Source organism: Pristis pectinata, chromosome 13 (assembly GCF_009764475.1).
Source record: "Pristis pectinata isolate sPriPec2 chromosome 13, sPriPec2.1.pri, whole genome shotgun sequence".
Taxonomy (NCBI): domain Eukaryota; kingdom Metazoa; phylum Chordata; class Chondrichthyes; order Rhinopristiformes; family Pristidae; genus Pristis; species Pristis pectinata.
Window position 1 is genome coordinate 41,575,482 of NC_067417.1, and position 288,358 is coordinate 41,863,839.

At 44.6% G+C, this 288,358-nt stretch overlaps 5 protein-coding genes across 7 annotated transcripts; 4 read left to right on the forward strand and 1 right to left on the reverse strand.

The window, feature by feature from the left end:
• Window positions 1-4,149: 4,149 nt before the first annotated feature.
• On the forward strand, window positions 4,150-27,056 carry LOC127577078 (pancreatic secretory granule membrane major glycoprotein GP2-like). 3 transcript variants are annotated; one of them, XM_052027939.1, is made up of 9 exons: window positions 4,150-4,243; window positions 18,250-18,307; window positions 19,421-19,522; window positions 20,869-21,074; window positions 23,775-23,929; window positions 24,930-25,169; window positions 25,892-26,051; window positions 26,150-26,276; window positions 26,892-27,056. In XM_052027939.1, the coding sequence occupies exons 1-9, from the start codon at window positions 4,184-4,186 to the stop codon at window positions 26,984-26,986; spliced, it is 1,203 nt and encodes a 400-aa protein (XP_051883899.1). In that variant the 5' UTR covers window positions 4,150-4,183; the 3' UTR covers window positions 26,987-27,056. The 3 variants fall into 3 exon arrangements, with proteins under 3 accessions (XP_051883899.1, XP_051883898.1, XP_051883900.1); XM_052027938.1 differs by lacking the exon at window positions 4,150-4,243 and adding an exon at window positions 17,678-17,801; XM_052027940.1 differs by lacking the exon at window positions 4,150-4,243 and adding an exon at window positions 18,101-18,175.
• LOC127577079 (putative nuclease HARBI1) lies at window positions 4,493-9,695 on the forward strand. Its single transcript, XM_052027941.1, has one exon. The coding sequence runs from the start codon at window positions 4,790-4,792 to the stop codon at window positions 5,945-5,947; it is 1,158 nt and encodes a 385-aa protein (XP_051883901.1). The 5' UTR covers window positions 4,493-4,789; the 3' UTR covers window positions 5,948-9,695.
• Window positions 27,057-30,823: 3,767 nt separating the features above from the next.
• Window positions 30,824-51,668, forward strand: LOC127577077 (receptor-interacting serine/threonine-protein kinase 2-like). The gene is made up of 11 exons (XM_052027936.1): window positions 30,824-31,069; window positions 38,860-39,172; window positions 40,561-40,709; window positions 41,362-41,411; window positions 42,450-42,608; window positions 44,261-44,337; window positions 46,421-46,493; window positions 47,848-47,889; window positions 49,116-49,154; window positions 49,815-49,853; window positions 50,449-51,668. The coding sequence occupies exons 1-11, from the start codon at window positions 30,840-30,842 to the stop codon at window positions 50,709-50,711; spliced, it is 1,434 nt and encodes a 477-aa protein (XP_051883896.1). The 5' UTR covers window positions 30,824-30,839; the 3' UTR covers window positions 50,712-51,668.
• Window positions 51,669-57,272: 5,604 nt separating this feature from the next.
• Window positions 57,273-155,620, reverse strand: LOC127577076 (adhesion G-protein coupled receptor G5-like). The gene is made up of 21 exons (XM_052027935.1): window positions 155,583-155,620; window positions 94,877-94,976; window positions 94,380-94,415; window positions 91,048-91,083; window positions 88,358-88,393; window positions 86,117-86,152; window positions 83,280-83,315; window positions 81,032-81,067; window positions 78,189-78,224; window positions 75,912-75,947; window positions 72,914-72,971; window positions 71,436-71,583; window positions 70,551-70,691; window positions 70,023-70,142; window positions 67,450-67,492; window positions 67,259-67,362; window positions 65,604-65,731; window positions 63,856-64,124; window positions 61,195-61,294; window positions 59,484-59,761; window positions 57,273-59,187 (listed from the first exon to the last, which is right to left on the reverse strand). Exons 2-21 carry the CDS (start codon window positions 94,956-94,958, stop codon window positions 59,108-59,110), a joined length of 1,839 nt encoding a protein of 612 aa, XP_051883895.1. The 5' UTR covers window positions 94,959-94,976; window positions 155,583-155,620; the 3' UTR covers window positions 57,273-59,107.
• A 22,981-nt stretch (window positions 155,621-178,601) lies between these two features.
• On the forward strand, window positions 178,602-234,384 carry LOC127577494 (adhesion G-protein coupled receptor G2-like). The gene is made up of 11 exons (XM_052028721.1): window positions 178,602-178,660; window positions 180,102-180,287; window positions 184,677-185,013; window positions 222,559-222,699; window positions 223,101-223,220; window positions 226,109-226,180; window positions 227,263-227,387; window positions 229,182-229,450; window positions 232,080-232,179; window positions 233,734-234,011; window positions 234,305-234,384. Exons 1-11 carry the CDS (start codon window positions 178,602-178,604, stop codon window positions 234,382-234,384), a joined length of 1,767 nt encoding a protein of 588 aa, XP_051884681.1.
• Window positions 234,385-288,358: the final 53,974 nt, after the last annotated feature.

Genomic DNA, 288,358 nt, shown 5'->3' on the forward strand with positions numbered 1-288,358 from the left:
TCCATCGTTCCTCAACCCTACCAAATATACTGTGTCTGCCACCCCTCAATTACACCTTTCTTCTCCAGCATTACAATGATTTGACCAACTCTGCCACAACCCTCCTAACCTGCCTGCCTTGTAGCCAGAAATACTGTCTCCAGTTGTCCTCCCCTTTGTGCCATGTATCCATTACTTTAAAAAAAATCCCTTACAATCTAATTAATTATATTTATCACTGCCTTCTTTATATAAAATATTTAACACTTCCTACCCTTTTGCCACTGAAATTCCCGTTGCTGCTCTGTATACCGAGCCACATGGTTTAGTATTTAAACCTAGGTGTCCACCACTACCTGTTAGCAGGTCTTATCTAAATGTTCTCATTACCAGAAGGCTGGCTACATAATAAACAAATTCAATGGCTCAATATTTCACCGGAAACCTACATTTACATTGGGTCGTGTGTTGCATTCCAATTGTTTTCAAATTAATTCGCCATTGAATCCTGCACTGTGACCATTTGAAAGTGCTGGAATGCTGTTATTCTGTTATATCTGTGGACACATTCAATGACACAGGGTTTTCTTCAACTGAAAGCAGGTTTCTAGCCACCAAGAAATATCAAGCGACCAATCGATTTGACCAGAGGTGTTGAAATACAAGACAGTGAATGATTAGCAAGGAAAGTTCCATTAGCCCCACTGATCGATTTGCTGTGAAATAGTTTCTTGTCTATCTGTTCGAGTCAATGAAAGTTTGTACATTTTGATTGGAAGAACAGAGAGTTCACTTACCACTTGGTGAGTGGGAAACAAGGTGGATTAGAGGAACAACACGATCACAAAAATAACCCCATAACAAGGCCTTTAAAACAAAAGCAGACCAAGCACAATGGTTTAATTCTATAGGCATAGAACTGAAAGTTAGGGAGGTTATACTGAACCTATATTGACCTTGTTTAGACCACACTTAACAGTGATGTGTTCAGTTGTGTTCCCACATTATGAAAAGGACTTCGAGATACTTGTAAATTCTCTGTACACCCTTTCCAGTATTAAAACAAAAAGATTTCATACTGACAGAGAGCAGTGAATCTCTGGGATTCTCTGTCCTGGAGGTTAGATCATTGGGGATATTTAGAGAGGAAGTAAATATGTTTTTGAAAGATCAGGAAACTGAGGGTTATGGATAGCTGGCACAGAAAAGGAGCTGGGGCAGATCAGCCACATAACTATATTGAATGGCAGAGTAGGTATTTTCTTATGAAGTGCTGGGGTGCACATATCAAGAAAGGATGCACAGACAGGGTCACTTTTGTCTTTAGAAAAGGCAGCTGAGGGGTGACCTAATCAAGATCTTTAAAATCATGAAGGATGTTAATGGACCGTATTCAGTGAAAACCTTTTCATTTGTAGGGAACAGCAGAAGTATAAGATAGTCACCAAGAAATACAATGGATAATTAAGAAACTTCTTTACATAGGGAGAGGTTGAAATAAACTTATATTTAAGGCGAGCTAGAAAAGCGTGAGGGAGAAGGAAATAGACCACTTCATAACAACTTTAACTGGGTAAGTACTGTTGGGCAAGGCGGGAGTGGAGCCAGTGATTGGGCAGAATGGCTTGCTCCTGTGCCATCTATCCTATGTGGTAGTCCAGGCAACAGCTGCTGGCATTGTCCTGTCCTGTGCTGCCCTCTTCAGAGCTTTTGAAGAAATTCACTTTAAAATAGGTGGAAATCCATCCAATCCAGAGCTACGACATCTTCCTGGCGTCCCCACCCATTCTCTTCGCCTTTGCTTCCAGTTAGTCAGTCCAATCTAGAGGAACTACTACCTGACAATTTCAGTTTATTAGAGTCACATCCATAACTCCAAGCAAGCTCATCACCAAACTCCGAGACCTGGGACTCAACACCTCCCTGTGCAACTGGATCCTTGACTTCCTGACCAACAGACTGCAATCAGTGAGGATAGGCAGCAACACCTTCGGCATGATTATTCTCAACACTGGTGCCCCACAAGGCTGCGTCCTCAGCCCTCTACTCTACTCCCTATACACTCATGACTGTGTGGCCAGATTTTGCTCTAACTCCATCTACAAGTTTGCAGATGATACCACCGTAGTAGGCCGTATCTCAAATAACGATGAGTCGGAGTACAGGAAGGAGGTAGATGGTGTCATAACAACCTTTCCCTCAATGTCAGCAAAACAAAAGAGCTGGTCACTGACTTCAGAAGGAGAGAGGTGCACATGATCCTGTCTACATCATCGGTGCTGAGGTCAAGAAGGTTGAGAGCTTCAAGTTCCGAGGAGTGAACATCACCAATAACCTGTCCTGGTCGAACCACGTAGATGCTAGGGCCAAGAAAGTTCACCAGCACCTCTACTTCCTCAGGCGACTAAAGAAATTTGACATGTCCATTTTGACACTCACCAACTTTTATCGATGCACCATAGAAAGCAGCCTATCTGGATGGATCACGGTTTGGTACGGCAACTGTTCTGCCCAAGACTGCAAGAAACTGCAGAGAGTTGTGTACACTGCTCAGCACATCACGGAAACCAGCCTCCCCTCCATGGACTCTGACCATACTTCTCGCTGCCTCAGCATAATCAAAAGCCTTCACTCACCCGGGTCATTCTCTCTTCTCCCCTCTCCCATCAGGCAGAAGACACAAAAGCCTGAAAGCATGTACCACCAGGCTCAAGGACAGCTTCTATCCCGCTGTTATAAGACAATTGAACGGTTCCCTAGTACGATAAGATAGAGTCTTGACCTCACAATCTACCTCATTATGACCTTGCCCCTTATCGTCTACCTGCACTGCACTTTCTCTGTAGCTGTGACTGTTTTCCCTTGTACTACCTCAATGCACTGTGTAATGAATTGATCTGCATGAACGATATGAAGACAAGTTTTTCACTGTACCTTGGTACAAGTGACAATAATACACCAATTCCAAACTCTTTTCAGACAATTAATGATCTTCTGCTCCTCCCCACCATCTTGCATCAAAAGCAAATTTAGAACACAGATTTAATTTATTTTACTAAAATACAAATACTCCCTCTATTTACTCACATAATCCCTGCTGAATTAAGTCAGGCATTGACCGAAACTTTGTTGCACTTTAAAGTAAATTGAATGTTAACATCATAAAGCTCATTCCAAAACACTGCCAATGTGGTAAACCTAAAATAAAAGCAGAAAATGCCGGAAATATTCAGAAGGTCAGGTAGCATCTACAGATAAAAAAATGGTGTATACTATCACAGGTAATGAACACCACGTCCTTCATTTTATACTTTTCCCCAAGTCACCACAATGAACTCCAGTAAATGAAAAACAAAAACATTTACAGACACCGGAAATTTTAAGTAATAATAAAAAAGAAAATGCTGGAACAGCTCAGGAGGTCAGGCAGCATCTGCGGGAAAAGCAACAGTTAACCATTCAGACTGAAGTTCTGATGAAGGGTCACTGCCCTGAAACATTCATTGTTGCTTCCTCCCTACAGATGTTGCCTGACCCACGATGAATCCAGTGTGCCTGCCTTACCGGGGTAAAAGAGAAATGCCAATGTGGGGGCCACTACACCAGCAAGGCAAGACTCCGTTGCAATAGGAAGGCAACTACATTTCTGGTGTGCATTAAACCGGCAGAGATGCCCCAGAACTTAAATCAGTTGGGTAACATTAGGAAACCAGCTCCGTGGCAGCTGTAACTGCACTGTGGAATGAGTTGAGCTGTACGATCGGTTTGTAAGACAAGTTTTTCACTGTAGCTCGGTGCAAGTGACAATAATAAACCAACACAGATCCTCACTGTCCTTCCCTGAACCCAAACACATCACACCGCCGGCATTCACTGGAGCCAGCGCCTCCTCAGCCGGCCAGGCCCCGGGAGGGGGCAGCAAGAGGCCCGGAGGCCTCTGAGCCGAGCCCGGGCTTCAGGGGGGGGGGGGGGTGGAATTCAGTCAGGCCCGGGGCACCGAAGCTGAAAACGACAGCGTCCCGAGCGGCGCAACATCCCCGGGCCGGTACCGGCTCACAGGCCCTCACTCTCCGAGGGAAGACTTTCAGCGGGACACCCCCGGCAGTCAAACGGTGCAACCTCACAACGCGTTCCCCCCAACCCCGAACTTGACGGGGTGGGAGGGGGGAGATGGAAGAGACCGACTCACAATCGTGTTGAAACGATGGGATATTTAACCGAGCGGAGACCCAGCGGCCACTTCCCCTTTTCCTGCAGGTCGCCGGTGAGGGAATCCAACGCCGAGCGGTCGACTTCGAGCGCCGGGGGCGGGCCGGGTGCGCGCATGCGCGGCGTCCGTTTCCGGCCCTCCGCCGTTACGCCGAAAATTTGCCGGCGGAGAGCGGCGCCGATCTCCCGGCCGGGCGGCAGCGCCCGGGCCGCGGTGCCGCCGCGGAGGGAGGGAGGTGGAGGGAGGAGGAGGAGGAGGTGGCGGGGAGGGAGGGAGGAGGAAGAGGAGGCTGCCGGTCGCCAGGGGGCGCTGCGGACGGGAATTTCCTGCCCCCCCCCCTTTACGCCGCGGTTGCACGCTGGGAAAGTCGGGCCGCGGGCCCGGCCGCCGGTCACGTGACCCGGGCGGAAGCGAGGAGACTGGAAGCTTTGAAGAGTCCCCAAACTTTGCTGCCTGCCCCCCTGCTTCCACAGGCGGGGCTCCACACCCAGCCCTGCACAGCCCCTCCACTGAGACCTGCCCCTGAACCCTCTGCAGCCTCAGCCCCACATCTTGTGACCCCATCCAGGAGACCCAAGTCAGACCAACCCCTGAGACACCATGGCATTCCCCATGGGCATCCCTCTCTATACCATCATTGTGGAAGACGAGGAGGAGGAGGAGGAGCAGCAACGCATGGAGGCAAAGAGAATAAGGCAGCACGGCAAAAGGCACCATCCTACCAGGTACTACCCTCCGCAGCGTATCTACAGGCAGCGCCGGTCCTTTGAGGACCTCTCGGAGGAGCTCTGTATTCGACGAGTGCGGTTGTCCAAGGGTGCCATTGCCAATCTGTGCGACTTCCTCCGCGAAGACCTTCAGCCACACTCCACTGCCAGGACGGCGTTGTCCGTCGAAATGAAAGTCACCACCGCCCTGAACTTCTTTGGCACCGGGTCGTTTCAGGGGGCGACGGGGAACATGTGCAACATCAGTCAGGGGGCAGTGAGGGCGGCCATTCAACAGGTCACAGATGTGCTCTTCAACAAAGCTGCAGGGTTCATCAACTTTGGCATTACACCCAGGCAGCAGAGGGAAAGAGCCAAGGACTTCTGCTGCATTGCTGGATTCCCCAAGGTGCAGGGCGTTATAGGAGGCACACACGTAGCACTGAAGGCACCTGCAGAGCAGCCGCTTATATTCGTGAACAGAAAGGGGTTCCACTCTCTGAACGTTCAGATCGTCTGTGACGCCCACCAGAAAATCCTGTACGTGAATGCCAAGCATGCAGGCAGCTGTCACGACGCCGTGATTGTACAGCACTCAACACTCCCCGACCTCTTCCACGAAGACAACCACGTGCAGGGCTGGCTTCTTGGAGACCAGGCGTACGCACTGCAGACGTGGCTCATGCCTCCACTGAGCCGACCGAGAACGCAGGCCGAGGAGGCGTACAACCAGGCCCAGGCGGCAACGAGAGCCGTGGTGGAGAGGGCCATAAGACTGTTGAAAAGCAGGTTTCGTTGCCTGGACAGATCAAGCGGAGCTCTGCAGTACACGCCCCAGAGGGTCGCAAGAATTGTCATAGCCTGCTGCGTGTTGCACAATTTTGCACTACAGGAGGGCCACCTATTCAACATCGACGACGAGGAGCCACTGCTGCCGGAGGAGAGGGAACTGCAGGCCCCAGCGCTGGAAGAGGATGACCAGGAGGATTCATCCCTGGATGTGGCAAGGGCTATCCAAAAGCAGATTGTGCAGGAAGAGTTCAGTCACTGATGGTGAACTGCAGTATCCCCCTTCAGTGCCAGAAAGCGAGCGTCCTTCAAACCACTACCGAACTTAGCACGTGACTGCTGAGCAGCCCACAATGCCCAAATAGCACTGTGACAATATTTATCACCTGAGGACAAATGTTCACACCAGTTGAATGTTCCCTTTCTTGAATGACCTTAATATTCATGAATAACGGAACACAAAGTGTACAGTAATAAAAACATGTTTTTCAGTTGAAGCAAAATAACATCATGCTTGTTATTTGGAATCTGATTCATCCTTGTGGCAAAGTGTCACTGTCTCATTCATCTGTTACGGTTTGTATGTGCCACCCTAGAATCAGGCTGGCAGGCGAAGGGTGGCAGCCGTCCCATGCAGATAAGCTGTGGGTTTCGACCCATCACTGCTGACTCACTGGGACCACTGCTGCTTGCTTCTCCAAAGGGAGCTCTGGGCAGCCTATTTCCCACTGACACCCTCTGCAGATAGTGCAACATGAGGAGGACTGGCAAATGTTGCTGCTCTGACAGAATTCTGCATTGGGCAGGCAGACTTCAGTTGTTTTCTGGAACTCAACTTTTAGAATGTAAGCATTGGAACTTGCACCAGCCCACATGTGACTTTCCCAGGAAACCTGCAAGAAGTTAACCTTGTTGGTGAACTGTAACCTTCTGATGCAACAGTCATTAGGAATTTCATTGTCTTATTTGCATTGTTTATGGGAATTAGACAGTTTGCAAACTGCTCTTTCAACAGCATTAGTAAATGTAGATTCATTGTTTATATAATTAAAGACAATTTCTATTAAGTCGTAAAGCTAAGTGTTTTGCAAATGTAAAGATGCCTCCTATTACCATTCAGGAGGAGTATCATGTGATGAATTTCACATTGACTCCAGTGGGCACAGATGACCGTAGTGAATGATCTAATCTGTTACTCATCTCTGAGCTAACTTGATATGGGCTCAACAGCAAAGTACTTTGTGTAAAGCCCACAAATTTTCACCTATTGTTAATAGATATTAATTATGTTATCTGTGCTACATGTAAATTTTTAAACATTGCATCAATTGTCTGCAAACTGTGTCCCACATATTGACTGTGCAGAGCCCAACAGATGGTGTTTGGAAATTTCTAAGTCTTCTCTAGTCCATTGTTAACCTGGATCCTGTGGCGGTACTCTCACCTGTCTGTCAGTCATCATGGATCAAATCCCACTCAAAGACAAAAGCACATAACTTGGGCCAAAATTCATGTGGAGTATTAAAGCAGTACTGCACTGCAGGAGATTGGTTTTTTAGGTGGAAAGTCACAGCAGTGTCCTTCCTGCTACCTCACTGGACATGCTTTTATGCAAAGCAGAGGTGGGAAGTCAATATTTTCCCCTTGATTAACACTATCAAATCTGATTATCCACTTACTTATCTCATGGTGTTATGTGGAATGGATTGCACTGTGCACAAATTGCTGTGTAAACTTGCATTTCAATAGTATTATACTTCACTGATATCAAGGTGTTTCAGATAACCTGAGGGTGTTAATGGTGTAAATTAAGTACACATCCTTTTCTTCGTTCTTTTGCACACTGGCATTAGAATGGAATCACTTTGTGATTGCACTTTGGGTCAGTGAAGCGATTACACTTCAAACCAGTACTCTGCTTATTAACAGGTGGGTATTTAAAGCTGAAAAAGAAGTTAAAGTTAGTTGTACTTTATCAAAACTTTTCCCTCAAGAAAGTGATTACCATGCTCTGAATTTCTGTTGATTATTTTCTGTTTTTCAGAATTGTCATTTTTGATTTTGTTTTCGTATTCCCCTACAGAGGCTCCTGACGTAGTAACTTCTGAGCTCAAAATTTACAGATGTATACTAGCAGTGCAATATTCCTAATGAATCTGTATATGTGAATGATTCCCGTGCTGCTTCCTGCTGTTCCAGAGGGCCATTCTTTCTGTGACACCTTGTCGCACTCCTCCTCTTACTGAGCAACTGCAAGAATCGCATTACCTGATGGTTCACCTCCATTCAGAGCCCGAGTAGCTCCTTCACCGAGAGACAATAATTCACACACATTATTCGACTCATTTACAGATTGGCTGCACGTGGTAGGTTCTCCTCATTTTGGAGAGGTCAAAGCTCTGTTTTGTTACGGCTTTCTTCATTAAATTCCTTCCCATTCTCATCCTTGACCTCTGCAGTCCACCTGATACCGTCTATCCTGTTCCCCAAACGCCATGTGGTCTATCCATTGACATCACTGACTTTAAACTTCGGGTAGGTCTTCATTTAAAAAAAATTACAGAAATTGATAGAAATTCTTGATAGACCTGTGTATTTCAGGTGAGATTACAGACCTGGAATGATATCTTTCTCTCCACAGATACTGCCTGACCTGCTGCGTATTTCCAGCACGTTCTGTTTTTATTTCAGATTTCCATTGTTCAGAGTATCTTGGTTTTGTTTTCTTCATTAATAAACCTATTTTTATCATATGTGAACCCCACTCCCCCAGCTCCATCATTTCCCTCTTCCTCAGCTCTTTGCATTCCATTTCTTCCTACAATGTAGTTTATTTGTTCAGCAGTTTTGCTGCTGTTGTAGCTGTACTTTCACTTCCTCTCTTTGTTTGTATACTTTCACCCTTGAATGCACTTGGACTGCTGGATAATGTTCAGAATCCCAGGGGAATTTCTGTACCTTTGCTACAGCACAGAATTTCTGCTTGCATATATTTTCCTCCTTCCAAGAGTTCCAACAGACCACAATCAGCGAGGATAGACAGCAACACCTCCAGCACGATTATTCTCAACACTGGTGCCCCACAAGGCTGCGTCCTCAGCCCTCTTACTCCCTATACACTCATGACCGCGTGACCAGATTCTGCTCTAACTCCATGTACAAGTTTGCAGATGATACCAACGTAGTGGGCCGTATCTCAAATAACGATGAGTCAGAGTACAGGAAGGAGATAGAGAGCTTAGTGGAATGGTGTCATGACAACAACCTTTCCCTCAATGTCAGCAAAACAAAAGAGCTGGTCACTGACTTCAGGAAAGGTTGCGATGTACATGCACCTGTCTACATCAACAGTGCTGAGATCGAGAGGGTTGACAGCTTCAAGTTCCTTGGAGTGAACATCTCCAATAGCCTGTCCTGGTCCAACCACATTGATGCCACGGCAAAGTAAGCTCACCAGCACCTTTACTTCCACAGGAGGCTAAAGAAACTTGGCATGTCCCCTTTGACACCAACTTTTATCGATGCACCATAGAAAGCATCCTATCTGGATGCATCATAGCTTGCTATGGCAACTGCTCTGCCCGGGACTGCAAGGAACTGCAGAGAGTTGTGGACACAGCCCAGCACATCACAGAAACCAGCCTCCCCTCCATGAACTCAGTCTATACCTCTCGCTGCCTTGGTGAAGCAACCAGCATAATCAAATACTCCATCCACCTGGGTCATTCTCTCTTCTCTCCCATCAGGCAGAAGGTACAGGAGCCTGAGGGCAAATTCCACTGTGATAAGACTATTGAACAGTTCCCTTATATGATGAGGTGGACTCTTGTCCTCACAATCTACCTTGTTATGACCTTGCACCTTATTGTCTACCTGCACTGCACTTCCCTGTGGCTGTGACACTTTACTCTGTATTCTGTTATTGTTTTACCCAGTACTACCTCAATGCACAGTGTAATGAATTGATCTGTACGAATGGTATGTAAGACAAGTTTTTGACTGTACCTTGGTACAAGTGACAAAAATAAACCAAAACCAAATTTTCTTTGGCCTCCACTGGTTTGTGCTGTTCTGGCTGATGCAGTTGTGCCATCCTTAATGATTTACCCGGCAACGTTACTTTTGTTCCCTGCACTCCTTCATCCCAGTGTTATAAAGCCTTGCTACCGCTGTAAGTCAGCTGCTGATCTGTCATGCACTCTCAAAGCTGCAAAAAAAAAGGCCCCACCACTCCTCAGCTTCAATGAACTGCTAACAACTGGCCATGTCTTAATGGAGGGGGTTATCCCTTTAAGTAGTATCACTTCCTGGATTTCAAATGTGTTTACTTGGGTCAGCTTAAAAACATAGTAGCAGAAGGAGACCATTCAGCCCCTTAAGGCTGCTTCGCCATTCAGTGAGTTCATGGCTAATCTTCTACCTCAATGTCATTTTCCTGCTCTATTCTTGTACCCCTTGATTCCCCTCGCATCCAGAAACCTATCAACCTATGTTTTGACTGAACTCACTGAGCCTCCACAGCCCCATAGGGTAGAGAACTCCAAAGATTTGAATGAAGAAATTTCTGCTCAAGTAACTTACCATATATTTTGAGATGATGATGCCTTCTTCTGGACACCCTGGCTAGGGCAAACTTCCCAAATTCATCCCATCTGCATGAGTGACTATGCCACGTACATACTGTGACTACAAGAGTAGATCAGTGGTTGAGTAATTCTCCAGCAAGTGACTGACTTTTTGACACCCCAAGGCTTGTCCCTGAGCTGTAAGACACATCAGGAGTGTCATGGAATAAGTCCTCACTATTCTCAAGGGATAGGGGCATGGACTTCCTGCAGATAACAGAAAAACATGGATATCATAAGGGGCCTCTCTTTTGCACCCAATGCACCCCCAAATAAACACAGCACAGCAACAGGCCCTTCCACCCAACTCATCCATGCTGACCAAGATGCTCATCTAAGCTAGTCCCATTTGCCTGTGTTTGACCCGTATCCCTATGTCCCATAATGTTCTAAAAGCATTAATAAGCCTTAATAACCACATCAAAACATACAAATACCTAAAAGGAAATGATATCGGCTAATAAATTACTTGTATCAAAACTCGCAAGCTGTAATCAATTCTGAAATCACAAGATGCAGCTGAGTAGACGAGGACCACTCTCCAAGGGAACAGCTCATAGTAGGGAGTGACTTGACATGAGTGGTTTAGAAACTGATTACTGTATTTATGCAAGCAATGATTGGTTCCTCATTGTGCATTGTTTTTAGATATATTTGCTAGAAAAAAAACAAGATGGGGCCTGGGGATGTCCTTGTGAGTATGCAGATCCAGAGATAGGAAATCAGTAGATAACGAGGACTAAGTGTATTTGCTTCTTGCCTGGATGAGTGCAATTCCAACACTGAGAGATCCATACCATCAATAACAAAGAACCTGACTGATGTCTCATCCACCATGTCAACCATTAACTCCACAAGTGCACCATTCTGCAGAATGTACAGTCTTAGAGCATCCATTTTAGACAACATCTACCAAACCTACGACCTTTACTTTGCCCGGCGGCAGACACATGGGAACACCACCACCATCCCGCGTGCCATCCCGACTTAGAAATAAATACAGCCAATCCTTGAATAGTGCTGGGTCAAAGTCACAGAACTTCCTGCAGGGTTGTGGGACCTTCCTCACCACATGGACTGCAGTGGTTCTCAATAAGACAGCTCAGCACTGTCCTCTGAAGAATAATTAGGGATGCTGGCATTATGGAGACTCCCAGCTCCCATGAAAATATACAAAATGCTCCCAGGTGCCAATCTCCCTAAAGAGATCTAATACAAATCCAGGACGCCTATTTAATTAGTTTAATTAAATAACTGTTCTATAGTGTCTATTAGTGGCTTATATCCCTAAAACTCTAAACATTCCCTTTATTTGAAAAGCAGTACACTGCAGTTGCTGGAAATATGAAATGAAAAAGGGCGGGCTGGAAATACTCAACAAGTCATTTGGTCAGTGTTAACACTTCAGTTTAAGACCATAAGACATAGGAACAGAGTGGGGCTACTCGGCCCATCGAGTCTGCTCCGCCGATTTATTATTCCCTATCACCCCTATTCTCCTACCTTCCTCTTGTAACCTTTGATACGCTTACTAATCAAGAACCTATCAACGTCTGCTTTAAATATACCCAATGACTTGGCCTCCACAGCCATCTGTGGCAATGAATTCCACCGATTCACCACCCTCTGGCTAAAGAAATTCCTCCTCATCTCTGTTCTAAAGGGATGTCCTTCTATTCTAAGGCTGTGCCCTCTGGTCCTAGACTCTCCCACTACTGGAAACATCCTCTCCATGTCCACTCTATCTAGGCCTTTCAATATTCAATGGTTTCAATGAGATCCCCCATCATCCTTCTAACCTCCAGTGAATACAGGCCCAGAGCCATCAAACGCTCCTCACACATTAACCCTTTCAGCCCTGGGATCATTTTCGTAGACCTCCTCTGGGCCCTCTGCAATGCCAACACATTTCTTAGATATGGGGCCCAAAACTGCCCACAATACTCCAAGTGTGGTCTGACCAATGCCTTATAAGGCCTCAGCATTACCTCCTTGCTTTTATGTTCTAGTCCTCTCCAAATGAATGCTAACATTGCTTTTGCCTTCCTCACTAGCAATTCAACCTGCAAGTTAACCTTCAAGAAATCCTGCACTGGGACTCCTAGGTCCCTTTGCACCTGTGATTTCTGAATTCTCTCCCCATTTAGAAAATAGTCCGCGCCTTTATTCCTTCTACCAAAGCACATGACTGTACACTTCCCTACACTGTACTCCATCTGGCACTTCTTTGCCCATTCTCCCAACCTGTCCAAGTCCTTCTGTAGACTCCCCTCTTCCTCAACACTACCTGCTCCTTCACCTATGTTTGTATCATCCGTAAACTTGGCCACAAAGCCATCAAGGCCAGTTTAATGACCTTTCATCAGAAGTGGAAAAGTCAAAGATAAAATGGATTTCTCAAGACACAGAGAAAGGGAGAAGGGGCAGAAGGACAACAGGAAATGTCTGTAATGGGACGGAGACTGGGAGAAAGTGGATGATAACAGGAGTGACGGTTCCTGGTGAAAGTGGTGCTTTAGGCACATAGTGAAGAGCAAATGTAGGTTGGGAGGAGGTGAAAAAAGAAACCAAATAAATTGGGAAACAACCAGTCGATGAGTGAGAGAGAGAAAAAAACTATGAATGCTGGAAATGTGAAATACAGAGGCAGGAACAGCTGATTATCTGAGATCGTTGAGAGCAAAAGACTGCAATGTGCATAGCTGGAAGATGAGATGTGCTTCTTTGAGCCTGCATTGAGCTTTGTTGGAACAATGTCGGAGGTTGAAGGAAGAGAGGTTAGAGTGGGAGTAAGACGATTGGAAACTTGGGTTCAGGCTTGTGGATTGAACTGAGGTGTTCTCAAAGTGGTGACTCAATCCCCATTTAATTTCCCCAGTATAGAACAGACCACATTACGAGTGTCAAATGCTGTATGCCAAATTGGAAGAAGTGCAAGTGAATCACAGCTTCACATGGAAAGAGTGTTGTGTTCCTGGGCAGTGTGAAGGGAGCAGACAAAAGAATAGTCGTTACATCTCTTGCAGCTGCACAGCTGGAATATTGAACCAAGGTGTCCCAAATGAAATGTTCCCACTGGGATGCTTGGAGAGGAGGGGAGGAGAAGGTGTATCTGGTAGTGGAGACACACTGGATGTGTCTGAAATCACAGAGGATGATCCCTCAAAAGTGGAGGCTCAGACTCTTCCCTTCGTCATCTTCTCCAACTCCATGAGTTAGTTTGGCCACCAGTATCTGCCATAAGGCCATTAACTCCCACAGCTACCATGACTAGGCTTCCTCCCATCCTGCATCTTGTATGAACTATACATTCTATTCTCCCAGCTTTTTCATCTCCATATCCATCACATCCGATCTAATGATGCAACCTTCCACATCAGTGCTTCCAATTGTCTTCCTTCATTTTTGAAAAGCCAGGTTTAATATGTAATTCAATTCCAGTGACTACAACATTGGCAGCTCTTTCAACCAGGAACTTGTGGAATACTGAGCACTAATCCAGTTATTAATGAAAACAGTGCACAATATCTTTTAGAAGTAGCAGTCATTACCCAGATGCCAGTACAAGAAGTTCTGCAACACAGCCCAATCACTCTAATGTCGGACTGTCCACGGTACTATCTATGTAGTCTGTTCGCAAGAGATCCTGCAGATGCTGGAATCTGCAGGATCTGGCTACTGCCCTCTTCCTTTCCAGTCCCGATGAAGGGTCTCAACCTGAAACACCAACTGTTTATTTCACTCCATAGATGCTGCCTGACCTGCTGAGTTCCTCCAGCATTTTGTGTGTGTCGCATGTAATCTTTTCATTTGAAGATGCACTGACTGAACCTCCCTTAGCTGGTATATGTACCAACACCTTACTTTTTGCTGTAGCAATAGTGGTATTATTACCTGAAACATTAATACCAACACATTATTGACTGCAATAGGCTAGTGATAGAGGGAAGTAGACACAACAAAAGTTCAAAATTGCACGGCATAATTTTGGGGTATGTTTAGCTTAGTGTGGTGAATATCTGGTATTAACATATTAATGGCCCTTTGGACAACATTGTGGGTGGTACAGCAGCTGCTGCCTCAAAGTACCGAAGACCCGGATTCGATCCTGACCTCAGGTGCTGTCTGTGTGGAGATTGCACACTCTCCCTGTGATTGTGTAGGTTTCCTCAAGATAACCTGGTTTCCTCCCACATCCCAAAGATATGCAGTTTGGTAGATTAATTAGCCACTCCAAATTGCCCTGGTGTGTAGGTGAGTGGGTCCAGATGAAGGGTCTCAACCCAAAACATCAACTGTCCATTTCCCTCCACAGATGCAGCCTGACCGGCTGAGTTCCTCCAGCATCTTGTTTGTTGCTCCAGATTCCGGCATCTGCAGTCTTGGGAATAACAATGCTTTTCTTCGCAAAGTACTTTTGGCAATGTGTTCCACATTCTTACCACACCTTGGATAAATAAGTTTATGGAATGTTAGCATGCAGTGCCCATTGGTTCTCCAGTAATGGTGGACAGTGCAAGACTTCAACTACAAAATCATCCCAAATCAAAGGTTTAAAACTAGATTGAGTTTATCTTCAAATGGCATATATAAAGTGCACTATCTCTAAGACACTTCACAAAAGGATGGGAAATTGAGGTTAGCACTTGCCATTCCCATTGAAAGCAACTATGTGGTGTTGTGGGTTAGGCATTTTCCTTTCACGTATGGAGTTGGAGTTCAAATCCAGATGAGGTGAATGGAATATATTCCACCCTTCCCACCCCACCCCCTCCCCTCCCATCCCATCCCACCCCACTTCAGAAACAGAAGCAGGAGAACAGTGTTCCATAGCTGGAGGGCATCACGGCATAAGTATGACTTAATTGAAAAGATAAGACAGTAAAGCTGCAATAATCTGGCACACCCAGGACTATGGTGGCGCCAGACCACCAGATTTTCCAGACCATTGGATGTTATTTCAATTCAGATCCCAAACATGTCTCACTGACTTTCTTTTGGAGTTGCACAGTGTTATAACCAACATTCCAGTGAAACAGATAAGCTTAAGTGGAGTGCGGGAACCAGGACCCTGTTGAGTGAAGGGGAGCATGGGAACCGGAGACCTGGAGAGTGGGAAGGAAGTGCAGCAAACCTCACCTGGTGAGCCAGCTGCCAAACCATCAGGATTTGCATATTGTTGGATAATGGATCATTGGAGTTTTACTGTATTGTGATTTCAGGCTTGAGCACCTAATTTGCTTTTGTACCTCAGTGCAGTACTGAGGGAGTTCTGCACTATTACATCTGTTAAACAACGGCAAGCAAGCTGTGATTTAACCAACAGGTCCTTAACAGACCCAGGCGACAGGGGTGAAGGTAGTTGAGCTGCTGTCCCATAGCTCCAGCAAATAGAGTTCAATCCTGACCTCTGGTGCTCTCTGTGTGGAGTTTGCACGTTCTCCCAGTGACCAGTGGTTCTCCTCTGGGTCACCTCCCTCACACATCCCAAAGACGTGTGGGTTGCTAGGTTAATTGGCCGCAGTAAATTGCCCATAGTAAGTAGACGAATAGTAGAATCTGTGGGCAATCGGTGGGAATGTGGGGAAAATAGAATGGAATCAGTGTAGGAATGGTGTAAATAGGTGTTCAATGGCCAGTGCGGACAAGCTGGGCCAAAGGGTCTATTTCCATGTTGTATGACTTTATGAGACCCAATCTCAGTGCTGACTATGTAATGCAAGGCTGTGGCATCAACACTCTTCTCAATCTTCCTCACTGAAATAGTGTTTTTCACCTTCAATAAGCTTCCTGCTGGAGTGCAGTTAATCTACAGAACAAATGGGAAACTGTTCTATCCAACACACGAGTACTCCAATCTCAGTCTTTGAGCCACAGCATACAGACGATAAATGCATATACACGTCTGAAAGCTGCACTCTAAGTCATCAGTGTATATTTCCATGAATGAGTCAAGATGAGATGGAATAAGATATCTTTATTAGTCACACGTACATCAAAACACAGTGAAATACATCTTTAGCATTGAGTGTACTGGGGGCAGCCCGCAAGTGTTGCCATGCTTCCAGCGCCAACATAGCGTGCCCACAACTTCCTAACCCGTACATCTTTGGAATGTGGGAGGAAACCAGAGCACCCAGAGGAAACCCACGCAGTCACGGGGAGAATGTACAAACTCCTTACAGACAGCGGCTGGAATTGAACTCAGGTCGCTGGTGCCATAATAGCGTTATGCTAACCGCTACACTACCGAGAATGTATCTTACAGTAACCATCCACGAGACAGTTATCCTCTACTGACCTGTTCCTGCTGTATATCACTGCCCTCTGACACAACAAGATCCAGGTGCACGTAAACCATTCCCTGTAAGTCACTACTCAATGAAGGCAGACATCATTGACAAAATTCATTATTGCCTTCAATGCACTATGATGACCTTTGGTTGTCTGAGGAAGAGAATGTTCCAAGGGCAAGACCTCAAACTTGGCACAAACCTTACAATCTACCAGGCAGCAGGGATCCTGACCCTCCTGTAGACTCATAAGACCTACAGCAGGGACCTCAGAGTCCTGGAGAGGTACCAGCAAAGACATCAGTGCAAAACCCTCCAAAAGCATCGGCAAGATAAACAGACCAATGTTGGTGACCTTTCCAGGCAAGCCAAAGGTCCAAAGGTCTCTAATTGCATTCAGTGGCACCTGATGGACAGACACATCATCCACATGTCAAACACCAGATCCTGAAATAAGCATTCTCCTGCAAGCTACATCATGGCAAAAGATTACCAAAGTAGAGAGAACAAACAGTTTAAGGATGTTCTCAAAGCCTCCTTGAAAAGGTGCATCTTCTGTACCAATTCATGGGAATCCCCGACCCGTGCCTGTTCAAAACAGAGAAGGAGCATTTGTGGTGGAACTGAGAACGGCCAGGAGCACACAGAAGCCCACCAATAAATGGTGGAAGGAGTGCATCTACAGACAGCTGCCTGCCTGTCCTGTCAAGCACCTCCCGTGGCAGAGACTGTAGGGCCCACGTTGGCCTCACCAGCCAGCTCAAAACCCACCAAATTGGAATGAGGACCAGCCTAAAAAGATCCATCTCTGGATGAGATGTTAAGTTGTGCCTCCTCCTCCTCCTATTAAAGATCCAATGATGCCAGGCAGACAGAGTCCAGCATGGTCTTCCTGATGTAATGTTCACTATTTATACACAAACCATCACCACAAAGACACAACAATGTGGCCATTATCTCTCTGCTGTCTCTGGGACTTTTTGTGAACAAATTTTTACTGTGTTCCTAACACAGAACAATAATTACACTTCAAGTAGGCAAATTCCTCCGCGCCCTCCCACAGCCGTGAAAGAGGCTTGTAACTATAAATTATTGTCTTCAGGACAATTTTTAGAAGTTTTTTTTAATGTCACGTTCAGAATTTTACATTGGTGGGATCTCCTCAGATGAGAGGCGAATTTGCAGAGCTTGTTTGTGGGTAAGTGAAATTGGTTGAACGAAAAAAAATCGCCGTCTTCCACTAAAGGATCAATAAAGGGCGTCCTGCTGTCTGGGTCCATAACAAACGTTGATTACACCTCAAATACCCAGAGGCTTGATGCAAGTGTCTGTCTTCAATAATTAATCAATGATCAGAAGGAACTTGAGTAATGGATTTCAAGCGTTCGTTTCTTTGTGCTCCTTCGCGTTTTCTTTTCGTTACTAATTATGAATTCATTAAACTCAACCAGCTGACGCCACAGCTGAAACTAATATCCCTTCAAGTCATCCACCCACGAACTTGCCACCAGAGTTTAAAAGCCCGTTTGACAATCCTGGATACCGTTTTGGGAGGAACGCGTTAGGGAGATGGTATGTGGAAGGGTGGGCAGCAACGATTCGGGAAGATGGCAACTGAAATAACAACGTGTGTTTTTTTTAAACAGGTGCTATTAAACGTGTTGACGCTGCTGTTTTGCGGGCTTGTTCCCGTGTACAGTACTGGTAAGTGATTCTTTAAAAAAAACTAGGTATTCGTGTAAGATATTTTGCCTGTCACCACAATGACATATAGCCAATTCTTGTAAAACACTAATGATTCCGTCTTATCACTTCCCTCAAGGCTTGTGTTCCAAGCCACCTTACGACTGGCGTACGAGCTCTACTTTATCAGTTTATTTTGGTAACTGTCACCTTGAAGACGCTCTCTAAAATGGAACGACCGCCTATTTCATAATCGTGCACTCATCCATTCTTTCAAAGTTCTGCCTCCAAGTTTCCTTGTAATATAGATAAAAAAATCATTTGACCTCAAATTGAAAGATTATTTGAAGGGAGAGGTACTCATTTGGTGTGAGTTATATAGGACTTATTAACCCTACATTGAATTGCTGGGGTATAACTATTCTATTATGGGATCTCAACTTCACTGGAAAGTAGTGGTAAACTGACCTTGAATTGCTGCATCCTTTCTGGTGAAAGCATTCCCATAGTAGGGCTGTTGAATGGCGTTCCAGGATTTGGAATCTAACATTGAAGGATTAGTGATGCACCCCCAGGTTGGGGTGGTGTGTGACTTGGTGAGGAACCAGAAGCTGGTGGTGCTCCCATGGGCTGGCTGGCCTTGTTCCTGGTGGTGGAAGTTCTGGGCTTGGGAGTTACTGTAATAGTCTGGGTGAGTAACTGTAATGCATTTTGTAGATGATACAGTGCCTATTGTGGGGATACTTCAAGTCTAGGAGTGATCACTTCAGCAACACCTATGTAGCCTGCATTTTGTTGTTACTACCCACAAACATCAAGTGGGTATGGCTGTTCAAAGTCCTGCTGGCTGTTTTGTGGTTGGATAAAAACTGGCTACTGTACTACCTGAAAACTTGAATCAAAATTGCAGATGCTGAAAATCTTAAATGATGCTGGAAATGCACTACAGGTCAGACAGCATGTGTGGAAGAACCTGCAGCCCTTTACTAGAACATTCTGTATGACTGACCTTGACTTCAGTGACTGTCAGTCATGACCTTTTGAGCCTCAATGTATGAAGTATGGTTACTAGTACACAATGCTGAATATTACTTCAGTGTATTTGGTTATACTGATTCATTTTTTCCCCACTAGACTGTGACCCCAACCCTTGTAAGAATGAGGGGACCTGTGTTGTTGTAGATGGGCTTGCTCAGTGCAACTGTCTTCATGGGCTCAGAGGAGAGACTTGTGAAGGTAAAGTACTTCATGACTAAATCTGACTGCTTCAAAGTGCCCCTATTATAGTAGTAACCAACCTGGCATCCCTATACTGTTTGAATAGGGATTGTAACAAATGTGGTATAATTGAAAATACTTAAGCTGTTAAAAGACTGTTTAGTCTGCATTGTCACTACCACTACCATCAACCAGAGTCTAACAGTCCACTTCAATTCCCCTAATAAATCTAATCCCATTGCTCTTGCTAAATGGTGAATTGCTAAACTAACTGTGTTTAAAACAATCTTGGTTGTCGTCTTTCAATCATCAAGAGAAGCAGCTGGAAATGGCCTCTTGAATAATTGTAATCTTGCTTCTGCATGAGATCTCAGAAGCATTTAAAACCAGGTGATCTGCCTATGGTATTTTGACTACCAGTAGCATTATGGCTCCTTCAAATTCATTCACTGGTACCATCTTTTAAGGTACCTACACTTTAACTGGCTGTTACCCTGGAGCCTGGGACTTGGGAATGGTACAAAGTAAGAGAGGATGGCTGAATGCTTAGTGAAGATACAACAGGTGTTTACTTCCAGTCCTAGGGATACTCTAGAACAAGGATTCCTTTGTGGTGTTGCTATCTGATCAACAAACTTATTAATTCCATTGACAGGGACTTGATTATCTAAACTTCCTCACTTGAGGAATAATTTGTTTCCTATTTCTTGTGCTCTTTGTGAATGCAATATGATGGTTAATTTGTAGAGCTATTCTTCAATAGTGTGGCCTGTTGACCCAGGGAAGTTAAAATTCCTCTATGCTTATTGGGAATCCTCATTTCAGCTACTGTCAGTGTGAAGTATGAAACCACCTGGTTCATGTACTTCAAGAAATCACCTTCACCCAGTCTGGGGTAACTTCAGATGACATTAATTTAACAGTCCATCTGAATTGCCCGTGTTTGGGCAGCAGTTGAGGATGGACAAACATCAGCTTGTACCTTGTCTACACCTGTGATTCAAAACTTGAACAGGTGCTCCCCAGGTTACAACAAGGTTCTGTTCAAGAGAACTGTTTCTAACTTAAACACAAATTAGAAATGAGGTCACCTAGCAATGTATTTAAACATGCCAACTTGTAGTTAACAGGGGCATCTAACCTGACCATCAGATCTTCTCTGGAAGATGCAGTGAGCTTCCACACAGCTTCCTGCAGCAGCAGCTGGCAGATCTGTCTCCCAAATGCTTGTTCGTGTTTACAGGCTATCCATTAATCAGGCATTTGTAACCTGGGGAGGACCTCTATTGATACTGGAATGCTAACAAAATTGTCATGAGTATCTTGTGGTAGGGAAGGTCATTAAATGTGAGTTTTTCCTGCAGATATAAAAATGGATGTTGAGTGTGAGCAGACCTACATAAAAGTACTAATTATAAAGGATTACTTTGATTGGAAAAATGTAAGCATGGACTCTGTACAGTTGGCTGAGGATGCCTGCAAAGCTGCAATAGAAGTTGTAAATGGAGAAGAATACTACACTATCACTATACACCACAATAATTACTCCAGTTGTGGTACTGTTGTGCTGGTAAGGATTTCATTTATCTGCAATGGTTTTCAAATTTGCCTAGTTGGTTTCCATGAGTTATATAAATCAGACAATTAGTCAATTTTCAACAACCAATAAAAAGTAGGGTGGAATGGACACTTTGGAGTGTGTGTTAGTGGGAAGCTTTTGCTCGAGGCTTCAGTGAGAAGAGGCTAAAGGAAGTTTTTGTTTATCAGTACCTAGGTAAAGTAGTGACAATAGATCCTGGGTCAGTGGTGTTTTTCCTGCCAGATGTGAGGTCTCAAGTCTCCTTGATAGCTACATCTGCAGGAGGTGCATCCAACTGCAGCTCCTTGGTGTTAGAGAACTGGAGCTGCAGCTGGATGCTCTCCTTGTATGGGGGGTGATAGATAAAAGCACCACCCAAGTTGCAGGTAGCTGGGTGACTGTCAGTGGAAGGGAATATGCAGATGGTGCAGAATACCCTGTGACCATTCCCCTCAATAACATGTATGCTGCTTTGGATACTATTTGGTGGGGGGAGGGGGAAGAGAAACCCCCTACTGGGGAAAGCCACTGTGGTTAGGTTGCTCTGAGTCTGGCTCATTCCTCTGGGGGGGGGGGAGCAATAGTGATAGGGGACTCCATAGTTGGGGGAGCAGACAGGAGATTCTATGGATGTGAAAGACTCCCAGATGGCATGTTGCCTCACAGGTGCCAGGGTCAAGGATGTCCCTGATCAGGTCCACAGCATTCTAAAGGGGGAGGGTGAGCAGCCAGAAGTCATGGTACACATTGGTACCAATGACAAAAGGTAGGAAAAAGTGAATATGGGGAACTAGGTAGCAAGTTGAAAAGCAGGATCTTGAGGGTAGTAATCTCTGGATTGCTCACTGTATCAGTGAGGGTAAGAATAGGCTGATTTGGCAGATGACTGTGGTTGAGAAATTGGGACAGGGTTTCAGACTTGTAGATCATTGGGATCCCTTCTGAGGAAGGTACAAACTGTACAAAGGATGGCTTACACCTGAACTGGAGGGGACCAATATCCTTGCAGGCTCATGAGCTATTGTGGAGGGTTTAAACTAGTTTGGTGGGGGATGAGAACCTGAGGGAGGTCAGAGGATGGGGCAGATAGTCTACACTGCATCAAGCTGTACACTGAGGAAGGATAGGCAGTTGATGGGTTAAAATTGCAGTCAGTTGGATGGGTTAAGTATCTATTTTGAGAGAAGCATCAAGAACAAAAGTGGTGAACTTGAGTATGGTACTAATGTGTCCAGTAGAGACTTGGCTGTCACAAGGGCAGGAATGTCTGCTTGATTTTCCAGGGTTTAGATCCTTCAAAAGGGACAGAGGTAAGAGGTGGGAGTGGCATTGCTAAATGGGGATAGTATCACAGCTGCCAAAGGGACAATTTCTTGGAGACTGTCCCCTGAGTCAGTGGAGGTCAGAAGTGGAAAGGGAGCAATCAATAATTGGGAATATTCTATAGACCACACCCCCCTATCAACAGACAAGGAACAGATCAGGAGGTAGATTTTGGGGAGGTACAAAAATAATGGTTGCTGTCATCAGTGATTTCAACTTCCATAATATTGATTTGCACCTCCTTAGTGCAAAAGGGTTGGGGCAGAATTTGTTGGGTGTTCAGGAAGGATTCCTGACACACTATCTAGACAGGCCAACAAGAGGAAAGGCCATTCTGGATCTGGTACTAGGCAATGAACCTGGTTAGGTGTCAGATATCAATAGATCAGCATTTCAGAGACAGTGACCACAACTCCCTGACTTTTATCCTTGCCTTGAAGAGGGATAGGAGCAGATGGTATGTGATAGTATTTAATTGGGAGAGGGTGAATCATGATGCATTAGGCAGGAACTTGGTATCAATTGGGAGTAGACTTAATTTGAAATGCACAATGGGAATGTGGCAGTTATTTAGAGATTATTTGCATGGGGTTCTGTATAGGTTTGTCCCATTGAGGCAGGAAAAGGATGGTAGGGTGAAGGAACAATGATGAGAGATGTGGAATATTTAGTGAAGATGAAGTTTGCTTAAGGTTTAGGGAGTAAGGATCAGAAGGGCTCTAGAAACCTTCAAGGTAGCCAGGAAGGAGCTTAAGACTAGAATTGGGAGAGCTAGAAGGGGGCATGAGAAGCCTTGGCAAATAGAATTAAGGAACACCAAGGTGCTCTACTTCTGTGAAGAATAGGAGGATGATTAGAGTGAAGGTAGGACCAATTGGGGAGATAGAAGCAAACCTGCCTGAAGGAGGTAGGAGAGGTCCTTGATGAATACTACTTCATACTCATCTGTGAGACTTCACCACTTGTGAGGACAGTGTAAAACAGGCTGAGCTAGAACATATCTATGTTAAGGAGGATGTGCTGGAACTAAAACAGCAGGATAGATGAGTCCCTGGGACCAGATGGATATCCCAGGATACTACAGGAGATTTGAGCCCCTGGCAATCTTTGCATCCTCACTGGCCACAGGAGTAGTATGAGATGATTGGAGGGTGGCAAATCTTTCTCCTTCAAGAAAAGGAGTAGGGACAACTCTGGGAATTATAGACCAGTGAGTCTTGCACATTAAACTAGCATCTATTAGTGTTTTTTAAAAAAAAATCCTTTGAGGAAAATAGACCATCCCTTTTGTGCATATTAATAAACTGGCATTTTTAAGTTGGGAACAAAGACCCTGCTGAACTATTCCTAATGGAACTTTCATTCTAGAGTAATGCTACCCACATTATGTATATTAATGAACTGGAGACTCGACATGCAACAGGTATCATCACCAGGCTTCCTTCTGAAGCAATTGACTTCACTTGTGTGTACTACCGTGAAAGGACAGTGCAACTTGCATTTCCAATACAGCCAAAGACTACGTAAGTTCAGACTAGAACTTTATACATTATTTCCTTGGTACAGATTGACTTGCAGAAATTGGTATTGTTTCCCACTTGGTGGAATGAGTATCTATTGGAGTATAAATTCACTAGTCATTTAACACTAAAGATGTATTTTCTAAATGTACAACATGTTCATCTAAAGCTAATACTGCAAAAGCTGGAGTTCTGTGCTAAATTCACTTGTTGATGAAGTGGAGGGAATGATGCATTTGGATAGTGTCCCTTGTGCTATTGTTTCCAGCCTGTAGTGTTGGACTTTGCTGTCTCCAATGACTTCTCACTCCTGTGATCAATTAATGCTGGAGATTGTCTCCTTATTTTAGTCTGATAACCTGACACATTAACCAGTCTTGTGTGGTAACCTGAATGTCTGTTAAGGCTGTATACCCTGTCAATTACCCTAATCTGAAGTGGCCATTTTAACCCCTTGACTATAACAGATATCAGAAAAAACTTTGACTAATGGAAACAGTTTAAAATATCCATGATTGTAGATCTTGTGCTGAATCTAGGTTCTTGGTAGAAGGATGAAGTTTGGGTGTACTTCAGTATAGCAAATGCTCTCTTAAAACTGCTATTTAATGGATTGGTTTGTATTAGTGACAGCATTATAGTTGCATAAATAAGCAGATGTTTTTAATGGAACACATGCATAGATGTAACCAATCCTACAATATTCCCAACACCCCTTCTAACCCACCTCCACTGATGCTGCAATCTACCTGGAACAATCATTGTGTAATATTCAGTTAAAACACTAAACATAATCAAATGCTATCCTCCACAATTAGAGCAACTATAGGAATCTAAATGATTGCTTAATTCTATTGGTGTTTTGCCAACAGAAGATGAATATTTGAGAATTCTCAAATCATCCTAGTCATCAAACATGCCTTGTGCAGGTTTATAAATGAAGAGTGAATGCACCTGTGTCCCAGTTTTGCATTGGTCTGAGTAAGTAACCTGTCCACTTTAGAGTTGCAGTACTACATGTGCAGGAAGGAGTAGTCACCATATCAATGGCTCTCTATGAAAGCGCCAAGTATGAGACTGCTTATGTGGAACTGCCAGTTATACCTTGGTCGGAGAGATTGTACATCAGTTTGAAGATTGAACCTGGAGAGCAGAACTTCTTTGTCTTGACTATAAATGATTGTTGGGCTACGCCAACCAAAGATCCCGATGACTTGCCTCAGTATTACCTGATAAAGAAGGGGTAAGAAAGATTTCTGGCTCTTAACCACAATGGCATCACACATGCATTTCAGTCAGTACATCACATCTTCAGTAGTCTTAAGAATCTCATCTGATGTTAGTGGATTGCACTTTTTAAAAAAAAATCAAATTCCTGTAAATAGTCCTAAACTAAGCATAGTTGTTACATTAACTGCATTTAATGCTCTATTTTTCAATGACTTTAATCTCCAATGGAAGAAAAATGGTTAAATCAAAATGAATTTGAGTCTAGAATGTACTGGGTCTTTTGAATACTCCAAGATAGCTTTATTAGTCACATGTACATCAAAACAGTGAATTACATCTTTGGGTAGAGTGTTCTGAGGGCAGCCTGCAAGTGTCATCACACTTCCAGTGCTAACATAGCATGCCCACAACTTCCTAACTGCCACATCTTTGGAATGTGGGAGGAAACTCATAGACATAGGGAGAACATACAAACTCTTTACAGACAGCAGCTGGAATTGAATCCAGATTGCTAGTGCTGTAAAGCATTACACTAACCACACTACTGCCTGCTCCAAATCTTTGTTCATTCCTTCTGCCTTGTTCTCCAGTAATTCAACCTGGGAAGTGGATTAATCAATTTCCTAATTGTAACTTTAGGAAATTGGTAATAAGTAATTTTGAATTTCTCCAATTGAAATTGAACACTTGCTGACTTTAATGAGCTATTTCATGCACTAATAATTTGATCATCAGATGTCCTACTGATGAGACTGTGCAGTATCACAATCAAATTGGAAATGAGACAACAGGCAACTTCAGTATGCAAATGTTTCGATTTACCAAGCATCCTGTGGTGTTCCTGCATTGCAGAACTGAAATTTGTGTTCCTGACAGTCTGGAGCCTTGTATGATTGTAAGTTGTTTGTCTCTGACAGTAGAATTTAAGCACTTGCTCTTCCTCTTTAAAAATGTAAAAATATTAACATTTCCATTTTACTTTCCAATGTGTAGGAATGTCTTGGCCAATCATCACAGAAAACCAAAAGGGAAACCCATAACAACTATAGAGGGTTGTTGACTTATGGACCTATTCATTGGACCCATCCAAAGTCACATCTGCCTGAAGGTCGCAAGTCCAGTAAGTTTCTTTGTGAAGCCAAAAACAAAGGCAAATCTAAGCATTTTAATTTTACCCTGATTATTCTACCTAATTAAATCCTGGCCAAAATCTTGGGGCATTCTACCACAACTAGCCAACCCTGATCTAAGAAGCGTTGCTGCTGCTTTCGCCCAACCTAATTTTCAACTGAGTAAATTGGCAATCTTGGATTTATCCTTGACAAATGTGAAAGGTGTGATAGTCAACACTGGCCAACAATGCCTTAATTGGGATAAGATTGGTTGTATCAAAATCATCAGCCATCTCTTCAGGAAATAGCAATATTTTGCTTCCTATTGGATACAGAGCTATATCATTAGACATTAAAGTACTGTGACCTCGAGTTTCACCTGCAGGCTTATTGCAGATCACTATTCTGTACTGCGGGAAACCTAAATTTGCAGTGACAATTGCATGTGTTCTTGTAATTCTGTCTGTCTGAACCAAGAATCAGATTTGCATGTGAGTTTGACTGAGTATGGTATTCCAAGGCAAGTGGCCATCCAGAGGGTGGATAAACTTTTTTTCCTAAATTCCAGCTCTTATTCTTGATGCTACTACACCAGCATAATTCCTTGCAATCTTCTGTTGCAGATCTTGTGCTTGCTACCATTCCAGGCATAATTGTGATATCTTCAATGGCATTCCTTGTCCTTGCAATTACTTTGGCTAAAGTAATGAGAACATAAAGTCAGCTGCTTGTCCTGCAAAATTTACAAACTGAATAAAGGCATCAATACATAACTAAATGTGTGACAATGAATTGGTGAAAGTGTGTAATCCTATGGGTATTGCTAGGTCTTTAACTTTGGATTGCCAAATTATCCTAACTGCAGTGAAAACAATGTAAAACTTCCCAGTGTTTGACAAATACAGAATAGTGACTGAACACATGGTATTGCTCTTCTACATTTAGAAGTGCCTTGTGCTGTACTTGACTGGTGTTTTTGTAATGCATTGGCTCTATCCATGCCTGGGATCCACAAATGTTTTGGCTATGGGCCAATATTCCTGAAGTATGGGGATGTAACATTTATTTGGAGAGAAAACCAAAGATGTTCTGTCCATCTATTGCTGTGATGGACCTGGGAATGGGATCTGGATTGTCAGTCTGGTGTCAACATACGATGTGGCTGATCCATCAGATGATGGCATAACTTAGGGACTTGATGGAGATGTTGGTCTGATGATGCTTATCCTGCCAGTGTGCTTGGATGATTTTGCAGAGGTGGTCTCTTGCATTCAAAATGCCTGTTGTAGGTAATCCCTGCCCATAGAAGGACAGGGCTCTCCATTAACTAATGCACTGAACTTTGTTCTGGGTTTGGATCTTCAAGCACCTTGACTCAGAGGTGGTGACATCCCCCAAATTGTGGGGGAGGGGAAACAGCTCTCAGAAGCAGATGGTATCCCTACTAAAGCTATCGAATTTAACAGGATTTCATTTGCCTGGCTTGTGTAACTTCCATCTGAGGACCAATTTAGTGCAGTACCTACTAGAAGGTCTCCCTGCTGTCTGTCATAGGGAAGTCATTAGCAGGGACTCTCAGTGGATGAAGAACTACTCCCTAGATCACTGCATTTCATTGAATCAGAAATGATTTGTATCAAAGAACAGCATCAGTCAGACTTTGCCTTTTGACCAAGAGCTTTAGACTTCAAGCAATAGGGACGGTATCATTCTTTAATAGGTAACCAAAATAATTACTTTGACATAATAGATATAGCCTTGTCTCCCCCTTCTTGAATAGCATCAACTCTGCTTATAAACATGCCATGTGGCACTTAGCACAAACAGACTAGAAGTCAATGTACACTGCATTAACCAATTAAGATTTGTTTATTAGTCACAGGTACATCAAAACATAATGAAATGCATAGTGTTCCAGGAGCAGTCCATAAGTGTTGCCCTGCTTCTGGTACTAATGTAGCAAGCCCATAGCTTCCTAACCTGCACATCTTTGGAATGTGGGAGGAAATGGGAGCACCTGGAAGAAATCTACATGGACACTAGAGAATGTACAAACTCCTTATGGACAGCAGCTACCATTAAACCTGGGTTGCTGGTGCTCTAGTATTACACTACCTGCCATTTTAAGGGTAATGTAAATTTTCTCTCATCTGATCTGCACATACTTGCTTTAAATTTTCCTCTAGGTGCCTATTAATCCTGTCTCAGATCAATGTTACTAATGGGCCTGTAGCTGCTGGAATAATCACTTGTCCCTTTCTCTGGGAGAAACATTTGCAGTTCTGACACCACCCTTGGTCTGCAATATCCCACCTCATCAGTGTAATTTCATGAGTTCCTCGATATTGCTACCTAGTGAACCAATTAACAAGTTTGGGGCTTCAAATCAAACATCTGTTGAAGGTGAACAATGTTCAGCTAACTGCAGAGGCTGATAGAGCAACATATTGTAATCAAAGTTATACCACATGATATCCAATCTCCTATAATACCACAGCCAGGAAGTGAAAATTTCTAGTAACACAGATACCAGAAATCTGGGGGGGAAACGAGGATTACTGGAAACAGACAGCAAGTTGGGAAATGATGTTTCATGTTGGGGGGGGGTGGAAAACTCTATCAGAACTGGCAAGAAGAAAACCAGTCTAAGTTGCAGAGAGAATGAAGGGCTGGCTGTGACAATGGGAATATCTGTAATAGGGATAGGCCAATGTCACCATGGTAATAGTGTTGTTGAAACTTCAATGAGGGAAGTGAGTTTTCTTTCATAGTTTGGATAAAAGATCTCGGACCTGAAACATTAAATCTAATTCTCTCTCCACAGACACTTGGTTTTGATTTCAGTTTTCATCATCTGTGTTTTACTTAAATTTTCAAACAATGGGACAGGTTTAAAAACTCTGAAATGTAGGTCCGGTCTGAGCTGCAGGAAATTCCCCGCGGATCAGGCCTCATCAGTGGAAAGAGGAAAGAAAATAGAATTAGTCTACTGCAGAACCAGCCAGTTCTGATACAGAGAAAGTGAATTACCTGGAGTCATAAAATTCAACATTGTGTCTGGAAGGCTGCAGTGTGCCTAGTCAGAAGATGAAGTGCTGTTTCTCAGACTAATGTGTTTGGTTTCTCCACTGTGGTGTTGACTGCACCAGCTTTGGGGAAGTGATACCAGATTTTGAGAGCTCATGTAGACTTGAGGGGCTGAAAGTTAGTGCAGACACAGACAGCACAGTGGCTCAGATAGTAGAGCCACTGCTTCGCAGTTCCAGACACCTGGTTTCAATCCTGTCCTCTGGTGCTGTGTGGAGTGTGCATGTTCTCTCTGTGACTGTGGGTTTCCTCTGGGTGCTCTGGAACCAAATCAGGTTTTTTATCACTGACTTATTTTGTAAAATTTGTTGTTTAGCAGCAGCAGCGGTACAGTGCAAAAACACAAAATTACTATAAATTACAAAATAAAATAATGAAGTAGTGTTCATGGACTGTTCAGAAATATGATGGCAGAGGGGAAGAAGCTGTTCCTGAATCATTGAGTGTGGTCTTCAGGCTCCTGTACCTCCTTCCCAATGGTGGTAATGTGAAGAGGGCATGTCCTGGATGGGGAAGGTCCTCACTGATAGGCGCTGCCTTCTTGAGGCACCGCCTCTTGAAGATGTCCTTGGTGGTGGGGAGGGTTGTGCCCGTGATGGAGCTGGCTGAGTCTACAACCCCCTGCAGCCTCTTGTGGTCCTGCACATTGGAGCCTCTGTACCAGGCGGTGATGCAACCAGTCAGAATACTCTCCACTGTACATCTGTAGAAATTTGCAAGAGTCTCTGGTGACATACCAAATCTCCTCAAACCCCTAATGAAGTAGAGCCACTGGCATACCTTTTTTGTGATTGCATCAATGTGTTGGGCCCAGGATAGATCCTCAGAGATGTTGTCACCCAGGAACTTGAAGCTGCTCACCCTTTCTACCTCTGACCCCTCAGTGGGGACTGGTGTGTGTTTCCTCCCACATTACAATGATGTGTGTGTAGGTAGGTTAATTGGTCACTGTACATTGTTTCTAATGTGTTGGTGAGAGGTGGAATCCAGGATGAGTTGATTGCGGGACGGGAGGAAATGGATGCATAGAATGATCAGGTGGTTGATAGAAGGGCATTTCCCTGTTGTGTATCTCTATGAATTGCCATCTGTTGGACCAATTAATGATTAACAATCATTTAAGTCACACAATGTTTCTGTGAAAGTGCCGGTTGAGACTACCGCAGAATAATTTCTTATTCTCCGCGAAGCCGACCGAGCCGCGGGTCTGTGGGCTGTGTGTGTGTGTGTGTGTGTGGGGGGGGGGGGGGGGTAACTGGAGCACCCAGAGGAAACCCGAGCGATTATAGGGAGACTGCAAAGTCCACACACACAGCACCGGAGGTCGAGCACCGAACACAAACTTCAACCCGTCCTTATCTCGACAAGCAACCTCTATAACTACCCAGAGCGATTGCCTGCATGTGTTTCCGCTGGGGGCGGGATTTTGCGGAAAGATTTGCGGGAGGGGCTCGGCGAGTGCCGGCAGTGGAGCCGGGTGGAGAATGGAGAGCGACTGCGGGCAGAAGCGGTGCCCGGGAGCCGCAGCTCACGGCCCGGACAGGTCCTCCGACCGGCCCAGCCGCCCCTCGGCTTCTCAATTCACTGACATCCGTCCTCAGGACTTGCAGGAGGCAACGAAGGTGGGATCCGGAGGCTTCGGCGAGGTTTACAGAGCGCTACACCGGGTGTGGAGGATTCCCGTGGCTGTGAAGTACATGAGGGTGAATGGAAGGTAATCGGGGAGCGGGCTGGGGATCACTGGGGCATGTGGCCCATGCAGCCCCGGCTGCAACGGTGACCGGGCGTCTTGTGCGCTCCCTCCACTGTGAGCCGAGGGCAGCGCCGCTTTAGTCCAATCGAAGTGCAATCTTGCATCCTGAATTATCAAAGCAGGGCGATTGCTTGCTCCTCTTGTGTCTCCAGCTCGTGTTTCTCTCCCCACTTGCGGGACAGAGTAACTTTTCTTTGAATTTCTTGGTTAGACTGGTGGCTGTGAGCACGCCGTGCCCTGTACTTCACTAGGTTTTGTGAAGTACACAAAATCTCTATGGGCGTTGTTGAGTCCTTCCAGCACTCTCGGTTCTACTTCGGATTCCTAGCATCCGCGGTTTTTATTTTAGTTTCACTTCCCGTCCTTAGTGTGTCAAAAGTAATAGATTAAAACGGCAGGGCACCTGGGAACTGAGGGAACACTTCGACAGCCTGCAGTCTATATGCATTGTCAATGGGGCTGGTTGAACAGCACTGATCACAGCACAGGAACAGGCCCTTCGGCCCACTATGGTCGGCTGGCCGTCAAGTACCCATCTATTTACCAGCATTTATCCAAAGTCTTCTATGCCTCGATGATTCAAGTGCTTGTTTAGACGGGGTATGATTTAGTGGCCATTACGGAAACGTGGTTGCAGGGTGGAGACGAGTGGGAATTAAATATCCAAGGGTATCAGGTAATACGGAAGGATAGGCAGGAAGGTAAGGGAGGTGGGGTAGCGCTCTTAATTAAGAAGGAGATCAGGGCGATAATGAGAGAGGATATAAACTCCAAGGAGCAGAATGCTGAGTCCATCTGGGGAGATATTAGGAATAGTAAAGGGGAAAAGTCACTGGTGGGAGTTGTCTATAGGCCACTGAATAACATTACAGTGGCACAGGCAATAAACCAAGAAATGTTTGATGCATGTAAGAGGAGAACAGCAGTTGTCATGGGGGACTTTAACTTCCACATAGGTTGGGTGAATCAAGTTGGTCGAGGCAGTCTTCAGGAGGACTTCACAGAATGCAGCTGCGATAGCTTTCTTGAACAGCATGTTAGTAAACCTATGAGGGAAAATGCTATCTTAGATCTGGTCCTGTGCAACAAGACGGGTAAAATTAACAATCTTGTAGTTAGGGATCCTCTTGGAAAGGGTGATCATAGTATGATTGAATATCTCATACTAATGGAGGGTACAATAGTTCGATCTAAACCCAGTGTATTACGCCTAAACGAGGGGAGACTACAACGGGATGAGGGAGGAGTTGGCTAGCGTAGACTGGAAACATGGTGGGACAGTTGAGGAAGAGTGGAAGACTTTCAAAGAGATTTTTCACGATGCTCAACAAAAGTATATTCCAGTTAAAAGCAAGGACAGTAAGGGTGGGGAGAGTCAGCCTTGGATAACTAAGGAAGTAAAAGGCAGCATCAAGCTAAATGCTCATGCGTACAAAGTTGCTGAGAATAGTGGGAAACTGGAAGATTGGGAAAACTTTAAAAATCAACGAAGAACCACTAAGCAAGCAATAAGGAAAGGGAAGATAGATTATGAAAGTAAACTTGCACAAGATATAAAAACAGATAGTAAAAAGTTTTATAATTATATAAAGCAGAAAAGGGTGGCTAAAGTGAATGTGGGTCCCTTGGAAGATGAGAAGGGGGAATTAATATTGGGTAATGTGGAAATAGCCAAGACCTTGAATGACTATTTTGTGTCAGTCTTCATGTTGGAGGACGCATCTAATGTGCCAAAGAGAGATGTTATGGATGTGATTGGAGGCGAGGAGCTCAATACAATCACTGTCACTAAAGAGGTAGTGAATGGCAAACTAGTGGGCCTAAAGGTAGACAAGTCCCCTGGTCCTGATGGGATGCATCCCAGGGTACTGAAAGAAATGGCAGAAGTTATAGTAGAGGCATTTACGATAATTTACCAAAATTCTCTGGACTCTGGGCAGGTCCCGGCCAATTGGAAGACAGCGAATCTCACATCACTGTTTAAAAAAGGATGTAGGCAAAAGGCAGGTAACTATAGGCCAGTTAGCTTAACGTCGGGAAATGCTTGAAGCTATCATTAAGGAAGAAATAGTGAGATATCTGGATAAAAGTGGTTCCATCAGGCAGACACAGCATGGATTCAGGAAGGGAAGGTCCTGTTTGACAAACTTACTGGAGTTCTTTGAGGATATAATGAGCGCAGTGGATAGAGGGGAACAGGTGGATGTTGTGTGCTTGGATTTCCAGAAGGCATTTGAGAAGGTGCTGCATAAAAGACTTGTCCATAGGATAAGGATGCATGGAGTTGGGGGTAAGGTATTAGCATGGATAGAGGATTAGTTAACCAATAGAAGGCAGAAAGTTGGGATAAATAGGTGTTTCTCTGGTTGGCAATTAGTGGTGAGTGGGGTGCTGCAGGGGTTCGTGCTGGGCCTGCAATTGTTCATGATTTACATTAACAATTTGGAAAGGGGGAGCAAGTGTAGTGTATCTAAGTTTGCTGTTGACACTAAATTGAGTGGAAAAGCAAATTGTGCAGAGGATGCGGAGAGTCTGCAGAGAGATAGATAGAACATAGAAAAACTACAGCACGATTCAGGCCCTTTGGCCCACAAAGCTGCGCTGAACATGTCCCTACCCTAGAAATTACTAGGCTTACCCATAGCCCTCTACTTTTCTCAGCTCCATGTACCTATCTAACAGTCTCTTGAAAGACCCTATCGTATCCGCCTCCACCACCGTTGCCGGCAGCCCATTCCAAGCACTCACCACTCTCTGAGTAAAAAACTTACCCCTGACATCTCCTCTATATCTGCTCCCCAGCACCTTAAACCTATGTCCTCTTGTGAGAAGCCTCTGGCTATCTACCCAATCGATACCTCTCATCATCTTATACACCTCAAATCAGGTTCCCCCTCATCCTCTGTCTCTCCAAGGAGAAAAGGCCGAGTTCCCTCAACCTGCTTTCATAAGGCATGCTCTGCATTCCAGGCAGCATCCTTGTAAATCTCCTCTGCACTCTCTCTATGGCTTCCACATCTTTCCTGTAGTAAGGCGACCAGAACTGAGCACAATACTCCAAGTGGGGTCTGATCAGGGACCCATATAGCTGCAACGATACCTCATGATTCCACGATTGATGAAGGACAATACACCATATGCCTTCTTAACCACAGAGTCAACCTGCACAGCCACTTTGAGCATCCTATGGACTCGGACCCCAAGATCCCTCTTATCTTCCACACTGCCAAGAGTCCTACCATTAATACTATATTCCGCCAACATATTTGACCTACCAAAATGAACCACTTCACACTTATCTGGGTTGAACTGCATCTGCCACTTCTCAGCCCAACTCTGCATCCTATCTATGTCCCTCTGTAACTTCTGACAGCCCTCCAAACCATCCACAACACCCCCAACATTCGTGTCATCCGCAAACTTACTAACCCACCCCTTCACTTCCTCATCCAGGTTGTTTATAAAAATCACAAAGAGTAAGGGTCCCAGTACAGATCCCTGAGGTACACCACTGGTCACCGACCTCCACTCAGAATACGACCCTTCAACAACCACTCTTTGCCTTCTGTGGGCCAGCCAGTTCTGGATCCACACTGCAATGTCCCGTTGGATCCCATGTCTCCTCACCTTCTCCATAAGCCTCGCATGGGGTACCTTATCAAACGCCTTGCTGAAATCCATATACACTACATCTACTACTCTCCCTTCATCAATGTGCTTAGTCACATACTCAAAAAATTTAATCAGGCTTGTAAGACAGGACCTGCCCTTGACAAAGCCATGCTGAGTATTCCTAATCATATTATACCTCTCCAAATGTTCATAAATCCTGCATCTCAGGATCTTCTCCATCAGCTTACCAACTACTGAGGTAAGACTCACCGGTCTATAATTCCCTGGACTATCCCTACTCCCCTTCTTGAATATGGGAACAACATCCGCAACCCTCCAATCTTCCGGAACCTCTCCCGTCTCCATCGATGATGTAAAGATCATCGTCAGAGGCTCCGCAATCTCCTTCCTTGCCTCCCACAGCAACCTGGGATACATCTCATCCAGTCCTGGCGACTTATCTAACTTGATGCTTCCCAAAAGCTTCAGCACCACCTCTTTTCTAATATCTACATGCTCGAGCATTTCAGGCCCCTGCAAGTCCCCACGACAATCTCCTAGATCTTTTTCCGTGGTGAATACTGATGTAAAGTATTCATTTAGTACCTCCGCTATTTCTTCTGGATCCATTCACATTTTTCCACTGCTGCACTTGATAGGCCCTATCCTTTCGCATCTCATCCTCTTACACTTCAAGTACTTGTAGAACGCCTTGGGGTTTTCTTTAATCCTGCCCGCCAAGGCCTTCTCATGTCCCCTTCTGGCTCTCCTAATCTCTTCCTTAAGTTCCTTCCTTTTAGCCTTGTAGTCCTCCAGATCTCTAACATTACCGAGCTCTCTGTACCTTTTGTGTGCTTTTCTTTCCCTTTTGACTAGATTTATTATAGCCTTCGTACACCACGGTTCCTGTATCCTCTTGTGACTCCCCTGTCTCATCGGAACATGTCTATGCAGAGCGCAACACAAATACCCCCTGAATATTTGCCACATATCTTCCGTACTTTTCCCAGAGAACATCTGTTCCCAATTTAATCTTCCAATTTCCTGCCTGAGAGCCTCAAAATTCCCTTTAATCCAAGTAAACACCTTCCTAGCCTGTCTGTTCCTATCTCTCTCCAGTGCTCACGTTAAGGAGATAGAATTATGATCACTATCACCAAAGTGTTTACCCACTGAGAGATCTGACACCTGACCAGGTTCATTTCCCAATATCAAATCGAGCACAGCCTCTCCTCTTGTAGGTCTATTTACATACTGTGTCAAGAACCCTTCCTGAACACACCTAACAAAGTCCACCCCATCTAAACCCCTCACTGTCTGGAGATTCCAATCAATGTTCGGGAAATTAAAATCCCCCATCACAACAACTCTGTTATTCTCACACCTTTCTAGGATCTGCTTCCCTATCTGCTCCTCAATAACCCTGTCACTATTGGGCGGCCTATAAAAAAAACACCCAGCACAGTTATCGACCCCTTCCTATTCCTAATCTCCACCCACAGAGACTCCGTAGACAACCCTTCCACAACGTCCACCTTTTCCGCAGCCGTGACACTATCTCTGATCAACAGTGCCACTCCCCCACCTCTCTTGCCTCCCTCCTTGTCCTTCCTGAAACATCTAAAACCCGGCACTTGAAGCAACCATTCCAGCCCCGGAGCCATCCAAGTCTCTGTAATGGCCACCACATCATAGCTCCAAGTATCGATCCAAGCTCTAAGCTCATCTAAGGTTAAGTGAGTGGACAAGGGTCTGGTGGATGGAACACAATGTTGGTAAATGCGAGGTCATCCACTTTGGAAGAAAAAATAGAAGATCAGATTATTATTTAAATGGTGAAAGATTGCAGCATGCTGTTGTGCAGAGGGATTTGGAAGTGCTTGTGCGTGAATCACAAAAGGTTGGTTTGCAGGTGCGACAGGTTATCAAGAAGGCAAATGGAATGTTGGCCCTTCATTGTTGGAGGGATTCAATTTAAGAGCAGGGAGGTTATGCTGCAACTGTACAGGGTACTAGTGAGGCTGCACCTGGAGTACTGCGTGCAGTTCTGGTCTCCTTACGTGAGGAAAGATATACTGGCTTTGGAGGTGGTACAGAGGAGGTTCACCAGGTTGATTCTGGAGATGAGGGGTTTAGCCTACGAGGAGAGATTGAGTCGCCTGGGACTATACTCGCTGGCATTCAGAAGAATGAGATTTCCAGAAGGCATTTGAGAAGGTGCTGCATAAATACATAAATATATAAAATTATGAAAGGGATAGATAAGATAGAGGCAGGAGAGTTGTTTCCACTGGTAGGTGAGACTAGAATTAGGGGACACAACCTCAAGATTCAGGGAGTAAATTTGGGATGGAGATGAGGAGAAACTGCCTTTCCCAGAGAGTAGTGAATCTGTGGAATTCTCTGCCCAGGGAAGCAGTAGAAGCAACCTCATTAAGTATATTTAAGACACAGTTAGATAGATTTTGCATAATAGGGGAATGAAGGGTTATGGGGAAAAGGCAGGTAGGTGGATCTGAGTCCACGGCCAGATCAGCCATGATCTTATTGGATGGTGGAGCAGGCTCGACGGGCCAGATGGCTGACTCCTGCTCCTATTTCTTATGTGCTTATGACACTTAGACGTGAGAGTAACTGCCTCCTCCAATGTGTACGCAGCACAGATTTCAACCATCCACTGGGTAAAAAAAAAATTGTTCCTCAAATTCCCTCTAAATCTCCGACCCCATACTTTAAACTTATGCCCACTAGTTATAGCCACATTCACTCAGTGTCTTGCTCCCTACCCTGCTCACGGCTACATAATTTTCTATCTTGAAGAAGCAATATTTTTGTTATGATCCAGTTTGTAAATTAAATTGATCTGTAATCTTTTTCATTTAAAGAAAGAAAGCAAGTGTTAATCTCTTTCATGCTGTAATCCAGCAGTGCGGTCTGAGCCGGGCCTTTCCGGTTAGAATATGTCAGCTCAGGTTTATGGTTAGCAGTGGGGGAGTGAACCTGTGACGTGCAACTTGGACGCCACCTTTCTCCCTGTCAGAGACTGTCAGCTCTTGGGGATCACCAGCACTCAGCAACAGTGACGTCTCCAAGTAGGCGGAGCAGCCAAGATCGAAGAAAAATTCACATAGGCAGCACATCAGACAATAAACGCAACTTAACTAACTTTTGAAACATTTTGTTGAGATTGAACTAAAAATTGGAACAGGCACATGAGATTAAGGTAGAAAGTGTAATATATATTTAAAAAGGAAATAAAAACTAATTTTTATTATTTTAAAATCCATGACATTTTGAAATGACAATGCACACATGTTAAATTTGGTTTTTAAGGACAGAACGTTAGTTATGCAATTGTTATTGAATAGTCCTGCAATAAACATTCACTTGCACTTCAGGTAGAATTTTGTTTTAAACAGCAAAAATAGTTTGCAAATTCTTGAAATGTTCACTGATATCTAAAGGCAGCATTCCTGCAAAGGGACAAGGAGACCATTTGGCCTAGCAAACCCATACTGGCCGTTGGAGCAATCTCATTGATCCCATTCCCCCAACTTATCTTTGTGAAACTTATCCTCCCTCCCATGTCTATCAACTCCATCGTGACTCTCCCACCATCCATCTACATCAGGGGTAACTTAAACTGGCCAATTACCCCATCAGCCAGCATATGTTTGGGATATTGGAGGAAACCAGAGCACCTGGGGGAAACCCATGTGGTCGTGACTCCACACAGACAGCACTGAGATCAAACCTGAATTACCAGCGTTGTGAAGTAGCAGCACTATCTGCTTAAATGTTCTCCAGATGTTGCAGTCAGATTTCCACTATTATAGCTGTGACTTTTATAGATTCACCACTGACATACACCACAAATTCTGGCTCAATATCAACTTGGATACAGAAAGATAAGAGAGAGAGTGTGAAGGAATGAAGTACCAGGTGCAGAGAGGTAATGGAGATGGGAAAATTGTCAAAAGGCAATTAATGAGACTTTTCACATATAATTGCAAATTTTCAGTGCCAGATTGATTGTCTGGTGGTAGTTATGACTTGGGATATTGTCAACAACAGTACTTGTTAAAGATATGACGGTGATTAATTGTGTCAGTGTGACATCTCCCTGTGTACCATTACAGTAACAACCACGAACTGCTGGAAGAAGCAAGGAAGATGCACAAGGCACAGTTTGAGTACATTCTCCGATTGTATGGAATTACAAAATGTGACTTGGAGCCTGGAATCAAATCACTGGGACTGGTAACTGAGTTCATGGAGAATGGATCGTTGGAAGATCTCCTTCACTGCTATAACGTCCCTTTGCCTCTTCGCCTGCGGTTTGTGTATGAGATTGCTTTGGGAATGAACTTCCTACATAACCTTAACCCAGCCCTCTATCACCATGACTTAAAGCCTGCTAACATTCTACTCAATAAGGACTATCGCATTAAGGTATATTAAAATGTATGAGCTATTCTTAAAAACCATTGATGTTACCAGAACCTTACCATCACAGTGGTGTAGTGCTCTCAGCTGAAGTCTCACAGGAGATGTTGACTTGGGAAGGGCAGGAGCTGTTTGGGAAGTGTTGAGTTCCCTCCAGATCCAACGCCAGCAATATAAAGGAACCAAAATTGCAAGTGGCTGAAATCTAAGAACCTGTCAATTAGCATCTGTTAGACCTGTTAACATTTTGGATGTGTAATCTCCATCACAATCTGCCGTGCAAATCCAGGTGGAGGCAGCAAGGTGCACAACATGTGTCGGGGAGAAGGGGAAATATTTCAGCACCGTCACTATACTATATTAACCCTAATTCTCTACAAATAAATAAGTACATATCCCAAAGATAAACCCCACACGCTGAACCCCTAACACACCCATATCTAATCCTAAACTTAATTCTTAATTGCCTGGTATTGCTAATTTCTAAAACTACAAATCCTGAAACATAATTCTTAAAATAAAACCTGACCCCCATCCCAAGCCCCTGTCCCTAATTGCTAACCTTTTCCCTCACAACTATATATATATATATACTCTTTTGGGAACTGGAATATTAATCTTGAACTTTCCAACATATCCCCATCTGGGGGTGTATTAGAGTTGGACAAAAAGTGGTGGTGAGCCAACTCACAGCAGTGACGACCAGTGGAACTAAGATTACCAGGACATGAGAAAACAAGCAGAAGGGGTAGTCATCTTGTTGCTGGCAAATTTAAAACCTAATGGTTGAGCGGCCACTGAGGAACAAACCCACAAACGGAAACCTAAAATCAAAACAGAAAATGCTGGAAATACTCAGCAGGTCAGGCAGCATCTGTGGAAAGAGAAACAGTCAATGTTTCAGGTCGAAGACCTGTTTTGTTCTCCCCAGATGCTGCCTGATCTGCTGAGTATTTCCAGCATTTTCTGTTTCTATTGCTGATTTCCAGCATTTGCAGCTTTCTTATTTTCTTAAACAGAAACCTACAGTTGATTACAGTTTCATAGTCGACCCAGGAGACTTCACATGTTGGAATCTGGAGCAACGACCAATCAGCTGGAGGAACTGAGTGGGTTGAGCCAGCATCTGTGGGAGGAAAGGAATTGTCAATGTTTCAGCTCCTGATGCAGAGTTTTGATCCAAAACTTAAACAGTTCCTTTCCTCCCACAGATGATGCTTGACCTGCTGAGCTCCTCCAGCTGATCGTTCGTTGCCACGCTACGTAAACTGGCTCACTCTTATCTCAGTTTCCACCATGTCAGGACTCTGATGGCCTCTGCATTAAGAAACATCCCCACTCTTGAGTTTTCTTTTCCATTTCTTATGTCTTACACTCATCTTTTTCTTCCCCAGATCTGTGATTTTGGTCTGGCAAAGTGGAGGAAGTTGACAAGTCAGAACAGAAGTGACTCCAGCAAAAATCATGGTACACTTAGTTATATGCCACCTGAATGCTTTAAGGACATCAATGCCAGAAGGGACACAAAGTTTGATGTGTACAGGTGAGTGAGTGAAGTTTCTAAGTGGCAAAAATGATGGTTTTTCCAGTGTGCCTGGAGCCGGTTTTCAACACCTCTCCAGAACCTTCTTCGACTAATGATAGAAATGGAAACTTGCATTTCCAGTTACTCCTATATTTTATCTCCTCAAGAACCATCTGTTTCACTTTCAAAACTGTTATCAAAGGCCATCTCAAAAACTTCAAGCTTGACTGTTAGGATCAGTTGCATTGCTTAACCATAAGGCTATCAGCAATGTAACATTGCTGGAATGTGGTCACTGGGCATTGCTAGCCAGCTGTGACTCGCTCTCTGTGGCTCACATGGCCAAGGCTAATTTTACAAATTGATGTCACCAGCAGGGGGTCGAGACACGCAGGTCAAAGGGTCTGGAGGCTGCTGCTTGCCCTGTTCTGATCTGGGTAACTTCCAGGCTGGGCTGTTAGTGGGGATGAAGGAAAATAGCCCCAAGCCCTCAACAAATGGCTAGTCTTCTAACTGATTTAAAAGACTAGCCTTTTAGTCTGCAGGTTTTTTTATGCTGAGTGCTTAACCTTCAATCAGACCTTATGAGTTTATTGCCGTCATATTGTTTGTTCTCGAAACTGATGATAACAAGTAATGTTTTTGTCATTTTCTGTTTATAATCTCATAGCTATGGAATTGTTATCTGGGAGATAATGACTTGCCAGAAACCTTATAAAAGTAAGTACTGCTGCATCTGTGTTACATATCAACTAAAAGTAGAAAATTCTCGAAACACTCAGCAGGTCAGCAACCGTGGAAAGAGAAACAGAGTTAATGTTTCAGGTGGAGGACACTTCGGCAGAACTGTGCTTCAACTGCTTTATTTTTAAGCACAGCGTGGAGAAATTATGGTCCGAAGTAACTACAGTGTCCAGGCTTATTAAAATTCAACAGGGAATCATGTACTGAAGGATTTTATATTACTACATTTTTTCTATTTATATTATGATATTTTACGTTTTGACATTCCCTTGCTCTTTAGTGTTCTGTTTTAACCCGCAGAACTGGTCTTGGAGCTGATCATTGATGGGTCTTCCGCTGTTACTCTGGACAAGGGCCCATGTTGTGGTTTGGGTGCTTGATGTGATGTGATCTGACCAATCACTGTTGCTGAAGGCTTTGGATGCCAGCATGCAGCCATAGGGACATTTTAAACTTGCACCCACCTGCCAATGGATGTGATAGCTTGTGTGTGTGAGATTACACAGATTGATTTGGGGCAGAATAAAACATCAAGAGATATGTTAAACGGTAGAACTTCATAATCCAACATCCTGGAGACTTTAGTGGTGCCAGACTAGCAGATTTTCTAGACTATTGGATGTTATTCCATTAAATATCCCAGCACACTTTTGGTAGGAGAGTTAAAGGGAGCAGGAAATAGAACCTGGTGAGTTTCAGCTTGTATGTTTCATCTTGCCTGGTATTCCGGACTCTGACCCCTGCTCTGGCCCACGGTCCTAATCCCAGCCCTGGCTGCGCTCCCCCCTCACGCTCTGCCCCCCCCCCCCCCCCACGCTCTGCGCTCTCCCATCACACCTGGACTAATAAGTGAGTCAGCTGTTAAACCATTGGGATTTCCCGACCATTGGATATCAGATGCTTGGAGTGCTCCTGTGTTATTTAGTTTAAAGGTTTAAAAAAAAAGCTGCTTTGTCTTTAAGCTACTGGTCTCCCTATTTTCCACATTCAATGCAGTTATTTCCTCTTCCTCAGATGCTGTAAATTCCCAGCACTTGAAGCTGTGTGTGGGCAATGGAGGCAGACCCGACCTGAGGGACATCCCTGAGGATTTTCTGGAATCTTGTGTGACACTCATTAACCTGATGAAAAAGTGCTGGCATGAAAATCCTAATGATCGCCCACCCTTTTCAAGTATGTTCGGAATGGAATTAGTTTATTGTTGTCGCGTGTTCCGAGATACAGTGGGGCCTTAGTCTGTGAGCCATCCAGACTGATCGTTCCATGCATAGGTACATCACGGTAGCAAAAAGGAGAACAGAATGCAGAATATGGTGTTACAGTTGCAGAAAGTGCAGTGCAGGCAGACAAATAAAGTGCAAGGGCTATGCCAAGGTAGACACTGTGATGTGCTGGGGCAGTGATACTTGTCAGGAGGGATGTACATGACAACACTAGCCCTGACAACACTACCCCCCATAAACACCTTCCAACTCATCATTAGGGTCCAAGTCCATAGATCCCTCAATGTTGCTGCGCAGGTCGATAGGGTTGTTAAGAAGGCGTATGGCGTGTTGGCCTTCATTAGTCGGGGGACTGAGTTCAAGAGCCGCGAGGTAATGTTGCAGCTCTATAGAACTCTAGTTAGACCACATTTAGAATATTGTGTTCAGTTCTGGTCTCCTCACCATAGGAAGGATGTGGAAGCTTTAGAAAGGGTGCAGAGGAGATTTACCAGGATGTTGCCTGGATTGGAGAGCATGTCTTATGAAGATAGGTTGAGTGAGCTCGGACTTTTCTCTTTGGAGAGAAGGAGGATGAGAGGTGACTTGATGAAGGTGTACAAGATGATAAGAGGCATAGATCGAGTGGACAGCCAGAGACTTTTTCCCAGGGCAGAAATGGCTAACACGAGGGGGCATAATTTTAAGGTGACTGGAGGAAAGTACAGGGGGGATATCAGACGTAAATTTATTTTACACAGAGGGTGGTGGGTGCGTGGAACGGCTGCCAGCGGTGCTGGTAGAGGCAGATACATTAGGGACACTTAAGATAGGCACGTGGATGATAGAAAAATGGAGGGGCATGTGGGATGGAATGGTGAGGTTGATCTTAGAGTAGGATAAAATGTTGGCATAACATCATGGGCCGAAGGGCCTGCACTGTGCTGTAATGTTCTATGTTCTAACACCACCAGTAAAGCTTGATCCCATAAGTTACTGGAGCCATTGAGTCTTCTTGTTGGTTTGTGTTTGTAACAGACACTGATTCTCCAAACACACCTTCAGACAACAGAGACCAGCAGGGTGTAATAGTTATCAGGGCCGGGTGGGAACGGTCTGGGGGTGGTGACTGTGCAAGGGGCCGGGTGGGAGTGGTCTGGGGATGGTGACTGTCCGAGGGGCTGGCTGGGGGTGGTGACAGAGGGGACAGGATTGAATGGTCTGGGGATGGTGACTGTCTGAGGGGCTGGCTGGGAGTGGTCTGGAAGTGTTGACTGTCCGAGGGGCCGGGTGGGAGTGGTCTGGGGATGGTGACTGTCTGAGGGGCTGGCTGGGAGTGGTCTGGGGGTGGTGACAGAGGGGCCAGGGTGGGGGTGGTCTGGGGACGGTGACTGTCCGAGGGGCTGGCTGGGAGTGGTCTGGGGGTGGTGACAGAGGGGCCAGGGTGGGGGTGGTCTGGGGACGGTGACTGTCCGAGGGGCCGGGTGGGAGTGGTCTGGGGACGGTGACTGTCCGAGGAGCCGGGTGGGAGTTAGCCCAGAAACAATCAGGGATGTGGTTTCCATGGACGGATGGATATTGTGTCCCCATTGACTGTGTTCAATCCCTTCACTTCCATCACAGAGTGTGTTCATGACCTTGAACCGGAACAGAGGAGCAAGGAGGAGCTGCGACAGGCAGTTCAGACCCTGGCACAGCAGGTACAGCCTCCCAGAGGGCAGCATCGGCACACAGCCCACTTCCCTCTTGCTGACTCGATCCTGTCGACAAGTTGAATTGTTTTCTCTCCTTCCCGATACTTCCTCACGCAGCCTCACACCCCCCCCCCCCCCCCCACTGTCTGAGTAACTGCTCTTCAAACACTGAACTCCTGGCGCACCTGCCTCTACTTCATGCCAGCCAGGCAGTGAATAGAGTCACAGCCGTACAGCACAGAAACGGGCCCTTCGGTCCACCATGTCCATGCTAACCCTTTTGTCCATCTACACTAATCCTATTTGCCCGCATTAGATCCATATCCCCCGGGCCTTGCCAATCTGTGCCCATCTAAATGTCCCACCACCTGCACTGGCAGCGAGTTCCAGAAATCAGCCAGTGTGTGTGTGTGTGTGTGTGTGTGTGTGTGTGTAACAAAGAAATGCCCAAAGGAAAGCACGGTGGTGCAGCAAATAGAGCCGCCTCCTCTCAACCCCAGTCACCCATGCTCATTCCTGACCCCTGCTGCTGTCTGTGTGGAGTTTGCACGTTCTCCCAGTGACCGCATTGGTTTCCTTCAGATGCTCTGGTTTCTTCCCACATCCCAAAGACGTGCGGCTTGGTGGGTTAATTAGCTGCTGCAAATTGCCCCTGGTGTGTGATTGAGGGCTGGTGTCTGGGGGAGTTTGACTCACCACTGCCCATATACTGTCCTTTATTGTCAAGGCATTTCTCCAGCTTTTCCACATTGGCTGTTCTTCCAAACACTAGGTGACCTGAAATATTCGACTCCTAACCTTGGTAACCATCCCATCTTTGCAATAAACTATTGGTTCAAACCCACTTATTTCTGCCTGTGCCCTCAGCTTTACTGGGGATGGTTCATGCATTTTGACACCTTTATCTCTTTACCATTTTCCCTCGATTCAGCTTTGGTCACTGAGGCACTGCTACAATTAAACTCTTGTCCCTTCCTTCAACCTTTTATCAGCCTTTCATTACACAATCTTTGACTTTACTCTGTGGCCTTAACCCTTGTCCCACACCCCTAACTCGTCTTCCGATTTAAAACTACGTCTAACAGCCTGAATTAACCAATTTGTCAAGACACCGGTTGCACCCCAGTTTAAGTGGGATTTATCCCAATGGAATTCCTCATTCCCCATAAAGGTTCATGGGAACCGAAAAGCTACTGAATAGAAGGTAAACACCCTTGGCGTACACATTATTTGTAAGATACATTGGCAAGGCGAAACAAATGTTTTGGTTATACACAATTGATAATTTGCTGATTGTGTTTTATTTAAAATAAAATCAGAAATTGCTGGAAACATTCAGCAGGTCAGGCAGAATCCGTGGAGGGCTGAAAGAGAGGCTAAACAATTTGGGTCTGTATTCTCTGGAGTTTAGCAAAGTGAGGGGTGACCGTATTGAGACACATCAGGTCCTGAAGGGGCGCCGTGGAGTAGATGTTGCGAGGCTTTCACTGGTGTGAGAGTCTCAAAAAAATGGGTCATAGTTACAGGATAACGGGTAGCTCATTTAAAACAGGGGTTTGTCAAAATTTGTTTTTACAGAGGATGGTGAAACCTTCACAATTTTCTATCCCAGAGGGTTGTGGACACTGGATCATTAGAAGTATTTAAGGTGGAAATAGATAAATATCTGAAAGATCAGGGGATTGAGGGCTATGGGGAACTGGCACAGAAGAGGAGCTGAGGCCAGCATCGATCAGCTATGGTCAGATTGAATGGCAGGGCAGGCTTGAGGGGCCGAGTGGCCTACTCCTGCTCCTATTTTCTGTGACCTTGAAACGTTCTGACGAAGAGTCTTCAACCTGAGGTGCTAACTTGGTTTCTCTCTCCACAGACGCTGCCTGACTTGCTGAGTGTTTTCCAGCTTTCTCTGGTTTTATTTCAGAATTCCAGCATCTGCAGTTTTTTTGATCATCATCTGTGTTTCCGTCATTTACTTATTAAGAAAGCAGTGTCAGCTGTGATTTTTGCAGCTTGTAACCAATAGGAGGGGAAGGTGGTGAGCTGCTCTGGATTGCTTCATTACTTTGAGCCTGTTTTTGTTTCTGTGCAGGAGTCCACTCGTGTAGACAGACACAGGGAGATGAGCAATGGAGGTTATGTCAACAGCAGCAGTGAACTCTGTGGTAATTGTGATCCGGTGCTACTTTCCCAGACTCCGAAAGAAGAGCAAATTTCTTGTTCTGATTCGGTGCTTCTTGTCAATCTTTCCACCTGCCAGTGGTTCACGTTTGGTCTTAAAGTCCATGTTTTTATTATAGTTTTGATAGAATGCAGACCTGGGCTGAGAAGTGGCCGATGGAGTTCTGACATCAGAACCCCTCACTTTCTTATTATTGCACTAGCAGAGACCATTCAGCCCACCAGGTCTATACCAGCCCCAAGCAGAGCTCTCCCATCACTTCCTCTCCTCTATCTCCTTATTCTCCTGTGGCCCCACAACCCAACCTTTCTCAACTCCCCTTGGATTCTTTTGCCACTTACCTCCACTGGGAGCAATTTACGGTGGCCAATTAACCAGCCAGGAGATGAAAGGAAATTGGAACACCCAGGGGAAGCCCACACAGTCACAGCGAGAATGCAAACTCCACATGGACAGCATCTGAGATCAGGATGCACCTGTGACCTTGGAGGTGTGAGGAAGCAGCACTAACCGCTGCACCACTGTGTCTCCCTCTTCCTGGGATAGATTGTTACTTTTGCTGACCATTCACCAAAATGGAGCTGTGCATTGGCTCCCTGGGAGCAAACGATGTCCATTCGGAATGAACATATAACGACTTGCATCCAATGGCCCAATTGTGTGGAGTAGCAGCACTTCGACAGCAGGGCGAATGGCCTTGGACTGACATCATCCTGGATGGCTGAAGAATGTAGATAGTGTGGCAATAATGGCGTATTGAGGTAAAAGTAGTTGTGGTATTTCTCCGCCATTGGTTACCTGGAAAGGAGATAAGCTTACTGAATTGAGAGAAAAAGTACAGATGGGTAAACATCTGGATCATTCTCAGACTCATCAACCCTTGGTTTGCTCGTTAACCGTACCACAGGGACAAATTCTCCATCTGCAAGGTCATTCCCCAATAACAAAGAAACTCCTTCCACTGGTAAACTAGGTCAAAGATGGAGTGTTAATGAGGAAATGGAGACCTCTTATGTCCCTGCTAATGAGGAATGGGGTTATTCATCAGGTTGTAGTTCCTAAAGTTTATAGGAATGAGATTTTAAACCTGGCCCATAGTATGCCAGGTATATACTATTTTACCTGTACATTTTACCTGATCTACCGTTTTTAAAACATGGCGCAGTTCTTAGAGTCACCACTAGGTGACACTGCAGGCCATGGTTTGCTGTGGCCAGAGGTGACCAGACCTGCGTCTGAAGGTTCCTTGCACTCAGGGATACACCTCTCCTTCTGCACAGTGTAATCCTTATTGCATTATCCCCAGCTGGTTGATAACTGTGTTTTGTTTTGTTTAGAACCCGTTAAGGAGCAGAATGAAAACTTCTTCAACCTTGTCGGTGAGTCATCAAAGCAGTGATGCATTTAGTGGTGGGGGTTATCCCTGTGTTGGCTGGGCTGATCCTGCTGGGGCCAAGGTGCTAGGTGTCTGGACTATGCCTCTGTTTCTGATCTGCTTAAAGGTGTGAAGGAGATGGCAGTGGAGGTCCAAGTATTGTCCCACCATGGATCCTTGCCGCACTGGATCCTGGGGTGGCGGGCGCAGTTTAGTTCAGACCCTGGATCTCTCTGCTGGTGAGACCATTGAGACAACCTGAATCTGCTCGTTCTCCCGGCTACTTTCCTGGAAGGGCAGGAGTGACTGCAATGATTGGAGGTTTCCCAAGTAGGTTGTGTAAGGCACTGGGATAGGTGTTCACAGAGAGGTTGCTGGGCTGCAGACTGAGCCCTGTTTCAGGTGAGTTGGTGTTACTCACTTGCAGGGCCACAGCCTGACCCTTGACCTCTCTCAAAAGAAAAATCCAACTGATGAGCTGCTCTTTCTCGGTTTCACGAGAGCTGTTGAGTCTGTCAACAGGGGGGACTATGGAGAACTCTTCCGAGATTCAGCTGTGCTCAGAAATTCCCAACTGTTCTGTATCTGCGGCCTGACGACCGCAAGGGGTGATCCAAACCCACGGACCCAGTCCCAGAGCAGGCTGCGGTTAACAAGGCTGTGTTGTTGCACTGACCCCCTTCTCAATTCTTCCTCATTGCAATGCTTCTTCTCCTCCTCCAACAAGCTCCCCTCCGGACTGGAATTTTATCCAGAAGATGAACAGGAGACTTTTCAAACCTCATCACTTCCACTGGAGAAGTGAGACCACCCAAGTCTCAGTCATCAGTAGAGTACACAGCTTCTGGGACCCTCTGATTCTAATGGTTGTGTGGTCTGAAAGGGGTGCGGAGGTGGTGGGGAGGGTTTGGCAAGGACATCCAGTGGGAATTCCCAGAAGGGAACCAAACACTTGCAAGGTAAAGCCAGGTGGAAAGAACAAGGAGTGGGACTGACTGGAGACACGGAAGAGGTACGATGGGCCAAATAGCCTTATCTGCTTTGTATCAGCTCCCTATAACAAACTGCTAGGATGGATGGGCTGAAAGGCCTCCTGCTGTACCCCGACCATTCTGTGATGGTGGGATTCCCTCATCCATCTCAAGTCCTAAAGCCTCTGACGTCCTGATGGAATAAAATGAGATCTACTCCTTACCGGTTCTTCCCATGGTCTTCCCCATGTTCTTTCAGAGCCTGTTCAGGAATCCATCTGGATGGAATGCACGGCTGGTGAGTCTGTTGTGTTCTTTCTGTGCCAGTGTACGTCTGTGGGGGGTCTTCACTGGGCTGGGTTCCCACCCCTTGACATAGGTCAGAGGTGGCAGAAGGTATAAAAGGCCACCTACTGAGCTGTGTGTGGCTGTAGCTCCATTACTGTGGTTACTTCGGATCCACGTGTGGAATTGGCCGGATTGGTCAATAAGGACAGGAAAACATTGGCAGGTACCTGGGTCTGCCCAACAGAGAGGTCGACACCATCCGTCGTGATTACCAAGTGGACAGTTTGACTGAGAAAGTCTCGGGAGTCAGAAAATATAACACAGCTGAGGTGTGCAGAGCAGGAGGGGGAGCAGGGTGGGGGGAAAGAGGGGCTGTGGGAGAGCGGGGAAGGGAGGGAGGCGAGGGTGGGGAACAGTGATGAAGTAGGACGGGGGGGAGGTAAAAAGGAGCTGGGTGGGAGGAGGAAGAGCATGAAGGAGGGGTTGGAGTTGAGGGAGGGTCTGCGGGGGTGGAATGGAGGGATAGAAAGAGGAGAGGGTTGGGGGAGGGGTGGGGAAGGAGGGGGAGGGTGTGGTGGTTGGGGAGGAGGGGTTGAAGAGGTGATGGGGTACATTACAATCCAGGTGACGCCCCTTAAATAACTGTTCATGTATTTCCCTCTCTCCCTAGAAGTGTCGCAGGCTGCCAGCCAAGAGGAAGCTGTAAAGTGTGAGTAATTGCTGCATTTGGGGAGGTTAAAACCAATAGCAGCAGGAAGCCCCCACCCGTGAGCTGGGTAGAAGCAGTGGTGCTGAAGGCAATAGCTGCCCTGTCATTGGCTCAGTTCCTTGGGTCACCTTGACCCCTGAAAGTGATTGATCCCTCCTGACCTTGTCTGTTGCCTATCGAAGGGACATTCCCTCTCTCGCTTCAAGCACACTGATGCGCCTCATCAGCAAACCCGAGGTCATTCGACACCGTGACACCCAAGGCGACCCCCGCAGCATCTCACCAGAACAGGAAATTAGTGTAACAACATTGCTGGAAACACTCAGCAGACCAGGCAGTGTCTGTGGTGAGAGAAACAGAGCTAATGTCAGAGGCCAGAGACTCTTCACCAGAACAAGTCCAGCCAGGCCCTGGCATTAGAATTCACGGTTTGATTTTTAGAAGTACACAGATTATTGAAGAATGTGTTCTGATGGCTCTGCTACAGAGTATCACCCTGACCTAACCTGTTGAGCAAAGATGCAGAATATGAGATGCCTGGGTATTGGAATACTTTTGTTCCGGTTACATTTCTGGTCTCTCTGTCTGGTTGCAGCTCCTTTATCTGTGGTTACTGCAGAGGAATGCATGAAATTGGCTGAACTGGTCAATGTGAAGTGGAAAGCACTAGCCAGATACTTGGGTCTGACCAATGGGGAGATCGACACCATTGACTACGACTACAACACGGACGGCTCGGTGGAGAAAGCCTATCAGGTGCTTTGCAAGTGGAAACAGCAGCAGGGGCAGAAAGCCAATCGAGCATGGTTAGTGCAGAGCCTGAGCAGGATTGGGGCAGAGCACTTGTGGAAGGGGTGATGCTGAGTGCATTCATGGATCTCCTGGATGCCTTCATTTGTTCCCAAACTGCAGAACACCCTTTCTGTTCTTTGGTTAAAGATGTGTACTACTTTCAGAATGAGCTGTGAAGTTAATTGGTGTTGGAGATTCTGTAATTGGGAATAGAAGGTCAATCACCTGTTGGCTGTAAACTATTGTAAATTGATGTGCAAGACCAATGGTTGGGCTCAGTGGTCACCTGTACACACACCTCCCTGGGTCATGAGACTGTGGGTTCAGGCTGACACTTTATTGGACGTGCCAACTGTTTGTTGGATGAGAAATTAAACAGATCCCTTGTCCAGTCATTTATGTTATGAGTCAGGTTGCTATTTGGTGAATGTCCCTTCAAGGCACCTGGACAGTAGTGTAGTGTGTGTGGTGTTATCAAGACAGCAAGATTATAACAACGTGCTGACGGTTTCCCTCAGTGAGTCAGAGGGAGAGAGGGATAGACACTGACTGCTGGTCTCCATATCAATGGATGAAGAACAATAGTTGTGTCTGTCACTACAATCCATGTACCGATTTTTGGAGCAAACAAGTGGAGTCCACTTTGTCGTCAACCTGTAGTGGGAAACAGGTATTTGTGGGCGGCCACGTATCGAATGTCTTCGGGGTGGCAGATACTTTGGAACAAAGCAATGGAGATCATCAGTGATTGAGGTGTCATATGGGTTCCATCGTGGAACATGTGGATTCGTAAATTCTCTCTACATTTTCACTTCAGTCAACAGTGGTTTTGCAAAAGCCTTTGCTCGTGTTTCATCTGATGACTTGCTGAACTGAACTTTGAGAATTATTCCTAGACTTGGGGTTTGGGAATTTGCCACACACACACACTGAGTTTAGTTTTGGGGTTAATGTTTGATATCTAACATTTTTATTTTTCTTATCATTACAAGTAGTTATTAATAAAATAGTTTTTAACACTTGTACATGACTCGGTGTGTTTCTATTGTTGCTGGTACATAACAAAATTGGGGGCTCGGCCAGGATTTGAACCCTGGACCTCTCGCACCAGTCTTGAGTTCAACTTTGGACCACTCTCGTCAATCTTGGGATTGATCCAATTTCATTACGTAACATTTAGGAGAAGGCAATGAATTCCTGGGTACCAGTGACAAAAGGTGGGAGGTCACCTGACCAAAAGGCAGGATTGACCACGTTGCCTTGGCCAATATTCCTCCACCAGGCATCACCACCGGGCGTTCACTCCTGTGTCGTGGCACTTTGAAAGTAGCCTGTAAAACAGCACTCCTGCACTCAGCAGGCAGTCTGTTGCTTGGCATCTACTGAGTGCTGCATGGATGCCAGTCCTGCCTGACTTTGGGAAGGTTTACCTTAGCCCCAGCGTAACTCATTTCTCCTCTGCTGGAGGGTTTGAGCAGATACTACCAGGAGGTTGAGTCTTGGAGCTGGAGAGGAACATCAAAAAAAAACTACAGGCCAATCAGATGAACTCCAGTCTTTGCTCTCTTGTGGGTAGTTCCTGGGTGGCAGCAGAGATTGTACATCTGTGGATGCCCTATAGGAGCATTCAGGGCCACCAGGATGTGTCAGAGATACAGCAGTGAGTGGGCTCTTGAATAGGTCAATTAAATGAATGGTGTAAGGTTTGAAATATTAGCTTAGGTAGAATTATTTTGCATATCTTAATCATTACAGTCAGAGTTATATCCCAACAGCTTATTAAATTATGTATTAGCTCAGTATTAACTACCAAATGTATTCAGTATAATAAAGGAATGACACTCTGAAGCATATTCTAGGAAGCACATTCCAGGCACCCACCACTGTTTTTTTTTAAAAAAGACTTGCCCTGCATATCTTTTAATTTAACCCCTCTTGCCTTAAATGCATGCCCTCTGGTATTAGACATATTGACCTTGGGGGTGGGGGGGCATGGAAATGATACTGGCTGTCTACTCTTTCTATGCCTCTCATAACTTTATAAACCTGTCAGGTCTGTAGTAGTTCCTTGAAATCACATGCAAGTACTTTCATCCGGAAAGTATAAAAAATAAAACTAAGAATTCTTACTGCACCAGGGGTGCCTGAGCCAGCAACTGTGGGTAGACACCAGGAGGTGCCAGAGTCCCTCTAACCGTCCACTTGGGTGATTCTCTCTCCTCGTCTCTTCTCGCCTCTCCCATCAGGCAGAAGATACAGGAGCCAGAGGGCACATACCACTCGGCTCAAGGACAGCTTCTATCCCACAGTGATAAGACTATTGAATGATTCCCTTATATGATGAGATGCACTCTTGACCTCACAATCTACCTCGTTATGACCTTGCACCTTATTGTCTACCTGCAATGCACTTCCCTGTGGCTGTGACACTTTACTCTGTTATTGTTTTCACCCTGTACTATCTCAATGCACTCTGTACTACTTCAATGCGCTGTGTAATGAATTGATCTGTACGATCGGTATGCAAGACAAGTTTTTCACTGTACCTCGGTACAAGTGACAATAATAAACCAATACCTTTGGCATACCTTGCCCAGGTTTCCCTGGCTTCAGGATGCTTATCAAGTAAGGGAAGACAAGAGCGGCCAGATCCATCAGGCAAGTAGTTTTCCAGCTGTGTTACAGCCCAGGATGTGTGGGCGTGTGTCCTCTGTATCCAACGAGCAACTGGCAAACCCTCCTCCCACCTCCATGTCCTGCCCTGGCAGCTCCCCCAACCTCTGAGACCACCGAACCTTTGCATTGAGGATGAAGCATCTTTAAATCGGATAAGTTTGGAACCCACGTGAAAAGATCGTTTCACACAGAATATCTCGAGGGGAATGTTTGAGTCGTAGGGGAGGGAGAGAAAGCAGGTTAAATTGTCCTTTTATCTGTCTTCCTGGTAGATTGTCCAGGGAGACACCATGTGCTGTGGCTAAGAGAATGAGTGGTCTGTGCCCAGTGGAGACACAGAAAGTGAGGTAAAAAGGAGCAGGAGGCCATTTGGCCCTTCTGACCTGCTCCACCATTCAACATGATCCTGGCTGAACCACCCACTTCAGTCTCCTGTTCCCACCTTCTCCCTCGATCCCTCTGGCATTAAGAAATACATCTACCTCCTCCTTGATCACGTTTAAAGACTTGGCCTCCACTGGCTTCAGTGAGGGGGAATTCTGCAGCTTCACCGGCCTCTGACTGGAGAAGTTTCTCCTGATCGCCATTTTACACGTCATGCCCTGTATCCAGAAGCTGGTTTTGAACACACGGCCATCAGGAATATCCTGAGGTTTGTCTTGTCACTGAACACACTAACAAACTTCTACTGTTGAAACAATACAAACTGTACTGTTGAAAGTATCCTGACTGGTTACATCATGGTCTGATACGGCAATTTGAATGCACAGGAATGTAAGAAGTTAGAGAGTAGTGGACTGACCCAATACATCACAGGCACATCCCTCCCCACCACTGGTAGTATGTACACAAGGTGCTGCCTCAAGAAGGCAACATCCTTCATCAAAGATCCCACCCATCCAGGCCATGCCATCTTTTCGCAGCTACCATCGGGCAGGAGGTACAGAAACCCGAAGTCCCGCACCACCAGCTTCAAGAGCAGCTACTTCCCTTCACCCGTTCAGTTCTTGAATCAACCAGCAAAACCCTAATCACCACAACAGTTCAAACACTATGACGGCCCTGATCACTTTGCACTAAAATTGTCTGGTTTTTTTTTGGTTCTAATTGTGTTTTTTTTTCCTTGTAAAAAAATTGCATATAATTTGCTTTTCTTGTGAATACTGCTTGTACGATGCTGTGTGCCTGCGATGCTGCTGCAAGTAAGTTTTTCATGGCACCTGTGCACACATGGACTTGTACTATGACAAATTCTTCTTTGAGATCCTCCCTGAATCTAGTCTGTCTGGTCCTGTTAGAACTTCATAGGTTTCTATGAGGTCCCCACTGACTCTAAACTCCTTTGAGTATGAACCTAATTGACCCCAACCTTTGTTCCAACGTCAGTCCTGCCATCCCAGGAATCAGTCTGGTGAACCTCGTCACTGACCAACCCTTTGCATTCCCACGGGTTATTTTACTTTGCTGTTTCTCTGGATGTATTCCCAGTGAGGTATCCTGTAGCCTTTCCACATACTGCACAACAGGGATGGCAGATTACCTGTAGAGACCTCCAGAAACAGGACTCAGATGTACGAGGTCCTCAATAATACATCCAACAAAATGTTCAAGAGGAAGACACAAATCACAAAATGCTTCCACTTCTTGTAAATGGGGTGAAACTGTTTCTATTGGTGGAAGGGTCAAAAACCAAGGGAAGTAAATTTGAGGTACTTAGCAAAGGGACCAGGGTATTTTTCATGCAGCCAGTGATTATTGATCTGGAGGAACGACACTGAGTAGATTGCTCTTTCAAAATGTCACAGAAACGTTGTCAAATTACACAAACATTTGCTGAGCACCCTGTAAGTTCTGCATTTAGGTTCCCTAGTGGGGTTGCATAAAAAAATCAGAATTGCAAAAGATTCTGAGAAACTTAATTTCCCCAGAGACAGCAATCTCCTTTGCAGAACATTTCCCAATCTCTTCCCTCAGAAGAAACACATCCAATTTCCTCTGGAATTCATTTGGATTAACCATTTAAAAACCTTCATCTAGTGACTCTTTGAACAGAAGTGGTCATGAATAATTTCATACCACTCCCTTCCAATCTGTTCACTGGTTTGTGAACCCTTCAGCTTGGTATAAAATTTGGAAGCATTTGTACTTCCCTTCATGAGATTGTAAAAAAGAATCTGCAACTTCTTCAGTCCCTTCTCATAACTTAATTCTTGGATAATTTAAAGTATTGTTGATACCTGGGCTTTGTGTATGTCAAGGGCAAGATCAACAACAAAATGGATGTACACAGAACCTCAGATGGAGTCTGACTAACCCTGACACCCCAACTTCTGATTTCCCCCCCCCCACATGGCCTATCAACTTATTGCATTGATCTTCTGCTACCAAGCCAAAATGTATCTACCGTGTTCCAATGCACTGTTCCTAATCAACATTTTCTATGACCAAAGACACACTCTCCCTTCTGCTCCTGAATCATTCTAACCGTTTGTTACCCATGAGCCCAGTTCTTTTTAAAAACTGAATTCACTTGAACCTGCACACATTGCCTGTACTATTTCCCACACCTCTCGTGCTTCTTACTTTCAAAACTTCTCAAAAGCATGGAATGTTCAGTTTTGAAACCTTTAATCCACTGAATATTTATGCATCACAAGTACTATTCCTGGTGTTTTCCTTATATGATTTCCTCTGAGCTGAAAAATTCCCATCATGGCTCCTTCCTGTAGTCAATCAGTTCTCGGTTCAGAACCAGACTTACCTTCTCCTCAGTGACTGGTGACGTTAATTATTTTCTCTCACGGCACCCAGCGAAAGGTTTGGTAAAGGTCCCCATCATACAGTATCCACCAGAACCTCCAACTCTTGAATCAACCATTGCCCACGTGCACAGAGGACCAAGTCATGCCAACAGCTCACTTGAGTCCAGAAATATTGCCTGGGTCAATTTCTAATGTGCCAGCCTGCTATCAGTCATGGTCCTTCTTCTTTCTCAGTACCACAAGGTAATTGATTCTGCAGTCACGCCCAATAGGAAGCCTCCAGAATTGATCCCAGTCGTATCCGTGGAGTGGATGAGAGGGCAACTCGTCAAACCAGAGATGTTGTAGCTTTGCTGCAGGTTATCTCCACACATAAACACCTCGGCCTTCAGCAGGAACCCGTCCCTCTTCACCTCTACCCTGGCAGTATGTTCCCGAGCCAGGAGATGAATCAATGCTTTTGTTTTAAAATGGACATTCAAAGCCTCTTTATATATTTAACTTTTTTTTTCCCCGACTGAATCCTGGCAACTGAGCTCACATCCATCCTGCTCTATTCTTTGGCGGGCCAGCTATCACAAACATCCTACAGCCCCACTCCTCAATGGACCAGGACCTTCTATTCAATGGGTCACCTCAGGCCATCATTTTCCTTGAAATTTCATCTCTCACAAGACACTAAAGAAACTCACCGTGCAACACACCTCAGAATTCTAGCCCTTCCTCTTTCCCTTCGCACTGCCTCACTCTAAGACTGCCACTGCCACCTGTCAACAAGTGGCCAGCACAGTGGCTCAGCAGGTAGTGCTGCTACCTCACAGCTCCAGTGAGCCAGGCTCAATCCTGTGCTGCACTGCTGTCTGTGTGGAGTTTGCATGTTCTCCCAGTGCCTGTGTGGGTTTCTGCAGGATGCTCTGGTTTCCTCCTACATCCCTACGATGTGCATGTTGGTGGGTGAATTTGCTGCTGTAAATCGCTCCGAGGGAGGTGGGTGGAAGGAGAATCAGGGCGGAGTTGGTGGGCATGTGTGAGAGGGTACGTTACAGGGAAATAAATGGGGGAATGGGATTAATGGGATTGCCCTAAGAGCTGGCAAAGACTTGATGGGCCAAATGGCCTCCTTCCATGTTGTGAGAAAATATATGATGTACATTAGATTCCGCCTTTGGTACTCAAAACCCGCAGAAACTGTAGAATATGCATTTTATTGCAATTACATAAAAAAGCTGCAATACATGAAGTGAAATAGGTTGCAAAGTTCACACATACTCTGCATCAGATGTGCAGTCACAGGGATCGAACTCATTTCCTTTACCATTCACCGGAACAGATTCAGTTCCACTCCGAGTAACATTCTAATGTTCGTGCCTCAAACCCGGGTTCCAAAAAAATCTTGCCTCCGATCTCATCAAAGTGGGTCACGGCCAATGAAGTCCGTTTTGAAGGGCAGCCACTATAATAATGCAGGCAACGTGGCACAGCAAGACTCCAAAAACAGCAAAGTGTGAATTCCCGTCGGGGCGGGAGTGAGGGTGATTGGGGGAGGGAGTGAGGGAGCCCCAGGGTGACGGGAGCGGGAGTGAAGGAGACCCCGGGCAGCATCGAGGTAACACCTGGGCCGGAATCAGTGCAGCACTGAGGGAGGGTCCGGTCTCCCACTGCCACTCTACACCGCCGATCTTTTCCCTTCCCTGCTGGGTAAAGCCGAGTACCCCTCACCGCCACCTCACTGGGACGGGGTGTCGAACACTGTCCGCGGGAGTTCAGTCAATACTCGTGTTACTTTGCCTGTTACAGTTCTCCAAGTTGCCACATCAGTGGACGGTTTGACCGTGAAACCGCGCCAGGTCGTTACATAAAAGTTAATCGCCAAAGGTGAGCAGTATTACCCGATGTACATCTGCTCCTCAGCCAAACACCGACACCAAATGTCCGAACCAGGCAGGAGAACCAAGCAACCACATCTGGAGTCTGAACCAACCTTATTCTACACATTTCCAGTCTGAACTCTTTAGATTGGAACGAACCAGGTTATATGAACAAAAATCTTCACATTACAGCAAGTTTGCATGGGGAATGGTTATGGTAACCAAAGATAAACCTCATTACAACACAGGCTGGAACTGAGACCTGTGGAGATACACATTATCCCTGCAAAATTTCCATCTTCTGTTTAAATAGATGCAGCTGTCACCATGAACTTAATTATAATAAACCGTAGAAAAATATAAAAATAGTATATTTCTTGTAAAGTTGCTCAGGTAAGTCAGAGGATATATTATTGTGAAATAAGGGCACTGCTATGCTGTCGCGTTACATAACATTGGTCGCACTTTCTAATTCCACTCTGCTCAGGGTGGGAAACTCGGCGAGCTGATTGGTGCGGTCAAACCACAAAGGCGCGGCCTCCTTATGACTGACAAGGAATCGAACCTATCAGCAGGATGGAAAACGATGGCAACATTTCAACCAAGTTTTCCGGCACCTGAAGGGAACATTTGGGAATTACAGCAGCAGGTGATTTTGGGAATAGACGTGGAACAAGTTAAACATTGTTTTTAGCCATAAATTTACAGTTAGGTGTAAAATTGGAAATAGCATTTCAAATCCAACTCACCATTGGTTACTATCTGGTCACTTCGAAATCATTTGTACCTTTCAAACACAGCGAGTAATTCGAGTCCTCAGACGGCCTCTGCTGGCTACTTACTCACTGAATGTTATTGACTTGATTGTCCCGTTGTAGCTCACCAGCTGGATACCTGAATAACTTCTGAGTTCAACCAATCACAATTCCGTCTCCTTCAAGTGCTGATTGCCAGGCGCCCAATTACAAAGGTGACACTATTAGTTATTCTGACTGAACGACCATCCAAACAAAGAGAAATCAAAGATTTTCGCGCTGATTTTTAGGGCAAATTGAAACTACAAATGTTGCTCTTAATTAAAGCTTATAAACAGCAGGAGATTTTGAGAAGATCGTTTAACAATACAGCTGAATGCAGCATCGCTTCCATTTCTTTTTTATTTATCTGATGTGTCCTTTGTAGTTTGATCTTTGGACGGTCGTTTTATAGCGCAGTACCACAAGAATATGAAAAACCCTGCAAAGGTTCAAGAAGAAAATGGCATCGAGATGTTAAACATGATTTAGAATTTGTCTACAGCAAATATTGGATAAGCTAGTTGTTTAGAACCGATAAAAATATGAGATATTAAATATACCCTCTGGGTATCCTTTAATATAAAACATTTTGCAATTAATTCCCTTCATTATTGAAAAATAATTGACACATTAATGAATAAGGTAATAAAATTGCACGGCCATAACTACATGAGTTACTGTTGTGTGACTGCGAATTTATATTGTCACAACATACCCGGCAAGTCATTCACTAACCTTGCAAGGAGTTTAAGATGCAAAACAGGTACATTTGGACCACGGTCATTGGTCCATAGGAAAAAAATGCCAAAGCCCACGTGATGCCCAGCAAATAACTGAGACCGAGGACCGTCCACAGATCCTTCCGCACAGATTTTGACCCAGAATTGTTTCCTTTCCGCATCTGAGCGAGCTTGACACAGACGGTGATCAGCATTGTTAGGTTCCCAAGCCATATAATGCCGAAAAAGCCACAGTTTGTAACATAATGGACGGTATCATCTGTTATCCAGCACCTGTTTGAATATATAAGCCATGAAGTATTCAATTTAGAGCTTTAATTTGGGATTCATTTTCCATTGCATCCAGTGTTTGGATCCACTGCCTAACTGGCTCCAAACCTTTGGACTAATTCTTTTTCACCAAATGGGTACTGAGAACTGAGAACTGAGCACTGAACAGCATGGAAACAGGCCCTTCAGCCCACAATGTCTGTGCCCGCCATGATGCCAGATTAAACTGATCTGGTCTACCTGTGTATGGAGTATATCCCTCCATTCCCTGCCTGTTCATGTGCCCGTCTAAATGCTGCTGAAGGCTTACTGTCTCATCTTCTTCCACCACCTCCCATGGCGGCACGTTCCAGGCACCTACCGCTCTCTGTGTCCTGCCTGGGAAATCCCCTTTACACTTTCCCCTAACACATAAACCTATGCCTTCCAATATTAGACATTTCCACCCTGGGAAAAAGGCTCTGATTATCTACCTTGTCTGTGTCTCTCATAATTTTATTTACTTCTATCAGGTCGCCCCTCAGCCTCTGACATTCCAGAGAAAACAATCCAAGTTTGCCCAACCTCTCCTGAGAGCTAATGCTCTCTAATCCGGGCAACATTCTGGTGAACAACTTCTTCACCCTCTCCGAAGCCTCCACACCCTTCCTGTAATGCAGTGAGCAGAACTGCAGACAGTACTCCAAATGTAGCCTAACCAAAGCTTTATACAGCTGAAACATGACTTCCTGACTTTTATACTCAATGCCCTGACCAATCACTCCAAAGTGATACCTAGTGCAAAAATGCATCATGAACAGATCAGGATTTAACTTAATCCTTTCCTTACAGTTCAGATCCAGCATTTGTGACAGGGGTGGGGGAGAGAAGAAAATGATATCATTTAAGTGACGACATAGAAAGTTGATAAGTAACCTCCTCATATAACATGCCACATACTGCTCTACATGTAAGTCGCTCCTTTGTCCATGGAAACGAAATGGCAGATATTGTGCAGCATTTATCAATCTAACACTGAGTTACCAATGAATAATCTCTCACTGTTCCTCACAGCTCTTCAGTTGTCCCTCCATTACCTATCCTGCCTCAGTCCTGCTCCCTCCATCACCTCTTCCCAAATGCTTTACTGGATTACTGGCCACCCTCCAATGTGTCTCCATGATAAAGAGTGCCAGTGGGATGTTTGACAGTTGGGACCACATAGTTAAACTTGATCCTGTTTCCCCCAAGTCCCTGGCAGATTTCCCTCTAACCATCAAGGTGGTAACGTGGTCATCATGGATTGCCCAATGTCAACTGACTCAGAACCTGAGGGCATCCTTGCCTGCGTGACTCTCTGGACATCTAGTTCAGCTGAAATTCTAGTCACAGGACTTAACAGTGGAAGAAAGTCAAGTATCAACATTATTGCTCTTGGCATGGTTAACAGGACCTACATTGAAACTGAGCTGTTATTGTCCTGTGTTTTGATACGAAACTGGCCATAATTGTTCTTGTCCACTGCAATACACAAAGACACCACCACAGCAGGGATGCCTGTCAATAGAAGAAAAGGACATGCATTCATCATGAAATCAGTATTTAACAAATATAATTCACCAAGTCCCTCGTTCAGAATGTTCTGGAATAATTGCTTTATCGATTTGAGGAATGACGCTGGACACAAACTATTTTTCAATTATTTCATTCAATTCATGCTCAGGAATAGCAGATGTGAGATGAAGACGAATGACCTCTTAACAAAACATTCTTTAAATCCATTGTTAACAAGGCACCAAACTTTACAATTGGATTATTCTTGCAGATCCCCAAGTAAGCTGCCTGACTGAGATTCACAATTCAGCACCATTTACTGTGATGATAAAGAGTGCCAGTGGGGTGTTTGACTGTGGAGTACAACATAGTTAAGGCTGATCCTGTTTGCCCCAAGGTCCAGACGTTGGAGGGTGAGCGGGAAGCCAGTAAGGCATTTGGGAAGAGGTGGTGGAGGGAGCAGGACAGGGGCAGGTGAGGTAATGGAGGTACAGTTAAATAGCTGTGTGGAACAGTGAGAGATATTCTTCAGTAACTCAGTACTAGAGATGAGGGGGTTAGCCTGTGTGGAGAGATTGAGTCGCCTGGGACTATACTCGCTGGAATTTAGAAGAATGAGAAGGGATCTTATGGAAACATATACAATTATGAAAGGGACAGGTAAGATAGAAGCAGTAACGTTGTTTCTGCTGGTAGGTGAGACTAGAACCAGGGGACGTAGTGTCAAGATTCAGGGGAGTAGATTTAGGACGGAGATGAGGAGGAACTGCTTTTCCCAGAGAGTAGTGAATCTGTGGAATTCCCTGCCCAGGGAAGTAGTTGAGGCTGCCTCATTAAATATATTTAAGAAATAGTTAGATAGATGTTTGCAAAGTTTGGGAATTAAGGGTTATGGGGAAAAGGCAGGTAGGTGGATCTGAATCCACGGCCAGATCAACCATGATCTTATTGAATGGTGGAGCAGGCTCGACGGGCCAGATGGCCGACTGCTGCTCCTGTTTCCTATGTTCTTATGTACCGTTGAATGACGGGCAGTTTTGTGATTCAGACTACAAGCTCAGCAGAAATGGGTTAAACCTGCCCAGGAGTTGTGGACCAATATTGCAACATTAGTTTGTAGCTTGACCCAATTTCAAATACCTGGAGACAGGGTCATTAATAAAGAAGTGGGTGATAACAGTGTCTGAGCCAAGAGTCAAGGGCCAAACTGAGTGCTCATGGCACCCTGGTGTTTCAGGAGGGGAGTTCCAGATCAGTTACACTGGAGTCTGAATGCAGTGCCTTTCAATCAGTTGATTGCTTCAACACTGGCAGAGACACAGTCCAACCTCAGTTGGTTCCATGGGGATTTTTTGGCTGCAGAGAAATGTGACATTGGTTGGAACGGTTGTAGGTATTGCTCAGGTGATCAGAGGCGCACCCAGTAAGATTCACGGGTTGTCCAGGCGTAGCCGTCTCCACCCCTCACCACCTTCCCATCTAGTAGTTGGCCGTATGTTACATGGGCAAAAAATGCCTGGGCTGCTGCACAAAATGTACCATGCACTGCAAAAGAGACAAGGCTCTGCTGTGTCAGTGGACTCGCCGGCTTCCTTCTCCCTTGCCAGGAATTTCCCATCTTTTCTTGAAAGGGATTGTGCAATTCCTAGGTTCGAACCTTTGCAGCTGGAAAGAAGTCAGAGGGGCGGAAAACCCTCTTCCCTTCCACCCCTGTAGTACTGGAAATTCTCACCAAATGGATGGGCTTCTCTTCAACGTTTTTGTCATGAGGGTAAGTTGGGAAAAGTTGTAGCAAACGTGGTAGAAGTTAGGGGAAAAACTGTTGGGAGGGAGAGGGACAGAAAGAGAGATGGAAAGAGGGAGAGGGGGAGAGGGGGAGAGGGGGAGAGAGAGGGAGAGGGGGAGAGAGAGGGAGAGAGGGAGAGAGAGTGTGGGATTAATAAATCCATCAGAATATAAAATAGAAATATAAAATAGAAACTGCTATTGTAATGAGTAGAAGGAAGCATAGAACTATTTATAAAACTTCTGGGAAAGGATAGAGAGTGTCTGAAATTCATAATCCTTGCTCGAACCATGAACATAGGAGTCTGGTTGAAATGTTGCAGAAATACTTTAACAAGTTAGGCACGGGGATGAAACTAAAATGCAAGCAAAGTGGTCTCAGAATCTGCGTGGATGTGGTTGGAAGTTAACAAGGCAATGACGTCATTCAGCCTTCCTCGCTGAACATTGCACCATTACCTGTAACTATACAATAATAGGAAGCAGAATGCAGAACAAGTAAGTGAATGACTTTAATGTTTGAACCAACTCATTAGCTAGTAGCATCTTGCATGACATGAAGTAAACTAAGCTTGTAATCTCATAACTGATACCAACTCCAGAAATGGGAGATATATAGGTCTCATGATGGTGTTATGTTTAGGAGCACAAATACTTCACTGACATCAGGCATCTGTCCATCCTGTGCTATATGGAAAATATTCTGTTGGACCAACTGATGTTCTATGTGTAAAACACAAAGTTTTATCACAAAGTGAAGTAAATAACCTGATACTCACCCCAACCCAGAAAAGCCAGTTTTTGTATGTAATGTTTGATATAAGTGTTGAACACTTTGATCAGCATCAGGTAGAGATGAAGTCCTTCAATTGCCATCCATGTTAACGTGCACAGCAATGAATAGTGAAGGAACACAGCGATAGTCTTACAGAGACCTTCGATCATCAGCTTACTAAGCCACTCATTGGTCAGGAAAGTCACGTTGAGGAGAAAGCAAGCAATGCAGAGGTTAATGTGGATCTTGGTGGTGTGATCACCTTTCCTCTTCCTGAAACAAAGAGATAACCAGATACAAACACTGAGAGCTACTGTCATACTTCAAGAGGTTTTCTGACCCTACAGACATAATCTCACATGTAAACAGACAATTCAGCTTTACAGCACTGTTCACCATGTAAGAGTCTGCTTCAGTCACTTTCAAAGGGTTGTGTGACTGTCAGGACAAGAGGGAGGGTGGGAGATGTGGTGGATTGGAGAACCAGGATTCAGAATTGTGTTCACTGAAGGCACGGCCTCTTCCAGACAGAAGACAGCTCTCAGCATTGACTCCTAATGTTCTCTTCCTGCCGCCCTTCCCCTCCCCCGCCTCCTCTCCTCCCCACCTCCTCTCCTCCCCCTGCCTCCTCTCCTCCCCACGCCTCCTCTCCTACCCCTGCCCCTGCCCCCTCCGCACCCCCTGCCCCCTCCACCTGTTCTCCCTCTGCTCCCCTTCCTCAGCCCTTTCTGTGTGATTGCAAGGATGAGCCACGTTCTGCAGAACGCACTGACCGAGAGCCAGTGTGCTGCCAACCTCCTCCGGAGCATTGCACACACGCAAACGCTTCATAAACACGCCTGGAACTAACAGCGAGGCTTTTGTTCTTCTTGTGTGGGATCCACACTGGAAACAGAGCTGGGTGGTCAGAGAATCGATCACCCTTTTGGTTTGGGGGGGTGACTCAGGAAAGGGGCACAGCCGGATGACAGTTGTTGACACACAAGGAGTTAACCTTCACCTGGAACCAGAAATGTTTGCACATCAGCTGATGTTCATGACAAACAACAGCACCCCACATCAGCAGTAACGCAGAGTCAGTGCACAGCAATATATTGGTACTGCTGAGGTAGGGTCCTACTGATTGCCCTGGTGTGGTGAGTGGGACTCTGAGATGGACCAGCATCCCCTAGGTTCCTGTTCCCTGAACGTCAGCTGATGTGCAAACATTCCCTAAGCGGTGATCAACTCCCTGGCCACCCAGCCTCTGATTCCGGTGTGGATTCCCTCAGTTAATGCCGTGCATCCAGGAGGTAATGAGCAGTCAGCTTTTGGCACTGAGGCGACCTCTGTCAATCCATCCTGTGTTGAAAAGGAATCATCGATTACTGGCAGCTTAGCTGTCAAATGGTTGTTAAAGTAGTTAGTGGCAGTGTCATTGTTGGGTAATTTGTACAGAGGTAGTTAGTGGCAGTGTCGTTGGGTCATTTGTACAGAGATGGTTAGTGGCAGTGTCGTTGTTGGGTAATTTGTACAGAGACAATTAGTGGCAGTGTCGATGCGTATTTGTACAGAGATAGAGACAACAAGAGTGATGCAATGGACATCAGAGTGTCCATTTCTCTAACGATATGCGGAGAGGTAAATGGAATGTTCACAGAAGAGATTGATTTGCAAAACACACACGTTGGTGTGTGGACTGAAGATACTACAGCGTGCAGTCTGATCAGATATACTCCAGCAGGACTCACTGGACGGGGGGGCCAGACTCACCTGATCACACAGTAAAGGAACACTGTCACGGCTGAGAAGATGGCAGAGATCCCACTGCCAATCATTGTGATGTACGTTAATGCGACCACATCACTTTCATCCAGAGTGTTGTTGTCCAGGCGTAAGTCCTTTGGGAAATAATGGTGAACACCGAACAATGATTAAACTCATTCTCACTCTGAGTTCTTTATTCACGAAGGTGATTTAAATGATTGCGAATAAAGTTATTTGAATATTAACAATGCCCGAAGTGCATGTCATGTAAAGTGGAAATGTTGCCGGAGCCAGGCTGGTCCCAGACAGCAGCCCCGAACGCATCTACTGTTCATGCTGAAATAAGGCCCAGATGTGTCCACACATCCCAGTGAGTGGGGCGGGCGAGGGGAGTGATGGAATCTGTCCCTCTGCTGCAGTGTCCATTTGTAGGTCCCAATCTTGTTGAGGTTCCCTGTTGTTCCAGTTGGGAATCACCACTTGGAATCTAGGCCAGGATAGGCCTGGCACAGGTTGTTAGACTGCATTGATTTCAAGGGGGATTGTAGTTCAACGGATTAGGAGGCAGACAGGGAGTTAAGTTACTCTTTAAAATGATTTCCCTACCAATCTACTCAGCATACAGTTTTAGGGGTGCAGTATGAAGAACATGAAGGCTACCACAGGAGCTGACCATGTCAATCCTCAATGGGACCTGACTTAAAATGGGATCAGTGTAATTGGGTGCTTGATGGTCAGCATGAACTCAGTGGGCCGAATGGCCTGTTTCCATGCTATATGACTCCATGACCACTGCGGTGCCCATCAGTGAAGAGCAGATGGCAGTTCCAAAAAGCGATGAAAATTTCAGTGGCTGCTCTACCTCATATCATTGAAGGTTACCACTGATAAAATACTGCCTCGGGCTGGACACTGTTGGTATTTATGCCATCTCTTGGAGTGGCACAGTGGTGCTCATGTTACAGCACGTGCATACATTTGTTGTATCATTAAGGATGTAGCTGCTCATCCTCAATACCTGAATGACTCCATCCAGATTTAGGATGGGAGGTTGGACAGGTTCCGTACTGTGTGGGGAGACTCCCTCAGTTCAGTATATTTCCACAGGGTGATTCAGTCAGACAGCTGACGTCAAGGACTTTGAAGGATGGGAGGTTCTGTCTGGAGAAGATGAAGTGTCGAAAAGAGGGAAGATGGACGGAGGAAGCTCAGTGTCGCAGCTGGTAAAACCACTGCCTCACAGCCCCAGTGAGCCAGGTTGGACCCTGACCTTGGATACTGTCTGTGCGGAGTTTACACTTTCTCCCTGAGGCCACGTGGGTTCCCACCGGCTCCTTTGGTTTCCTCCCACATCCCAAAGTCATGCAGGTTGGTAGGTGAATTGGTCACTGTAAACTGCCCTGGTGTGTAGGTGAGTGGGTATTATCTGGGGGGCATTGAGGGGAACATGGGGAGAATATAATGAGATTACTGTAGGATTGGAGTAAATGAGTGCTGGTGGTCAGCACAGACTTGGTGGGCCAAATGGCCTGTTCTGTGCTGTATGAACCAACAACTCTACAACTCCATGATTGATTCAGGGACCGGCAGAGGTGCCTTCTGGAGATGACAGACAGACTGCCGTCCCTTATCTCTGGGGGACAAACACATGCATAACTTACCAGTAGCACAGCAAAGTAGCTGAGGTGGTTACACACACAAATGGTTTGATTACCCTCGACTGTCGTATTACAGCCCGTGGAATTCCAGCAGTCTGAGGTGTTGTCTGTAACATTAGTTTGTGGTATAGAGATTACACTTTAGGTAGGTTTCCTAACACTGACTGAAACATTTAAACTGGCCTTCAGCTTACCGTTGTCATTTTCAAACCAGAATACGCACTGATGTGATCCATTCTGAAATAAATGGATTTGTTTGGTTAGTTTGTGTTTTACCAGAAACCTCTTGCAATGACTGTTCAGCAATGAATGTGCCATTGTGGGTACCAGGGTCTATAGAAAAGAATCCTTGTCCTACAACTGAACTAACTGCTGATTGATAAGATCTTACAACTGAGCTGTGTATCTCCATTATACAGGGTCCCACTTTCCTGCTTAACTCTTTTTAATGTCATGTAAACATCAGCAAGAGCATCACTTCCTGATATTGTTAACATGATCGAAAACAAATGTAGAAAAGTCTCAAGAAATCGAGCGACGTTCTTAAAACATTTATGATGAATCTCACAGAGCTGGATTTCCATTCGGGGTGCCACGGTAGAGCTGCTGCCTCACAGCTCCAGAGACCTGGGTTTGATCCTGACCTCGGCTGCTCTCTGTGTGGAGTTTGCACACTCCCTCTATGACCGTGTGGGTTTCCTCCAGATGCTCTGGTTTCCTCCCACATGCCAGAGATGTGCGGGTTGGCAGGTTAATTGGCCAGTGTAAAATGCCTTAGTCTGTAGGTGAGTTATCGAGTCATAGAGTCAGAGAGTAATACAGCGTGGATACAGGCCCTTCAGCCCAACCCGTTCATGCCCACCATGATGCCCACCCATCTATCCCAATTTGCTGCATTCAGCCCATATCCCTCTAACCCCGCCCCTCCATGTACCTATCCAAGCGATTCTCAAATGATTCTACTGTTCCTGCCTCAACCACTTCCTTGGCAGCTCATTCCATGTACTCACCATCCTTGGTGTGAAAAAGTTGCCACTCAGGTCCCCTTTAAATCTTCCCCCTCACTCTAAACCTATGCCCCCTAGTTTTGGACTCCCAGACCCTGGGGAAAAGACTGAAACCATCCACCTTATCTAAGCCTCTCATAATTTTAAACATTGCGATTAGGTTGCCTCTCATCCTCCAACATTGCAAGCAATAAAGACCTAACCTGGCCAACCTCTCCCTAGAACTCAGGCCCTCTGGTCCGGCAACATCCTCAAATCTTTTCTGCACTCTTTCCAGTTTAACCACGGCTTTCCTATAACAGGGTGACCAAAACTGTCCACAGTACTCCAAGTGCGGCCTCACCAGCGACTTGTACAACTGCAACATGATGTCCCAACTGATAAAGGCCAGCATGCTAAACACCTTTTTCACCACCCTGTCTAGCTGTGACGCTGTTTTCAATGAACTATGCACTTGTACTCCTAGGTCCCTCTGTTCCATTACACCCACTATTACCCTGCCTTTCATAGTGCAAGTCCTATGCTGTTTTGACTTTTCAAAATGCATCACCTGACGCTTATCGGTAGTGGAATCCATTTGCCACTCCTCGGCCCACTTCCCTAACTGATCAAGATCCCCCTGTAATCTACGATAACCTTCTACACTATCAACGAATCTCCCTAATGTTGTGTCATCTGTAAACTTACTGATCAAGCCTTGTGCCTTCGCATTCAAATCATTTATATAAATAATGAATAACAAGGGTCCCAATACCGATCGCTGCGGCACACCACTACTCACTGGCCTCCATTCTGAGAAACAACCTTCAACCACGACCCTCTGCTTCCTACCTCTACTGATGTCAGACTGACCCGCCTGTAGTTCCCTGGCTTGTCCTTGCTGCCCTTCTTAAACAACAGAACAACATTGGCCACCTTCTAGTCTTCAGGAACTTCACCAGTGGCTAACGATGAAGCCAATATCTCAGCAAGGGTCTCAGCAATTTCTTCTCTAGCCTCCCACAAAGTCCGAGGATGCACTCAATCAGGCCCTGGGGATTTATCCACCTTAGTGCATTGTAAGGCTGCAAATATCTCCTGATATCCTGAGCAAACATGACTTTCTCTTCAGTAAACACCGAGGAGAGTTGTCGAATCTGGGGGAGTTGATGAGAATGTGGGGAGGAGAAAAAATAGGATAACTGTGGAATTACTGTAAATGGGTGGTTGATGGTCGGTGCAGACTCGGTGGGACAAAGGACCTGTTACCGTGACGTATCTCTCTGACTCTATTCCACCCAATGCCAATATAGAGTGGAATAAGACTACTTGTTCAGGGCAGTCCCATTGTCTTGCTTCACTGCAGAGAGGTATATAGAATTGGAGCCTCAAAGTGCACCCAAACTGATTTACATCAAGGTGAATATGTTAGCGTCAAAGCACCAACAGTAATGTGCACGGATAGAAGTAGATGCAGCAGCTCAAGTTTCTGGGAATTAATATGACAATTTTGAGAAGATCGAACATAGAAGGTGATTTATTGATACACAGGAGCTGTTTACAAATTGTTTAGATAGAATGAACCAACATGTAAGTTATCCTCTATCCAGGGTGGTTAGTGTTTGGAATAAGCTGTCAATGCTGAGTAGAACAACTGGGATACACTAAACCAAGTGGGTTGTTATAATGAGTTTCTGGGTAATAAAAGGGAAAACTTTAATTGACTTAAAGACCTTTCATCGTTCTTTAAAGTTTTTTCGGATTACTGACAAAATTCTTACCGGAATTGTGTTACCGTGATTAATCTTAATAGTCACACCTTCTGTTAAGTTCTGAATGCTTGTGTTTCCCAGAAAAATTCCAAACACTTGTTGATTTAATAGTGTGCTATTATTTTCATCCTGCGGAGAAATAAACCGCGACTCCTTTCAGCAAGGTACTGTGTTGAAGAACAAGGCATGAGATATTTTTAACACCTTAGGAATGAAAATATATTGCCCAAAAACCTGTGGCCAACTTTGCACTGCTCTCTGTGGTGGACCATCACAAATTAGACAGGGATGTAGATTCACATGGCTCCAGCATTGCTCCAGAGCTTACCTCCTCTGAACCCGAACAAGAACCACAAGGAAAGGTCTTAATGCGGGAGGCGGTGGAGTCAGGGGATAGAATCATTTAAACTGAGGACTGACCACCATAGGCATCTGGGCCTTTCCAACTGAATGGTAGCAATGTAGGCTGACAAAAAGTCTCATTTCATGGCACCTGAACATTTATACAGGTTTCAATATCACTTTTGAACATTTTACCTCAAATAGCTCGGTGTCATTAAATATAGAAAAAATGAGCCTTGATAGGTCATTTTGTTGCTCTTCAGCTCTCTCGGACAGTTCGGCTGGAAGGATCACCTCTACATCAGCATCCTGATCATCACTGGTTCGTTCACCTACCTATGCAAGACAAAGGGAAAACATCTCACCGTTGCCTATGTATTCTGTTGATAATGGTACAGATTTAACACCACCTGATCTGATCGTGAAGTAGGAAGGTCTTAGAGTCACAGAGTAATGTCACATGGAAACAGGCTCTTCGACCCACCTCATCCATGCCAACCATGGTGCCACCAAGCTAGTCCCATTTGCCCGCATTTGGCCCATATCTCTCTAAACCCCTCCTATCCATGTACTTGTCCAAATATCTTATCAGTGTTGTTATTGTACCTGCCTCAACCAGTTTCTCTGGCAGCTCATTTCATAAACACACCACCCTCTGCAGGAAAAAGTTGCCCCTCAGGTCTTTTTAAAACTTTTCCCCCTCACCTTAAGCCTATGCCCTCTAGTTTTTCGTTCCCCTTCCCTGGGAAAAAGCCTGTGTGCGTTCACCCTATCAAAACCCGTCGTGATTTTATACACTTCTCTAAGGTTACCAATGTTCTAAGATCTCTTAATAAGATCTCCTATGTTCCAAGGAATGAAGTCCTAGCCTGTCCAACCTCTGCCTATAACTCAGGCCCTCTAACACAGAGAAGTACAAGCTGATTCATTTTGATGGGAACATTGAAAATGGCACACAAATGCCATCTGCTTGCTCCTACAAGGCAAATAACAACAGAGACATTTGAATGAGTGATCTGGAGATTGGTTGTGTGTGTACCTGCAGCAAAGGTTGAAACTTTGTGAGTTACTTGTACTTACCCGCAATGAATTAGAAATCAGTCTTATTTTTTGTCTTTTGGGGACTTTCTTTTTTTTCCAAACTTTATATTCTCTGTGTATTTCTGTGGTATCTTCATCCTTTAAATCCATGCATAAAAATAACGCTTTCAAGCACTTCCTTTTGAGTCTGTGAAATCAGAAGATATGAAAATATATAAACAGGAATGTAACAGGTGAAATCACGGCTGTCTCAGTGAATGGGAGGCTAAGTGGCTTCATCTCAATTCAGTTCCTTTGCTCTTTCATCCCTTTCACTATTTTCTCTGCCTCGCCCCCACCTTCATCAGCACTATTGATGAGAACCAGCCACCTTCACTGGAACATCAGTACAATCTTGTGATTGAATAGGCAGGTGGCTTTTGGGTAGGTAGGTTCCAGTAAACACTACGTAACTAACAGAGTAAGGATTAGCTGCATGTACTGACCGCTGATGCTACACTCACACATCTGTTTCACACACACACACACACACACACACACACACACACACACACACACACACACACACACACACACACACACACACACACACACACACACAAAGACACACACCATGCAGCAGACATAACACACACAAATACACACCACAAAACACACTCATCACCACTCATTGCATAAAATACACACAGAAACACATATACACACAATACAGAAACACATGCACTGCATGCATACACACAAACACATACATGCAACACATATACACATATCACATACCCACACAGAGCGCACACAAACACACACAGCATGCACAGATAAACACACACACACACACAACTGTAGACACATACACACGAATATTTACACACACACACACACACACACACACACACACACACACACACACACACACACACACACACACACACACACACACACACACACACACACACACACACACACACACACACACATTGCACCCATCATGGGCCTGGAATCAACAATCGACAATTGACATGGGTCTCAACATAACACAACCAGATAGCAAAATTACCAGACGCCCTCATCTTGACAAGGACCAGTTGTGCTGAGGAACAAACTAAAATTCTCCCCTCTCTCAGGATGACAGCATTTACACTCCCAACATCAATACTTTGATAGAACCGTCACACAACAATATAGATCCACAGATGCCTTGTCAGATTAAGTGAACTATTTCCAATGACATCACCAGGCTGTTGCTGGGATGAGTGGGATGTCCTATCTCTTGTGGCTAAAGAAATTGGGTCAATATTCGTTGAAGAATGAAGGGTGATCTTATTGAAAAGTATAAAATCCTAAGGAGACATGATACAGAAGATTTTGAGACTTAAACAAGTTGCAAACTACATCATAAATTATGAGAACAAAATTCTTAAGAGGTCCTATTTTCTCTGATCACAATTCTTCTTCAGCCGTGAATGTTCATACTTCATATCAGATATAAGTAGAAAATATTATTCAAAGTAAAAAAATACTTCTTCTGAAGATGCCTCTGTCTTGGATACATTGGTTTACAGTTCCAATTTGAAAGACCTGAAATGAAATGGTAGAGAAAATTGTTTGAAGTATTTCAGAAGTAATTTGTGTTTCTGTTGTTTTTACTTCTTCACACTTTTCTCCTCTATTAAGCAGTGGTTAAACGGGTCAGGGCAGCACAGCAGTGTAGCGGTTAGCGTAACGCTATTACAGTGCCAGCGACCTGGGTTCAATTCCTGCTGCTGCCTGTGAGGAGGTTGTACGTTCTCCCTGTATCTGCGTGGGTTTCCTCCGGGTTCTCCGGTTTCCTCCCACATTCCAAAGACGTACGGGTTAGGAGCTGTGGGCATGCTATGTTGGCGCCAGAAGAGTGGCAACACTTGCAGGCTGCCCCTAGAACATTCTTAGCAATGCAAAAAGACGTATTTCACTGTGTGCTTCAATGGATATGTGACTAATAAATAAATATCTTATCTTATCATGTATCTTATCTTATAATGAATGTATGGCACTTGGCAGCGAGGGCAATATTACACTGAGTGCAATCCGTGCCAAGTGTAAGGAATTGGAATTTGTTGGCCGAGAGAGCAGGAGAGTTCAGTTATTCAAGGGAGAGGTGTTGTCTCATATTTAACTGAAAATATAGTGTTAAATTAAGAAGAAATTAGTGGGTGTTTAATCACTAACCCCGAACCTAATGCATCTGTGGGGGTAAAGGAATGATGCCGCCATTGATGTCATCTGAGAAGTGAAGATGTTCCTGGGAGAGGGGGTGTCTTATGCAGGGAGACTGGGTGCACAAGATCTACATTCTCTAGAGATTTGAAATATGAGAGATAATCTCATTGGGATGTGTGAAATTCTTTCATGACATGCCATTGTAAAGCTCGATTTCTGACAGATTTACTCCTTTTTGCTGAACTTTTTATCCTTCAGTAAATTTGGTAAAGGAACTGAAGGAGGGCTGAGATTCCTTGAAATGTTTAAAAATTAGGTCACAGACCACTGCAGTTCTGCTGTTGACAATAGACCTCACATTGCCTATCATGGATCATGGAGGTGAACAAAAAACAGTGCAAATGTCGAGATTCCAAAATAAATGTTGATAATAATTTTGAACTATTATGTTTCATGAATCATTTCGTTTCACCGATGCCTCTGCACATGCTGTTCACTAACGGCATTTGGCGTCTTATCTCATTTGCTTATTTAAATCATTATCACCCAGAAATTTAATTACAGCTAATTAGTTAAACTATGCTTATTCATGCTGTTACAGCTAAGCTACAATATTCCATTGTGCTCCAGACCGTGTCAGATCACTTTGAGGAGACAAGCTCGGTTTCCTCTGTCATTGCATGGTTGGTGATTCAGTACAGGACAACTACGACTCATTTGTATGCTAACTGACCTCAGGACTCCAAGCCTTAAGGGGCAAACTGTCCAGTCGGTCACAACACCACAGGAAGTGGAAGTGTTGCTTCTTTCTGAAATGACTGTGAAGAGCGGCAATGGAGAGGGGGAGCATGCCCACTGTTTCACTGACATGGACTTTGATATCCTTGTGGATGAGATGGCCAGTTGGAACCATGCCCTCTTTATGGGGGTTGTCAACAGGACCCCCAGGATCACAGGTGAAATGGCAGGGAAAACAAAAGTTAAAACAAAAAGCGCTGAAAACACTCAGCAGGTCAGGCAGCCTCTATGGAAAAAGAAAACAGTTAACATTTGCAGTCTGAGACCCTTTGTCAGAACTGGAAAGAGAGAGAAAAACAATTTAGTTTTTAGAGGCAGAGTAAGTGGGAGAAGGTTGTGTGGGAAAAAGAAAATATGACCGCTAGGGTGAGACCAAATGGGGGCAGTTGCAAACACATGAAGCTTTTTTGCCCGTGCAAGGTGTTGTTAATACTCAGGCAGTGGGACGTAGCTAGCAGGCCAGACTATACAAGTGGAATAAGTTTCAAGACTTTTCTGTTTTTATTTCAGCTTTCAGGCATCAGCAGACTTCTTTTGATTTTCATTGACAGCAGGAATAACTGGTGGAAGTTACAACCCACACATTTGCGAGCAGTCCAGGAAGGAATCCCATGAGCTTATTTGATTGGTTAAGATGAATATTCTGTCCCCTAGAATTGCAGCTCTCAAACACAGCAGTACCTGGATACCTGACAACTCCTCAAAGCTCCAATGATTCTGTGAAATTGATTATTTACTTGCTATTACACAGAAGGAGGACATTTAGCCCACCAGGACCATACCGGATCTCAGGGAATCAATCCAATCAATTCGGGCTGGGCAAAAAGTGGTGCACTTCCACAAGAGTCACATCACAAATTAAAAACTGGTATCTTTTCTGCTTCTAAAGAACGTGAATGAGCAGACACGTTAACCCTGTGTCTCCCTTCACAAACACTGCCCCTCCTGTTGAATATTGTCAGCAATTTCTGTTTTTACTTCAGAATTTCCAGCATCTGCAGCATTGTGATCTGCACAGCTTGGATGAGGAGTTGGGGAGAAGGAGAGAGGCCAAATGCTTGCTGGGGCTGTGGAAGCCATCCCTGGTCATGGTGAAGTGACAGTGGGAGGAGATTGCTCATGAGGTCAGTGGTGGAGTAATCACTGCGGACATGGAGCAGGGTAGGAAAGATTCAGTCGCCTCACGCACGGTCACAGTTGGTGAGCAGATTGTAGGGTCTCACCTTCCAACCAGAGCACCACTGACCACACACTATGCTCTGGACCTGGCACCATAATTGCCTGAGATGGGAAGTTAATGCACAAATCTGGAAGTCACATTCCCACAGATTGCAATCACTTCCAAAGTATTTCATTCTGATTTACTGCAGGAAAACTTGTAGCTGAGAAAGGAGGTGAATAATTGCAAGATATCTGAGCTTTTCTGAATCTATGTATTGGTATGTGTCATAAATTTGGTTAAAAAGTAAAGGATTCAAACAACTGGAAATTTCTCATGATGTTAAAACTTAAGTTACTGACCTTTGCACTTCTGACGAATATTGTTGCTACATATGTCTGCAGAAACAGAAAGAAGGAGCCACTGTTAGTGAGTTGCTGCAGCCCTGTGACTCCTTGGGAGGCTGCAGATGTTCAGTTGCTGCATAGATTCAATGCACAAATTGATAGGATGTTGGATGTCAGCAGTACCGGGGATATGGGGATTACAAATAAAAACAAACATTGAGGTTCTATTATGATATATAATAATATTATGATAATCAACAAATATTTTGTTTTCTCTGATAGTCAGTGAGTTGCATTTCCCTGACAACCTGCGTATTAATTATTTGTACTCACTCGTGTTAATTTGGGTTCGCTGGGAAGTTGCATTTTATGAGTGTCCTTCACAGCCCTTGAGAAGTTGGCAGAGGGGCCAGTCTTGATCCAATAGGTGTGGGGAAGGATCTGCAACAGGGGTGTGAGGTGGGAGGGGCAGGAGGTTGAGTGATACCATGGTGGAGTACAGCTTCATTTCCAAGTCATGTTAGCAGGTGTCCTGGAGCTGAACTTGTATTTGGTTCTGATAAAGTGCAATTTTTGCTCTTGCACTTCCAGGGCACGAGGCCACGGGTTAGGTAGCCACCAACTTTAGGGAATCCTTGAGGTTCAGTACATCAGAGGGCTGTGGATGCTCAGTTTCCCCTGAGATTAAATGCACAAATCAATAGGAATTTAGATCTCAGCAGAAGCAGGGAATATGTGGGTAGGACATGGAATCTGGTATTGAGGTCAATCATCAACTATGATCACACTGGTTGGCAGGAGAGGATCTAAGTGAGGGGTAAGCTTCTCCAGCTGCTAATTCTGATGTTTCTCTTTTCCATGTTGTACATCAAGAGTCCACCTGCACTGAAGCAATCCTGTGCTTCCACTCAAGGACGGCAGTGGCATTGTTTTAACTTTGTTCACATCCAACATCATAGAGAATGAGGTTCACATAATCCACCCAACAGGCACAGGTTTGTAATTGTGTTACACTGGGCACAGTACCAGTGGGCAGTCTGTCCTTGTATGTCACTTTGTCACTGGGCTGTGGGAACAAGTCGATCTTTAAATTAGGATGCACTACTAATGGGCAAGGGTTGTCGCTGTATAATGGGTGCATCCTGTACTGGTGGGGACAGGTCAGAAACGGTGAAACACAGATGTAGTGCATTGATGGATATGGGTCTGCCTCCATATGACAATGTGTGCACAGACATATCAGTATAAAACTGGGGACAGTTCTGGGAGGCTCTGGATAGACATCAAAAGTTTTGTTTCAGTGAAGGAAGCAGGGTGGAGCGAACAAAGGGAATGTCTGCAGCAGGGTGATGGAGAGAGACAGCTGGGAGAGGTTGGTGAAGGCTTGTTCATCCCCTTCTCCTCCTGATCACAGACATTCACTTTGTTCTCTCTACCATCTCTCATGTGCATCATATTTGGGGACAGGGGTGGTGCAGTGGTGCAGTTATCGAGCTGGTGACCTACAGACCTGGACGGCCATGCAGAGACCTGAATACAAATCCACATGGCAGCTGTGGATTCACATTCAGTTAATCGTCAGGAATTGAAATAAGATTTTTAAATTAAATAAGATTTAATTTAGTGCCATCACTTTTATCTCTAACGAACATAGTTGAGCAGAAACATTAACCCCGTGTCTCCCTTCACAAACGCTACCCGTCCTGCTGATCATTGCCAGCAGTTTCTCTATTTATTTCAGATTTCCAGCATCTGCAGCATTGTATTGTTTGGTGTGTATCTGACACCATGGTTGAAGCGTTGGGGAGAAGGAGAGAGGCCCAGTGGGTGCTGGGGCTGTGGCAGCCACCCCTGGTCATGGTGAAGTGACAGTGGGAGGAGATCGCTCATGTGATCAGTGGTGGAGTAAACACTGCGGACATGGTGCAGTGTGGGAACGATTCAGTCACCTCACACTCATGGTCACAGTTGGTGAGCTGATTGTAGGGTCCCACCTCACAACCAGAGCACCACTGACCTCACACTGTGTTCTGTACCAGGCACCATAATTGCCTGAGATGTGAACATACTGCACATATCTGGATGTCACATTCCCCCAGATTGCCATCACTTACAAAGTATTTCATTCTGATTCTCTTCAGGAAAACATGCAGCTGAGAAAGGAGGTGAATAATTGCAAGATGTCTGAGCTTTCATGAATCTGTGCATTGGTATGTGTCATAAATTTGGTTAAAAAGGAAAGGATTCGAAGGCATGAGAGTTTCTCATGGTGTTAAAAGTTAGGTTACTGACCTTTGTCCTTTTGACGATTTTCATTGCAACATTTGTCTGCAGAGACAAAAAGAAAGAGCCACTGTTACGGAGTTGCTGCAGCCCTGTGACTCTTTGCAAGGCTGTGGATGTTCAGTTGCTGCATGGATTCAATGCACAAATTGATCGGATGTTGGATGTCAGCAGTACCAGGGATATGGGGATTACAAATAAAAATGGGCATTGAGGTGGAACATCAGTGATGCTCTCAGTAATTGGCAGAACAGGCTCGAGGAGAGGAGTAGACTTGCCCTGATGTTAACACTCTTTTCACCCTACATTCTATGTTGTATAGCAAGGGCCCATGTGTGCTGAAAATATTAAAATCCTCCGCTCTGGAGAGGGACTGCCATGATTCTAACATTTATCCCACATCCAACATAATGGAGGATGTGGTTCAAATAATTCACCCAATTGCTGGTTGTTGGATCTTTCTGTGCATATCGAGCTTCAACCTTCCTCTCTATTACACATACTCTCAGCTGATTCACTCTGAACCGTACTTGGAAATCCTGAGGCAGGGCTTTCAAATTGCAAGATGTCTACGCCTTTCCAACTCTTCGGCTGAATAACCGTTACTACATTTTACTTTTTCATTCAACCCTTGGTTACTAATGGATGCAAGGAGCTGGAGGACCCTAATGACAAGATGGATTAAGTCACCAGCACTCTAATGACTCACAGATATTTTATTCTGTGGAGATAAAAAGAGAGCGCGGTTGAAGTTGGAAATATAAACTTATTCCATTTCACTGATTCTGAAGCCATGATATTATGATAATCAACAAATAGATTCTTTTCTCTGATAGTCAGTGAGTTGCATTTCCCTGACAACCTGCATATTAATTATTTGTACTCACTCGTGTTAATTTGGGTTCGCAGGGAAGTCAGCATATTCTGAGCGTCCTTCACACCCCTTGAGAATTTGGCAGAGGGGCCACTCTTGACCCAATAGATGTGGGGAAGGATCTGCAACAGGGGTGTGAGGTGGGAGGGGCAGGAGGCTGAGTGATACCACAGTGGAGTACAGCTCCATTTCCAAGTCAGGTTAGCAGTTGTCCTGGAGCTGAACTTGTATTTGGTTCTGAAGAAGTGCAATTTTCGCTCTTGCACTTCCAGGGCACGAGGCCATAGGTTTAGGAAGCCACCAACTTTAGGGAATCCTTGAGGTTTGGTAGATCAGAGGGCTGTGGATGCTCAGTTGTTCCATGGATTCAGTGCATGAATCAATAGATTTTTAGATCTCAGCAGAAGCAAGGAATATGTGGGTAGGACATGGAATCCTGCATTGAAGTCAAACATCAACTATGATCACACTGGTTGGCAGGAGAGGATCTAAGTGAGGAGTAAGCTTCTCCAGCTGCTAATTCTGATGTTTCTCTTTTCCATGTTGTACATCAAGAATCCGCCTGCACTGAAGCAATCCTGTGCTTCCACTCAAGGACGGCAGTGGCATTGTTTTAACCTTTGTTCACATCCAACATCATAGAGAATGAGGTTCACATAATGCACCCGACAGGCACAGGTCTGTCACTGTGTTACACTGGGCACAGTACCAGTGGGCAGTCTGTCCTTGTATATCACCTGGTCACTGGGCTGTGCGAACAAGTCGATCTCTAAATTAGGTTGCACTACTGATGGGCATGGGTTGTCGCTGTGTAACGGGTGCATCCTGTACTGGTGGGGACTGGTCAGAATCTGTGAAACACAGATGTAGTGAATTGATGGATATGGGTCTGACTCCATATGATAATGTGTGCACAGACATATCTGTATAAAACTGGGGACAGTTCTGGGAGTCTCTGGATAGACATCAAACATGTTTTGTTTCAGTGAAGGAAGCAGAGTGGAGAGATCAAAGGGAATGTCTGTAGCAGGGTGATGGAGAGAGACAGCTGGGAGAGGTTGGTGAAGGTTTGTTCATCCCCTTCTCCTCCCGATCACAGACATTCACTTTGTTCTCTCCACCGCCTCTCATGTGCATCATAATTGGGGACGGCAGTGGTGCAGTGGTGCAATTATCAAGCTGGTGACCTGCAGACCTGGACGGCCATCCAGAGACCTGATTACAAATCCACATGGCAGCTGTGGATTCACATTCAGTTAATCGTCAGGAATTGAAATAAGATGTTTAAATTAAATAAGATTTAATTTAATGCCATCACTTTTATCTTTAACAAACATAGTTGAGCAGAAACATTAACCCCGTGTCTCCTTTCACAAACGCTACGCGTCCTGCTGATCATTGCCAGCAGTTTCTCTATTTATTTCAGATTTCCAGCATCTGCAGCATTGCGCTGTTTGGTGTGTATCTGGACACCATGGTTGAGGAGTTGGGGAGAAGGAGAGAGGCCCAGTGGGTGCTGGGGCTGTGGCAGCCACCCCTGGTCATGGAGAAGTGACAGTGGGAGGAGATCGCTCATGAGATCAGTGTTGGAGTAAACACTGCGGACATGGTGCAGTGTGGGAACGATTCAGTCACCTCACACACATGGTCACAGTTGGTGAGCAGATTGTAGGGTCTCACCTCCCAACCAGAGCACCACTGACCTCACACTGTGTTCTGTACCAGGCACTAGATTGGCCTGAGATGGGAACTTACTGCAGAAATCTGGATGTCACATTCCCACAGATGGCAATCACTTCCGAAGTATTTCATTTTGATTTACTTGAGGAAAACGTGTAGCTGAGAAAGGAGGTGAACAATTGCAAGATGTCTGAGCTTTCCTGAATCTATGTATTGGTATGTGTCATAAATTTGGTTAAAAAGGAAAGGATTGAAAGAGATGGGAGTTACTCATGATGTTAAAAGTTAAGTTACTGACCTTTTTCCTTCTGACGCTTTTTATTGCAACATTTGTCTGAAGAGACAAAAAGAAAGAGCCACTGTTAGTGAGTTGCTGCAGCCCTGTGTCTCCTTGCGAGGCTGTGGATGTTCAATTGCTGCATAGATGCAATGCACAAATTGATAGGATGTTGGATCTCAGCAGTACCAGGGATAAGGGGATTACAAATAAAAATGTGCATTGAGATGGACCATCAATGATGCTCTCAGTAATTGGCAGAACAGGCTTGAGGAGAGGAGTAGACTTCCCCTGATGTTAACACTGTTTCCCCCTACATCCTATGTTGTATTGCAAGGGCCCATGTGTACTGAAAATATTCAATTCTCCCGTCAGGTAAGGGAGTGGCATGATTATGAAGCCATGATATAATGATAATCAAGAAATATTTTCTCATCTCTGATCGTCAGTGAGTTGCATTTACCTGACAACATGCGTATTAATTAGTTGAACTCACTCATGTTAATTTGGAGCTGAACTTGTATTTGGTTCTGATGAAGTGCAATTTTCGCTCTTGCACCTCCAGGGCATGAGGCCACGGGGTAAGTCGCCACCAACTTTAGGGAATCCTTGGGGTTCAGTACATCAGAGGGCTGTGGATGCTCAGTTGTTCCATGGATTCACTGCACAAATCAATAGGAGTTTAGATCTCAGCAGAACCATGGAATAAGAGGGTAGGACATGGAATCTGGCATTAAGGTCAAACATCAACTATGATCACACTGGTTGGCAGGAGAGGATCTAAGTGAGGAGTAAGCTTCTCCAGCTGCTAATTCTGATGTTTCTCTTTTCCATGTTGTACATCAAGAATCTGCCTGCACTGAAGCAATCCTGTGCTTCCACTCAAGGACGGCAGTGGCATTGTTTTAACCTTTGTTCACATCCGACATCATAGAGAATGAGGTTCACATAATGCACCCGACAGGCACAGGTCTGTCACTGTGTTACACTGGGCACAGTACCAGTGGGCAGTCTGTCCTTGTATATCACTTGGTCACTGGGCTGTGGGAACAAGTCGATCTTTAAATTGGGTTGCACTACTGATGGGCATAGGTTGTCGCTGTATAACGGGTGCATCCTGTACTGGTGGGGACAGGGCAGAATCTGTGAAACACAGAGGTAGTGCATTGATGGATATGGGTCTGGCTGCATATGACAATGTGTGCACAGACACATCTGTATAAACTGGGGACAGTTCTGGGAGGCTCTGGATTGAAATCAAACATGTTTTGTTTCAGTGAAGGAAGCAGGGTGTAGAGATCAAAGGGAATGTCTGTAGCAGGGTGATGGAGAGAGACAGCTGGGAGATGTTGGTGAAGGTTTGTTCATCCCCTTCTCCTCCCGATCACAGACATTCCCTTTGTTCTCTCCACCACCTCTCATGTGCATCATATTTGGGGACGGCGGTGGTGCAGTGGTGCAGTTATCAAGCTGGTGACCTGCAGACCTGGACGGCCATCCCGAGACCTGAATACAAATCCACATGGCAGCTGTGGATTCAAATTCAGTTAATCGTCAGGAATTTAAATGAGATTTTTAAATTAAATAAGATTTAATCTAATGCCATTACTTTTATCTCTAAAGAAAATAGTGGAGCAGAAACAGAAATCCCGTGTCTCTCTTCACAAGCGCTACCCATCCTGTTGATCATTGCCAGCAGTTTCTCTATTTATTTCAGATTTCCAGCATCTGCAGCATTGTGCTGTTTGTTGTGTATCTGGACACCATGGCTGAGGAGTTGGGGAGAAGGAGAGAGGCCCAGTGGGTGCTGGGGCTGTGGCAGCCACCCCTGGTCATGGTGAAGTGACAGTGGGAGGAGATCGCTCATGAGATCAGTGGTGGAGTAAACACTGGGGACATGATACAGTGTGGGAACGATTCAGTCACGTCACACACATGGTCACAGTTGATGAGCAGATTGTAGGGTCCCACATCCCAACCAGAGCACCACTGACCTCACACTGTGCTCCGTACCAGGCACTATATTTGCCTGAGATGGGAATTTACTGCAGAAATCTGGATGTCACATTCCCACAGATTGCAATCACTTCCAAAGTATTTCATTCTGATTTACTTGAGGAAAAAGTGTAGCTGAGAAAGGAGGTGAATAATTGCAAGATGTCTGAGCTTTCCTGAATCTATGTATTGGTTTGTGTCATAAATTTGGTTAAAAAGGGAAGGATTCAAAGAGATGGGAGTTTCTAATGGTGTTAAAAGTTAAGTTACTGACCTTTGTCCTTCTGACGATTTTCATTGCAACATTTGTCTGCAGAGACAAAAAGAAAGAACCACTGTTAGGGAGTTCCTGCAGCCACATGACTCCTTGGGAGGCTGTGGATGTTCAGTTGCTGCATAGATTCAATGCACAAGTGGAAAGGATGTTGGGTCTCAGTTGGATTGGGGATGCGGGGATTACAAATAAAAATGGGCATTGAGGTGGAACATCAATGATGCTCTCAGTAATTGGCAGAACAGGCTTGAGGAGAGGAGTAGACATCCCCTGATGTTAACACTCTTTTCACCTACATCCTATGTTTTATAGCAAGGGCCTATGTGTGTTGAAAATATTCAAATCTTCCCCTCAGGAAAGGGAGTGGCATGATTCAAACATTTATCCCCCATCCTACATAATGGAGGATGAGGTTCAAATAATTCACCCGATTGCTGGTTCTTGGATCCTTCTGTGCACATCGAGCTGCCACCTTCCCCTCTATTACACCGAGTATCATCCTCTCAGCTGATTCACTCTGAACCATACTTGGAAATCCTGAGGCAGGGCTTTCAAATTGCGAGATCTCTACGTCTTTCCAACTCTTCGGCTGAACAATAGTGACGACTTTTTACTTTTTTATTCAACCTATGGTTAGTAATGGATGCAAGGAGCTAGAGGACCCTAATGACAGGATGGATTTGGTCACCAGCTCTTTATTGAGTCACAGATATTGTATTCTGTAGAAATAAAAAGAGAGCCCATTTAAAGTTTGAAATCTGAAATTATTGATTATGAAGCCATGATCTCATGATAATCAAGAAATATTTTCTCTTCTCTGACAGTCAGTGAGTTGCATTTCCCTGATAACCTGCGTATTAATTATTTGAACTCACTCCTGTAAATTTGGGTTGACTGGGAAGTCCGCATTTTATGAGCGGCCTTCACACCCCGTGAGAAGTTGGCAGAGGGGCCACTCTTGATCCAATAGGTGTGGGGAAGGATCTGCAACAGGGGTGTGAGGTGGGAGGGGCAGGAGGCTGAGTGATACCACGGTAGAGTGCAGGTCCATTTCCAAGTCAGGTTAGCAGTTGTCCTGGAGCTGAACTTGTATTTGGTTCTGATGAACTGCAATATTCGCTCTTGCACTGCCAGGGCATGACGCCATGAGTTAGGTAGCCTCCAACTTCAGCGAATCCTTGGGGCTCGGTACATCAGAGGGCTGGGGATGCTCAGTTGTTCCATGGACTCAGTGCACAAATCAATAGGAGTTTAGATCTCAGCAGAAGCAGGGAATATGTGGGTAGGACATGGAATCTGGTATTGAGGTCAATCATCAACTATGATCACACTGGTTGGCAGGAGAGGATCTAAGTGAGGAGTCAGCTTCTCCAGCTGCTAATTCTGATGTTTCTCTTTTCCATGTTGTACATCAAGAATCCACCTGCACTGAAGCAATCCTGGGCTTCCACTCAAGGACGGCAGTGGCATTGTTTTAACCTTTGTTCACATCCAACATCATAGAGAATGAAGTTCACATAATGCACCCGACAGGCACAGGTCTGTCACTGTGTTACACTGGGCACAGTACCAGTGGGCAGTCTGTCCTTCTAAGTCATTTGGTCACTGGGCTGTGGGAACAAGTCGATCTTTAAATTAGGTTGTACTACTGATGGGCATGGGTTGTCGCTGTGTAACGGGTTCATCCTGCACCGGTGGGGACAGGTCAGACTCTGTGAAACACAGATGTAGTGCATTGATGGATATGGGTCTGGCTCCATATGATAATGTGTGCACAGACACAGCTGTATAAAACTTGGGGCAGTTCTGGGAGGCTCTTGATAGACATCAAAAGTTTTGTTTCAATGAAGGAAGCAGGGTGTAGAGAACAAAGGGAATGTTTGTAGCCGGGTGATGGAGAGAGACAGCTGGGAGAGGTTGGTGAAGGTTTGTTCATCCCCTTCTCCTCCCGATCACAGACATTCCCTTTGTTCTCTCCACCACCTCTCATGTGCATCATATTTGGGGACGGCAGTGGTGCAGTGGTGCAGTTATCAAGCTGGTGACCTGGAGACCTGGACGGCCATCCAGAGACCTGAATACAAATCCACATGGCAGCTGTGGATTCAAATTCAGTTAATCGTCAGGAATTTAAATGAGATTTTTAAATTAAGTAAGATTTCATTTAATGCCATCACTTTTATCTCTAAAGAAAATAGTGGAGCAGAAACAGAAATCCCGTGTCTCTCTTCACAAGCGCTACCCATCCTGTTGATCATTGCCAGCAGTTTCTCTATTTATTTCAGATTTCCAGCATCTGCAGCATTGTGCTGTTTGTTGTGTATCTGGACACCATGGTTGAGGAGTTGGGGAGAAGGAGAGAGGCTCAGTGGGTGCTGGGGCTGTGGCAGTCACCCCTGGTCATGGTGAGGTGACAGTGGGAGGAGATCGCTCATGAGACTAGTGTTGGAGTAAACACTGTGGACATGGTGCAGTGTGGGAACGATTCAGTCACCTCACACACATGGTCACAGTTGCTGAGCAGATTGCAGGGTCTCACCTGCCAACCAGAGTACCACTGACCTCACACTGTGCTCCGTACCAGGCACTAGGTTTGCCTGAGCTGGGAAGTTACTGCACAAATCTGGATGTCACATTCCCACAGATTGCAATCACTTCTGAAGTATTTCATTTTGATTTACTTGAGGAAAACGTGTAGCTGAGAAAGGAGGTAAATAATTGCAAGATGTCTGAGCTTTCCTTAATCTATGTATTGTTATGTGTCATAAATTTGGTTAAAAAGGAAAGGATTCAAAGAGATGGGAGTTTCTCATGGTGTTAAAAGTTGAGTTACTGACCTTTGTCCTTCTGACACTTTTTATTGCAACATTTGTCTGCAGAGACAAAAAGAAAGAGCCACTGTGAAGGAGTTGCTGCAGCCCTGTGACTCCTTGCGAGGCTGTTGATGTTCAATTGCTGCATAGATTCAATGCACAAATTGATAGGATGTTGGATCATAGCAGTACCGGGGATAAGGGGATTACAAATAAAAATGGGCATTGAGGTGGAACATCAATGATGCTCTCAGTAATTGGCAGAACAGGCTCGAGGAGAGGTGTAGACTTCCCCTGATGTTAACAATGTTTCCCCCTACATCCTTTGTTGTATAGTAAGGTCCCATGTGTGCTGAAAATATTCAAATCTCCCATCAAGTAAGGGAGTGGGATGATTATGAAACAATGATATTATGATAATCATGAAATATTTTCTCATCTCTGATAGTCAGTGTATTGTATTTCCCTGACAACCTGCGTATTAATTATTTGAACTCACTCATGTTAATTTGGAGCTGAACTTGTGTTTGGTTCTGATGAAGTGCAATTTTCGCTCTTGCACCTCCAGGGCACGAGGCCACGAGTTATTTAGCCACCAACTTTAGGGAATCCTTGGGGTTCAGTACATCAGAGGGCTGTGGATGCACAGTTGCCCCTTAGATTAAATGCACAAATCAATAGGAGTTTAGATCTCAGCAGAACCAGGGAATATGTGGGTAGGACATGGAACCTGGCATTGAGGTCAAACATCAACTATGATCACACTGGTTGGCAGGAGAGGATCTAAGTGAGGAGTAAGCTTCTCCAGCTGCGAATTCTGATGTTTCTCTTTTCCATGTTGTACATCAAGAATCTGCCTGCACTGAAGCAATCCTGGGCTTCCACTGAAGGACGGCAGTGGCATTGTTTTAACCTTTGTTCACATCCAACATCATAGAGAATGAAGTTCACATAATGCACCCGACAGGCACAGGTCTGTCACCGTGTTACACTGGGCACAGTACCAGTGGGCAGTCTGTCCTTGTATATCACTTGGTCTCTGGGCTGTGGGAACAAGTTGATCTTTAAATTGGGTTGCACTACTGATGGGCATGGGTTGTCGTTGTGTGATGGGTGCATCATGTACTGGTGGGGACAGGTCAGAAACGGTGAAACACAGAGGTCGTGCATTGATGGATATGGGTCTGCCTCCATATGACAATGTGTGCACAGACATATCTGTATAAAACTGGGGACAGTTCTGGGAGTCTCTGGATTGAAATCAAACATGTTTTGTTTCAGTGAAGGAAGCAGGGTGTAGAGATCAAAGGGAATGTCTGTAGCAGGGTGATGGAGAGAGACAGCTGGGAGATATTTGTGAAGGTTTGTTCATCCCCTTCTCCTCCCGATCACAGACATTCCCTTTGTTCTCTCCACCACCTCTCATGTGCATCATATTTGGGGACGGCGGTGGTGCAGTTGTGCAGTTATCAAGCTGGTGACCTGGACGTCCATCCAGAGACCTGAATACAAATCCACATGGCAGCTGTGGATTCACATGCAGTTAATCGTCAGGAATATAAATAAGATTTTTAAATTAAATAAGATTTCATTTAATGCCACCATTTTTATCTCAAAAGAACATAGTTGAGCAGAAACAGAAACCCCATGTCTCTCTTCACAAACGCTACCCATCCTGCTGATCATTGCCAGCAGTTTCTCTATTTATTTCAGATTTCCAGCATCTGCAGCATTGTGCTGTTTGGTGTGTATCTGGACACCATGGTTGAGGAGTTGTGGAGAAGGAGAGAGGCCCAGTGGGTGCTGGGGCTGTGGCAGCCACCCCTAGTCATGGTGAAGTGACAGTGGGAGGAGATCGCTCATGAGATCAGTGGTGGAGTTAAGACTGTGGACATGGTGCAGTGTGGGAATGACTCAGTCACCTCCCACACATGGTCACATTTGGTGAGCAGATTGCAGGGTCTCACCTCCCAACTAGAGCACCACTGACCTCACCCTGTGCTCTGTACATGGCACCATAATTACCTGAGTTGGGAAGTTACTGCACAAATCTGGATGTCACATTCCCACAGATTGCAATCACTTCCATAGTACTTAATTCTGATTTACTTGAGGAAAACGTGTAGCTGAGAAAGGAGGTGAATAATTGCAAGATGTCTGAGCTTTCCTGAATCTATGTATTGTTATGTGCCATAAATTTGTTTAAAAAGGAAAGGATTGAAAGAGATGGGAGTTTCTCATGATGTTAAAATTTAAGTTACTGACCTTTGTCCTTCTGACGATTTTCATTGCAACATTTGTCTGCAGAGACAAAAAGAAAGAGCCACTGTTAGGGAGTTGCTGCAGCCCTGTGACTCCTTGGGAGGCTGTGGATGTTCAGTTGCTGCATAGATTCAATGCACAAATTGATAGGATGTTGGATGTCAGCAGTATCAGTGATAAGGGGATCACAAATAAAAACGGGCATTGAGGTGGAACATCAATGATGCTCTCAGTAATTGACAGAACAGGCTCGAGGAGAGGAGTAGACTTCCCCTGATGTTAACACACTTTTACCCCTACATCCTATGTTGTATAGCAAGGGCCTATGTGTGCTGAAAATATTCAAATCTTCCACTCAGGAAAGGGAGTGGCATGATTCTAACATTTATCCCCCATCCAACATAATGGAGGATGAGGTTCAAATAATTCACCCGATTGCTGGTTGTTGGATCCTTCTGTGCATATCGGGCTGCCACCTTCGTCTCTATATCACCGAGGATCATCCTCTCAGATGATTCACTCTGAACCGTACTTGGAAATCCTGAGTCAGGGCTTTCAAATTGCGTGATCTCTACACCTTTCCAACTCTTGGGCTCATTGATGACTTTTTACTTTTTTATTCAACCTTTGGTTACGAATGAATGCAAGGAGCTTGAGGACGCTAATGACAAAATGGATTAAGTCACCAGTACTCTAATGACACACAGATATTTTATTCTGTAGAGATAAAAAGAGAGCGGTTAAAGTTGGAAATCTGAAATTATTGATTATGAAGCCATGATCTCATGATAATCAAGAAATAGTTTCTCTTCTCTGATGGTCAGTGAGTTATATTTCCCTGACAACCTCCGTATTAATTTTTTGAACTCACTCGTGTTAACTTGCGTTCGCTGGGAAGTCCGCATTTCATGTGCGTCCTTCACACCACTTGGAAGATGACAGACGGGCCACTCTTGATGTAGTAAATTTGGGGAAGGATCTGCAACAGGGATGTGAGGTGGGAGGGGCAGGAGGCTGAGTGATACCACGGTGGAGTACAGCTTCATTTCCAAGTCAGGTTAGCAGTTGTCCTGGAGCTGAACTTGTATTTGGTTCTGAAGAAGTGCAATTTTCGCTCTTGCACCTCCAGGGTTCGAGGCCATAGGTTTAGGTAGCCACCAACTTTAGGGAATCCTTGAACTTGGTAGATCAGAGGGCTGTGGATGCTCAGTTGTTCCATGGATTCAGTGCATGAATCAATAGATTTTTAGATCTCAGCAGAAGCAGGGAATATGTGGGTAGGACATGGAATCCTGCAATGAGGTCAATCATCAACTGTGATCACACTGGTTGGCAGGAGAGGATCTAAGTGAGGAGCAAGCTTCTCCAGCTGCTAATTCTGATGTTTCTCTTTTCCATGTTGTACATCAAGAATCCGCCTGCACTGAAGCAATCCTGTGCTTCCACTCAAGGACGGCAGTGGCATTGTTTTAACCTTTGTTCACACCCAACATCATAGAGAATGAAGTTCACATAATGCACCCAACAAGCACAAGTCAGTCACTGTGTTACACTGGGCACAGTACCAGTGGGCAGTCTGTCCTTGTATATCACCTGGTCACTGGGCTGTGCGAACAAGTCGATCTTTAAATTAGGTTGCACTCCTGATGAGCATGGGTTGTCACTTTGTAACGGGTGCATCCTGTACTGGTGGGGACTGGTCAGAATCTGTGAAACACAGACGTAGTGAATTGATGGATATGGGTCTGACTCCATATGATAATGTGTGCACAGACATATCTGTATATAACTGGGGACAGTTCTGGGAGGCTCTGGATAGACATCAAACATGTTTTGTTTCAGTGAAGGAAGCAGGGTGGAGCGAACAAAGGGAATGTCGGTAGCAGGGTGATGGAGAGAGACAGCTGGGAGAGGTTGGTGAAGGCTTGTTCATCCCCTTATCCTCCCGATCACAGACATTCACTTTGTTCTCTCCACCACCTCTCATGTGCATCATATTTGGGGATGGCGGTGGTGCAGTTATCAAGCTGGTGACCTGGAGACCTGGACGGCCATCCCGAGACCTGAATACAAATCCACATGGCAGCTGTGGATTCACATTCAGTTAATCGTCAGGAATTTAAATAAGATTCTTAAATTAAATAAGATTTCATTTAATGCCATCACTTTTATCTCCAAAGAACATAGTTGAGCAGAAATATTAACCCCGTGTCTCGCATCACAAATGCTGCCCCTCCTGCTTAATATTGCCAGTAGTTTCTCTATTTATGTCAGATTTCCAGCATCTGCAGCATTGTGCTGTTTGGTGTGGATCTGGACACCCTGTTTGAAGGGTTGGGGAGAAGGAGAGAGGCCCAATGCTTGCTGGGACTGTGGCAGCCATTCCTGGTCATGGTGAAGTGACAGTGGGAGGAGATCGCTCATGAGATCAGTGGTGGAGTACAGGACTGTGGACATGGGCAGCGTGGGAACGATTCAGTCACCTCTCACACATGGTCACACTTGGTGAGCAGATTGTAGGGTAACATCTGATTTACTTCAGGAAAACGTGTAGCTGAGAAAGGAGGTGAATAATTGCAAGGTGTCTGAGCTTTCCTAAATCTGTGTATTGGTATGTGTCATAAATTTGGTTTAAAAGGAAAGGATTCAAAGAGCTGGAAGTTTCTTATGATGTTAAATGTTAAGTTACTGACCTTTGACATTGTTGCAATTTTCATCGCACCATTTGCCTGCAGAGACAAAAAGAAAGAGCTACTGTTAGGGAGTTGCTGCAGCCCTGTGACTCCTTGCGAGGCTGTCGATGTTCAGTTGCTGCATAGAGTCAATGCACATATTGATTGGAAGTAAACTGATGTTTGCACTTCTGTGTATCTTATTTCAGGTAACACTTCTCTGAACAGAGAAAAAGGAAGTTCGAGTGTTGCCGCAGCGCTGTGAATCTGAGGGGAAGCTCACACTTTGCACCTCCTGTGAATTTCATCTCACTCATCTTAAACCTGTGCCTTCTGTTCCAGACTCCCTTGTCCTCGGAAGAGATTCTGACTATCTATCCTATCTATGCCTCTCATAATTCTAGAAAATTCTATCAGGTCACACCTGAGGATCCTACAGTCTTGTGAGAATAAACCCAGCCTATCTAATCTCTCCTTAAAACTACAGCCCTCCATTCCAGGTCACATCCCACTGAATCTCTCCCGCACTCTCTCCGTTGTTGCTACCTCCTCCCTGTAGCGTGGTGACCAGAACTGTACACAATGCTCCATCAACGCTCCCAAGGATGCTGCCATTTGCTCTACAAGTCCTTCCAGATTTTGAATTCCCAAAGTGCCTGGATTCAGTTCCATGTGCCATCGACCTGACCGACCTTCCAGCTGACATATCCTTGGACAACTTTCTTGGCTATGAAACTCCACCAATTTCCATGGCTTCTGCAGACTGACCAATCAGAACCCCTACATTCTCATCCAAACCATGTATATACATTACAAACAAAATATTTCCCGGCACCGATCCCTGTGGTGCACCACTTGTTACAGACCTCCAGTCAGCAAATCACCCATCCAGCACTACCCTCTGCCTCCCATCACCAAGGTCACTGCATTCACTTTATCTCACATCCAACGTCATAGAGGAAAACTTTAAATAAATCACCGAACTGAAGGTTGTGGAATCTTACTGTGCAAATCCAATTGCCATCTTCCCCTCACAAGGTTTTTCACTCTGTATCATATTTGCAAATCCTGAAGCAGGACTTTAAATAGCAAGATCTCTAAGTCTTTGCAACTCTTGGGCTGAACAAATTACCATTTTTCATCTTTCTGTTCTACCTGTGGGTAGAATAGACCTGAATGACAATAAAAATTAAATCTCTGACCATTTGATGCTCTGTTGGTACCATGCAGAGAAACAAAAAGAGTTGTCAGCATTGGAAATTTGAAGGAATTCAATTTCATTGACTAGGAAGCCACGACATGATTCACATCAACCAATATCTTCACTTCTCCATTTCTCAGAGGCTTCCTTTTCCCTGACAACTTGTGGTTTGTTGAGATACATCGTAAATTTGTTCAAAAATGGAAGGATTCAAAAAACAGTAAGTTCCTCATGTTGTTCACATTTAAGTTACTGAACTTGGCAGTTGTTCCCTCTACCTCCATTCTCGCAACACTCCTCTGTAGACACAAAAAGAGTGAGCTGCTGTCAGGGAGTTGCTGCTCGCTGTGACTCTGAGGGGAAGCTCACCCCTCAGGTCTCTGTTAAATTTCAACTAACTCATCTTAAACCCTTGTCCTTAGAAAAGATTCTGACTATCTATCCTATCTGTGCCCCTCACAATTCTAGAAAACTCTATAAGGTCACTCCTGAGACCCCGACGCTCCAGTGAGAAAAAGCCTTGCCTATCCAATCTCTCCTTAAAACTACAGCTCTCCAATTCAGGTAACATCCCTGTGAATCTCTTCTGCACTCCCTCTAATGCGACTGTATCCCTCCTGCAGTGTGGTGACCAGAACTGTCCACAATACTCCGTCAACATTCCTAAGGATCCTGCCATTTACTCGACATTTCCTTCCAGATTGTCACTTCCCAAAGTGCATTCCCTCACACTTGCCTGGATTCCATTTGCCAATCAATCTGCCCAACTGAATACAAATCCCATGTGGCAGCTGTGGATTAACATTCAGTTAATAATCTGGAATTTAACTAAGATTTTTAAACTGAATAAAATGTAATTTAGTGCCATCCCTTTATTTGCCAAGGGAATTCACCTCCACCATCTTGTCAGTCGTTTACACACCATCTGAAGCCAACACCAAGGTGACACCGGATGAATTATACTCGGCCCTCAACTCTCCTGAGACAGCAAACCCCGATGCCCTGTTCATCATTGCCGCTGACTTCAATCAAGCAAACTTCAGGAACGAACTCCGCAAATACCATCAGCATGTCTCAAAACCACTGCATCCAGCCTGAATGAGCATACCTCAGTCGTCACTAGTTTCGTCTGCGACTGTGTACTATCGAAGAGAATTAGGGTCTATCCTCAGCAGGCACCTTGGATGAACAGACGAACCTTGTGTCACGGTGTCAGAACAACAAACTAGCCCTTAATGTCAGCAAGACAAGGGAGCAGGTTGTTGACCCAAGGAAGCGAGGGGGTGAACACAACCCTGTCCTCATCATCGGAGCTGCTGTAGAAATGGTCGACAGCTTCAAGTTCCTTGGCATCCATATCAGCAGCAACCTCACCTGGTCCCCTCACACTAATGCACTGATTAAGAAAGCGCATCAGCATATTCACTTTCTTCAGCATCTGAGAGGATTCAGCTTGTCCACTAGGATTCTCTCGAACCTCTACACATGCACTGCGGAAAGTATTCTGACACTTTGCAGCTCAGCCTGCAATGGCAACTGCTCTGCTCTGGGCCGACAGAAACTGCAGAGAGCGGTAACCGCAGCACAGTCCATCACAGGCTCCTCACTTCCTTCCATCCGGTCCATCGTCACGGTGCGTTGCTTCAGGATGGCTAACAGTGTCGTGAAGGAAGCCTGCCACCCTTGACAATGCTGTCGGCCATCCTGAGGCACCGACCTCTTTTACACCCACTTCCCGCTGGTGCTGCCACTGAACTCCAACTCTCTCGGTTAGTCCGTTATCGTCACTTCATCATTTCTTTTTACACTGTTTCAGATTCCACTGCGATCTCTGCACCATGCTGTTGTTTTGTGACTGTTGTTGTATTTATTTTTGTATTTATTATTGCCAGGTCTACTGTTTACTCTGTGAGCTTCACACAAACAAGGAATTTCATTGCACCCTGGTTTTTATGACAATAAGCTTATCTGATCTATTCTGACCGAAAGCAGAGAACACTCATGGTAATGTTGACAATGACACGGCCATCAAAGTCCCTCTAGTTCATCAATGTCTTTCAGGGGTGGAAACCTCCCATTGTTTTCTGGTCTGATCTCTGTGTGACCTGTAGAGCTGGAAGTTTCTCATGATGTTAAAAGTTAAGTTACTGACCTTCCGGTTGTTTCTCCTTGCATTTCTCACCACTTCCTGTAGAGACAAAAATAGAAAGCAGCTTTTATGGAGTTGTTGCAGCGCTGTGATCTCTTCACATCTCCTTTAAACTTCACCTCACTCATCTTAAACCTCGTTCTAGACTCCTTGTCCTCAGAAAAAGAGCCTGACCATCTATCCTATCTAAGTCCCTCCTAAGTATAGAAAACTCCATAACAGCCTGAGACTCCTATGCCCCAGTGACAGAAGGAAACCTAACCTATACAATCTCTCCTTATATACAACATGTTTCTTAAGCTTAGGATATTCCAAGTGTCTTTCCATATTGTGGGATACTTCTGAAGAGTTGACTTGGACATGTTAAGAAGGCACATTTCTCCAGCTAAGACAGAGGAACGTCGAATTTAAGATGCACAGGTCATTCACTTAGTCCTAACAATTGTGAAAACATGAAAGCTTTCAAACATATAACACAAATAAGAAATAATGTGTCTTACCAGCTATCACTCCAATAATGAAGACAAACAAAATAATGCTTCCTAGTTTCCAAATACATGTGCGTCTCCTTGGGTTTTCCATTGTGTAAGTATGATCTGGCTAAAGAGATAAAAACAATGAATTCAAACATATAACATTGTGTGGAAGGTGTTTCTAATTTAAATGACAATTTGAATTTCTTTTATCAAGATGCAGCATTGCACAAAATTCGATGCAGCCTGCATAATTAGCATTCTGCCTTCCGATGAACATTTCTTGGCTTAAATTGAAACCAGAATGTGTTGTATTCTTGAAGTCACTGGGACTGGACAGTTTTCAGTGGAGGGAGTGGCGAACTAAATAAACTGCCTCTGAAAATTCAAAAAGCTCCCAATACAGTCGTCTGCCTGCCAATCCACTCTGGTACTAACCCTGTCTTAAATTGTGGGGTCATTTCTTTTAAATTCCTATTGAAATAATAAAAAACAGTAAATGTTGTAAATAATCTGCAGGTCTGACATTATCTGTGGAGAGAGGTACAGTTCACATTGGTGATATTTCAGCAGAATGGAAACGGTTAGAGAGAGGCAAATATTACGACTGAGAGAAACCGGGGAGGTTGGGCAAAAGCCGTGTTGGAGGTGGCGGAATAGGAGAAGGTTGTGGGAAATATAAACAAAACACATCTTGAAATGTCAAAAGGCGAGGCGACTTTTGTCAAACTCATGTTGATTGTCACCAGAAGTGTTGAAGGGGCCAGAGAGACAAAGACTTCAGAAGGAAGGTGAATGGGGAATCTACGTCACAGACAAGTGAAAACTCAGGGTCACACTTGTGGACTGAACTAAGTGACTGTAAGTGGTCAACTAATCTGCATTCGGTCTCCCTGAGGTAGAAGAGGTGACATCATGAGCAGCAAATGCTAAAAGTGCGAGAAATGCACCTGGAAAGAGTGGATAGAGCTTGAGAAGAGAGTGAGACAGGAGGCAAAGTTGAAAATCCTCTGCACTGTTTTCTTGGCGTTAAAATGACATTGTGTATTTCCCTAACTGTTTGCAAGTGTTCTACAAAAACTGCCTTCAAAAGGATTAGAGGGATATGGGCCAAATGGGACCAACTTAGATGGGCATCTTGGTCAGCCTGGACAAGTTGAGCTGAAGGGCCTGTTTCCATGCTCACTAACTTTATTGCACAACGTGGTTTTTAAAGTGTTTTTTGACTGCTCTGTGTGATGCCATGCTGTGTCATAAACAGCAGCTTAACTGGAAAGCCCTAGTTCAATTCCAGGCACAGCTGAGGCCACATAGACACACATGCACAGCACCACCAGCATCTTTCCAGATACTGGGCAGTGTTGATTGCTTAGGGATGCTGTACAAGTTCCCCGAGAGAGCAAGGAGCATGCCTCCAGGTACAGTTCTTACATAACTCCCTCACGTGTCTCCAGTGACGGAGAGCACACACCCAACCTGAAAGACAGTGCACTCTTTAATGGGTGGACCCCGGTGTGAATGGGACCTGTTTCAGTCTGCTAGCCTCACAAAGTAGAAGTACTGTTCCATTATCAGTGGTCCAGTGGAAATGACAGTTATATCCTGGGCTTTACCCAAGCTGCAACTGCTTGACTTGTTTCTAATCCAAGATCTGCTCTGGTAGCTATTTCATCAGAGGCTGGGATCTGGGGGTCGGTGGAGGATGTGGGTGGGGGTGGAGGGAAGGTGGTGGCAAGAGACTGGGAGACAAAGGGAGACTTACTCCTGAAACTCAGCCTCATTCTGTGGTGACGATACTGAAAGAAATGTGTCTAAAGCCCTCTTAAAACCTGCATCATGGAGAAGCTGAACAGTGTGTGTCAAGGGCCAGATCCTGGCTGTGGTGGGGTCTCAGCAGTTGTATTTTTAATGTCAACTTACATGCAGCTCAGAAATCTAAATTCACAGGGTCCAGGATTCCTTTTTCTGATCCCGAGATGTACCTTCCAGGAATGGGAGTCAAAAGTTTGGTGAAAGTCTCCATGATATTTCTATCCTTTTAAAAAAATTCCTACATTTGCAAATCTCATTGAAGGGAATTCCCAAAGCTGTAACCTAATGTTGACTTGGGCAACTATAAGTGTCTTGAAATTAAAAACCCTAACTACCAATTAATCTGCAGATTTAATCAGTGACCTGCTCTAATTTCCTCACTTCCATGATGGAAAAAAGCCCCCAATGCTCCAGTTTTTTTTTCCAGTAGAGAGGGTGACATTGGAAATGTACCAGAATTGAACTTCCAGCCACTCTGATTCTCCGGGGTTTTCCTGGGTTGAAACCACTTGCACGCTGTGATTGGTAACATTGTAGTCCGCCTCTGGCTCTGAGTGAGATATAGTGAAATCTAGTCGCAGGACAAACAACTTGAAGACTTTCAAGCAGAATACAATGCTTGAGGCTGGTTTATTGAATTCCAGAATCATTGATTTGAGGAAACCCCACTGTGGGAAGAAAGTGTCAGCAGAAGTGCAATGACCCATGTGAAGTGATGGAAGGTCACAGTGACAGTAAGTCCCGTCACCTATATCCTGACCATAATCAATCAGGGAGAAATTGAAATGTCCTTGTAAGAGGGACAGCTGTGGAATAGTATAATCAGACAGGTTCAGGGCTGTAGGAGGGACAATTAGGCAGGTTAATACAATGAGGCAGGTTAAGATATAAGATATTTATTTCTTAGTCACAAGTACATGGAAACATACAGTCAAATGCGTCTATTTGCATTACTGAGAATGTGCCGGTGCAGCCTGCAAGTCACCACTCTTCCGGCACCAACATAGCATGCCCACAACTCCTAACCCCTCCGTCTTTGGAATGCTGGAGGAAACCCGAGCACCCGAGCACCCGGAGGAAACCCACGCAGACACGGGGAGAAGGTACAAACTCTCCACAGACAGCAGTCGGAATTGAACCCTGTCGATGGCGCTGTAATAGCGTTACACTAACCGCTACACAAGAGATAGGCAGGTTTAGCGATGTTGCAGTTGCACAAGTAAAGACAAATGTGATCTTCTTGTTTTGCAATAATATGTATCGTCGTGATCTTGTGGATCACAACTGCTGAACAAGCAGGACACAGCAGCTAGATGTCAGGCTCCTGATAACATTGTATTTAAGGAACATTACTCGCGTATGCTGAGCTCTGTAACAGTATATGTTGCCAGGATTCTGTAAGTCAGGTAGAACAGGCCAGAAAACATTCTGGGTCGTTCTCCCGATGTATCAGTTAGGTTGATCTCTGAATAAATTGCCTTGCTGTTAACGGACCGACTCCAGCGTTGATTTTTGAATCGCTCCAACAGGCTTCAAGATAATAGGAGTCGCTGACAAATTCTGTGGATGTTAGGTTGAATGCATATTCACCACCGGTCATTCTCTCTTCTCCCTCCTTCCATCGGGTAGGAAATACAAAAGCTTGAGAAAATGTACCCCGAGGCTCAAAGATAGGTTGTGTCTTGCTGTTATAAGACTCTTGAACAGATCTCTTATACGATAAAGATCTACTTTTGATACCTCAGTCTACCTCAGTCTACCTCGTCATGGCCCTTGCACTGTAAGTGTCAGCCTGCTCTACACTTCCTCTTTAACTGAAACACTATATTCTGCATTCTGTTGTTTTTTTCCCTTCTGTGCACCTCGATGTACTCACGTATGGATTGATCCGTCTGGATGGCATGCAAACAAAGCTATTCACTGTATCTCAGTACACGTGACAATAATAAACCAATTACCAATTAACAAATACTTTTACACATCATGATTATCCCTTGAGAAGACATGGAATTCATTTTCTTTCTTACTTGGTAACAGAAGCTCATAAAAAAGACTTCTTATTCATGTGGTATTCCATTTCTTCAGTTGCGAAGCAGGGTGCTCTCACATCAGCGGACAGTGGGCATCAGTGTTGAGCTTGAAGTTCATTACAGAACCAAAGCTTCCAAACTATCTGGCTCAGATTCAGATTGCTGCCAGGGAGAGGGATGGGGCTGGTGGCAATGGAATGGAGTTAGTAGCAGGCCAATTTCACTTCCGCTGTAAGACAAACAAAGCTGATTCTGTCTTTCCACAGAACTGGAGACCCTCATCCCTGGTAAATCTCTCTGCACCCCTCCATAACCATGGTCGGTTCATTTGATCTTCCACAAAACACTAAAGTAAGAACTGGAAACACTAATCAATGGCTTTGAGGTATTCATTATGAATATTGAGTAAGTCCCACACAAATCCATCTGTAAAGGAACACACTAGGATCATACTCTCATCAGCAGTGACCACTTAATATTGTCGAATAACTTACGAATGATTTGAAGATGAGTGAACCTCTGTAGATAAACAGGCACAGACGAGGTGGCTGCGAATCTCCTCACAAGGGTAGTAAACCAGGAAGAAACTAAGAAGAAGTCTTTCTACACTTTGCAGGCATATTGCAGGTCAACTCAAACAAAAAATGTAGAAGTTACCCAAACCACAATAATGGTCAGGCAGTTCAGGCAGAAACCTGCCTATTTCTGTTAATAACTGAAAAATCCTTTTCACCTTCAAATTAAATTTCATATAGTTTTCATGTGCTGAAGCTACTGTACCTGCCAACAAGTTTAACATTGCATTTGTGGGTAGATTTGGGTCTTTCTGTCATGTCTCTTTGTTCTGCATATGTTCTTAAAATAACCTTGACCTTGAGTCATTTACAGCGGTGCTTCTGAGCTCCAGCTTCTTATGTAACTGTTGATTTGCCCAGTTAATCTCTCCCTTCCACCTCTGGCAACCTATAACCTGTAAGGCACTTACTGTTTTCAACCAGAATAAAAACAGAGAAAGCTGGAAACACTCAGCAGGTCAGGCAGCGCATGTGGAAAGCAAAGACTCTTGGAATTGTTCTCTGTTTTCATCTCAGACTTGCAGCATCTGCGGTTTTCTGAATTCCAGTTACTTTTCCATCTTCACACCTGCACCCACCACCCCACCCCACCCCTCCTCCCGGCGTGCTCCATGAACAGGGCTTGCACGGAACTGGTTTGCCTTTTGGTCCAGGTCTGGGCTCAATCATATCAACAACATCAGTGCTCACAGCCTGAGAATACATTCACTTCCGTAGGGTCACCATGGAACTCAAAGAAGCCCCCACCTTTGCCCCTCCACCACCACCATCTCTCAAACCTCTGTTCCCTTTCAACAATGTCCAAGGATCTCAAAGTTTACCTTGCCATTGTGGTTGGATCCATCCATTAAATGCCTCCATTTCTTCTTCCCGACTTCTCCCCACCTCCCCACAGCCTGGACCTGACTTTTCATTGGAATATCAACCGACATAAGGACTAGGAAGGAAATTCGCCAATGAAAGGCCATTGTGTTCAAACATGAGTTTGTGATTTTTCTCTCTCCAAATGTGCTAGTTGAATGCTTCCATCTCAATTGCATGGTAATCTGTGTTACAACCTCAAAGTTACACCACAAATATCAAGAACATGTCCAAAGCATGAAGAGATGTAGATCTTTGTTTATAGATAACACTAAATTCGGGGATGCACTTTTTCAGTCCTTCTGGAGATTCTGTGGCCACAGAAGAGTTGCCAGGATGGTGTGTTGCCTCCTGGGTGCCAGGGTCAGGGACATCTTGGTGCTGCTGCAAAACATTCTCAAGGGGGAGGGGGAGCAGCCAAAGGTGGTAGTGCACATTGGTACCAACGCCATAGGTAGAAAGGGTGATGAGGTCCTGTACAATGAAGATAGGGAGTTAGGAGAGAACCTGAAAAGCAGGACCTCAAGGGTAGTAATCTCTGGATTACTCCCAGTGCCATGTGTTAGTGAGGGTAGAAATGGTAAGAAAGGTCAGATGAAAGCGTGGTTCATGGGGCAGGATTCAAGTTCTTGGATCATTAGGATGTCTTCTGGGGTAGGGGTGACCTGTACGAGAGAGACGGGTTGCACCTGAACTGGAGGGGAACCAATATCTTGGCTGGGAGATTCGTTGGTGCTACTCAAGAGGGTTTAAACTAGAGTGCTAGGGGGGTGGGACCCTGAGCACAGAGTGGCTACTGAGAAATCAGGGCCAATGAGAGCAAGTTTCATCAGGATAGACAGGAGCCCAGTAAAGGGAGAGGAAAAAACATTGGTTTGAACTGCATTTATTTCAATACAGGAGGCTTAACAGGTAAGGCGGATGAACTCAGGGTGTGGATTGTCTCTGGGGACTGGGATATCATCGCCATAACAGAAACATGGTTGAAGCAAGAACAGGACTGACAACTCAATGTTCCAGGACACAGATGCTACAGGGGTGACAGAGGTACAGGTAAGAGAGGAGGGGGAGTTGCCTTCTTGGTGAAAGAGGACATGAGAACAGTCCTTCCAGAGGATAATCTTGGGGGATGATCCAGTGAGGCCATGTGGGTAGAACTTAGAAAAAAAGAAGGGGAGGATCATTCTGATGGGATTGTATTATAGACCCCCCACCAAATAGTCAGGAGGAACTGGAGGAGCAGATTGAAGCTAGTTGTAACTTTTAACTTTTAACTTCTCTAATATAGACTGGGCCGTAGTGTAAGAGGTTTGGACGGAGTGGAATTTGTGAAATGTGCCCGAGAAAACTTCCTTTATCAACATATAGAGGGAACTACTAGAGAGGGTGCAACATTGGACCTCCTCCTGGTGGATGAGGTAGGGTAAGTGGTGGAAGTGTCTGTCAGCGAGGACTTTGAGTCCAGTGACCGTAATTTTATTAGTTTTAAAATAGTTATCGAGAAGGATCCGACCGGTTCACAGGTTAATGCCCTGAAGTGGGGCAGAGCAAATTTTGGAGCCATTAGGTGGGACCTTGCAGTGGTTGATTTGGGTGAGATTATTTGCAGGGAAAGGAGCATCTGCCCAGTGGGAGGCCTTTAAATGTGTTGTGACAAGAGCTTAGGACCTGCAAGTTCCTGCTAGGGTGAAGGGCAAGGCATAGGATCCAGTGGAAGATAGCTGATTGAATTCGTAATTGTTTCAGTGGTAGGAAGCAAGGTGTGATGGTCAAGGGTTGTTTCTCAGACTGGAGTCCTGTGTCTAGTGGTGAGACACAGAGGTTGGTGCTGGGTCCTTTGTTATCGCTAATTTATATAAATGATTTGGATATGAGTGTATAAGGCATGGTTGGTGAATTTGCAGATGATACTAAAATATGTGGTGTTGTAGATAGTGCAGACGGTTATGAAAAATTACAGGGGGATCTTGACCAGCTGGGTATGTGGGCTGAGGACTGGCAATTGGCTTTGAATCAGATAAATATGAGGGATTGCATTTTGGGAGATCAAACCAGGGTAGGACTTGTACAGTGACTGGTAGGGTCCTGGGAAGTGTTAAGGAACGGAGGGACATAGGAGTGCAAGTGCATAGTTCACTGAAAGCAGTGTCTCAGGTAGGCGGGGCGGTGAAGAAGGCGTTTGCCACACTTGCCTTCATCGGTCGGGACATTGAGTATAGGAGCTGGGAAGTTGTGTTGCAGTTATACAAGATGCAGTTGAGGCCTCACTTGGAGTATTGTACACTTTTGGTTACCCTGTTATAGGAAAGATGTTATTAAACTAGAAAGAGTGCAGAAAAAGATTTACCAGGATGTTGCCTGGACTTGGGGAACTGAGTCACAAGGAGAGGTTGCGTAGACTAGAACTTTATTCCCTGGAACATAGGAGATTGAGGGGTGACCTGACAGAGGTTAATAACATCATGAGGGGCACAGACAGGGTGAACACACATAGTCTTTTTCTCAGGGAGGAGGTGATAAAAACAAGAGGGCATAGGTTTAAGATCAGGGATGAGAGATTTAAAAGGGACATCAGGGGCAGCTTCTTCATGCAAAGGGGGGTGTATATTGGGAATGAGCTGCCAGAAATAGTGGTTGAGGTGGGCACATTAGCAACGTGTAAAAGCCAGCTGCATAAGTACATGGATAGGAGAGGTTTAGAGGGTTATGGGCCAAACGTGGGCAGATTGGGACCACCTCGTTGGGCAACACAGTCGGCATGGACGAGTTGGGCCAAAGGGCCTGTTTCTGTGCTGTATGACTCTGTGACTCCATGATTCTTTAATGCTGCCAGACTGGCTGATTATGCAAGCAATTGGATATTACTCTTATTAATACACCGACACATTTTTAATTCACCTTTGCTTTTGTTTTAGTCAGTAGTTTAATAAATTTTCCAATGATCCAAGAGAGAATAGAGGGAGGTTGGGGGGAAAAAAGTGAATTTAAAGGGACTGTGGGAAACAGAGACACAAGGGGCTGCAGATGCTGGAATTTGGAGCAAGAAACAAACTGCTGTAGGAACTCAATGGGTTGAGCAGCATCTGTGGGGGGAAAGAGAATCGTCTTCATGTAAGGTTTTGACCTGAAACTTCGACAATTCCTTTGCCCCCACAGATGCCGCTAAACCCATTGAATTCCCCCAGCAGATTGTTTGCTACTTTGGGAAGCAGATCCCCACGGAGATTAAAGGGAGCATGGTGTAAGGAAAGAGTTAAATTGGCCAAAAGTCTTTTCTGATTCCTCCTAAGTATGTAGAGTAGTGTGTAACACAAAATGGTTGCTGTAAGAGAAAATAGTGTCAGCTCGGAATGTGGAAATGTTTTGAGAACTTAAGGGAGTACTGATGCACAGCCCTGAGAGCAGATAAGAGGGACAACACGTCTTCCTTCAGACCTGCCATCTCTGTTTCTAAGTTATGTGTCTAGGCTGAAGGTCGTCAGAGATGAGAAGGTACAGGCTGGTACCACTAAGGAATGGAAATGTACTGGGGTAACAGTTATGTTAAGTTTTTGAAGGGTATATAATGAGGGCACCTTCATTGTGCAAATTGGAATCTTCCCTCAGGCTGGGTCGCAACCAGCACTAAGAGACAGAGAGAAGGCTGTCTGACACCTGAAGTTCCCTCCGGCATTCTATAGATCAGCACATTGATTGGTTGATAAGTATTGTTTTGCTTCCTTCTGTATTTCGTTAGGTATTCTTCTTCCTTTCTGTATTTTATTCCTTACATAGCTCCACTGAAGTAGCTTCTATAACCTTTAAAATGTGTACCGTTCCTCCTTTGCTTGTGAATACCACTTGCTGCTGAATCAGGAAAGAACAAGCAACGAACTTTAAAATATTTTGGTTACCGATGGGAAAAGGGCCCTGGTGAGTTTCAGGGGTGTGGGGCAACGGGGCACCTGTTCGGATCGATTTGAGAGCTGCCATGGACTCAATGGGCTGAATGACCAGCTTCTGTGTTGTAAGAGAAAAAAAAACTGGAGATAGAGAAGTCAAGAAAGGGATGAGTCAGATACGGACCATGGAAAAGTGAGAGCAGGGTGGAAATCGTCAGCTAAAATATTAAAATGTTTTGAGTTGTGTGCGAGACCAAGAAGCAGCACTGAGAGGAGAAAGAGGTGAGGAAGAGAAAGTGAGGAGATCAGAGACGAGGACTGTGGTTCCACGAGCTCCACAAAGTCACACACATCGCCTGGGGTTATGCAAATTCTCCAAACTTTTGAACAAGAGGAAGTGAGAGGAGTGAAAGGAAACATTGTTCAGTGTGAGATCGTGTTGAACCAGGTGAATGAGGGCGGTGGTGGAGGGCGGCTGATTGGGCTTCAAACTGAGGAAGGAACAGAGGACACTCAGATTACCACTTTATACCACTTAAGGTCCTACTTTTCAATCAGCTCTGAACACCTGATCCCCTTTTAATTGAACCTCTGTCATCAGTCCTAACTTCAATCCTGCCAACTGGTTCTTCACCCTCAATTCCATACTTACTTTCCAGCTGCCCTGGGGCATCATTAGGTCTGGGACCAGGCTGGCAACACACACTTCAAGATTCTTCACCGTGGGTTGGAAAGATTCTGTCCATATCACACATTTCTTACAAGCTCAAGGAGATTCGGCATGTCACCAAATACTCTGAGAAACTTCTGCAGATGCACCGTAGAAAGTATCCTGACTGGTTGCATCACGACCTGGTACGACAATTCCAACTCACAGGAGTGCAAGTGGCTGCAGAGAGCAGTGGACACAGCCTGGTCCATCACGGGCAGAGCTCTCCCCACCATTGGCAGCATCTACAGGAGGCACTGCCTCAAGAAGGTGGCAAATCCACACCATTCGCTTCATGACCCCATCTCGCTGCCACCATTGGGCAGGAGGTACAGAATCTTGAAGTCCTACACCACCAAGTTCAGGAACAGCTACTTTCCTACAACCATCAGGTTCTTCAACTGACCTGCACAACCCTAAACAAAACACGACAGACCACCTCTTCCAGTACCATGGACTTGTTACTAATTGTATTTTTTTTGCACTGTCTTATATTATTTTGGTATAACTTACGTCCTGTCTGTTGTCTGAATCTATGTGCCTGAGATGCTGCTACAAGCAAGTTATTCATTGGACCTTCACCTCATCGCACTTGTGCACATGACAACAAACTTGACTCAAATTGTTGAAACCACAGTGACAATAACCTTTCTGCTCTGCTCCAGCCTCCTGTTCTCTGGTGAGTTGCCCATTATATTTTTCTATCTCCCTTCTTAGCATTGCCGAGGGCAATTGGACCATCCATGTTGGTTAGAACCAGATTCACTGCTTCCTCCTTCCCCTGTGCTGGCATCTAGCGAGCTAGTAATCCAACAGTACGGATTAGTAACGCAGAGCTCACCTACCTTCAGGATAATTTGAGAATTGGACTCAGTTTAAGATATGTTGAATCAGAATGATGATATCAGTATAAGCAGCCTGGAATAATGGGACATTTTCATGAAAATTTTGAAGTCTGAATTTTGTTAACATTTCAGTAAAAGCCTTGAGGGAGGAAACCTGTTAACCTTACTCATTGTGCTCTACTTCAGAGTCCAGCCCCACCACAAAGAGAGCGAGCAAGCCTGTAGAAGATAGATTCCCCCCCACCTCCTGGTGACGAGCTCGGGTTGGAAAATCAATGGTGACCTTGCCAGATGAATTTTAAGAAAGCAGCGTTTCCCACTGAGCACCGCAACCCAGTTTTGAGGCTTCAATGAACAGACCTACCCCATAAACTCTGTGCTGGAGGTCAGCGGCTTTTCAAGCAGCTCTGTCTGACTCGGTGCACCAATTCCCCTTCTCCCTCAACAACAATATCCACCTCAGAGGAATCTTTATGACTGCAGGGAGTTTCCCTGGAGAGATAGCAAACAGAAATTGGAGCCAAGTCATCAGTTATTGGGGCCAATGAGCTAACATCAGGTCAATAAGGTAGATTTTAGAGACGGCTCCAAAAGAGAGAAAGGTAGAGAGGCGGCAGGGATTAGGGAAGGACTTCCAGGGGTTAGTGGTCGGACAGGTGAAGGTGTGGCTGGCAGAGGTGCAATGATTACATTCAGAAGACCAGCATTGGAGAAACTCCAGTGACTAGGAGGGCTGGAGGCAGATAAGAGACGGAGAAGGGAGACCCCATGGAGGGATTTGATAACAAGGCTGAGTTTGTTAAAGTGGAGACAAAGCTTCTCCAGGAGGTGATGTAGGTCAGTGAGGCAGGATAGCAGGTGAAAAGGATTTGGTGCAATCTGGGACCAAGCTGGCAGAGATATAGATGACCTCAAGGGAATTTGACATAGAACAAGAGGGGTTAGCTGGGATTGCACTGGGATAGTAAAATCTGATGGTTACAAAGGCATGGATGAGAAACAGTGGCAGGTGAACTGAAGCAGGATTGGGAATAAGTGGTCTTAATGGTAGCATGGACGTGTGGTTCCATGTGTTCACCCACCACCCCAACACCACCCTGCCTTTCATCAGGTCGACACCAACTCTTTCATCCCAAGGGCAACGTGCATTGGGGATGAGATGTCGTCTGTACAGGAAGGGTCTGACAGGGAGGGCCTCTCTCACCACCAGCCTACGAGGTCTTGGTGCTTGGTGAGATCTGGCAATGAGACATTCTGCCAGATGGTTTGGACAGTTTGCTCAGCGGACCACTCCACACTATCCATAGACTCCCTGTCCTGCAGTGTCTGCAGGACGTTCTGTGCTGATCACTGTTTGATGGACTTGTGGTCAAAGGTGTTTACTTGGAAGAACTCTTCCACAAAGGACAGGTAGTGCGGCAACGTCCAGCTGACTGGGACGTTGCGCGGTAACGGGGCCAAGCCTATCTTCTGCAACACCGGGGACAGCTAGAAACTCAGCATGTAGCGACACTTGGTGCCCACGTACTTTGGGTCCACACACGGCCTGATGCAGCCACATACGAAGGTGGTCATCAGGATGAGGGCAACATTGGGTTCACTTTTGCCCCCATTCTTTGGGGACTTGGACATCGTGACCCATCGGACTCGCTCCATCTTTGGTGATCGCCAGGGCAGAGGAGCAAAGAACAGGCCTGCGCCAAGTACAGCAGCCCTGAGAGCACAGCGCACCTGATGACCAAGTTCTTCCCAGTTATTGACAGAGAACACCATTTCCACAAACCCAATTTTTGTATTGCCTTCCCAATCCGCTCCAGCCAATTCTTGTTACACACCTCAGCCCCTCTAAACCAGATCCCCAGTACCTTCAGGTAGCCTGAATTGATGGGGAAGGGGACATTGGATCGGTCGGGCCAGTTACAGAAGAACACGGCCTCGCTCTTCCTATGGTTGACTCTGGCAACCAATGCCAACTCAAACTGGTCGCAGATGCTGATCAATCTGTGAAGGGACTGTGGATCTGAGCAGAAGACAGTGACACCGTCCACTACAGGGAGGTTTTGACTTGTGTGCCTCCACTGCCTGGCAACGTTACCCCTCCTATGCTCTCGTTCTTCCTGATGGATTCTCCAAAGGGTTCCATGCAGCACACAAACAAGACGGGAGAGTGGACAAATCTGCCTGACTCCAGACCTGATGGGGAAACTATCTGTCTCCCACCCATTGATTTGGACTGCACTCCGGATATCTGTGTAGAGCAGTTGGATCCAATTTCTGATTCCCTCCCCAAAACACAATTTGGGGAGCACGTCCAACATGATACCCTGTCAAAGGACTTCTCCTGGTCCAAGCTGATCAGGCAGGTGCCTACCCCTCTTTCCTGCACGCAGGCGATGGTATCCCTGAACAGCACAAGGCTGTCAAAGATTTACCTGGCTGGTACAGCACAGGTTTGATCCAGGTGGATCTCCTGTCCCACAGCAGCCTTGACCCAGTTGGCAATGGCATTGGACAGGATCTTATAGTCCACATTCAACAGTGAAATGGCTCTCCGATTCCTGATGTCCTCCCTCTCCCCCTTCTGCTCATTGATGAGGGTGTTGGTAACTTTTTTAAATACCAAAATAAACTTTATTCATCATAAAAAACAAACTATATACAACAATAAAACAGTGCAAACCTTTACGTTCGTGTAAATGGCATTGCAAGTTTCTCAGCCATTCTGAGATGGCCGAGAAATGTCTGATTCCGGGTGTCTGATTCCTCATCGAGCAAAGCACATGTAATAATTGAAGATTTACCTCTCTTTGTGAGCACGACTCTTTTCCCAATTGGTTTATGCCAGCGGCAAATTTTACACCAACTTCCTTCTCAAATTGCTGGTTTAAAGTTACGTTTAGACTGACGGAGATGTAAATTGCTCAGACCCTGACATCCGAACAGTTGGAAGGAAATGTTAACTGTTGCAATCAAGATGCACTTGCAAAGTAGGTAATTTACTATTTGCATTCAAAAACAGTCGGCCTGCTGTTACAGGTTGATTGTTGGTAAAGGAACTTCAATGATCGGAGGTCCTCACCTCTTTTAACAACAGTTCAACCAATCACTCCTCCACAGCCCTGCCACCTATCTGGAGGAACTGATTTTCACGCTGAACAACTTCCCCTTTGGCACAGCTCACCTGCTCCAAATGAAAGGGAACCTGTGTCTGTTCAACCACAGAGCAAAATAGTGCAGCTGCTGTAAACCTGAAATAAATGCAAATATAATGAAAGCAGAGGAGCAGTCAGCAGGTCAGGCAGTAGAGAGTCAGGGAGTTGTAAAGCACAGGAATAGGCCCTTCAGCCCAACTCGTCCATGCCGACCAAGGTGCCGTTCTAAGCTCGTCCCTTTTGCCTGCATTTCATCCATATCCCTCTGCCCACTATGTGCTTTGTATATCCCATGATTTATAAATGCCCCTCATCCTCCTTCATTCCAGGGAGAACAGTCCCAGCTTATCACCCTCTCTGGTTTAATCACCCACTTCCTACAGTACGGCAACCAGAACTGCACACAATGTTCCAGGAGCGGGCTCACCCAAGGCCTATACAGCTGTAACACGATGTCCTAACTCTTGCACTCAATGCCCCACCCGAGCAAGGCAAACATACCAGACACCTTCTTCACCACGTTGTCTACCTTGGTCGCCACTTTCAAGGAACTAGGTACTGATACCCTTAAGTCTCTCTGTTCTACAGCACTCCCCAGGGCCCTGCATTTTACACCATAAGTCCTGCCCTGGTTTAACTTTCTAAAATGTGTCGCTCTGCACTTGTCAGAGTTAGGGTTTGCCCACCTTCCCAGCTGAGTTAGATCCTGCTGTAACCTGAGACAACCTGCTTCACTGTGCACCGCACCACCAACTTTGGATCACCTGCAGACTTACTAATCGCCCCATCCACATTCTCACCCAAGCTGTCAGTATATATGACAAACAGAGGAGCCAGCATCGATCCCTGTGTCTCCCACCCTGCCCTCGTCAATCCTCCTGGTCACCTCTTCAAAAAACTTAATTGAATTCGCGAGGTGTTATTTCCCCACACACAATGTCGCACTGACTGTCCCTAATCAGTCCGCACCTTTCCAAATGCAGGTACATCCTGTCTCTCAGAATCCCCTCCAGTAACTTTCCCACCACTGATGTTAGGCTCACCAGCCTGCAGTTCCCTTCTTAACTAAAGGCACAACATTAGCCACCCTGCGGTTCTCCAGTACCTCAGCTGTAGCTGAGGAAGATACAAATATCTCTGCCAGGGCCCCAGCAATTTTTTCCTTGCTTCCCACAATGTCTTGAGGATAAACTTGGTCAGGCCTTGGGGATTTATTCATCTTTAATTGCCTCAAGACCACCAACACCTCCTCTCTCATAATAGCAATATGTTTCAGGACATCCCTGTTTTCTTCCCTGAATCCCCTAATTTTTTTTTAAAAGTCCTCGTCCATGTCCTGTGGCTCCTCACATGAACAACCATACTGATACTAAAGGGGACCTATTCTCTCCCTAGTTACCCTTTTGATCTTAATATAGAATCTCTTAGGATTCTTCTTAACATCTGCCAAAGCTACCTCACGTCTCCTTTTTGCCCTCCTGATTTCCTTCTCGTGTACTCCTACGTCCCTGATACTCCTCAAGCGATTTGATTGATCCCAGCTGCCTGTGCCTAACATACGCCTCCTTCTTTTCCCTGACCAGAGCCTCAATATCCCTCATCAACCAGGCTTCTTTAATCCTGCCAGCCTTGCCCTTCATTCTTACAGCAACATCCTGGCCCTGAACTCTCCCTATCCCACTTTTGAAACTGTCTCTTTGGCTCACCAAGTCCACATCGACCATCAAACATCCCTATTGTATTCTTCCACATTCCCATCAACTCCCCCCAGAACCTACACACGAGGGTCTATTGTGGTCTCCTTTTCACTGGGGAAACCAGTGCAACCTGCACACCTGCTTGTTTTGCCTGATACTTTAATTCTGGGTGCCTCTCCCAATAAGCTCCCTCGATGTCTGAAGGTCTGGCACAAACCTTCTCTCCACTTCTGTCCAAATCTTCTAAGATTCTTTAAATGCAGTTCTGTAAAGAACTGAATCATTGTAGTAAATGGCAATTGAAGGAAAAGTGTGGGAGTCACGGAGAGATGCAGCACATCAACAGGCCCTTCTGCCCACCGAGTCCATGATGACCCTCAAGCACCCATTTGCACAAGTCCTACACTAATCCATTTTATTCTCTCCACATTCCCATCAACATTCCCCCTCTCCACCCCCATCCCAGATTCTACTACTCAACCATTCAATATGGACAGTTTACAGTGGCCATTTAATCTACCAACCTGCATGTCTTTGGGATGTGGGAGGAAACCCACGCGGTCACAGGGAGAATGTGCAAGCTCCACGCAGACGGCACCTGGGGTCAGCACTGAGCCCGGCTGCTAAATCTCTGCCAGCCGTCCTATCGCACTGCCCCATAACTGTAATATCCTTTGCTAATCCTAGCAGCTTCTGATGATCACCGAGGTGACCAAAGCAGCTTTACAGGAGGAATCTATCTGCTAACAAGCTGAAGAAAGATCTGTCAATACTGGCTGTTATCAGGATAACGAGAAGCCAGTAGACTCAACGGCCTTGACATTAACCTCACTAATCGAGAAATACCTGTATTATCGTCAGGGTAACTGTTCACCTCAACCACATCCATTCAGGACAGCTTGCTGTGGACGCAGAGTGTGAGTTTGCAAAAGCAGATGGAACCACTGAGCCCAGACAGTGGTCGTCGTTCTCCACCGGTACCTGTGGAGCAAGGAAGTGAACTTCTGAAACAACCAGGAAGATGCTCTGCACAACAATGGAATAAACGTTGCCTGTGAGGAATGGACTCACGGATCTACACCACAGGTAGGAACAATATAGGCAGCTGCCATCGGGCAGGAGGCACAGAAGCCTGAAGTCCCGCACCACCAGGTTCAAGATCAGCTACTTCCCTTCACCCATCTGGTCCTTGAACCAACTGGCAAAACCCTAATCACTACCTCAGTAAAGCAACACTATGACCACTTTGAATGACAATGGACTTTGTTTTTCTTTTGTTTTAATTGTGTTCTTTCTTGTATAATTTTGTATGTTTATTTTGTTTTTCTTGTGAATGCTGCATCTCTGATGCGATGTGCCTGTGATGCTGCTGTAAGTAAGTTTTCCATTGCACCTGTGCATACATGTACTTGTGCATATGACAATAAACTCGACCTTGACTTTGAACTAAAACAGAGGTGAGTAAATGGCCCAAATCTAGATAAAATAAGTAATACCCTGGCCAAGATTGCTGCATTATAAGGTGAGACACTAACAGTTCGAGGTTCAGTCAGACCTCATTGACCAGCCACAACAGGGATACTCCACATGTAGTCAGGTGAAGTACCGTTTGCTGGGGACAGGTGACGTGGTCCTCGTGGTCAGGGAATCAACTCTCAACGCCCCAATGATGACAGCAGAGTGCACCCACAGGCCAACGTTCCTGGGTCGGGACCGACTGAAAACTCTCAAACTCGATTGTGACAGGTCAATGGTCTCAGTGTCTCCTGAAATGGACCAGATTCTAGTGCAATACACAGACCTGTCCAAGAGTTCTTACAGTGGCACTGAGGGCTGTAAGGCCCTGGTTACAAGATGCAAAACCAATATACTGCTGAGCTAAAGCAGTTCCTTCTGGTCTTTACACCCTTGGAGTGTTGGTGAAGCTGCAGCCTTGTTGTACTTCGAATCGGGCCTGAACCCATGTAGGCGAGTTAAACTAATTAGTGATTAGTTTATTATTGCCACATTTACTGAGGTACAGTGAAAAACTTTGTTTTGCTTGCCATCCATGCAGGTATAATTTCAAAACATAAGTATGTCAAGGTAGTACAAGGGAAAAGGAATAACAAAGAGCAGAATATAGTGTGACAGTTACAGACAAAGTGCAGTGCAGGCAGACAATAAGGTGCAAGGCCATGACGAGGTAGATCGTGAGGTCAAGAGTCCATCTTTATTGTACAAGAGGTCCATTCAAGAGTCTTATAACAGCGGGACAGAAGCTGTCCTTGAGAGTGGTGGTGCGTGTTTTCAAGCTTTTATATCTTCTGTCCGATGGTAGGGGTGAGAACAGAGAATATCCGGATGTAATTTTGTCAATAAATAAGTATCTTTCACTCATATACTCACCAAAGCTATTCATTTGCCAATAATTAGAAGTTTGTGAAAGTCACAAATATTGAATCTGTTCAATATATATGTTAAGCCATTCCACCAAGCACACCTTTCAGAGCGTTGAAGATGCAGAACATGTCCACTGCAGACATATAGAGACCCCTGTTGGTGAAAAAAAACCATGTCATAGGATTTGCCTAGGAAACAGCTCATGGCGAAAATTTTATCCTAATTATATATCACATAAAATTATAAACATGATTGTGTTCAAATCAGGTAACACTTGTAACATAAAGCGCAGACTTATTTGTTATCCTGCGCCTGTTGTGAAGGGACATGGGAAAATGTTTATATATTACCACAAGCTTTCACAAGTATTTCGATTAAATGATCCATCTTCTCTTTAGGAAGAAACCCGATCTGAAGACTAAGCAGCCCTTAAGTGTTTTATCTGGTAACTGTGGTAGCACAATGGTTACCAGACTAATATTCCAGGACTAAAGGAGACGAGAGGTCAAATCCCACCACAGCAGCGGTGAAATTTAAATTCAATTCGTAATCTGGAATTTGGAAACAAATAAACAACTAATTTTAGTAAATGGACGTGAAAGGGTAGGTGCAGAGTGGAACTGAAACGGACCTGAAAGAAACGCGGCAGAGTGAAGATGAAGCGGACGTGAAAGGGTGAGCGACCAGCGGACCGTGTAGGGCGAACCAGGATTAGGAACGGACAGACCGAAGCGGTAACTCACCCGGGAATGCGCGACCGTGATCGGCCGCAGGGAGAGCAGCGAGACCCGGGTGTTTGGAAGCGGCGCGGGTAATGTGAAGAGGTGCAGGGTGGCGAACCCGCGCACCACATTAGGGGAAGCAGGAAGAAGTTGAGAAGGCAAAGCGAAGCGGGAACGAACCGCAGAGGGGACGGAGGTAGCGGGCGGCAGGGAGCAGCAGCAGGGAGACGCTGAGTACATCTGGCAAACTGGGTGCGGACCCCGCAGGGTGGAGCTGAAGCGGACGTGAAAGGGAGAGGGCGGGGTGGCGTTCCAGCGAACGGGAAGGGGAGAGGGCGGGCCGGGGGCTGAAGCGGACCTGAAAGAGACACAGCAGGGTGGAGCTGAAGCGGACCATCCCCAGCTGTTTCACCAATGGCCTTCACTCGGAAGTGAGGATGTTCACAATGTTTAGTTCCACCCGCAACTGCTCAGCAAGTGAAGCAGCCCCATGCCAGATGGCATTAAGACATGGACAATATTTGGCCATGGGCTGGTAAGTGGCAAGTAACAGAAGTACCAGGCAATGACCTCTCCAACATGAATGATTCTATCTACCTGCCCTTGACATCCAAACGCACGCCATCGCCAAATTCCTCACGCTTATTATCCTGGGGCGACCATTCACCAGAAGCTCAAGGCCAGCAACATAAATACTGTGCTAAAGAAGGAGGCGAGTGACTCACCTCCAGACGCCACAAGACCTTTCCACGACCTACACAGCACAAGTCAGGAGTGTGAGAGAAGACATTCTACTTACCTGAGTGAGCCAGACTCACACAGGGCAGGAATGGATACTGAATATTCCTGGATCTCAGTTTTATAAAAGGGATGGGGAGCGGGAGAAGAGGAGGAGGGGTGGCGTTACTGGTCAGGGATACTGTTACAGCTGCAGAAAGGGTGAATAATATTGAAGGATCCTCTCTAGAGTCAGTATGGGTGGAAGTTAGGAAGAAGAAAGGAGCATTTACTCTACTGGGAGTATTCCATAGGCCCCCAGGTAGCAGCAAGGATACTGAGGAGCAGATCGGGAGGCAGACTTTGGAAAGGTGCAAGAATAACAGAGTTGTTATCATGGGAGACTTCAACTTCCCAAATATTCATTGGCACCTGCTTAGTGCCAAAGGTTTAGACGGGGCAGAGTTTGTTAAGTGTGTTCAGGATGGATTTCTGTCACAGTATGTTGACAGGCTGACTAGAGGGAATGCCAAATAGGATCTAGTATTAGGTAATGAACCAGGTCAGGTGATAGATCTCTTGGTGGGTGAGCATTTGGGGGACAGTGACCACCGCTCCCTAACCTTTAGCATTGTCATGGACAAGGATAGGAGCAGAGAGGACAGGAAAATATTTAATTGGGGAAGGGCAAATTATGAGGCTATAAGGCTGGAACTTGCGAGTGTAAATTGGGATGACATTTTTGAAGGGAAATGTACTATGGAGATGTGGTCCTTGTTCAGGGACCTCTTGCAGGATGTTAGGGATAAATTTGTCCTGGTGAGGCAGAGAAAGAATGGCAGGGTGAAGGAACCATGGTTGACAAGAGAGGTGGAACAACTAGTTAGGAGGAAGAAGGCAGCATACATAAGGTGTAGGCAGCAAGGATCAGATAGGGCTCATGAGGAATATAGGATAGCAAGGAAGGAACTTAAGAAGGGGCTGAGGAGAGCAAGAAAGGGATATGAAAAGGCCTTGGCGAGTAGGGTTAAGGAAAATCCCAAGGCTTTTTTCATTTATGTGAAGAGCAGAGGATGACGAGAGTAAAGGTAGGACCAATTAGAGACAAAGGTGGGAAGATGTGCCTGGAAGCTGTGGAAGTGGGTGAGGTCCTCAATGAATACTTCTCTTCAGTATTCACCAAGGACAGGGGCCTTGATGATGCTGAGGACAGTGTTGGTAAGGTTAATGTTCTAGAGCATGTAGATATCAAGAGACAGAAGGTGTTGGAGCTGTTAGAAAATCTTAGGACAGATAAGTCCCCAGGGCTTGATGGAATATTCCCCAGGCTGCTCTGTGAGGTGAGGGAGGAGATTGCTGAATCGTTAGCTAGGATCTTTGAGTCCTTGTTGTCCACAGGAATGGTACCGGAGGATTGGAGGGTGGCAAATATTGTCCCCTTATTCAAAAAGTGTTGTAGGGATAGTCCAGAGAATTACAGACCAGTGAGCCTTATGTCTGTGGTGGGCAAGCTGTTGGAAAGGATTGTAGAGATCGGATCTATGGGCATTTAGCAAATCATGGTCTGATTAGGGACAGCCAGCATAGCTTTGTGAAGGGCAGATCATGTCTCACAAGCCTGATAGGATTCTTTGAGGAGGTGACCAGGCAGATTGATGAGGGTAGTGCAGTAGATGTGGTCTACATGGATTTTAGTAAGGCATTTGACAAGGTTCCACATGGTAGGCTTCTTCAGAAGGTCAGAGGACATGGGATCCAGGGAGGCTTGGCCGTGTAGATTCAAAATTGGCTTGCATATAGAAAACAACAGGTTGTGGTGGAGGGAGTGCATTCAGAGTGGAGGGCTGTGACTAGCGGTGTCCCACAAGGATCGGTTCTGGGTCCTCTTCTTTTTGTGATTTTTATTAATGACATGTACGAAGGGGTAGAAGGGTGGGTTAGCAGGTTGACAGATAACACAAATGTTGGTGGTGTTGTGGATAGTGTGGAGGACTGTCAAAGATTGCAGAGGGATATTGATAGGATGCAGAGCTGGGCTGAGAAGTGGCAGATGGAGTTCAATCTGGAGAAGTTTGAGGTGGTACACTTTGGAAGGACAAACTCCAAGGCGGAGTACAAAGTTAATGGCAGGATTCTGGGTAGTGTGGAGGATCAGAGGTATCTGGGGGTTCATATCCACAGATCCCTGAAGGTTGCCTCACAGGTGGATAGGGTAGTTAAGAAAGCTTACGGGATGTTAGCTTTCATAAGTGGTGGGATTGCGTTTAAGAGCCGCGAGGTAATGATGCAGTTCTACAAAACTCTGGTTTGACCACACTTGGAGTACTGCATCCAGTTCTGGTCGCCTCATTATAGGAAGGATGTGGAAGCGTTGGAAAAGGTGCAGAGGGGATTTACCAGGAAGCTGCCTGGTTTAGAGAGTATGCATTATGAGGAGAGACTAAGGGAGCTAGGGCTTTATTCTTTGGAGCGAAGGAGGATGAGAGGAGACCTGATAGAGGTGTACAAAATATTAAGAGGAATAGATAGAGTAGACAGCCAGCGCCTCTTTCCCAGGGCACCAATGCTCAATACAAGAGGGCATGGCTTTAAAGTAATGGGAGGAAAGTTCAAGGGAGATATCAGAGAGAGGTTTTTTTTACCCAGAGAGTGGTTGGGGCATGGAATGCGCTGCCTAGGGTGGTGGTGGAGGCAGGTACATTGGACAAATTCAAGGGATTGTTAGATAAGCATATGGAGGAATTTAAAATAGGGGAATATGTGGAAGGAAGGGGTTAGATCATCTTAGGTGAGGTTTAAAGGTTGGCACAACATTGTGGGCCGAGGGGTGTGTATTGTGCTGTACTGTTCTGTGATTCTATGATTTGGCGGGCCAGCTATCACAAACATCCTACAGCCCCACTCCTCAATGGACCGGGACCTTCTATTCGATGGGTCACCCCAGGCCATCATTTTCCTTAAAATATCATTTCTCACAAGACACTAAAGAAACTCACCGTGCAACACACCTCAGAATTCTAGCCCTTCCTCTTTCCCTTCACACTGCCTCACTCTAAGACTGCCACTGCCACCTGTCAACAAGTGGGCAGCGCAGTAGCTCAGCAGGTAGTGCTGCTACCTCACAGCTCCAGCGAGCCAGGCTCAATCCTGTGCTGCACTGCTGTCTGTGTGGAGTTTGCATGTTCTCCCAGTGACTGTGTGGGTTTCCGCAGGATGCTTCGGTTTCCTCCCACATCCCGACGATGTGCATGTTGGTGGGTGAATTTGCTGCTGTAAATCGCTCTGAGGGAGCTGGGTGGAAGGAGAATCAGGGCGGAGTTGGTGGGCATGTGTGAGAGGGTACGTTACAGGGAAATAAGTGGGGCAATGGGATTTATGGGGTTGCCCTAAGAGCTGGAAAAAACCTGATGGGCCAAATGGCCTCCTTCCGTGTTGTGAAAAAATACATGATGTGCTTTAGATTCCGCCTTTGGTACTCAAAACCCGCAGAAACTGTAGAATATGAATTTTATTGCAATTACATTAAAAAGCTGCAATACATGAAGTGAAATAGGTTGCAAAGTTCACACATACTCTGCGTCAGATGTGCAGTCACAGGGATCGAACTCATTTCCTTTACCATCCACCGGAACAAATTCAGTTCCACTCCGAGTAACATTCTAATGTTCGTGCCTCAAGCCCGGGTTGTACATGTCAATGAATCTTAACACCAAAAAAATCTTGCCTCCGATCTCATCAAAGTGGGTCACAGCCAATGAAGTCCGTTTTGAAGGGCAGCCACTATAATAATGCAGGCAACGTGGCACAGCAAGACTCCAAAAATGCCAGTGTGAATTCCTATCGGGGCGGGAGTGAGGGTGATTGGGGGAGGGAGTGAGGGAGCCCCAGGGTGACGGGAGCGGGAGTGAAGGAGACCCCGGGCAGCATCGAGATAACACCTGGGCCGGAATCAGTGCAGCACTGAGGGAGGGTCCGGTCTCCCACTGCCACTCTACACCGCCGATCTTTTCCCTTCCCTGCTGGGTAAAGCCGAGTACCCCTCACCGCCACTTCACTGGGACGGGGTGTCGAACACTGTCCGCGGGAGTTCAGTCAATACTCGTGTTACTTTGCCTGTTACAGTTCTCCAAGTTGCCACATCAGTGGACGGTTTGACCGGGAAACCGCGCCAGGTCGTTACAAAGAAGTTAATCGCCAAAGGTGAGCAGTATTACCCGATGTACATCGGCTCCTCAGCCAAACACCGACACCAAATGTCCGAACCAGGCAGGAGAACCAAGCAACCACATCTGGAGTCTGAACCAACCTTACTCTACACATTTCCAGTCTGAACTCTTTAGATTGGAACGAACCAGGTTATATGAACAAAAGTCTTCACATTACAGCAAGTTTGCATGGGGAATGGTTATGGTAACCAAAGATAAACCTCATTACAACACAGGCTGGAACTGACACCTGTGGAGATACACATTATCCCTGCAAAATTTCCATCTTCTGTTTAAATAGATGCAGCTGTCACCATGAACTTAATTATAATAAACCGTAGAAAAATATAAAAATAGTATATTTCTTGTAAAGTTGCTCAGGTAAGTCAGAGGATATATTATTGTGAAATAAGGGCACTGCTATGCTGTCGCGTTACATAACGTTGGTCGCACTTTCTAATTCCACTCTGCTCAGGGTGGGAAACTCGGCGAGCTGATTGGTGCGGTCAAACCACAAAGGCGCGGCCTCCTTGTGACTGACAAGGAATCGAACCTATCAGCAGGATGGAAAACGATGGCAACATTTCAACCAAGTTTTCCGGCACCTGAAGGGAACATTTGGGAATTACAGCAGCAGGTGATTTTGGGAATAGACGTGGAACAAGTTAAACATTGTTTTTAGCCATAAATTTACAGTTAGGTGTAAAATTGGAAATAGCATTTCAAATCCAACTCACCATTGGTTACTATCTGGTCACTTCGAAATCATTTGTACCTTTCAAACACAGCGAGTAATTCGAGTCCTCAGACGGCCTCTGCTGGCTACTTACTCACTGAATGTTATTGACTTGATTGTCCCGTTGTAGCTCACCAGCTGGATACCTGAATAACTTCTGAGTTCAACCAATCACAATTCCGTCTCCTTCAAGTGCTGATTGCCAGGCACCCAATTACAAAGATGACACTATTAGTTCTTCTGACTGAACGACCATCCAAACAAAGAGAAATCAAAGATTTTCGTTCTGATGATTAGGTCAAATTGAAACTACAAATGTTGCGCTTAATTAAAGCTTATAAACAGCAGGAGATTCTGAGAAGATCGTTTTAAGGTACAGCTGAATGCAGCATCGCTTCCATTTCTTCTTATCTGATGTGTCGTTTGTAATTTGATTTTTGGACGGTCGTTTTATAGCGCAGTACCACAAGAATATGAAAAACCCTGCAAAGGTTCAAGAAGAAAATGGCATCGAGATGTTAAATACGATTTAGAATTTGTCTACAGCAAATATTGGATAAGCTAGTTGTTTAGAACTGATAAAAATATGAGATATTAAATATACCCTCTGGGTATCCTTTAATATAAAACATTTCAAAATAATTACCCTCATTATTGAAAAATAATTGACACATTAAGGAATACGTTAATAAAATTGCATAATAAAACTACATTTGTTGCTGTTGTGTGACTGCGAATTTATATTGTCACAACATACCCGGCAAGTCATTCACTAACCTTGCAAGGAGTTTAAGATGCAAAACAGGTACATTTGGACCACGGTCATTGGTCCATAGGCAAAAAATGCCAAAGCCCACGTGATGCCCAACAAATAACTGAGACCGAGGACCGTCCACAGATCCTTCCACACAGATCTTGACCCAGAATTGTTTCCTTTCCGCATCTGAGCGAGCTTGACACAGACGGTGATCAGCATTGTTAGGTTCCCAAGCCATATAATGCCGAAAAAGCCACAGTTTGTAACATAATGGACGGTATCATTTGTTATCCAGCACCTGTTTAAATATATAAGCCATGAAGTATTCAATTTGCAGCTTTAATTTGGAATTCAATTTCCATTGCATCCAGTGTTTTGATCCACTGCCTAACTGGCTCCAAATCTTTGGACTAATTCTTTTTCACCAAAATGGGTACTGAGAACTGAACACTGAGCACTGAGAACTGAACACTCAGCACTGAACACTGAGAACTGAACATTCAGCACTGAACACTGAGAACTGAGCACAGAGCACATTGGTGGTGCTCGACGGACTAAGTCATAACTTGGCTTTGGTCCAGTCACTTTTTAATCTTCCATTTACCACTCTTTAATAAGTCTTTTACAATACTCGCACAAGTTTAATTTTGATTTTGACAATGGCGATTTAACCCTTCTCTATTACAAGACTTAGATTTCATCCAGTTTATTAAAGAACAGATTTCATTTTACTTTTTAACTAATTTTACTGAAGAAATCTCCAGTGGGATAATATAGGATACTTTTAAAGCATATATCTGTGGTCAAATTATTTCATATTCCGCTGGATTGAAAAAACGAACTAATAATGAAATACTTATATTAGCTGACAAGATTAAAGAAACGATAAAAAATATTCTGATGCTCCTAATCTGGAGCTTTATAAAAAGAGAACAGAACTCCGATTAACATCTTCAATTGAAAATATACTACTTATAACCAAAAGTCAATTTTATATACATGGTGACAAATCTGGTAAATTATTGGCCAACCAATTGAAAGCTACTTTATTTAAACATCAGATTAATAAAATTCGTAAACCAGATGGTACCTGCACAATAGATCATGTTCAAATTAATAAATCCTTACAAGAATTTTATTCTTCTTTATACAAATGGATTCTACATCAATGCATGAATTTCTAAGAGATTTGAAGATTCCCCAATTATCTTTAAATGAACGTTCTACATTAGACGCACCCATTTTGGAGGAAGAAATAAAGAAAGTAATATTTTCAATGAACTCGGGTAAAGCACCAGCCCCTGACGGATATACAGCCAAATTTTTAAAATCCTTTTCTGATATTCTTGTTCCCTGGTTAGCAAAATTTTTTAAAGATGCCCTATCAGTGGGTAAACTACCACAATCCTTCTAAGAAGCAACTATTTCTTTGATTCTTAAAAAGGATAAAGATCCCACTGATTGTGCATCTTATAGACCTATTTCTTTATTAAATGTAGATTCAAAAATATTTTCCAAATTATTGGCCTCTTGATTGGAAAAGGTTCTTCCACAAGTTATCTCTGAAGACCAGACAGGATTTATTCAGAATCATTATTTACATTTTAATATTAGGAGATTAATGAATATTATATATACCTCTTCATCCCAAATTCCAGAATGTGTTGTTTCACTAGATGCTGAAAAGGCATTTGACAGAGTCAAATGAGAATATCTATTCATTACACTTTAAAAATTTAATTTTAGCCCTAAATTTATATAAGCAATTAAAATGATTTATTATACACCTAAGCCTTCAATACTTACTAATAATCAAAGATCTCCTTTGTTTAGGCTCTTTCGAGGTACTAGACAAGGTTGCCCTTTAAGCCCTTTATTATTTGATATTGCTTTAGAACGCTTGAGTATTGCACTCCGGGACTCTTCAAATATATGTGGCATTACTTGCGGACAGAAGATTCATAAGCTATCTCTACGCAGATGACCTGTTTCTTTATATTTCTAATCCGGACGAATCTATCCCCGCAGTACTATCACTACTAGATCAGTTTAGTGTTTTTTCTGGCTATAGATTACATCTTAATAAGAGTGAACTTTTTGCATTAAATATGCAAACCCCAATTTATAGGCAATTACCTTTTAGATTGGTAACTGACTATTTTATGTATTTAGGTGTTAAAATTAACAAGAAACATAAGGACTTATTTAAAGCTAATCAATTGCCTTTAATTGACCATGTTAAACAATTATTTACTGAGTGGTCCCTACCGTCTTTATCATTGGTAGGCCGAATTAATGCAGTTAAGATGAATATTTTACCAAAATTTTTATATTTATTTCAAGCGATTCCAACTTTCATCCCAAAATCTTTTTTTGACACTATTGATTCTAAAATTCTTTCATATATTTGGCAGAATAAAAACCCAAGATTAAGTAAGAAATATTTACAAAAACTAAAAAAGGATGGTGGTATGGTCTGCCTAACTTTAGATTAGATTATTGGGCAATTAATATCAGAAATTTAATTTTTTGGATACAAGATTCAGATGTAATTCAATTCCCCAAATGGGTACACCTTGAGCACCAATCAGTACTTGAAATTTCATTAGTTTCTATTTTAGGAGCTTCACTCCCTTTTGCACTTACCAAATTAAGTAAACATATGATTAACCCAATTGTTAAACATAGAATATGAATATGGTTTCAATTTTGTAAATTTTTTGGATTGAATAAATTTAATTTGTCAAGTTCCATTCAATCTAATTTTTTCTTTCAACCATCCAGAGTTGACTCAGCTTTTTCTATATATGGAAAGGAAGGGAATAGTATGTTTTTGTGATCTATTCATTGATAACTGTTTTTCACCTTTTGAACAATTGTCTAACAAATACATTTCACCTAGATCACACTTTTTTCGATATTTGCAGATTAGAAATTTTTTAAAAGCTACTATGCCCTCTTTTCCGACACCTTACAAAACTGAAACTATGGAAAAAATGTTAGGTCTTAATCTTTATCAGAAGGGCTTGATGGCAATAATCTATGATTTAATTATGAAAATATGTCCAGAATCACTGGACAAAATTAAGAATGAATGGGAAGGTGCACTCCAGACATCTATATCTACAGAGACTTGGAAGAAAATTCTTCATTTAGTTCATACATCTTCAATGTTTGCCAGAAACTCTTTGATACAGTTTAAGGTAGTTTACAGGACCCACATGTCAAAAGATAAGCTAGCTCGTTTTAATCACCATATAAACCCTGTATGTGACAGATGTAAATCGAATGTGGCTTCTCTGACACATATGTTTTGGTCCTGTCCTCTTTTGGAAAAATATTGGAAAGACATTTTTAACATTATTTCAAATGTATTGAAGATTGATTTACAACCTCACCCTATCACTGCAATTTTTGGGTTACCGAGGATAGAGTCTGGCCATTTATCTGCTTCCACTAACCGTATGATTGCCTTTGTTACATTAATGGCCAAATGATCCATTTTGCTTAAATGGAAGGATCCAATACCCCCTACTACTTTTCAATAGTTCTCTCAAACTATATCATGTTTAAACTTGGAAAAAATTAGGTGTGGTACTGTTGATCCTTCGCTTAAACTTGAAGATATTTGGAGTCCATTAATTCTTATTTTCACATGATATAGATCCCCTTTCAATAACTTTCCAACTTAGAGGAAAGGAGTTGATGACATAATATTGCTCTGATTTTACTGAGAAATTTTAGTCCAGTCTTTATTTCGCTTTTTTTTGGGGGGTTTTTTGAATATTTTCTGTTTAGTTTAGTTTGGTTTGGTATATTGTTTATAATTTTTCTTATTGATTTGTTTTTTTTTCTTTTTCTTTTCTTTATTTTATATAATAAATCTTTTTCGTTCCTTTCTTTTATATTATATTCATTTACAAAGAGATCGTTGGATCTACAGATTTTTTTATATTTTGTTGTTCTTTATGATTATCTATGCCATGATTGTTCTCCTGATCTCTTTGTATTACATGCAGAAACATTGATGTTATATATTAATCTGTATTAATTTGGAAACTAATAAAAAGATTGAAAAAGAGAAAGGAGCACTGAGAACTGAGCACTGAACAGTGAACACTGAGAACTGAACACTGAGAACTGAACACTGAGCACTGAGAAATGAGCACAGAGATCTGAACACTGAACACTGAACACTGAGCACTGAACAGCACAGAAACTGGCCCTTCAGCCCACAATGTCTATGCTGGCCATGATGCCAGATTAAACTGATCTGGTCTACCTGTGTATGGAGTATATCCCTCCATTCCCTGCCTGTTCATGTGCCTGTCTAAATGCTGCTGAAGGCTTACTGTCTCATCTTCTTCCACCACATCCCATGGCAGCACGTTCCAGGCACCTGCCGCTCTCTGTGTCTTGCCGGGGAAATCTCCTTTACACTTTCCCCTAACACATAAACCTATGCCATCCAATATTAGACATTTCCACCCTGGGAAAAAGGCTCTGATTACCTACCCTGTCTGTGTCTCTCATAATTTTATTTACTTCTATCAGGTCGCCCCTCAGCCTCTGACATTCCAGAGAAAACAATCCAAGTTTGCCCAACCTCTCCTGAGAGCTAATGCCCTCTAATCTGGGCAACATTCTGGTGAACTCCTTCTTTACCCTCTCCAAAGCCTCCACACCCTTCCTGTAATGCAGTGAGCAGAACTTCAGACAGTACTCCAAATGTAGCCTAACCAAAGCTTTATACAGCTGAAACATGACTTCCTGACTTTTATATTCAATACCCTGACCAATCACTCCAAAGTGATACCTAGTGCAAAAATGCATAGTGAACAGATCAGGTTTTAACTTAATCCTTTCCTTACAGTTCAGATCCAGCATTTGTGACAGGGGTGGGGGAGAGAAGAAAATGATATCATTTAAGTGACGACATAGAAAGTTGATAAGTAACCTCCTCATATAACATGCCACATGCTGCTCTACACGTAAGTCGCTTCTTTGTCCATGGAAACGAAATGGCAGATATTGTGCAGCATTTGTCAATCTAACACTGAGTTACCAGTGAATAATCTCTCACTGTTCCTCACAGCTCTTCAGTTGTCCCTCCATTACCTATCCTGCCCCAGTCCTGCTCCCTCCATCACCTCTTCCCAAATGCTTTACTGGATTACTGGCCACCCTCCAATGTGTCTCCATGATAAAGAGTGCCAGTGGGATGTTTGACAGTTGGGACCACATAGTTAAACTTGATCCTGTTTCCCCCAAGTCCCTGGCAGATTTCCCTCTAACCATCAAGGTGGTAACGTGGTCATCATGGATTGCCCAATGTCAACTGACTCAGAACCTGAGGGCATCCTTGCCTGCGTGACTCTCTGGACATCTAGTTCAGCTGAAATTCTAGTCACAGGACTTAACAGTGGAAGAAAGTCAAGTATCAACATTATTGCTCTTGGCATGGTTAACAGGACCTACATTGAAACTGAGCTGTTATTGTCCTGTGTTTTGATACGAAACTGGCCATAATTGTTCTTGTCCACTGCAATACACAAAGACACCACCACAGCAGGGATGCCTGTCAATAGAAGAAAAGGACATGCATTCATCATGAAATCAGTATTTAACAAATATAATTCACCAAGTCCCTCGTTCAGAATGTTCTGGAATAATTGCTTTATCGATTTGAGGACTGACGCTGGACACAAACTATTTTTCAATTATTTCATCCAATTCATGCTCAGGAATAGCAGATGTGAGATGAAGACGAATGACCTCTTAACAAAATATTCTTTAAATCCATTGTTAAACAAGGCACCAAACTTTACAATTGGATTATTCTTGCACATCCCCAAGTAAGCTGCCTGAGTCAGATTCACAATTCAGCACCATTTACTGTGATGATAAAGAGTGCCAGTGGGGTGTTTGACTGTGGAGCACAAAATAGTTAAGGCTGATCGTGTTTGCCCCAAGGTCCAGACATTGGAGGGTTAGTGGGAAGCCGGTAAAGCATTTGGGAAGAGGTGGTGGAGGGAGCAGGACAGGGGCAGGAGAGGTAATGGAGGTACCGTTAAATAGCTGTGTGGAACAGTGAGAGATATTCTTCAGTAACTCAGTTCTAGATATGAAGGGGCTGGCCTGTGTGGAGAGATTGAGTCACCTGGGACAATACTCGCTGGAATTTAGAAGGGATCTTATAGAAACATATAAAATTATGAAAGGGATAGATAAGATAGAGGCAGGAAAGTTGTTTCCACTGGTAGGTGAGACTAGAACTAGGGGACATAGTGTCAAGATTCGGGGGAGTAGATTTAGGATGGAGATGAGGCGGAACTGTTTTTCCCAGAGAGTAATGAACCTGTGGAATTCCCTGCCCAGGAAAGTAGTAGAGGCTACCTCATTAAATATATTTAAGAGATAGATAGATGTTTGCAAAGTTGGGGAATTAAGGGTTATGGGAAAAAGGCAGATAGGTGGAGCTGAGTCCACGGCCAGATCAGCCATGATCTTATTGAATGGTGGAGCAGGCTCGACGGGACAGATGGCCTACTGCTGCTCCTGTTTCCTATGTTCTTATGTACTGTTGAATGACGGGCAGTTTTGTGATTCAGACTACAAGCTCAGCAGAAATGGGTTAAATCTGCCCAGGAGTTGTGGACCAATATTGCAACATTGGTTTGTAGCTTGACCCAATTTCAAATACCTGGAGACAGGGTCATTAATAAAGAAGTGGGTGATAACAGTTTCTGAGCCGACAGTCAAGGGCCAAACTGAGTGCTCATGGTGTGGAGCTCCAAGAGGCACCCTGGTGTTTCAGGAGGGGAGTTCCAGATCAGTTACACTGGAGTCTGAATGCAGTGCCTTTCAATCAGTTGATTAATTCAACACTGGCAGAGACACAGTCCAACAGCAGTTGGTTTCATGGGGATTTTTTGGCTGCAGAGAAATGTGACATTGGTTGGAACGGTTGTAGGTATTGCTCAGGTGATCAGAGGCGCACCCAGTAAGATTCACGGGTTGTCCGGGCATAGCCATCTCCACCCCTCACCACCTTCCCATCTAGTGTTTGGCTGTATGTTACATGGGCAAAAAATGCCTGGGCTGCTGCACAAAATGTACCATGCACTGCAAAAGAGACAAGGCTCTGCTGTGCCAGTGGACTCGCCGGCTTCCTTCTCCCTTGCCAGGAATTTCCCATCTTTTCTTGAAAGGGATTGTGCAATTCCTAGGTTCGAACCTTTACAGCTGGGAAGAAGTTAGAGGGGTGGAAAACCCTCTTCCCTTCCACCCCTGTAGTACTGGAAATTCTCACCAAATGGATGGGCTTCTCTTCAACATTTTTGTCATGAGGGTAAGTTGGGAAAATTTGTAGCAAACATGTTAGAAGTTAGGGGAAAAACTGTTGGGAGGGAGAGGGACAGAAAGAGAAATGGAAAGAGGGAGAGGGGGAGAGGGGGAGAGGGGGAGAGAGAGAGGGAGAGAGGGAGAGAGAGTGTGGGATTAATAAAACCATCAGAATATAAAATAGAAACTGCTATTGTAATGAGTAGAAGGCAGCATAGAACAATTTATAAAACTTCTGGGAAAGGATAGAGAGTGTCTGAAATTCATAATCCATGCTCGAACCATGAACATAGGAGTCTGGTTGAAATGTTGCAGAGATACTTTAACAAGTTAGGCACTGGGATGAAATTAAAAGTCAAGCAAAGTGGTCTCAGAATCTGCGTGGATGTGGTTGGAAGTTAACAAGGCAATGATGTCATTCAGCCTTCCTCTCTGAACATTGCACCATTACCTGTAACTATACAATAATAGGAAGCAAAATGCAGAACAAGTAAATGAATGACTTTAATGTCTGGACCAACTCCTCAGCAAGTAGCATTTTCCATGACACGGTTAGCTAAGGTTTGTCATCTCATAACTGATACCAACTCCAAAAATGGGAGATGTATGGGTCTCGTGATCATGTTATGTTTCGGAGCACAAATAATTCACTGACCTCAGGCATCTGTCCATCCTGTGCTATATGGAAAATATTCTGTTGGACCAAATGATGTTCTATGTGTAAAGCACAAAGTGTCATCACAAAGTGAAATAAATAACCCAATACTCACCCCATCCCAGAAAAGCCAGATTTTGTATGTAATGTTTGATATAGGTGTTGAACACTTTGATCAGCATCAGGTAGAGATGAAGTCCTTCAACTGCCATCCATGTTAACGTGCACAGCAATGAATAGTGAAGGAACACCGCGATAGTCTTACAGAGACCTTCGATCATCAGCTTACTAAGCCACTCATTGGTCAGGAAAGTCACGTTGAGGAGAAAGCAAGCAATGCAGAGGTTAATGTGGATCTTGGTGGTGTGATCACCTTTCCTCTTCCTGAGACAAAGAGATAACCAGATACAAACACTGAGAGCTACTGTCATACTTCAAGAGGTTTTCTGACCCTACAGACATGATCTCACATGTAAACAGACAATTCAGCTTTACAGCACTGTTCACCATGTAAGAGTCTGCTTTAGTCACTTTCAAAGGGTTGTGTGACTGTCAGGACAAGAGGGAGGGTGGGAGATGTGGTGGATTGGAGAACCAGGATTCAGAAATGTGTTCACTGAAGGCACGGCCTGTTCCAGACAGAAGACAGCTCTCAGCATTGACTCCTAATGTTCTCTTCCTGCTGCTCTTCACCTCCCCCACCTCCTCTCCTCCCCACCTCCTCTCCTCCCCTGCCTCCTCTCCTCCCCACGCCTCCTCTCCACCCCCTGCCCCTGCCCCCTCCACACCCCCTGCCCCCTCCACCTGTTCTCCCTCTGCTCCCCTTCCTCAGCCCTTTCTGTGTGATTGCAAGGATGAGCTACGTTCTGCAGAACGCACTGACCGAGAGCCAGTGTGCTGCCAACCTCCTCTGGAGCATTGAACACACGCAAACGCTTCATAAACACGCCTGGAACTAACAGCGAGGCTTTTGTTCTTCTTGTGTGGGATCCACACTGGAACCAGAGCTGGGTGGTCAGAGAATCGATCACCCCTTTGGTTTGGGGGGGTGACTCAGGAAAGGGGCACAGCCGGATGACAGCTGTTGACACACAAGGAGTTAACCTTCACCTGGAACCAGAAATATTTGCAGATCAGCTGATGTTCATGACAAACAACAGCACCCCACATCAGCAGTAACGCAGAGTCAGTGCACAGCAATATATTGGTACTGCTGAGGTAGGGTCCTACTGATTGCCCTGGTGTGGTGAGTGGGACTCTGAGATGGACCAGCATCCCCTAGGTTCCTGTTCCCTGAACGTCAGCTGATGTGCAAACATTCCCTAAGCGGTGATCAACTCCCTGGCCACCCAGCCCCTGATTCCGGTGTGGATTCCCTCAGTTAATGCCATGCATCCAGGAAGTAATGGGCAGTCAGCTTTTGGCACTGAGGCGACCTCTGTCAATCCATCCTGTGTTGAAAAGGAATCATCGATTACTGGCAGCTTAGCTGTCAAATGGTTGTTAAGGTAGTTAGTGGCAGTGTCATTGTTGGGTAATTTGTACAGAGGTAGTTAGTGGCAGTGTCGTTGGGTCATTTGTACAGAGATGGTTAGTGGCAGTGTCGATGCGTATTTGTACAGAGATAGAGACAACGAGAGTGATGAATAATCAGAGTGTCCATTTCTCTAACGATATGTGGAGAGGTAAATGGAAGGTTCACAGAAGACATTGATTTGCAAAACACACACGTTGGTGTGTGGACTGAAGATACTACAGCGTGCAGTCTGATCAGAGATACTGCAGCAGGACTCACTGGACGGGGGGCCAGACTCACCTGATCACACAGTAAAGGAACACTGTCACGGCTGAGAAGATGGCAGAGATCCCACTGCCAATCATTGTGATGTACATTAAAGCGACCACATCACTTTCATCCAGAATGTTGTTGTCCAGGCGTAAGTCCTTTGGGAAATAATGGTGAACACCGAGCAATGACTAAACCCATTCTCACTCTTGAGTTCTTTATTCATGGAGGTGATCTCAATGATTGCAAATAAAGTTATTTGAATATTAACAATGCCCAAAGTGCATGTCATGTAAAGTGGAAATGTTGCCGGAGACAGGCTGGTCCCAGACAGCAGCCCCGAACGCATCTACTGTTCATGCTGAAATAAGGCCCAGATGTATCCAATCTTGTTGAGGTTCCCTGTTGTTCCAGTTGGGAATCACCACTCGGATTCTAGGCCAGGATAGGCCTGGCACAGGTTGTTAGACTGCACTGATTTCAAAGGGGATTGCAGTTCAATGGATTAGGAGGCAAACAGGGAATTAAGTTACTCTTTAAAATGATTTCCCTACCAATGCACTCAGCACACAGTTTTAGGGGTGCAGTATGAAGAACATGAAGGCTACCACAGGAGCTGACCATGTCAATCCTCAATGGGACCTGACCTAAAATGGGATCAGTGTAATTGGGTGCTTGATGGTCAGCATGAACTCAGTGGGCCAATGGCCTGTTTCCATGATATATGACTCCATGACCACTGCGGTGCCCATCAGTGAAGAGCAGATGGAAGTTCCAAAAAGCGATGAAAATTTCAGTGGCTGCTCTACCTCATATTATTGAGCGTTACCACTGATAAAATACTGCCTCGGGCTGGACACTGTTGGTATTTATGCCATCTCTTGGAGTGGCACAGTGGTGCTCATGTTACAGCACGTGCATACATTTGTTGTATCATTAAGGATGTAGCTGCTCATCCTCAATACCTGAATGACTCCATCCAGATTTAGGATGGGAGGTTGGACAGGTTCCGTACTGTGTGGGGAGACTCCCTCAGGTCAGTATATTTCCACAGGGTGATACAGTCCGACAGCTGACGTCAAGGACTTTGAAGGATGGGAGGTTCTGTCTGGAGAAGATGAAGTGTCGAAAAGAGGGAAGATGGACGGAGGAAGCTGAGTGTTGCAGCTGGTAAAACCACTGCCTCACAGCCCCAGTGAGCCAGGTTCGACCCTGAAATTGGATACTGTCTGTGCGGAGTTTACACTTTCTCCCTGAGGCCACGTGGGTTCCCACTGTCTCCTTTGGTTTCCTCCCACATCCCAAAGTCATGCAGGTTGGTAGGTGAATTGGTCACTGTAAACTGCCCTGGTGTGTAGGTGAGTGGGTATTATCTGGGGGGCATTGAGGGGAACATGGGGAGAATATAATGAGATTACTGTAGGATTGGAGTAAATGAGTGCTGGTTGTCAGCACAGACTTGGTGGGCCAAATGGCCTGTTCTGTGCTGTATGAACCAACAACTCTACAACTCCATGATTGATTCAGGGACTGACAGAGGTGCCTTCTGGAGATGACAGACAGACTGCCATCCCTTATCTCTGGGGGACAAACACATGCATAACTTACCAGTAGCACAGCAAAGTAGCTGAGGTGGTTACACACACAAATGGTTTGATTACCCTCGACTGTCGTATTACAGCCCGTGGAATTCCAGCAGTCTGAGATGTTGTCTGTAACATTAGTTTGTGGTATAGAGATTACACTTTAAGTAGGTTTCCTGACACTGACTGAAACATTTAAACTGGCCTTCAGCTTACCGTTGTCATTTTCAAACCAGAATACGCACTGATGTGATCCATTCTGAAATAAATGGATTTGTTTGGTTAGTTTGTGTTTTACCAGAAACCTCTTGCAATGACTGTTCAGCAATGAATGTGCCATTGTGGGTACCAGGGTCTATAGAAAAGAATCCTTGTGCTACCACTGAACTAACTGCTGATTGATAAAATCTTACAACTGAGCTGTGTATCTCCATTATACAGGGTCCCACTTTCCTGCTTAACTCTTTTTAATGTCATGTAAACATCAGCAAGAGCATCACTTCCTGATATTGTTAACATGATCGAAAACAAATGTAGAAAAGTCTCAAGAAATCGAGCGACGTTCTTAAAACATTTATGATGAATCTCACAGAGCTGGATTTCCATTCGGGGTGCCACGGTAGAGCTGCTGCCTCACAGCTCCAGAGACCTGGGTTTGATCCTGACCTCGGCTGTTCTCTGTGTGGAGTTTGCACACTCCCTCTATGACCGTGTGGGTTTCCTCCAGATGCTCTGGTTTCCTCCCACATGCCAGAGATGTGCGGGTTGGCAGGTTAATTGGCCAGTGTAAAATGCCTTAGTCTGTAGGTGAGTTATCGAGTCATAGAGTCAGAGAGTAATACAGCGTGGATACAGGCCCTTCAGCCCAACCCGTTCATGCCCACCATGATGCCCACCCATCTATCCCAATTTGCTGCGTTCAGCCCATATCCCTCTAACCCCGCCCCTCCATGTACCTATCCAAGCGATTCTCAAATGATTCTACTGTTCCTGCCTCAACCACTTCCTTGGCAGCTCATTCCATGTACTCACCATCCTTGGTGTGAAAAAGTTGCCACTCAGGTCCCCTTTAAATCTTCCCCCTCACTCTAAACCTATGCCCCCTAGTTTTGGACTCCCAGATCCTGGGGAAAAGACTGAAACCATCCACCTTATCTAAGCCTCTCATAATTTTAAACATTGCGATTAGGTTGCCTCTCATCCTCCAACATTGCAAGCAATAAAGACCTAACCTGGCCAACCTCTCCCTAGAACTCAGGCCCTCTGGTCCGGCAACATCCTCAAATCTTTTCTGCACTCTTTCCAGTTTAACCACGTCTTTCCTATAACAGGGTGACCAAAACTGTCCACTGTACTCCAAGTGCGGCCTCACCAGTGACTTGTACAACTGCAACATGATGTCCCAACTCCTATACTCAATGCCCTGACTGATAAAGGCCAGCATGCAAAACAACTTTTTCACCACCCTGTCTAGCTGTGACGCCGTTTTCAATGAACTATGCACTTGTTCTCCGAGGTCCCTCTGTTCCATTACACCCACTATTAGCCTGCCTTTCATAGTGCAAGTCCTATGCTGTTTTGACTTTTCAAAATGCATCACCTGACACTTATCGGTAGTGGAATCCATTTGCCACTCCTCGGCCCACTTCTCTAACTGATCAAGATCCCCCTGTAATCTACGATAACCTTCTACACTATCAACAACACTCCCTAATGTTGTGTCATCTGCAAATTTACTGATCAAGCCTTGTACCTTCGCATCCAAATCATTTATATAAATAATGAATAACAAGGGTCCCAATACCGATCGCTGCGGCACACCACTACTCACTGGCCTCCATTCTGAGAAACAACCTTCAACCACGACCCTCTGCTTCCTACCTCTGAGCCAATATTGAATCCACCCAACTAGCTCTCCCTGCATTCTATGGGACTTAATCTTCCAGACCAGCTACCATCCAGGACCTTGTCGAAGGCCTTGCTAAAGTCCATTAGCAACATCCACTGCCCGACCCTTATCTATCTTTTTAGTTACCTCTTCAAAAAACTCTAAAGGCTTCATCAAATGTGAATCTGCACCCACAAAGCCATGCTGATTCCTAATCAGATTCTGTCTATCCAAATGCTGGTAGATCCTGTCCCTCAGAATTCCCTCCAGTAACTTCCCCACTACTGATGTCAGACTGACCGGCCTATAGTTCCCTGGCTTGTCCTTACTATCTTTCTTAAACAACAGAACAACATTGGCCACCTTCCAATCTTAAAGAACTTCACCAGTGGCTAACGATGAAGCAAATATCTCCGCAAGGGCCTCTGCAATTTCTTCTCTAGCCTCCCACAAAGTCCGAGGATGCATTCGATCAGGCCCTGGGGATCTATCCACCTTAGTGCGCTGTAAGGCTGCAAATATCTCCTCCCTGGAAATATGAATGTTCTCCAAAACGTCTCCACTTGTTTCCCTGATCTCCTGAGCAACCACGATTTTCTCTTCAGTAAACACCGAGGAGAGTTGTCGAATCTGGGGGAGTTGATGAGAATGTGGGGAGGAGAAAAAGTAGGATAAGTGTGGAATTAGTGTAAATGGGTGGTTGATGGTCGGTGCGGACTCGGTGGGACAAAGGACCTGTTTCCGTGACGTATCTCTCTGACTCTATTCCACCCAATGCCAATATAGAGTGGAATAAGACTACTTGTTCAGGGCAGTCCCATTGTCTTGCTTCACTGCAGAGAGGTATATAGAATTGGAGCCTCAAAGTGCACCCAAACTGATTTACATCAAGGTGAATATGTTAGCGTCAAAGCACCAACAGTAATGTGCACGGATAGAAGTAGATGCAGCAGCTCAAGTTTCTGGGAATTAATATGACAATTTTGAGAAGATCGAACATAGAAGGTGATTTATTGATACACAGGAGCTGTTTACAAATTGTTTAGATAGAATGAACCAACGTGTAAGTTTCCTCTATCCAGGGTGGTTAGTGTTTGGAATAAGCTGTCAATGCTGAGTAGAACAACTGGGGTACACTAAACCAAGTGGGTTGTTATAATGAGTTTCTGGGTAATAAAAGGGAAAACTTTAATTGACTTAAAGACCTTTCATCGTTCTTTAAAGTTTTTTCGGATTACTGACAAAATTCTTACCGGAATTGTGTTACCGTGATTAATCTTAATAGTCACACCTTCTGTTAAGTTCTGAATGCTTGTGTTTCCCACAAAAATTCCAAACACTTGTTGATTTAATAGTGTGCTATTATTTTCATCCTGCGGAGAAATAAACCGCGAGTCCTTTCAGCAAGGTACTGTGTTGAAGAACAAGGCATGAGATATTTTTAACACCTTAGGAATGAAAATATATTGCCCAAAAACCTGTGGCCAACTTTGCACTGCTCTCTGTGGTGGACCATCACAAATTAGACAGGGATGTAGATTCACATGGCTCCAGCATTGCTCCAGAGTTTACGTCCTCCGAACCCGAACAAGAACCACAAGGAAAGGCCTTAATGTGGGAGGCGGTGAAGTCAGGGGAGAGAATCATTTAAACTGAGGACTGATCACCATAGGCACCTGGGCCTTTCCAACTGAATGGTAGCAATGTAGGCTGACAAAAAGTTTCATTTCATGGCACCTGAACATTTATACAGGCTTCAATAGCACTTTTGAACATTTTACCTCAAATAGCTGGGTGTCATTAAATACGGAAAAAATGAGCCTTGATAGGTCATTTTGTTGCTCTTCGGCTCTCTCGGACAGTTCGGCTGGAAGGATCACCTCTACATCAGCATCCTGATCATCACTGGTTCGTTCACTGACCTACGCAAGACAAAGGGAAACCATTTCACCGTTGCCTATGTATTCTGTTGATAATGGAACAGATTTAGCACCACCTGATCTGATCGTGAAGTAGGAAGGTCTTAGAGTCACAGAGTAATACCACATGGAAACAGGCTCTTCGGCTCATCTCATCCATGCCAACCATGGTGCCCACCAAGCTAGTCCCATTTGCCCGCATTTGGCCCATATCTCTCTAAACTCCCCTATCCATGTACTTGTCCAAGTGTCTTATCAGTGTTGTTATTGTACTCTGCCTCAACAGTTTTTCTGGCAGCTTATTCCATAAATGCACCACCCTCTGCATGAAAATGTTGCCCCTCAGGTCCTTTTAAAACCTTCCCCCCTCACCTTAAGCCTATGCCCTCTAGTTTTTCGTTCCCCTTCCCTGGGAAAAAGCCTGTGTGCGTTCACCCTATCAAAACCCGTCGTGATTTTATACACTTCTCTAAGGTTATCAATGTTTTGAGATCTCTTAATAAGATCTCCTACGTTCCAAGGAATAAAGTCCTAGCCTGTCCAACCTCTGCCTATAACTCAGGCCCTCTAACACGTTGATTCATTTTGATGGAACATTGAAAATGGCACACAAATGCCATCTGCTTGCTCCTACAGGGCAAGTAACAACAGAGACATTTGAATGAGTGATCTGAAGATTGGTTGTGTGTGTACCTGCAGCAAAGGTTGAAACTTTGTGAGTTACTTGTACTTACCCGCAATGAATTAGAAATCAGTCTTATTTTTTGTCCTTTGGGGACTTCCTTTTTTTTCCAAACTTTATATTCTCTGTGTATTTCTGTGGTATCTTCATTCTTTAAATCCATGCATAGAAATAACATTTCAAAGCACTTCCTTTTGCATCTGTGAAATCAGAAGATATGAAAATATATAAACAGGAATGTAACAGGTGAAATCACGGCTGTCTCAGTAAATGGGAGGCTAAGTGGCTTCATCTCAATTCAGTTCCTTTGCTCTTTCATCCCTTTCACTATTTTCTCTGCCTCGCCCCCACCTTCATCAGCACTATTGATGAGAACCAGCCACCTTCACTGAAACGTCAGTGCAATCTTGTGACTGAATAGGCAGCTGGCTTTTGGGTAGGTAGGTTCCAGTAAACACTACGTAACTAACAGAATAAGGATTAGCTGCATGTACTCACCGCTGATGCTACACTTACACATCTGTTTCACACACACACACACAAACACACACACACTCTCTCTCTCTCACACGCACACACACACACACACACACACACACCATGCAGCAGACATAACACACCCAAATACACACCACAAATCACACACGTAAACACACGCACACACTCAAACACACACCATGCAGCAGACATAACACACAGAAATACACACCACAAAACACACTCATAACCACACATTGCACAAATACACACAGAAACACATATACACACAATACAGAAATACATGCACTACATGCATACACACAAACACACACAGCATGCACAGATAAACACACACACACACAACTGTAGACACATATGCACGAATATTTACACGCACGCGCGCGCACACACACACACACACACACACACACACACAGATTGCACCCATCATGGGCCTGGAATCAACAATCAACGGTTGACATGGGTCTCAGTATAACACAACCAGATAGCAAAATTACCAGACGCCCTCATCTTGACAAGGACCAGTTGTGCTGAGGAACAAACTAAAATGCTCCCCTCTCTCAGGATGACAGCATTTACACTCCCAACATCAATATTTTGATAGAACCGTCACACAATAATATAGATCCACAAATGCCTTGTCAGAGTAAGTGAACTATTTCCAATGACATCACCAGGCTGTTGCTGGGATGAGTGGGATGTCCTATCACTTGTGGCTAAAGAAATTGGGTCAATATTCTTTGAAGAATGAAGGGTCATCTTATTGAAAAGTATAAAATTCTAAGGAGACATGATACAGAAGATTTTGAGACTTAAACAAGTTGCAAAATACATCATAAATTATGAGAACAAAATTCTTAAGGGGTGCTATTTTCTCTGATCACAATTCTTCTTCAGCCGTGAATGTTCATACTTCATATCAGATGTAAGTAGAAAATATTATTCAAAGTAAAAAAATACTTCGTCTGAAGATGCCTCTTTCCTGAATGCATTGGTTTACTGCACCCATTGGGAACATCTGAAATGAAATGGTAGAGAAAATTGTTTGAAGTATTTCAGAACTAATTTGTGTTTCCGTTGTTTTTACTTCTTCACACTTTTCTCCTCTGTTAAGCAGTGGTTAAACGGGTCAAGGCAGCACAGCAGTGTAGCGGTTAGCGTAACGCTATTACAGCGCCAGCGACCTGGGTTCAATTCCCGCTGCTGCCTGTGAGGAGTTTGTACGTCCTCCCTGTGTCTGCGTGGGTTTCCTCCGGGTTCTCCGGTTTCCTCCCACATTGCAAAGACGTGCGGGTTAGGAGTTGTGGGCATGCTATGTTGGGGCCGGAAGAGTGGCAACACTTGCAGGCTGCCCCTAGAACATTCTTAGCAATGCAAAAAGACGTATTTCACTGTGTGCTTCAATGTATATGTGACTAATAAATAAATATCTTATCTTATCATGTATCTTATCTTATCTTATGATGGATGCATGGCGCTTGGCAGCGAGGGCAGTATTACACTGAGTGCAATCCGTGCCAAGTGTAAGGAATTGGAATCTCTTGGCCGAGAGAGCAGGAGTGTTCAGTTATTCAAGGGAAGGTGTCATCTCATATTTAACCGAAAATACAGTGTTAAATTAAGGAGAAATTAGCGGGTGTTTAATCACTAACCCTGAACCTAATGCATCTGTGGGGGTAAAGGAATGATGCAGCCATTGATGTCATCTGAGAAGTGAAGATGTTCCTGGGAGAGGGGGTGTCTTATGCAGGGAGACTGGGTGCACAAGATCTGCATTCTCTAGAGTTTTGAAACATGTCTTTGATGACATGCCATTGTAGAGCAAGAAAGCTCGATTTCTGACAGATTTACTCCTTTTTGCTGAACTTTTTATCCTTCAGTAAATTAGGTAAAGGAACTGAAGGAGGGCTGAGATTCCTTGAAACGTTTAAAAATTAGGTCACAGACCACTGCAGTTCTGCTGTTGACAATAGACCTCACATTGCCTATCATGGATCATGGAGGTGAACAAAAAACAGTGCAAATGTCGAGATTCCAAAATAAACATTGATAATAATTTTGAACTATTATGTTTCATGAATCATTTCGTTTCACCGATGCCTCTGCACATGCTGTTCACTAACGGCATTTTGGCGTTTTATCTCATCTGCCTATTTAAATCATTATCACCCAGAAATTTAATTACAACTAATTAGTTAAACTATGCTTATTCATGCTGTTACAGCTAAGCTACAATATTTCATTGTGCTCCAGACCGTGTCAGATCACTTTGAGGAGACAAGCTCGGTTTCCTCTGTCATTGCATGGTTGGTGACTCAGTACAGGGCAACTACAACTCATTCGTGTGCTAACTGACCTCAGGACTCCAAGCCTTAAGGGGCAAACTGTCCAGTCGGTCACAACACCACAGGAAGTGGAAGTGTTGCTTCTTTTTGAAATGACTGTGAAGAGCGGCAATGGAGAGGGGGAGCATGCCCACTGTTTCACTGACATGGACCTCGATATCCTTGTGGATGAGATGGCCAGTTGGAACCATGCCCTCTTTATGGGGGTTGTCAACAGGACCCCCAGGATCACAGGTGAAATGGCAGGCAAAGCAGAAGTTAAAACAGAAAACGCTGAAAACACTCAGCAGGTCAGGCAGCCTCTATGGAAAAAGAAAACAGTTAACGTTTGCAGTCTGAGACCCTTTGTCAGAACTGGAAAGAGAAAGGAAAACAATTTAGTTTTTAGAGGCAGAGAAAGTGGGAGGAGGTTGTGTGGAAAAAAGAACATTATCACCGCTAGGGTGAGTCCAAATGGGGGCAGTTGCAAACACATGAAGCTTTTTTGCCCGTGCAAGGTGTTGTTAATACTCAGGCAGTGGGACGTAGCTAGCAGGCCAGACTATTCAGGTGGAATAAGTTTCAAGACTTTTCTGTTTTTATTTCAGCTTTCAGGCATCAGCAGACTTCTTCTGATTTTCATTGACAGCAGGAATAACTGGTGGAAGTTCCAACCCACACATTTGCGAGCAGTCCAGGAAGGAATCCCATGAGTTTATTTGATTGGTTAAGATGAATATTCTGTCCCCTAGAATTGCAGCTCTGAAACACAGCAGTACCTGGATACCTGACAACTCCTCAAAGCTCCGATGCTTCTGTGAAATTGAATATATACTTGCTATTACACAGAAGGAGGCCATTTAGCGCATCAGGACCATACCGGATCTCAGGGAATCAAACCCATCGATTCGGGCTGGGCAAAAAGTGGTGCATTTCCACAAGAGTCACATCACAAGTTAAAAACTGGTATCTTTCCTGCTTCTAAAGAACGTGAATGAGCAGAAACATTAACCCTGTGTCTCCCTTCACAAACACTGCCCCTCCTGTTGAATATTGTCAGCAATTTCTGTTTTTACTTCAGAATTTCCAGCATCTGCAGCATTGTGATCTGCACAGCTTGGATGAGGAGTTGGGGAGAAGGAGAGAGGCCGAATGCTTGCTGGGGCTGTGGAAGCCATCCCTGGTCATGGTGAAGTGACAGTGGGAGGAGATCGCTCAGGAGATCAGTGGTGGAGTAAACACTGCGGACATGGTGCAGTGTGGGAACGATTCAGTCGCCTCACACACGGTCACAATTGGTGAGCCGATTGTAGGGTCTCATCTCAGAACCAGAGAACCACTGACCTCACACTGTGCTCTGGACCTGGCGCCATAATTGCCTGAGATGGGAACATAATGCACAAATCCGGAAGTCACTTTCCCCCAGATTGCAATCACTTCCAAAGTATTTCATTCTGACTTACTTCAGGAAAACTTGTAGCTGAGAAAGGAGGTGAATAATTGCAAGATGTCTGAGCTTTTCTGAATCTACATATTGGCATGTGTCATAAATTTGGTTAAAAGGAAAGGATTCAAAGAGCTGGAAGTTTCTCATGATGTTAAAAGTTAAGTTACTGACCTTTGCACTTCTGACAAATATTGTTGCTACATATGTCTGCAGAAACAGAAAGAAAGAGCCACTGTTAGTGAGTTGCTGCAGCCCTGTGACACCTTGGGAGGCTGCGGATGTTCAGTTGCTGCATAGATTCAATGCACAAATTGATAGGATGTTGGATGTCAGCAGTACCGGGGATATGGGGATTACAAATAAAAACGAACATTGAGGTTCTATTATGATATATAATAATATTATGATAATCAACAAATATTTTCTTTTCTCTGATAGTCAGTGAGTTGCATTTCCCTGATAACCTGCGTATTAATTATTTCTACTCACTTCGTGTTAATTTGGCTTCGCTGCGAAGATTGCATTTTATGAGTGTCCTTCACAGCCCTTGAGAAGTTGGCAGAGGGGCCAGTCTTGATCCAATAGGTGTGGGGAAGGATCTGCAACAGTGGGGTGAGGTGGGTGGGGCAGGAGGCTGAGTGATACCACGGTAGAGTACAGCTCCATTTCCAAGTCAGGTTAGCAGGTGTCCTGGAGCTGAACTTGTATTTGGTTCTGATGAAGAGCAATCTTCACTCTTGCACCTCCAGGGCATGAGGCCACTGGGTTAGGTCGCCACCTAACTTAAGGGAATCCTTGAGGGTACAGGTACATCAGAGGGCTGTGGATGCTCAGTTGCCCCTTAGATTAAATGCACAAATCAATAGGAATTTAGATCTCAGCAGAAGCAGGGAATATGTGGGTAGGACATGGAATCTGGCATTGAGGTCAATCATCAACTATGATCACACTGGTTGGCAGGAGAGGATCTAAATGAGGAGTCAGCTTCTAGAGCTGCTAATTCTGATGTTTCTCTTTTCCATGTTGTACATCAAGAGTCCACCTGCACTGAAGCAATCCTGTGCTTCCACTCAAGGACGGCAGTGGCATTGTTTTAACTTTTGTTCACATCCAACATCATAGAGAATGAGGTTCACATAATCCACCCAACAGGCACAGGTTTGTAATTGTGTTACACTGGGCACAGTACCAGTGGGCAGTCTGTCCTTGTATGTCACTTGGTCACTGGGCTGTGCGAACAAGTCGATCTTTAAATTAGGATGCACTACTAATGGGCAAGGGTTGTCGCTGTATAATGGGTGTATCCTGCACTGGTGGGGACTGGTCAGAATCTGTGAAACACAGATGTAGTGCACTAATGGATATGGGTCTGGCTCCATATGGTAATGTGTGCACAGACATATCTGTATAAAACTGGGGATAGTTCTGGGAGGCTCTGGATAGACATCAAACATGTTTTGTTTCAGTGAAGGAAACAGGGTGGAGCAAACAAAGGGAATGTCTGTAGCAGGGTGATGGAGAGAGACAGCTGGGAGAGGTTGGTGAAGGCTTGTTCATCCCCTTCTCCTCCCAATCACAGACATTCCCTTTGTTCTCTCCACCACCTCTCAGGTGCATCATATTTGGGGACGGCAGTGGTGCAGTTATCGAAGCTGGTAACCTGGAGACCTGGACGGCCATCCAGAGACCTGAATACAAATCCACATGGCAGCTGTGGATTCACATTCAGTTAATCATCAGGAATTTAAATAAGATTTTTAAATTAAATAAGATTTAATTTAATGCCATCACTTTTATCTCTAACGAACATAGTTGAGCAGAAACATTAACCCCGTGTCTCCCTTCACAAATGCTGCCCATCCTGCTGATCATTGCCAGCAGTTTCTCTATTTATTTCAGATTTCCAGCATCTGCAGCATTGTGCTGTTTGGTGTGTATCTGACACCATGGTTGAGGAGTTGGGGAGAAGGAGAGAGGCCCAGTGGGTGCTGGGGCTGTGGCAGCCACTCCGGTCATGGTGAGGTGACAGTGTGAGGAGATCGCTCATGAGATCAGTGGTGGAGTAAAGCACTGCGGACATGGTGTAGTGTGGGAAAAATTCCGTCGCCTCACACTCATGGTCACAGTTGGTGAGCAGATTGTAGGGTCCCACCTCCCAACTAGAGAACCACTGACCTCACACTGTGCTCTGGACCTGGCACCATAATTGCCTGAGATGGGAACATAATGCACAAATCCGGAAGTCACTTTCCCCCAGATTGCAATCACTTCCAAAGTATTTCATTCTGATTTACTTCAGGAAAACTTGTAGCTGAGAAAGGAGGTGAATAATTGCAAGATGTCTGAGCTTTTCTGAATCTACATATTGGCATGTGTCATAAATTTGGTTAAAAAGGAAAGGATTCAAAGAGCTGGAAGTTTCTCATGATGTTAAAAGTTAAGTTACTGACCTTTGCACTTCTGACAAATATTGTTGCTACATATGTCTGCAGAAACAGAAAGAAAGAGCCACTGTTAGTGAGTTGCTGCAGCCCTGTGACACCTTGGGAGGCTGCGGATGTTCAGTTGCTGCATAGACTCAATGCACAAATTGATAGGATGTTGGATGTCAGCAGTACCGGGGATATGGGGATTACAAATAAAAATGGGCATTGAGGTTCTATTATGATATATAATAATATTATGATAATCAACAAATATTTTCTTTTCTCTGATAGTCAGTGAGTTGCATTTCCCTGATAACCTACATATTAATTATTTCTACTCACTTGTGTTAATTTGGCTTCTCTGCGAAGTCGCATTTTATGAGCGTCCTTCACAGCCCTTGAGAAGTTGGCAGAGGGGCCAGTCTTGATCCAATAAGTGTGGGGAAGGATCTGCAACAGTGGGGTGAGGTGGGTGGGGCAGGAGGCTGAGTGATACCACGGTGGAGTACAGCTCCATTTCCAAGTCAGGTTAGCAGGTGTCCTGGAGCTGAACTTGTATTTGGTTCTGATGAAGAGCAATCTTCACTCTTGCACCTCCAGGGCATGAGGCCATGGGTTTAGGTCGCCACCAACTTAAGGGAATCCTTGGGGTTCGGTACATCAGAGGGCTGTGGATGCTCAGTTTTCCCTTTGATTAAATGCACAAATCAATAGGAGTTTAGATCTCAGCAGAAGCAGGGAATATGTGGGTAGGACATGGAATCTGGCATTGAGGTCAATCATCAACTATGATCACACTGGTTGGCAGGAGAGGATCTAAATGAGGAGTCAGCTTCTAGAGCTGCTAATTCTAATGTTTCTCTTTTCCATGTTGTACATCAAGAGTCCACCTGCACTGAAGCAATCCTGTGCTTCCACTCAAGGACGGCAGTGGCATTGTTTTAACCTTTGTTCACATCCAACATCATAGAGAATGAGGTTCACATAATGCACCCGACAGGCACAGGTTTGTAATTGTGTTACACTGGGCACAGTACCAGTGGGCAGTCTGTCCTTGTATGTCACTTGGTCACTGGGCTGTGCGAACAAGTCGATCTTTAAATTAGGATGCACTACTAATGGGCAAGGTTTGTTGCTGTATAATGTGTGCATCCTGTACTGGTGGGGACAGGTCAGAATCTGTGAAACACAAATGTAGTGCACTAATGGATATGGGTCTGGCTCCATATGATAATGTGTGCACAGACATATCTGTATAAAACTGGGGACAGTTCTGGGAGGCTCTGGATAGACATCAAACATGTTTTGTTTCAGTGAAGGAAGCAGGGTGGAGCGAACAAAGGGAATGTCTGCAGCAGGGTGATGGAGAGAGACAGCTGGGAGTGGTTGGTGAAGGCTTGTTCATCCCCTTCTCCTCCCGATCACAGACATTCCCTTTGTTCTCTCCACCACCTCTCATGTGCATCATATTTGGGGACGGCAGTGGTGCAGTGGTGCAGTTATCGAGCTGGTAACCTGGAGACCTGGACGGCCATCCAGAGACCTGAATACAAATCCACATGGCAGCTGTGGATTCACATTCAGTTAATCATCAGGAATTTAAATAAGATTTTTAAATTAAATAAGATTTAATTTAATGCCATCACTTTTATCTCTAACGAACATAGTTGAGCAGAAACATTAACCCCGTGTCTCCCTTCACAAATGCTGCCCGTCCTGCTGATCATTGCCAGCAGTTTCTCTATTTATTTCAGATTTCCAGCATCTGCAGCATTGTGCTGTTTGGTGTGTATCTGGACACCATGGTTGAGGAGTTGGGGAGAAGGAGAGAGGCCCAGTGGGTACTGAGGCTGTGGCAGCCACTCCGGTCATGGTGAGGTGACAGTGTGAGGAGATCGCTCATGAGATCAGTGGTGGAGTAAAGCACTGCGGACATGGTGTAGTGTGGGAAAGATTCAGTCACCTCACACTCATGGTCACAGTTGGTGAGCAGATTGTAGTGTCCCACCTCCCAACTAGAGAACCACTGACCTCACACTGTGTTCTGTACCAGGCACAATAATTGCCTGAGATGCGAATTTACTGCACAAATCTGGATGTCACGTTCCTCCAGATTGTCATCACTTACAAAGTATTTCATTCTGATTCTCTTCAGGAAAACATGCAGCTGAGAAAGGAGGTGAATAATTGCAAGATGTCTGAGCTTTCCTGAATCTGTGCATTGGTATGTGTCATAAATTTGGTTAAAAAGGAAAGGATTCAATGAGATGGGAGTTTCTCATGGTGTTAAAAGTTAAGTTACTGACATTCGTCCTTCTGACAATTTTCATCGCAACATTTGTCTGCAGAGACAGAAAGAAAGAGCCACTGTTAGGGAGTTGCTGCAGCCCTGTGACTCCTTTGAAGGCTGCGGATGTTCAGTTGCTGCATAGATTCAATGAACAAATGGAAAGGATGTTGGATCTCAGCAGGACCGGGGATATGGGGATTACAAATAAAAATGGGCATTGAGGTGGAACATCAATGATGCTCTCAGTAATTTGCAGAACAGGCTCGAAGAGAAGAGTAGACTTCCCCTGATGTTAACACTCTTTTCCCCTACAACCTATGTTGTATAGCAAGGGCCCATGTGTGCTGAAAATATTCAAATCTTCCCCTCAGGAAAGGGAGTGACATGATTCTATCATTTATCCCACATCCAACATAATGGAGGATGAGGTTCAAATAATTCACCCGATTGCTGGTTGTTGGATCTTTCTGTGCATATCGAGCTTCAACCTTCCTCTCTATTACACCGAGGATCATCCTCTCAGATCTCTACGCCTTTCCAACTCTTGAGCTAAACAATGGCGATGACTTTTTACTTTTTTATTCAACCCTTGGTAACTAAAGTATGCAAGGAGCTCAAGGACCCTAATGACAAGATGGAATACGTCACTAACACTCTAATGATTCACGGATATTTTATTCTGTAGAGATAGAAAGAGAGAGCGGTTAAAGTTGGAAATCTGAATCTACTCCATTTCACTGATTATGAAGCCATGATAACATTATGATCAACCAATATTTTTTCTTCTCTGATAGTCAGCAAGTTCCATTTCCCTGACAACCTGCGTATTAATTATTTGAACTCACTCCTGGTAATTTGGGTTCGCTGGGAAGTCCACATTTTATGATCTTCCTTCAGGCTGCTTGAGAAGTTGGCAGAGGGGCCACTCTTCATCTAATAGGTGTGTGGAAGTATGTCCAACAGGGGTGTGAGGTTGGAGGGGCAGGAGGCTGAGTGATACCACGGTGGAGTACAGCTCCATTTGCAAGTCAGGTTAGCAGGTGTACTAGAGCTGAACTTGTATTTGGTTCGGTTTAAGTGCAATTTTCCCTCTTGCACCTCCAGGGCACGAGGCCACGAGTTAGGTAGCCACCAACTTTAGGGAATCCTTGGGGTTCGGTACATCAGAGGGCTGTGGATGCACAGTTGCTCCTTAGATTCAATTGATGAAGTGACATTGGGAGGAGATCGCTCATGAGATCAATGGTGGAGTAAAGCACTGCGGATATCGTGCAGTGTGGGATTGATTCAGTGACCTGACACACCTGATCACAGTTGGTGAGCAGATTGTAAGGTCCCACCTCCCAACCAGAGCACCACTGACCTCACACTGTGTTCTGTACCAGGCACCATAATTGCCTGAGATGGGAACTTACTGCACAAATCTGTATGTAACTTTCCCCCAGATTGCAATCACTTCCAAAGTATTTCATTCTGATTGACTTTGGGAAAACATGTAGCTGATAAAAGGGGTTTATCATTGCAAGATTTCTGAGCTTTCCTGACTCTGTCTAATGGTATTTGTCATAAATTTGGTAAAAAAGGAAAGGCTTTAAAGAGCTGGAAGTTGCTCATAATGTTAAAAGTTAAGTTACTGATGTTTGCACTTCTGTGTATCTTCTTTCAGGTAACACTTCTCTGTAGAGAGCAAAAGAAAGCCACTGTTCGAGTGTTGCCGCAGCGCTGTGAATCTGAGGGGAAGCTCACACTTTACACCTTCTGTAAATTACATCTCACTCATCTTAAACCTGTGCCTTCTCGTTCTAGACTCCCTTGTCCTCGGAAAAGATTCTATCTATCCTATCCATGCCACATATAATTCTAGAAAACTCTATAAGGTCACTTCTGAGGCTCCTACGCTCCACTGAGAATAAACCTCCATTCTAGGTAACATCCCACTGAATCTCTCCCGCACTCTCTCCGTTGCTGCTACCTCCTCCCTGTAGCGTGGTGACCAGAACTGTCCACAATACTCGATCAACGCTCCCAAGGATCCTGCCATTTACTCCACAAGTCCTTGCAGATTTTGAATTCCCAAAGTGCCTGGATTCAGTTCCATGTGCCATCGACCTGACCGACCTTCCAGCTGACATATCCTTAGACGACTTTCTTTGCTATGAAACTTCACCAATTTTCATGGCTTCTGCAGACTTACCAGTCAGAACTCCTACATTCTCATCCAAGCCATGTATATACATTACAAACAAAAAGTTTCCCAGCACTGATCCCTGTGGTGCACCACTAGTTACAGACCTCCAGTCAGCAAATCACCCATCCAGCACTACCCGCTGCCTCCTATCACCAAGGTCACTGCATTTACTTTATCTCACATCCAACGTCATAGAGGAAAGCTTTAAATAAATACCTAACTGAAGGTTGTGGATCTCTAAGTCTTTGCAACACTTGGGCTGAACAAATTACCATTTTTCATCTTTCTATTCTACCTGTGGGTAATAGAGAACTCAAGGATCTAGAGAACCTGAATGACAATAAAAATTAAATCTCTGACCATTTGATGCTCTGTTGGTACCGTGGAGATAAACAAAGCGAGTGGTCAGAGCATTGGAAATCTGAAATAATTCAACTTCATTGATTAGGAAGCCATGTCATTATTCACATCAACCAATATTTTCACTTCTCCATTTCTCAGAGGTTTCCTTTTCCCTGACAACTTGTGGTTTGTTGGGATTCATCGTAAATTTGTTTAAAAATGGAAGGATTCAAAAAACAGTAAGTTCCTCATGCTGTTCACATTTAAGTTACTGAACTTGGCAGTTGTTCCCTCTACCTCCATTCTCGCAACACTCCTCTGTAGACACAAAAAGAGTGAGCTGCTGTCAGGGAGTTGCTGCTCGCTGTGTCTCTGGGGGGGAAGCTCACCCCTCAGGTCTCTGGTAAATTTCAACTAACTCATCTTAAACCCTTGTCCTCGGAAAAGATTCTGACTATCTATCCTATCACCCCAGGGAGCCACACGTGTGGCATCGGTGCTGTGTTTTTTATATTTAAAATGGTAACACTAAGAATTGAACTGTACACGAATGTAAAGGTTTGAACAGTTTTATTATTGTATATAGTTTCTTTTATTATGAATAAAGTTTATTTTGATAAAAAATATCTATCCTATCTGTGCCCCTCACAATTCTAGAAAACTCTATAAGGTCACTCCTGAGACCCCTACGCTCCAGTGAGAAAAAGCCTTGCCTATCCAATCTCTCCTTAAAACTACAGCTCTCCAATTCAGGTAACATCCCTGTGAATCTCTTCTGCACTCCCTCTAATGCGACTGTATCCCTCCTGCACTGTGGTGAGCAGAACTGTCCACAATACTCCATCAACATTCCTAAGGATCCTGCCATTTACTCGACATTTCCTTCCAGATTGTGACTTCCCAAAGTGCATTCCCTCACACTTGCCTGGAATCCATCTGCCATCGATCTGCCCAACTGAATACAAATCCCATGTGGCAGCTGTGGATTAACATTCAGTTAATAATCTGGAATTTAACTAAGATTTTTAAACTGAATAAAATGTAATTTAATGCAATCCCTTTGTTTACCAAGGGAATTCATCTCCACCTTCCTGTCAGTGGTTACACACCACCTGAAGCCAACACCAAGGTGGCACCGGAAGAATTATACTGGGCCCTTAACTCTCCTGAGACAGCAAACCCCGATGCCCTGTTCATCATTGCCAGTGACTTCAATCAAGCAAACTTCAGGAACGAACTCCGCAAGTACCATCAGCATGTCTCAAGACTACTGCATTCAGCCTGAATGAGCATACCTCAGTTGTCACTAGTTTCATCTGCGACTGTCAACTATTGAAGACATCTCGGGTCTATCCTAACCAAACACCTTGGATGAACAGGGACACCCACCGTCTGCTAAAGTCCAGATCCAAGGCTTTCAGGATGGATGACCCCACACTGTACCAGAAGTCCAAGTCTGAGCTCTGTAAAGCTTCCAGGGATTCCAAGAGAGAATACCAGAGCAAGCTGGAGGCTCAATTCGATCAGGCAGATGCCGGGCACCTGTGGCAGGGCCTGAACATCATCACGGGCTGTAAGCCGAAATTGGGAGTGATTGCTGGCAACGACACCTCTCTTCCGGATGAGCTCATTGCATTTTATGCCCATTTTGAGCAGGGAAACAAAGTTCTACCAAGAAGTGTCCCCCCATCCCCTGCTGGCTCTGTCCCACACATCTCGCTGCCAGAAGTCAGATCCATTTCCATGAGGGTGACTTGTGGGAAAGCAGCCAGCCCAGATGGAGTCCCTGGACGGGTTCTGAAATTGTGCGCTGGTCAACAGGCCACCATCTTCCCTGACATCTTCAGCCTCTCACTTTAACTGCCTCCTGTCGCCGTCTGGTTCAAGGAAACCTCCACCATTTCAATCCCCAAGGAAGGTAAAGTGTGCTGTTTCAATGACTGCCGACCTGTAGCTCTAACATCAACCATAGTGAAGTACTCTGAGAGATCAGTAATGGCCCACATCAGCACCAGCCTCACAGACAACCTGGACCCCATGCAGTTTGCATGCAAGAAAAATAGGTCTACAGAGAACACCATCTCCCTTGCACTACGTTCAGCTCTGGATCACCTTGACAACAAGAATATATATTAACCCTTTATTTATACAGCACGGTAACCGGCCCTTCTGGCCTAACGAGTCTGCGCCACCCATTTTAAACCCATGTTAACCTACCCGTACGTCTTTTTAGAACGTGGGAGGAAACCATCAGTCGGGTAGAATTGGTCATAACGTTTCATCCACTGTGACCCTCAGCACTGGTGCTCTCCCCGGTTGTGTGCTCAGTCCTCTGCTCTACTCCCTGTGTACCCTGTGTGCGTGGTCAGGTACAGCACCAACTCGACGTTCAGGTTCGCCAATGTAACCACAGTTATCGACCGGATCGACATCAATGATGAGATGACGAACCTTGTGTCACGGTGTCAGAACAACAACCTGGCCCTTAACGTCAGCAAGACAAGGGAGCAGTTTGTTGACCCAAGGAAGCGAGGGGGTGAACACAACCCTGTCCTCATCAATGGAGCTGCTGTAGAAATGGTCGACAGCTTCAAGTTCCTTGGCATCTATATCAGCAGCAACCTCACCTGGTCCCCTCACACTGATGCACTGATTAAGAAAGCACATTAGCGTATTCACTTTCTTCAGCATCTGAGAGGATTCAGCTTGTCCACTAGGATTCTCTCGAACTTTTACACATGCACTGCGGAAAGTATTCTGACACTTTGCAACTCAGCCTGCGATGGCAACTGCTCTGCTCTGGGCCGACAGAACCTGCAGAGAGCGGTAACTGCGTCCCAGTCCATCACAGGCTTCTCACTTCATTCCATCTGGTCCATCTTCACTGTGCGTTGCTTCAGGATGGCTAACAGTGTCGTGACGGAAGCCTGCCACCCTTGACAATGCTGTCAGCCATCCTGAGGCATCGACCTCTTTCACACCCCCTTCCCGCTGGTGCTGCCACTGAACTCCACCTCTCTCGGTTATTCCGTTATCGTCACTTCAGCATTTCTTTTTACACTGTTTCAGATTCCACTGCGATCTCTGCACCATGCTGTTGTTTTGTGACTGTTGTTGTATTTATTTTTGTATTTATTATTGCCAGGTCTACTGTTTACTCTGTGAGCTTCACACAAACAAGGAATTTCATTGCACCCTGGTTTTTATGACAATAAGCTTATCTGATCTATTCTGACCGAAAGCAGAGAACACTCATGGTAATGTTGACAATGACATGGCCATCAAAATCTCTCTCGTTCATCAATGTCTTTCAGGGGTGGAAATCTCCCATTGTTTTCTGGTCTGATCTCTGTGTGACCTGTAGAGCTGGAAGTTTCTCATGATGTTAAAAGTTAAGTTACTGACCTTCCGGTGTTTTCTCCTTGCATTTCTCACCACTTTCTGTAGAGACAAAAATAGAAAGCAGCTTTTATGGCATTGTTGCAGTGCTGTGATCTCCTCAGATCTCCTTTAAACTTCGCCTCACTCATCTTAAACCTCGTTCTAGACTCCTTGTCCTCAGAAAAAGAGCCTGACCATCTATCCTATCTAAGTCCCTCCTAAGTATAGAAAACTCCATAACAGCCTGAGACTCCTATGCCCCAGTGAGAGAAGGAAACCTAACCTACACAATCTCTCCTTATATACAACATGTTTCATAAGCTTAGGATATTCCAAGTGTCTTTCCATATTGTGGGATACTTCTGAAGAGTTGACTTGGACATGTTAAGAAGGTACATTTCTCCAGCTAAGACAGAGGAACGTTGAATACAAGATGCACAGGTCATTCATTTAGTCCTAATAATTGTAAAAACATGAAAGCTTTCAAACATATAACACAAATAAGAAATAATGTGTCTTACCAGCTATCACTCCAATAATGAAGACAAACAAAATAATGCTTCCTAGTTTCCAAATGCATGTGCGTCTCCTTGGGTTTTCCATTGTGTAAGTATGATCTGGCTAAAGAGATAAAAACAATGAATTCAAACAAGTAATATCGTGTGGAAGGTGTTTCTAATTTAAATGACAATTTGAATTTTTTTTATCCAGATGCAGCTTTGCACAAAATTCGATGCAGCCTGCATAATTAGCATTCTGCCTTCTGATGAACATTTCTTGGCTTAAATTGAAACCAGAATGTGTTGTATTCTTGAAGTCACTGGGACTGGACAGTTTTCAGTGGAGGGAGAGGCAAATTAAATAAACTGCCTCTGAAAATTCAAAAAGCTCCCAATACAGTCGTCTGCCTGCCAATCCACTCTGGTACTAACCCTGTCTTAAATTGTGGGGTCATTTCTTTTAAATTCCTATTGAAATAATAAAAAACAGTAAATGTTTTAAATAATCTGCAGGTCTCACATTATCTGTGGAGAGAGGTACAGTTCACATTGATGATATTTCATCAGAATGGAAAAGGTTAGAGAGAGGCAAATATTACGACTGAGAGAAACCGGGGAGGTTGGGCAAAAGCCGTGTTGGAGGTGGCGGAATAGGAGAAGGTTGTGGGAAATATAAACAAAAAACATCTTGAAATGTCAAAAGGCGAGGCAAGTTTTGTCAAACTCATGATGATTGTCACCAGAAGTGTTGAAGGGACCAGAGAGACAAAGACTTCAGAATGAGGGTGAATGGGGAATCTACGTCACAGACAAGTGAAAACTCAGGGTCACACTTGTGGACTGAATTAGGTGACTGTAAGTGGCCAACTAATCTGCACTTGGTCTCCCTGAGGTAGAAGAGGTGACATCATGAGCAGCAAATGCTAAAAGAGCGAGAAATGCACCTGGAAAGAGTGGATAGAGCTTGAGAAGAGAGTGAGACAGGAGGCAAAGTTGAAAATCCTCTGCACTGTTTTCTTGGCGTTAAAATGACATTGTGTATTTCCCTAACTGTTTGCAAGTGTTCTACAAAAACTGCATTCAAAAGGATTAGAGGGATATAGGCCAAATGAGACCAGCTTAGATGGGCATTTTGGTGAGCCTGGACAAGTTGGGCTGAAGGGCCTGTTTCCGTGCTGAATAACTCTATTGCACAATGTGGTTTTTAAACAGTGTTGTTTGACTGCTGTGTGTGATGCCATGCTGTGTCATAAACAGCAGCTTAACTGGAAAGCCCTGGTTCAATTCCAGGCACAGCTGAGGCCACATAGACACACATGCACAGCACCACCAGCATCTTTCCAGATACTGGGTGGTGTTGATTGCTTAGGGATGCTGTACAAGTTCCCCTAGAGAGCAAGGAGCATGCCTCCAGGTACAGTTCTTGCATAACTCCCTCACATGTCTCCAGTGACGGAGAGCCCACACCACACCTGAAAGACAGTGCACTCTTTAATGGGTGGACCCTGGTGTGAATGGGATCTGTTTCAGTCTGCCGGCCTCACAAAGTAGAAATAATGTTCCATCATCAATGGTCCAGTGGAAATGACAGTTATATCCTGGGCTTTACCCAAGCTGCAACTGCTTGACTTGGTTCCAATCCAAGATCTGCTCTGGCAGCTACTTCATCAGAGGCTGGAATCTGGGGGTGGTGGAGGATTTGGGTGGGGTTGGAGGGAAGGTGGTGGCAAGAGACTGGGAGACAAAGGGAGACTTACTCCTGAAACTCAGCCTCATTCTGTGGTGACGATACTGAAAGAAATGTGTCTAAAGTCCTCTTAAAACCTGCATCATGGAGAAGCTGAACAGTGTGTGTCAAGGGCCAGATCCTGGCTGTGGTGGGGTCTCAGAAGTTTTATTTTTAATGTTACCTTACATGCAGCCCAGAAATCTAAATTCATGAGGTCCAGAATTCCTTTTTCTGATCCAGAGATTCACCTTCCAGGAATGGGAGTCAAATCTTCAGTGAATGTCTCCATGATATTTCTATCCTTTTAAAAAATTCCTACATTTGCAAATCTTGTTGAAGGAAATTCCCAAAGCTGTAACTTAGTGTTGACTTGGGCAACTATAAGTGTCTTGAAATTAAAAACCCTAACTACCAATTAATCTGCAAATTTAATCAGTGACCTGCCAATTAAACGCTACTGAAGCTGTTCATCAGACACTATCTCTAATTTCCTTACTTCCCTGATGGAAACAAGCTCCCAATGTTCCATATTGTTTTTCAGTAGAGAGGGTGACATTGGAAATGTACCAGAATTGAAATTCCAGCCACTCTGATTCTCCCAGGTTTTCCCGGGTCCAAACCACTTGCATGCTGTGGGTGCTGACATTGTAGTCCACCTCTGGTTCTGAGAGAAATCCAGTGAAATCTAGTCATAGAACAAACACTTTGAAGACTTTGAAGCAGAATACAATGCCTGAGGCTGGTTTATTGAATTCCAGAATCGCTGATTTGAGGAAACCCCACTGTGGGAAGAAAGTGTCCGCAGAAGTGCAATGACCCATGTGAAGTGATGTAAGATCACAGTGACAGTAAGTCCCGTCACCTATATCCTGAACATAATCAATCAAGGAGAAATTGAAATGGGCTTGTAAGAGGGACAGCTGGGGAATAATATAATCAGACAGGTTCAGGGCTGTAGGAGGGACAATTAGGCTGGTTAATTCAATGAGGCAGGTTAAGATATAAGATATTTATTTATTAGTCACATGTACATTGAAACACACAATGAAATGCGTCTTTTTGCGTTACTGAGAATGTGCTGGGGGCAGCCTGCAAGTGTCACCACTCTTCCGGCACCAACATAGCATGCCCACAGCTCCTAACCCATCCGTCTTTGGAATGTGGGAGGAAACCGAAGCACCCGGAGGAAACACACGCAGACACGGGGAGAAGGTACAAACTCTTTACAGACAGCGGTGGAATTGAACCCTGCTGCTGGCGCTGGAATAGCTTTAAGCTAACCGCTACACTAGAGATAGGCAGGTTTAGCAATGTTGCAGTTGCACAAGTAAAGACAAATGTGATCTTCTTGTTTTGCAATAAAATGTATTGTCGTGATCTTGTGGATCACAACTGCTGAACAAGCAGGACACAGCAGCTCGATGTCAGGCTCCTGATAACATTGTGTTTAAGGAACATCACTCACGTGTGCTGAGCTCTGTAACAGTATATGTTGCCAGGACTCTGTAAGTCAGGTAGAACGGGCCAGAAAACATTCTGGGTCATCCTCCTGATGCATCAGTTAGGTTGAGCTCTGAAATAAACTACCTTGCTGTTAACGGACCGACTCCAGTGTTGATTTTCGAATCGCTCCAACAGGCTTCAACAGGAAACTTAAGACAATAGGAGTTGCTGAGAAATTCTGTGGATGTTAGGTTGAATGCATGTTCACCACTGGCCCCTCCTACCCCGGTCATTCTCTCTTTTCCCTCCTTCCATTGGGCAGAAGATACAAAAGCTTTAGAACATGTACCACCAGGCTCAAAGATGGGTTGTGTCTCTCTGTTATAAAACTTTCGAACAGACCTCTTATATAATAAAGATCTACTCTTGATCACTCAATCTACCTCGTCATGGCCCTTGCACTGTAATAGTTGGCCTGCACTACACTTCCTCTTTAACTGAAACACTATATTCTGCATTCTGTTGTTTTTTTCCCTTCTGTGCACCTCGATGTACTCAGGTATGGATTGATCCATCTGGATGGCATGCAAACAAAGCTTTTCACTGTATCTCAGTACACGTGACAATAATAAACCAATTACCAATTAACAAATCCTTTTACACATCCTGATTATCCCTTGAGAAGACATGGAATTCATTTTCTTTCTTACTTGGTAACAGAAGCTCATAAAAAAGACTTCTTATTCATGTGTGTATTCCATTTCTTCAGTTGGGAAGCAGGGTGCTCTCACATCAGTGGACATTACAGGGGTAGAGACAGTGGGCATCAGTGTTGAGCTTGAAGTTCATTACAGAACCAAAGCTTCCAAACTATCTGGCTCAGATTCAGATTGCTGCCAGGGAGAGGGATGGGGCTGGTGGCAATGGAATGGAGTTAGTAGCAGGCCAATTTCACTTCCGCTGTAAGACAAACAAAGCTGATTCTGTCTTTCCACAGAACTGGAGACCCTCATCCCTGGTAAATCTTTGCATCCCTCCATAACCATGGTCGGTTCATTTGATCTTCCACAAAACACTAAAGTAAGAATTGGAAACACTAATCAATGGCTTTGAGGCATTCATTATGAATATTGAGTAACTCCCACACAAATCCATCTGTAAAGGAACACACTAGGGGTCATACTCTCATCAGCAGTGACCACCTAACATTGTCGAATAACTTACGAATGATTTGAAGATGAGTGAACCTCTGTAGATAAACAGGCACAGATGAGGTGGCTGCGAATCTCCTCACAAGGGTAAAAAACCAGGAAGAAACTGAGAAGAAGTCTTTCTACATTTTGCAGGTGTATTGCAGGTCAACTCAAACAGAAAATGTAGAAGTTACCCAAACCACAATAATGGTCAGGCAGTTCAGGCAGAAACCTGCCTATTCCTGTTAATAACTGAAAAATCCTTTTAGCCTTCAATTAATTTCATATAGTTTTCATGTGCTGAAGCTACTGTACCTGCCAACAAGTTTAACATTGCATTTGTGGGTAGGTTTGGGTCTTTCTGTCATGTCTCTTTGTTCAGCATCTGTTCTTAAAATAACCTTGACCTTGAGTCATTTATAGCAGTGCTTCTGAGCTCCAGCTTCTTATGCAACTGTTGATTTGTCCAGTTACTCTCTCCCTTCCACCTCTGGCAATCTATAACCTGTAAGGCACTTACTGTTTTCAGCCATAGTAAAAACAGAGAAAGCTGTAAACACTCAGCAGGTCAGGCAGCGCATGTGGAAAGCAAAGACTCTTGGAATTGTTCTCTGTTTTTATCTCAGACTTGCAGCATCTGCGGTTTTCTGAATTCCAGTTACTTTTTCATCTTCGCTTCCCCCCCCTCCCCCGGCATGCTCCATGAACAGGGCTCGCACGGAACTGGTTTGCCCTTTGGTCCAGGTCTGGGCTCAACCATATCATCATCATCAGGGCTTACAGCCTGAGAATACATTCACTTCCGTAGGGTCACCATGGAACTCAAAGGAACCCCCCACCTTTGCCCCTCCAGTACCACCATCTCTCAAACCTGACCTTTCATTGGAATGTCAACTAACATAAGGACTAGGAAGGAAATGGGCCAAAGAAAGGCCACTGTTTTAAAACATTAGCTATGATTTTCTCTCTCCATATGTGCTAGTTGCATGCTTTCACTCAGTTGCATGACAAACTGTGTTACAACCTCAAAGTTACACCCACAAATAGCAACAACATGTCCAAAGCATGAAGAGATGTAGATCTTTATTTTTTGATAACACTTAAGTTCGGAGATGCACTATTTCAGTCCTCCTTTGTGAAGGCTTAATCTTCAACATCAGACTTTTAGGTTTGAGGTAATGTATTGCTGGACAGTCTGAGACCAAACACTAAAATTCTTAACAAATAGTGAAAAATAATACTGTAGTGACACTTACCCCGGAGAGATTGCTTTAAGCTGTGCAGGCTTGTCTCTGACACTAGTTCTCTTTACTTCAGGAAAAAAAGTTAGAAACAGAAGTCAGTTCTACTTTTTTCTGGGCGAGTTGATAATTTCAGTTCCGGAGGTGACATAATGATTCACAGGAAAGGCTGTGGTAATGAAATTTATTTTAAAATTCATTCCTTGTTCTTTTCTGATTCAGCAACAAGAGGCATTCGCAAACAAAGGAGGGACTATGCATGTGTTAAAGGTTACAGAAAACTACTTTATTAGAGTCATATTAAGAATAACGTACAGAAAGGAAGAAAGATACTTCATAAAATGGAGAAGGAAATAAAATGATACTCATCAATGAACTGATCTACACAATGCAGGAGAGAACCCCATGTGTGCAACAGCCTTTCACACAGCCTTCTCTCTGTCTCTTAGTGCCAGTCGTGACCCAGCCTAAGAGAAGAGTCCAATTTGTACAAAGAAGTTGCCTCTTTATACCTTTCAAAACCTAGTATAATTCCCACACCAGCACTTTTCAATTATGGTATGTCTGTACCGTCGCATATCTCAGAGGCAGAGAGAAAGCATGGTATATCTTGAAGACAGATTTCAAAACCTAGCCAAATTCTTACACCAGTACTTTTCAGTTATGGTACCGGTCTGTAACCCCCCATCTCTTGATGACCTTTCGCCTAGGCACATTTCTCAGAGGCAGAGAGAGCATGGTATATCACAAAGACAGAGACAGCATCAGCAGAAAAGACATGTTCACATTATTACCTACTCTCCAGGCTATACATCAGTACTCCTGTAGGTTCTAAAAGCAATCCCCACATTCCAGGCTGACACCATTTTGTCTTACAACCACCATTTTAGAATTTACACTTCTACACATACCAAGGAGGAATCAAATATGACTTCTGCTCAATTTAACTCTCTCCTTACAACTTTTAACATAAAATCCCACCACAGCGGAAGATTGTTAACTTCCTGATGTGCTGGATGTTTTGCCTTTGTTGGGTTGGGTTAAATTCATTTGCACTATCAACAAAAATGTTCAAATTCTCCTGACCAATTCGACACAACTGAATTTTATCTCAAGAGAATAAGCAAACATTGTAAATTCCATATTTCCTCACGACATAGACAGAAGTCATTCTGTCCCTTGACTTCATGCTGGCTCAGAGAGCAATTCCCCTCCCCTACAAACTTATCCTTGTAAACTATTCTCCCAACATCCCCACCGACATACCCCAGACATTACTACTCACCTACTGGCTGGGTGCAATTCGGACAGGGCAATTCAGCCACAACCTGCATGTCTCTGGATCTTTGGGATGAGGGAAGAAACTGGAGCACCTAAAGGAAACCCACGTGGTCACAGGGAGAACGTGCAAACTGCAGTTCAGGAACAAAGCTTCCAAGTAAAAGACCAATTATTGTTGACATGAACATGGGATTGGACGAATCTTTACGTCCTCTTCAATTTGGAAAAACAGTTCTTAGAAGGATTTTAAAAAATGTTACTGAAATAAAAAGCAGGAGCAAGTTAATTTTCCTCTTGAATTTGTATCGTCAATTAATTAACTTTTAATTGGGTCAACCTCAAATCCATTTTCTTGCCTCTATGAAAAAAAATCTTGAAAACTCTCGCAACAAATACTTATTACGATGTTGGAAAAGAACCAGTTGTCCTTCCGTTCACCAACATCTGGGTGACCCCTCTATTGGATGAGTACAGTAAACCGCCGATAATCCGGTACTCTTGATGGTGCTAAACTGACAGATTTTCCAGGTTATTGAATATTACTCTTATTAATACACTGACACATTGAAATGAAAATATTTTAAAATTGGTTCCTTGTTCTCTCCTGATTCAGCAGCAAGAGGTATTCGCAAACAAAGGAGGCACTGTACACATGTTAAAGGTTATAGAAACTACTTTATTAGAATTATATGAAGAACAAAATACAGGAGGAAGCAAAACAATACTTATCAACCAATCAATGATCTGATCTATATAATGCCAGAGGGAACCTCAGGTGTCCAACAGCCTTTTACGCAGTCTCGTCTCTGGCTCTTAGCACTGGTCATGACCCAGCCTAAGGGAAGATTCGGATTTTCACAAAGAAGTTTCCCCTTTATATACCCTTCAAAAGCTTAACATAACTTTTACCCCAGTACTTTTCCGTTCCTTAGTGATACCAGCCTGTACCTTCTTATCACTTGCGACCTTTGGCCTAGACACATAACTTAAAAACAAAGACAACAAGTCTGCAAAGAAGAAAACATTCTTCACCAGTATCTAATCTCAAGGATGTGCATCAGTTTACCCGTAAGTTCTCAAAACATTCCCGCATTCCGAGCTGACACCATTTTGTCTTACAGCCGCCATTTTGTCTTACACACTACTGCACATATTAAAGAGGAATCAGAAATGACTTTTGGCTAGTTCATCTCTTTCCTTACACACATTTTAATTCATCTTTTCTTTTGTGTTTCTCAGTAGTTTAATATATTTTCCAATGAACCAGGAGCGAATAAAGGGAGGTTAGGAAAAAAAAACAGTGAGGTTAAAGGGATTGTGGGAAAGAGAGACACAAGAGACTGCAGATGCTGGAACCAAACTGCTGGAGGAACTCAGCGGGTCGAGCAGCGTCTAGTGCTGATGCAGGGTTTCAAACTAAAACGTCGACAATTCCTTTCCCCCCACAGATGCTTGGGAAAAGGGACCCAATGAGTTTCAAGGGAGTGTGGGAGTGGGGCACCAGAGAGATCAGAGGGATTGTGGGAATGGAGGAGTTGATCGGCATGTGAAAGGGAATAGGTTACAGGGAAATAAGTGGGGATTTCTCTGTGAAGGCTCTGCAATCATTCCCGACAGGAACAATTTGAGAGCCGCCATGGACTTAATGGGTTTGGATGACCTCCTTCTGAGTTGTAAGAGAAAAAAATCTGGAGATAGAGAAGTCAAGAAAGGGATGAGTCAGATATGGACCATGGAAAAGTGAGAGCAGGGTGGAAATCGTCAGCTGAAATATTAAAAATGTTTTGAGTTGTGTGTGAGAGCAAGAAGCAGCACTGAGACAGTTCTCAATGTGGAGGAAAAAAAGGTGAGGAAGAGAAAGTGAGGAGATCAGAGACAAGGACTGTGGTTCCATGAGCTCCACAAAGTGACACACATCGCCTGGGGTTATGCAAATTCTCTGAACTTTTGAATTAGAGGAAGTGAGAGGAGTGAAAGGAAACATTCACTGTGAGAACGTGTTTGAACCAGGTGAATGAGGGCGGTGGTGAGGGCGGCTGATTGGGCCTTCAAGTTGTGGAAGAAACAAAGGATGCTCTGATCATCCTGGAGTGGGATGAGGAGCATCGGGACTGAAGTTCCCTGGAGAAGATGAGCCAGATGGTATCAGGACACTGGAATCTGTCCAAGTGGCAAAAAGATCAGAGGAATTAAGTTTCTGTTAATTGGTTTAAGGATTTTCCAACCTCTCATTTTAAGTTCCAGTCAGGAGTTTGGTCTCAGGTCAGTCCCAGTCTTCTGTATATAATTCCTTCCTGCTCCAGTAATGTTCCAATAAAAGGACCACATTATTCAACCCCCACCTTTCATTACTTAATCAGAAAACTAGCCTACTTTCCCTTTGCCAATCAGCTTGCAACTGGTGGGGGGGGGGGGGGGTAATCCTAACTGCATCCCACTCAAGGTCCTACTTTTCAATTAAGCTGCAAGCACCTGATCCTTTCAACTAGACCTCCATCATCAGTCCTAACTGCAATCCTGCCAACCAGTTCTTCACCTTCAATTCCCTACTTACTTTCCAGCTGCCCCGGGGCATCATTCGGTCTGGGACCAGGCGGAAACACACACCTTCAAGACTTTTCACCGTGGGTTGGAGAGATTCTGTCCATATCACACATTTCTTACAAGCTCAAGGAGATTCAGCATGTCACCAAATACTCTGAGAAAACTTCTGCAGATGCACGTAGAAAGTATCCTGACTATTGCATCATGGCCTGGTACAGCAATTCCAATGCACAGGAACGCAAGAGGCTGCAGAGAGCAGTGGACACAGCCCAGTCCATCACAGGCACAGCCTTCCCCACCACTGGCAACATCTACAGGAGGCGCTGCCTCAAGAAGGTGGCATCTGTCATCAAAGATCCCCACCATCCAGGTCATGCTCTCTGCTCACTGCTACCATCAGGCAAGAGGTACAGAAGCCTGAAGTCCCACACCACCAGGTTCAGGAAAACCTACTTGCTCCTAATTGTGTTTTTTTGCACTAATGTCTTGTTTGCACAGTCTCTTTCTTCACTATCTTGTATAATTTATATATAACTTATGTCCTCTCTGCTTCCTGCTTCCCTTGTCTCTCTGCAGCTGTCAATCATTTTCTCCTTGCCACAAACCTCTGTGCTGTGCCGATGTTCTGGCATGAACCCACCATTTTACTGCCTCCCCTTTCTGCTTTCCATTGTCATAGCATCATAATCCAACCCCGGACATTCTCTCTTCTCCCCCCTTCCATCGGGCGAAAGCTTGAAGGCACACACCACCAGGCTCAAGGACAGCTTCTATCCCGCTGTTCTTAGACTTGAACGAACCTCTTGTACTTTAATGATGAACTCTTGACCTCACATTCTACCTCGTCATGGCCCTTGCACCTTATTGTCCACCTGCACTGCACTTACTCGGTAACTGTAACTGTAGCACGATATTCTGCATTCTGTTATTGCTTTTCCCTTGTACTACCTCAGTGTACTTATGTTTTGAAATGGTCTGTATGGATTCCTTGCAAAACTAAAATTTTCACTGTATCTCAGTACATGTGACAATGAAAAAAAATAATAATAAACTTTGTTGATTCCATTAAGGTAATGTTACAAGAATATTCCCCCCATGACTGCGTGGGTTTCCTCCAGGTGCTCCGGTTTCCTCCCACATTCCAAAGGCATACGGGGTTAGGAGCTGTGGGCATGCGTGGCGACACTTGCGGGCTGCCCCCAGCACTTTCTTAGCAACACAAACAGACACATTTCACTGTGTTTCGATGTACCTGTGACTAATAAATAAATATCTTAAATATCTTATATTCTCTCATGCTTTTAGCACTGCAAACCAGAAACAGATTTCTCCTCTGTCATGTTTAGTTCACACACTTAGTCCACATCTATCCTTTGACTACTTTGGCTCATTTGGTTTTGACACTCCTAGCATTGTAAATGTGGCCACCATATCTACTCCCAGATCACAGACGAAACATACTCTGAAGTTAACAGATCCAAGCATGATTCCTCCTGTGAGTTCTGAATCCCTTCCGCTAGCATCAAGTGGGCCAGTAATCCAACGACATGGATTAGTAACCCAGAGCTCACGACCTTCAGGATAATTTGAGAATTTGACTCAGTTTAAGATATTTTGAAACAGAAAGATGCTATCAGTATAAGCAGTCTGGAATAATGAGACATTTAATGAAAATTATGAAGTCTGAATTTTGTTAACATTTCAGTAATAGCCTTTAGGGAGGAAACCTATTAACCCTACTCATTCTGGTCTACTTGAGAGTCCAGCCCCACCACAAGCAAGCCAATAGAAGACAGGTCCCACTAGCTCCTGTTGGCTAATCAATATTGACTTTGCCAGATGAATGTTAAGAAAGCAGTGTTTCCCACTCAGCACCGCAACCCAGTTTGGAGACTTCAATGATGTTTAACTCACCTACCCCATAAACTCAGTGCTGGAGGTCAGCAGCTTTTGAAGAAGCTCTGTCTGGTTCTGTGCATCAGTGCCCCTTCTCCTTCAACAACAACATCTACATTGTTTAAAATTTAACACAGCAGGTGGTTGCACCGGAGAGACAGTGAAGAAGGAATCTTTGGGTATTATAAGAAAACTGGGAAAGTTTATAATATGGTCAAATTAAGTGTCATACAAATTAGAAAGGGATGATGGGAAAATAGGGCAATATTGGAGGTGGCTTAAAGGTGACTGAGAAGAAACAGGGTAGTACTTAGATCAGGGAAGTATTTAGACTATAAGGCATAGCTTGCTGGAGCAGAGATAAACAAATGGAGGTTGGAATGTAGCTTAAGTGCAGGAGAACTGAACATGAGATAAGCTGAGACACAACAGAGGACAAGACCATGAGTTAGAGCGCCCAGTTGGAGGGAGAATGGGGGAAAGGGCTGCCTGGTAAAGGAAGGTAAAGTCCCATTTGTCAGGCAGTTAGCGGCAACCCCTGCAGAGATAAAACAAAGATCAAATACTACAAAGAAAAGTGGGCTACTGATGAAATTGTGAAATCCGCATTTAAGTATTGTAACACAAATGCTATAAATTGCTGGATGTTTTTTGGATCAATGGATTATCATTGAACTCTCATTTAAAATGCTCCCCAGTGAACACTGCTACAGGCCTGAAGAAATCCACTTGTTCGAAGAACTCACCACTGCTGTCTGAGAAATTTTCTTTGTGTGCTGTCCCGATCTGAGCCGTAATTGAGTGGACGACTGGGCCCCAGGTGAAAGCCAGATTCAGGGTGCAGGTTTAACACACAAATTCCTCCAACAGATGGCAATCCGAAACTGGTGCCAAGTCATGAGTTATTGGGGCTGATGAGCTAACGTCAAGTCAATAAGGTAGATTTTAGGGAGGGGTCCAAAAGGAAGAGACAAAGAGAGGGGCAGAAGGGGTTAGGGAAGGACTTCCAGAGGTTAGTAGTTGGACAGGTGAAGGTGTGGCTGGCAGAGGTGCAGCCATTATGTTCAGAAGACCAGCATTGGAGAAACTCCAGTGACTAGGAGGGCTGGAGGCAGATAAGAGACGGAGAAGGGAGAGCCCATGGAGGGATTTGATAACAAGGCTGAGTTTGTTAAAGTGGAGACAAAGCTTCTCCAGGAGGCGATGCAGGTCAGTGAGGCAGGATAGCAGGTGAAAAGGATTTGGTGCAATCTGGGACCAAGCTGGCGGAGATATAGATGACCTCAAGGGCATTTGACATAGAACAAGAGGGGTTAGCTGGGATTGCACTGGGATAGTAAAATCTGATGGTTACAAAGACATGGATGAGAAACTTAGCCCAGGTGAGCTGAAGCAGGGTTGGGAATAAGTGGTCTTAATGGTGGCTTGGACACATGGTTCCATATTTATCTTGGGATCAGAAATGACATGAAATTATGATCATTCTAAAGGCATTTCAGAGAGTTTCCCGGGAGACGGATGGCGAATGAGTGGTAGGGAACAGAGCTAGTCTTGGGAATGAAGGACAATGGTTTGGTTATCTGCAATATTTACTTGGAGGAATTTTCTGCTGATCTTGTAATGGAATTTGGACAAGCAGTCTGCCAATATAGAGATAGTGTGGAGTTCAGGGGAAATGTGGGGAGTTATTACGGCATGCTGAACATGAAAAACAGAGTTAATATTTCAGTTTGAATGAATATAAAGCTTAGTCCTTGTTGCAATGACGAAGGTGACAGCCTTTGCTTTATACAGACAGATCCCTTAACTTGAAACGGCATTTAAGAAAACTCCAAAGATCTTGATTTAAATTCAGGGTGTTTGTTGGCAGTTGAGCAATAAATGCAAGAAAAAAGACTGACCCATTGCCCTTGGACCCAGATTATTTTAAGTGCAATCACACAAGCAAATCTCGCAACCGCTTGACAGGGAGCAACAAACCATTGACAGAAGGTAAATGGTAGAGCAAGTTTCTCAGCTGTTCTGCAGTGATGTTGGGATGGGAGAACTCTTACCCACCCCATCAAGGAAAGCAAATGTGATAATTTAAGATTTACCTTTCTTTGTGAGCACAATCCTTTTCCCAATTGGTTTATGCCAAATTGTACTCCGACTTCATTCTCACATTGCTGATGTAGAGTTACAGTTTGATGTTAATGGCGTCTTCAAGCCTCAGCATGGAGATGGGGACTGATATGAATGTAAATTGGTCAGAACATGAGAGATTATTAGACAGCAGGAAGTGGTAACTGTTGCAATCAAGATGCACTTGCAACTTGGGTAACTTATTATTTGCATTCAAAAACTGTTGACTTGCTGTTACAGGCTGATTGTTGGTAAAGGAACATCAATAATCTGAGGTCTTCACCTCTCCTTAGAACAGAGGTCTCACCAATCACTCATCCACAGCCCTGCCACCTTACCTGGAGGAACTGGTTTCCATGTTGAACAACTTCCCCTTTAACACTGCTCACTTAAACTGGTCCCTGTGTGGCTGTTTCTGCACTGCTTTAACCAGAACATGTGCACTGCTGTCTGAAAATATAAGGTGAAGGCAGATGGCTGTCTGTTTCAGGGAGCCTTTCTGGTTGCATCCATTGTTCCTCTTGTTTCACCAAGGTAACGGGGATGTCCTATTGGGAAACCCCCATCCCAAAACTGTGGCTATACCAACAATTGTTAATGTCAGAAGGCCTGGCACATAGTTTCTTTCCACAGAGTATAAAGTAATGGAACAAAATAATGAAGAATTATTTAGCTATAATCTTAAAATCTTAAAACCCTGAATCCCCTAGCTTGTTTTTAAGTCCTCACCCATCTCCTGTGGCTCCACACATGAACATCCACACTGATACTTAAGGGGACCTATTCGCTCCCTAATTACCCTTCTGCTCTTAATATATTTATAGAATCTCTTAGGATTCTCCATAATATCTTCCAAAGCTACCTGATACCTTTTTGCCCTCCTGATTTCCTTCTCGTGTACTGCTACATCCCTGATACTCCTCAAGGGATTTGCTTGATCTCAGCTGCCTGTACCTAACATACGCCTCCTTCTTTTCCCTGACCAGAGCTTCAATATCCCTCGTCAGCCAGGCTTCTCTAATCCTGCCAGCCTTGCCCTTCATTCTAACAGTAACACCCTGGCCCTGAACTCTCCATGTCTCACTTTTAAAACCATCTCTTCAGCTCACCAAGTCCACATCGACCATCAAACATCCCTACAGTATTCCATTTGTATTCTCCCACATTCCCATCAACTCCCCCAAGAACCTGCACACGAGGGGTCTATTGTGGTCTCCTTTTCACTGGGGAAACCAGTGCAACCTGCACACCTGCTTGTTTTGCCTGATACTTTAATTCTAGGTGCCTCTCCCAATAAGCTCCCTCAATGTCTGAAGGTCTGGCAACAAACCTTCTTTCCACAGAGTACAAAGTAATGGAACAAAACAATAAAGAATTATTTAGATACAACCTTAAAATTCTATCTAAATCTTCTAAGATATTTTAAATGCAGTCCTGTAAAGAGCCAAAGTATTTTAGCAAATGGCGATTAAAGGAAAAGTGTGGGAGTCCACGGAGAGATGCAGCACACCACAGGCCCTTCTGCCCACCGAGTCCATGATGACCCTCAAGCACCCATTTGCACCAATCCTACACTAATCCATTTTATTCTCTCCACATTCCCATCAACATCCCCCCTACCCATCCCCACCCCAGATTCTACCACTCAACAATACACAAGGGACAGTTTACAGTGGCTATTTAATCTACCAACCTGCACGTCTTCAGGATGTGGGAGAAAACCCACACGGTCACGGGGAGAACGTGCAAACTCCACACAGACGGCATCTGGGGTCAGGACTGAGCCCGGCTGCTAAATCTCTGCCAGCCGTCCTATCGCACTGCCCCATAACTGTAATATCCTTTGCTCATCCAAGCGGCTTCTGATGATCACCGAGGTGACCAAGGGAGCTTTACAGGAGGAATCTATCTGCCAACAGGCTGAATAAAGATCTGTCAATACTGGCTGTTATCAGGATAACAAGAACTCAGTAGACCCAATGACCTTGATATTAACCTCACAAATTGAGAAATACCTGTATTATCGTCAGAGTGACTGTTCAACTCAACCGCATCCATTCAGGACAGCTTGCTGTGGACGCAGAGCGTGAGTTTGCAAAGGCAGATGGAACCACTGAGCCCAGACAGTGGTCGTTGTTCTCCACCGGTACCTGTGGAGCAAGGAAGTGAACTTCTGAAACAACCAGGAAGATGTTCTGCACATAAGTGGAATAAACATTGCCTGTGAGGAATGGACTCACGGATCTACACCACAAGTAGGAAGAACAAAAATAATCATGAGTAAATGGCCCAAATGTGGATATAAATAATAACACACCCAAAGATTGCTGCGTCACTTTGCTTTCCCATTACCATCGTGAGCAGTGATGGAAAAACAGTCAATTAACGTGGCTGAAAAGAATCATTCAAAGCCTGTCAGAAAGACTGATGGTTTCAGGAAGAAATCTCCGGTGGAGGAGTCTAGAACCAGGGGTCACAGAATAAGGGGAGGTCATTTAGGGCTGAGGAGAGGAGAACATTCTCCCTGGGTGATACGGTACTGAACCTTTGGAATCCTCTATCCCAGAGGGCTGTGGAAGCTCAGTCAATGAGTTCATTCCAAACTGATGGAGCTGTGTGTATTTGGGGAGTCAAGGCGGATGGGATCAGTGCAGGAAAATGGCCTCCAGTTTCAGCCACTATCTTGATGAATGGCAGAGCAGACCACGGGGGCCAAATGGCCAACCTCTGACAACATTTCAAAAGTAGTTTGTTGGATAGAAAGGGATGTTCTACAGTGTGAAAGGTTCTTCGAGAGGAGTTCTGGTATGTGTGGAACCACATGTCAGTGACAGCATGAAAAGAGGGAGATTACTGGAACATTACAACAAACCTGTTGTTTTAAACTAAATTTGACTTCACACACATGATTAAATCTTCCATAACATTGGATTTTAGTCTTTAAATTACCTGCCAATTACAGAGAACTGTAAAAAAAATCTTGAAACGTTCTGTCATGTCTCCTTTCCTGACTCCATGTGCTACAATTTTGCTGCACACCTTCATTACAAAATACAAAACAGAGAACAGTACAGCACAGAACAGGCCCTTCGGCCCACAATGTTGTGGCGACATAGCCATTCCCTCCTGCCTACAGTATCACCGTATCCCTCTATTTTCCTCTCATTCACGTGTCCATCCAAGCCCCTCTTAAAAGCCCCCAATGAATTTGCCTCCACCACCCTATCAGGCAACGCATTCCAGACATCCACCACTTTCTCAGTAAAGAACATACCCCTCACGTCTGTTCTGAACCTACCCCCTCTCACCTTAAATGCATGCCAATGCATTTGGATTGGAAAAAATTGAAAGGCTGCTTTGTTTATCACTTCATCTTTCAGCGCACAAAGTAAAAACGGAAGACTGGAATGCCTGAAGATAATCAAATCATCCTTAGAAATAGATCACAACCCAATAATGACAAGTTACTTATGCCCTGCTTCAAATTTAGAGCACTGATTGCCACAATCGCACCAGCTCCTCCATCGTTCCTCAACCCTACCAAATATACTGTGTCTGCCACCCCTCAATTATGCCTTTCTTCTCCAGCATTACAATGGTTTATTTGACTATCTTTGCCACAACCCTCGTAACCTGCCTATCTTTTCTTAAAACTTTAAAAAAAACTTTATTTACAGCACGGTAATAGGCCCTGCCAACGAACCCGCGCCGCCCAATTACACCCATGTTGACCTACTAACCCGTACGTCTTTGGAACATGGGAGGAAACCGGAGTACCCAGAGGAAACCCATGCAGTCACGGGGAGAACGTACAAACTCCTCACAGACAATGAGGGGAATCGAACCACAATGGCTGACACTGTAACAGCGTTACACTAACCGCTATGCCACTGTGCCACCCAATTTCTTGCAGCCAGAAATAATGTTCCTCATTGTCCTTTTTGAGCCATTTTTCTGTTACTTTAAAAAAATCCCTTAAGATCTAATTACTTCTATATTCGTCACTGCCTTCTTGGCTCAAAATACTTAACAGTTCCTACCCTTTTGCCACTGAAATTCCCGTTGCTGCTCTGTATACCGAGCCACATGGTTTAGTATTTAACCCGAGGTGTCCACTGCTACCTGTTAGCAGGTCTTATCTAAATGTTCTCATTACCAGAAGGCTGGCTACATCATAAACAAATTCGCTAGCTCAATATTTTGATGGAAACCTACATTTACTTTGGGTTGTGTGTTGCATTCCAATTGTTTTCAAACTAATTCCCCATTGATTCCTGCGCTATGACCATCTGAAAGTGCTGGAATGCTGTTATTCTGGTGTCTCCACCAGTTATCTGTGGACACATTCAATGACACAGGGTTTCTTCAGCAAAGCAGCTTTCTGGACACCAAGAAATATCAAGCGACAATCGATTTAACCAGAGATGTTTAAAGACAAGATAAAGAAGCAAGGAAAGTTCCATTAGCCCTGCTGATAGATCTGCTGTGACATGGTTTCTTGTCCATCTGTTTGAGTTAATGCAAGTTTGTACGTTTTGATTGGAAGAACAGAGAGTTTACTTACCACTTGGTGGGCGGGAAGCAAGGTGGATGAGAGGAAGAACGTGATCACAAAAATAACCACATAACAAGGCCTTTAAAACAAAAGCAGACCAAACACAATGGTTTACATCTACAGGCATAGAACTGAAAGTTAGGGAGGTTATCCTGAACCTGTGTTGCTGTTGTTTAGACCACACTTAACAGTGATGTGTTCAGTTGTGTTCCCACATTATGGAAAGGACTTCGAGATACTGGAAGGGGTGTAAGGAAAGTATACAAGTATGACAATAAAAAGGTTTCATACTGACAAAAGGCGGCAAATCTCTGGAATTCTCTGTCCTGGAGGTTTGTGGAGATGACGTCATTGGGGATATTTAAAGATGAAGTGGATACATTTTTGAAAGATCAGGGAACTGAGAGAACTGGCACAGAAGAGGAGCTGAGGCAGATCAGCCACTGACCATATTGAATGGCGGTGCAGGTTTGTGGAACCGAATGGCCTACTCCTGCTCCTATTCCCTCATGAAAATGGTGGGGTGCACACATGAGGAAAGGATGCACGGACGGGCTCACTGAGAAACAGCAGCTGAGGGGTGACCTGATAGAGATATTTAATATCGTGAAGGATGTTAATGGACCGTATTCAGTGAAAACCTTTCCATTTGTGCAGGACAGCAGAAATATAAGATAGTGACCAATAGAGACGTCCGAAGAAACTTCTTTACACAGGGAGAGTTTGAAGTGTAGTTACAGTTAAGGTGAGCTGGAAAAGCATGAGGGAGAAGGAAATAGAGCACTACAGGATGACGTTACCTGGGTAAGTACTGGTGGGCAAGGCGGGAGTGGAGCAACTGATTGAATGGAATATCCTGTTCCTGTGCCACCTGTCTGAAGTTGTAGCCCAGGCCACAGCTGCTGCTACCATTCTGTCCTTTGCTGCCATCTTCAGATTGGAAGCCCAGGTTCAGGCCTGAAAACCATTTCAAACCACATTACGACTGGAGTATGAACTCGACCTTTTCCCTTTTTCATTAGTAACTTTCCTCTTCAAGGTGCTCTCTAAAATGGAAGGAGAAAGTAGTTTGGGTATTCTTCAGTATAGCAAATATTCTCGTAAAACTGCTATTTACAATGGTTTACATAAGTCACAGCATTGTAGTTGCACAAGTCAGCACATTGCATGCATTCCAGTGAAAATGTTATAAACATCACCAATCCTACAATCTTCCCAACAACCCTTCTAACCCACCTCCACTGATGCTGCAATGTACCTGGAACAATCCTTGTGCAATATTCAAAGTTAAAACACTAAATTCAGTCAAATGCTATTGCACACAGTTGAAGCAACTGATAGGAATCTAAACAATGGCTTAATTCTATTGGTGTTTTGCCAACAGAAGCTGAATGTATTTGAGAATTCTCAAATTACCCAGTCATCGAACGCGCCTTGCACTGGTTTATAAATGAGGGATGAATGCACCTGTGTGCAAGATTTGCATTGGTCTGAGGCTAAAATAACCTGTTCACTTTAGAGTTGCAGTACTACATGTGCAGGAAGGAGTAGTCACCATATCAATGGCTCTCTATGGAGTGCCAACTACGAGACAGCTTATGTAGAACTGCCAGTTATACCGTGTTCGGAGAGATTGTACATCAGTTTGAAGATTGAACCTGGAGAGCAGAACTTTTTTGAATTGGTTGGCTACATCAATGAAAAATCCAGATGACTTGCCTCAGTATTACCTGATAAAGAAGGAGTAAGAAAGATTTCTGGCTCTTAACCAAAATGGCATCACACATGGATTTCAGTCAGCACCTCATTAACATCTTCAGTAGTTTTCCGAGCATTTTACCTGATGCCAGTGGATTGTTTGCGCTCTACAAATCAAATGTTCCTGTAAATAGTGGTCCTAAACTAAGCATGGCTGATACATTAACGATATTTAATAATTTATTTTTCCAATGACTTCTCTACTGAGGAGAAAAATGTCTAAACCAAATTGAATTTGGGGGGGTCTAGATGAATTGTGCACATTTACCCAAGGTTCTTCTGCTCCTGCATCCCATTTAGAACAGTGTCCTTTATTCTATATTGCCCACCCTCACTTTTCCTACCAAAATAGATTGCCTCACATTTATCTGCACTAAACCTCATCTGTCATGCACCTGCCCATTCCAGTGAGAGAATATATTTTGCTGCGGTTAGTCACCATCCTCCTCACAGTTTGCAATGTTGCTAAATTTTGCATCATCTAGAAAATTTGTTCTTGCTTTTTCAATCTTTTTATTAGTTTCCAAATTAATACAGATTAATATATAACATCGATGACTGTACATATAATACAAAGAGATCAAGAGAACAATCATGGCATAGATAATCATAAAGAATTATAAAAAAATCTTTAGATCTCATGATCTCTTAGTAGATGAATATAATATAAAAGAAAGGAAAGAAAAAGATTTATTGTGTGTATAAAAGAAAAGAAAATCCCCAAATCAATAAAAAATTGTAAATAATATATCAAACCAAACTAAAAAGAAAATTTCAAAAAAAAAAGACAAAAAAAAGAAAAAAAAAACTGGACTGAAATTTCTCAGTAGAAACAGAGCAATATTCTGTTGTCAACTCCATTCCTCTAAATTGGAAAGTTATTGAAAGGGAATCTATATCATATGAAAGTATTGAATAAATGGACTCCAAATATCTTCAAATTTAAGTGAAGGATCAACAGTACCACTCCTAATTTTTTCCAAGCTTAAACACGATATATTTGAGAGAACTATTGAAAAGTAGTAGGGGGTATTGGATCCTTCCATTTAAGCAAAATGGATCGTTTGGCCATTAATGGAACAAAGGCAATCATACGGTTAGCGGAAGCAGATGAATGGCCGGACTCTATCCTTGGTAATCCAAAAATTGCAGTGATAGGGTGAGGTTGTAAATCAATCTTCAATACATTTGAAATAATGTTAAAAATGTCTTTCCAATATTTTTCCAAAAGAGGACAGGACCAAAACATACGTGTCAGAGAAGCCACATTCGATTTACATCTGTCACATATAGGATATATAGGGTGATTAAAACGGGCTAACTTATCTTTTGACATATGGGTCTTGTGAACTACCTTAAACCGTATCAAAGAGTGTCTGACACACATTGAAGATGTATTAACTAAATGAATAATTTTCTTCCATGTCTCCATAGGTAAAGATGTCTGGAGTTCACTTTCCCATTCGTTCTTAATTTTGTCCAGTGATTCTGGATGTATTTTCATAATTAAATCATAGATTATTGCTATCAAGCCCTTCTGATAAGGATTAAGACCTAAAATTTTTTTCCGTAATTTCAGTTTTATATTGTGTCGGAAAAGAGGGTATAGTAGCTTTTAAAAAGTTTCTAATCTGTAAATATCGAAAAAGTGTGATCTGGACAAATTGTATTTGTTAGACAGTTGTTCAAAAGATGGAAAACAGTTATCAATGAATAGATCCCGAAAACATACTATTCCCTTCCTTTCCATATAGAAAAAGCTGAGTCAACTCTGGATGGTTGAAAGAAAAAATTAGATTGAATGGAACTTGACAAGTTAAATTTGTTCAATCCAAAAAATTTATGAAATTGAAACCATATTCGTATTGTATGTTTAACTATTGGGTTAGTCATACGTTTACTTAATTTGGTAAGTGCAAAAGGGAGTGAAGCTCCTAAAATAGAAACTAATGAAAATCCATGAACTGATTGGTGCTCAAGGTGTACCCATTTGGGACATTGAATTACATCTAAATCTTGTATCCAAAAAATTAAATATCTGATATTAATTGCCCAATAATATAATCTAAAGTTAGGCAGACCATACCACCATTCTTTTTTAGTTTTTGTAAATATTTCTTACTTAACCTTGGGTTTTTATTCTGCCAAATATATGAAAGAATTTTAGAATCAATAGTGTCAAAAAAAGATTTTGGGACGAAAGTTGGAATCGCTTGAAATAAATATAAAAATTGTGGTAAAATATTCATCTTAACCACATTAATTTGGCCTACCAATGATAAAGACAGTGGGGACCATTTGGTAAATAATTGTTTTACATGGTCAATTAAAGGCAGTAAATTAACTTTAAATAAATCCTTATGTTTCTTGGTAATTTTAACACCTAAATACATAAAACAGTCAGTTACTAATCTAAAAAGTAATTGCCTGTAAATTGGGGTTTGCATATTTAATGGAAAAAATTCACTCTTATTAAGATTTAATCTATAGCCAGGAAAAAACACTAAACTGATCTGGTAGTGATAGTACTGCGGGGATAGATTACTCTGGATTAAAAATATAAAGTAACAGGTCATCTGCATAAAGAGATATCTTGTGAATCTTCTGTCCACAAGTAATACCACATATGTTTGAAAAATCCTGGAGTGCAATAGCCAAGGGTTCCAAAGCAATATCAAATGATAAAGGACTTAAAGGGCACCCTTGTCTAGTACCTTGAAAAAGCCTAGACAAAGGGAATCTTTGATAATTAGTAAGTATTGAAGCCATAGCTGTATAATAAATCAGTTTGATCACAGATATAAATTTAGGGCTAAAATTAAATTTTTGAAGTGTGATGAATAGATATTCCCATTCAACTCAGTCAATCGCCTTTTCAGCATCTAGTGAGACAACACATTCTGAAATTTGGGATGAAGGGGTATATATAATATTCATTAATCTCCTAATATTAAAATGTAAATAACGATTCTGAATAAATCCTGTCTGGTCTTCAGAGATAATTTGTGGAAGAACCCTTTCCAATCCAAAGGCCAATATTTTGGAAAATATTTTTCAATCTACACTTAATAAAGAAATAGGTCTATAAGATGCACATTCAGTGGGATCTTTATCCTTTTTAAGAATTAAGGAAATAGTTGCTTCTTAGAAGGACTGTGGTAGTTTACCCACTGATAGGGCATCTTTAAAAATTTTTGTTAACCAGGGAACAAGAATATCAGAAAAGGATTTAAAAACTTCGACTGTATATCCATCAGGGCCGGGTGTTTTGCCCGAGTTCATTGAAAATATTACTTTCTTTATTTCTTCCTCCGAAATGGGTGCGTCTAATGTAGAGCGTTCATTTAAAGATAATTGGGGAATCTTCAAATCTCCTAGAAATTCATGCATTGATGTAGAGTCCTCAGGGGATTCTGATTGGTATAAAGAAGAATAAAATTCTTGAAAGGATTTGTTAATTTGAACATGATCTATCGTGTAGGTACCATCTGGTTTATGACTTCTATTAATCTAACGTTTAAATAAAGTAGTTTTCAATTGGTTGGTCAATAATTTACCAGATTTGTCACCATGTATATAAAATTGACTTTTGGTTTTAAGTAGTAGATTTTCAATTGAAGATGTTAATAATAAACTATGTTGTAATTGAGTTCTGTTCTCTTTTTATAAAGCTCCAGATTAGGAGTATCAGAATATTTTTTATCGATTTCTTTAATCTTGTCAGCTAATATACGTATTTCATTATTAGTTCATTTTTTCAATCCAGTGGAATATGAAATAATTTGACCACAGACATATGCTTTAAAAGTATCCCATATTGTCCCACTGGAGATTTCTTCAGTAAAATTAGTTAAAAAGAAAAATGAAATCTGTTCTTTAATAAACTGGACGAAATCTAAGTCTTGTAATAGAGAAGGGTTAAATTGCCATTGTCTGACATTGAAGGATATATCTGTTAATTTAATTGATAATTTCAATGGTGCATGATCAGAAATGGCAATTGCATCATATTTACAGTCCATAATAAGTGGAGCTATTCTAGCATCAATAAAAAAATAATCAATCCTTGAGTAATTATGGTAGTCATGAGAGAAGAATGAAAATTCTTTATCATATGGGTGTAGAAATCTCCATACATCTAAAATTCTGGATTCAACTAAGAAGGAGTTAATAAAGACAGCGGATTTGTTTGGAAGTGCAGGACTTGACACAGATCTATCCATCGAAGGGTTTAAACAGCAGTTGAAATCTCCACCCATAATCAAAATGTATTCAAAGTGTATTCTAGAAAAATTGGAGATTGTGGTTGGCATGCCACAAGTGCAGGTCATTCATATGTTTTATTCAGAAGTGGCTTGAAAGCTAATCCCAGGAGAAAGCCACTGTTCACCCTTCCCCAGCCTGGACAAAAACCAATCACCACGAGCCTCTGTTACTTTGACGCCATGGATGGAATGTTGTCTGTCATCAAAAACGTTCTGGAAGTCCATGTACACCGTGTCAGCTGCACTACCCTTATCAAATGTTATCAAATTGGATAATGTAAATTTCCTCTTGTCAAATCTGCACTGACTCACCTTAATTAACCCATCTGCCTCCACATGTCTTCAATCCTGCCTCAGATCAATATTACTGACTGGCCTGTAGTTGCTGGGATAATCCTTATTCCCTTTTTTGGGAAAAAGATTTGCTGTTCTCCAGTTCTCTAGCACCACCCTCATTCAGCAATGTCCAACCTCATCGCCAGTGTAGTTTCAGGACTTCTTCAGTATTACCATCTAACAAGCCAAGTAACAAGGTTGGGGTTTCAAACCAAACGCCTCTTGTTGAAGGTGAACAAAGCTCAGCTGACTACAGAGGCTGACAGTGCAACGTACGTTATTCCTCAGGATATACAATCTCCTAGATACCACAAACAGGAAATGAAAATTAAAAATAATGCAGACACTGGAAATCTGAATTAAAAACAAGAATTACTGGAAACTCTCAGCAAGTCAGACAGTGTCTGTGGGAAAGGAAACAGGTAACGTTTCATATTGAAGACCCATTATCAGAAATGGGAATGAAAGAAAACAAGTCAGTTTTCCAGTGGGCAGAAGGGCCTGTTTCTGTGCTGCATAACCCTGACTCTCTACTGCCCGACCTGCTGACGGCTCCTCTGCTTTCATTGTTTTTGCATTTATTTTAGATTTTCAGCAGCTGCACTATTTTGCTCCGTGGTTGAACAGACACAGGTTCCCTTTCATTTGGAGCAGGTGAGCTGTGCCAAAGGGGAAGTTGTTCAGCGTGAAAACCAGTTCCTCCAGCTAAGGTGTAGGGCTGTGGAAGAGTGATTGGTTGAACTGTTCTAAAAAGAGGCGAGGACCTCAGATTATTGAAGTTCCTTTACCAACGATCAGCTTGTAACAATTCATGAAAGCAAATAATAAATTACCTGATTTGCAAGAGCATCTTGATTATTTGGATGACATGATCTGAGCAATTTGCATTTATATCAGTCCCAGTCTCCATGTTGAGTGTTGAAGACACCGTTAACACCACATAACGGGATGTCACCAGGTGTTATCGAGTGGCTGGTAATGGAGATTGAAGACCATCCCATCGTAATTCATTGTAATGGAGGATCCTGGCACATTGACTCTAAACTCTGATTTTCTTTGAGGACCACCCTGTGGGACTGCTCTTCCAGTTTACTCACCAGTCCCCATGTCTTTGTGAGAGGGGACTTTCTGGTGCACTTGGATGGCGATCGACCTTGTCGCATCTAAATTCAGTGCTGTGGTCAATGCTGGTAGTTTGTTCAGCTCCTTTGTTCCTTCTCTGTTTGACTGCAGTAATGGAACAGGCTTGCTGGGTTACTCAAAGTCAACCGCGCGGGGTGGGTTGCTGGGTTACTCAGAGTCAACCGCGCGGGGTGGGTTGCTGGGTTACTCAGAGTCAACCGCGCGGGGTGGGTCTGGAGTCACACAAAGGCCAGTCCGGGTAACGGTGGCAGACTCCCGTCCCCAAAGGGCATCAAGGAACCAGATGGGTTTTCACATAAAGCTTGTAATTTTTAATGGTCAACAGTGAGTCAAAGCGTCACTCAGCGCAGAAACAGGCCCTTCGGCCCGCCATGTCGTTCCGGCCTTGTACCTATCTACACCAATCGTCTTTACCCGCATAGTTTCTGCGGCCGATCACTGCTGCTCATTCCTGGGTCAGTCCCCTTCGCTTTGTCCAATCCTGGTTCACCCTACATGGTCCGCTAGGCCATCTCCCTTTCACGTCCGCTTCAGCTCCACCCTGCCAGGTCCGCATGCCAGATGCACTCAGGGTCTCTTTTCGCCGCCCGCGACCTCTGTGCCCCTCCCGTGGTTCGTTCCCGCTTCGCTCTGCCTTCTCAGCTTGTTTCTGCTTCCCGCAATGTGCCGCGCTGGGTCGCCACCCTTCACATAACCCGCACCACTTCCAAACACCGGGGTCTCTCGGCTCTCCCTGCGGCCGATCACCGTCGCGCATTCCCGGGTCAGTTGCCCCTTCGCTCCGTCCATCCCTAATCCTGATTCACCCTACACGGTCCGCTTCAGCTTCACCCTGCCATCTCTCTTTCAGATCCGCTTGAACGCCGCCCTGCCCTTCCAGCTCCAGCCTGCGGGGTCCGCTCCCAGTATGCCAGATGTACTCAAGGTGCTTCCTGTTGTTTCTCCCTACCGCCCGCTACCTCTGTGCCCTTTGCGGTTCGTTCCCGCTTCTCTCTGCCTTGTCAGCTTTTTACTGCTTCCCCCAATGGGGTACACTGGGTCGCCACCCTGCACCTCTTCACATTATCCGCTCCACTTCCAAAATGCCCGCTGTCCCTGCGGCCGATCACTGCGCCGCATTCCTGGGTTAGTTGCCGCTTGGCTCTGTCCATCCCTAATCCGGGTTCACCCTACACGGTCCGCTGGGCCCTCACCCTTTCACGTCCGCTCAAGATCCACCCTTTCACGTCTGCTTGCTGAATCTAGTTGTTTATTTGTTTCCAAATTTCAGATTACGAATGGAATTTAAATTTCACCGCTGCTGTGGTGGGATTTGAACTCTCGCCTCCTTTAGTCCTGGATTATCATTCTGGTAATTTAACCATTGTGCTGCCACAGTTTCCAAATAGAACGCTTAAGGGCTGATTAGTCTTCAAAGAGAAGATGGGACATTTAAATGTGAATTTCTCACCTTCAATGAAAGTGTATAGTGATATATAATCTGTGCCTTCTTGTTACTGAGAACAATATTTATAACAGTACTCAGCCATTTCTTATTTTTATACTTCTGAAAACAATCGTCAGCCTTTGGAAGCAGTTTCTTGCCACTAATCCAATCATGTTAGCAATTTTACAAATCTCCTCTTAACCTTTTCTGTTCCAGGGTCAGTTACCCCAGTTCTCCAGTTTCTCCGTGTTATTTAAGTCCCTCCTCCCTGGTATAATTCTGGTAAATATTTTCAGGACCACTCTTCAAGACCTTAATATCCTTCCTAAAATACGGTGTCCAGAAATGATCGCAATACTTCACTTGAAGCTTAATGATGTCAAGCAAGCAGCAGGCTTTGTCCCACATAATGTTGACTTTCTTGAGTCTGGCTCAATAACAGGCGAGGCATTCCACAGTCTTTTGAGCGCATTTATCCCGCATGGCCCCCTTTTCCTCGGCCTTACATGCACCGGTCACACATGCCTTGACACTTTTGTGGTATGTAGGTTGCTTGCCACTCACCAGCCCATGGCAAAATGTTGTCCATGTCTTGCTGCCAATAGGTATCGACTGCTTTATTTGCAGAGGAGTTGCGGGTGGAACTAAACATTGTGAACATCCCCCCTTCTGATTTTATGATGGAAGGAAGGCCGTTGATGATCAGCTGGTGATGGTTGTGTCTAGGACCCTCCCCCGTGGTGCTCATACAGTGATAGCCTGGGACTATTGACCTTCAATAACCATTTTCCTTTGTGCAAGGTATGACTCCAATGACTACAGTGTTTCCCCTTTATTTCCGACTGACTTCAGTTTTACCTGGGCTCCTTGATGCTGCACTTGGTTAAATGTTGCCCTGATGTTGAGTGCAGTCACTCTCACCTCAGCTCTAGAAATCAGCTTTGGACCACATTTGGACCAAGGCTGAGATGAAGTCTGGAGCAGGGTGGTCCTGGCGAGATCCAAACTGGGCTGCGGTGAGCATGTTGTTGGTGATAAGTGCCTTTTGACAACAGCCTCCATCACTCTGCGGATAATGGAGAGTAGACTAATTGGTGGTCATTAGCCAGATTGAACTTGTTCTTCTTTATGAAAGCAGAACATACCGGGGCAATTTTCCACATTGGCAGGTAGATGTCAGTGTTGTAACTCTACCGAAACAGCTTGGCTCTGTAGTGCAGCTGGTTGTGGAATGCTACAACACATGGCCACACACCTTCTCACCTGCTCTACAGTCGCACCGCATGTGGTTGTGAAAGGCAGTGGGCTACAGCTGAACAGAGTCTGGTCACAAAGCATTTGTTGCATTCAGTGAATTGAGTTTGGTGGAGACTGGATTCTGGGACGGTGGTGATCTCAGGAGGAAGGAGATGAATCTTCTGGCTGAGTGCGGCTGTGACCGCGTCAGCTTTGTGTTCAGCTCTCACACAGTCGGCCCCACCATCAGTGAGAATGAACGTCCACCACCCGTTGGCTGTTTCCACTGCCTTTCACAACCACATGCGGTGGGACTGTAGAGCGGACGTGAAAGGGTGGACGCCTAGCGGACCCTGTAGGGTGAACCAGGATTAGGGATGGACGGAACGTCCGCTTCCGTTCTGCGCTGCCAGGTCCGCATGCCAGATACACATAGGGTCTCCCAGCCACCCGCTACCTCTGTGCCCTACCTACGTGGTTCGTTCCCGCTTCGCTCAGCCTTCTCAACTTGTTTCTGTTTCCCCAATGTGGCGCGCTGGGTCGCCACCCTGCACCTCTTCACATTCCGCCCCATTTCCAAAAACCTGGTCTCGCTGCTCTCCCTGTGTCCGATCACCGCCGTCCATTCCTGAGTCAAGTTACCCCTTCGTTCCGTCCATCCCTAATCCTGGTTCATCCTACAGGGTCCGCTAGGCGTCCACCCTTTCACGTCCGCTTCAGTTCCACTCTGCTGTTTCTTTATCAGGTCCTTCAGCTCCGGCCTGCCCTCTGCCGTTCACGTCCGCCGGGGCGCTGCCCTGCTCTCACCCTTTCACGTCCGCTTCTGCTCCACCCTGAGGGGTCCGTTCCCAGTTTGCCAGACATGCTCAGGGTCTCTCTGCTGCCGCTCCCTACCGCCCGCTAGCTCTGTCCTCTATGCGGTTCGTTCCCGGTTCGCTCTGCCTTTTCAGCTTGTTTCTCTTTCCCCCTACCTGGTGCACTGGGTCGGCACCCTACACCTCCTCATATTACCCGCTTCATTTCCAAACACCCTGCTCTTGCTGCTCTCCTTGCGGCCGATCACCGTCGCGCATTCCTGGGTCGTTACCGCTTCGCTCTGTCCATCCCTAATCCAGGTTCACCCTACATGGTCCGCTTGGCGCTCACTCTTTCACGTCCGCTGAAACTCTGTCCTGCCGTATCTCTTTCAGGTCCGCTTCATCCTGCATTGACGCTTTCACGTCCTCTTGCTAAGACTAGTTGTCTATTCAGAATTGAATTTAAATTTCACCGCTGTGTCTGGGATGTGAACTCTCATCCCCTTTGGCCCCGGATTATTATTCTGGTAATTTAACCATTGTGCCACACAGTTTCCAAATAAAACACTTCAAAAAGAGTTTCTTCCAAAAGAAATTGTCATTTTAAATGTACAATTCTTACCTTCAAGAAAAGTTTATAGTGATATATAATTTGTGACTTCTTGTTACTGATAATACTTAAAACATTACTCAGCCATTTTTTATTGTTATATTTGTGACATTGGTCAGCCGTTGGAAACAATTTCTTGGTATTGGTTTATTATTGTAACTTGTACCGAGGTACAGTGAAAAACTTGTCTTGCAAACCGATCGGACAGGTCAATTCATTACACAGTGCAGTTACATTGGGTTAGTACAGAGTGCATTGAGGTAGTACGGGTTAAGAACAATAACAGTACAAAGTGTCACAACTACAGAGAAAGTGCAGTGCAATAAGGTGCAAGGTCACAACAAGGTAGATCGTGAGGTCATAGTCCATCTCATTGTATAAGGGAGCCGTTGAATAGTCTTATCACAGTGGGGTAGAAGCTGTCCTTAAGTCTGGTGGTACGTGCCCTCAGGCTCCTGTATCTTCTACCCGATGGAAGAGGAGAGAAGAGAGAATGTCCCTGGTGGCAACAATTTTTTCAAAACTCTTAACCTTTTCTGCTCGAGGTTCAGTTACCCCAGTTCCCCAGTTTCTCCATGTTATTTAAATCCATCCTCTCTGGTATAATTCTAGTAAATATTTTCAGGACCACTCTCAAAGACCTTAATATCCTCCCTAAAATACGTACCCAGAAATGACCGCAATACTTCACTTGAAGCTTAATGATACCATTCAAGCAGTTGGCTTTGTCCCACATAATGTTGAGCTTCTTGAGTCTGTCTCACCCAGGCATGTAGAAAGTGTTCTCTCACACTTCTGACTTGTGCTATGCAGGTCGTGGAAAGGTCTTATGGTGTCTGGACTGAGTCACTCATCTCCCTCTTCAGCCACAGTATTTATGTTGCTGGTCTTGAGCTTCTGGTCAATGGTCACCTCAGGATGATAATCTTGAGGAATGGCAGTGGCATGCCATTGGATGTCAAGTGCAGGTAGTTAGAACCATTCATGTTGGAGAGGTTATTGCCTGGCACTTCTGTGGCATGCAAGTTACTTGCCACTTACCAGCCCATGGCCAAATGTTGTCCATGTCTTGCTGCCAATAGGCATCGACTACTTTATTTGCTGAGGAGGTGTGGGTAGAACTAAACATTGTGAACATTCCCCCTTCTTACATTCTGATGGAAGGAAGGCCATTGATGATCAGCTGGTGATGGTTGGGTCTAGGACCCTCCCCCGAGGTGCTCATACAGTGATGGACTGGGACTATTGACCTTCAACAACCATTTTCCTTTGTGCAAGGTATGACTCCAACCACTGCAGTGTTTCCCCTTTATTTCCGACTGACTTCAGTTTTACCTGGGCTCCTTGATGCTGCACTTGGTTAAATGTTGCCCTGATGTTGAGGTCAGTCACTCTCACCGCAGCTCTAGAAATCAGCTTTGCACCACATTTGGACCAAGGCTGAGATGAAGTCTGGAGCAGGGTGGTCCTGGCGAGACCCAAATTGGGCTGCGGTGAGCGGGTTGTTGGCGATAAGTGCCTTTTGACAACAGCCTCCATCACTCTGCGGATGATAGAGGGTAGACTAATTGGTGGTTATTTGCCATATTGAATTTGTTCTTCTTTATGAAAGCAGAACATACCCGGACAATTTTCCATAGTGTTATAACTCTACTGAAACAGCTTGGTTGTGTAGTGCAGCTGGTTGTGGAATGCAGGTCTTCAGGCCTACAGCTGAACAGTGTCTGGTCGCAAAGCATTTGCTGCATTCAGCGGGGACGTTCTTGGGGCCTCCTCCATCCGTTAACTGTTTAGTTGTCCACTGCCGTTCACAACTAGATGCGGTGGGACTGTAGAGCAGATTAGGTGTAACCCTATGTTGTAGCATCAATGGGGCGGTGCCTCGTTATTGGCGATGCTTGGAGGAGCTCCCAACATGCCTCACTACACCAAATTCAGGGCCGTGTCAATGCTGGTAGTTTGTTCAGCCCCTCTATTCCTTCTCTGTCTGACAGCAGTAAATAGAAGAACTGAGTGACTTTCTGGGTTACTCGGAGTGAACCGCGCGGGGTGGGTCTGGAGTCTCACAAAGGCCAGTCCGGGTAACGGTGGCAGAATTACCCCCCCCCCCCCACCCCCCACAGGGCATCAGGGAACCAGATGGGTTTTCAGGGAAAACTTGTACTTTTTATAGTCAACAGTGAGTCAGAGCACAGAAACAGGCCCTTCGGCACGCCATGTGCATACCGGCCTTGTACCTATCTACACCAATCGTATTTACCCGCATTGTTTCTGCCTCACCCTGCGGCCGATCACCGTCGCGCTCTCCTGGGTTAGTTACCTTTTCGCTCTGTCCATCCCTAATCCTGGTTCAACCTACACGGTCCGCCTGGTCATCAGCCTTTCACGTCCACTTCAGCTCCATCCTGCCGTGTCTTTTTCAGTTCTGCTTCAGCTCCGGCCTGCCCTCCCCCTTTCACGTCAGTTTCAGCATCACCTGAGGGGTGCACTCCCTGATGTACTCAGGGTCTCCCTGTTGCTGCTCCCTAGCGCCCGTTACCTCTGTGCCCTACGTGGTTCGTTCCGGGTTCGCTCTGCTTTCTCGGATTGTTTCTCTGTCTCCCCTACCCGGTGCGCTGGGTCGTCCCCCAGCACCTCTTCATACTACCCGCCTCATTTCCAAAAACCCTGTTCTCCCTGCTCTCCCCACGGCCGATCACCGTCGCGCACTCCTGGGTTAGTTACCGTTTCGCTCTGTCCATTCATAATCCAGGTTCACCCTACCCGGTCCGCGAGGCGCTCACCCTTTCACGTCCGCTGAAGCGCTATTCCTGCCGTATTTCTTTCAGGTCCGCTTCAGTTCCATCCGGCATTTACCCTTTTACGTCCGCTTGCTGACAGTTGTCTATTTGTTTCAGGATTGAATTTAAATTTCACCGCTGTGTCTGGGATGTGAACTCTCGTTGCCTTTGGCCCCGGATTATTATTCTGGTAATTTAACCATTGTGCCACCACAGTTTCCAAATAAAACACTTAAAGACTGATTAGACTTCAAAACGAATTTCTTCCTTAAAGAGAAGATGAATCAGTTAGATTTACAATACTTACATTCAATGAAAGTTTATAGTGATATGTAATCTGTGTTTTCTTGTTACTGATTACAATACTTAAAACATTACTCAGCCATTTTTTTATTGTTATACTTCTTGTTACGCTGGTCAGCCGTTGGAAACAATTTCTTGTTACTACGTTAGCAATTTTATCAAAACTCCTCTTAAGCTTTTCTGTTCCAGTCAGTTACCCCAGTTTCTCCATGTTATTTAAATCCATCCTCCCTGGTATAATTCTAGTAAATATTTTCAGGACCACTTTCAAAGACCTAAAATACGTGTCCAGAAATGATCGCAATACTTCACTGAAGCTTAGTGATGCCAATCAAGCAGTTGGCGTTCTCCCACATAATGTTGAGTTTCTTGAGTCTGGCTCACCCAGGCAAGCAGAAAGTGTTCTCTCACACTCCTGACTTGTGCTATGCAGGTCGTGGAAAGGTCTGATGGTGTCTGTAGATGAGTCACTCATCTCCTTCTTTAGTCACAATAATTATGTTGCTAGTCTTGAGCTTCAGGTCAATAGTCACCCCAGGATAATAATCGTGAGGAATTTGGCGATGGCGTGCGTTTGGATGTCAAGGGCAGGTAGATAGAATCATTCATGTTGGAGAGGTCATTGCCTGGTACTTCTGTTACTTGCCACTTACCAGCCCATGGCCAAATATTGTCCATGTCTTAATGCCATCTGGCATGGGGCTGCTTCACTTGCTGAGCAGTTGCGGGTGGAACTAAACATTGTGAACATCCTCACTTCCGAGTGAAGGCCATTGGTGAAACAGCTGGGGATGGTCCGCTTCAGCTCCACCCTGCTGTGTCTCTTTCAGGTCCGCTTCAGCCCCCGGCCCGCCCTCTCCCCTTCCCGTTCGCTGGAACGCCACCCCGCCCTCTCCCTTTCACGTCCGCTTCAGCTCCACCCTGCGGGGTCCGCACCCAGTTTGCCAGATGTACTCAGCGTCTCCCTGCTGCTGCTCCCTGCCGCCCGCTACCTCCGTCCCCTCTGCGGTTCGTTCCCGCTTCGCTTTGCCTTCTCAACTTCTTCCTGCTTCCCCTAATGTGGTGCGCGGGTTCGCCACCCTGCACCTCTTCACATTACCCGCGCCGCTTCCAAACACCCGGGTCTCGCTGCTCTCCCTGCGGCCGATCACGGTCGCGCATTCCCGGGTGAGTTACCGCTTCGGTCTGTCCGTTCCTAATCCTGGTTCGCCCTACACGGTCCGCTGGTCGCTCACCCTTTCACGTCCGCTTCATCTTCACTCTGCCGCGTTTCTTTCAGGTCCGTTTCAGTTCCACTCTGCACCTACCCTTTCACGTCCATTTACTAAAATTAGTTGTTTATTTGTTTCCAAATTCCAGATTACGAATTGAATTTAAATTTCACCGCTGCTGTGGTGGGATTTGACCTCTCGTCTCCTTTAGTCCTGGAATATTAGTCTGGTAACCATTGTGCTACCACAGTTACCAGATAAAACACTTAAGGGCTGCTTAGTCTTCAGATCGGGTTTCTTCCTAAAGAGAAGATGGATCATTTAATCGAAATACTTGTGAAAGCTTGTGGTAATATATAAACATTTTCCCATGTCCCTTCACAACAGGCGCAGGATAACAAATAAGTCTGCGCTTTATGTTACAAGTGTTACCTGATTTGAACACAATCATGTTTATAATTTTATGTGATATATAATTAGGATAAAATGATCGTACAAGAAGAAAAAATTCTTCCTTTTCGCCGTGAGCTGTTTCCTAGGCAAATCCTATGACATGGTTTTTTTCACCAACAGGGGTCTCTATATGTCTGCAGTGGACATGTTCTGCATCTTCAACGCTCTGAAAGGTGTGCTTGGTGGAATGGCTTAACATATATATTGAACAGATTCAATATTTGTGACTTTCACAAACTTCTAATTATTGGCAAATGAATAGCTTTGGTGAGTATATGAGTGAAGGATACTTATTTATTGACAAAATTACATCCGGATATTCTCTGTTCTCACCCCTACCATCGGACAGAAGATATAAAAGCTTGAAAACACGCACCACCACTCTCAAGGACAGCTCCTATCCCGCTGTTATAAGACTCTTGAATGGACCTCTTGTACAATAAAAATGAATTGACCTCACTATCTACCTCGTCATGGCCTTGCACCTTATTGTCTGCCTGCACTGCACTTTCTCTGTAACTGTAACACTATATTCTGCTCTTTGTTATTCCTTTTCCCTTGTACTACCTTGACATACTTATGTTTTGAAATTATCTGCATGGATGACAAGCAAAACAAAGTTTTTCACTGTACCTCAGTAAATGTGGCAATAATAAACTAATTACCAATTAGTTTAAGTCACCTACATGGGTTCAGGCCCAACTCAAAGTATAACAAGGCTGCAGCTTCACCAACACTCCAAGGGTGTAAAGACCAGAGGGAACTGCTTTAGCTCAGTAGTATATTGGTTTTGTATCTTGTAACCAGGGCCTTACAGCCCTCAGTGCCACTGTAAGAACTCTTGGACAGGTCTGCGTATTGCACTAGAATCTGGTCCGTTTCAGGAGACACTGAGACCAATCGAGTTTGAGAGTTTTCAGTTGGTCATGACCCAGGAACGTTGGCCTGTGGGTGCACTCTGCTGTCATCATTGGGGAGTCGATTCCCTGACCACAAGGACCACATCACCTGTCCCCGGCAAATGGTACTTGGCCTGACTACATGTGGCTGGTTAATGGGGTCGACTGAACCTCTAACTCTTAGTGCCTCGCCTTATAACGCAGCAACCTTGGGCCACAGTATTATCTCAGTGTCAGTTGTGGGAGTTCCCAGAGTCTCCCTGCCTCTAGGAAGGCTACTTCTGCGCCCAGTGTGTCAAGTGTTAGGGAACTGGAGATGCAGCTCGATGACCTTTGTCTGGTCAGGGAAAGTGAGGAGGTGATAGAGAGGAGTTATAGGCAGGTGGTCACACTGGGACCATTGGAATCAGGCAATTGGGTCACAGACAGGAAGGGGAAGGGGAAGAGTCAGGTACTAGAGAGTACCCCTGCGGCTGTACCCCTTGACAATAAGTACTCCTATTTGAGTACTGTTGGGGGAGACAGCCTACCTGGGGGAAGCAACAGTGGCAGTGTCTCTGGCACAGAGCCCAGCCCTGTGGCTCAGATGGGTAGGGAAGGAGTGAGGAGGGCACTAGTGATAGGGGACTCTATAGTTAAGTGGGCAGACAAGCGATTCTGTGGACGCAGGAAAGAAACTCGGAAGGTAGTTTGCCTCCCAGGTGCCAGGGTCCGGGATGTTTCAGATCGCGTCCAAGATATCCTGAAGGGGGAGGGAGAACAGCCAGAGGTCGTGGTACATATTGGTACCAACGACATTGGTAGGGAAAGGAATGAGGTCCTGAAAAAAAACTATAGAGAATTAGGAAGGAAGTTGAGAAGCAGGACCTCAAAAAAATCAAAGGTAATAATTTCCAGATTACTGCCTGTGCTAAGTGACAGTGGGTATAGGAATAGAATGAGGAGGAGGTTAAATGCTTGGCTGAGGGCTTGGAGTAAGGAGCAGGGATTCAGTTTTCTGGATCATTGGGGCCTTTTTGGGGGCAGGTATGACCTGTACAAAGAGGATGGGTTGCACTTGAATCCCAGGGGGACCAACATACTGGGAGGTTTGCTAAGGCTACCGGGAGAGTTTAAACTAGAATTGTTGGGGGGGTGGGATCCATACTGGAGAGACTGGGGAAGAGGTGTTTGGCTCTCAAATAGAGGAAGCTAGGAGTAAGTACCATAGACAGGTGATAGAGAAGGGAAGTGTTCAGACAGGCTTGAGATGTGTCTATTTTAACACAAGGAGTATTGTCAACAAGGCAGATGGGCTTAGAGCTATGATGTGGTGGCCATTACGGAGACTTGGATGGCTCCAGGGCTGGAATGGTTGATTCAAGTGCCGGGTTTTAGATGTTTCAGGAAGGACAAGGAGGGAGGCAAAAGAGGTGGGGGAGTGGCACTGTTGATCAGAGATAGTGTCACGGTTGCGGAAAAGGTGGACGTTGTGGAGGGGTTGTCTACGGAGTCTCTGTGGGTGGAGATTAAGAATAGGAAGGGGTCAGTAACTTTAATGAGTGTTTTTTATAGGCCACCCAATAGTGACAGGGATATTGAGGAGCAGATAGGGAAGCAGATCCTAGAAAGGTGTGAGAATAACAGAGTTGTTGTGATGGGAGATTTTAATTTCCCAAACATCGATTGGCATCTCCAGACAGTGAGGGTATTAGATGGGGTGGAGTTTGTTAGGTGGGTTCAGGAAGGGTTCTTGACACAGTATGTAGATAGACCTACAAGAGGAGAGGCTGTGCTTGATTTGATATTGGGAAATGAACCTGGTCTGGTGTCAGATCTCTCAGTGGGGGAGCATTTTGGTGATAGTGATCATAATTCTATCTCCTTTACGTTAGCACTGGAGAGAGATAGGAACAGACAGGATAGAAAGGTGTTTAGTTGGAGTAAAAGGAATTATGAGGCTCTCAGGCAGGAAATTGGAAGATTAAATTGGGAACAGATGTTCTCTGGGAAAAGTACGGAAGATATGTGGCAAATATTCAGGGGGTATTTGTGTGGCGCTCTGCATAGACATGTTCCGATGAGACAGGGAAGTCACAAGAGGATACAGGAACCGTGGTGTACGAAGGCTATAATAAATCTAGTCAAAAGGGAAAGAAAAGCACACAAAAGGTACAGAGAGCTCGGTAATGTTAGAGATCTGGAGGACTACAAGGCTAAAAGGAAGGAACTTAAGAAAGAGATTAGGAGAGCCAGAAGGGGACATGAGAAGGCCTTGGAGGGCAGGATTAAGGAAAACTTGAAGGCGTTCTACAAGTATGTGAAGAGTAAGAAGATGAGATGTGAAAGAATAGGACCTATCAAGTGCAGCAGTGGGAAAGTATGTATGGATCCGGAAGAAATAGCGCAGGTACTTAATGAATACTTTATGTCAGTATTTACTATGGAAAAAGATCTAAGGGATTGCAGTGGGGACTTGCAGCGGCCTGAAAAGCTTGAGAATGTAGATATTAAGAAAGAGGTGGTGTTGAAACTCTTGGAAAGCATCAAGTTAGATAAGTCGCCGGGACCAGATGAGATGTACCCCAGGTTGCTGTGGGAGGCAAGGGAGGAGATTGTGGAGCCTCTGACAATGATCTTTGCATTGTCAATGGAGACGGGAGAGGTTCCGGAAGATTGGAGGGTTGCGGATGTTGTTCCCTTATACAAGAAGGGGAGTAGGGATAGTCCAGGGAATTATAGACCAGTGAGTCTTACCTCAGTGGTTGGTAAGCTGATGGAGAAGATCCTGAGATGCAGGATTTATGAACATTTGGAGAGGTATAATATGATTAGGAATAGTCAGCATGGCTTTGTCAAGGGCAGGTCCTGCCTTACGAGCCTGATTGAATTTTTTGAGGATGTGACTAAGCACATCGATGAAAGGAGGGCAGTAGATGTAATGTATATGGATTTCAGCAAGGTGTTTGATTAGGTACCCCATGCAAGACTTTTGGAGAAGGTGAGGAGACATGGGATCCAAGGGGACATTTTAGTGTGGATCCAGAACTGGCTGGCCCACAGAAGGCAAAGAGTGGTTGTTGAAGGGTCGTATTCTGCATGGAGGTCGGTGGCCAGTGGTGTACCTCAGGGATCTGTACTGGGACCCTTACTCATTGTGATTTTTATAAACGACCTGGATGAGGAAGTGGAGGGGGGGGGGTTAGTAAGTCTGCGGATGAATCGAAGGTTGGGGGTGTTGTGGATAATTTGGAGGGCTGTCAGAGGTTACAGAAGGACATAGATAGGATGCAAAGTTGGGCTGAGAAGTGGCAGATGCAGTTCAACCCAGATAAGTGTGAAGTGGTTCATTTTGGTAGGTCAAATATGTTGGCGGAATATAGTATTAATGGTAGGACTCTTGGCTGTGTGGAGGATCAGAGGGATCTTGGGGTCTGAGTCCACAGGACGCTCAAAGCGACTGCGCAGGTTGACTCTGGGGTTAAGAAGGCATATGGTGTATTGTCCTTCATCAATCAGGGAATTGAATTTAGGAGTCGAGAGGTATTGTTATAGGTCCCTGGTCAGACCCCACTTGGAGTATTGTGCTCATTTCTGGTCGCCTCACTACAGGAAAGATGTGGAAGCCATAGAGAGGGTGCAGAGGAGATTTACAAGGATGCTGCCTGGAATGCGGAACATGCCTTATGAAAGCAGGTTGAGGGAACTCGGCCTTTTCTCCTTGGAGAGACGGAGGATGAGGGGGGACCTGATAGAGGTGTATAAGATGATGAGAGGTATTGATCAGGTAGATAGTCAGAGGCTTTCCCCCAGGGCTGAACTGGTGGCCACAAGAGGACATAGGTTTAAGGTGCTGGGGAGTAGGTATAGAGGAGATGTCAGGTGTAAGTTTTTTACTCAGAGAGTGGTGAGTGCGTGGAATGAGCTGCTGTAAACGGTGGTGGAGGCGAATACGATAGGGTCTTTTAAGAGACAGTTGGATAGGTACATGGAGCTGAATAAAATAGAGGGCTATGGGTAAGCCTAGTAATTTCTAAGGTAGGGACCTGTTCGGCACAGCTTTGTGGGCTGAAGGGCCTGAATTGTGCTGTAGTTTTTCTATGTTTCTCTGTTTCTATATAAAGATTTGGGCCATTTACTCACCTCTGTTTTAGTTCAAAGTCAAGGTCGAGTTTATTGTCACATGCACAAGTACATGTATGCACAGGTGCAAAGGAAAACTTACTTGCAGCATCACAGGCACAGCGTATCAGAGATACAGCACTCACAAGAAAAACATAAAATAAACATAAAAATTATACAAGAAAGAACACTATTAGAGCAAAAGAAAAACAAGGTCCATTGTCGTCTGGAGTGGTCAAAACGGTCATAGTGTTGCTTTACTGAGGTAGCAATTACGGTTTTGTCGGTTGGTGTTGAAACCAAATGGGTGAAGGGAAGTAGCTGATCTTGAACCTGGTGGTGTGGGACTTCAGGCTTCTGTACCTCCTGCCCGATGGCAGCTGTCTATATTGTTCCTACCTGTGGTGTAGATACGTGAGTCCATTCCTCACAGGCAATGTTTATTCCACTGATGTGCAGAGCATCTTCCTGGTTGTTTCAGAAGTTTACTGCCTTGCTCCACAGGTACCGGTGGAGAACAACGACCACTGTCTGGGCTCAGTGGTTCCATCTGCCTTTGCAAACTCACACTCTGCGTCCACAGCAAGCTGTCCTGAATGGATGCAGTTGAGCTGAACAGTTACTCTGACGATAATACAGGTATTTCTCGACTAGTGAGGTTAGTATCAAGATCATTGGGTCTACTGAGTTCTTGTTATCCTGATAACAGCCAGTATTGACAGATCTTTATTCAGCCTGTTGGCAGATAGATTCCTCCTGTAAAGCTCCCTTGGTCACCTTGGTGATCATCAGAAGATGCTTGGATGAGCAAAGGATATTACAGTTATGGGGCAGTGCGATTGGACGGCTGGTAGAGATCTAGCAGCCGGGCTCAGTCTTGACCCCAGGTGCCGTCTGCGTGGAGTTTGCACGTTCGCCCTGTGACCGTGTGGGTTTTCTCCCACATCCCAAAGACATGCGGGTTGGTAGATTAAATGGTCACTGTAAACTGTCCCTTGTGTATCGTTGAGTGGTAGAATCTGCGGAGGGGTTGAGTAGGGGGATATTGATGGGAACGTGGAGAGAATAAAATGGATTAGTGCAGGATTGGTGCAAATGGGTGCTTGAGGGTCATCACAGACTTGGTGAGCAGAAGGGCCTGTTGATGTGCTGCATCTCTCCGTGATGCCCACATTTTTCCTTCAATCGCCATTTGCTAAAATACTTTGGCTCTTTATAGAAGTGCATTTAAAGAATCTTGGAAGATTTGGACAGAAGTTTAAGGTTGTATCTAAATAATTCTTTATTGCTTTGTTTCATTCCTTTGTACTCCGTGGAGAGAAGGTTTGTGCCAGACCTTCAGACATTGAGGGAGCTTATTGGGAGAGGCACCTAGAATTAAAGTATCAGGCAAAACAAGCAGGTGTGCAGGTTGCACTGGTTTCCCCAGTGAAAAGGAGACCACAATAGACCCCTCGTGTGCAGGTTCTGGGGGGAGTTGATGGGAATGTGGGAGAATACAAATGGAATACTGTAGGGATGTTTGATGGTCGATGTGGACTTGGTGAGCGGTAGGGACAGTTTTAAAAGTGGGATAGGGAGCGTTCAGGGCCAGCATGTTGCTGTTAGAATGAAGGGCAAGGCTGGCAGGATTAGAGAAGCCTGGTTGATGAGGGATATTGAGGCTCTGGTCAGGGAAAAGAAGGAGGAGTATTTTAGGTACAGGCAGCTGGGATCAAGCAAATCCCTTGAGGAGTATTAGGGATGAAGGGGGACACAAGAATGAAACCAGGAGGGCAAAAAGGCATCAGATAGCTTTGGCAGATAAGGTTAAGGAAAATCCAAAGAGGTTCTATAAATATATTAAGAGCAAAAGGGTAACTAGGGAGAGAATAGGTCCCCTTAAGTATCAGTGTTGTCGTACATGTGTGGAGCCACAGGAGATGGGCAAGGACTTAAAAAAAAAGCTAAGGGATTCAGGGAAGAGAACAGTGATGTCCTAAAACTTTACTGTTAGAGAGAGGAGGTGTTGGTGGTCTTGAGGCAATTAAAGATGCATAAATCCCAAGGCCTGACCAAGTTTATCCTCGGACATTGTGGGAGGCAAGGAAAAAATTGCTGGGGCCCTGGCAGAGATATTTGTATTTTCCTCAGCTATAGCTGAGGTACTGGAGCACCGCAGGGTGGCTAATGTTGTGCCTTTAGTTAAGAAGGGAACTACAGGCTGGTGAGCCTAAGATCAGTGGTGGGAAAGTTACTGGAGGAGATTCTGAGAGACAGGATGTACCTGCATTTGGAAAGGTGCGGACTGATTAGGGACAGTCAGTGCGACGTTGTGTGTGGGAAATCATGCCTCGCGAATTCAATTAAGTTTTTTGAAGAGGTGACCAGGAGGATTGACGAGGGCAGGGTGGGAGACATTGTCACAGGGATCGATGCTGGCTCCTCTGTTTGTCATATATACTGACAGCTTGGGTGAGAATGTGGATGGGGCGATTAGTAAGTCTGCAGATGATCCAAATTTGGTGGTGCGGTGCACAGTGAAGCAGGTTGTCTCAGGTTACAGCAGGATCTAACTCAGCTGGGAAGGTGGGCAAACCCTAACTCTGACAAGTGCAGAGCGACACATTTTAGAAAGTTAAACCAGGGCAGGACTTATGGTGTAAAATGCAGGGCCCTGGGGAGTGCTGTAGAACAGAGAGACTTAAGGGTACCAGTACCTAGTTCCTTGAAAGTGGCGACCAAGGTAGACAACGTGGTGAAGAAGGTGTCTGGTATGTTTACCTTGCTCGGGTGGGGCATTGAGTGCAAGAGTTAGGACATCGTGTTACAGCTGTATAGGCCTTGGGTGAGCCCGCTCCTGGAACATTGTGTGCAGTTCTGGTTGCCGTACTGTAGGAAGTGGGTGATTAAACCAGAGAGGGTGATAAGCTGGGACTGTTCTCCCTGGAATGAAGGAGGATGAGGGGCATTTATAAATCATGGGATATACAAAGCATATAGTGGGCAGAGGGATATGGATGAAATGCAGGCAAAAGGGACGAGCTTAGAACGGCACCTTGGTCGGCATGGACGAGTTGGGCTGAAGGGCCTATTCCTGTGCTTTACAACTCCCTGACTCTCTACTGCCTGACCTGCTGACTGCTCCTCTGCTTTCATTATATTTGCATTTATTTCAGGTTTACAGCAGCTGCACTATTTTGCTCTGTGGTTGAACAGACACAGGTTCCCTTTCATTTGGAGCAGGTGAGCTGTGCCAAAGGAAAAGTTGTTCAGCGTGAAAACCAGTTCCTCCAGATAGGTGGCAGGGCTGTGGAGGAGTGATTGGTTGAACTGTTGTTAAAAGAGGTGAGGACCTCCGATCATTGAAGTTCCTTTACCAACAATCAACCTGTAACAGCAGGCCGACTGTTTTTGAATGCAAATAGTAAATTACCTACTTTGCAAGTGCATCTTGATTGCAACAGTTAACATTTCCTTCCAACTGTTTGGATGTCAGGGTCTGAGCAATTTACATCTCCGTCAGTCCCCATCTCCATGTTGAGTCTAAATGTAACTTTAAACCAGCAACTTGAGAAGGAAGTTGGTGTAAAATTTGCAGCTGGCATAAACCAATTGGGAAAAGAGTCGTGCTCACAAAGAGAGGTAAATCTCCAATTATTACATGTGCTTTGCTTGATGGGGTGGGTAAGAGTTCTGCAGAATGGATGAGAAACTTGCAATGCCATTTACACGAATGTAAAGGTTTGCACTGTTTTATTGTTGTATATAGATTGTTTTTTATGATGAATAAAGTTTATTTTGGAATAAAAAAAATTTACCAACACCCTCATCAAAAAGCAGAAGGGGGAGAGGGAGGACATCAGGAATCGGAGAGCCATTTCACTGTTGAATGTGGACGATAAAATCCTGTCCAATGCCATTGTCAACTGGGTCAATTCTGCTCTGGGACAGGAGATCCACCTGGATCAAACCTGTGCTGTACCAGTCAGGTAAATCTTTGACAGCCTTGTGCTGTTCAGAGATACCATCGCCTGCGTGCAGGACAGAGGGGTGGGCACCTGCCTGATCAGCTTGGACCAGGAGAAGGCCTTCGACAGGATATCATGTTGGACGTGCTCTCCAAATTGTGTTTTGGGGAGGGAATCAGAAATTGGATCCAACTGCTTTACACAGATATCCGGAGTGCAGTCCAAATCAATGGGTGGGAGACAGATAGTTTCCTCATCAGGTCTGGAGTCAGGCAGATTTGTCCACTCTCCCCTGTCCTGTTTGTGTGCTGCATGGAACCCTTTGGAGAATCCATCAGGAAGGACGAGAGCATCAGAGGGGTAACGTTGCCAGGCAGTGGAGGCACACAAGTCAAAACCTCCCTGTACATGGACGATGTCGCCGTCTTCTGCTCAGATCCACAGTCACTTCACAGATTGATCAGCATCTGCGACCAGTTTGAGTGCCAGAGTCAACCATAGGAAGAGCGAGGCTGTGCTCTTCAGTAACTGGCTCGACTGATCCAGTGTCCCCCTCCCCGTCAGGTCAGGCAACCTGAAGGTGCTGGGGATCTGGTTTGGAGGGGCTGAGGTGTGTAACAAGAATTGGATGGAGCGGATTGGGAAGGTAAAACAAAAATTGGGTTTGTGGAAATGGTGTTCTCTGTCAATAACTGGGAAGAACTTGGTCATCAGGTGTGCTGTGCTCTCAGGGCTGCTGTACTTGGCGCAGGCCTGTTCCTTGCTCCTCTGCCTTGGCGATCACCAAAGATGGAGCGAGTCTGATGGGTCATAATGCCCAAATCCCCAGAGAATGGGGGCAAAAGTGACCCCAATGTTGCCCTCATCCTGATGACCACCTTTGTATGTGGCTGCATCAGGCCATGTGTGGACCCAAAGTACGTGGGCACCAAGTGTCACTACATGCTGAGTTTCTAGCTGTCCCCGGTGTTGCAGAAGATAGGCTTGGCCCCGTTACCGCGCAACGTCCCAGTCAGCTGGACGTTGCCGCACTACCTGTCCTTTGTGGAAGAGTTCTTCCAAGTAAATACTTTTGACCACAAGTCCATCAAACAGTGATCAGCACAGAACGTCCTGCAGACACTGCAGGACAGGGAGTTTATGGATAGTGTGGAGTGGTCCCCTGAGCAAACTGTCCAAACCATCTGGCAGAATGTCTCATTGCCAGATCTCACCAAGCACCAAGACCTCGTAGGCTGGTGGTGAGAGAGGCCCTCCCTGTCAGACCCTTCCTGTACAGACGACATCTCATCCCCGACGCACACTGCCCTTGGGATGAAAGAGTTGGTGTTGACCTGATGAAAGGCAGGGTGGGGTTGGGGTGGTGAGTGAACACATGGAACCACATGTCCATGCTACCATTAAGTCCACTTATTCCCAACTCTGCTTCAGTTCACCTGCGGCTAAGTTTCTCATTTATGCCTTTGTTCCTGTCAGATTTTACTAGCCCAGTGCAATCCCAGCTAACCCCTCTTGTTCTATGTCAAATGCCCTTGAGGTCATCGATATCTCTGCCAGCTTGGTCCCAGATTGCACCAAATCCTTTTCACCTGCTATCCTGCCTCACTGACCTACATCACCTCCTGGAGAAGCTTTGTCTCCACTTTAACAAACTCAGCCTTGTTATCAAATCCCTCCATGGGCTCTCCCTTCTCCGTCTCTTATCTGCCTCCAGCCCTCCTAGTCACTGGAGTTTCTCCAATGTTGGCATTCTGAACATAATCACTGCACCTCTGCCAGCCACACCTTCACCTGTCCAACCACTAACCCCTGGAAGTCCTTCCCTAATCCCTGCCGCCTCTCTACCTTTCTCTCTTTTGGAGCCCTCCCTAAAATCTACCTTATTGACCTGATGTTAGCTCATTGGCCCCAATAACTGATGACTTGGCTCCAATTTCTGTTTGCTATCTCTCCAGGGAAACTCCCTGCAGTGATAAAGATTCCTCTGAGGTGGATATTGTTGTTGAGGGAGAAGGGGAATTGGTGCACAGAGCCAGACAGAGCTGCTTGAAAAGCTGCTGACCTCCAGGACTGAGTTTATGGGGTAGGTCTGTTCATTGAAGCCTCTAAACTGGGTTGCGGTGCTCAGTGGGAAACGCTGCTTTCTTAAAATTCATCTGGCAAGGTCACCATTGATTTTCCAACCCGATCTCGTCACCGGGAGGTGGGGGGAATCTATCTCCTACAGGCTTGCTAGCTCTCTTTGTGGTGGGGCTGGACTCTGAAGTAGAGCACAATGAGTAAGGTTAACAGGTTTCCTCCCTCAAGGCTTTCACTGAAATGTTAACAAAATTCAGACTTCATAATTTTCATGAAAATGTCCCATTATTCCAGGCTGCTTATACTGATATCATCATTCTGATTCAACGTATCTTAAACTGAGTCCAATTCTCAAATTATCCTGAAGGTAGGTGAGCTCTGCGTTACTAATCCGTACTGTTGGATTACTAGCCCACTAGATGCCAGCACAGGGGAAGGAGGAAGCAGTGAATCTGGTTCTAACCAACATGGATGGTCCAATTGCCCTTGGCAAAGCTAAGAAGGGAGATAGAAAAATATAATGGGCAACTCACCAGGGAACAGGAGGCTGGAGCAGAACAGAAAGGTTATTGTCACTGGGGTTTCAACAATTTGAGTCAAGTTTGTTGTCATGTGCACAAGTGCTGTGAGGTGAAGGTCCAATGAAAAACTTGATTGTAGCAGCATCTCAGGCACATAGATTCAGACGACAGACAGGAAGTAAGTTATACCAAAATAATATAAGACAATGCAAAAAATACAGTTAGTAACAAGTCCATGGTAGTGGAAGAGGTGGTCTGTCGTGTTCCGTCGCTGAGGTAGGGTTAGGGTTGTGCAGGTCAGTTGAAGAACCTGATGGTTGTAGGAAAGTAGCTGTTCCTGAACTTGGTGGTGTAGGACTTCAGGCTTCTGTACCTCCTGCCCAATGGTGGCAGCGAGAAGGGGGCATGAACCGAATGGTGTGGATTTGCCACCTTCTTGAGGCAACGCCTCCTGTAGATGCTGCCAATGGCGGGGAGAGCTGTGCCTGTGATGGACCAGGCTGTGTCCACTGCTCTCTGCAGCCACTTGCATTCCTGTGAGTTGGAATTGCCGTACCAGGTCGTGATGCAACCAGTCAGGATACTTTCTACGGTGCATCTGCAGAAGTTTCTCAGAGTATTTGGTGACATGTCAAATCTCCTTGAGCTTGTAAGAAATGTGTGATATGGACAGAATCTCTCCAACCCACGGTGAAGAATCTTGAAGTGTGTGTTGCCGGCCTGGTCCCAGACCTAATGATGCCCCGGGGCAGCTGGAAAGTAAGTATGGAATTGAGGGTGAAGAACCAGTTGGCAGGATTGAAGTTAGGACTGATGACAGAGGTTCAATTAAAAGGGGATCAGGTGCTCAGAGCTGATTGAAAAGTAGGACCTTAAGTGGTATAAAGTGGTAATCTGAGTGTCCTCTGTTCCTTCCTCAGTTTGAAGCCCAATCAGCCGCCCTCCACCACCGCCCTCATTCACCTGGTTCAACACGATCTCACACTGAACAATGTTTCCTTTCACTCCTCTCACTTCCTCTTGTTCAAAAGTTTGGAGAATTTGCATAACCCCAGGCGATGTGTGTGACCTTGTGGAGCTCGTGGAACCACAGTCCTCGTCTCTGATCTCCTCACTTTCTCTTCCTCACCTCTTTCTCCTCTCAGTGCTGCTTCTTGGTCTCGCACACAACTCAAAACATTTTAATATTTTAGCTGACGATTTCCACCCTGCTCTCACTTTTCCATGGTCCGTATCTGACTCATCCCTTTCTTGACTTCTCTATCTCCAGATTTTTTTCTCTTACAACACAGAAGCAGGTCATTCAGCCCATTGAGTCCATGGCAGCTCTCAAATCGTTCCGAACAGGTGCCCCGTTGCCCCACACCCCTGAAACTCACTCGGGCCCTTTTCCCATCTGTAACCAAAATATTTTAAAGTTCGTTGCTTGTTCTTTCCTGATTCAGCAGCAAGTGGTATTCACAAGCAAAGGAGGAACGGTACACATTTTAAAGGTTATAGAAGCTACTTCAGTGGAGCTATGTAAGGAATAAAATACAGAAAGGAAGAAGAATACTTAACGGAATACAGAAGGAAGCAAAACAATACTTATCAACCAATCAATGAGCTGATCTATAGAATGCCGGAGGGATCCTCAGTTGTCCGATAGCCTTTCACACAGCTTTCTCTCTGTCTCTTAGCACCGGTCACGACCCAGCCTGAGGGAAGATTCCGATTTGCACAATGAAGGTGCCCCCTTTATATACCCTTCAAAAACTTAACATAACTGTTACCCCAGTACTTTTCCATTCCTTAGTGGTACCAGCCTGTACCTTCTCATCTCTGACGACCTTCGGCCTAGACACATAACTTAGAAACAGAGATGGCAGGTCTGAAGGAAGACGTTGTCCCTCTTATCTGCTCTGAGGGCTGTGCATCAGTACTCCTGTAAGTTCTCAAAACATTCCCACATTCCGAGCTGATACTATTTTGTCTTACAGCAAACATTTTGTGTTACACACTACTGTACATATTAAGGAGGAATCAGAAATGACTTTTGGCTAATTTATCTCTTTCCTTACACACGTTTTAATTCATCTTTTCTCTTAGGAGGAATCAGAAAAGACTTTTGGCCAATTTAACTCTTTCCTTACACCATGCTCTCTTTATTCTCAGTGGGGCTCTGTTTCCCAAAGTAGCAAACAATCTGCTGGGGGAGTTCAATGGGTTTAGCGACATCTGTGGGGGGAAAGGAATTGTCGATGTTTCAGGTCGAAACCCTGCATGAAGATGATTACTTTCCCCCCACAGATGCTGCTCGAATCACTGACTTCCTACAGCAGGTTGTTTCTTGCTCCAAGTTCCAGCATCTGCAGCCGCTTGTGTCTCTGTTTCCCACAGTCCCTTTAAATTCACTTTTTTTCCCCCAACCTCCCTTTATTCTCTCTTGGATCATTGGAAAATTTATTAAACTACTGACTAACACAAAAGCAAAGGTGAATTAAAAATGTGTTGGTGTATTAATAAGAGTAATATCCAATTACTTGCAAAATCAGCCAGTCTGGCAGCATTAAAGAATCATGGAGTCACAGAGTCATACAGCACAGAAACAGGCCCTTTGGCCCAACTCGTCCATGTCGAGTGTGTTGCCCAACGAGGTGGTCCCATCTGCCCTCTCCTATCCATGTACTTATCTAGCTGGCTTTTACACGTTGCTAATGTGCCCACCTCAACCACTATTTCTGGCAGCTCATTCCCAATACACACCCCCCTTTGCATGAAGAAGCTGCCCCTGATGTCCCTTTTCAATTTCTCACCTCTGATCTTAAACCTATGCCTTCTTGTTTTTAGCACCTCCTCCCTGAGAAAAAGACCATGTGTTTTCACCCTGTCTGTGCCCCTCATGACACTATTAACCTCTGTCAGGTCACCCCTCAATCTCCTACGTTCCAGGGAATAAAGTTCTAGTCTACGCAACCTCTCCTTGTAACTCAGGTCCCCAAGTCCAGGCAACATCCTGGTAAATGTTTTCTGCACTCTTTCTAGTTTAATAACATCTTTCCTATAACAGGGTAACCAAAAGTGTACAATACTCCAAGTGAGGCCTCACCTGCATCTTGTATAACTACAACACAACTTCCCAGCTCCTTTACTCAATGCCCCGACCGATGAAGGCAAGTGTGGCAAATGCCTTCTTCACCACCCTGCCTACCTGAGGCACCGCTTTCAGTGAACTATGCACTTGCACTCCTATGTCCCTCTGTTCCTTAACACTTCCCAGGACCCTACCAGTCACTGTACAAGTCCTACCCTGGTTTGATCTCCCAAAACGCAATCCCTCACATTTATCTGATTGAAAGCCATTTGCCAGTCCTCAGCCCACATACCCAGTTGGTCAAGATCCCCCTGTAATTTTTCATAACCGTCTGCACTATCTACAACACCACATATTTTAGTATCATCCGCAAATTCACCAACCATGCCTTATACACTCATATCCAAATTGTTTATATAAATTACAGACAACAAAGGACCCAGCACCAACCTCTGTGGCTCACCACTAGACACAGGCCTCCAGTCTGAGAAATAACCCTCGACTATCACCCTCTGCTTCCTACCACTGAGCCAATTATGAATTCAATCAGCTATCTTCCCCTGGATCCTGTGTGATCTAAATTCCAGACTAGCCTGCCATGAGGGACCTTGTCAAAGGCCTTGCTAAAGTCCAAAAAGACAACATCCACTGCCCTACCCTCATCTACCCTCTTGGTTACCTCCTCGAGGAACTCCGAGAGATTTGTCAGATGTGACTTTCCACACACAAAGCTGTGCTGGCTGTCCTGAATCAGACTCTGTCTCTCCAAATGTTGGTAGATCCTGTCCCTTGAAATCCCCTCCAGCAATTTACCCACCATTGGTGTCAGACTCACTGGCCTGTAGTTTCCTGGCTTGGTTGTGCTACCCTTTTTAAACAATGATACCACATTAGCTACTCTCCAGTCCTCTGGAACCTCGTCTGTGGCCAGAGATGAAGCAAAAATCTCTGCAAGGGCCTCTGCAAGTTCTTCTCCAGCTTCCCACAATGTTTGACAATGCACCAGATCAGGCCCTGGAGATTTATCCACCTTAAAGCATTCTAAGTCCTCCAAAACCTCTTCCCTGCTAACTCATATGTGATCCAAGTCATCAGCACCCACTTCCCTCATTTCCTTAGATTTCATCATTTTCTCCATAGTAGAAACTAAAGAGAAATATTCATTAAAAATCTCACCCACTTCCTTTGGTTCCACACACAGACAGCCACGCTGATCTTTAAAGGGACCTATTCTCTCCCTAGCTGCCCTTTTACTCTGAGTATACCTATAGAATCTCTTGGGATATTGCCTCATCTTGCCTGTCAGATCCTTCTCATATCCTCTTTTTGCCCTCCTGACTTCTCTCTTAAGTTCACTCCTACACCTCTTGTAGTCCAAGAGATTCACTAGTTCCAAATTGCTTCTGTGCAGTGTATGCCTCCTCTTTTTCTTTACCAGAGTCTCCATATCACTCGTCAACCAGGGTTCCCAAAAATTTCCAGCCTTGCCCTTCACCCTAGCAGGAACATGCAGGCCCTGAACTCTTGTCACAACACATTTAAAGGCTTCCCACTGGGCAGATGCTCCTTTCCCTGCAAACAATCTCACCCAAATCAACCACTGCAAGGTCCTGCCTAATGGCTCCAAAATTTGCTCTGCCCCACTTCAGGGCATTAACCTGTGAACCGGTCGGATCCTTCTCGATAACTATTTTAAAACTAATAAAATTACGGTCACTGGACTCAAAGTCCTCGCCGACAGACACTTCGAACACTTGCCCTATCTCATTCACCAGGAGCAGGTCCAATGTTGCACCCTCTCTAGTAGTTCCCTCTATATGTTGATAAAGGAAGTTTTCTCGGGCACATTTCACAAATTCCACTCCGTCCAAACCTCTTATACTACGGCCCAGTCTATATTAGGGAAGTTAAAAGCTCCCACTAATAGGACCCTATTATGTTTACAACTAGCTTCCATCTGCTCCTCCAGTTCCTGCTGACTATTTGGTGGGGGGTCTATAATACAATCCCATCAGAGTGACCCTGCCCTTCTTTTTTTCTAAGTTCTACCCACATGGCCTCACTGGATCATCCCCCAAGATTATCCTCTGGAAGGACTGTTCTCATGTCCTCTTTCACCAAGAAGGCAACTCCCCCTCCTCTCTTACCTGTATCTCTGTCACCCCTGTAGCATCTGTGTCCTGGAACATTGAGTTGTCAGTCCTGTTCTTGCTTCAACCATGTTTCTGTTATGGCGATGATATCCCAGTCCCCACAGCCAATCCACACCCTGAGTTCATCCGCCTTACCTGTTAAGCCTCCTGTATTGAAATAAATGCAGTTTAAACCAATGTTTTTTCCTCTCCCTTTACTGGGCTCCTGTCTATCCTGATGAAACTTGCTCTCATTGGCCCTGATTTCTCATTAGCCACTCTGTGCTCAGGGTCCCACCCCCCTGCCACTCTAGTTTAAACCCTCTTGAGTAGCACCAGCGAATCTCCCAGCCAGGATATTGGTTCCCCTCCAGTTCAGGTGCAACCCGTCTCTCTCGTACAGGTCACCCCTACCCCAGAAGAGATCCTAATGATCCAAGAACTTGAATCCCTGCCCCATGAACCATGCCTTCATCTGAGCTTTCTTACCATTTCTACCCTCACTAACACGTGGCACTGGGAGTAATCCAGAGATTACTACCCTTGAGGTCCTGCTTTTCAGGTTCTCTCCTAACTCCCTATCTTCATTGTACAGGACCTCATCACCCTTTCTACCTATGGCGTTGGTACCAATGTGCACCACCACCTTTGGCTGCTCCCCCTCCCCCTTGAGAATGTTTTGCAGCAGCACCAGGAAGTCCCTGACCCTGGCACCTAGGAGGCAACACACCATCCTGGCGACTCTTCTGTGGCCACAGAATCTCCTGTCTGTCCCCCTAACTATCGAGTCTCCTATCACTACTGCCCTGCCTGACTTCTCCCTGACCCGCTAAGCAGAGCCAGTCACAGTGCCACTGACCTGGTACAGCTGCTGTGCCCAGAAAGCTGACCCCTACAGCAGTATCCAAAGGGGTATACTTGCTGCTGAGGGGAATGGACACAGGGGGATCCTGCACTGTCTGTCTATTTCCCTTACCTCTCCTGGTGGAGACCCAAATATCTGCAGCCTGCATCTTAGGTATGACCACTTTGAGGTCTTGCCTATGATGCTCTCAGCATCCCAAATAATCCTAAGTATGTTCAACTCCAGCTCCTGTTCTTCAATGCAGTCAGTCAGGAACTATACTTGGGCGCAGTTCCTACATGTGCGGTCCACAGGGATACTGGCACAGAGGGTACCGGATTATCAGCGGTTTACTGTACTCATCCAATAGAAAGGTCACCCAGGTGTTGGTGAACGGAAGGACAACTGGTTCTTTCCCACATCGTAATAAATATTTGTTGCGAGAGTTTTCAAGATTTTTTGTGCAGAGGCAAGAAAATGGGTTTGAGGTTGAACCAGTTAAGATTTAATTAATTGACAATACAAATTGAAGAGGAAAATTAACTTGCTCCTGCTCTTTATTTCAGTAACATTTTTTAAAATCCTTCCAAGAAATGTTTTTCCATATTGAAGAGGACACAAAGATCCGTCCAGTCCTACGTGTATGTTAACAATAATTGGTCTTTCACTCGGAAACTTTGTTCCTGAACTGCAGTTTGCACATTCTCCCTGTGACCACGTGGGTTTCCTTTGGGTGCTCCAGTTTCCTCCCTCATCCCAAAGATCCCAGACATATGCAGGTTGGTGGCTGAATTGCCCTGTCCGAATTGCACCCAGCCCGTAGGTGAGTGGTAACGTCTGGGGAAGATCGGTGGGGATGTTGGGAGAATAGTTTACAAGGATAAGTTTGTAGGGGAGGGGGATTGCTCTCTGAGCCAGCATGAAGTCAAGGGACAGAATGACTTCAGTCTATGTCGTGAGGAAACATGGAAATTACAATGTTTGCTTATTCTCTTGAGATAAAATTCAGTTGTGCTGAATTAGTCAGGAGAATTTGAATATTTTTGTTTATAATGCAAATGAATTCAACCCAACCCAACAAAGACAAAACTTGCAGCACATCAGGAAATAACAATCTTCCACTGCAGTGGGGTTTTATGTTAAAGGGCTTGCCTCTGAATCAGTATGTTACTTTCGGAACTGAACATTATCATCTAGTTCAGAAAAAGCAGAACTGATGTCTGTTTCTACATTTTTTTCCTGAAGTAAAGAGAACCAGTGTCAGAGACACGGCTGAAAGCAATCTCTCCAGGGTAAGTGTCACTACATTATTATTTTTCATTATTTGTTATGAATTTTAATGTTTGGCCTCAGTTAAGTCCAATAGTCCATTACCTCAAACCTAAAAGTCTAATGTTGAACATTAAGCCTTTACAAAGGAGGACTGAAAAAGTGCATCCCCAAACTTAGTGTTATCTATAAACAAAGATCTACATTTCTTTATGCTTTGGACATGTTGCTGATATTTGTGGTGAAACTTTGAGGTTGTAACACAGATTGCCATGCAATTGAGATGGAAGCATTCAACTAGCAGATGTGGAGAGAGAAAATCACAGCTCATGTTTGAACACAATGACCTTTCTTTGACCAATTTCCTTCCTAGTCCTTATGTCGGTTGATATTCCAATGAAAAGTCAGGTCCAGGCTGTGGGGAGGTGGGGAGAAGTCGGGAAGAAGAAATGGAGGCATTTAATGGATGGATCCAACCACAATGGCAAGGTAAACTTTGAGATCCTTGGACATTGTTGAAAGGGAACAGAGGTTTGAGAGATGGTGGTGGTGGAGGGGCAAAGGTGGGGGCTTCCTTTGAGTTCCATGGTGACCCTACGGAAGTGAATGTATTTTCAGGCTGTGGGCCCTGATGATGATGATATTACTGAGCCCAGACCTGGACCAAAGGGCAAACCAGTTCTGTGCAAGCCCTGTTAATGGAGCACGCCGGGGGGTGGGGGTGGGGTGGTGGGGGTGGGAGTGAAGATGAAAAAGTAACTGAAAATCAGAAAACTGCAGATGCTGCAAGTCTGAAATAAAAACAGAGAACAATTCCAAGAGTCTTTGCTTTCCACATGCGCTGCCTGACCTGCTGAGTGTTTACAGTTTTCTATGTTTTTATTATGGTTGAAAACAGTAAGTGCCTTACAGGTTATAGGTTGTCAGATGTGGAAGGGAGAGAGTAACTGGGCAAATCAACAGTTACGTAAGAAGCTGGAGCTCAGAAGCACCGCTGTAAATGACTCAAGGTCAAGGTTATTTTAAGAACAAATGCTGAACAAAGAGACATGACAGGAAGACCCAAATCTACCCACAAATGTACCGTTAAACTTGTTGGCAGGTAGAGTAGCTTCAGCACATGAAAACTATATGGAAATTAATTTGAAGGCTAAAAGGGTTTTTCAGTTATTAACAGAAATAGGCAGGTTTCTGCCTGAACTGCCTGACCATTATTGTGGTTTGGGTAACTTCTACATTTTCTGTTTGAGTTGACCTGCAATACACCTGCAAAATGTAGAAAGACTTCTTCTTAGTTTCTTCCTGGTTTTCTACCCTTGTGAGGAGATTCGCAGCCACCTCGTCTGTGCCTGTTTATCTACAGAGGTTCACTCATCTTCAAATCATTCGTAAGTTATTTGACAATGTTAGGTGGTCACTGCTGATGAGAGTATGACCCCTAGTGTGTTCCTTTACAGATGGATTTGTGTGGGAGTTACTCAATATTCATAATGAATGCCTCAAAGCCATTGATTAGTGTTTCCAGTTCTTACTTTAGTGTTTTGTGGAAGATCAAATGAACCGACCATGGTTATGGAGAGGTGCAGAGATTTACCAGGGATGAGGGTCTCCAGTTCTGTGGAAAGACAGAATCAGCTTTGTTTGTCTTACAGCAGAAGTGAAATTGGCCTGCTACTAACTCCATTCCATTGCCACCAGCCCCATCCCTCTCCCTGGCAGCAATCTGAATCTGAGCCAGATAGTTTGGAAGCTTTGGTTCTGTAATGAACTTCAAGCTCAACACTGATGCCCACTGTCTCTACCCCTGTAATGTCCACTGATGTGAGAGCACCCTGCTTCGCAACTGAAGAAATGGAATACCACATGAATAAGAAGTCTTTTTTATGAGCTTCTGTTACCAAGTAAGAAAGAAAATGAATTCCATGTCTCCTCAAGGGATAATCATGATGTGTAAAAGGATTTGTTAATTGGTAATTGGTTTATTATTGTCACGTGTACTGAGATACAGTGAAAAGCTTTGTTTGCATGCCATCCAGACGGATCAATCCATACGTGAGTACATCGAGGTGCACAGAAGGGAAAAAAAACAACAGAATGCAGAATATAGTGTTTCAGTTAAAGAGGAAGTATAGTGCAGGCTGACACTTACAGTGCAAGGGCCATGATGAGGTAGACTGAGGTATCAAGACTAGATCTTTATCGTATAAGAGGTCTGTTCAAGAGTCTTATAACAGCAAGATACAACCTGTCTTTGAGCCTGGTGGTACATGTTCTCAAGCTTTTGTATCTTCTGCCCGATGGAAGGAGGGAGAAGAGAGAATGACCGGTGGTGAATATGCATTCAACCTAACATCCACAGAATTTGTCAGCGACTCCTAGTATCTTGAGTGTCCTGTTGAAGCCTGTTGGAGTGATGCAAAAATTAACACTGGAGTGTGTCTGTTAACAACAAGGCAATTTATTTCAGAGCTCAACCTAACTGATGCATCAGGAGAATGACCCAGAATGTTTTCTGGCCAGTTCTACCTGAATTACAGAGTCCTGGCAACATATACTGTTACAGAGCTCAGCACATGTGAGTGATGTTCCCTAAACACAATGTTATTAGGAGCCTGACATCTAGCTGCTGTGTCCTGATTGTTCAGCAGTTGTGATCCACAAGATCACAACAATACATTTTATTGCAAAACAAGAAGATCACAATGTCTTTACTTGTGCAACTGCAACATTGCTAAACCTGTCTATCGCTACTAACCTGCCTCATTGTACTAACCTGCCTAATTGTCCCTCCTACAGCCCTGAACCTGTCTGATTATATTATTCCCAGCTGTCCCTCTTAGAAGGACATTTAAATTATCTTACAAGCGCATTTCAATTTCTCCTTGATTGATTATGGTCAGGATATAGGTGACGGGACTTACTGTCACTGTGACCTTCCATCACTTCACATGGGTCATTGCACTTCTGCTGACACTTTCTTCCCACAGTGGGGTTTCCTCAAACCACTGATTCTGGAATTCAATAAACCAGCCTCAGGCATTGTCTTTGGCTTGAAAGTCTTCAAAATGTTTGTTCTGTGACTAGATTTCATTGGATTTCACTCAGAACCGGAGGCGGACTACAATGTCACCACCCACAGCGTGCAAGTGGTTTGGACCCGGGAAAACCCCGGAGAATCAGAGTGGCTGGAAGTTCAATTCTGGTACATTTGCAATGTCAGCCCCTCTACTGGATAATTAATAGGAACATTGGGGGCTTGCTTCCAGCATCGAAGTGAAGAAATTAGAGATGTCATCCACCTATCCGATGAACAACCTCCGTAGCGTTTAATTGGCAGGTCACTGATTTAAGATTGCAGATCAATTGGTAGCCAGGGTTTTCATTTAAAGACACTTATTGTTGCCTAAGTCAACATCAGGCTACAGCTTTGGGAATTTCCTTCAATGGGATTTGGAAATATAGGAATTTTTTTAATGGATAGAAATATCATGGAGACATTCACTGAATGTTTGACTCCCATTCCTGGAAGGTGAATCTATGGATCAGAAAAAGGAATTCTGGACCCTGTGAATTTAGATTTCTGAGCTGCATGTAAGTTGACATTAAAAATACAACTGCTGAGACCCCACCACAGCCAGGATCTGGCCCTTGACACACACTGTTCAGCTTCTCCATGATGCAGGTTTTAAGAAGGCTTTAGACACATTTCTTTCAGTATCATCACCACAGAATGAGGCTGAGTTTCAGGAGTAAGTCTCCCTTTGTCTCCCAGTCTCTTGCCACCACCTTCCCTCCACTCCCACCCACATCCTCCACCACCCCCAGATCCCAGCCTCTGATGAAGTCGCTGCCAGAGGAGATCTTGAATTGGAAACAAGTCAAGCAGTTGCAGCTTGGGTAAAGCCCAGGATATAACTGTCGTTTCCACTGGACCATTGATGATGGAACAGTACTTCTACTTTGTGAGGCCGGCAGACTGAAACAGGTCCCATTCACACTGGGGTCCACCCATTAAAGAGTGCACTGTCTTTCAGGTGGGGTGTGGGTTGTCCGTCACTGGAGACCTGTGAGGGAGTTATGCAAGAATTCCTGGAGTCTGCAGATTTTTCCCCTGTTGTGCACAATGTACCCTGATAAGGCCTACCTCCTTTCTGACAGCACAACAGTCAAGGGAGAAGAAAAGTTTACTCCGTATCCAAAGAGATTCCAAAGACACTCCTTCCTCCATGGGGCCCTGGGAGGGAAGAGTAAATCACTTCCTCCTGGCTCGGAGAGAAAGTTGACGTGGACAGCTCCTCCCTCCCCGCCATCTCCTGGAGCAGGTCAGACAGGCTCCAGGTACGCTAAGCTGCTTACCCAAGAGCTTCGTCCTACTTGCTTCCCCATCTGGGTGACCACTGACTGCCCTCAACCTTGTGGAGCTGAGGCCGTAGCTGCACTTCCCCTCCCACCTGCCTGCAGCCCACTGGTGCCAGTGTCTCCCCTCCAGAAATGCACCCCTCCAATCTAATCTTTTCCCTCCAGGTGCCCATGTCTGAGCTGGTGCTCTGTGGGGATGGACACATGGGCTGCTCTTGCCCTGTCTCAGGTGGCACTGCCACCTCCTGGCGCTCTGCAGAAGACTCGACCTCTGCGGCCCCAGGTTCCAGTCCAGGGCCTTTGTGAGGAAACGTGGGAGGACAAAAAGTAGCTGACAAGTGGTGCTACAGCACCAGCAAATGGCGAGTCACGCACACCTCCCACCACACTGAATGCAGCCTACTTCAGCCTGTGTCTTTCTGCAACTATTGACTTCCAGATACTTTGGAAAGGACCACTTGGCACTGTTAGAATAATAAGGTCACGATCCCAGACATATTTGCAAGAGACAAGTACTTTCAATGGCTGCTTAAACTACTTACTACTATCCTAGACGATGATACACACCTGACTATAAGCTGCAACCGAACATCTGTGATGCAGCTGCAAGAAGGGTGTGTATAAAATCATGAGGGGCATAGACAGGGTGAACGCACTCAGTCTTTTCCCCAGGGTTGAGGAATCAAGAACTAGAGGGCATAGGCTTAAAGTAAAAGGGGAGAGATTTAATAGGAACTTGAGGGGCAACTCTTTTGCACAGAGGATGGTGCGTATTTGGAAGGAGCTGCCAGAGGAAGTAGTTGAGGCAGGTACAACAACAACTTTTAAAAGACACTTGGACAGGTACATGGCTCGGAAAGGTTTAGAAGGATATGGGCCAAATGTGGGTGAATGTGACCAGCTTGGATGGGCATCTTGTTCAGCATGGACCAGTTGGGACGAAGGTCCTGTTTCTGTGCTGAATGACTCGTTAAGAATTCTCATCACATTGCTCCCTATGGCCTCCAGGCATCATGCTTCGATGTTGCTCCCTTATGATTTTGATATGGGGGTGGTGACTTAGTTCACGTCCAGTGCTGATGTTCATCTTTAACATGTGTAGAATGGACTTCATGGTTGCATAGATACGCATGCTACCTAAACCTTTTGGTGTCCACCTGATCAAGTGCAGCTCAGTGATGTGTGTATGTGTGTGCCCCAAGCCATTGTCTGCTATTGTACCAACTTAATGCCTTACTGATGTGTGAAGGATCCATTAGCTGACAGTTGTTGCAAATGAGCCCTCTTGGTCTTCAGTGCAGCCCCTGCAGGTAAGGACACCTGTACCGATGAGCGAAATCACGGTAAGGTGCAGTGAAAACATACCTGGTAGAACTTTAAGGTGAGAGGGAAAAGACTTAAACTAGACCTGAGAGGCAACTTCTTCAGGTGGAGGATGACGCCTATATGGAAGGAGCTGCCAGAGGAAGTGGTGGAGGCAGGAACTATAACAACATCTATTAGTCTGTAACTGGGACACAGGATTCCCCTGCCCCAGCACCCAACAGGTCCATTGCTGTCTGCTCCAGAGACATCCACCTGCCATTGCTGAGGTGAGCCCCTCCAGTATGAAGCATCAGTTAACTGTACCAGGAGGCATGATCCTTGCTCTCAAGGGGAACTTGTGCAGCATCTCTAGGCAATCAACACTGCTCAGTATCTGGAAAGATGCTGGTCGTGCTGTGCATGTGTGTCTATGAGGCCTTAGCTGTGCCTGGAATTGAACTAGGGCTTTCCAGTTAAGCTGCTGTTTATGACACAGCATGGCATCACACAGAGCAGACAAACAACACTGTCTAAAAACCACGTTGTGCAATAGAGTGAAACAGCGCAGAGGATTTTCAACTTTGCCTCCAGTCTCACTCTCTTCTCAAGCTCTATCCATTCTTTCCAGGTGCATTTCTCGCACTTTTAGCATTTGCTGCTCATGATGTCACCTCTACCTCAGGGAGACCAAGTGCAGATTAGGCGGCCACTTACAGTCACTTAATTCAGTCCACAAGTGTGACCCTGAGTTTTCACTTGGCTGTGACGTAAATTCCCCTTTCAACCTCATTCTGAAGTCTTTGTCTCTCTGGCCCCTTGAACGTTCCTGGTGAAGATCAACATGAGTTTGACAAAAGTCGCCTCGCCTTTTGACATTTCAAGATGTGTTTTGTTTATATTTCCCACAACCTTCTCCTATTCCGCCACCTCCAACACGGCTTTTGCCCAACCTCCCCGGTTTCTCTCAGTCGTAATATTTGCCTCTCTCTAACTGTTTCCATTCTGCTGAAATATCACCAATGTGAACTGTACCTCTCTCCACAGATAATGTCAGACCTGCAGATTATTTACAACATTTACTGTTTTTTATTATTTCAATAGGAATTTAAAAGAAATGACCCCACAATTTAAGACAGGGTTAGTACCAGAGTGGATTGGCAGGCAGACGACAGTATTGGGAGCTTTTTGAATTTTCAGAGGCAGTTTATTTAATTTGCCTCTGCCTCCACTGAAAACTGTCCAATCCCAGTGACTTCAAGAACACAACACATTCTGGTTTCAATTTAAGCCAAGAAATGTTCATCAGAAGGCAGAATGCTAATTATGCAGGCTGCATCGAATTTTGTGCAATGCTGCATCTGGATAAAAAAAATTCCAATTGTCATTTAAATTAGAAACACCTTCCACATGATATTATTTGTTTGAATTCATTGTTTTTATCTCTTTAGCCAGATCATACTTGCACAATGGAGAACCCAAGGATACGCACATACATTTGGAAAATAGGAAGCATTATTTTATTTGTCTTCATTATTGGAGTGATATCTGGTAAGACACATTATTTCTTATTTGTGTTATACGTTTGAAAGCTTTCATGTTTTTACAATTGTTAGGACTATGTGAATGACCTGTGCATCTTGTATTCAACGTTCCTCTGTCTTAGCTGGAGAAATGTGCCTTCTTAACATGCCTGAGTCAACTCTTCAGGAGTATCCCACAATATGTAAGACACTTGGAATATCTTAAGCTTATGAAACGTGCTGTATATAAGGAGAGATTGTATAGGTTAGGTTTCCTTCTCTCACTGGGGCATAGGAGTCTCAGGCTCTTATGGAGTCTTCTATACTTAGGAGGGACATTGATAGGATTGATGGTTAGGCTCTTTTCCTGAGGACGTTAGTCTAGAACTTGGTTTCAGATGAGTGAGGTGAAATTTAACAGAGACCTGAGGGGTGAGCTTCCCCTCAGAGTCACAGCAAGCAGCAACTCCTTGACAAGAGTCACTCTTTTCGTGTCTGCAGAGGAGTGTTGCGAGAATGGAGGTAGAGGGAACAACTGCCAAGTTCAGTAACTTAAATGTTAACAGCATGAGAAACTTCCCATTTTTTGAATCCTTCCATTTTTAAACAAATTTACGATGAATCTCAACAAACCACAAGTTGTCAGGGAAAAGGAAACCTCTGAGAAATGGAGAAGTGAAAATATTGGTTGATGTGAATAATGCCATGGCTTCCTAATCAATGAAATTGAATTATTTCAGATTTCCAATGCTCTGACTACTCATTTTGTTTATCTCCATGGCACCAACAGAGCATCAAATGGTCAGAGATTTAATTTTTATTGTCATTCGGGTCCTCCAGATCCTTGAGTTCTTTATTACCCACAGGTAGAATAGAAAGATGAAAAATGGTAATTTGTTCAGCCCAAGTGTTGCAAAGACTTAGAGATCCACAACTTTTAGTTCGGTGATTTATTTAAAGCTTTCCTCTATGATGTTGGATGTGAGATAAAGTGAATGCAGTGACCTTGGTGATGGGAGGCAGAGGGTAGTGCTGGATGGGTGATTTGCTGACTGGAGGTCTGTAACAAGTGGTGCACCACTGGGATCGGTGCTGGGAAATTTTTTGTTTGTAATGTATATACATGGCTTGGATGAGAATGTAGGGGTTCTGATTGGTCAGTCTGCAGAAGCCATGAAAATTGGTGAAGTTTCATAGCAAAGAAAGCTGTCTAAGGATATGTCAGCTGGAAGGTCGGTCAGGTCGATGGCACATGGAACTGAATCCAGGCACTTTGGGAATTCAAAATCTGGAAGGATTGTGGAGCAAATGGCAGGATCCTTGGGAGCATTGATCAAGTATTGTGGACAGTTCTGGTCACCACACTGCAGGGAGGATGTAGCAGCAATGGAGAGAGTGCGGGAGAGATTCAGGGGGATGTTACCTGGAAAGAAGGTTTATTCTCACTGGAGAGTAGGAGCCGCAGGAGTGACATTATAGAGTTTTCTAGAATTATGAGAGGCATAGAAAGTAGAGATAGTCAGAATCTTTTCCGAGGACAAGGGAGTCTAGAAAGAGAAGGCACAGGTTTAAGATGAGTGAGATGAAATTTACAGGAAATGTAAAGTGTGAGCTTCCCCTCAGATTCACAGTGCTGCAGCAACTCTCTATCGGTGGCTTTCTTATTCTCTCTACAGCGAAGTGTTACATGAAAGAAGATACACAGAAGTGCAAACATCAGTAACTTAACTTTTAACATCATGAGCAAATTCCAGCCCTTTGACGCCTTTCCTTTTTAACCAAATTTATGACACATGCCATTAGACAGAGTCAGGAAAGCTCAGAACTTTTACTATTATGAATCCCTTTTCTCAGCTCCACGTTTTCCTGAGGTAAAGCAGAATGGAATACTTTGGAAGTGATTGCAATCTGGGGGAAAGTGACATCCAGATTTGTGCAGTAAGTTCCATTCTCAGGCAATTATGGTGCCTGGTACAAAACACAGTGTGAAGTCAGTGGTGCTCTGGTTGGGAAGTGGGACCTTACAATCTGCTCACCAACTGTGATCATGAGTGTGAGGTGACTGAATCGTTCCCGCACTGCACCATGTCCGCAGTGCTTTAGTCCACCACTGATCTCATGAGCGATCTCCTCCCACTGTCACCTCACCATGACCAAGGATGGCTGCCAGATCCCCAGCAAGCATTGGGCCTCTCTCCTTCTCCCCAACTCCTCAGCCATGGTGTCCAGATCCACACCAAACAGCACAATGCTGCAGATGCTGGAAATCTGAAATAGATACAGAAACTGCTGGCAATATTCAGCAGGAGGGGCAGCGTATGTGAAGGGAGACATGGGGTTAATGTTTCTGTCCATCTATGTTCTTCGGAGATAAAAGTGATGGCATTAAATTAAATCTTATTTAATTTAAAAATCTTATTCAAATTCCTGATGAGTAACTGAATGTCTGTGCACACACTATCATATGGAGCCAGACCCATATCCATCACTGCACTACATCTGTGTTTCACAGATTCTGACCTGTCCCCACCAGTACAGGATGCACCCATTATACAGCGACAACCCATGCCCATCAGTAGTGCATCCGAGTTTAAAGATCAACTTGCTCCCACAGCCCAGTGTCCGAGTGATATAAAAGGACAGACTGCCCACTGGTACTGTGCCCAGTGTAACACAATTACAGACCTGTGCCTGTTGAGTGCATTATGTGAACCTCATTCTCTATAATGTTGGATGTGAACAAAGGTTAAAACAATGCCACTGCCGTCCTTGAGTGGAAGCACAGGATTGTTTCAGTGCAGGCGGATTCTTGATGTACAACATGGAAAAGAGAAACATCAGAATTAGCAGCTGAAGAAGCTTAGTCCTCAGATCCTCTCCTGCCAACCAGTGTGGTCAGAGTTGATGTTTGACCTCAATGCCAGATTCTATGTCCTACCCACATATTCCCTGCTTCTGCTGAGATCAAAACTCCTATTGATTTGTGTACTGAATCCAAGGGGCAACTGAGCATCCACAGCCCTCTGATGTACTGAACCCCAAGGATTCCCTAAAGCTGGCTGCGACCTAACCCGTGACCTCGTGCCCTGGAAGTGCAAGAGCAAAATTGCACTTCATCAGAACCAAATACAAGTTCAGCTCCAGGACACCTGCTAACCTGACTTGGAAATGGAGCTGTACTCCACCGTGGTATCACTCAGCCTCCTGCCCCTCCCACCTCACCCCACTGTTGCAGATCCTTCCCCACACCTATTGGGTCAAGAGTGGCCCCTCTGCCAACTTCTCAAGGGGTGTGAAGGACGCTCGTAAAATGCGGACTTCCCAGCGAACCCAAATTAACACAAGTGAGTTCAAAAAATTAATATGCAGGTTGTCAAGGAAATGCAACTCACTGACTATCAGAGAAGAGAAAATATTTCATGATTATCATAATGTCATGGCTTCAGAAGCAGTGAAATGCAATAATTTCAGATTTCCACCTTTAACCACTCTCTCTTTTTATCTCCACAGGATAAAATATCTGTGTGTCATTAGAGTGCTGGTGACTTAATCCATCTTGTCATTAGGGTCCTCTAGCTCCTTGTATCCATTACTAACCAAGGGTTGAATAAAAAAGTGAAAAGTAGTCACTATTTTTCAGCCCGAGAGTTGGAAAGGCGTAGAGATCTCGCAATTTGAAAGACCTACCTCAGGATTTCCAAGTACAGTTCAGAGTGAGTCACCTGAGAGGATGATCCTTGGTGTAATAGAGAGGAAGGTGGCAGCTCGATATGCACAGAAAGATCCAACAACCAGCAATCGGGTGAATTATTTGAACCTCATCCTCCATTATGTTGGATGTGGGACAAATATTAGAATCATGTCACTCCCTTTCCTGAGGGGAAGATTTGAATATTTTCAGCACACATGGGCCCTTGCTATACAACATAGAATGTAGGGGGAAAGAGTGTTAACATCAGGGCAAGTCTACTCCTCTCCTCGAGCCTGTTCTGCCAATTACTGAGAGCATCATTGATGTTCCACCTCAATGCCCGTTTTTATTTGTAATCCCCACATCCCCAGTCCAGCTGAGACCCAACATCCTTTCCACTTGTGCATTGAATCTATGCAGCAACTGAACATCCACAGCCTCCCAAGGAGTCACAGGGCTGCAGCAACTCCCTAACAGTGGCTCTTTCTTTTTGTCTCTGCAGATAAATGTTGCAATGAAAATTGTCAGAACAACAAAGGTCAGTAACTTAACTTTTAACACCATGAGAAACTCCCATCTCTTTGAATCCTTTTTAACCAAATTTATGACACATACCAATACATAGACTAAGGAAAGCTCAGACATCTTGCAATTATTCACCTCCTTTCTCAGCTACACGTTTTCCTCAAGTAAATCAGAATGAAATACTTTGTAAGTGATTGCAATCTGTAGGAATGTGACATCCAGATTTGTGCAGTAATTTCCCATCTCAGGTAATTATGGTGCCTGGTACAGAGCACAGGGTGAGGTCAGTGGTGCTCTGGTTGGGAGTTGGGTCCCTACAATCTGCTTACCAACTGTGACCATGTGTGAGAGGTGACTGAATCGTTCCCACACTGCACCGTCCGCAATGCTTTACTCCAACACTGATCTCATGAGCGATCTCCTCCCACTGTCACTTCACCATGACAGGGGATGGCTGCCACAGCTCCAGCAAGCATTGGGCCTCTCTCTTTCTCCCCAACTCCTCAACCAGTGTGTCCAGATCACAATGCTGCAGATGCTGGAAATCTGAAATAAATACAGAAACTGCTGGCAATATTCAGCAGGACGGGTAGCGTTTGTGAAGAGAGAAACGGGGTTTCTGTTTCTGCTCCACTATTTTCTCCAAACTTTCCTGCATGCTCACCACAAAATTCAGCATCAGAAGTTTGCAAAGGAACTTCTAAACAAGCCTGATGCATTTTGGAAACAAGTCCTGTGGACTGATGAAGTTAAAATAGAACATTTTGGCCGCAATGAGCACAGATATGTTTAGAGAAAAAAAGGTGCAGAATTTAATGAAAAGAACACCTCTCCAACTGTTAAGCACGGGGGTGGATCGATCATGCTTTGGGCTTGTGTTGCAGCCAGTGGCACAGGGAACATTTCACTGGTAAAGGGAAGAATGAATTCAATTAAATACCAGCAAATTCTGGAAGCAAACATCACACCATCTGTAAACAAGCTGAAGATGAAAAGAGGATGGCTTCTACAACAGGATAATGATCCTAAACACACCTCAGAATCCACAATAGACTACTCAAGAGGCACAAGCTGAAGGTTTTGCCATGGCCCTCACAGTCCCCCGACCTAAACATCATCAAAAATCTGTGGATAGACCTCAAAACAGCAGTGCATGCAAGACGGCCCAAGAATATCACAGAACTAGAAGACTTTTGCAAGGAAGAATGGATGAAAATCCCCCAGACAAGAATTGAAAGACCCTTAGCTGGCTGCAGAAAGCGTTTACAAGCTGTGATACTTGCTAAAGGGGGTGTTACCAAGTTCTGACCATGCAGGGTGCCCAAACATTTGCTTCGGGCCCTTTTCCTTTTTTGTTATTTTGAAACTGTAAAAGATGGAAATAAAAAAGTAATCTTGCTTAAAATATTAAAGAAATGTGTCATCTTTAACTTTATGCCTTTTGGATATCAGGTCATCTTTTATTCACTTAGCTATTCAGAGTAACAGAAATTTTGACCAGGGGTGCCCAAACCTTTGCATGCCACTGTACGTCCCACTGCCTGAGTATTAACAACATGTTGCACAGGCAAAAAAGCTTCATGCGTTTGTGACTGCCCCCATTATCCCATTTGGTCTCACCCTTGCGGTGTTTGTTTGTTCTACACAGCCTTCTCCCACTTTCCCTGCCTCTAAAAACTAAATTGTTTTTCTCTCTTTCCAGTTCTGACAAAGGGTCTCAGACCTGAAACATTAACTGTTTTCTTTTTCAATAGAGGCTGCCTGACCTGCTGAGTGTTTTCAGCGTTTTCTGCTTTAACTTCTGCCTTCCCTGCCATTTCACCTGTGATCTTGGGGGTCCTGTTGACAACCCTCATAAAGAGGTCATGGTTCCAAATAGCCGTCTCATCTACAAGGACATCGAGGTCCATGTCAGTGAAACAGTGGGCATGCTCCCCCTCTCCATGGCCGCTCTTCACAGTCATTTCAGAAAGAAGCAACACTTCCGCTTCCTGTGGTGTTGTGACCGACTGGACAGTTTGCCCTTTAAGGCTTGGAGTCCTGAGGTCAGTTAGCACACGAATGAGTCATAGTTGCCCTGTACTGAGTCACCAATCATGCAATGACAGAGGAAACCGAGCTTGTCTCCTCAAAGTGATCTGACACAGTTAGGAGCACAATGGAATATTGTAGCTTAGCTGTAACAGCATGAATAAGCATGGTTTGACTAATTAGCTGTAATTAAATTTCTGGGTGATAATGATTTAAATAAGCAAATGAGGTAAAACACCAAATGCCGTTAGTGAACAGCATGTGCAGAGGCATCGGTGAAACGAAATGGTTCATGAAACATAATGGTTCACAATTATTATGAAAGTTTATTTTGGAATCTCGACATTTGCACTGTTTTTTGTTCACCTCCACGATCCATGATAGGTAATGGGAGGTCTGTTGTCAACAGCAGAACTGCAGTGATCTGTGACTTAATTTTTAAATGTTTCAAGGAATCTCAGCCCTCCTTCAGTTCCTTTACCTAATTGACTGAGGGTACAACAGAAGGATCAAAAGATCGGCAAAAAAGAGTAGATCTGTCAGAAATTGAGCTTTCTTGCTCTACAATGGAATGGCAAAGAATTTCGCACATCCCAATGAGATTATCGCTCATGTTTCAAAACTCTAGAGAATGTAGATCTTGTGCACCCAGTCTCCCTGCATAAGACACCCCCTCTCCCAGGAACATCTTCACTTCTCAGATGACATCAATGGCGGCATCATTTCTTTACCCCCACAGATGCTACTCAACCCACTGAGTTCCTCCAGCAGATTATTTGTTGCCGCAGCTTCCAGCACCTGCAGTCTCTTGTGCCTACCACAGTGGACAGTTGGGCCATATGCTGGAGCAATCGGATTTAATATTCTGTTATCAATTGTCGCTCTCCATGATCCATCTTTACCAGCCACCTCAGTGAATTAACGTTCTCGAGGCAACGCCACCCTGTTTGATGATTTGACCATTGGAAGAGTTCTGGGTTTATCGGGATTTTGGAGGGCTGATGATTGGTTTCACTCCAGCAAAGATCTGAGCATCTGGGGATGAATGCAAACTCAGTAGAACTCTGATGGCTGATTCTCTGTGGATTTGTGCACCTTGTGGGCAGCTCATACCACAGTGGCTCAGAGAAGGAAACAGTTGACTTAAATTCAACGACGCACTCTCCATCCCGTTTGTGTCTCTGTGTGAAGAGTTGCTCCAACCTTCTTTCAGCTCATGGACAGCTTTAAAAGTTCACTTAAAATCCCCTTGGGTCTTCTTGGCAGGCTGGGATTAGGTCGTTTTTTATGTATGAAGGCCACTTTTCAGTACAACTGTCTGACCCCTTTCATGTTTTTGTTTTTTAGTTAAATCCATTCTCACTGCATTTCTGGTCACATCTGCAGCTTTACAAGTTGTTGTGCTCCCCGTGTGGTCCCTTGGTCCTCAGTGCCATGATCTGCACTGCCCTCCACCAAGGTGTCATCACCTCCATCTGCCTCCAGTGCTGAGAACCAAATTGGGAAGGGCTGCTGCTGTACCTTCCTCTTCCTGCCTTTTAGGCGGCCACTCATTTACCTCTCTATCTGCAGATTGCCTACTTCCTGGAACATACGATCCAGGGAAATCTCACTCTCCCTAGTGCTCCACAAGGACTTCAGAAATCTTAAGCTTGAGTGTGATCAAATGGAGGCACTGCTTATGCACCATGTCCTCTGGAGACACAGGTCATGAAATTCCCACATCTCAGGGAACAGTTCTCAATTGCCCATCTATGATCTAAGTAATACTCTCTTTCTTCCATAGTCCCTTTATAAACATGCTGATTTTTAATTTGTTACCTGAATTGAACCACCCTTTTCCTTGTTATTTTTGCATTAGGTTCAGGGTTAGTGATTAAACGCCCGCTAATTTCTTCTTAATTTAACTCTGTATTTTCGGTTAAATACGAGACGGCACCTCTCCCTTGAATAACTGAACACTCCTGCTCTCTCGACCAACAAATTCCAATTCCTCATACTAGGCATGGATTGCACTCAGTGTAAAACTGACCTTGCTGCCAAGCACCATACATTCATTTCTTCGTAAGAATTGTTGTTAAGATATTTATTTATTAGTCACATATACATTAAAACAGACAGTGAAATATGTCTTTTTGTGTTGCTAAGAATGTGCTGGGGGTAGCCCGCAAGTGTTGCCATGCTTCTGGCGCCAACATAGCATGCCCACAGCTCCTAACCCGTACATCTTTGGAATGTGGGAGGAAACCGGAGCACCCGGAGGAAACCCACGCAGACACAGGGAGAATGTACAAACTCTTCACAGGCAGCAGCGGGAATTGAACCCAGGTCGACGGCACAACATGGTGGGCTGAAGGGCCTGTTTTGTGCTGTATGGTATGGTTCTATGGTCGCTGGCGCTGTAATAGCGTTACGCTAACCGCTACACTGCTGTGCTGCCCTGACCCATTTAACCACTGCTTAACAGAGGAGAAAAGTGTGAAGAAGTAAAAACAACAGAAACACAAATTACTTCTGAAATACTTCAAACAATTTTCTCTACCATTTCATTTCAGATGTTCCCAATGGGTACAGTAAACCAATCTATCCAAGACAGAGGCATCTTGAGAAGAAGCATTTTTTTACTTTGAATAATATTTTCTACTGATGTCTGATATGGAGTATGAACATTCACGGCTGAAGAAGAATTGTGATCAGAGAAAATAGGACCCCTTAAGAATTTTGTTCTCATAATTTATGATGCATTTTGCAACTTGTTTAAGTCTCAAAATCTTCTGTATCATGTCTCCTTAGGATTTTATACTTTTCAATAAGATCACCCTTCATTCTTCAAAGAATATTGATCCAATTTCTTTAGCCACAACTGATAGGACATCCCACTCATCCCAGCAACAGCCTGATGATGTCATTGGAAATAGTTCACTTAATCTGACAAGGCATTTGTGGATCTATATTGTTGTGTGAAGGTTCTATCAAAGTATTGATGTTGGGAGTGTAAATGCTGTCATCCTGAGAGAGGGGAGGATTTTAGTTTGTGTTATACTGAGACCCATGTCAACCGTTGATCGTTGATTCTGGGCCCATGATGGGTGCAATCTGTGTGTGTGTGTGTGTGTGTGCGCGTGTGTGTGTGTGTGTGTGTGTGTGTGTTTGTGTGTGTGTGTGTGTGTGTGTGTGTTTATCTGTGCATGCTGTGTGTGTTTGTGTGCGCTCTGTGTGGGTATGTGATATGTGTATATGTGTTGCATGTGTGTGTTTGTGTGTATGCATGTGGTGCATGTGTTTCTGTATTGTGTGTATATGTGTTTCTGTGTGTATTTGTGCAATGCATGGTGATGAGTGTGTTTTGTGGTGTGTACTTGTGTGTGTTATGTCTGCTGCATGGTGTGTGTTTGAGTGTGTGCGTGTGTTTACGTGTGTGTTTTGTGGTGTGTATTTGGGTGTGTTATGTCTGCTGCATGGCGTGTGTCTTTGTGTGTGTGTGTGTTTGTATGTGTGTGTGTGTGTGTGTATACGTGTGTTATGTGTGTGAAACAGATGTGTGAGTGTAGCATCAGCGGTGAGTACATGCAGCTAATCCTTACTCTGTTAGTTACGTAGTGTTTACTGGAACCTACCTACCCAAAAGCCACCTGCCTATTCAATCACAAGATTGTACTGATGTTCCAGTGAAGGTGGCTGGTTCTCATCAATAGTGCTGATGAAGGTGGGGGCGAGGCAGAGAAAATAGTGAAAGGGATGAAAGAGCAAAGGAACTGAATTGAGATGAAGCCAGTTAGCCTCCCATTCACTGAGACAGCCATGATTTCACCTGTTACATTCCTGTTTATATATTTTCATATCTTCTGATTTCACAGACTCAAAAGGAAGTGCTTGAAAGCGTTATTTTTATGCATGGATTTAAAGAATGAAGATACCACAGAAATACACAGAGAATATAAAGTTTGGAAAAAAAAGGAAGTCCCCAAAGGACAAAAAATAAGACTGATTTCTAATTCATTGCGGGTAAGTTCAAGTAACTCACAAAGTTTCAACCTTTGCTGCAGGTACACACACAACCAATCTTCAGATCACTCATTCAAATGTCTCTGTTGTTATTAGCCTTGTAGGAGCAAGCAGATGGCATTTGTGTGCCATTTTCAATGTTCCATCAAAATGAATCAACGTGTATTTCTCTGTGTTAGAGGGCCTGAGTTATAGGCAGAGGTTGGACAGGCAAGGACTTTATTCCTTGGAACGTAAGAGATCTTATTAAGAGATCTTAAAACATTGGTAACCTTAGAAAAGTGTATAAAATCACGACGGGTTTTGATAGGGTGAACGCACACAGGCTTTTTCCCAGAGAAGGGGAACCAAAAACTAGAGGGCATAGGCTTAAGGTGAGGGGGGAAGGTTTTAAAAGGACCTGAGGGGCAACTTTTTCATGCAGAGGGTGGTGCGTTTATGGAATAAGCTGCCAGAAAAACTGTTGAGGCAGGTACAGTAACAACACTGATAAGACACTTGGACAAGTACATGGATAGGGGGGTGTTTAGAGAGATATGGGCCAAATGCGGGCAAATGGGACTAGCTTGGTGGGCACCATGGTTGGCATGGATGAGATGGGCCGAAGAACCTGTTTCCATGTGGTATTTCTCTGTGATTCTAAGACCTTCCGACTTAACGATCAGATCAGGTGGTGTTAAATCTGTACCATTATCAACAGAATACATAGGCAACGGTGAAATGGTTTCCTTTTGTCTTGCATAGGTTGGTGAACAAACCAGTGATAATCAGGATGCTGATGTAGAGGTGATCCTTCCAGCCGAACTGTCTGAGAGAGCTGAAGAGCAACAAAATGACCTATCAAGGCTCATTTTTTCTGTATTTAATGACACCGAGCTATTTGAGGTAAAATGTTCAAAAGTGCTATTGAAGCCTGTATAAATGTTCAGGTGCCATGAAATGAGACTTTTTGTCAGCCTACATTGCTACCATTCAGTTGGAAAGGCCCAGGTGCCTATGGTAGTCAGTTTATATGATTCTCTCCCCTGACTTCACCGCCTCCCACGTTAAGGCCTTTCCTTGTGGTTCTTGTTTGGGTTCGGAGGACGTAAACTCTGGAGCAATGCTGGAGCCATGTGAATCTACATCCCTGTCTAATTTGTGATGGTCCACCACAGAGAGAAGTGCAAAGTTGGCCACAGGTTTTTGGGCAATATATTTTTATTCCTAAGGTGTTAAAAATATCTCATGCCTTGTTCTTCAACACAGTACCTTGCTGAAAGGACTCGCGGTTTATTTCTCTGCAGGATGAAAATAATAGCACACTATTAAATCAACAAGTGTTTGGAATTTTTGTGGGAAACACAAGCATTCAGAACTTAACAGAAGGTGTGACTATTAAGATTAATCACGGTAACACAATTCCGGTAAGAATTTTGTCAGTAATTCAGAAAAAACGTTCAAGAACGATGAAAGGTCTTTAAGTCAATTGAAGTTTTACCTTTTATTACCCAGTCACTCATTATAACAACCCACTTGGTTTAGTGTACCCCAGTTGTTCTACTCAGCATTGACAGCTTATTCCAAACACTAACCACCCTGGATAGAGGATAACTTACATGTTGGTTCATTCTATCTAAACAATTTGTAAACAGCTCCTGTGTATCAATAAATCACCTTCTATGTTCAATCCCCTCAAAATTGTCATATTAATTCCCATATACTTGAGCTGCTGCATCTACTTCTATCCATGCACATTACTGTTGGTGCTTTGACGCTAACATATTCACGTTGAAGTAAATCAGTTTGGGTGCACTTTGAGGCTCCAATTCTATATACCTCAGTGCAGTGAAGCAAGACAATGGGACTGCCCTGAACAAGTAGTCTTACTCCACTCTATATTGGCATTGGGTGGAATAGAGTCAGAGAGATACGTCACGGAAACAGGTCCTTTGTCCCACCGAGTCTGCACCGACCATCAACCACCCATTTACACTAATTCCACACTTATCCTATTTTTTCTCCTCCCCACATTCTCATCAACTCTCCCAGATTCGTCAACTCTCCTCGGTGTTTACTGAAGAGAAAGTCATGGTTGCTCAGGAGATCAGGGAAACAAGTGGAGATGTTTTGGAGAACACTCATATTACCAGGGAGGAGATATTTGCAGCCTTACAATGCACTAAGGTGGATAAATCCCCAGGGCCTGATTGAGTGCATCCTCGGACTTTGTGGGAGGCTAGATAAGAAATTGCAGAGGTCCTTGTGGAGATATTTGCTTCGTCGTTAGCCACTGGTGAAGTTCTTGAAGACTGGAAGGTGGCCAATGTTGTTCTGTTGTTAAGAAGAGCAGCAAGGACAAGCCAGAGAACTACAGGCCGGTCAGTCTGACATCAGTAGTGGGGAAGTTACTGGAGGGAATTCTGAGGGACAGGATCTACCAGCATTTGGATCGACAGAGTCTGATTAGGAGGAGTCAGTGTGGCTTTGTGGGTGGAGAGTCACACTTGACAAACCCTTTAGAGTTTTTTGAAGAGGTAACCAAAAAGGTAGATGAGGGTAGGGCAGTGGACGTTGCTAATGGACTTCAGCAAGGCCTTCGACAAGGTCTCGCATGGTAGCTGGTCCGGAAGTTTACGTCCCATGGAATCCAGGGACAGCTAGTTGGGTGGATTCAAAATTGGCTCAGAGGTAGGAAGCAGAGGGTGGCAGCTGAAGGTTGTTTCTCAGAATGGAGGCCAGTGAGTAGTGGTGTGCCGCAGGGGTCGGTGTTGGGACCCTTGTTATTCATTATTTATGTAAATGATTTGGATGCAAATGCACAAGGCTTGATCAGTAAGTTTGCAGATGACACAACATTAGGGAGTGTTGTTGATAGTGTAGAAAGTTATCGTAGATTGCAGGGGGATCTTGATCAGTTAGGGAAGTGGGCCGATGAGTGGCAAATGGATTCCACTACCGATAAGTGTCAAGTGATGCAATTTGGAAAGTTAAACCAGCGTGTGACTTGTACTATGAATGGCAGGGTAATAGTGGGTGTAATGGAACAGAGGGACCTAGGAGTACAAGTGCATAGTTCATTGAAAACAGCGTCACAGCTAGACAGGGTGGTGAAAAAGGTGTTTAGCATGCTGGCCTTTATCAGTCAGGGCATTGAGTATAGGAGTTGGGACATTATGTTGCAGTTGTACAAGTCGCTGGTGAGGCCGCACTTGGAGTACTGTGGACAGTTTTGGTCACCCTGTTATAGGAAAGACGTGGTTAAACTGGAAAGAGTGCAGAAAAGATTTGAGGATGTTGCCGGACCAGAGGGCCTGAGTTCTAGGGAGATGTTGGCCAGGCTAGGTCTTTATTGCTTGGAATGTTGGAGGATGAGAGGCAACCTAATCACAATGTTTAAAATTATGAGAGGCTTAGATAAGGTGGATGGTTTCAGTCTTTTCCCCAGGGTCGTGGAGTCCAAAACTAGGGGGCATAGGTTTAGAGTGAGGGGGAAGATTTAAAGGGGACCTGAGTGGCAACTTTTTCACACCAAGGATGGTGAGTATATGGAATGAGCTGCCAAGGAAGTGGTTGAGGCAGGAACAGTAGAATCATTTGAGAATCGCTTGGATAGGTACATGGAGGGGTGGGGTTAGAGGGATATGGGCTGAATGCAGCAAATTGGGACCAGATGGGTGGGCATCATGGTGGGCATGGACTGGTTGGGCTGAAGGGCCTGTATCCACGCTGTATTGCTCTCTGACTCTATGACTCGATAACTCACCTACAGACTAAGGCATTTTACACTGGCCAATTAACTTGCCAACCCGCACATCTCTGGCATGTGGGAGGAAACCAGAGCACCTGGAGGAAACCCACACTGTCATAGAGGGAGTGTGCAAACTCCACACAGAGAGCAGCCGAGGTCAGGATCAAACCCAGGTCTCTGGAGCTGTGAGGCAGCAGCTCTACCGTGGCACCCCGAATGGAAATCCAGCTCTGTGAGATTCATTGTAAATGTTTTCAGAACATCGCTCGATTTCTTGAGACTTTTCTACATTTGTTTTCGATCTTGTTAACAATATCAGGAAGTGATGCTCTTGCTGATGTTTACATGACATTAAAAAGAGTTAAGCAGGAAAGTGGGACCCTGTATAATGGAGATACACAGCTCAGTTGTATGATCTTATCAATCAGCGGTTTAGTTCAGTTGTAGCACAAGGATTCTTTTCTATAGACCCTGGTACCCACAATGGCACATTCATTGCTGAACAGTCATTGCAAGAGGTTTCTGGTAAAATACAAACTAACCAAACAAATCCATTTATTTCAGAATGGATCACATCAGTGCGTATTCTGGTTTGAAAATGACAACGGTAAGCTGAAGGCCAGTTTAAATGTTTCAGTCAGTGTTAGGAAACCTACTTGAAGTGTAATCTCTATACCACAAACTAATGTTACAGACAACATCTCAGACTGCTGGAATTCCACGGGCTGTAATACAACAGTCGAGGGTAATCAAACCATTTGTGTGTGTAACCACCTCAGCTACTTTGCTGTGCTACTGGTAAGTTATGCATGTGTTTGTCCCCCAGAGATAAGGGACGGCAGTCTGTCTGTCATCTCCAGAAGGCACCTCTGTCAGTCTCTGAATCAATCATGGAGTTGTAGAGTTGTTGGTTCATACAGCACAGAACAGGCCATTTGACCCACCAAGTCTGTGCTGACCACCAGCACTCATTTACTCCAATCCTACAGTAATCTCATTATATTCTCCCCATGTTCCCCTCAATGCCCCCCAGATAATACCCACTCACCTACACACCAGGGCAGTTTACAGTGACCAATTCACCTACCAACCTGCATGACTTTGGGATGTGGGAGGAAACCGAAGGAGGCAGTGGGAACCCACGTGGCCTCAGGGAGCAGGTGTAAACTCCACACAGACAGTACCCAAGGTCAGGGTCGAACCTGAGTCACTGGGACTGTGAGGTAGGGGTTTTACCAGTTGTGCTACTGAGCCGGCCCCTTCCATCTTCCCTCTTTCCGACACTTCAGCTTCACCCGCCAGCCCTCCCATCCTTCAAGGTCCACGATGTCAGCTGTCTTACCGAATCACCCTGTGGAAATATACTGACCTGAGGGAGTCTCCCCACACAGTACGGAACCTGTCCAACCTCCCATCCCAAATCTGGATGGAGTCATTAGGTATTGAGGATTACCCAGCTCTCCTCTCGCCCACTTCACTCACTGGCAAGTGTGGGTACATCTGGGCCTTATTTCAGCATGAACAGTAGATGTGTTAGAGCTGCTGTCTGGGACCAGCCTCCCTCCCAGCAACACTTCCACTTTACATGACATGCACCTCCGGCATTGTTAATATTCAAATGACTTTATTCGCAATCATTTAAATCACCTCCATGAATAAAGAACTCAGAGTGAGAATGGGTTCAATCATTGCTCGGTGTTCACCATTATTTCCCAAAGGACCTACGCCAGGACAACACTCTGGATGAAAGTGATGTGGTCGCATTAACGTACATCACAAAGATTGGCTGTGGGATCTCTGCCATCTTCTCAGCTGTGACAGTACTCCTTTACTGTGTGATCAGGTGAGTCAGGTCCTCTTGTCCAGTGATTCCTGCTGGAGTATCTCTGATCAGACTGCACCCTGTAGTATCTTCAGTCCACACACCAACTTGTGTGTTTTGCAAATCAATCTCTTCCGTGAGGCTTCTATTTATAGAATCACAATACAGGCCCTTCGGCCCACAATGTTGTGCCGACCTTTAAACCTCTCCTAAGACTATCTAACCCCTTCCTCCCACATATCCCTCTATTTTAAATTCCTCAATATGCTTATCTAGCAATCTCTTGAATTTGACCAATGTACCTGCCTCCACCACTGCCCCAGGCAGCGCATTCCATGCCCCAACCACTCTCTGGGTAAAAAACCTTCCTCTGATATCTCCCTCGAATTTCCCACCCATTACTTTAAAGCCATGCCCTCTTGTATTGAGCATTGGTGCCCTGGGAAAGAGGCACTGGCTGTCCACTCTATCTATTCCTCTTAATATTTTGTACACCTCTATCATGTCTCCTCTCATCCTCCTATTTATCTCTCCACATATCGTTAGAGAAATAGACGCTCTGATTATTCATCACTCTCGCTGTCTCTATCTCTGTACAAATACCCAACAACACTGCCACTAACTCTCTCTATACAAATTACTCAACAACGACACTGCCACTAAATATCTCTGTATAAATGACCCATCAACAACACTGCCACTAATTATCTCTGTACAAATTACCCAACAACGACACTGCCACTAACTACTTTAACAACCATTTGACAGCTAAGCTGCCAGTAATTGATGATTCCTTTTCAACACAGGATAGATTGACAGAGGTCTCCTCTGTGCCAAAAGCTGACTGCTCATTACTTCCTGGATGCATGACATTAACTGAGGGAATCCACACCGGAATCAGGGGCTGGGTGGTCAGGGAATTGATCACTGCTTAGGGAATGTTTGCACATCAGCTGACATTAAAGGAAGAGGAAACGAGGGGATGCTGGTCCATCTCAAAGCTGCCCTCACCATACCAGGACAACCAGTAGCACCCTACCTCAGCAGTACCAATATATTGCTGTGCACTGACTCTGCGTTACTGCTGATGTGGGGTGCTGTTGTTTGTCATGAACATCAGCTGATGTGCAAACATGTCCGGTTCCAGGTGAAGGTTAACTCCTTGTGTGTCAACAGCTGTCATCCGGCTGTGCCCCCTTCCTGAGTCACCCCTTCAAACCAAAGGGGTGATCGATTCTCTGACCACTCAGCTCTGGTTCCAGTGTGGATCCCACACAAGAAGAACAAAAGCCTTGCTGTTAGTTCCAGGCGTGTTTATGAAGTGTTTGCATGTGTGCAATGCTCCGGAGGAGGTTGGCAGCACAGTGGCTCTCAGTCACTGCATTCTGCAGAACGTGGCTCATCCTTGCAATCACACAGAAAGGACTGAGGAACGGGAGCAGAGGGAGAACAGGTGGAGGGGCAGGGGGTGGGGAGGGGGCAGGGGGTGGAGAGAAGGCAGGAGAGGGGAAGGGCGGCAGGAAGAGAACATTAGGAGTCAATGCTGAGAGCTGTCTTCTGTCTGGAAGAGGCCGTGCCTTCAGTGAACACAATTCTGAATCCTGGTTCTCCAGTCCACCACATCTCCCACCCTCCCTCTTGTCCTGACAGTCACACAACCCTTTGAAAGTGACTAAAGCAGACTCCTACACGGTGAACAGTGCTGTAAAGCTGAATTGTCTGTTTACTTGTGAGATTATGTCTGTAGGGTCAGAAAACCTCTAGAAGTATGACAGTAGCTCTCAGTGTTTGTATCTGGTTATCTCTTTGTTTCAGGAAGAGGAAAGGTGATCACACCACCAAGATCCACATTAACCTCTGCATTGCTTGCTTTCTCCTCGACGTGACTTTCCTGACCAATGAGTGGCTTAGTAAGCTGATGATCGAAGGTCTCTGTAAGACTATCGCGGTGTTCCTTCACTATTCATTGCTGTGCACGTTAACATGGATGGCAATTGAAGGACTTCATCTCTACCTGATGCTGATCAAAGTGTTCAACACCTATATCAAACATTACATACAAAAACTGGCTTTTCTGGGTTGGGGTGAGTATTGGGTTATTTATTTCACTTTGTGATGACACTTTGTGCTTTACACATAGAACATCAGTTGGTCGAACAGAATATTTTCCATATAGCACAGGATGGACAGATACCTAATGTCAGTGAAGTATTTGTGCTCCTAAACATAACACCATCATGAGACCTATATATCTCCCATTTCTGGAGTTGGTATCAGTTATGAGATTACAAGCTTAGTTTACTTCATATCATGCAAGATGCTACTAGCTAATGAGTTGGTTCAAACATTAAAGTCATTCATTTACTTCTCCTGCATTTGTTTCCCATTATTTAATTGTTGCTGGTAATGGTGCAACATTCAGAGAGGAAGGCTGAATGACATCATTGCCTTCTTACCTTCCGACACATCCACACATTTGCCTTGGGCTCTGTGTCTCAGCTGCTTCCAACACATGCCATGTTTTTTCTCTCCCTGCTGAGATTCTGAGACCACTTTGCTTGAGTTTTAATTTCATCCCAGTGCCTAACATGTTAAAGTATTTCTGCAACATTTCAACCAGACTCCTGTGTTCATTGTTCGAGCATGGATTATGAATTTCAGACACTCTCTCTCCTTTCCCAGAAGTTTTAAATTGTTCTATGCTGCCTTCTACTCATTACAATAGCAGTTTCTATTTTATATTATGATGGTTTTATTAATCTCTCTCTCTCTCTCTTGCTCTCTCACTCACTCTCTCTCTCTCTCTCTTGCTCTCTCACTCACTCTCTCTCTCTCTCTCTCTCTGTCTCCCCCCACTTTCCATCTCTCTTTCTATCCCTCTCCCTCCCAATAGTTTTTCAGTTTTTCCCTAACTTCTACCATGTTTGATACAACTTTTCCCAAATTACCGTCATGACAAAAACGTTGAAGGGAAGCCCATCCATTTGGTGAGAATTTCCAGTATTACAGGGGTGGAAGGGAAGAGGGTTTTCCGCCCCCTGACTTCTTCCCAGCTGTAAAGGTTCGAACCTAGGAATTGCACAATCTCTTTCACAAAAAGATGGGAAATTCCTGGCACAGGAGAAGGAAGCCGGTGAGTCCACAGGCACAGCAGAACCTTGTCTCTTTTGCAGTGTACAGTACATTTTGTACAGGAGCCCAGGCATTTTTTGCCCATGTAATATGCAGCCAAACACTAGATGGGAAGGTGGTGAGGGGTGGAGACGGCTACGCCTGGACAACCCGTGAATCTTACTGGGTGTGCCCCTGATCAACTGAGCAATACTTATAACTGTTCCAACCAATGTCACATTTCTCTACAGCCAAAAAACCCCCATGAAACCAACTGCTGTTGGATTGTGTCTCTGCCAGTGTTGAAGCAATCAACTGATTGAAAGGCACTGCATCCAGACTCCAGTGTAACTGATCTGCAACTCCCCTCCTGAAACACCAGGGCGCCTCTTGGAGCTCCACACCATGAGCACTCAGTTTGGCCCTTGACTGTCAGCTCAGACACTGTTATCACCCACTTCTTTATTAATTACCCTGTCTCCAGGTATTTGAAATTGGGTCAAGCTACAAACTAATGTTGCAACATTGGTCCACAACTCCTGGGCAGGTTTAACCCATTTCTGCTGAGCTTGTAGTCTGAATCACAAAACTGCCCATCATTCAACAGTACATAAGAACATAGGAAACAGGAGCAACAGTCGGCCATCTGTCCCGTCGAGCCTGCTCCACCATTCAATAAGATCATGGCTGATCTGGCCGTGGACTCAGATCCACCTACCTGCCTTTTCCCCATAACTCTTAATTCCCCTGTTTTGCAAAAATCTATCTAACTGTGTCTTAAGTATATTTAATGAGGTAGCCCCTATTGCTTCCCTGGGCAGAGAAATCCATAGATTCATTATGCTCTGGGAAAAACAGTTCTGCCCTAAATCTACTCCCCCAAATCTTGACACTATGTCCCCTAGTTCTAGTCTCACCTACCAGTGGAAACAACTTTCCTGCCTCTATCTTATCTATCCCTTTCATAATTTTATATGTTTCTATAAGATCCCTTCTAAATTCCAGCGAGTATTGTCCCAGGTGACTCAATCTCTCCACACAGGCTAACCCCCTCATCTCCAGTACTGAGTCACTGAAGAATATCTCTCACTGTTCCACACAGCTATTTAACTGTACCTCCATTACCTCTCCTGCCCCTGTCCTGCTCCCTCCACCACCTCTACCCAAATGCCTTACTGGCTTCCTGCTCACCCTCCAACGTCTGGACCTTGGGGCAAACAGGATCAGCTTTAACTATGTTGTACTCCACAGTCAAACACCCCACTGGCACTCTTTAACATCACAGTAAATGGTGCTGAATTGTGAATCTCACTCAGGCAGCTTACCTGGGGATCTGCAAGAATAATCCAATTGTAAAGTTTGGTGCCTTGTCTAACAATGGATTTAAAGAATATTTTGTTAAGAGGTCATTCGTCTTCATCTCACATCTGCTATTCCTGAGCATGAATTGAATGAAATAATTGAAAAATAGTTTGTGTCCAGCGTCAGTCCTCAAATCAATAAAGCAATTATTCCAGAACATTCTCAACGAGGGACTTGGTGAATTATATTTGTTAAATACTGATTTCATGATGAATGCATGTCCTTTTCTTCTATTGACAGGCATCCCTGCTGTGGTGGTGTCTTTGTGTATTGCAGTGGACAAGAACAATTATGGCCAGTTTCATATCAAAACACAGGACAATAACAGCTCAGTTTCAATGTAGGTCCTGTTAACCATGCCAAGAGCAATAATGTTGATACTTGACTTTCTTCCACTGTTAAGTCCTGTGACAAGAATTTCAGCTGAACTAGATGTCCAGAGAGTCACGCAGGCAAGGATGCCCTCAGGTTCTGAGTCAGCTGACATTGGGCAGTCCATGGTGACCACATTACCACCTTGATGGTTAGAGGGAAATCTGCCAGGGACTTGGGGGAAACAGGATCAAGTTTAACTATGTGGTCCCAACTGTCAAACATCCCACTGGCACTCTTTATCATGGAGACACATTGGAGGGTGAGCAGTAAGCCAGTAAAGCATTTGGGAAGAGGTGATGGAGGGAGCAGGACTGGGGCAGGATAGGTAATGGAGGGAGAACTGAAGAGCTGTGAGGAACAGTGAGAGATTATTCATTGGTAACTCAGTGTTAGATTGACAAATGCTGCACAATATCTGCCATTTCGTGTCCATGGACAAAGGAGCGACTTATGTGTAGAGCAGCATGTAGCATGTTATATGAGGAGGTTACTTATCAACGTTCCATGTCCTCACTTAAATGAACTAATTTTCTTCCCTCCCTTCCCCCCGCGCCCCCCCCCCCACCCCACCTCTCACCCCCGTCACAAATGCTGGATCTGAAATATAGGAAAAGAATTCAATTAAATCCTGATCTATTCAATATGCATTTTTGCACTAGATATCACTTTGGAGTGGTTGGTTAGGGCATTGAGTATAAAAGTCAGGTAGTCATGTTTCAGCTGTATAAAGCTTTGGTTAGGCTACATTTGGAGTACTGTCTGCAGTTCTGCTCACTGCATTACAGGAAGGGTGTGGAGGCTTCAGAGGGAGTGAAGAAGGAGTTCACCAGAATGTTGCCCGGATTAGAGAGCATTAGCTCTCAGGAGAGGTTGGGCAAACTTGGATTGTTTTCTCTGGAACGTCAGAGGCTGAGGGGCGACCTGATAGAAGTAAATAAAATTATGAGAGACACAGACAGGGTAGATAATCAGAGCCTTTCTCCCGGGGTGGAAATGTCTAATATTGGATGGCATAGGTTTATGTGTTAGGGGAAAGTGTAAAGGAGATTTCCCAGGCAGGACACAGAGAGAAGTAGGTGCCTGGAAAGTGCCGCCATGGGAGGTGGTGGAAGAAGATGAGACAGTAAGCCTTCAGCAGCACTTAGACAGGCACATGAACAGGCAGGGCGTGGAGGGATATACTCCATACACAGGTAGACCAGATCAGTTTAATCTGGCATCATGGCCGGCACAGACATTGTGGGCTGAAGGGCCTGTTTCCATGCTGTTCAGTACTCAGTTATGTGTTCAGTGTCGAGTGCTGAATGCTGAATGTTCAGTTCTCAGTACTCAGTTCTCAGTGTTGAGTGCTCAGTGCTGAGTGTTCAGTGCTCAGTGCTCAGTACCCATTTGGTGAAAAAGAATTAGTCCAAAGGTTTGGAGCCAGTTCGGCAGTGGATCCAAACACTGGATGCAATGGAAAATGAATTCCAAATTAAAGCTGTAAATTGAATACTTCATGGTTTATATATTCAAACAGGTGCTGGATAACAAATTATACCGTCCATTATGTTACAAACTGTGGCTTTTTCGGCATTATATGGCTTGGGAACCTAACAATGCTGATCACCGTCTGTGTCAAGCTCGCTCAGATGCGGAAAGGAAACAATTCTGGGTCAAAATCTGTGCGGAAGGATCTGTGGACGGTCCTCGGTCTCAGTTATTTGCTGGGCATCACGTGGGCTTTGGCATTTTTTTCCTATGGACCAATGACCGTGGTCCAAATGTACCTGTTTTGCATCTTAAACTCCTTGCAAGGTTAGTGAATGACTTGCCGGGTATGTTGTGACAATATAAATTCGCAGTCACACAACAGTAACTCATGTAGTTATGGCCGTGCAATTTTATTACCTTATTCATTAATGTGTCAATTATTTTTCAATAATGAAGGGAATTAATTGCAAAATGTTTTATATTAAAGGATACCCAGAGGGTATATTTAATATCTCATATTTTTATCAGTTCTAAACAACTAGCTTATCCAATATTTGCTGTAGACAAATTCTAAATCATGTTTAATATCTCGATGCCATTTTCTTGAACCTTTGCAGGGTTTTTCATATTCTTGTGGTACTGCGCTATAAAACGACCGTCCAAAGATCAAACTACAAACGACACATCAGATAAATAAAGAAGAAATGGAAGTGATGCTGCATCCAGCTGTGCTGTAAAACGATTTTCTCAAAATCTCCTGCTGTTTATAAGCTTTAATTAAGAGCAACATTTGTAGTTTCAATTTGCCCTAAAAATCAGCGCGAAAATCTTTGATTTCTCTTTGTTTGGATGGTCGTTCGGTCAGAATAACTAATAGTGTCATCTTTGTAATTGGGTGCCTGGCAATCAGCACTTGAAGGAGACGGAATTGTGATTGGTTGAACTCAGAAGTTATTCAGGTATCCAGCTGGTGAGCTACAACGGGACAATCAAGTCAATAACATTCAGTGAGTAAGTAGCCAGCAGAGGCCGTCTGAGGACTCAAATTACTCGATGTGTTTGAAAGGTACAAATGATTTCGAAGTGACCAGATAGTAACCAATGGTGAGTTGGATTTGAAATGCTATTTCCAATTTTACACCTAACTGTAAATTTATGGTTAAAAACAATGTTTAACTTGTTCCACGTCTATTCCCAAAATCACCTGCTGCTGTAATTCCCAAATGTTCCCTTCAGGTGCCGGAAAACTTGGTTGAAATGTTGCCATCGTTTTCCATCCTGCTGATAGGTTCGATTCCTTGTCAGTCACAAGGAGGCCGCGCCTTTGTGGTTTGACCGCACCAATCAGCTCGCCGAGTTTCCCACCCTGAGCAGAGTGGAATTAGAAAGTGCGACCAACGTTATGTAACGCGCCGGCATAGCAGTGCCCTTATTTCACAATAATATATCCTCTGACTTACCTGAGCAACTTTACAAGAAATATACTATTTTTATATTTTTCTACGGTTTATTATAATTAAGTTCATGGTGACAGCTGCATCTATTTAAACAGAAGATGGAAATTTTGCAGGGATAATGTGTATCTCCACAGGTGTCAGTTCCAGCCTGTGTTGTAATGAGGTTTATCTTTGGTTACCATAACCATTCCCCATGCAAACTTGCTGTAATGTGAAGATTTTTGTTCATATAACCTGGTTCATTCCAATCTAAAGAGTTCAGACTGGAAATGTGTAGAGTAAGGTTGGTTCAGACTCCAGATGTGGTTGCTTGGTTCTCCTGCCTGGTTCGGACATTTGGTGTCGGTGTTTGGCTGAGGAGCAGATGTACATCGGGTAATACTGCTCACCTTTGGCGATTAACTTTTATGTAACGACCTGGCGCGGTTTCCCGGTCAAACCGTCCACTGATGTGGCAACTTGGAGAACTGTAACAGGCAAAGTAACACGACTATTGACTGAACTCCCGCGGACAGTGTTCGACACCCCGTCCCAGTGAGGTGGCGGTGAGGGGCACTCGGCTTTACCCAGCAGGGAAGGGAAAACATCGGCGGTGCAGAGTGGCAGTGGGAGACCGGACCCTCCCTCAGTGCTGCACTGATTCCGGCCCAGGTGTTACCTCGATGCTGCCCGGGGTCTCCTTCACTCCTGCCTCCGTCACCCTGGGGCTCCCTCACTCCCTCCCCGATGGTGCCCGGGTGCTCCCTCCGCAGTACCAGTTACCGGAGAGCGCTGGTTTGAAGCGCCTGCTAACCGAGCGTTTTTGCCTAACATTATACTGTAACAATACTTTCTACGTAATATGTTCAGTGAATACAATCGGGAGATGTCACTATCTACATTCATTGCACCAGCAGCACGACACGTTCCCTTACAACGCATCAACACCAGTCACGTATCCCCCTTGAACTTTACGTGTGTGAGGTGTTGGAGAGGCTGTTGCAAAGGGCCCGGGTCCCTCAGTGTCCAGGGCTGTGACTGAGTGCAGCACCACCGGGGGGGGGGGGGGGGGGGGGGGGGAGCTGGTGTGAACGGAGTCCGAAACCGAGGCCTGAGCTGCCCCTTCAGGTCAACATCAAGGATCCCACCGCCCTATCTCACAGAAGAGCAGGCCAGATATCCCTGCGGTCTGACCGATATTCATCACTCAGACAACACCTCCGAGGCGGGTTATTTGGTCCTTCACACTTTGCTGTTTTTGGAGTCTTGCTGTGCCACGTTGCCTGCATTATTATAGTGGCTGCCCTTCAAAACGGACTTCATTGGCCGTGACCCACTTTGATGAGATCGGAGGCAAGATTTTTTTGGTGTTAAGATTCATTGACATGTACAACCCGGGCTTGAGGCACGAACATTAGAATGTTACTCGGAGTGGAACTGAATTTGTTCCGGTGGATGGTAAAGGAAATGAGTTCGATCCCTGTGACTGCACATCTGATGCAGAGTATGTGTGAACTTTGCAACCTATTTCACTTCATGTATTGCAGCTTTTTTATGTAATTGCAATAAAATGCATATTCTACAGTTTCTGCGGGTTTTGAGTACCAAAGGCGGAATCTAATGTACATCATATATTTTCTCACAACATGGAAGGAGGCCATTTGGCCCATCAAGTCTTTGCCAGCTCTTAGGGCAATCCCATTAATCCCATTCCCCAATTTATTTCCCTGTAACGTACCCTCTCACACATGCCCACCAACTCCGCCCTGATTCTCCTTCCACCTAGATCCCTCGGAGGGATTTACAGCAGCAAATTCACCCACCAACATGCACATCGTAGGGATGTGGGAGGAAACCGAAGCATCCTGCGGAAACCCACACAGGCACTGGGAGAACATGCAAACTCCATACAGACAGCAGTGCAGCACAGGATTGAGCCTGGCTCGCTTGAGCTGTGAGGTAGCAGCACTACCTGCTGAGCCACTGTGCTGCCCACTTGTTGACAGGTGGCAGTGGCAGTCTTAGAGTGAGGCAGTGCGAAGGGAAAGAGGAAGGGCTAGAATTCTGAGGTGTGTTGCACGGTGAGTTTCTTTAGTGTCTTGTGAGAGACGAAATTTCAAGGAAAATGATGGCCTGGGGTGACCCATTGAATAGAAGGTCCTGGTCCATTGAGGAGTGGGGCTGTAGGATGTTTGTGATAGCTGGCCCGCCAAAGAATGGAGCAGGATGGATGTGAGCTCAGTTGCCAGGATTCAGTCGGGGGAAAAAAAGTTAAATATATAAAGAGGCTTTGAATGTCCATTTTAAAACAAAAGCATTGATTCATCTCCTGGCTCGGGAACATACTGCCAGGGTAGAGGTGAAGAGGGACGGGTTCCTGCTGAAGGCCGAGGTGTTTATGTGTGGAGATAACCTGCAGCAAAGCTACAACATCTCTGGTTTGACGAGTTGCCTTCTCATCCACTCCACGGATACGACTGGGATCAATTCTGGAGGCTTCCTATTGGGCGTGACTGCAGAATCAATTACCTTGTGGTACTGAGAAAGAAGAAGGACCATGACTGATAGCAGGCTGGCACATTAGAAATTGACCCAGGCAATATTTCTGGACTCAAGTGAGCTGTTGGCATGACTTGGTCCTCTGTGCACGTGGGCAATGGTTGATTCAAGAGTTGGAGGTTCTGGTGGATACTGTATGATGGGGACCTGTACCAAACCTTTCGCTGGGTGCCGTGAGAGCAAATAATTAACGTCACCAGTCACTGAGGAGAAGGTAAGTCTGGTTCTGAACCGAGAACTGATTGACTACAGGAAGGAGCCATGATGGGAATTTTTCAGCTCAGAGGAAATCATATAAGGAAAACACCAGGAATAGTACTTGTGATGCATAAATATTCAGTGGATTAAAGGTTTCAAAACTGAACATTCCATGCTTTTGAGAAGTTTTGAAAGTAAGAAGCACGAGAGGTGTGGGAAATAGTACAGGCAATGTGTGCAGGTTCAAGTGAATTCAGTTTTTAAAAAGAACTGGGCTCATGGGTAACAAACGGTTAGAATGATTCAGGAGCAGAAGGGAGAGTGTGTCTTTGGTCATAGAAAATGTTGATTAGGAACAGTGCATTGGAACACGGTAGATACATTTTGGCTTGGTAGCAGAAGATCAATGCAATAAGTTGATAGGCCATGTGGGAGGGGGCATCAGAAGTTGGGGTGTCAGGGTTAGTCAGACTCCATCTGAGGTTCTGTGTACATCCATTTTGTTGTTGATCTTGCCCTTGACACACACAAAGCCCAGGTATCAACAATACTTTAAATTATCCAAGAATTAAGTTATGAGAAGGGACTGAAGAAGTTGCAGATTCTTTTTTACAATCTCATGAAGGGAAGTACAAATACTTCTAAATTTTATACCAAGCTGAAGGGTTCACAAACCAGTGAACAGATTGGAAGGGAGTGGTATGAAATTATTCATGACAACTTCCGTTCAAAGAGTCACTAGATGAAGGTTTTTAAATGGTTAATCCAAATGAATTCCAGGGAAAATTGGATGTGTTTCTTCTGAGGGAAGAGATTGGGAAAGGCTATGCAAAGGAGAGTTTTGGGAAAATAATATGCTCTGAACCTTTTACAATCCAAAGTTTTTATACCACCCCACTGGGGAAACCAAATGCAGAACTGGCAGGGTTCTTAGCAAATGTTTGTGTAATTTGACAATATTTCTGTTGACCAGCACAACAGTTGTTCAGAAAAGCCGAGAAATTCTAGTGCATGAGCTCCCAGTCACTATTGATGGGACATTCCAAATTTCTTTCTGTAACTACACAGAACAGGTAATTTGACCCATAGAACCTGTGCTGGCATTTTGAAAGAGCAATTCACTCAGTGTCGTTCCTCCAGATAAGTCACCACTGGCTGCACGAAAAAGCCCCTGGTTCCTTCGGTAAGTCCCTTCAATTTATGTCCCTTAGTTTTTGACCCTTCCACCAACAGAAACAGTTTCACCCAATTTACAAAAAGTTGAAGCATTTTGTGACTTTAAATCACATCCCACTGCCTGATCTCCCCATCTGCCCACTTTTAGCTGGGCTTGATGTGGAGGGCAGGATGATGGGACTCTTCACTCCTGGGAGCTGGGCATCGAGGTGCAGTGAGACCTTTATGGCAACACGGCCACAGTGGTGATGGACCACTGAGGTGCCATCTCCAGAACACCCTCAGCTGGAGGCAAAGCTGGGGGGCAGAACCTCGCCCTCCATCATAGTCGCTGAGGCTTTGGAACTGTTTAAATGTCTCTGATATCTGGATACACTGAAAAACTAGCAAAATGGCTTCCAATAATTAAAAAATAAAAACCTAGCACAATTGATTAAAACAAACTAAAGATGCGTTTAAAAACATGAATTAAATAAAATTTGAAACAAAACCTGAACTGACTCTTTCAATCAAAATCTCCAGGTCAAGAACCGCATTCAAATGAATGGAGATCGTGTGCTTGCTGACATCCACCATCACTTAGCCAGGATTCACCCCGCAGCTGTGAGCTCCTCTGGATGTTCTTGTGCACTTAATTTGAAAGCAAATGGTGTAATCTCATCAAATTGATGGCACAGAAATAGTCGACCTGTCCCAAACGCTCCACGGCAATGGTTAAACTCCAGATGGGTCTTTTTTCACCTTCCCTCACTTCACCCATCAGCCACGCATTCTGTTCGTTCCACCTCAGCTGCTGATCCAGGCTCCCCTTCAATGTGATCCCTTGAATCACCAAGGCTTAGCAGCTAGGGACCAAGTGGATTAGTATGGATACATACTTGATGGTTGGCAGAGACATGGTGGGCCAGAGACCCGCTTCGGTGCTGTATGACTCTACGTGCATAACCATGTCATCAGGAAATATCTTCCTCTTGAACTCTTTATTGGATGTATTATTGAGGACCTTGTACGTCTGAGACCTTTTTCAGGAGGCCACTACAGGCAATCTGCCATCCCTGTTGTGCAGTATGTGGCAAAGGCTGCAGGATCCATCACCAGGAAAAGATCCAGAGAAACAGCAAAGTAAAATAACCCGTGGGAATGCAAAGGGTTGGTCAGTGACGAGGTTCACCAGACTGATTCCTGGGATGGCAGGACTGACGTTGGAACAAAGTTTGGGTCAATTAGGTTCATATTGAAAGGAGCTTAGAGTCAGTGGGGACCTCAGAAACCTATGAAGTTCTAACAGGACCAGACAGACTAGATTCAGGGAGGATGTTCCTGATGGCTGAGTGTTCAAAACCAGCTTCCGGATACAGGGCATGACGTGTAAAATGGCAATCAGGAGAAACTTCTCCAGTCAGAGGCCGGTGAAGCTGCAGAATTCCCCCTCACTGAAGCCAGTGGAGGCCAAGTCTTTAAACGTGATCAAGGAGGAGGTCGATGTATTTCTTAATGCCAGGGAGATCGAGAGAGAAGGTGGGAACAGGAGACTGAAGTGGGTGGTTCAGCCAGGATCGTGTTGAATGGTGGAGTAGACCTCATCACAGCCTTGGTCCAAGGAGCTGATTTCCAGAGCTGAGGTGAGAATGACTGCCCGCAACATCAGGGCAACATTTATCCAAGTGCAGTATCAAGGAGCCCAGGTAAAACTGAGCATCAAAGGGGAGACACTGCAGTGGTTGGAGTCATCCCTTGCACAAAGGTCAATCGTCCCAGTCCCAGGCCATCACTGTATGAGTACCTCGGGGAAGGGTCCTAGACCCAACTATCACCGGCTGCTTCATCAACGGCATTCCTTTCAACATATGGTCAGAAGAGGGGGATGTTCACAATGTTTAGTTCCACCCACAACTCCTCAGCAAGTGAAGCAGTCGATGCCTGCATGCATCAAGATCTAAACAACATTTGGAACAAGTGGCAAGTAATTTGCAAGCCACAGGAGTACCAGGCAATGACCTCTCCAAGACGAATGATTCTATCTGCCCTTGACATCCAAACGCACGCCATCGCCAAATTCCTCTCGATTATTATCCTGGGGTGGCCATTGACCAGAAGCTCAAGACCAACAACATAAATACCGTGGCCAAAGGAGGTGAGTGACTCACATCCAGACACCACAAGACCTTTCCACGACCTACGCAGAACAAGTCAGGAGTATGGGAGAAGACTCTCTACTTGCCGGGGTGAGCCAGACTCAAGAAACTCAACATTATGTGGGAGAACGCCAACTGCTTGATTGGCTTCACTAAGCTTCAAGTGAAGTATTGTGATCATTTCTGGGCACAGTACTTTAGGAAGGATATTAAGGTCTTCGAGAGTGGTCCTGAAAATATTTAGTAGAATTATACCAGGGAGGAGGAACTTAAATAACATGGAGAAACTGGGGAACTGGGGTAACTGACCCTGGAACAGAAAAGGTTCAGAGGAGATTTGATAAAATTGCCAAAATTACAGAATAAGTAACAAGAAACTGGGGTTCCAATGGCTGATTGGTCAGTAACAAGAAGCCACAGATTTCAGGTGCAAATCCCAGCACAGCAGCGGTGGAATTTAAATTCAATTCGTAACGTGGAATTTGGAAACAAAACTAATCTTTGCATGCGGACCTGAAAGTGTGAAGGCAGGGCGGCGTTCGAGCGGACGTGAAAAGGAGAAGGCGGGGTGGAGCTGAAGCGGACCTGAGGGAGAGACGGCAGCATGGAGCTGTGGCGGACCTGAAAGAGTGGAACTGAAGCGGACGTGAGAGGGCGAGGGCCTTGCGGACCGTGTAGGGTGAACCCGGATTAGGGGTGGACAGAGCGAAGGGGTAACTAACCCAGGAATGCGCGACGGTGATCGGCCGCAGGGAGAGGCAGGGAGATTGGAAGTGGGGCGGGTAATGTGAAGAGGTGCTGAGAAGGGAGAGCGAAGCGACTGCGAACCACGTTGCGCACAGAGGTAGCGGGCGGTAGGGAGACGCGGCGGGGCGAGCCGGAATGCAACTGGCAAACTGGGTGCGGATCCCGGCAGGGCGGCGATTAAGCGGACCTGAAAGGGAGAGGGCAGTGTGGCACTGATGCGAACCTGAAGGGGCAGGGTGGAGCTGAAGCGGACCCGAAAGGGTGAGGGCAGGGCGGCGTTCAAGCGGATTTGAGGAGGAGGGGGTGGGGTGGAGCTGAAACGGACCTGAAAGAGACGGCAGCGTGGAGCTGAAGCGGACGTGAAAGGGTGAGGGCCTTGCGGACCGTGCAGGGTGAACCAGGATGAAGGATAGACAGAACGAAGGGGTAACTAACCCAGGAAGGCGCAGCAGTGATCGGCCGCAGGGAGAGCAGGGTGTTTGGCAGTGGTATGTTAAAATTATGAGCAACAAAGTCATGGTGAATCTTTCTAAAACACTGGTTCATCCACAACTGGAGTACCGCGGCCAGGTCTGGATGCCACACTTTGGGAAAGATGTGAAGAGAGTGCAGAAGAGATTTATCAAAGTGATTCCAAAAATGAGGGACTTCAGTGATGTGGATAGACTGGAGCAGCTGAGGTTGTTCTCCATGGAACAGAGGAGGTTGGAGGGGATCTAGTAGAGGTATTTGAAATCACGAAGGTCTTAGGTAGAGGAAAGGTGAAGATAATGAGCGAAAGAATCTGTTAATCCCTGAATTAACATTAAAACTTTATTTCACCTCCCCAGTAAGAGGGTCATAGAGGCATAGGATCGTAGAGAAACAGACATACAACACAGAAACAGGCCCTTCAGCCCATCGAGTCTGTGCCGACAATCAACCACCATTTACTATAATCCCATTTCTCATTTTCTCCACTCTCATCAACTCCCCCCGATTCTACCACTTAGCTACGTGTGTGGGACAGTTTACAGCAGCCAACTAACCTACCCCTCTGCAAGTTTCTGAGAAGGTGGAAGGAAACTGGAGCATCCAGAGGAAACCCGTGCAGTCACAGGGAGAAAATGCAAACTCCACACAAGACAACATCGGCGGGCAGGATTGAACCCGGGTCCCTGGGGTTGTAAGGCAGCAGCTCTACTCGCTGCACCACTGTGCTGCCCGAGAGACCCTACAATGCAGGGAGACTGGGAATGGGTTTAGTGCTGTAAGCAACTTGTTCCTTGGCGGTTAGGATAGACCTACGTATCAGTAAATCCTTCCTGTCCTTTTCCATAACTTTATTTCTAAAACTGGATTATTGCCAGAACTTTTCACAGAATCGTAGATTTGTTATGGCACAGAAGGAAGACTTTTGGCCCCCTGACTCCACACAGGCCACAACAATGCAAGATTGCACGAACTGTGCATTATATTGGATCACGTTGTGCCCACCAGTGAGATAGCAATGAAGGTCCTTGCATCGGCAGATGATCTGATTGTTGTTATTTTCTGTTGCATACCTTGAGTCATTCCAATGAGCGATAGCTTTGTTCCTACATGGAATGTTATTCTATGAGACTATGCTCCTTGGTTCAAATATTTATTTAACAAAATAGAAATATTTCATAAAATTGATTCCTGTTATTACTAAATTGCTCTAATTGCCAGAAGACACATTTCAGATTTAAATTTTCCATCAATGAAAAACATTTAATAATTATTGACTGCCCTGAGCAAACACCTTCTAACAGGACAAAGGTCTGGGATGACATGTACCCCCCCCCCCCCCCAACTCCCCCTGCCCCAGACCGTCTTATAACAGATTGTCAGGTGAACATTTTTATATGTCCTTACTGGTGATGTTCTATTAAACTCATTTTCCACTGGGTCTGTCAGGCTATCAATGCTCATATTTCCCACTCCTAATCCAATTACTTAAAACTTTGCTCTGATTTTTATCCTGCAGATGAATAAGTGAAGATGGTAACAAAACTTTGTTTAAGAAGAAAAAAACAAGGAGTGGTTACTTTGGACAAACCAAAGACATGCTTCCCTATGTGATACCCAGTGTCACTTATCCATTGTTTCCAGGCATTACCTCCTGCTTTTACCTCCTCCTCTATTTGCAAGATGCACACCCCCGTCAGACAAAATAACTCCACTGCCCTGCTCTTTATTTGCAGACAACAGCCTCCCAATCTCTGCTGCTCTGTGCTACAAAGGCCAGTGCATTTTTAAAGTAAAGACAATACTACAGGTAATCCCAGGTTTGAACTTGAGGACAGTGACTTGGGCATTCTTGCTTGTTGCCTGTTCGACTTCTTTCACAACAGGAAAAAATTGTGGATGATAAAAATCTGAAATATATCTGAAAGTCTGCTGTACTAGTTTATGATTTTCTGAAATAAAAATGCAGCATCCTGAGAGAGAGGAACAAGGGCAATGCCTCAGTTCAACAGTCATTCAACAAAGAGTAGAACTAGAACTGGTTCAGAGGCAGGGCAAGTGGGGAGACAAAGACATGGCAAGACACAAGATCTGTGATGGGGAGGAGAGCACAATTCAGTAAATTAATTGCAGTACTGGGAATTTCCTTCCCTAGGAAGCCCAATGTTTATCCGAGCCAAACCTCTGGTTTCAGGGATGAGAGCTTTACAGATACCCACAGGGACAGCAGCTCCAGACGTAGATCAGGAGGCCACGTGGATCAAGCAGTCACCCTCAAATCCAACAATCCCACACCAGACCTGTTCTGGAGGGAGATTAGAGACACCATCTCAGCCCAGGGCTACTCAACACGAGTGTATTTCATAGCCCTTCATACAAAGTACATGCACAGATTCACAAATTACTTCATTCAGAATATCTTCTGAATAAAATGATAATAATTCTATTGCTATCACGCTGTGTATATTATGATATAAATATTACAATAATACATTGCTACAAGTTGTAGGAATGCCCTCTACTTGTCTGTCACAATATCCACCACATCAATCAGTCAATATTCAATATAATTTAGGAAAGTTAGGTATGGAAATGTCAGTCTTTATCCCACATCGTAATCTTTGCATAAGAAGTGTAAAATACAGTTAAAATAATATAAGTAAAGCAATGTCAGGTTCTTACCTGTGAGCTGCTCCTCCTGTGCACTGTATACGAACTCTCAAAGTAAGTTATGTGCTGGAAAGTTGCCTGTGATGACTGTATTAAAATCCGGTTCCTTGATTTTGTGCACAATCAGAACTGTGGTCTGGGTGTTGGTAATTATTCGACCAGTTTGGCTTAAATCAAGGAATGATAAGTGCAGGCTTAACGTGGGAAAACAAAGAACAGAAAATCGGAGCAGGGGTAGGCCATTCTGCCCTTCAGCCTGGTCTGCCATTCAATATGACCCACTATTTTAATACCATAACCTGCTCTCTCCACGTTCTACCCTCCTGGCTTCTGTGTCCATGTTTCTATCTGCTGCCTTAGACATGTTCAGCAACTTGGCCTCCACCGTCTTCTGTGGTGTAGAAATCCACCGGCAGCAGATGTGGATCGAGGAACAGAGTTAATGCTTCAGGCTGAGACCTTTCATCAGAACTTCTGGCCCTTTGTGTTCTACGGACTGATTCATTGAGTGAAGGAAAGCCGTGAACCAAGGCTTCTACTTTTTCAACAAGTCCATCAACTGGATACAAATGTATGTAAATCTTTTCACCACAGTTACATTTGTATAACAAAATTTTGTTAAAATTTATGCTTCTATATCATTCCAGCCTCCCCTCCATGGACTCTCGTTGTCTTGGTGAAGCAGTCAGCATAATCAAAGACCCCACCCAGCTGGGACATTCTCTCTTCTCCCCTCTCTCATCAGGTAGAAGATACAGGAGCCTGAGGGCACGTACCACCAGGCTCAAGGACAGCTTCTATGCCACGGTGAGAAGACTATTGAACAGTTCTCTTATATGATGAGATGGACTCTTGACCTCACAATCTACCGTGTTTGACCTTGCACCTTATTGTCTACCTGCAATGCACTTCCCTGTAGCTGTGACACTTTACTCTGTACTCTGTTATTGTTTTTACCCTGTTCTATCTCAATGCACTCTGTACTACCTCAGTGCACTGTGTAATGAATTGATCTGTATGAATGGTATGCAAGACAAGTTTTTCGCTGTACCTCGGTACAAGTGACAATAATAAACCAATACCATTCAAAATGTAATTACATATGATTTGGATAAATGTAGAGCCACTTCACACTACGGCTAATATTTCATTCCCCTCCCAAGTACAAGCACCAAACGTGCAATAAATTCACTGCACTATCCACACCACCATAGGTGCACTTGAAATTTTACTCTTTAGGAACAACTTGATTTGTGTCCTAACAGCACCACTCACTGGACTTAGCGACGCTGTTCATCTAAAGACCATGCAGCTGTGTTCCACATCCACTGGAGGGCAGTGATAACAATAAGATCAGACTGCAGGTGATACACATGGTCCTAGTGCCCAATGGGCCATTACATCCCTTCCACCCAGCCAACTCCCACCATTAACATGGATAAAAACATACATGACTAAACTCATGCAGAATATACTTAACCGACAGCAGACAAATTCAAAGGGTCACTCAGACTATGGCTATCGAAAGATAATGGAAAAAGTCCTAAAAGTCGAGTTTATTGTCATCTGCACAAGTACGTGTGTGCACAGGAACAATGATAAACTTACTTGCAGCAGCATCACAGGCACATAGCATCGTATAAGCAGCATTCACAAGAAAAACATAAATCAAACATAAATTATACACAATTTTTACAAGAAATAAAACACAGAACAAAAAAAGATATAAGTACGAGAGGACATGGCTTTAGGGTGAAAGGGGAAAGGTTTAGGGGGAACATTAGAGGGAACTTCTTCACTCAAAGAGTGGTGGGAGTGTGGAATGGGCTGCCATCTGATGTGGTAAATGCGGGCTCGCTCTTAACTTTTAAGAGTAAACTGGATAGATACATGGACGAGAGAGGTCTGGAGGGGTATGGGCTGGGGGCAGGTAAATGGGACTAGCAGAATAATGTTTCAGCACAGAGCAGAAGGGCCAAATGGCCTGTTTTCTGTGCTGTAGTTTTCTATGGTTCTAAATAAAGTCTATTTTAGTGCAAAGTGATGAGAGTAGTTATAGTGTTGTTAAACTGTAGTGATCATCAGGGTTTTGCCGGTTGGTTCAAGAACCGAATGGGAATATTGGATCACCTATTGATCTATCTGCTGAGAGTGAGCAAAGGTGTATGGTTAGACTGTATTTAGGAATCAGTGTCCAATTCCAGTCCCTCACGTGATACCAGGCAGACGGCCATTAGATTGATGCCTTTCCCAAAGGCCCCACGTTACTACACCCTGATCCTCTTACTTCAGAAAATCAGAAGCCAGAGGACAAAGTGTAGGTGCCGAGGTGACTGGATTCTGTCCCATGGGCGGGCACTGGAGCGGTTAGCAAGGGCCAAGAGTCCTGACAAAGAACCACAGCGGACGTCAGAAAGGCTTCGTTTTCACTGGGGATCATGAGCCCCTGGAAGTAGCTTGAGGCTGATTGATTAACCACAGACTTGCTGCAAGAAAAAGTCAGTGGGGAATGTTACAAGGTGCCTGTCTCTTGGAACTTCTCTGTGATCACTCTCAGGGTTTAAAAGTGAATGTAATGGATCTCCTTTCTAATTACCCTCTTTATAACACCTCCCAGGAGAGCATCTGGCCCCCAGTAGATGGGAGCAATGAGGTGGAGGTGGGCTGGAGGGGGTGAATTCGAGTTATGATGCTCACCACGATTGTAACACTATAGGATAGGCTCAATGGATTAGTTGGTCTCAGACACAGATTCTACATGTTGATATTAACATGATCATCCAACTGAAAGGACGATGTTTATTTCCAGCACAGGGTGGAGAGATTACCTTTCTCAGTGACACAGCAGGTGGGGGCGGGGTGATGATCACATAACAATATTGTTTTTGGAAAATGTCAAGTGTCACGTTCAGACAGAGTACAGCTCTGAAACCACTCGGAGCAGGGAAAGAACAGATCAATGCAACTGAGTTCAGAGAAGGTACGGTGTTTACACCACAAAGCTGGCGTGCCCACTGTCGAAAAGCAATAAACTGCAAACGCTAGAAATTGGAAGTAAAACAGAGAAGATGCTGCAAACAGTCAGCAGGTCAGGCAGCACCTGTGGAGAGAGAAGCAGAGGAGATAATAGAAATGATGGCAGATGGTTCATTGAATCCAAAGGCCGGGCAGGTGGAAGGTTAGGTCCAGGAGAAGCCATCCCTGATCTGGGTGGGGGAAAAGGGAGATGTGAGCAATGGTATTGCGATGGTTGAGAGCAGGGAAGAGGGAAGGGATATCGGAACTGTGCCCTCCGCTGTGGTGGAGTGGTGTGGAAAGTGTCAGAACGGATGTTATAGAGCTGAAGAAACAGGGAAAATGGGGCGGAGTCTTTACAGGGAGCAGGGTGGGAGGAGGTCAAGATGGGCTTGAAATGGATATTGATCGCTAAGGCCCACAGACAGAGAATATACCACACTCACACCATCGAATTCTAACACACAGGACCCGCACTGTCGAATGCAGAGAACACACCATTCAATCCAAACACTACACAGTGCCAACATTGTCTGGTTCAAAGAGACGGTAAGGATTACTCAGTCACAGCAACGTTCAGCACAGAAACAGGCCCTTCAGCCCACCACGTCCATGCCGACCTCTTTGCCCGTCCACGCTAACCCCATTTGCCTGCATTAGATCCCTATACTTCTATGCATTGCCAATTTAAGTGTCTGCCGAAGTGCCTCCTCAATGAAGAGATAATATCGAAGTCCACCACCTCCTCTGGCAGTGCGTTCCAGATATCAACCAGTCTCTGCGTAAAAAGAACTTGCCCCTCAGATCCCCTGTGAAACTCCTTCTTCTCACCTTAAATCTACACCGTGTTGCTTTGAATACCCCTAGCATGGGGAATAGATTTTGACCATCTTTGCCTCTCCTGATATAAATCTACCTTGTCCATGCTTCTCCTGGTCTTACATCCCTCTATCAGGTCACCCCTCAGCCTCCTTCACTCCAGGGAAAACAAACCCAGCCTGTCCAACCTCTCCCCAGAACTGAACTCCTCCAATACAGAACTGAACTCCTCCAATCCTCCATGTACCAAGGGATTAGGGATGAGAGCGCGTGCTCCTTGCTAATCATTATTGGCCCGTTGCTGATACTCTTACACAGAGGGTGAAAGGCAGTGGCACAGAGAGAGAGAAAGACGTTGCCTGCACACAACACCTTTCACTACCCCGGGACAACCTGACAGAATGTCTGGTGCAAGGTCAAAAGGGCAGCCAGGCTCTCGTGATATGGAAGAACAAACAAGGTTCAGAATGCCCTTGCTCTTTCTCCCTGTGGAAGGACTTGATGCTTAAGGAGTTACATCAGCTAAAGCCTGATGAGAATAAAAGAGCAAGGGAACTGAAACTAGCAGCTGCATGACTGAAAGACGCCTCAAGGACAGACCTCACAAGGCCAGACTTGGGCAATCGTTCCAAATCTGGAATCTGTTGTCCGTCACGATTGTGCTGACAACCGTCTGATAAGCGTTGCTTAAGCATCCTTTGTAACCGCAAGGTTTACCTATGTAAAGATACCTTGCACAAACACTTGTTTGTCTCTCTTGTGTAAATGAGAGGGACTTTGAGAGCTCCTCGGAGTCCCCAGGTAATCCGATTTCGGCCTGTTGGACTCTGTGATATCACGAATAAAACCCCTTCGCCTCGAAGTCTGTATGGTGTGAATTAGTTTTCTTTCTTTTTCAATCTTTTTATTAAATTTCAAATTAATATACATAACATTAGTGATTATACACACGGTGCGAGGAGATCGGGATAACAATAACAACAGTTGACAGATATGCTCACAGGGAGTAAAATATATAATCTGAACCTCCCAATCTCTTACTAAGTGAGCATGATACAAAAGAGTTTGAAAAGAAATTTAATTATATGAAAAGAGAACCCCAAATTAAAAAAATAATTATAATAAACAAAAGCAAACCAAAAACTTCCAAAAAAAAGCTGGACTGATATTTCTTCGGTTAAAAGAAACATCATTATGTCGTTAGCTCCGCTCCTCTATATTCAAAGGTTATTGAAAGGGATTCAAAAAAGGTCTGCTTATATTATACGGAAAAACTGAATAAATGGACTGCAAACTTCCTGAAATTTAAGCGAAGAATCAACAGTACGACTCCTAATTTTTTCTAAGTTTAAACATGTTATAGTTTGAGAAAACCATTGAAAAGTGGTGGGAGGTTTAGGATCTTTCCACTTAAATAGAATGGATCTCTTGGCCGTTAATGTAACAAATGCAATCATACGACAAGCAGAAGCGGATAAATGGCCAGAATCCATCACTGGTAACCCAAAAATTGCAGTAATAGGATGAGGTTGTAAATCAATACTCAATACAGTTGAAATAATATTAAAAATGTCTTTATGAATTAGTTTTCTCTGACACTCCCTTGTTCTGGTGTTGAATCTTTATGCAGAATAAAGTACTTTTCAAGTGCAGTCATGTACAATAAGAAATGTGGCAGCCAATTTAAGCACAGCAAGTTCCCACAAACAGCAATGTAAAGGATTAAATAAGCCATTATTATTTATTGATATTAATTGAGCAGTTAATACTGGCCCAGGACACAGTTAAAACCACATCCCACCTTTTCTCTGATATAATGCATCGCGAACCTGTCTGCTTTAGTTTTACATCTCAGCTGAAAGACAGTGGATCACTCCAAATCCAGGAAATGTCAGCCCTGCCTTCAAAATGAGGCTTAAGTCTACAATCTTGAATCCAAGATGAAAGTGTTACCCACCATGCCACTACCAAACCAAACTGGATTTTTAATCATTGTAAATGAGTAACTTTTTGTGCAGTATTTTTTTCAAGAATAACTGGGCCATTGAGGACAACGTCCGGGACCACATGAAGAGTTCAACAGCACACATGGCTGCTTTATCGAAACCTCCAGAAGGTAAACAAACCAGGGTCCAACAAAATAAGCCTCAATATTAATAGCATAAAATAAGCATAAGCTATCACCTGCATTCTGTGATACCCTCACCACATAATCATGCTCAAACAATACACCAACATCACGTACATCCTACAGCGTCACAGAACCCACCTCAAGCATAAAAGTACTGCTAACAGTCATCCATTTGAAATGATAACTTTTTACATCGACAGAAGCTGACTGAACTGTAAAGTGTTTCCAATATTTTCCAGTTCAGCTGCAAACTTCCGGCAACCACAGCATTTTGTTTTTATAAAATTCCAAGCAAAGGACAGTACACCAAGGCCCAACAATTCACAAATCAGCACCAAGACCTAACAATTCACAAATTAGCACCAAGACCCAACAATTCAGCACCAAGACCCAACAATTCACAAATCAGCACCAAGACCCAACAATTCACAAATCAGCACCAAGGCCCAACAATTCACAAATCAGCACCAAGACCCAACAATTCACAAATCAGCACCAAGACCCAACAATTCACAAATCAGCACCAAGGCGCAACAATTCACAAATCAGCACCAAGACCTAACAATTCACAAATCAGTACCAAGACCCAACAATTCAGCACCAAGACCCAACAATTCACAAATCAGCACCAAGACCCAACAATTCACAAATCGGCACCAGGATCCAACAATTTACAAATCAGGTGTCCTCTCATCTAATGAGAAAGTGATAAAACTGAAATCAGGGCCGATCAAAGTAACAGTCTGATGCAAGAATGAACAAAGGAGTGCCAGAACGTTATTGATATACAGCAAATCCATCCAGAGACAGAGATGTGAAAATTAAACTGTGAATTCTTTGACAGATTGGCAAACCATTGAAGACTGTTGGAATTTAGAGACCTGCTTAGTGCTGGTTAGGGATGAAAATTAAACAAAAATAAGAGACAGTGGAAACTTAACCCTTTGCAGAACTATCTTTCCCGCAAAAGGTTGAGTTTGCTTCTTTTCTCAGATGCTGCCCAACTTACTGAGTGCTGTCAATTCTTTTGTTTTTTATTTATTATATTTTTCCTCAAGGCCCTTTATGAAACAAATTAATGGGAGGATGGGGGTGCAGTTAGCACAGCTGCTGCCTTACAGCTCCCACGACCCTGATTCAATCCTGACCTCGGGTGCTATGAGGAGTTTGCACATTCTCCCTGTGGCCGCGTGGGTTTTCTCCCACATCCCAAAGACATGCAGGTTGGCAGGTTAATTGACCCTGTAGATTGTTCCTAGATTGTTCCTTCATGTGTAGGTGAGTGGTAGAAGTGATGGGAATGTGGGGGGGGGGGGGGGGGGGGTGGCGGCAGAGGAAATGGGTTACTGGGTAAATTAGTGGGAAGATGGGAGAACCAGCATAGACTTGAATGGCCTCCAATGTTATAAGTAAATACAGAATTAATATGGAAATTTAGGGCAGATTAAACCCAATCTTTAATAAGCACAAGACTAAAACCCAACTGGAGATTTATGCCAATATTTACAAAGGGTGTAGGAGAGGTCAATGTACAAAAGACTATAGCGGTAGTTTAAGACCAAGGCAATCTGATTATAGCAGAGAGTAGCTCACACTGCAACTGGCTGGTCACCCAGTGCCAGGATGGTAACATGGCTAGCAGCAAAGCATGAAGTGAGGGTTCAATTCTCATGCAGCACCATCTCCTGGCTTCAAAGGCAAACATCTCATCACAATATGAATTTAATGCAACAGCTACAAAAATATTTAACACAGGTCTGCTGACCACGAATTTTCCTGTTGGGAGAAAACATGGAATAAAAGTCAGGTGAGCAAGTGGTGTTTTTGTAAACATTCATCCGCGGATTCAGAAAATAAGCAGACCATGCAATCTCACTTCAGCCTCAGAGAATACAACACAAAGACACTCAGCATACTTTGCAATAAACCCCATAATTACAGGTAGAACTTGCTTGCCAACCTTATGCAAATACTTGCCTAATAGCTTCTGAATGCAAACCATCGTTTTCACTGGTGTGGACCTCCATTATCTGTATTAATGTTCACTTTCATTTGCATAAATATTGCCCAAAGTCAGTAAATCAGATACACAGTCTCCACCTCTTAATATCTGACTGTTTGGCCTGGATTACAAAGGGCACAGTTACAGCCACTCAAGCCTCTTTCACTTATCATCCAAATGTATCAGTTTAATCTGTTTTCTTCTCCAGCCTCCTCTTAAAGTTATCTATACCCTGTGTCTCAACCCTATGGTTCCATAATCTCACCACTCTTTGAATGGAACAGCTGCTTTTGAATTTGCCACTGGACGTCCTGGCGACTTTGTTACATTGATGTCCTCCAGTTAAGCACTACCCCACAAGTGGAAACTTTCTCTTTGTATCTACTCTACCAAAACCCTTCAGTTGTAAAGAGTTCTCCTAGGCCAAGCCTCAGTTTCTTTTCTCAAGTGAAAAGACAGACCCAGTCTTCAGGGTTTTGACCCAATATGTCGATAATTGATTCTGCCCCCTCCTCCCCCCTACAGTTCGACCCAGTTATAAATTACAAACACTTATTTAAAGAAAAATTTTTCACCTTACTGCATTATGTGAAAAGGGTTTTATCAAGTTGGTCTCCCCTTTCTATATCATTTATTGGCCGAATTAATGCTATTAAAATGAATATTTTACCTAAATTTATATATCTATTTCAGGCTTTACCTGTTTTTATTCCTAAGTCTTTCTTTGACTCTCTTGAGTCAATTATATCTTCCTACATATGGAGTAATAAGCATCCTAGACTAAATAAAGTTCACCTTCAGAAGGTTAAAAAGAACAGAGGTCTAGCCTTACCTAATTTTAGATTTTATTACTGGACAGTCAGTATACAAAATCTTACGTTTTGGTTACATTACATTAATCAAGAGGCTTGTACAGTATGGGGTTCTTCGGAAGTTAACTCTGTTAAAAATATTTCTATTATTTCTCTGCTTGGTTCTTCACTTCCAATATCATTAAATAAACAGTAGTTAAACATGCTTTGAGGATTTGGTTACAGTTTAGAAAATATTTTGTTTTATTGAGTTTTTCTTTGTCCAGTCCCATTTTCTCTAATTATTTTATTAAACCTTCTATGACTGATGTAGTTTTTAAAGAGTGGGACAAATTAGGTATTACTTGTTTTCAAGATCTGTTTGTTGGAGGAAACCTTTCTTCGTTTGAACAATCGTCTACCAAGTATAATTTACCAAAAACACATTTTTTTTAGATATTTACAAATTAGAGATTTTCTTCGATCTCAATTACATTCTTTTCCTTTGAGTCCTGATAAAAATTTATTAGATGTAATTTTTAATTTGGAACCCTTTCAGGATGGTTCAATATCTAATATTTATGACAGAATACTAGGAATGAGTAAGGTGCCACTAGATGAAATTAAAAATGCTTGGGAACAAGATTTGCAGATGTCAATTTCTGAAGAAACTTGGAATGAAATTTTCAAGTTGGTTAATACGTTGTCATTATGTGCTCGTCACTCTCTCCTTCAATTTGAAGTGGTCCATAGAGCTCACTTGTCTAAAGATAAACTATCCCGTTTTTATTCCGATATATCTCCTTACTGTGACAAATGTAATAACGGAGTGGCTTCTTTAATTCACATGTTTTGGACTTGTCGGAGTCTTAAAAAATATTAGACCGAGGTCTTTCATACTTTTTCTGTACTTTTCAAAATAAATTTTAAACTTTATCCTTTGACTGCACTATTTGGGATCGTTGGAGAAAAAGATATAACTTTGAAGGCTTCTAATTTACACATTCTGGCTTTTATTTCTCTCATAGCCAGGAGGGCTGTGTTGCTCAAATGGAAGGAAGTTCCTCCACCTACTCATGCTCAATGGTTACGGGATGTTAGGTCATACTTGAATCTAGAGAAGATTCGCTGTTCAGTTTTTGAATCTAACTTAGACTTACAAACCTTGTGGGGACCTTCTTTGAATTATTTTCAAAATTTCTGATTTGGTGACTAAAACGCAGATATTGGCTGACACTGTTATGTTTTTAAGGGTTCTTCCTTGTTTTTTCCATCAAACAGTAGATTTTTTTATAATAAAATATTACAATTTTTTTTACTTTATTAACTACCTATTATGTATGATTATTAATTTAGAGAACTGTGATCTTAAGTACGATTTAACACAATGTATTCAATAGTATTTTTACTCTTTTTTGATGTATGTACTCTGTATTTTTTTCATGGATTTAATAAAAATATTGTAAAGGAAGAGAAGGTCGTGGTGAGCTGCCTTCTTCAACCGCTGCAGTCCTTGAGGTGTGGGTCGACCCACAATGGTGTTAGGGAGGGAGTTATAAGTTCACAGGACACACTATACTCACACTACTGAGCTCCAAGAACACACTTCCAAGTTCAGAGAACAGACCCAGTGGACACAGTACCAAGTTTGGACAACACTACTGACTTCAAAGAAAGAACAGTGCTCATACTATCAAGTTCAGAGAGCACACAGTGCTCAAAGTAACAACTACAGTGAACATACAGCGATCACTCCATTGTGTTCATAGAACATACTGTGATCACTCCATTGTGTTCATAGAACATACTGTGGCCACGTTATTAACTTCCAACAACACACAAAGCTCACACTATCAAATTCAGTGACTGCACAACAGTTACTCCAGAAGGTTCACAGACACACAGCTGTGTGTCTATCGAGCTGTGACAAGACAAAGTTCTCATACTTTTGAGTTGAGAGGAAATGCTGCTTGCACAGACTGTCTCATTCAGGGAACGTACAGAGCTCAGACAATTAAGTTTAAAGAAGATAGAATTCACACATTCATGGTTTGTTAACACACAATACTCACATTTTATTAAAGTCACTTAACACAGTGCTCACACTATGAAGTTCAGAGAACACACAATGATCACACTACTGAGTTAACACTATGTTCACATTGTTGAGGTCCGTCAACAAACAGTGCACACAATATCAAGTTCAGAGAGTGGTAACACAATGGAGTCAAGCGAACACACAGAACTCACACTGCTGAGTTAAAAGAACAAAGAACTCAAACTAAAAAATTCAAAGAACACACAACGTTCATACAATTGAGATCAAAGAACGTATTGTTCATGCTATCAAGTTCAGAGATCATTTCTTACGGACTGAACACAATGTGATATTTAAGTATAGATTAATGTTTGTTGGTATTAGTATTGGTTTATTATTCTCACTAGTACCGAGGTACAGTGAAAAACTTGTCATGCATCCCATTCATACAGACCAATTCATTTCACAGTGCACTGAGGTAGTACTGGGTAAAAACAATAACAGAATACAGAGTAAAGTGTCACATTATCAACACTACATTGAGAGTTTCTTCTGAAAATTTCTACTCATTTATTTACGAGCATCTGAGATAATGACTGTAAGGAAAGATTATTCAGATTGTCCAGAATTGTACCTAATGTATACTGCTACCAGTTTCGAATATCAAACTTGGGCTTGTTCCTGTTAAGTGAGAAAGTACAATCTTAATGTACTTTTATATTGGGAGAAATAGTCAGAATCAGAATCAGGTTTATTGTCACTGACATATGTCGTGAAATTTGTTGTTTTGTGGCAGCAGTACAGTGCAAAGACATAAAAATTACTGTAAGTCACAGGAATAAATAAATAGTGTAAAAGAAGAATAATGAGGTAGTGTTCACAGACCGTTCATAAATCTGATGGTGGAGGAGAAGAAGCTGTTCCTGAAACGTTGAGTTTGGGTCTTCAGGCTCCTGTACCTCCTCCTCGATGGTGGTAATGTGAAGAGGGCATGTCCCGAGTGATGAGGGTCCTTAATGATGGATGCCACCTTCTTGCGACACCGCCTCTTGAAGATGTCCTCGGTGGTGGGGAGGGTTGTGCCCGTGATGGAGCTGGCTGAGTCTACAAACCTCTGCAACCTCTTTCGATCCTGTACACTGGAGGCTCCATACCAGGCTGTGATGTAACCAGTCAGAATGTTCTCCACTGCACATCTGTAGAAATTTGCAAGTTTTTGATGACATACCAAAGCTCCTCAAACTCCTAATGAAGTAGAGCCATTGTGCTCTGTGCTCTATTGTGCTCTAGAAATAGTGCTGCCATTGACAATGAATGTCACTTTGAAAGTAAATATCACAGTTTATAAGTTGTTGTTCATGATCTGCTCTTCACAGAAGACCCTCCATTCATCTCCTGCTGATCAACCGCAGATTCTCTAATACTGGCACCATATCTGGCTTGGTCATCAGCATAAAGAACACGTTTGTTCTGTCACTGCCTGCCGACATTTCTCTGAACATCAGTATGAACAATGATGCCCGTGACAGGTGAAACTCTTTTACTGCCTTGGCTCAAATCTCTCAGGTCAATGAACTCCGACAGAAAATTGGATGTGTGCATTGGTAAATGCCTCAGTCACTTTCGGCAAGTTTACCACTTGTGTCTGGAGCAATAATCCTCTCAAGGTATCAGTTTATCAAGGAGTAAAGACAGACAATGCTGGAAAAACTCAGCAGGTCAGGCAGCATCTGTGGAGGGAGAAATAGAGTTAATGTTTCAGATTGATGAGCTTTCATAACAATTTGAAAAAATTATAAATGTGTTTTCTATTTCTCTGTCACAAATGTTGTCAAACTTGCTGAGTATTCCCAAGATTTTCTGTATTTATTTCTTGAGATGTTTATGTCTTGCCCCTTGAAATAACCAGTCTATTGCTTTGGTTTTATTTCAGATTTGCAGCATCTGCAGAATTTTGAAGAATTTGAAGATCCACTGGACCTTACTTGATGGCTCTGGTGATTGTATTACATACTAAAAGCTAAAGTAGAAGGAGTACAGCTTCTGACTTTCTGCCGTAGAAAAGATCCTTGGTGTAAGTTGGGAAGCAGCACCAAAAGGCAAATCCTGAGATGTCCATAGGCTTTGCCTGTTGATACACATCAAGCAAGTGCCTTAAGATCGCATAACTGAGGCAGTACTTTGTGGGAAAATTCAGGACTGGCCTCGGTCCTTAAGACATAAACTTTCCTTCACTGACCAGCAGCAGCTGAGTAACCCAGCTGTTTTCTGGAAAAAGAATCTACTGTCAGCTTCCAGCTGGGGAGTAAAATCAAAGCTGCTGTTGTCACTGGTGAGAATCACCAAAGAACATGGAACTTAATCGACAGGCCGGGAGACAGGCAGCATCCTCCCTCATTCTGGCAAATAGGCCAGTGCTTACAATGGGAGGTATGTCAGATATGTGTAGAAGATGGTGTGGTGCTACGTTGGTTAAGGCCGGAGGTACCATGTCTCTGCTCTATGTATCTCTGTATCAAGATATTGGCCACAGGAGCTGGCACCTCACTATTTGGAGCAAAAAATAAACTCCTGGACGAGCTCAGCAGATCAGGCAGCATCTGCGGAGGCAAAGGGGATGTTTGATGTTTCCTGCATCAAGCCCTGAAACATCAACCATCCTTTTGCCTCCACGGGGGCTGCTTGATCCATTGAGTTCTTCCAGCAGTTTGGTTTTTGCTCCAGGTTCCAGCATCCGCAGACTCGTCTGTTCCCCCACCTCAATACTTCGACTCTGTCAGAGAGGGAGAGGAGAGAAGAGGTCAACCATGTCTAAAAGCCCAAGCCCTCCAGACTGATTATAAAAGGAAGTGGGAGAGTAAGGCCAAGGAGGTGAATGTCGGGAGCAAGACACAAAGGATGCACCATCAGAAACCATTTAATATCCTCATAGGCAATGGTCACATAACCCATCTGCCAACAACTGCAGCACTGTACATACACACACTGCTCCACGCTGTAGGTATCCAAAGAACAATATAACAATAATATCACACCTCCCCAAAGCTTGCATGGTCAGCTACACTTACGTTCACTTCCCACCACTCCAACACTCACTTGTATCTCCCAGCTTATATAAACTCCCAGTTATCCAACCAGAGCAGGTACATCCAATAAACAACATGCTATTTTTCTCCTTGCTGGAAAAGACAACACATTATCAGCAAAAGTAGCCATGGGTGGTAGCTGGAACTACTAGAAGCACCAGTTCAATGGTCTGGGAGAGAGGGTGCTGGCCTTTGCTGGGTAGTTACTACTGAATCAACAACAAACAACGCAGAGGTGATTGAGGGCAACAGTGTGGTCATATCTAATCCATTCCTCTGAGGGCAAGGTTGCTCACGGGTTCTGCTTCAAGTGGCGACACACTGAGGGACATGCAGAACAGAGTTGTCAGGCCCACCTGAAACACCAAGACCCTTGCGGAGGTCCAGCCTCCAACCTGCATGCCCTTGGGGCCGACATTTCCGGCGTGGAGGTGGTAACCGGTACCCGCAGACTTTAATGGCCACGTCAGATGGCGAAGATCCTCTCCTCACGCTGCAGCAGAGGCAGCAGCCAGACAACCTACAAACACTGCGGTTGGAAGCCTGCCACTGCAAGTTCCCAGCACAGCAGCCGTCGTGTGTCTGGATTCCATCGTTCAAGCAGATCACAATGACTACTGAGGTGGTGTCCCTTGCTCGAGGAGTTACAGAAGGTTTGTGGAATATGAATCTGCTGAGCACTCGGAATCCCATCACTCCCAGTTGTCTGTGAACCAGCTAGGCCAGAAACTGCACTCAAACTTCAAGGTCAGCCAAGGCCAGGCTTGCTTGCAGTTGTCCTTGAGAAACACCTGCAGCCTCCTTAGAGGGAGCAGCTTTACATATCTCTTGGGAGCACTCTATAGAGGTCGGAAGAGAGCCAAAACCATGCAGAAGGCAGGTACAAGTGTGATTGGTCAATGACTGTTATTGCTTGGATACTAAATATGAATGGCATTAGGATTTAACTGGGTATTGTATTCCTGCAGTGAGGTGATCAAGAATGAGAGAAGGTAACTGGGAAATTCTGTTACTGTGGGAATTCAGCTTCCATTTTATTCAGCTCTGCATTTAATGGCCATCCCTAATTTCCCCAAGAAAGTACAGAGAAGCCACCTCCTTGACGCACTGTGGTGCTTATAGTGAAGGAACTCTCAAAGATGGGTACCGTGTTGTAAATTCCAGCCCAGTGATCACAGAGCAATGGTGATCTATTTCCAGGCCAGGATGGTGTGCGAGTTGGAGGTCACATTGTACTTGGTAAAGCAGCTGAGCAATTGCTGCCCTCGTACTTCCAGATCTGCGCTGCACTACATAAATCCTGCTCCAGATCCTCCCTCTGGCTCATTCCGGATGATCCAACACAGCCATAAAGGCTGAAGAAAGACTGCCCTGGAGCCTCCAATATGTGGTTCATAACATGTACAGTGAGGGAAAGGAGTGATCCAAAGCTGGGATGGCATATGATACGAAGCCACTAAAGAGGTTACTTGCCCAAAGACATGTTTACGATAATTGCACGACGTAAAATAGCACATTCGAATTGCTAAATTCTAAATAATATTTTACCTGAATCAATACTATCTGAATTTAACCACAAAGGATTTCCATATCATATGCATACAGTAAATTATTTTTTTAAACCAATGCATGTAAATGTACAAGGCAGTTTAAAAAAATGTACACAAACTTTCTAACATGGGTTTAAATACTCAAACAATTGTTGTAGTTTAGAGATAATTCAGGACCCCATCCTCACCACACATACCACCAGATCTTCAGTTGCAGTTTTTTGATTAAACCCTTCAATTCACTTGTAATCCAATGCCATGAAACATTGCCTGAGCAGCTGCAATGAAGATATCATCTGGTTCTCAGAATCAGCAAACAGAACAAAACAGGGCAACAATTAGAATCTCTGGGAATTGATGTCTTAAATAATTGCCTTTTCCTCCTTTTACAAATCACAAGATCACAAGACAAGGGAGCAGAAGTAGGCCATTCGGCCCCTTGAGTTCAAATGGTTTTCCCAACTCCTTCATCAAAAAGTACAATGCGAGTAGGGTTAAGGAGAATCCCAAGGCTTTTTTCTCATATGTGAAGAGCAGAAGGATGGCTAGGGTAAAGGTAGGTCCGATTAAAGACAAAGGTGGGAGGATGTGCCTGGAAGCTGTGGAAGTGGGTGAGGTTCCCAATGAATACTTCTCTTCAGTATCCACCAAGGAGAGGGGTCTTGATGATGCTGAGGACAGTCTTGGTGAGGGTAATGTTCTAGAGTATGTAGATATTAAGAGAGACGATGTGTTGGAGTTGTTAGAAAATATTAGGGCAGATAAGTCCCCGGGGCCTGACGGAATATTACCCAGGCTGCTTCGTGAGGCGAGGGAGGAGATTGCTGAACCGTTGTTTAGGATCTTTGAATCCTCGTTGTCCACGGGGATGGTATCAGAGGATTGGAGGGTGGCGAATGTTGTCCCCTTATTCAAGAAAGGTAGTAGGGATAGTTCAGGGAATTACAGGCCGGTGAGCCTTACGTCTGTGGTGGGCAAGCTGTTAGAAAGGATTCTAAGAGATACGATCTATGAGCATCTAGAGAATCATGGACTGATTAGGGACAGCCAGCATGGCTTTGTGAAGGGAAGATCTTGCCTCACAAGCCTGATAGGGTTCTTTGAGGTGGTGACCAGGAAGATTGACGAGGGTAGTGCAGTAGATGTGGTCTACATGGATTTTAGTAAGGCATTTGACAAGGTTCCACATGGTAGGCTTCTTCAGAAGGTCAGAGGCCAAGGGATCCAGGGAGGCTTGCCTGTAGAAAGCAGAGGGTTGTGGTGGAGGGAGTGCATTCGGATTGGAGGGCTGTGACTAGCGGTGTCCCACAGGGATCGGTTCTGGGACCTCTATTTTTTGTGATATTTATTAATGTCTTAGATGAGGGGGTGGAAGGCTGGGTTAGCAAGTTTGCAGATGACCCAAAGATTGGTGGTGTTGTGGATAGTGTGGAGGGTTGTTGAAGCTTACAGACAGATATTGATAGGATGCAGAGCTGGGCTGAGAAGTGGCAGATGGAGTTCAATCCAGAGAAGTGTGAGGTCGTACGCTTTGGAAGGACAAACTCCAAGGCAGAGTACAAGGTAAATGGCAGGATTCTGGGCAGTGTGGAGGAGCAGAGGGATCTGGGGGTTCATATCAACAGATCACTGAAAGTCGCCTCACAGGTAGATAGGGTAGTTAAGAAAGCTTATGGGATGTTAGCTTTCATAAGTCGGGGGATCAAGTTTAAGAGTCACAAAGCGATGATGCAGCTTTACAAAACTCTGGTTAGACCACACTTAGAGTACTGTGTCCAGTTCTGATCACCTCATTATAGGAAGGATGTGGAGGCATTGGAAAGGGTGCAGAGGAGATTTACCAGGATGCTGCCTGGATTAGAGAGTGTGGATTATGAGGAGAGACTAAAAGAGCTAGGGCTGTTCTCATTGGAGAGGAGGAGGATGAGGGGAGACATGATAGAGGTATACAAGATATTGAGAGGAATAGATAGAGTGGACAGCCAGCACCTCTTTCCCAGGGCACCAATGCTCAAAACAAGAGGACATGGCTTTAAGGTAATGGGTGGGAAGTTCAAGGGAGATAGCAGAGGGAGGTTTTTCACCCAGAGAGTGGTTGGTGCATGGATTGTGCTGCCTAGGGTGGTGGTGGAGGCTGATACATTGGACAAATTCAAGAGATTGTTAGATAAGCATATGGAGGAATTTAAGATGGAGGGATATGTGGGAGGAAGGGGTTAGATAGTCTTAGGTGTGGTTTGAAGGGCGGCACAACATGGTGGGCCGAAGGGCCTGTATTGTGCTGTATTGTTCTATGGTTCTATGGTTCAACCGACACAAGGTGCATGCAAAAAAGTCCAAAATCCTGACAACAAGGGAGATTGCTTCTAAGTGTAGTGTACGCAACAGAAGATAGTAACAGCGAACTGCCAGACCCTGCTGCAATTGTAAAACTGTGCGCAAGGAAGACAAATGGAGAACGGAAATAAACTTTTCTTGTAAAAGAGTGAATCATTCTGTGGAGACATACAGATAGAAACTGTATGGGTTGCTGGGCAAATTGAAGTTAAAGATTTAAACACATTTATTTTACAAGATCGGACTGTGCTTTTCACTATGAGTTTGGCAGGTGCTGACAAATCTCTTTTTTTTCGAATGATAAATAATCACAAATTTGTGAAGTGGATTTCCATGAAAAGATTTTAATTTTCAAATGAAGAACTTGATGATTTATTTTAGTAAATAACAAACACATCAATACAAGTGAGTACGGACATTTCTGAACGACATCAAGGAGGGAAAGCTGAAGAAAGTTTTAAAAAGATGAAAGTAAACAAATCCTGCTTCAGTTTGCACAGGAACTGTTCATTTGTAGAGCAGCATATCTGTTAAAATGAATGTAGATCAAATGGTTAGATCAAAAATCTGAAGTGTTTTGGGCTGCAGAATGATAAAACCTTCAAAACAGAATTCATGCAAAAAATGCAGTCATTCTTCCCGGCATTTTACAAGCAGAAACCATTGTTGATGTTTGCTAGCAATCTGAATGGAAACTAAGCTATTAGTAAGCTTTAGTATTTGCGTTTCATTTATGTGACAAAAATATCTGCCTGTTTATGTCTGGGAAAACTGAAATGTGATCAGCTTTCAGGAGTGACTTGGATTGTTACTTTGCTCCTCACTACAAAAAGACTGTACAGCAGGGTTGGCTGTGGTGGACAATGCCCCTTCTCCGACCACTGCCAAGGAAGCCATGGCAAGTAGATAGCACCGACTTTGTAGATGACGTGCACTGTAGCCACAGTGGACAGGAATAAATGTTCAGGGTGGTCGAAGGGATGGCGATCAAGCAGGCTGCTTTGTTCTGAATGAAGTCCAGCTTCTTCATTTGGAGCTCTGGTCATTGCAGCCAGCAACAGACATTCTTTGGTGATGACTGGAGCCAAATCCCCAGAGACAGATAAAGAACAGCAAACACGGCTGCTGTTTTTGGAGAGTGGAAAGACTTTGCAAGGTCAAGCCCTGGTCCCACCAGCCTCAGTGTAACCAAGAACCTGGTTAAGGTTGGTTCCTTGTACCTGGTGATGCCCAACCTGTTGGTGATGGGGAAGTGGAAGATGGTAAAGCCATTGAATGTCAAAGGAAAATAGTCCGACTGCCCCTGTTGGTTGTCACTTGCAACTTGGCTAGCATGGAGATAACTGCCAAGTCCAGATGTTGTCAGGTCTTGCTGCCTGAGCACACACTGCCTCTCCATCTGATCCCACCTTCGGTGGAGTGGGTATTAGGTTGAACTGCCAGGCACTCGGGTGTTGCCTGAACAGCCTGCAGGTCCCAAGACCTCTTCTTTTGGTAAAACGTTGATGAATGCAGCAGGTAATTCTGCTTCTATCACACGGCTTCTACCTCTCGGCGAAGGGTCATCGAGCACACAGGCAGGCCATTCAGCCCGACTGGTCCATGCTGACCAAGGTGACTAAGCCAGTCACATTTGCACCTGTTTGACTCATATCCCTCTCAACCTTTGCTATCCACGTACCTGTCTTTTAAATATTGTTTAACATGGACCTGAAACCGTCACTCGTCACCACAGACGCTGCCTGACCTGCTGAGTATTTCCAGCATGTTTCTTTGTTTCTTTTTATCAGTGCTTCTGTCCGCTGAAGCAGGTGCCAGAGTGGTGGTCGCCGGACCTCTGCTCCCCTGCTCCCCTGCTCCTGTCCCGTCGCTGGTCAGGCAGTAAGCCGGGGGAGTTACACAGCGGGCGCAGGGTTGTGGCGGAGGGAGATCCGCCGCCAGCGAGGGACCCGCTATCACGGAAAGTTGCGGTTTCGATGAGCGCTGGTGTCTGAAGCCTCCCGGCGTTAATAGTTCCGCCTTTATCTCTCGGACAGATCTGGCAGTTTGCCGCCTGCGGTCGCAGCTTCCAGCTGCAGAGAGAAGCCGGGCGCTGAGAGCAAACCGCAGCTCTAGCCTCCCCGTCTCTGCCTCCCCAGCACCAGCTGCTCTCAGTCACCAGTCCCACTGCCAGTGCTCCACATGGCCGCCGGCACCGTCCTGCTGTCGCTGCTGGTGTTGACCGTCCTCTCGGCAGGTGGGTCACTCCACAGCACGGATCTACCGCGGGAGAGTCGCCTCTGGCTCAGTTTGCCTCTTGCTTGGCTTCTTTCCCCCCTAACGCTTTCTTTTTCCTCTCGGGATGGCGATTTCCTCTCTCCGTGCCCCACAGATCGGAAGGTTGCGGGATATCCCGAGCGGCGCTCTCCCAGTCCCGAGAGAGGAACTCGGCGGGTCGGGCAGCAGCGTGGAGGCAGAGGGACGGTTGACGTTTGCACCCCAGCAGTTCGGTTTTTTTGGCTGCGGATCACACCGCATCTGCAGGCTCCCGTGTCTGAGGATCGCCGCTCTGTATCGTTAATCCTGCTGCTCCCTCCACAGACGCTGCCTGACCTGCTGAGTGTTCTCTGCTCCAGGGATCTGACTCCGTTTCTCTTTCCTTCTAGTGTCCAGTGCTTCAGTAGGACAGCTCCCCCAAAGCCAGAACCTCGCCGCGGGAGAAAAGGCGTCCTTCTACTGCACCTTCCCTTTCGTGCGGGACTCCTCCGGCGTGCGGGTGCGCTGGTGGAAAGACGACGAGCGGTTCTTCCTGGGGCCAGACCGTGACAGCAGGCACACCTTTGAAATTCGGAATAAAGTAAGCGCAGCCTTCCACATTCAGGACGTGAAGGTCTCCGACACCGGCCGGTATTACTGCGGCGTTACATATGATGGCAAATGGTGGAACGGAACCGGCTCAAACCTTCTCGTAACCGGTGAGTGGCACAAAACATCCACAGCCCAAGGTATCCTTTGTAGCACCTGGAAGGGTTCTTTCAGGGTCGGTAGGTTCACTGGCCACTGTACATTGCCTGTAGTATGTAGGTGAGCGGTAGAATCTGGGGGGTGGGGGGGGGGGAGTTGTTAGGAATGTGGGAAGAATTAAATGGGATTAGTGTAAGTGGGTGCTGGGATGGACCGTGTCAATACCAGGGGGTCCGTTTCCAGGCTGGGCAACTCTATGAGATAAGCTGGAAGCAGAGGATGGGAAATATTTGGATTTTTGGAAGGTGTTTCTCAAGATCTGGCGCCAGAGGTCGGTCAGAGCGGCAGTAGTTGGGGTAATATATCGCCATGGCATGGATCAAAGAGCAAAGAGCAGGAATAAATGGATCTTCCTGGGTTTAGAAGGCTGCTTGGGCCCCAACTATTGGCACCGATGTCAACAATTTGGTTGGAGGTTGCAAGTATCAAATTCTCAAGTTTGCTGGCCCTGTTGACCTGGTGGGATTGTGAGCAGGGAAGAGGATGTCAAGAGGCTTTAGGAGGACATGGACAAACTGAGTAACTGTGCAGATGGAAGATAACGTGGAAAAATGTGAGGTCATCCACTTTGGTCCATATCGCAGAAAAGCAGAGTCCTGGTTAAATGGCGAGAGATTGGGTAGTGTTAATATTCAAAGGCTATGCTTGTACACAGGTTGGTAAACACCAAATTGCACGCACAGTTTACAATTAAGAAGGCAACTGGTATGTTAGTCTTCATTACTGTAGCACATGAATACAGGAGTAGGGAAATTTTATTACCATTGTATCGGGCTTTGGTGAGACTGCACCTGGAGTATTCTGTACAGTTTTGGTCACTTTACCTAAGAAAGGATGTACTTGCCATCAAGGGAGTACAGCAAAGGTCTAAAAGACTAGTTTCCGGGATTGTCGCATGAGGGGATGGTATGTTAACTGGGCTGTATTCCCGAGATTAGATGAGAGGACATCTCAAAAGAAATTATAAATTCCTAACGCGCGTGTCAGGCTAGATACAGGGAAGGTGTGTTGCCAGCCGGAAGAGTTTCAAACTCTAAAGGCACAGTCTCAGAATAAGGGGTAAATAAGGCGGAGATGAGGAGATATTTCTTCACTGGGAGGGTGGTGAATCTTTGGAATTCTGTACCCTGAAGGGCTGTATTCTTTTCAGTGAAAAGAGAGACTAGTAGATTTCTAAGGGAATGAAAAGGATATGGGGCCAGTGCGGGACCATGGACCAGAGGGAGAAGCTCAGCCATTTCACGAGGAATGGCGGGATAGGTTGGAATGCTGGATCACCTCCTCCGGCTCCTGTCTCTGGGGATCAGCTTTTGTTTAGATCTCACTGGTATAGCTAGTTAGTGAGGAGGTACATCCATCTTGGGAGATGTTCCAATCCTAAATCAGTGGGCACAGGGCACAGGAGGGAGAGCCAGTGAATCTAAACTGTCAGAGTCCTGAGAGAAATCTGGACCCATTGATTCATGTAACTGCGATTTGAGTCGCTTTGTACTTGGCACTGGTGTGAGATTAGATCGGGGGATCCACAGTCTCATTCGACAGTAAGATGCAGGCGCCTCTTGCGCTAGCAAACCTCCACAAAAGATTTTTTTGAATTAAACGCTGGCGACAGCCGGCGCGCCGCCGCAGTTACGCTAGAACGGTAAATGATTTGGCGGACGGAGCTCGGGTTAGTCGGGCAGCGCCCCGGGACCAAGGACATGCACGTGGAGAGCAGAGGGAGAAATCCCACCGACGTGTGATCCAGCCCGTGCAGTGAGCGCAATCCACCGTGCTCCCGAACAGCAGTTTGAGATACTCCCAGTCAGTCTTTAACTGGCTTGCTCGAGTATTTTTTGCCAAGGCCACCTCCCCTGTAATTGTACAGGACGGTCTTACCTGCGTCTCTCGCAGGGACACTTGCTTTGTTTAACTTGATCCCCTTCCTCAGGACAAAAAGCACAAGTAAATTACCAAATAATTGGAACAAAGTGAATGAACGATTTCCAAACCGCGCGCTAATCAGCAAAAGAGAATTGATTAAATCTGCGTTGGCGCGATCGCCAGTCAGAAAGTGATATATTTTGGGATGCATTGCAATTACTCGATAGTCAATGGATGGCTTGGATATATTTTATGCTATAATATTTCACGAATTGATGGCTTGATCAAGGTAATCCGTTCATTTTATTCCACCAACTCCTGACCCGTTTGTAATAAATTAATCTGCAGTTCGTTTACTGTTTAACATTTTAAAAAGTGTTCTCTAATATTGCGAATGAGGCTCTGGCTAATTTGTTGCACCTAATTTTGAATCGAATTCAATATAATCGGAAAGGTTTCAGGAATAGTAAATGAAATATTATGGAAACGAATAACTTTTTCAGCAAAAAAAAAACAAAATTGGAGTGTTATTTAACGGAAGGATCGAACCCTTATCTACGGGGTCTGAACCCGAGTTCTACACGGTGACCTCTGATGCCCGGGTGGATTTGTTGATGCGCGGCACCTCTCAGAGGGAAGAGACAACTCTCTATCACTTAGAGGTTGGGGTCTGGGGTGAGGGTTCACCCGCCTTTCGCGCGGTTCCGTTCCCTCTGTTTATTGGGTCCCCTCAGCCTTTATTCTTGGGTTGCTTCCCATGCACCAGCTCCCCGTGTCTCGGGAGACGCTTGCCCTCACATTAACAGGCCGCCTCACTGCAGTGAGAACAAAGATCTTTGGAAGAGGTGAGGATCAAAAGAGCAGAAATTCACCAGGTTTCAACTCATTCCCGGCCATGGCGACGTTAGATTGCCCGCGCCCCCGTGTGCTGAACCTGGGGGGAATGGTCAGGGAGGGGTTGCAATCCAACCGTGCGGCACTTAAAAGTAGCATCGGATCTACCGCTGTAACAGTCAACAAGTTGGAGTCGACCATCCGGCCATTCGTCAAGATCATAGCTCATTTTCTACTTAATTTCCTCGCGCTATCCCCATACCCCTTGATTCCCCGAGTATCCAGAAACCCGTGGACCTCTGCTTTGAATGAAATCAGTGACTGAACCCTAATTCCGAAGGCTCCCCCACCCTCGGGCTGAACTATTTTCTACTCATCTTAGTCCTGAACAGCCGACCCCTTATTCTGAGACTGCGACCCCTTCAACCGGGGATAGCATCCGCCTTGATGAGCTCCGTAAGAAATTTATGTTTCAATGAAATCGCTCATTCTTCTAAACTCTGTAGAATACAGGCCCAGTCTACCCAATCTCTCCTCAAACGGCAAACCCACCATCCCTGGAACCAGTGTAATTAATCTTCCCGGCACTCCCTCAACAGCAAGTACATCCTTTCTTAGGTTGCCAGACCACAACTGTACAGAACGTTTCAGTGCCCTATTGCAGTAAAGCAATTTACTCCTGTACTCAAATCCTCCTACTAAAGACCAAGCTACCATTTCCTTTCCTAACAGGTGTTTTTACTGTTGGATTATCCCATCTGTAAAGTATTTTCACCCCTTCAACTTCATCCTATAGGAGAGGTGCATTACAACAGTTGGGATTTTGAAATGATTCTTAGACATCACTGTACTACAAATTCCTCAAATTCATGCTGGCGTTTTAACAATAATGGCTTTACGTTTTTACGCAAAGAGATACATCAAGGCACTTTACACTAGGTAAAGAGCAGATTGTGAGAAGGGCAAAGAGGCATTTGAAGGCAGGAGAGGGTTAAAATATGTTGTAGGTGCCAGAGAGAAAGAGAGAGAGAATTGCAGAGTGTAAAGAGGTTGCAAAGAGGCTCGAACGTGATTTCGGTGAGCTGGGCAAATGCACGATCGATGCAGTTTTTTACGTGGATAAACGTGAGGTTACCCACTTTGGTTTTAAAAATAGATGGACAGATTATCTGCATGGCGAAAGATCGGGAAAGGGGGAACTGCAATGAGATCGGTGTGTCCTTGTACACTTGTTGAAAGTAAACACTCAGGTACACCAAGCAGTTAGGAAGGCAAATGGTATGTTGGCCTTTATTGCAAGAGGATATGAGTACAGGATGTCTTGCTGCAATTGTACAAGGCCTTGTTGAGACCCCCCCCCCCCCCCCCCGCCTGGAGTTTTATGTGCAGTTTTGATCTCCTCATCTGAGGATGGATGTTCTTGCCTTGGAGGGAAAACAACAAAGGTTGACTCAACTTATCCTGGGATGGCAGGGATGGGGTAGGTTTGACCCAGACAATAGAAGAATCAGAGGAGGTCTCATGGATACCTTCAAATTCGAACAGGATGAGACAGACTAGTTACAAGGAGGATGTTCACAATGGCTGGCAGTCCAGAACAGGAGCCACAGCCTCAGCATACAGGGTATGCATTTAGAACTGAGTTCAGGGGAAGTATCTTCATGGCGAACCAGTGCAGTTCTCCATCACAGAAGGCAGTGGACGTCAAGTCATGAACCATCATCAAGAAGTAGATATGTGCCTGAATGCCTCGGGGATTAAGGGATAGGAGGAGGCAGGAAAAGGATAGTGAAGTGGATGATCAGCCATAATCGTGTGGAATGGTGGGGCAGGACCAAGGTGTGGAATAGCCTACTCCTGCTCCTATTTTCTACTAAGGAGCAGGCCACAGCTCAATGGTGGGACAAGCAATTGGCAATTGCACACCCACTGCCTGGACAATACAGGGATGGTCAGGGAGGCATTCTAGGTGGTTTAGGAAATGAGAGGAGCCCGATCAGCTCTTAGCACTTTCTCCACATTCAGTAAGGTTACGGCCAATCTTCTACCTCAGCATCACGTTCCTGCGAACTCCATATCCCTTGGTTCAAATACCTATCGATCTCTGAGTTCAGTAATTGAGCCTCCAGAGCTTCCATGCTCAGAGAAGTCCAAAGATTCACTGCCTTATTACTGAGGATGGGTTTTCTCAAGTCAATCAGAGAACATAGAACAGTACAGCACAGTAACAGGCCCTTCAGTCCACGATGTTGTGCTGAACTAATTAAACGAGCAATTAAATGCCTAACTAAATGAATCCTTTCTTCTCACACAATGCCAATATCCCTCCATTCTCTGCACGTTCATGTGCCTAAGAGCCTCTTAAACACTTCTGTCATATTTGCCTCCACCACCGCCCCTGGCAGTACATTCCAGGAACCCACCACTCTGTGCAAAAACCCTGCCCCGCACATCTCCTTTGAAGTTACCACCTCTCGCCTTAAATGCATACCTTATAGTATTAGACGTTTCGATCCTGGGAAAAAGATACCAGCTGCCTACTCTATCTATGCCTCTCATAATCTCAGTCTCCCCTCAGCTTCCGCCACTCAAATTTGTCAAATCTCTCCTCATAACACCTGCCCTCTAATCCAGGCAGCAACCTGGTAAACCCCTTCTGCACCCTCTCCAAAGCCTCCACATCCTTCCTATAATAGGGCGACCAGAATTGAATGCAAATCTCCAGGTGCAGTCTAACTAGAGTTTTATAAGGCTGCAACATAACTTTGAGACTCTTGAATTCAGTGCCTTAGCTAATAAAGGCAAGCATGCCATATGCCTTCTTTACCACCCTATCCACCTGTGCAGCCACTTTCAGGGAGCTATGGACTTGGACCTCAAGATCCCTCTGTATATCAATGCTGTTTAGGGTCTTTCCATTAACAGTATACTGCCTCTTTACATTTCATCTCATTAGTGCACACCTCACATTTGGCGGGATTAAACTCCATCTGCCATTTCTCTGCCCATGTCTGCAACTGATTAATATCCCACTGTATCCTTTGGCAACATTCCACACTATCCATAATGCCACCGATCTTTGTATCCTCTGTGAACTTAAAAACAGTCCTAAAGATCTGACCCCTTATTCAGAGACTGATCATTGGGTCTAGACACACCAGCCATGGGAAAGATATTTCCTGCACCTACACCTCCACTACCTTCTGTGATGGGGAGTTCCACAGGTTCAACAGCTTCTCCATCAAGACATTCCTCCTCATCTCAGTTCTGAACCCATACGCTGTATCCTGAGGCTGTGGCTCCTAGTTCTGAAGGCCGGTATGAATATTATATGTTTCACTAAGATTCTCTCGCATTCTTCCAAACCCTAGTGTGCTTAATTCCTGCTCGTCTCACAAAGACTGCAGTCCTGCACTGTGCTTTTCCTTATATCTGTACAGCCGTCCTTAGGTGGGGTGACCAGATTTGTACTTGATATTCCAGATGCAGTCTCACTGGAGTTGTAATTAATGCCAATAAAATACTTTTACTCCTCTCCTCAATTGCCCTTGCAATAAGACCATAAGGCACAGGAACAGAATTAGGCCATTCAGCCCATCGAGTCCGCTCCACTATTTGACTATGGCTGATTTATTATTCCCTCTCAACCCCATTCTCCTGCCTTCTCCCCATAATCTTTGACATCTTTACTAATCAAGAACCTATCAATCTCTGCTTGAAGTATACCGAATAACTTGGCTTCCACAGCCATCTGTGGCAATGAATTCCACAGATTCACCACCCTCTGGCTAAAGGAATTCCTCCTCATCTCTGTTCTAAAGGGACGTCCTTCTATTCTGAGGCTGTGCCCTCTGGTCCTGGACTCTCCCACTACTGGAAGCATCCTCTCCATGTCCACTCTATCCAGGCCTTTCAATATTTGGTAGGTTTCAATGAGATTCAGCGAGTACAGGCCCAGAGCCATCAATCCTTCCTCATACATTAACCCTTTCACCCTAGGATCATTCTTGTAAACCTCCTCTGGACTCTCTCCAATTGAGAAGATGAATTCTACCATTTTATGATCACTGCCTCCTAAGGGTTCCTTTACTTTAAGTTCCCTAATCAAATCTGGTTCATTGCACAACACCAAATGCAGAATTTTCTTTTCCCTAGTGGGCTCAACCACAAGCTGCTCTAAAAAGCCATCTCATAGGCATTCTACAAATTCCTCTCTTGCCTCTCTTTTATTCTTTATACATCTGAAAAAACATTTAGTATCCTCTTTTCTGTTATTGGCTAGCTTATCTTCATATTTCATCTTTTCTCTCCTTTATTGCTTTTTTAGTTGCCTTCTGTTGGTTTTTAAAAGCTTCCCAATCCTCCAGCTTCCCGCTAATTTTTGCAACGTTGTGCACCCCCTCTTTTGCTTTCATGCTGTCTTTGACTTCCCTTGTCAGCCACGGTTGCCTCAACCTCCCTTTAGAATGCTTCTTCTTCTTTGGGATGAAATGATCCTGCGTCTTCCAAATTACTCCCAGAAACTCCTGCCATTGCTGCTCTACCATCATCCCTGCTGGGGTCCCCTTCCAATCAACTCTGGCCAGCTCCTCTCTCACACCTCTGTAGTTACCTTTACTCAACTGTAATACCGATACATCTGATTTTAGCTTCTCCCTCTCAAACTGCAGGGTGAATTCTATAATATCATTTTTTCTTTTTCTTTTTCTTTTATTTTATTTTATTTACAGCGTGGTAACAGGCCCTTTCGGCCCAACAAGTCCGCGCCGCCCATTTTAAACCCCAAATTAACCTACCCGTACATCTTTAGAATGTGGGAGGAAACCGGAGCACCCGGAAGAAACCCACGCAGACACAAGAGAACGTACAAACTCCCTACAGACAGTGACGGGAATCGAACCCCGATCACTGGCGCTGTAATAGCCTCGCGCTAACCACTACACTACCGTGCCTCCTAAGGGTTCCTTTATCTTAAGCTCCCTAACCAAATCTGGTTCATTGCACAGCAGCAAATCCAGAATTGTCTTTTCCCAAGTGGGCTCAACCACAAGCTGCTCTAAAAAGCCATCTCGTAGGTATTCTACAAATTCCTTCTCTTGGAGTCCACTACCAACCTGATTTTCCCAATCTACCTGCATATTGAAGTCTCCATAACCATCATAACATTGCCTCTCTTACATGCATTTTGTATTTCTTGTTGTAATTTGTACCCCACATCCTGGCTACTATTTGGAGGCCTGTAACTCCCATCAGGGTTTTTTCACCCTTGCAGTTTTCTTAACTCTACCCACAAGGATTCTACATCTTCTGATCCTATATCACTTCTTGCTAAGGATTTGATTTTACTTTTTACCAACAGAGCCACCCCACCCCCTCTGACCATCTGCCTGTCTTTTCGATAGGATATGTCTATAAAGCCCAATATGTCTTTTGCTTTCCTAACTAATTGCTGTCCGTGCAGGTGACCTTTCAGTGATTCACAAATATGGACACTCAGGTCCCTCTGAAAACCAATGTCTTCCAATCTCTCACCATTTAAAACAAGATGTTTATCTGTTCTCTCTACCAAAGTGGATTGCCTCACAGTTCTCCTCAACTGTCTTTCTTTCCCCATTGCTGCTACTCCTCCTTTCATAAATCGTAAGGTTATATTTGCCGCCTTCCAATCTGTGGGAACTACCTGAGATCTGTGGGATTATGGAAGATGACAACCTGTGTATCCACAACCTCCATAGCTACCACCTTCTGAACCTTGGCATGCAGGTCATCAGGTCTTGGGAATTTATTGACTTAAATTCTCCTATCTCAGTCTATAAAGAACCCACATTAACTTTTGATAATCTCATTTCTATAGACGTTTTTACAACCAGTCTTTATGCTTCTTGCTGGATTGTTTTCATATTCAACTTTTCCTTGCACGGTAGCATAGTGGTTAGCATAATGCTTTACAGCACCAGCGAACAGTGTTCAAATCCGGCCGCTGTCTGTAAGGAGTTTGTACGTTCTCCCCATGTCTGCGTGGGTTTCCTCCGGGTGGTCCGGTTTCCTCCCACATTCCAAAGACATACAGGTTAGGAAGTTATGGGCATGCTATGTTGGCGCCGGAAGCGTGGCGACACTTGCAGGCTGTCCCCCAAAATCACTACACAAAAGATGCATTTCACTGTGTGTTTTGATGTACATGTGACTAATAAAGATCTTATCTTATTTCTTCATCCGCCTTTGCTGAATTCTGAAATTTTTCAATCCTCAGCTAATGCTCTTTTTGCCAAATTTATAAATCTTTTGCTTTGACCTAATAGTATCTTTAGCTTCTCTTGATCGCCACAGTTAGATGTTTTTCCGGTCGGATTTTTACACTTCAAAGAAACATATATTTGCTGTAAACCATGTGGTAATTTTTGCAATGTTTAAAGACAGACTTTTCAATGTAGTTACCCAAACTGCCTTACCTAGTTCACACTTCATCATAGTTTGCTTTGCTTAGATTTAAGGGACTAATTTTGGACTGAACCAAATCACTTTCAATCAGTGAAATTTTGTCGTATTATGATCAATCTTTCCTCAAATCTGCTAAACTACAAGATTGTTAATCAATGCTTTTTCAGTGAAAAATATTCAGCTTAAGATAGCCTTTACCCTACTTGCTTCTTCAACATAGTGATCTAGAAAATCATCATATTTACTGTAGAAATTTCTACCCTGATGGTATGGATGAAAATTTCATAATCACGTAGCTAAAGAATGGTCAGACAGTGGATTTCTGGGGGAAGGTGGTGAACCCAAGTGTGAGGATTCAAGCATGTTGGTTTTGGATTCATTCAGTGGAGAAGTGGAGCCTTGCAGAGTGGTAATATTGGCCGTGGCCTCACCAGCAGAAAGGGAGAGAGAAGGGCCGGGGCAGCAGAACTTGTGCTGCAACGGTTTCAATCAGTCAGTTACTGAGGTGGGAACCCAGCAGTGCTTCAACAGTTTTAGTCCATAGGGCTCCACAGTTCTAGACCTGCTGAGAGGTGGGTGCTGGGTGCACCGGGTGGTGGAAGCTGATGACAGCATTGGACTGGAGTTAGTTCTGGCAAATGAGTAGAGATGCAGCCAGAGAGGTGGTGGTAGATTTAGAGTGAAGTGGGGTCTGGAATGGGAAGCAGCAGGGTCAGGGCAAATGTCAGAGTTGGAGGCAAAGGCCCATCTGTGGGAAAACTGGTCTGGTTCGGTGCATACTTGATACTTCATTATAAACTATCTTATGGTATTGATGCCTCAGTCTCCAGCAAGGAGCTGCAGAGGAGGTGGAACGAGTGGCAATAATGCATCTTTGATAAGAACGTAAGGAATAGAAGTGGGGAATAGGTAATTCACACCGTCGTGTCTGCTCCACTATTCACTCAGATCGTGGCTGATCTCTTACCTGAGCACCAGCTTCTTGTACTAACCCTGTGTCCCTTAATTCAATTAATATCCAAAAATACTCAGCGACTGAGCTGCCACAGTCCCTGGGCACAGAATTCCGAAGATTCACAACATTCTGGGAGAAGAAATGTTCTTCTCATCTTTGTTCTAAATGGCCGAGCCCTGAGACTGTGATCCCTGGTTCTTGACACCACACCCAGGGGAAATTTCATGCCCACATCCACCCTCTCAAGCTCTGTAAGAATGTAATATGTTTCTTTCCTCTAAATTTTAGAGAGTGTAGGCTCAGTCTGCTGAACATCTCCTCATAGGACAGCATTCCAGGAATCAGTCTTCATTGCACCTTCTCTACTGCAAGTGTATCCTTCCATAGATAGGGAGACCACACTAGTCCACAGATATAGTTTCATCTGGACCCCATGCAACTACAGTAACTTTACTTATGTACTCAAACCCTCTTGCAGTAAATGTCAACAGACAATTTGCCTTCCTATTTACTCACTCTACCAGCATGTTAACTTTCAGTGATTTATGCACAAGAACACCCAGGTCTCTCTGAACGCCAGCATCTTCCATTATCCCATCATTTAAAATATATTTTGTTTTTCTGCTTTTCCTGTCAAACTTCACATTTTCTGCATTTTATTCCACCTGCCGTATCTCTGCCCATTCACGGAATCAGTCTATATGCCCCTGAAGCCTCGCTGCCTCCCTCCTCAGAACCTACAGTGCTGCCGAACCTTACATCAGAAAACATGGATATGTGGCACTTATCCCTTCAATCAAACTCTTGGTATGGATCATGAACAGGTGGGATTGATCAGCACTGATCCGTGCAGTACCCCACTGGTCACAGTCTCCAATCTCAAAATAATCATTTGTTCTTACTCGAGAAACAAAGGACTGCAGATGCTGGAATCTAGCCGAAAAACATGAAAAGCTCCCCCCATGCCCCCACCACCATGCTTCTCTTCTTCCCTTTCCTAGCCTCTTTTTTTCTACCTTTTTTTCCTCCTTACCTTTGACCCATCCCCTGGTGGATCTGCTCTCCCCTCCACCCCCGCACCTGCCCATCACCATCTCTTACTACCTGCATCTACCTATCACCATTCTGTGCCCACCCCACCTCCCCTCTGTTGCCCACATATCACTGCTCTGCTTTTCCCTCCTATACATTGGCTTCCCCTTTTCCTATTTTCAGTCCTGAAGAAGGGTCCCAACCCGAAACATTGATCGCCTGCTTTTCTCCACAGATGCTGCCTGGCCTGCTGAGTTCCTCCGGCATCATCGTGTTTTTCATTTGTTCTTACTCCTTTTTCTGTCAGATAACCATTCCTCAATCCACCTGTGCATGATATTAGCTGGAATACTTTACACTCCAATTTTGTTTAATAATCTCTTGTGTGACATCTTCATTGATGACCTTAAGTCCAGCACACCACATCAACAAGTTTGCCCTTACCTCTTGACTAGTTTCAAAGTTCCCAACAGATTTTAAGACATGATTCTTAAGTCCACATCGTCTCTTCCCACTCCTACTAATACCTCTCAAGTGCCAAGCCACCAGGTCCTTAACAATAGCATTTTCCCTACAAATGCTGCAAGGCAACTGGTCTGTGGTTCCTTACTTTCTCTGTTCCTCCTTTTTTTTTTAAAAGAAACAGTTGAGTTATATTTACTACCTCCAAATCTGTGGAACTCTTCTAGAATCTGTGGAATTTTGGAAGGTGACAATCATTGTCTCCACAGCCATCTCTTTCAAAGCCTTGGGATGCAGGTCATCAGCTCTTGGGAATTTATGGACTTTTCAGTCCAATTAATTTCTCCAATTTTTTTTAAACTAATGTTACTTTTTCCCCAGCAGGTCATTCTCTCCAGACCTGTTGTAATCCACTATTCTTTTGTCTTCTATGAAGATGGACACAAATATTTCTTGAATTTTTGTGCGATTTTATCCCAATATAATTTCTCCTGCCTCCGTTGGTAAGGAATCCACACTAACCTTTGCCAATCACTTACAGTTTACAAGACTACTCAGGGATTCTGCTCACCCTTCTCGATCTCTTGATTGAACTTTTGCTGTATTCTGACACTTTCCGAAGCCTCAGGCTGATTACACTTTTTGCCAATGCTATAAGCCTTTTAATTCAGTCAACTAAGAAAAGAAATGGAAAATCAGTGATGGGTTGTCATTGGAGAGAATGGAAGGACCAGGCAAAATAGATTTTAAGAAGTGGAAAAACTGACAGAATAGTGGAAGAGACCAGACTAGGCTGGAGTGCTGCACGCAGTTGCAGTCACCACACTATGGGAAGGATGTGATTGCACTGCAGAGGAGATTCAGAAGGATGCTGCCTGGGATGGAGTGTTTCAGCTAGGAGCAGGGATTGGATATGCTGAGTTTGTTTCCCTTGGGGTGGAGGAGGCTGGGGGGGGGTGGACCTGACTGAAGTCTTCAAAATAATGAGGGGGCACAGACAGGGCAGAACGTGAGAAAATGTCCCCCTTTGCAGAAGTGTCTGAAACTAGAGGACATGGGCTTAAGGTAAGGATTAGGAAGGTAAGAGGGGCTCTGAGGAGGATTTTGTTTTTCACCCAGAGGGTAGTTAGAATCTGGAACACACTGCCTGAGACGGTGGTAGAGGCAGGTATGCTCACAACATTTAATATTTATCTAGACGATGATGTGAATTAGGGACGGCAATGGGCCATGTGCTGGCACAAGGGATTAGTATAGATGGGCACCTGATGGTCACTGTTGACCCCAGGAGCCTGGTCCAGTGCTCCACTACTCTATGCCTCCATGAGTCTACTTCCCTCACACTCAGCCTGTCAGCTGGACCCACTGGCATCCCTGCCCTCTGCATCCTGCCATGCCGGCCAGCACATGCCGCCTTATCAATCGATCGGAATGCAATAACATCAGGAACCAAATCACCACACAGGGGTCCTGCCTCATTCACTCGACCCACTACAGCACGTTCTAAAAGGCCCTTGTACCCTGAATAAGGGCGCCTTCAGCGGGAACAATTCAGGGCCTGGAAGGACATTGTCAAGAGCCAAAATAAACAAGCAAACAGAAGTTCTAAAAGGCCCAGCAAAGCAACCCTTGCGGGGACGGTTGCATCTCAGGAGGGGACTATACAGCAAACGCTACTTATTCCATTATGATGATCCCGTGCCCACACACCCAAACCTGTTTCCAGTCACGAAGAGATAGAGAGAGTTTATCTAAGAATTGCCATGTAAAAAAGAGCTGCAGATGTTGGAGATCGGAAATAAAAACAGAAACTGCCGGAACTACTCAACGTGTCGGGCACCATGTGTACAACGTTAACTGTTAACCGTGGAAAGTTAACGGCTTTCCTTCCACAGATGATGCCTGCCTGACCTGGCGAGTGCTTTCTATTTTTACACCGCGACATTCACGGGTTAATTCCCAATCTGGCGGCTCTAAGGGACGGTCGGGTCCCGGAGAAGGGCCGGCGGGTGAGGGTGGCATTTCATCCCTGCCGCCGGTGTTCAGTCGGGAAGTGGGCATCATCTATTAGTCGGTGTTATCGACCCAGTATCGGTGCGTTACTGATACAGGATCGGCTTGGTTGATGAGCTCGAGTATCTCTGCAATGGTGCGCTTTATATCCAGTGGAAATATTCAGCACAGCGCGGCCGTTGGTGAAGGTGGACCGGGCACCCTCACCAGTTCGGTGCCAGGAAGGCGTGGATCCCGGCCAGAGGAGGCTGTTCGTGTACCGGGCAGTGCTAACGTTGTCGGGGCTCGGGGGTCCCAACGGACTTTCCAACCAGGAGTGGAATTTCCGCGGGATCTCACAGCGGGGAAAAGGCACTGACTTTCCCTTTCACGGTGTAACGGTGGTCGGGAGCAAACGGGCAAAAATCACAACGTTAATGGGCGCAGAAAGCAATAATAATAAGGAATAAATTTTATTATAAAATAGTGCAAAATAATAGTAATATAAATAGAATAAATTTGATATTGCAATGCAAAATAAGACTGAGTAAACAGTTAAACCTACAATTGAATAAAATCTGATTGAGATACTAATGTCATTATATAGTGTGAAATAATGGTAATAAGAACAGAATAAATTGGTTATTACAATGCAAAATAAGACTGAGAAAATAGTTGAATCTGCAATTGAATAAAAATCTGATTATGATACTAATAATAAATATTATAAAATAATACAAAATAATGGTAATAAGAACAGAATAACTTGCTTACTACAATACAAAATAAGACTGAGAAAATAGTTAAACCTACAAAATTGATTACCATCTGATAATGTTCCATTCATTCGGTTTCTCCCACCTGTGTCGAAGCTCCCGACAATCCGCCACAGATCACGTCCTCACTGGTCAGGAAAGGCTCCTCGGTGTCCCTGAGGCTCATCTGCACGGCTCCCAAATCGCCCTCACAGGAGCTGGCCATCAAGTGGCTTGTGAACGGCGCGGAGGTAGGAAGCGGCGCCCAGCGAGAGGTGAAGTCGTGGCCGGGAGGTCTCTTCCAAGTCTCCAGCTCTTTTGAGGATTTGGGTCCTGCCCGGAACGGGACAGTCTACACCTGCCGGGTGTCCTATCCGGACAACAGGGTTCAAATCCAAGTTTACACTTATCATTCCAACGTTGCAGGTACGGTCGTCGTTACAGTGTCCCCAGGGAGTGTGGATGTAATCGGATGCATTGCTTTTCCCAGGAGGACTGCGGTTTTGTAGGCAGCCTCCGGGTGTGGAGGCCATTGCAAGATACGTGCCCGCGATCCTCGCCTCCGCAAGAAAAGTACCTGCATTGTTTCTAAGGCCAGTTTACGGCTGCTCGGCCGGTGGGACAGGAGCGGAATTCAGCAGCTGGATCACTGGCTGATATTTACCCCGTTCCCCGCTGCTTATCACCCGCCCGGTTCCGGTGGCTGCGCTGCCGTGACTTACCGGGCCCGCTGCATCGTTACAGTGCAACGTCTTTCTTAAAACGATCAATTAAACGTGTGTCGGAGTGCAAACAAAACAACACTCCGGCACCGCTGCTAGCCCGGCACCGCTCAGCGGAGCTTTGTTTCCCCATCCATTTATTTGCATCCATAATATAGAGTGGAATCCGAGGCTAAGTTTTGGGATTTTCCCACCTCATTTGTCCTGGGCGAGACCGCCCTCAATGGCAGTCTGACAGGGGGTGGAGGGAAGGAGACTAGAACGACGGAGGGAGGGTTAAAGTCACAGAACTCTGGACAGCACCGCCTGAACGTGCGACCGGGCAGCGACTTCCAAAAGGGAAATAGATGTGCGCTGCATTGGGAAGGAAAATCAGTCCAAGGCCATGGGAAATAACAGGACAGTGGGACTAATCAGGTGGATAAGATGGGCCGAATGTCCCTCACCCCATGCTGTATAATTCTATAATGTCTCCTTTCAGCATTAATGGGAGAATGCCGTTACACGCGGGAACCCAAGAGCAGCAACCCTTTCCCAACCAGCCCACACATGAAACTACACTTCAACATTCCCGAGTTCAGTGGTCGGTCTCACTCTGCCACCTCCAACTCGACTGCCACTGGGGAAGGAAGTTAAAACACATCTCCCGCTCTCTAGTGCGTGACACTGACCTTCCTTTTTAAGGACATGGGATTCCCAGGGGGAAGATTCAGAAATTACACTTTATTCTGTTGGGATATCATGCTCTTCAGTAATGTGATTTGTATCATTCTTCCTGGAGCTTGTAAACAAGTAACCTACAACATATTAGTTTTCATGCAGTTGCAATCCCTTTAAGGAAACAGTATTTTTAATATAATCAGCGAACCAGGACTATTGGTATAGGAGAGAATGGACAAGACAAACTAAAATTGTTCTCTGCTAGTCATTGCCCCGTTCCTTCCCAGACTTAACTTTAAAAACTTGCATCTGATATACAAACCAGTATTATTTGCAACTGACATGTTCACTAATCAGGATGTGGTATTGTCAGATAAAATCGTATTGTTACTTTGTATATCAGCATGCAAAACAAGCACACGTTGTATTGTTCACATTTTTTTGTGGTCTGATATAACTATTTAATGGAGTAATGTATTTGCACCTTGTGTGCGCCTTGTAGAGAGCCAATCAGCCGTTTTCCCCTGGTGGATCTACATCTGTTTAGGCAGCGGAGCCTTCCTTCTGCTCCTGATTGTTACAGCCCTGATATGTGTATGCAAACGTAAGTGTGCCAAATTGGTAAATTATTTATACTTTTTAAATATTTCACAAAGCTAGTTTAAATTATTTGAAGTGACATTGTAAATAAATTGTATTTATCTTGAGTAAAGGTACGCATAGATTTAACTGATAATTCAGTCAAGCGGAAGAGAGGGTATTGTGCTTATGGGGAAGTTGATATTCTGCTAAGGTAAATAAAACAGCATTTACTGCAGATCAGAAGACAACCTTCCGAACTGCTGGTCTGACATGTGGTTTCTGTAACATCTCAATTACAGCAAGACGGGCAAAAACTGGATCAACGCCAATTTCATTTATTTCATGAATTGGATCACCTGTCCTATTGGTTTGCTCTATTGCGTATTCTTGAACTGCAGTTTTAACCAATGTCTACTATCTTTTATCAATAGTCTGAAAATCCCAAACATAGCCTCATTATCAATCCAAGTAGTCTGCACCAGGGTAAATGGCCCAAGCCCCACCAAGGCAGAGGACATGGACCAACTTAGCTTTTGGCCTAGTTAAGGAGTGTTTACTATTATGAATCACAGGCACCTCTCTCATAATTTATGTATTGGGATTCACCTCTTGAACTAGCTAGCTGTATTAAAGCTAATTTGAGGAGTAAATATTCAGGGGCAATCAGAAAATAAGTGAACCTAGTTACATCAATTTATAACTGACCACCAACACCAGTTCAGCAGAAAAGACCCAATACTGTTTCTCTCTCTGCTACTACTGCCTGTCCTACTGAGTGCTTCCAATGTTTTGTTTTACTTCAGATTTCTAGCAGCTGCATTACTTTAGCTTTTGGCAATGCAATGATCCAAAAGCAGGTTATGATCCAAAGTAGGTCATGATCCAAAAGCAAAATTTAGTCTATTAACTATAACAATTGGCATTTGTAATGGTCATCTTAAATGACACATTTTGGTTTTTGATGAGAAACAATTGGCATTGTAAAATGTGTTATATTTATGCAAGTGAAATATTGTATTTGATATTAACTTGCACTCATAAAAATCCAATAAATGATATCAAGCATACAACTGAGTCATTGCAACTAAAATAGCACCTGCTTGATTCAAAACTGAGTCAATTGGTGTAGCTCAAATACAATGGCACGATAAGAGATGACAGGTTTGAGTGCAGTGCATCTGCTTGCTGATGGTACAGATCTGGGCAGGAAATTAATCCATGAGGAGGATGAAGAGGCAAAGACAGAAACCAATAGACTTCAGATTCCACATGGGATATGGGGATATTACAGAAAAGTGGAGGCAGAAGATCAACTCTGAGTTTATTTAATGGAGGAACATGCTCAAATGACTTAATTAAGGTCCTATTTATCTTCTTTTGAAAGAAAATCTGCTGTTCCAAATGTTCTAATCTTCCACAAACTTTGTTTACAATTATGTTTCCTGTCAATTTAATCTCCGCTAGGGAAAAGAAGAAAAGATGAGTACAGAGGTGTTCGGGAAGAGAGGGTAAGCAGACAATATCATTAATCGCCAATTCTGTAATTTGTTCACAATGGGCTGTGTGGGGAATAAAATGCACTGAATGTAGACCGTGAGGAAAGGAAATTGAGATGACAGATTGAAAAATAATGTCACTATCTTTCATCTTCCATTCTCTCCTGGACCCTAAACATGGTGAGCTGGCATCAACTCGATGGGGTGAATGGCCTCCTTCCACATTGTAGGGAAACATGAAAATTGGAACTTAGCAATTATTGCACTTCCTCAGTAGCCTTGAAGAATTGGTTTATGATCAATGATCTAAAAAACTCCCTCATTCTCCTGGCAGTAGCTTGTACAAGAGTAAGGAGCACTGGTCAATGGACTCTAGTCTTCTTTGGTTCAATGGACATAGATAGGGTAAACACACACAGTCTTCTTCCTGGGGAAAAGGAACCAAACACTAGAGGTTATAGGTTTAAGGTGAGAGCGGAAAGATTTAAAAAGGGACCCGAGGGGCAACTTCTTCACGCAGAGGGCAGTGCATATTTGGAACGAGCTACAAGAGAAAGTAGTCGAGCCAGGGACCATCACAACGTTTGGATAAGTACATGGACAGGAAAGGTTTAGAGGGATATGCGCCAAAGGTGGGCAAATGGGACGAGCTTAGGTGAACACCCTGGTTGGCATGGAGAAGTTGGGCTGAAAGGCCTGTTTCTGTGCTGTATTACTCTATGGGTGATTTTACCCAAAATGTGGCTCTAGTTTTAACCAATGGTGATTGGAGCTGGGGGTGGGAGGTTTGAGACAGTGAGCAAACCCGGGCCAACTTTTGTAAGACACTCATCCAAATATGATGAAACCTTCTACATGGCTGCCAAGCAGGGGCAGCAGGTCAGAAGGGGAGGGGATGAAATGAGCGGGCACTTTGGAGAACTAGCAGCATTAAAAATCGTACTGACTCCACTGGTGCAGGTCGGTGAGGCTACAGACTTGTAATGCCTCCAACACAAGGCAAAGGCAGTTAAAAAATACCCTGTGATCTGAGGATTTGAATGCTGCTGGTCTACATTTTATTAACCTCTTTCATTTTAACATATGCAGACACCACCTGGTCACAGGATGGCTCCCAGAACTATGGATTCCAGAAGTCTCGCAAAAGGCACAAATCCCAAGAACATGCACAGGAAAACACAATGCCCTCATGTCCCACCAAGAGGACAACAGGGGTTTGGCAAGGTTATTTATGCTGCACCACAACACAAAGAGCGACAGGGATGCGGGAAGAGCCATCTGAACTACCGACCCTAGGAACAGCATTGGACTACATACAACAATAAGGTTCTTCTCCATTCTTAGTTGGTCCTGATTTAAAGTTGAAAACATATTAACAGCACTTTTTATCTCTTCAGCATACATTTTCTTCCTGTCTTCCTGCTTGTGTTAAAAATCTGAGATAATATGGAAACTAATTTACATAACAATGGTCTCATTAGTATTGGGCAGCAATTGGCTGTTTGCAGCACTCTGCAAATCTGTTAATACTGCAAGAGGAACCTCAGGCAAACTATGGGATGAAGACTCCTAGAATCCAAAAGAAAACTGGACTGGTTACAAATTGCAAGAAAAATATCCAGACCCAAGGTACTAGCATCCTTACCCTGAAGAGAGTGAAAATATTTGCACCACACCCTCATAGGATGTGTAAAACCTAGTAGCAAATATCACTCAGAGATTGGATTGTGTTTGGGAAATTTAAACAGGACAAATGTTGGCCAGTAATACATATTCTGGACATAGATGAGCATTTTGTGCGGAGAGAGTAGAACACACTGATATGAAGATTGAGTGACAGATTGATGTGTGCACCAATTTATAAACTGGTAACCAGTTCCCTTTATCAGAGTCTTAAGGCAGACAGGCTCTGAACTTAATACAAAATGCATTACCCATATTAGGAAGTTGTTTGGCAGTAGATCCAACAAAAGTTATGGAGTCAATAAAGTGACCAGTAAAATTTAGAGATCAACTTTTTCCATAGAGAGTTTAGAGTAAACTGTGGAATAAAAATGTGTTGTCTGGATCAATCCTTCCACTAACCAGGTACAGTTTGCAGTCTGAAGTTAAAACAAACAGCGAGCCCAAATGTAACCCAATAAAACATCAAATTAATCAAGCACTTAAATTTACTCTGGAGAAGTCTGACTGCATTCCACCGAAGCTCCCATCACTGTTACCTCAGAAACATAGGTTTCTGGATTCCATGTACAGATACTGTACAAGACATGTCAAAGTGAACAAGATCTGTAATTGGCTGTTCGTAGAACAGTACAGGAACAGGCCCTTTGGCCCACAAAGTCTGTGCTAACCATGATGCCAAATTAAACAAATCACATGCACCAAAACCTCAGAGCTAATACACTTGTACTGGCTCTATGAGAGAACTATCAAATTGGTCCCACTCCTTTTTGTTTTAAGAAGAGAATGAAGTTACCTGTACTTATTACTGTACTGGAGGCCATTCTTCCCACCATATCCATGCCAGCTCTCAGTAGAGCAATCCCATCGGAACCATTCCTCCTGCTTCTGCTGGGCTCCATACTATAGATCCTTTAATTTAATTAAGCCCTGTTAATTTGACTCAAAAATCTAATTCCTGAAAATTAAAATGAATCTCTACATCTCGTTTTAAATACGTTGATGAGAAGTTCTCTGCATTTTCTGATTTAGGATTCCTTTTCATACCAGAGCAATAGATACCCAAATCATTCATTTTCCAAAGCTTTCTCATCTTTTGGAGGTCATAGCATCTTAAATTATACACATTACCCCAATAATTGAACTTACTATTGAGTTTTTAAACCAATGATTTGATCGTGTAGAACTAAATTCAGCCTCCAAGACAGGGTTCTTTGTATTCATCCTCTTCTTCTGGATTCTGCCAACCTCCAAAATAGAAATTTGCAATTAATTTCAAGAATACAAGAATTCCTAAAAAGCATCCCAAGATGGAATGGACAGCATTATTGGTTTATAAATTGGTGGCGGCAGGAATCTGTTAAGTAACTCCCAGTAACTCCCATGCATCATAATGGTGAGCATCACCTGCTCATTGTCAGCAGTGTGGTATGAATACTGTTAAATTTAGATGTGTTAGCACAAAGATAACAATCTTTCTCATGATACAGCCATAATCTCTGCACTGTGAGGGGCACATTCCTGTAGAAAGAGGTGGCATCTGCTGTACAAATATAATTTACATTATGGTCTTGGACTGGATTAGACAATTAATGCACCAAGAGAGAAACTGGTTTATCTCACAGAGGAATTTCCCAGCAGCTAGAACAGAAGTCACAACAAGGTTTAAGAATAAGAAAACAAACCCAATATTTTAGTTTCAACATTGATAGCGTGGAAGGTTAAATTTAATCAGAGCTAACAGATCAAAGTAAGTAGTTTTCACGACAGTTCAATAGGACTTATGCAACTATATAGCATAATGTGTAGATTAAAAAAAGATTTCTCTGCATCGCAGACCCTTTATTGTTAAAACAAAGGCTTCTATTTCTTTAGCTAGAGTCATTTCATCAACGTAAAACTTCAGTTTAAGTCGAGACTCAGGCATTCAAATCATTCAATTGTTTTTTTGTTTAGAAAAAAGTTTTCTCAACTAAAGTTTTATTATTAAAATTAAAATGATTAATCAAAGGCTTTTTGGTATTGAGAAGATGTCTTAAAACAATCAAGCTTTAAGCATTACCAGTACATTTTGATCATCCGTGTGTGTGGGTTGAGGCACAGGAGCCCTTGCTCACTGCCTCTTCTCCTTGCTTCTCACCCCAACCATCTGCTGTAGACATTGAGGCTGGCCATGCACCTGCCTCCAGCCACACACTACCAACATTCCTGATGCCCTGGTCAGATAACCTCCCAAGTTCTTGACCCCCCTGGCTCCAGCCACGCACCTACTCATTGTTCTATTACACACCCAACCTTTTAGTGTGTATAGGTGAGGCTTCATATACTGTGTGTGCCCACCTGTGTGTCAGCATTAATACCCCTGCAGCAGAGCCTGGTCTCCAGTCCTCCTTGCCACTGGATTGAGGCCTTGCTCTGAGAATCCTGTTATGGCTGGTGTGATTAGGGAGGTGTGGTAGCTGGTGTGCAACATGTTAAAAGAAACCGCATGCAGACAACTCCCACTCCACAGTATTATGTTTACTATGGAAACATCAGGACCCCCATGGACCGTGGCAGCTGTGACATCACTCCACTTTCATGGTTTGGGGACACAGACACATTGACATTACAGCACTGAGACACAACTGGCAGGGACAGCCAGGTTTAAGAATGATGCACCAGGATCTTTCTATTGACAAAGTGCTTGGAGCAGATCCTTGTCATAACCTCCAACCTGTTTCAGAGGGGGCAAACACAGTACCTCATGACAACAACTCCAGTCCAACCAGGGAAGCAGCGCAGATCTGTGACATCAGATCAGTGAACCAGGCAACTTCCTGAGGGAGTGGAGTTAATCTTCAAAAAGAAACTCTTCAACCTGTGGTAAATAAACTCAGGAACCAAGGTCACCTGAACTTTAGTATCAAGCTGCAGTAAGCAGACAACACTTGCACTTGCTCAGGCTCAGAGGCTGAACTCCAAGCCATTGCAGAAACAAGGGAATTGGCCTTCTGCCACTCCACATCAGCAAGGCAAAGGTCCTTTACC

Coding starts and splice junctions, on each gene's coding strand:
- LOC127577079 (XM_052027941.1), top strand. CDS start 4,790: ATGGCATTCCCCATGGGCATCCCTCTCTATACCATCATTGTGGAAGAC.
- LOC127577078 (XM_052027938.1), top strand. CDS start 17,730: ATGTCACGTTCAGAATTTTACATTGGTGGGATCTCCTCAGATGAGAGG. Junction 21,075..23,774: donor GTTGTGGTACTGTTGTGCTG/GTAAGGATTTCA, acceptor CTTTCATTCTAG/AGTAATGCTACCCACATTAT. Junction 23,930..24,929: donor CCAATACAGCCAAAGACTAC/GTAAGTTCAGAC, acceptor TGTCCACTTTAG/AGTTGCAGTACTACATGTGC.
- LOC127577077 (XM_052027936.1), top strand. CDS start 30,840: ATGGAGAGCGACTGCGGGCAGAAGCGGTGCCCGGGAGCCGCAGCTCAC. Junction 40,710..41,361: donor ACAAAGTTTGATGTGTACAG/GTGAGTGAGTGA, acceptor ATAATCTCATAG/CTATGGAATTGTTATCTGGG. Junction 42,609..44,260: donor TGATCGCCCACCCTTTTCAA/GTATGTTCGGAA, acceptor CTTCCATCACAG/AGTGTGTTCATGACCTTGAA.
- LOC127577076 (XM_052027935.1), bottom strand. CDS start 94,958: ATGGAAAACCCAAGGAGACGCACATGTATTTGGAAACTAGGAAGCATT. Junction 71,584..72,913: donor CAGAGGCATCTTCAGAAGAA/GTATTTTTTTAC, acceptor CTGATTTCACAG/ACTCAAAAGGAAGTGCTTGA. Junction 67,363..67,449: donor CTGGTTTGAAAATGACAACG/GTAAGCTGAAGG, acceptor CTAATGTTACAG/ACAACACCTCAGACTGCTGG.
- LOC127577494 (XM_052028721.1), top strand. CDS start 178,602: ATGGCCCCCTTTTCCTCGGCCTTACATGCACCGGTCACACATGCCTTG. Junction 178,661..180,101: donor CATGCCTTGACACTTTTGTG/GTATGTAGGTTG, acceptor TTTCTTTATCAG/GTCCTTCAGCTCCGGCCTGC. Junction 222,700..223,100: donor ATGACACCGAGCTATTTGAG/GTAAAATGTTCA, acceptor ATTTCTCTGCAG/GATGAAAATAATAGCACACT.